General features: G+C 38.8%; 2 protein-coding genes across 2 annotated transcripts; both read left to right on the top strand.

Moving 5' to 3' along the window:
• Window positions 1-53,593: 53,593 nt before the first annotated feature.
• avpr1a.S (arginine vasopressin receptor 1A S homeolog) lies at window positions 53,594-60,309 on the top strand. The gene is made up of 2 exons (XM_018256041.2): window positions 53,594-54,937; window positions 58,829-60,309. The coding sequence occupies exons 1-2, from the start codon at window positions 53,977-53,979 to the stop codon at window positions 59,119-59,121; spliced, it is 1,254 nt and encodes a 417-aa protein (XP_018111530.1). The 5' UTR covers window positions 53,594-53,976; the 3' UTR covers window positions 59,122-60,309.
• A 73,614-nt stretch (window positions 60,310-133,923) lies between these two features.
• ppm1h.S (protein phosphatase, Mg2+/Mn2+ dependent 1H S homeolog) lies at window positions 133,924-233,697 on the top strand. Its single transcript, XM_018256040.2, has 10 exons — window positions 133,924-134,471; window positions 161,308-161,473; window positions 169,123-169,467; window positions 175,356-175,468; window positions 179,205-179,289; window positions 203,025-203,143; window positions 211,983-212,046; window positions 214,348-214,455; window positions 226,368-226,519; window positions 229,726-233,697. The coding sequence occupies exons 1-10, from the start codon at window positions 134,239-134,241 to the stop codon at window positions 229,871-229,873; spliced, it is 1,533 nt and encodes a 510-aa protein (XP_018111529.1). The 5' UTR covers window positions 133,924-134,238; the 3' UTR covers window positions 229,874-233,697.
• Window positions 233,698-288,358: the final 54,661 nt, after the last annotated feature.

The following is a 288,358-nucleotide window of genomic DNA, read 5'->3' as shown; positions in this document are numbered from 1 at the left end:
AATCAGTAGTACAATGACTAAATATGAATGAAAACAAAGTAGTACAAACAGCACTTTTTGCTTGCTTCTGGAAAGTGATTGATATTATTTTCACATTTTACAGGACAAAGAAATAGGACCTATTCCTTGAAGCTGTAGTTTATCTTTCATGGCAACATCAGTTTCCTTGGGGTTTAATCAGTATGCTATGAGTGTGTTTCATATTTTTTTTCTATCTCTCAGAGGCTTATGAATATTGTAATAAAAAGGACGTGCATTTCATTTTGAACAGTTTATTCTATACCCTAAACTCGGCACAGTAATGACAGGCTTTAGCTCTAGATCTTGGAGATTGCAACAAATTCATAGTCACACACTCAAAGCAATAATATTCTAAAATACTGTAGTGTTAGTATTTGTTTCCCAAGTCATTTACCTATAATTTTCCTTACACCCTTTATGACAATAGCTCATTAAATAAATGTAAACTTTTTACTGTAATCACAACTAAAATAATTCTGTGAACTATACAGGCAAGAATATACAGTAAACATTAACCTTGGGTTGTTCATCTTCCAACACTTTTTTCACTTCAGTATACGGTACACATAGAATATAAATGTCACAAAATAAGACTGATTAGTAATCAAAAAATATAATTACTACATGCCAGCACATAAATCAGTGCAACTAGCATCAAAATTTTAAAATAAGCCCTGTAGTATCTGCTTATATTACAGGCCTACCTTATTTTCTGCTTGATAATTTGTGACAACCCCTAAGCTTAGCTTCTCAACAGCTGCTCAGAGCCCACTGAGCATGTGAGTGTCACAGACACTTTCCAAGATGGTGACCCCCCTGTGACAAGTTTGAATTTCTGGATCATTGCTGCTATTGACAAGCTGAAACTTCAGGCTGGTGCAATACGTTCAGAATATACTGTAAAATATGCCATTGTTAGCCATACTACATTTTAGGGTTTAGTTCTCCTTTAAGTCAGACTTTAAGCATATTACAGGTGCCATTTTTATTTATGAATGAAAATATAGTGAGTAGGATTTTTCTGCTAAAATGATAATCAGTCAGGCTAAAGAAACTGAAAATATACACAAATGGGCAGTTCCCTAAGGTGATTGTTTTTACTGTAGTTACAAACATTTCAAACAGGTAATTTTTGCACTTAGATGTAAATCAAGTATATCATCTATTATCTGAAATGCTTGGAACCTAGGGGCAAATTTACTAACCTCAGGGACAGCTTCGCTCACATTGCAACACTTCGCCAGGTGTAGATTCGCCAGGGCAATGCTAATTCACTAAAATCCGAAGTTGCGTCCATGGCGCAGAACGCTGGTGAAGTTGCACTAGTGTTACTGCGCCAAGCAAAGCGAAGTTGTGCTAGCGTTGCCTAATTTGCATACAGTGGGAAGTTAAAGTTCAATGGAAGTATATGTTGCAGCAAATACATTACATTACACAAGCCCAGGAAATAAAATAGAGTTGTTATATTGCCCTACACATTAGACCACTGTATAGTTTATGTGCCATATATTAGTATTAGGGAGTATATGAGTTTGTGCCAGCATGGTTTTATGCGTAATAGATCTTGCCAGACTAACTTAATTTCTTTTTACGAGAATGTAAGTAGAGACCTCGATTCTGGGATGGCAGTGGATGTGATTTACTTAGACTTTGCTAAAGCATTTGATACAGTGCCACACAAAAGGTTACTGGTTAAATTAAGGAATGTTGGCCTGGAACATAGTATTTGTACCTGGATAGCGAACTGGCTAAAAGATAGACTACAAAGAGTGGTGGTAAATGGAACATTTTCTAATTGGACCAGTGTTGTTAGTGGAGTACCGCAGGGCTCTGTACTAGGTCCCTTGCTTTTCAACTTGTTTATTAATGACCTGGAGGTGGGCATTGAAAGTACTGTTTCTATTTTTGCAGATGATACTAAATTGTGCAGAACTATAGGTTCCATGCAGGATGCTGCCACTTTGCAAAGTGATCTGTCTAAACTGGAAAACTGGGCAGCAAACTGGAAAATGAGGTTCAATGTTGATAAATGCAAGGTTATGCACTTTGGCAAAAATAATATAAATGCAAGTTATACACTAAATGGCAATGTGTTGGGAGTTTCCTTAAATGAAAAGGATCTAGGGGTCTTTGTAGATAACACGTTGTCTAATTCTGGGCAGTGTCATTCTGTGGCTACTAAAGCAAATAAAGTTCTGTCTTGCATAAAAAAGGGCATTAACTCAAGGGATGAAAACATAATTATGCCTCTTTATAGGTCCCTGGTAAGGCCTCATCTGGAGTATGCAGTGCAGTTTTGGACTCCAGTCCTTAAGAGGGATATAAATGAGCTGGAGAGAGTGCAGAGACGTGCAACTAAATTGGTTAGAGGGACGGTAGACTTAAATTATGAGGGTAGACTGTCAAGGTTGGGGTTGTTTTCTCTGGAAAAAAGGCGCTTGCGAGGGGACATGATTACACTTTACAAGTACATTAGAGGACATTATAGACAAATGGCAGGGGACCTTTTTACCCATAAAGTGGATCACCGTACCAGAGGCCACCCCTTTAGACTAGAAGAAAAGAACTTTCATTTGAAGCAACGTAGAGGGTTCTTCACAGTCAGGACAGTGAGGTTGTGGAATGCACTGCCGGGTGATGTTGTGATGGCTGATTCAGTTAATGCCTTTAAGAATGGCTTGGATGATTTTTTGGACAGACATAATATTAAAGGCTATTGTGATACTAAACTCTATAGTTAATATAGGTATGGGTATATAGAATTTAATTAAAAGTAGGGAGGGGTGTGTGTATGGATGCTGGGTTTTCATTTGGAGGGGTTGAACTTGATGGACTTTGTCTTTTTTCAACCCAATTTAACTATGTAACTATGTAACTATGTAACTATGTAGGGGGGAAGTGACTTACCCTGAAAAAATGTTACGCTCTTTTGCAACCTATCACCCTGAAAAGGAAAAGACGACAGTGTTTTTTGGGACTTAAAACATTTTTCAACTAAATTTTGAGGAAGTCCTATCTACTCTATTGCACTTTGCCTGGTCTGAGGTGGCGAAGGCAAGTCTGGCGCAAGAGGTAACGTTCAGTAAAATCCACCTCTTCGTGAATTTGCGTAGTTATGTCCATTCGCCAGAGCGCAAATTTGCCAGGCGTTAGGGAGCAAAGTACCGCTAGAGTCTCTCCCCTTCGGTAGTTACGCCACCGAACGTTAGTAAATCGGCGAAGTACCAAAATGACATCACGTTAATCACTTCGCCTTTTAGTAAATTTGCCCCATAGAATTTTGCAGAAAAGGGGTTTTTCCAAAATGTATTGCCTTGCCACCAATGGATTCATTCAGGTTAGGATCAAGTACACGTTTTTTGTTATTACAAAGAAAAAGGAAATAATTTTGTAATAATTCACAGCTTTCTAAATCTCGGATTTTCTAGGTATGAGATACCACACCTGCAAATATCTTTGCTTCCAGTTTGCAATGCTGCAAACTGGAGGCATTTAGTATCAACTCTAAATGATATTCTGTAGTAGCAGCAGTGGAGGATGGTTTGCTGTGATGGTTTGATGGTTTGCACTGAACAAAGAATAGTTCCGGCTCAGGGAGTTGCTGCCTTATCGAACATACAGTATGTGGGGGGGGGGATTGAAATGTGTGATTGTTAAAGGTCATGAAAGTGACAAAGATATCATCAAAGCTACAAATCATGTACATTCAGATCACTGATTTTGCTCAGCCTCAAAGCATCAAATGTCAACAGCTAAATGTAGCATCACTGATAAACTAGAAGGAAAAATAGAGCTGGAACACGCAGCAGCAGATAAATGTGAAGCAATCAAAGAAATCAAAAATATTTTTTATATATACAGTATATGTATTTATTTATAGGTTTATTTAATAAACTTTACTTTCACTACATAAATTATTAAAATCATGTTTCCTTTAGTCTTGGAATTTACAAGCAAAGAAACAGGCAGGTGCTATTTTTTGGACAGTGTTATAAAGACGAGCATTGTATAATCCCAAAGAGGACCTGATGATCCTGCACTTTCCACCCAATTATAGTCGTTAGATGAATATTTTTTGCAGTGACATCTAGGAAGAACAGAATAAAAAGTCAATCTAATTGCCTGCCCTGCCTCTTTTGCTTGAGGTACAGGAAGGCAATATATGATTGACAGCTGAGAGTTTTAAATACCTCTATAACTGAAATGTTTTAATTAAAAAAAAAAAGAATTTGAGCTTCATGTTTAACTTGAAAAGGACTTTTATTATACAGATGTGTATGTCTGGGTAACAAGTCACCTTTAAGTTATGGAGATCCAAATTACAAAATAATCCATTATCCGGTTCTGGATAATTGGTCCAATACCTGTATAAGCAGTGGGTAAAGGTAAACATTCCCCCAAGAAAAGAGTACAAAGTACAGAGCACTGTAGGTTCCCGAGCAGAAGTAATCTCTGCATGAGCACTAAAGGGGACACACAGGGCACACAGGGCAATTGCAGTGCAGGGTGACCCCTTGCTGTTTATTTGTGCGACGTTTCGGTGCGAACCCCTTTCTCAAGCATGAGAGAGGGGTTCACCCCGAAACGTCACAGCCGCACAAATAAACAGCAAGGGGTCACCCTGCACTGCAATTGCCCTGTGTGCCAGTGTATCTTTACTTGTATAAGTAAATGGCCCTTATTGTGTACACGTATACTTTAGTAAGAAGTTTTTGCTTAAAATTTATATTGCCACACCAAATGGATCCCTCGAGAAAGCATCTTCCCATTCTCATCCATGCTTTGAATAATGTTGCCCAACAATTTTTCTGAGCTCTCACAGAGCAATCCAACAGTGCTTGCATGATAATAAAAAACATACTTTACCTAGGTCACTACAAGTAAGATCATCCAAAACTGTTCATGGTTGGAGAAACCGTGTCCCTGAAGTACGATTAATTCTATAAATATGTTAACGAGAGTGACCTCTGCATTACTCCTTGTATTTAGAAATCATTTAAATACATGCATCTATAAATCCTGTTGTTTAAAATTCCAGTCCATTTTGACCCATTCATCTGCTGATATGTAAAAAAGAAGAGAAGGAATTTCTCTGAGAAAGGACTTCCACATCACACAGCTGTTATTTTTCCAGCCAAATAAATTTCTGGCAACAAAGCAATCCTGGAAAAATACACTTTTATATATTTTCAGTCCAGTTGCTATTTGCATTTGCTGTGAATAGCATTTTCATCTCCCCATCTAGAAACACCTTTGGTGTTTGTTATGAGTAACATGATATTCATGTCAGTTTTCCATGTCATTTCTCTCATAACAGGATTCAGGATTAATTATTACAACCTTGGAAGCTACGCGCATATTGAGGCCCATTTATCAAATGTCTCACATTTTAGAGTTTTATGAAATCCCGAATAAGCTCATTTTCTCTAAAACCACAAATGCCCTGGGATTTATTAAAAGATCAGAATATAAACAGTGCGAACAATAACTAGCAAAAAAAAAATCTCTAAATGAATTGGTCCAAACGGTCTATAGGACCTCAAAAACGTGGCAATCTTTTTGGTGGTTTTTGCCCTTAATAAATCTTGCATTTTTAGAGTTTTCGAGAAATAGAAAAAAACCTAGGACATTTCTTAATAAATGAATAAATAATGTAGAAAAAAATATTAAACGCATCTACCATGTACAAAAACTGTTAAACAGCTACATCTAAAATACCTAACTAGCTCATTCTTTTTCTTTCCCAATAAAACCCCAATGCTTCTATCACAAACCTGGTCTGCTCAGGCAACCTCCCTAAACACATGAAACTTTAAAGGCTACCCTCACTCCTGATTGGCCAGTGGAACTAAATGAATAACACTTGCACTGCTGGCTTATTTAAGCAGTCATACGCCAATAGATATGAATGGCAGTAGCTTGCAACAAAAGTTAAAGGGTTTATGAGTCCGGTATTTAAATCCTTTTACAACATTGTTTGCAATATCTATATCACAACAGATTTATCTCTCTTATCCTGTTGCTTTAGAAGCAGCTTGTGCGATTAAATAACTTCATGTGACTGGTCTAATGGACATTTCTGGGATGCCAAGTACTTTCTCATGCTAGGATTTTTAAACTAAGCAACTTGAACTCCCCTTAAGTTTCTCTCATAGCAAAATATTTACAGTTTCTACCCAAAAACAAAATATATAGCTTCAATGTTTCCTTTGAGGCTCATACTGAAAATCTGCATGTGGTATATTAAAGACATTATATTCTTATAAAATATTCATTTTCAAACAATTAGAACTGGGATAAAAAAGGAAGCTGAAATAAGTAGGACAACATATTTGATTTGCACAGGTTTCCAACTATCAGAACATCTGGTGTTCCATAGCCCTAAAGCACAATAATTGTTTCTGTCATTGTCCTTGACACAGTCTGGTCTTGTTTTACTTTTCCAGTTACTTACAAGAGACACGAATGTGCTTTGAATTAAAGCTTGCTCAAACGTTGGCTTAATGATCAAAGTTGCTACAAAATATGGTGGAAAAAAATACTGTTTGTTTGTGTCTCTGTTTCAGAATGATAAGAGACAAGTATTATTTAGAACTACATTAAACTTGTTCAAATCCAATAGCATCAACAGGCCTTTAAAGGTAGAAAATATGCATAGAAATTGGAAATTTTGAACAGGTGCTCTACACATGACCATAACATGAATAAATAATAGGTTGATCATTTGTTCTCACACATTTAAAGGTAGCATTTGTGAACCTAGATTATATAATTGTGCAAACTGAGATTGTCCTAAAAAATGTTTATCCGTGCTCAAATAAAATTCTGAAATCCTTATTTATTCGGTTGATGAAAACCCTATGTTTTAACCTTGAATGACATATCGCAATGTGTTTAGTAAGGGGAGAATATATCTCAAGACTAATTAACATGTCATTTTAGGTGTGAAATGGAGCCACTTCAGCTTAATAATTATTCTCACTTTCCCTATTTGCTTGTTCTGTATTACCACTCTATTAGATTATTCTCTGACACCTATATAGGCTTAGACGCAAAAGTGAAATGAAAAGCAACTGACTCGCTATCAATTAATAATATGAAGGTAAAGTTGTTTAATTGGAGATTAAAAATTAATGATAAGGGTGTAGGAAAGGAACGATAAATTGGAATATTCCAATTAGAAAATGTTTTCTTTCAACATATGAAGCCAGAAAGCTATCCAATATTTTTTTTATCCTCCTACTACCACAATGCTAATTTTATATAAATTAGTTTGATTCAAAAATGTCAAAAATGTTCTTGAGTAGATTTATTTTCCACACGATGCGTGCATTTTATACTTGGTAATATTTGTTAATTAAATTCATCATCTAAAAATGATGTCTTTATTTGCAACGCCTTTCTAACCTAGTGCAGTAGCCACAAAAAACTGATTTGTGTGTTAGAGTACCTAATACAAATAAATGGCACCAACTGGGTGTAGGATAATTACACCCAGTTTTGATGCATTAGCCACAGTTTAGTAAAACTGACAAACACAATTAGACTGGAATCATGAGGTTGCTGAATTGTTGGTAAGAAAAAACCAACAGTTGTGCTGGAAATTGTACTTAGCCGACTCTTTGCATAAATATGAAGTGGGCTAAGTGCAGCTTCTATTTTGACCATCGCTGTTTGGTCATGCAAAAGTCCATTATTTTCACTGCAGACCTGAATTAGGGACTTACCAGCAGTAGGTTGAGTAGCCACCGCCATAACAACTAAAATCTACTGGAGATCTTATATAAATGTAAAAAATATACATTTAATTAGAGCAGCATAGCACTACACTTTTTAGGTCTTTCTAAAGTTGGAGGTGTTTGGCGTTTATATAAGGTGTCCAGTGGATTTTTTTGTTTTTTATCCTCTAATGATTATTAGAGGATAGAACATATACACAACATTGTACACCTTGGTCAACTGCACTGGTCAATAACCTGAATATAAAAAATTATGCTTCACTACACAGAGAAAAAATCTATAGCCCAACCACAATCTTGCTTACAAGATGTGGCAATAATAAGTGGATACAAGAGCTGGAATGAAAAAGTGTTTTTTGGCATGGGTCAAAGCCAAAATCCAAGGTCAAAGCCAAAATGTGAAACAGGCATCTAGTATTATTATTAACATGTATTTATAGAGCACCAACATATTTTGCAGCGCTGTAAAGTAAATGTGTTTATACAGCTAAGTCACATTAACATATGAGGTTACATACATCACAACCAATACAGGAACAAAAGGTGAGGAAGGCCCTGTGCAAAAGGGCTTACAATCTAAAGGGAAGGGAATAAGACACAAGGTATGGGAGTGGGCAAGATCAAAATTAAGTGGGTGAGAAAAGTAGCAAGGCAGAGGAGGAGCGGTTGCTGAGTTACATGAGCCTCGCAGCAGTGTTCATTATGGACTGGAGAGGTGACAGTCTCTGGCGGGGAAGGCCAATTAAAAGAGAGTTACAGTAGTCTAAACGTGATATGACAAGAGAGCGAATAAGAATTTTGGCAGCATCTTGGGTAATAAATGATCATATTTTGTATATGTTCCTTAGGTGGAAGTGACATTAGTATGTCAATATTCTTTCATTGAAACAGTTTTGTAAGCTTTTATTGTTTTGCCTTTAGTCTCAGGCCTTGGGGTACAAAGCAAGAACTAAATTAAATAGTCCCAAAAGGCCAATGTTAAACACATATTTCATTCTAAATTATTTTGAAAGAACAAGTGGGCGAGGGAAGTGGAGTTTCTTTTGTTTTTATTTATTTATAGGAAAACAATGAGATTTTTAGAAAAATATTTTAAAATAATTATTTCTTCACAGAATAAACTATTCCCCAGTGAGTTACAGTCAGGAATCTAATGACATTTGTAAAAGAAAATAACTTCTATATGTAAATGACACAAACTAAATAGCATCTCTTGACTTCTCATCTGAGTCTACATCTCGGAACAAATAGTCCTGCCTTCTGGTAACAGAAATCACTTTCAAACCTTTTAACCTGTATTAACCCCAAAAACATAAAAATATAAATATGTTATTGCAGAATATGTACCCAGTTTTATATTCATGAATAAATAACATGTATTTCTATTACTCTTACTTGTCTCTTGTTCGTATTGCTCAAATAATATACTGTTTCATTCAAGAGCAACCGTCAGATTTATAGATAAGCGTGAAATATATTAGAATAACAGTAGGTTTTTCATATTCTCTGACTAGACAAGCATCAATGTGCTGAAAGGCCAGAAAAAGAAATGATCACGAAATGCAGAAATAAGAGCTCTACTAATTAGAACAAAAAATAGAATAAAAGCATCCACAGTCAGGAAATATTAATTAACAGAAATGCATTTATTTTCAATAGCCTAACAAAGGCTGCAATGTCCTACTTTGGATACCAAATATATTGAAAAAGCTAGATGCACAGCCGTTTATGTAAGGTCTGCATGTTCAAGAGCAGTCATTACATGTTGTCTAATTTGTGAGTTTACCTTAATTAACTTGAAATGACTTGCACTTTCAATATTATAAAATGGATTTTATATTTAAACAGAACTTTCTCATCTGTTCCATTGATAGTGAACAAAGCCTTTCCCCAAGACTACAAATATGCTTCTCAGGTGAATACTCTAACTGCTTCCTTTGGGTGCTAATGTTGACAACACAGCGGACTTAATCATCATCTTATAGCTGGTCCATATGGAGCTATCTGGATAACGGGTTTCCGGATAACAGGTCCAACAACAAAAACAAGAAAAAACATAAATATAAATAATTCCAGACATTTCATAAATAAAGCACCCAAAAGAAGCATAAGAACAAGAAAAAAACAAAAAAAATTAAGACTTTCCTAATTTCAACAGTAGTGTACTCAGGTCATAGACTTAAAAAATTGTTTGATGTTCAGAAAAAAAACTTCATTAATACTAGACTCAAAAAGATCATTTGATAATTGCCATCTTTAGAAGCAGACATAAGAGAAAACATTAACCTTTGTAGCATTTATTATATGTTTTGTTACTAGGCAAATGTTACTATTTGTAATATAATATCAATATTGTACAACTTTTTTTGCAATTCTTAAAGGTTGGGAGTTTTTTTTTGGCTCAAAATTGATCTTTTCAGATTTTACTAAATACATTTGAAAGTGAGTCACCAAATATCTTAAGTTTTGAAAAAATGATATATAATATTTGCAAAGGAAAAATATGTTCAGTTAAAGGAATATTTGTATACATCTTATTTATTCAAGTAATAACTTTTATAGATATTCCATGTATTTATTTCACATCTTGGGCAAATACAGTACTACTATACCCAGATGCACATTGAGTAGAATCCCTTTACAACAAATATGGATGTGTGTAGCTATTAAGTAAGAAAATGTCAGTTTAGCTGTTTGTAACTGCCTAGATATTGGCTTCATTGTAATAATAGTTGATACCATAGATAACAATAAAACCTGTTTCAAAACAGCTACTAATTGTCTTGTAGATCATAATTCTAAAGAAGGTTGGTCTTTTTCTTTGTCTTCTGTATTTAGGCCTAGGGGTAGATTCTAGCCTACTGCTGAGAGAAGTTCTATGAATGGTCATGTATATAAGCATTGGGTTCTTGCCATTTTTAAAGGTTGCAAACCTTCTCTAAAAACTGAGGCCTTGTCTGCATCCTAGCTTCCCAATCCATTTAAAACTTAGGGGGTTATTTACTAAAACCTGAATTTTTCTCATTATTTTAGTAAAACAACTTCAATTAAACTCCCATCCACAATTTTACCATATTTATAAATAAACTAATTTGTCGAAAAAATTAAAAACGTTTAATTTTTTCGGATTTCATGAATTTTTCCGATTATCATACGAAACCCAGAGCAGATCATGATATCTTCCAGTTGTAAAAAAGACACCTGCCATTGACTTCTACATGACATTGACAGGGTTGAGATGGAGTATTTTTGGATTCTGCCTCTGGGTTTAAAAAATCTTTAAAATGTTTAGTTTTCCTCCACGAAAAAATTATATTTTCCCCTTTAAAAAATTTCACCAGTAAATAACCCCCGCAATAGCTGATGCAGGAGGAGCTTCCAATGATAATTATCATTGCTAATGTTATATCAGTTATCACATTATTTATTATCTAACATTTTGAAATTACCATGTACTAAACCCCCAGCCCTGAGAAGGCTATAGCAACCAATCAAATATTCAAAAGTCAATAAATGAGATGGGCCACTGGAAAATGCAAGGGGCCTGCAAAACCTAGAATAAACATTATTATTATTATAAAGTTTAAAAAGAATGTTGCTTATGATGTTTAAGAAGGTGTTATCTCCCAATTCACTCTTCGAATTAAAATATAATTGGAAAATTCCCTAATATAGGGTTCGATTCAGCTTTGAGTTCAGTAAACAGTAGCAACCAATCAACATGTACAAAGTTGTTTTGCTCGGTTTGTTACATGTTGGAAAATGATAGTAAAGATCTTCCTTTTCTTATCAATAATGTTGTCAGTGACTGAATTGCTATTGAAATAAACTGAATGTCAGCAGTTATTACTACAAAGTTTTTGTGATATCAAGAATTATTTCTCAAACTTTAAAAGAAACATTTTAGAAATAGGTGATTATTACTTTGGGTCATAGGTATAGTATGCACTGTATGAAAAAAAAACATACCATTAACCCCAAACAATTCATATGGTTCTTCAATGAGTTGTCTATTTTTTTTTTTTTCCCATATCTGGAAGACCCAAAAAATCTGATTTGCCACTGACAGCCATGGTTAAAATCTAGCCCAAATCACATGAACTACACTATGTAATAAACAACAGAACTTCCTCATTCAGAATTCAGTACTTAGCCAACTGAATATGTTCCCATTTATTGGTTTCTTTCTGTCAGGTTCTCACCGTTGGAGCCAGATTTGACACTTGCACTCGTTTGCCTGTCTGGCTAGCACCCTAAGACAATAGTTTATGTTTTCATCTTCATTGTGCTTTGTCTCCCTATGGGACACTTCTTATTGCTGTTTTCTAAACACAATCAATTTTTCAAGAATAACAGAGAATATCTTTGATAATGTTGAATTGAAAGGGGTGGGGCCAGTGGTAGAATGTGTTTTTAGTCCTCATCTTACATGGAGGAATCAGCCTGTCATTTATAGGTGAGAATCCACTGCTGCAAATATGATATCTAACATGATACAAGGGGGTTTAACTTCCATCAATAAAGTCTCTGGGTGCAGTGAATTGCACATCAATATCACGCCAAAGTGAGTCTCACTTGTAAGTGAAAAGTTACCCAGCTTTCTACTTACTGTATGGCTGCAAAAACATGAACTTTCCCAAAGCATAAGGTATAGCAGATAACAAATTTCTTATGCAATATCTCTCAGTATTTAATACCATGCATTTTTCCTTATAATTTAACAAAATTACCCAATCTGTTGATTAAAAGCAGCCCTGCAGCATGATGATACCACCACTACAATTCACTGAAGGTATGTTATAGCTTGAAGTGCAGGTATTTTGATTAATGACATACATATCGCTTTGAACTTTTGGCCAAAAACCTCAAGATTTTTCTGTATTGAAATGTATTGAAATATTTCCAACTCCCGATTTGTTCTCATATGTTTCTTTTCAAGTAATAGTTTTTTATGTGGCACCATCCCATACAAGCTATATAGGTACCCAATATCTAAGGTGGCAGTGGCAGCAGTAGTGTTTGAAAGACCTGAATTTAATCCAATTCAATTAATTATTTAAAATGAAAGAGCACAATCATCATTCCGCTTATGAGAAGAGCTTGAAGAAAACCTGCCTGGAACAATTGATCCAAATGACTGAAACAGTATGTACAGCTGGTACATATTAACCCTAAAAAACTGTAACTGTAACTGTAAATAATTATGCATATGTAGCCCTATTTTAACCCCTTCATGTATTATAGGAAGTGCATCATCAATATCTTACCATACACAGGTCCTGAATCCCCTTTCCTAAATTAAAGGGTACTGGGAATTTCTCTCAATGGCAGTGCCTCCACCTAGTGGGATCTGAGGATACATCTACGGGTGGCCCCACTAGGAAACAATAATTAACCACACTGTTGCTGTAAAACAAATCAACTTTATAAAACTGAATAAATGTAAAATGCAATTACATATTAATATTAAACCTGCCCTTGGTACCAGTGTGGTAGTCAAATCCTGGCACAGTCCTTCCCAAAACAAAGTCCAACACTCCACTCCTGGTGGAAACACAATCACAGTACAAAGAACTCTTTACCCCAGGTAGCACTACCTGTCCCCTATACCTCTCTTTTGGTTAGAGGCAGAAGCTCCCACATAACAGGCTATCAATTACAACCTGTCCTCACACAGGGGACTCATGCTGGTACTTTTCATTACCCTTTCCTCCGGCTGAAACTCACACAGAACTGTTAGGTATCCACAGTATCTCACAGGATCTGTAGGCTACCTCCAACACTCATCAAGTGTGAGTACATTCCCAAGCCTCTTTCACTGGAATCCCTCTCCAGGCATCTCTCTCTAGTTGATCTCTCTCCTGATTATCAGGGTCCCGTTTTCCCCTGAGCCCACCAAGGGCATTGCCACCCATCTGGTTTCTTTCCATAGCCTGGGTCCTGTTGCTGCAAGAGCCCCAGCTGGAACAAATCACTCCATCCTGAAGTGAAAGAGAATGTAACCTAACCATGAGCACATGGCCACACAGCTATATAAAGATATTATGCAACAGTTATTCCTTCTGGCCAAATCTGGAATCTACCACGGCACACTGCATTAGGGACAAAAAACTCACTCCCTCTCCCTTATCCAATTTAGGTCCAACACTTAGCTGGCCACAGCAGGGGATTTCCAGCCATGTGGACATTTTCAGACCATAGGGGAATTTAACTCTATGGGTCCCTACACATATTATCAGCATATTTGTTAAAAATACTGTGGATACTTTTGCAAATACTGTAATTTCAACTGTGCAATGGTTTTACACACTTTTGGGTTTGCCGTTTCATAAAAGTGAAATCAAAACGTACGTGGAATGAAAGCTACATTCATTATATACTGACCTTTCACCAGAAGTCATTTTTTGGCTTTTGATAGTGGTCACAGAAAAATCAAACAAAACTCTTGATGGAACATTCTTAATGATTTATCTCCCACAGCATTTAAGCACAGTTTGACCAAAGTCAGAGGATAAACATAATTTAGCAATACTGAAAGATGCAGAAAAGTTTAAATGTTGTATGACAGTATATTGGAAAGATGTTCTTCGACAGTATATTAGGAGAATGTTCGGCTGTTGACCCAAAAGTAATTGAAATATTTTATAAAAATGCATATTCTACAGAATGCAGAACATGCTGTATTAACAGAAATACATTTTTTCTTTGTTGTTCTAATTAAAATATATTTGTAATCTACAAGACTTTTTGCACAATCTGACAAAGGCAGTTCCATTTGATGAGCTTCAGCATCCTCTAGTAGAAAACTGTGGAAAATAGGCATACATCTTGTTACATCTTGGCAGATCTGTACATTCTTGTGTTCAGTTATCTGCCAAGCTTAGCTTGAAATAATTACTAGTGCGCTCTTACATAAAATAAAATAATCTCTCTTGCTCGTTTTATTACTACTACTAAAAAACTGCTAAATCTTCTGAAAACCCTTGGTAATGTGGGATTCAATGAGACATGTAGTTTACCACTGTTCACAGATGATATTTCCCTAGTTCTCTATTTATTGGTACAGTATAGGATTTTAGTGCATATTATTATGGGCTGAAATGGAGTTTGCACAATTTTTCACCTTAAATCCACCTCCTAAAAATCCTATACAAGTAAATAGATGGTTGTGAAATTTCCATTTGGCCAACCGTGGTTTTTCTCAGATTTCACAATAATATACACATGAATAAGTATTGCTGAGATGCTATAACCAGGTAGAAAGTATAGGAGGCCACTTAAATCAATGGAATACCCACTACAACTGTGTATCTGTGTAAAGATTCCATAGGTGTAGGCTGACTACAGTTCATAGAACACATTTATTGTAGGACCTCTAGTCACTGACATCCAAGATAACACCAGGCATACACTCCCATACAGCAGGAAATGAGAAAGAACTAAACAAACTATATGGAAGTGCAAGAAGAACATTTAGATGAAAGTGAGTTTAATCAAAGTAGTTTTATGCATAAATGACTGTGGGTAAAGTGCAGACACTGCAACTGCACTTATGAACATACAAGATCCAAAATATCTGCTCTATATACCCGTGTTTTAATGCACTAATGTCCCTTATATGGCTTATATATGGCTTACTTATTTGGAAACAGCCCTTCGCACACATCTTCTCTCTTATGTGTCTCCACCAAGTGCCATGTGCAGACACACTAAGCAGACTTCAGCACTGAAATACACAATCAGTTTCTGCACTGAAATCAGCTGTTTACCTTAAAGTATCCCATTCCTGTTCATCATAAATTTTATAGACCATAAAATGTGTAACTCTTAAAATAGGTTTAATGGATTACTGAGGACATCATGAGAATTTAATAAATGTTCATATAAGGACATCAAAATATAATCGCAGCAGGGATCAGAATGTTTAAATATATGGGACTAATGATTTCTATTAAACTTCCCTAGGGAAAACATGTATTACTGCCTGCTGATAATGGATTCTCATGGTCGGGGGTTTGAATATGAAAATACATACATATCATACTTGTCTCAGCATCTTGCATGTGTAGTTACACTTTACATAAACCAATATTTGCCCAATCCTGTTTAAAAATAAGATTAAATAACAAAATAGTGCATAGGGGATATTGTGGAAGAGAAAAAACAGTAAACAATGGGTTTTACATAACCACTCTAATATTGCAGCTTTGTTAATGCTGACACACGCACATGAACTCTGGGAGAAGATACAATAAATTTGGTTTCTCTATATACAATTTGGTTAATAGTCCCTACATGATCATTTAATCCTGGCATCAAAAGTGAGCATATTCTATAGATGATATGTGATCTCCTTCTAATAAAGTTCATTATGCCCTTTCAGATCCCTTCTCTGTTTAAGATGATGCCATGAAATAGGAGATTATACCAAATTTAATAGAAGGTTTTTGGGCCTCCAGTAAAACCCAACACTCTTGTCAGAGTTGCTATGTTCAGCACTGAGATGTGTGTTGTATCATTGTGTAGGGATTTGTAAAATAGCCACCCCTAGTATTATGTGCAGGCAGTCCCTCCATGTTATAGACACCTCACTGGGTCCTAAAATACAGTTGGGATGGGTACTGTTTGCTTTCCTGCCCTTGCTGTTTCTCACAGTGACCAGCAGATGGCACTGTGCTAGAGTATAAAAGCCACTGAAGCCATGCTTTCAGGGTCCATCTTGTGCTGGCTCTAGCCTGAGCAGAAGGCAGAGCTCAAGTGGAACCTAGACAGGTCAGGTCTAGTAAGAATAGGCTACTCACCTTTATAGGTCACTCTAGGAATGACAGACAGTCAGATTATTTAGCTGAGCAGTTTGAGGCTCCTACGAGGATTGTAGTGGGATTAAGATCCCAGGGTACTAATTGCCCAGAAGTAGGGACTAAGTGTACAGACCTAGGGTAGAGTATTCCCCTCAGCTTCCACTTAGGGAAAAGGCTGAAAGCTGGGTGTACCTCCTCAAAGCTGCATGTATTGTTCCTATCTCTGAGGAGAATAATCCTGACCAAAGGTGCTGTTAGTACTGCCTATTCAATATACTGTATGATCCTGCAAATGTTCTGATTTATGTACACTCCACTGAGGATTGTATATTGTGCTCAATAAATCTGGCGCCCCAATTATTTGCACCCTGAATACAGTTACAGTTGCACTACACCCTGCTTCCACATCGCTGCGAAGGCTCACTCCCTAAGGTTTTAAGGTCTCATCCGGAGCATATGTACTGGGAGTGAAGCTTATAGTAGAGTAAGGTGCACTCAATTTACTATAGCGCTACAATTGTAATAAAACAAGATGGACAATTGCCCCACATTATCCAAGACCTTTTATATGATGGCCCTTTTAAAGGACAGGGTGGAATAACAAAGACTTTGGATTCATATAAGAGGGCAAATAAGATTGGAATTGTACTCTTTTTGCAACTTTGAATGTGGAACACCCCTTAAACATGTCTTTAAATTATATAGTCTTGTTGTTATCCTTTATATTTTTGTTATTGCTTTTTATAGTGTTTTGTGTACAAAACATACTATTCTTTACAAAACCAACCAAGTGCATTATTCTTTAAATAGGTACAAGCAGGATATTCAATTCACGTTTTTATTATTACTGACTTAACAAACATTAATATAAATTGGATAAATCACTAGAAATAGACATTTACAAGCATTTATCTTAGCCTTTTCCATTTTAAAAGCAGATGTAAGAAAACTGTACGTTGACTCATCCTTACCATTTTGTGTTCTTGTACTCGGTCATAGCGAATCTCACCATAAATCCTGAATTATTATTTTTAACTAACATTAACGTCATAGTGAGACATGCACTTTCCTCCCTGACCTCTTTGTTATTTAAATGTCTTCGGGAAAATCATTTCCTGTACTTAATGAAAATTTTTATTTGTTTTACCAATATTTTCCTCTTAGCATTCTTTCATCATTAATCTTTAAGATGGTGGTCTGCCTGCCGGGAATCATCTCAAAATCTCTGTCACTAGGCAATTTTTTTTTTCAATGTTTTTAATCATAGGTTTCGTGGTTCCATTTCTCTGGCAGTACATATGCAGAGCTAAAAACACACCACTACATTAATGTGACCCAACTTGGGTGAAACTAGTCTGTAAATGGGATCTGATCACCGGCTCCCTGAACATTACAGCCCAGTGAGAGGGGGTAAGCTTTAGCCTATAGGGTATTTTTCCGGTGTTGCAGGAACAACACCGGTGTAACAACTCACCCTGGTGGTCTTGTGGGGTGCAATGGGGATGCCCGCCACATCCGTCTTCTTCGGCAACATTCCGTTGAATTTGAATTCTTCTGGGTTTCGTGTGGTTGGCTGTTTCCACCTATATCCGGAAGTTCCCAAACGTGAAATCATTGCCCAACGTAAAGGTCTATTCATTAGTTCTTGGGTGTGATTATCTGTAATTCTACTTGTGTTTGATCCTGCCTGTTCTTGTCCAAGTCTTGTCTGCTGCTGCCTGTCCTGACCCCTGCCTGTGTTTGACCATTCTTTCAGATCCTGTTAAGTCAGGTATTTTGACCCGCCTGTGACCCCGATTATGCGTCTGAATCCTGTTTTGTACTTCGCTGCCAGTTTGGTGTATTGATCTGCTCTTCTCATCTGGCATATTGACACGGCCTGTGATCCCAACTATGCTTCTTGTTTTCCAATCCAGTATAACGTGCAGTTCCATTGCCTGCCCAGAATTCTCTCCCTGGTCCTCTCATATTAAGACCTGGCGGCACCTGAGTAGCGGAGGGCTCCTCCCAAAGTGAAAGGCAGAAGGCTGAGCTGTGACCGGTACCTTGGGGTTTGTTCTGGGTTCGAGATACCAATTGTAACAACCAGATTTCATTTTAAGGAACCCTCCTGTTTCATTTACAACCTAAACACTATCATGGGTTTAAACATCTTATAATAGTCATAGAGGGATCAGTGGAAGAAGGTCTTTGATAATCTAGCATAATATGTACTCCTCCATTTTGTTCTTACCTTACAATAATGATTGTATTTTGGGGTAGAAATAAGCCCATTACCACTTTCTATTCACATCAGTGAAATGAGGCACAGTGTGGGGGTATTGTACATTACTCAGCTGGATGAAAAGTGCCAGTGGAGAAAGCAATAGTCAAATGCTACTGAGCTACTGCAGTGATTACAATACAAAACACGAGTTTGAATTCCAGCTACATCCAACAATCACGATGAGTTTTTTTTTTTTATCAAGAACAGATGAAGCCACACTAACCACAATCTGCTGAGCGTTAATGTAGTTACTGGTTCATAGAATGTTCTTCCGCAATAAAACTTCACATTTAACTGACAGTCCATTAATTTTACAAAAGTCACCTATAATTTAGCTTATCCTAAGGCAAAAGCATCATAAAATGAACAGCATCATAAACATTGTATTTGTCATTTCTGTGCTGAACAACAAATACACTGTTCTCTGTATACATGCAATTTGTTGTAAGGCTATATGTGTCTGGCAAGCCATGGAACAATTCTTTTATGTACAGAAACCTTTTCCATTAATAACCAATAACCCATTTATATGTCACAGTATTCTCTTTCCAATTGTGTGTAATTTGCATAAGACCAAATTATTTAATATATACAAATGTCATAGAATATCATGTGGAATGGAAAATGTCAAGGAATATCATTTGCAAAGTCAGTTATTTGACTTTGATATCACTCTACAACTGAAATGTATACTTCAGCTTATATTAGAATAATCTTATTTTCAATACCGCAGCAGCAGTACAAGAAGAAAAGACTTTTATCTCAATAATAGAACAGAATATACATTCTATGACACAGAAAAAAATGATTTTGATATTTTGTAACATAGTTTGTCTTTGGTACTGGTAAGGGTGATAAGTGAATTATCATGTAACTGTTTGCAAGTTGTCTATAAATTTGGTGTGGGTATTTTGAGAATTCTTTAAGTTTTTATTATTTGGAGGGCAGGTTGTGCCATGAGGGCAGAGCTTTAGGAAAAGAAATTCTTGGAAAAATTGTTTAAATGTACAGTTATGGGACCTGTTATCCAGAATGCTGTGGACCTGGGGTTTTCTGAAAAACAGTGCCTTAATTTGCCTGTAATTTGGATCTTCATATCTTAAGTCAACTAGAAAATCATGTAAACATTTAAAAAAACCCAACAGATGGGTTTGGCTACCAATAAGGACCAATTATATCTTAATTTGGATCAAGTACAAGGTACTATATTATTAAAGAGAAAAGGGAAATCATTTTCAAAAATGTGGAGTTTTTGGATAAAATTAGTCTACGGGAGATGTCATTTCTGTAATTTAGAGCTTTCTGGATAATGGGTTTCCGGATACAGGGTCCCATACCTGTAGTTCATCCTAAAGCCAGATACACCCTGTGTGGGGCAAGAGCTGTGGGATTAAAACTATAACTGGTAAAAGGACTCCAGAAGCTTGTAGCACCACCCAGATTTTTACAAAACTACCACTCCGATCTTTTCAGTATATTAGCAAGGGTAAAGACATGAGTCTAACTTATATTCAACAAATATAGAGTTGGAATCAGAGCAGGTGAAATGTATTTTTGTCTAAAGCCACATTTAGGGGGTTATTTATTAAAGTCTGATTTTTTTTGGTCTGACTTTTAAAGGGGAAAACACAATTTTGTTGTAGAAAAAAACAAATCTTTTCAAGATTTATTAAACGCCGATGGTGTTAAAAGTCAGAATAAAAAAGTACTCCAATTCAGACCTGTAAGTAAATGGCAGAAGTCCTGTTGACATTTTGAAGATATCCTGATCTGCGCTTTTGTTTTGTTTGTTTTTGTTTTGTTCAATAATATGAAGAATTTGTGGTTTAGGGCATCTAACCTTTTTGGTGACAAATTCAGATTTTTTTCACAATTTTAGAGTTTTTTCTGCACAAAAAACTTCAAATTTAGAAGTATTTTTTTGGGTACTTCGACCATCGAATAGGCTACTACAATCTTCGACTACGACTTCGATTCAAATGATTCAAACTAAAAATCGGTTGATAATTCGATAGTCGAAGTACTGTCTCTTTAAAAAAATTCTTTGACTACAGAAGGAAAATCCTGGATTTTATCGTTCGATCTGCGCAAAATCCTTCAAATTCGATATTCAAATTCAAAAGGATTTTACTTCGAGGGTCGAATTCGAGGGTTTATTAACCCTGGATTTAACCATTGATTTTGATAGATGCTGCAGTGTATTTCCAAAAGCTTGCTATTGACTGAAATATTGAGACCTTTCCATATATTATTTCTGCACCAGGAGGTTTAGTGTCACCTCTGGGTTTAGGTTGACTTTTAAAAGCTTTTTCTGCCAATTAGATATTGTAATTCACAAGTACTAAATGTTACCCACCCACTTTAGAGATGTGGTCAGTTGGAAGGATTACAAGTATTAATTTTGTTTCCATGATAAATCCCCTGTATACTCTGCTGTGAAAATCCCTTTTGCTGAAATAATTACCAAGTCCTACACTGTTGAATTTTGTATCACTACTCCTATTAATCAAATTATAAATTAGAATCCCTTCTGTTAACTTTCACAATCCTTGAGCTTCTCAACAGCTGCTCGGAGCCCACTGAGCATGTGAGTGTCGCAGACACTTTCCAAGATGGTGACCCCCTGTGGCAAGTTTGAAATCCTGGATCATTGCTGCTATTGACAAGCTGAAACTTTAGGCTGGTGCAAGAAGTTCAGTATATAAAATATGACAGTTTTAGTCATATTCAGTTTTAGGATTTAGCTCTCCTTTAACCAATATTTAACCAAGTCCACCATACAGAGAATAAAATATAAAGTGCAATTAATGCAATTCTATAATATAAATTCAAACATGGCAATTAACTTTTAATTCTCAAAAGAAGGCAATAAGAAATTATTTTTAAAACATAATTAGGAGATGCAGATAGTCAAGATGGTATCTAGCATTAATGTGAAGTGTTCAGAAACTCAAAGTGTTGCTTAGTTTTGGTACTTATGTCTAATATGGGAATTTGTTTTTCTCATTCAGATAAACTGGCTTGCCATATGCTAGCCATAAACCAAACAGAGGAAAGAATATCTGGATATCTGGATATCTAGGTCTCCTATGCAAGATATTATAAGCAAAGGGTTGTTCCTGAAAAAGCTGTTCCCTTTCCAAGTAACTGCTTCACTGTACACATATGCTTTTTTATTTTAAGGTCCATCATAATGTTTGGCATTGAAAGATCATAACACACATGCTCTTGTTGCAGCAGTGTTCTTGTGGGCTGTATCAGTTGTTTAATTGCTAAAGGCAGTTCAGTCCAGACATTTATTGCTTGAAAGTTTCCCAGCAGACCCATGGGCAGAATGAGAGAATGGAAGTGTAGCAATAAGTTGGGTCCTCGATTTGACAAAAAAAACACTGGAAAAGCATTTCAAATTCCACTATATGGGAACCAATGTGTCCCTAAAAGAAACCGGGTGTTAATGCAATAAAAATGGTTTTCTACCACAGAAGGGCATGTCAATGCGACCAGCGAAAGATATCTAATACAATATTTCTAATGTCAGCAGGGGGCGAACCACAGAGTCTGCTTTCTATTGCTTACCCTATAGCTTCAGATACATTACTGTCCCAAGATGCTCTCTTGCCTGAGAATGAGCAGGCTGGGTTGCAACTCCTGGAACAGGGGATGCAATACAGTTCGGGCCCTCTGAAGGTTTTTTTTATGTTGGGGCTGGCACGATGAAGTTATGCCATAGAATGTTAGCAATAAATTCCTAACATCACCCCCCTCCCCAATGGTTATGCAGTTTTAATCAGTTGAATTCCTTATCAGAACAACTACCCTCTACTCTGTATAGTGTATAAGGGCTCACTGTGAGCTATGCCCAACTCTAACATAATGGGGCATCCCCTCCCAATGAGGTCTTGAAATAGTGCAGAAAGAAGGTAGACAGCAGATGGTGGAGCTGAATCTGCAATCTATACAACCTCAAGTTCATGAATCTAGTGCTGAATAAAATGTCCATATCAATGCCAGCTGAAGGTCACCTGTATAAAGTGCTTATTATGTTTCAAGGCATCTGAATGCTGAAAGATATGCACCATGCACATGCTGGCCATCTGAGATGCTGTTAGTGTAGAGGCATAATTATCACTTTTATAATGATACTGAATAGTAATGAAATTTTAATGTCAGTATTGAATAACTTATGTCACCAAGTTTTACTGAAGATTTATTAAACAAAAAAAACTGTGTGATTCCTGTTTCCTGTTAGGAAACACACAGGGTGGGTTTTGGCACCAAAATTTTAAAATATGCATCCAAATATGCTCCAATATTCACTGTGTTTTAGCTAACAGGCTGATCAGTGGTCAGAGTTAGTGAGCAGTAGTGTTACCTACTTGAATCCTTGCTCCTAAAAGGCTTAGTAGAGTTTTACTGAGCAGTAGGGATGGGCATATTTTTTTGCCTTGTTTCACAGCAAAAATTACGCCATAGACTTGCATGGCGTCGCGCGTCAAAAAACTTTGACGCCCATAGACTTTAATGAGTGTCTGCGACATTTTGCTGGCAGAATTTTTGGCAAAACGAATTCGCCCAAGCCTACGTAGCATACACTATTATGTAGCCAAACTGAAACACCAAACTGAATGTAGGATCTACTGTTCTGGTCTTATATCTATTGTATGTTGTACTATGTTTAAACCAATACAACTTATGGCACAATCAAATGGCAGCAGCACTAAAAGAGTTCATTTGTTATCATTTTGCCTCCTACAGAGTCTTTGGTATAAAATGACATGTGTTTCATGAGATGTTACTCAGATTTTAAGTAATTAGTCATTGCCAATGCCAAATGCTGAATTCTCTTGCACATTTAGCTGGAAAAGGAAGCAGTATAACTAGTTTGCATCGCAGGGGAGACATTAAAATCCATGTACATCTAATGCCATTAAATACAAATTCGTGGAAAACAACTGTAAACATTTACAGATGTTCTTTAAATAGAAGAGAATCATACTTTACGTGACTTAGTGCAGAAGTACATGAAGCAGGGCAAAACACAGTTTACGGGTTACAAAAAAACATATATTCACCACAGGAACTTTAGGGGTCATAGTAGTACAGACCTGTTATCCAGAATTGTTGGGTTTATAAGATAATGGATCTTTCAAGATACTGTATTATTATTACAGAGAAAAAGCAAATAATTTTTAAGAATAAGAATTATTTAATTGAAATGGAGTCCATGAGAGATGATCTTCCCATAATTTGGAGCTTTCTGAAAAACAGGTTTCAAGATAATGGATCCCATTACCTGTATGGCCAAATATATTCTCATCCACTAATGCATAACAAGTTATTAGCTTTGAGAATCCAAAGGGAGGATATGGCAGGTAGGAATGGAATAAGGATGGGGAAAGTCTCCGACTGTGTAACTAAGTAGTTAGTTTGGGAATGTTTGCTCCTTTTGCATTAAAAATGATAAAAATGGGTAGCCAGAACTTTTTTCAAAACATTATTCAATGTTTTATATATATATATATATATATATATATATATATATATATATATATATATATATATACACAAATGCAGGGTGGCAGCACTCCAAGGATTTTGCAACAAGATAAGGTGTCAAATAAAGCAGGTTTATTAAATCCGGCGTTTCAGTTCCGTACAGGAACTTTCTTCAGGGCTGTTTATTAAGTCCGACATTTTTGAAATGTCGGACTTAATAAACCTGCTTTATTTGACACCTTATCTTGTTGCAAAATCCTTGGAGTGCTGCCACCCTGCATTTGTATCCATTTTTATTCGGATTAGCACCCAGGTTGAGTATTTGTATTTCGGTGCGGAACATGTGCATTAATATATATATATATATATATATATATATATATATATATATATATATATATATATATATATATATTTATATATATATATATATATATATTATAATGTCAGTACAGTGAGTGCACTCTTTCCGGAATTAAAGTATAGATGGTGGTGCGTTGGTCAAGACTTCATAATATATTTCAGTAAATGGACCCGCATGAAGGAGTGCGGGTCCATTTACTGAAATATATATATATTTATATAGATGGGGTAATGTAATGTGACGTTTATGGACTTTAGATCATATATTGATATTGTATATGAGATTGGGTGCTGTGCCGTTTTTTCAATTGTTTATTAATTAAACCACTAGCGGCAGTGGTTGTGTTTGACACCTGCATCGACATAGAAGGAGGAGTGCTGCACTTTCTATTTTATATATATATATATATATATATAAAGTGTCCAATAGTACCAGCACTCAAAACAATGCGAAGCCAGTGGTGCACGATCAAAGATGAGGTAAATAGCAAATGGAGGATCAGCACACACTGTAGTTGAAGTGAAAAAGTGCTTTATTTTCATATAATGTTACATGTTAATCTGACGTTTCGGTCCCTCCTTGGGACCTTTTTCAAGGATATAATGTGTATAGCCAAACAGGCTTTAAATACCCACCCCCATTAGTGAAACATTAGTGAAAATATATATATATATATATATGCAGCTCACAAAGGTGCACACCGTTAGCCCTGTTGATACCTGGGCGCCAGCAAAAAGTAATATAGAATAATAGCGGCACTCACAGGATTTATGCATGAAAAAAAGAGTGTTTATTAAGTACTCAACGTTTTGGTCCCTTACTGGGACCTTCATCAAGAGTGTACAAAACAACCAAACAGACCCCCCCAATCTCACCAGTGAAATATCCTCGGACTCCAAATGGTGCCAAGTACCGTTGCTAGGCAACCATCACTGGTAACCTACCCCTAGTGTGGGGTAGCAACCAACCGCGCCAAACAGAAAAGAGAAAGTGTAAAGTAAGAGGAAAAGATCGAAAAACATAGCGCGCATTGGGGATGTCGCATAGGAAGGAGTATCAAGGTGTAGAAAGGTGGGCATCACTGTGCTGATCGCAAGTCCCCCACCGATTACCTGCTCTGTTATTGTGCCAGTTCATTGAAGGCTGTTTAAGCCAATTGGTACACAGTATAGTGATGGGTCTGCACAGAAGCGAACCAGATCGCCGTAATCTGTCGCTTCAGTGTCAGAACTATCCCACATGTGCATATTTAGTGCAACTGTACTGGCCAGTTCATATGGACCTTTCATGCAAGAATCACGGTCACATAGTGCGGACTGATAATTGTCCTGTATAAAGTTACAGCAATGGAACCCTTCTTTAGCCAGTTGTGTGCCTTACTGATCCGTGGTCAGTTTGACAGCCATACATTCTACTGACCCCGACACATAGGGGCACATTTACTAAGCTCGAGTGAAGGATTCGAAGTTAAAAAACTTCGAATTTCGAAGGTTTTTTTTTGGGTACTTCGACCATCGAATAGGCTACTACGACCTTCGACTTCGATTCGAACGATTCGAACTAAAAATTATTCGACTATTCGACCATTCGATAGTCGAAGTACTGTCTCTTTAAAAAAACTTCGACTACCTACTTCGGCACTTTAAACCTACCGAGCTACAATGTTAGCCTATGGGGACCTTCCCCATAAGTTTTCTAAGCTTTTTTTGATCGAAGGAAAATCCTTCAATCGATGGATTAAAATCCTTTGAATGATTTTTCCTTCGATTGTTCGATCGAAGTATTTGCGGTAAATCCTTCGACTTCAATATTCGAAGTTGAAGGATTTTACTTCGAAGGTCGAATATCAAGGGTTAATTAACCGTCGATATTCGACCATTAGTAAATGTGCCCCATACTTTGCCTACTTAGACAGTTACTTAGATCCAAACCCATATTCTACTGCCTATCTGGAGTCCCTTCTGGGTAGAAACAGTGCTGGTATAGGGGCATCTAGAATGTCCGGTGAGCCACCGAAAAAACAACAAGACAAAATAAAAAGGGGACAAGGACAAGACGGGAGTCCAGGAGGGAGAATAATAAACCTAGCAACAAAAAAAAAGGGGAAAAGACAAAAGACAATAGCATAGATATTGTCACATAGTGCAGTAGAGGAAAATATAGGTGGTTAACTTAACTGTAAGGACATTCATAGTCCTGGAGTCAACTATGCATATCAGAGTTTACTAGATCATATTCTATATTCTATGGGGCAAATTCACTAAGAATCGTAGTTTTGCCAGGCGCAACTTCGCCGCACTTCGCCAGGCGTAGTTTCGCCAGCGCTACGCAAATTCACTAAAATCCGAAGTTGCGCACAGGGGTAGCGTAAGGTTACGAAGTTGCACTAGCGCTGATTCGCTAAGCGAAGCGAAGTTACGCTAGCGATGGTTAATTTGCATACGGCGCCAAATTTAAATTTCAATGGAGGAACGTAGAATCACTTCAAATGCCTGTGAAACCTTCAAAACATCAAATAAATTTTTTTTTTTGCCCTACACATGTGCCCACTGTATAGTTAAAGGGTAAGTAAACCTTTAAAATAAGTTAATGTAAAATTGAAGATGGTGCTATTCTAAGCTCTTTTGTAATTTACATTCATTATTTATTTATATTTAATTCCAAGATATTAAGGGATACATGTACTGTTAATATGAATGAGTTTTGTTACAACAGCGCCACCTGCTGGTCAGTTTCCCACCAGTCTGACCAGCAAGTAGTCAAGGAAGTTGTCAGGAGAAAGAGGCTGCTCTGATGTTCTTCTGCTTAGAAATAATATAAGAAAACTTTTTCTCACATCTTTCCTAAACAGAAGAACATCAGAGCAGCCTCTTTATTTCTCCTGACAACTTCCTTGACTACTTGGTGGTCAGACTGGTGGGAAACTGACCAGCAGGTGGCGCTGTTGTAACAAAATTCATTCATATTAACAGCACATGTATCCCTTAATATCTTGGAATAAAATATAAATAAATAATGAATCTAAATGACAAAAGTGCTTAGAATAGCACCCTCATCAATTTTACATTAATTTATTTTAAAGGTTTACTTATCCTTTAAGTTGCCATGAGTTAGGAAATGTAGGGGGAAAGAGGGGAGCCCAAAAAAATTTTTTGATCTTTTTCAGCCTATCACCCATAATATAGAATAAACGCCAGCGTTTTTTGGGACTTAGAAAAAATTTGACCTTTTTTTAAGCAATCCCTATCTACTCTATTGCGCTTCGCCTGGTCTGAGGTGGCGAAGGAAGTCTAACGTAAAAGGTAGCGTTCAGTACACTGCGCGCGTTAGTGAATTTGCGTAGTTACGTCCATAGCGAAAATTCGCCAGGCGTAAGGGTGCGAAGTAACACTATCGAATTTACGCCAGCGTTCGTTAGTGAATTTGCGAAGTAACGAAAATGCCCAACGCTAGCGAATTGACGCTAGCGTTAGGCGCTTCGGCGCTTAGTGAATTTGGGTCTATATATTCACAACTGGGTCTCAAATTAAATAAAACATCCAAGGGGTAGGGTTTCATTTAGTCCCCGGGGGGCAACTGTGTCCTTGCGATGAATCCATCTGGATTCATGTCTCAGCAATGCAAGGTCCCTGTTCCCCCCTCTAGGGAGCTGGGGCTGAATATCAATTGCCATGCATCGAAACGTTGGTAGTCCATGGCCCATTTGTAAGAAATGTGAAACGGCGTAAATTCGCCCATCACTACTGATTGCCGATCTGTGATTTGCTATCCTATCACGTAGTGGTGTGGTGGCTTTACCCACATAATACAACTCACAGGGGCATGTCACTATATAAACCACAAAAGAAGAAGTACATGTAAGTCTGTGACATATCTTGAAACGCCTGCCCGTATGTGGGTGGGGGAAGTCTTTGCCAGTGAGTATAGACCTGCAAGTCATGCAGTCAGGACACTGGTAGCAACCCTGTTTCTGTTGTTCGGTAAGCCAATTCGGAGTCCCCTTTACCCTATTTATGAAGTCAGTTTTAACCAGAATGTCCCTTAGGCTACAGTTCCTACTATGTCCAAAAATGGGTAGTGGGGCATTATGTAGAAATAGTGTCTCGTCCATGGCCACGATTGGCCAATTCTTCAGCACACATTTCTTTAGATGATTGGATATATGTGAATACGTAGTAGTAAAGATCAGTTGAGTCTTAGATTGTTTATTAGGAGGTTTTTCTTCCAGTAGAGTGTGAGAGAGCCCTCTGTAGTTGCTGTTGTAACAAGTCCACTTTGTAGCCCCTCTCCGAGAATCTCTCATAGGTCTCTTGTAGTTGCATTTGTGAGTTTGCTGGATCACTATTGTTTCGTATGGTGCGTAGTAAGGGATGGCTCTGGTGGTGGCAGGTGGATGGTCACTAGTAGCATGTAGGATCGTGTTACGATCCGTAGGTTTCCTGCACAGACTTAGCATGTTAGAAAAGTCCAGTAATGACCCAAAGTCACCTTTCCATATAAGTAGAAGGTTGTCAACGTAGCATAGGTATGTGATAATGTTGTCTGCAGCTTTGCCCATAATGTGTTCTTGTTCGTATTGGAACATAAAGAGATAGGTGTAAGAGGGTGCCAGGGCACTGCCCATTGCTGTGCCAGACGTCTGCAAATAGAATGTGTTTTCGAATCGGAAGTAGTTCCTGGTGAGGGACAGTTCTAGTAGTTTGAGTAGAAATTCAGTTGGTGTGGATTTATCTGGCTTGTCTCAAGCGCCTTCTTACAGACGGCAATTCCCTGGTTATGGGGTGTTATTGTTCATTATGGCCATAAGGTACTGTTCTGGCAGGGCAACAAGGTTTTTAAGCAATTTGATCACGTGTTGCATCTCGGGTAAATGATGGCATAGCAGTAACCAGAGGTTGTAACAAAGAACTGACCGCCACAATGATGGGCCTCCCAGGGGGTGCAGATTGTGATTTGTGTATTTTTGGGAGAGTGTACTGTATATGATAGGGATTCTAGGGAAGTCATAGCATAGATAGTGAAAAGTGTCCTGGTCTATCCAGCCAACAGATAAAGTAACACATAACTTGCTGTCTAGTTCCCTCTGGAATATTGCTGTTGGGTCCACTGGAAGTGCCCAATAGGTAGAGGTATCTGAGAGTTGGCTTAGTAATTCCTGTTTATAATACTCATAACTTAATAAGACTATCCCCCCTCCCTTATCGGCCGGACATATGACCAAATCATCGTCTTTGGTAAGTGACGTCAAATCATCCCATATCTGGCCAGTCCTATGCTCAATTTTCAACTGATTCATTAAGAATTAAGAATTCTATTGCTAAGTGCTATGAGATGACTTAAATATATTATAGCTTAAATATATTGCAATATATGGACAAACAATCCCTGTTTTGTTTAAAGGGTAAGGCATTTTTCAGTAGCAGTATGCACAAAATGTCTCTGTCTTAAATATATTGATAATGGGTTGAGTGCAGAGGACACTTGTATTTGTCTATATGTATTTTGTGGAAGAAATCCAGTAGCACACCGGTAGTATTGAAAAAATCTTCAGTGTTTTATTAGCCCATACATATACACAATAGGGCAACGTTTCGGGCCCAACTGGACCCTTTATCAAGGCTTGATAAAGGGTCCAGTTGGGCCCGAAACGTTGCCCTATTGTGTATATGTATGGGCTAATAAAACACTGAAGATTTTTTCAATACTACCGGTGTGCTACTGGATTTCTTCCATTGGATGTGAAACTTGACCCAGCTTGCAGGCAAAGGTCCTCCAGTTTAGCACCTGGACCTACACAGGTGAATATAAGAGGGTAGAGCACTCCTAAATACTTGCTTTATATGTATTTTGTGGTGACAGCCTCATTGCACCCCCGCCTAATGGTTTTAAAAATTAGTGGTGAGCACAACTTTCCCTTTCCCTTACCTAGAATTTTATTATTGCCAGTCATATGCAGATCTCTGTCTTTTCATATATTTATTTATGCCTAATATCCACATTTACGTGTCATAAGAATGGACTTATGTTTATGGTTAGATGGTTTATGGTAGGATGCAAATGTCCTCATTTTATTCAGCTTGATTTATAATGTCACCCTAACATTCCCACTGAAGAAGGAACATTTTATCCTGTACTTCTGCCTTGGCACATTAGCTTAGGCTTTTTGTCACTTATGCTTTGTTCTATCTTATTCTATCAATTCTGCATTTTCTACTTAACTTTTAAGATCTGGAGTTTTTGAGGACCAAAGTAGTCCCCTCTACTTTAAAACCACCTTCAAGGCAAAACATAAAGTGTGTATGTATGTATGAATAATGTTATACAGCAAAACCAGTATACTGTAGATAGCTCTGTATATTTTTACAGTACAGAAAAGTACATAGGGGGAATGACACTATGATATTTTATTATAAATAAATATACAGAGATTAGGAACCATGGCTGGAAGGAGGTTCAAACCCCATGATGGCTCAAACACGCTGTAGAAAGGACTGACTTAATTGATTAACACTTTCCTAACTGTCAAGAATTTGATGAACGGACACATTTATCAAATGTATGTATGTATTACTTTAATTATAAAGTACTGTAAGGAGATGCAGCACTGTACAATCGTACGATATCTAAAAGTACACACATTGAGAACAAGTATAATTAATACAAAAAAATATGTATAGGTACACAGGGCTTAAGTGCTACAGTATGTGGTACAAAAGACAGTCTAAGTGAGTGGATAACATACAGGTACAAATTGGAAGGAAAAGGTGCACAAGGTTAAAGAAATACTGACACCAGAAATTAAACCATTTTTACATCTATCATAGTATTGGCCTTGTTTGCTACTTATAATTTTGCCATAAAGTATTTTCTCAAAGCTTTTACATTATCTGACTCCCAGTGCTCGTTTAAGAGGGGGCTGACATATTTGTGCAACAGGAGTCGTTAGCATTAGAAACTCTAAACTCTAAACTGACAGGCTGAGATGGGACAGTCAGTTGGCAAAACAGTCAGGTTTAGGAACATCAACTAAAAATTATTTACAAAAACAGACCTCTGCAAAAAACGATCAACATGACCTATAAGTGACTTTTAATGCACATTCATATTTTAAAAAGTAGTTTTTTAGCATCAGTATCACTTTAAGGCAGTGTCTCTTAAGTGCCAGGATTAGACTAATGTTCTACTGCTCCAAAAAGTAGAATATGAGCTTTTTCTTGAAGAGATTGAGCAAGCTCTCCTTAAAGGAATTGTTCAGTGTAAAAATAAAAACTGGGTAAATAGATAGGCTGTGTAAAATAAAAAATGTTTCTAATATAGTTAGTTAGCCAAAAAATGTAATGTATAAAGGCTGGAGTGACTGGATGTCTAACATAATAGTCAGAACACTACTTTGCAGCTCTCTTGGTTTACACTAACTGGTTACCCTGGTTTCCGGGCAGTAACCAATCAGAGACTTGGGGGGGGGCACATGGGTCATATCTGTTGCTTTTGAATCTGAGCTGAATGCTGAGGATCAATTGCAAACTCACTGAACAGAAATGTACCATGTGACCCTTCTTCAAGTCGCTGACTAACTCAGAGTTATAGAGCTGAAAAGCAGGAAGTAGTGTTCTGGATATTATGTTAGACATCCGCTCACTTCAGCCTTTATACATTACATTTTTGCCTAACTAACTATATTAGAACCATTTTTTATTTTGCACAGCCTATCTATTTACCCTGTTTTTATTTTCACACTGAACTGTTCCTTTAAAGAGGAAATCAGGGATTGTAAGAAGGTAAGTAGAAGCAAGCTAGAGTGGTTTTGTCAGGACTTATAGGGATTTGATCCCTGGACACTGGTGTTATCGTACTTACAAGTTTTGCTCTGGAGGTCCTTAGTATGCTCCTGTTTTTTATTTTGCTATACCTGTTTCTGCTCCATTTCTCTGCCCATCTCATTATTCACACGTGAAACTAATTATTCTGTTTAGGCCCTTTATAAGCCTGCCCCATGGTGGAGCACCAATACAGACTTTTAATCATTGGTTGTTTTTTATTCTACACTGAGAGAAGGCGTGGAAATTGGGTAAGGTCAGGCCGCACATGATTGGCAATAGTATGGAAATAGTGGTTTAACTCAGACTATAAACATTTATAGAGCTTTGTGCTCCTTTAAGATACACCCACAGATCTTGCATTATTCCTTCAACAGTTAATACAAGTAGAAATAATAAAAGAAAAGGAAGTTCACGTACTAATTGAATGGTCCTTCTCCTAGTGACCAGCATACACAGGTAGGAAATGATGTACTTTGGTGATTACTAGTACAATGTTCTTTCTGTACAAACACATTCAAGTGATAAGAAAAAGACTGAATTTAAATCTTCTTCTCTGTCAGTAATTTGCCATTACATTCTGTAATGGCAGCACCAAAGGTAAAATTATCTTGCCCATTACAGCTTGACAAAGGTTTGTCTAGATTTTTAACTGACACAGAAGACAGACCAAAATGTCATTATTGCAAGGCAAGATGATGCATTTCCCTAATAAGATGAAATCAATATGTTCTCTTTTATTCCCAGTTTACTCATAAGGGCTATTATCATCATTAATTCTCTCAAAATGGTCAAATAGTCCAAAATGAGAAAAAAAATAACATATTAATCAAGGACTATATATAGGGTTTAATCCTATTTATTATATCCAGTGGGGAAAATGGTGTTCAGACTGCACTTTACTCTGCACTCAAGCTACAAAGTAGGCTGCAATGGTTTTCTCCATCTCAGACTGTTTTAGTGAGAAAATTCAAAATATGCCTATAAAATTGGTCAAAAATATTTGCCTCAAATAAATCTCAATTATCAAAGGAACACTTTCAACAAACATTTCATGTAACTGAAAACAATTTGATTTACGAGAAAAATAACATGCAATTTAAACTGAGCAGGGTAAAAAACTTGACCTTTCATAAATCCATGTGTGAACGGACAGAATTTTTTTGTGCACTGAATTCACAATATGTATACATGATTTCACAGCTCAAAGAGATCATTGACTTCCCACGTTTCTCACTTTTTAGTAGGGCAGTAGAATTCAACTCTTAGCACCTATATCTACAGTACATAGGCTGAAGGAGTATTGCTTGCCCACAACACCACTTAACTTCCCCTCCAAATACAACTACAATAAGGGCAGTGCATGCATGCAGTTCAGATTAGTATTTCAATGGACCAAATTAAAAATCTATAGTATTCATTTTGCAATTTTGCAAAAAAAATAAAAAAAAAACCCACTCCACAGCACAGTCAACTGGGCTCAAGTTAAATTAGTGTAACTGGTGTTTTGTTGCTGCTTATAAAGAGTTTTTTCCTGGCCTTGCCATTGTAGAGCTCTTCCATGCTGTCATATGTGGTGTTATTGGTGGTTATGGGCAGTCAGCTATCAGATACCAAGGCTTAGATGACACTCCCATCTAGTAATAATATATGGGTTATGAAAAATAACAGTTGCTCCATTACGTAACTTTGGCAATTTCTTATATTACAAATTTGTCCATAAATACACTGGGTCATGGCTTTTAAAGACAAAAGGCCTTTACATTGACATAAGTTGGGGCAATTATAGTGATAAAAAGGCTTGAAATCTTGCTTCCTGTATAGGCTGGGGCTAGCTGCATAACCAACTTATTATTCTTTACTCTGCGGCACCAGCCTGGTATCTGTCACTTCTTTTCAACTGAAATTGTTTTCCACTGTACTGTGTTTGGTAAGACATTTCCTGTGTGCTAAATTATGGATTCTTCACATAGAGAAGGTGTACAGAGAAAACAGAGATATACCACTGGGTCTAGATTAATCAGTGAGAGTTTAACTGGAGACAATACACTGGGAATGCCAAAGCCGTATTCCCTCAATAATTGCAATGTTTCCAGAAATATACCAGGAACACAACTCCTCCTGTATTTCTTGGAAACATGAACATTTTTCCAGTCTTGACATATTTCCAAGAACTAAACTAGTTTAGGATTCTTAAACTCTGCCTAATCATTTTTAACCTCTATGGCTAAAATAATTATATGGGCGTTTTTTTCCATTTTTATTGGGAAAGCAGGAGCACTGTATTATAAGAGAACAGAAAAGTAAATGAATGGCATCAAAAACTTTACAATAGGCAAACGGAAGCTTCATAATTCAAGTTCATAAGAATGAAGCATTTATTTTCCCATGATAGTATCTATTTAAGCATAGAAGAAACTGGATTTCTTTCATTTTTCCAGTACAGGCGGTAATATTATTTCTAATAGTTTTGCTTGGTGTGGTGATCAAATTATAGGAATTCAACCCCAGTTTCCATATTATCCACACTAACAGGTTGCAAAATTATATTTGCCAGGTCTCTATAATACAGATAGATAGCCTATTCTCAAAATAATAATTATCAGTAGCAGGTTTCATGGCTAAACAGATCAAAGATGATATTTAATTGAAATGTACATCATAGTACGGCATATAATGTGCCCTTCTCAATAAGCGCTATATACAGTGTGAAATGAAAGATTTGTATAATCAGATTCTATGCATGCACAAAAAACGTTATATAATCGGGGCAGTACTTGATGGTTAATGTAGAGCAATAATGCAATGCATATTTATGAAGAAGATAGGTAATATGCATCTTTCGCTAGCAAATTAAAATATATTCATTGTGTTAAAATTGAATCTCTGATAACATTACACAGAATAACAACACATTTTAGATCCTCGCTAAAATTTCACCCACATCCCTAGTGACAACCTTTACTGCATACATCATTAAGCTTACCTGATAATATGGAAGGCTTTTAAAAGATGTCTACTTGATTTTATGATCAGTTATACAAACAAGGAGATCATAAAATTACATTTTAATATAACTGCCTTCCTTTACCTGTAGAAAGGTTTACCAGTGTAGATACATTGTGCTCAGGGTCCATTTTTACACATAAATTAATGAAAGAAATTAGGTGGTTTCTCTTTGAAAAACCTCTGTACAGTAAGGGCAGAGACACACAGGAAGATTCAGGGAGATTTAGTTGCCTTGCGACTACTCGCCTCTTCTTCTGGTAACTAATCTCCCTGAAAAGCCTTCTGGCTGGCTAGAATCTAAATCGCTGGCAGGATGGCAGTCGGAGCGCTTCGTTTTCTGAAGTCGCCCGAAGTTTTCCTAGTTAGACAACTTCGAAGCACTCCGAGTGCCATCCCATTGGCGATTTCTATTCTAGCCAGTGGGAAGGTTTTTCGTGGAGATTAGTTGCCCGAAGAAGAGGCAATTTGTTGCCGGGCAACTAAATCTACCCGAAACTTAGCGTGTGCCCTTACCCTACTTTACATTGCCCTTACCCTACTTTACATTGTTAACCAACTCAGGGACAAACAAAATCTAACTGACTCCACCACAATCCCTGTATGTAGAGTGACATGATTTCTGTCAGAGTTGATTATTTAAAAAAATTGAATTATAAAACATCTTCTAATCAATGTGAAATAAAACTCCTGAGAGACAGATTACTGGGGTTGCTGGGATAGTACAATATAGAATTTTTAATTGATCATGCTTGGTTTATCAAATTCTGCATACTCATGGTAGGGACTTACCTTGGACCTATAAAGAGCCAAAATTATATTTTCATCCCTTGAGTTAATTTTATGTAAAACCATTCTTTATTTGCAACTTTGGGCTACTTTGGAAATATGCATACCACCAGTGATTTACATTATTGTCAGTGGGAAGGAAACTATGAACATAATGACACCCCCAGTACCACAAAACCTCCTATGTGCCATCATCCTAGAGAGTTCCAAGCAACTAGTCACACCCTATACTACCAAGGAGAGTCTTAGGTTTGTTCTGTGACAACTGGCACCATAGAAGGCTACTTTTACACTGGTATTTTTCTGCCAACTGAGAGAATACTTAATGTGAAAATATTTATATTGCAAAGAGAAGAATGCTTTATAGAATGCTGGGGGGCTGCTTCTTTTCTTTTCTACCTGCTTGTATCAGATGATAATGATCCATTAGCATTCAGTTTGAAAACTAAAAAAATTATAAAGCACAAAAAGCCAGGAGATGACTTACTTTTAAACAAATATACATTTGCTAATAAGCAGTAGAAAAGAATGGTTTCCTTTGAGAGGCAGCACCATTTTCAGCTAATTTCCCTACTTCCTTGCAGCAGAGTTTCTCTCTAATGCACAAGACTAATGTCGTATTTGATTCAGTTATTCCACTTCTTCAGGAAAATTATTATTCATAAAAAGGCACAGAATACATTTATTTCTATTAACTGTTATTAGTTTAATGTGAAATGTTCCTTAATGACGTGCTAAAAGAACTGCATTTTACACGTGTTATTTAACTGAAAGCAATGTATAGAGGTGAAAAAGAGAACCCTTTATTTACCATGTTTCCTGTCTACCCTACCTATGGTTGGGCTTCACCACTGTTGCTTATACACTGCCTACCCAGCAAAAAGATGAGTTCCTAATAAGAGTTAAGGCAGCAAAGGCAGTTTCTCACTCTCAGGAGTACAGGAAACAGATGGCTACTAGATGACTTGTAACTAGAAGTTACTAGGCCTCACAAGATTTTGGAAATAAGACATTTTATTTTATAAACATATGTAGAAACTCCTTTTATATCACAGTAATGCAGGCAGGCTGTTGTCACCATCTTTATTTTCAGACAAACAGAGACTAGTTTCCAGTCACCTCCCACTATTCCCAAGGCTGCAACATTCTGACATCATTCAAAAGCAATAAACTTTATAAAACATCACACAGCTTATGCAAATACATAACAATCCTTGTGGCTTTAAATTCCTATACAACTAATTCTCTTAGTTACTAGGCAGTAGGGCCTGTATCTACATATGTATGTTATATTGGCCCATGGGCTGTGACTGTGACTTCCTGTTACACTTTGCTATAGTGCTGGAAAAGGGGTAGTACTTCCTCTTTAGCCTCCGCCTAAGGAACAGAGTAGATGTTGCTGGGAGCCTGGGATGTAGGCCCCAGTAAAGTAAAGGTCCCAAGGGAAGTCAGGGATACTGAGACCCCATGAACGAGGTATTAAGCTTTAGCTTACAGTACAGTGCACTCTAGGAGTGTAAGTCAAATACTGTAGGTTGAGGTAAAAAGAAGCATTGACCTCCAACATAGAAGTGATGGAACGGAGGTATCCTTCCCAGATGATACTGCCCATTAGTGTAGGGATTATAATGGATAGGGAATTCGATTAGATAATTTCCCTTGAGGTTCCACTGGAGGTGATCCAAGTCCACTAAAGTGTTTCACTGAGGTTGTGTTGTGAATAAACTTCTGTTGTTTGGTTTGGCAAGAGCCTCTGGCACCCTTTTGTCTTTATTATTTGCCTATATAGTAGTAAGAGAGGTGTAGATACACAACACCCTCCCCCTCCTCTTCCATTTAGCGAAGGCTCATCCTAGATGAAAGTGTCCAGTGTGACCCATGTTCTACTGGTAGTAGTCTAGGAAGGCATGGTTGGGCTGATATAGAGGTTATACATACATAGGGTTGCCACCTGTCTGGTATTTTACCGGCCTGGCCGGTAAAAATGATGGTTGATCCCAATGTTATTAATAGGGAAAAAAGATAAATATATTGGAAGGCCGGTATTTTTTTCCAGAAAAGGTGGCAAGCCTATACATAAATATGAATCAATGTGCTTCTGTCTCCAGCAGTCATGGTGCCATGACATTAAAAACAATATAAAACTAGAGGTCCTAGGGAACAAACTTGTCAAGCATGTGAAGTAATAAAACAGGCAGACAACTGCCAAAAATTTGCCATGAAAACAGTCACCAAGACAATAAACTCGCCATAAGAAAAACCGCCCAGTAACTTTAATGCATTTGGATTGAGCAAAAAACTTGAGAAAAAATGCCCATTGGCTTTAATACATTTGGACAAAAATTAGTCAAGACAAGAAAGGCGTTGATACATAAAAGTTGCCACAAGAAAAAACGCCCATGACATGCATTTTGAGAAAAAAAAAGTTGCAGGTAAAAATTTACTTCAATGCAGGAACAGGACAGATTTGCTCATCACTAGTTGTTATTAATATAATATTGATAATATTCTTATAGAATGGTGAAGGGAAACCTCTACTTTCCTTTCTACACAGTGCTAAATTCACTATAGCCATATACTGTATGGGAAGGGCTCTATAAATCCATCTGAATTTATTCACTCTTATCTGACAGTGTGTCTTATTTGCTTTATCATTTAACACGCTAACTTCAGTAGGCTCTTTGATCAGAACTATGCTTATTTAACTTAGTTCCAATGCACAAATCATGTTTTTTTTTTAATTTCCTGCCAAGGATATAAACATGAAGAAAGGATGATTTATAGTCTCTCCAAATCACGCCATACCATGTATATTCTGATCTTTCAGCTCTCTCTAATGTTGTAACCTATACTTGCACCGGATCAAAGCTTGCAACGCTTGCATAATTAAAAGTCTAACATAGGGTAATTATGATTATTTTTAAAACAAATGTATTCAGCATCTAGGAGGAAAGGGTTGATAGTTAATTTAGGTTTTGGACATAGTGATTCAGGCAGGTAACATACACATTATTTATCGCTACCTATGTGAAGAAGCCAAGTCTGGGAATGGGGCGTTATGTTGCACTTTACGCCAGCGGGCGTTGGCGTAATTGCGCTAGTGAAGGAGATAGACTCTAGCGCAACTTCGCACTCTAACGCCAGGCGTATTTTCGCTCTGGCGAAAGAGCGTTACTATGCAAATTCACTAAGTTTTTGTTTTTACTGAACGTTACCTCTATCGCCAGACTTGCCTTCGCCACCTCAGACCAGGCGAAGAGCAATAGAGTAGATAGGACTTGGTCCAAAAAAAGTTCAAATTATTTCTAAGTCCCAAAAACTGTTATGCGAAGTTGCGCCTGGTGAAGTGTGGCGAATGTGGGAATCTGTCGCTGGCAAATTTTTGCCCGTTAGTGAACTTCCCCCTTAGACTTGGAGTGGTCCCCCCAACCCCCTTTTTTTGATTTTAGCAAAGTTATTCTGCAGGAAGGATGACCAAATTCTGGGCGGTTTTAGCACCCCAAATGCCATCTTTTTTAATGGTGTCTTATGCCTTAAAAATGGTGGTTTACCTTTAGCTTAACTATTAATATGTTACATAATTACCTATTCCTAGTAACTTTGCAGTTGATCTTCGTTATTTATTTCTTAAAGCTTTTGAATTATTTGCCTTCCTCTTCTACATCATAGCAGCTACAATACCATTGCTCTGTGAGACCCTCTCCTATTCATATTCCAGTCTCTCATCCAAACCACTGCCTGGCTGCTAAGGTAAACTAGACCCTAGCAACCAGAAAGCCGCTGATCAAAAAGCTAAATAAATGAAAAAAACACAAATAAAAAATGAAAACCAGTTGTAAATTGTCTCATAATATCAGTGTCTACATCATACTAAAAGTTAATTTTAAGGTGAACAACCACTTTAAAAGTGTGTCGAAATCTCTACCCTATCAAAGCTGCAGCATAGAAGGATCAGCCTGAGAGACAAATGTTTATCCTAAATAGTTAGGACCACAATATGGGGTTTAACTTGACAAGGTATGGTGGTTTAGCAATTTTATGATCATGACCTCATAAATAAGAACCCCGTTTGATCCAAAGGAGCCTACAGATAAGGAAATGGGACATTAGACACAAGACACACAATTATGTGAAACAATAAATCAATTTTCTGCCGTTATCTGTATATTTACACCATGAGCAGGATATTAAATCACCAGATCACAATTTGTGCAGTAGGGCTAAGGGATCAAAAAGTGAATTTGACCAGCTGTGACAAGCAAATACGTTGTAAGTAGACTGGTCAGTGAAAAATTAATTGTATATTTCCTCCTTTTAAGGATGCTCTGACTCCAACCCTTTGAAAGAAAAACTGGCGTCCCTTTTTAAACAAAATAACTATATAAGTACGTATGTATATGCATGTAAGTTTCTTCCCTCCCTGATCATGCCCTGCCCTATCTTATCTGCTTGTCACAGCTGGTCAAATTCAGTTTTTGATCCCTTAGCCCCACTGCACAAATTGTGATCTGGTGATTTAATATCCTGCTCATGGTGTAAATATACAGATAACGGCAGAAAATTGATTTATTGTCTCACATATTTGTGTGTCTTGTGTCCCATTTCCTTATCTGTAGGCTCCTTTGGATCAAATGGAAAGCCAAAGAAATACCATGTTAATAATCACCAGCAACAACAGACACATAAACATGAAAAGAGTAATACAAGTATCGGATAAGTAATCCGGAGACCTATTATTCAGAAAGCTCTGATTTACAGAAAGGCCATTGTGGGAGGTGCTGTTTATATTATAGCATGTTTGGGAAAACCATAGTTAGAAATTATATCCCTTCCAGGATCCTCTATGAGGCAGCACATAGGGCAGTGAAGATGAGGGAGAAGAGGAGAACAACTAAAGCTGTGTTGGGGAAAGTACATTGCATGCAAGCGGGTGTTGTTTGGCATAAGGATTGTCTCTGGAGAGTTGAAGAAATGTATTCACAAGGAGACAAAATACCTGGTAGCAAGGACTGGCTCTTACCTAAAAACTTGCATCAGAGAGAAAGCATTGGGTATCTCTAAAGGACTATGAATGACATTTTCATTTGCTTATTGGATGTAATTAGACCAAGTGGGGCTGTGCATCCTTTGAGGATAGTTCGGTAGCAAGGCTGTTGCTAGCTTGATTTAATGAGACCTCAGATGTTATGAACTTTGATTTCTTGTTAAATAAATTCACATGCATGTTCAGTGGGAAACCCTGTGTACCTGTCTCTTATCTGTGTGCAAGGAACTGCTGCTATTACCTAAAGAGTGTTTTCCCCCACAATGTATAAATAATAATAATACATAGCACTTATCTGATGCTACTGTCTTCCCAGTATCCCCTGCTGCCACACACCCCATGCTGATTTTCTTGTTGCCTGCCCTCCCTCTTTTCATCCTTCCCACCCACTACTTCACTCACCCACTACCCTCCCAGCTCACGCACTCCCTCTGCCCTGTGGTCAGATCTTATATGGCAGCAGATTACTAAAATATACAGTATAAAGATAACAGTCACCTTGGCGTGGAGTAACGTATAAAAGCACTTGCCCTTCAGCCCCATGCTTTTATTTGGTCGTGTAACTCCTCAGTTACGTGACCAATATATATAATATATATAAATACCAAATTAGAAGGTCCCAACATAGATCGACCATTAGAAGGTCTCATACCACAATACCGGTTTCCAAACAGTATGTAGAAAAGGGACATTTGGATTCAGAATTAAAATTTATGGTTAAACCCTTCATGTATGAAATCCCATTTCAGTACTCAACATATAGACTATTTATACACTGATCACATGCAATAATTATTAAAGTAGTTGCGCATAAGCAAACAATCCTCCTCTACCAGACCTTTCTACTACCGAGTAATCTGTGCCCTCATTTAATCACTAAATAAGTTATTTTGTATGTAAGCCTACAGCCCTTTACTTTAGTGTCATCACACTACATTTCCTCCTGACACTTCTAGAGAGGACTCAGCTGAGAGAAAAGGTAGCAGTGCAACAATTCTCTACTATTTCAGCAGCTGTACTTTGCAGATAAATCCCTCAACCCTCTTTATATCAGGTTACATAAGCATTCTTTGCTTCATAAAATTGTTCCACCATCTTCAGACATTTCTACCAGTATTCGTCAGGGAAAAAATATGTTGGGAAACTGAAACTTTTTTGTCTGAAGAAGTAAATCATTTGATTTTCAGTGGAAGAAAACATTTTAATTTCCTTGAAGAGAAACCATTCAAGTAACCCTTTGGCTCACTCACATCTTCCAAAAAATATAGGCCCCAGTGGAGGCCCAGTTAAAACCCTTGCAAACAGAAATTCTTCAGTAAAAAGCAGTCTATATATGGTTCCTTTATTAAAGCAGGTTATGTGCAAATTTTTTCACCACTTACCAGGAACAAAAATATTTGTGGAGTATGACAATACATGTAGGATTGGTGCTAGCACTTTATGTATGGCTTTTTGCATGCATTTGCATGCAGGGAAAATACCCCATTAAATATACATTGCCCAGAACAAGACAACTGTATATGACACTTTATGAACACAACTTTAAAATACAAAATGTTTTTTTTTTAAACATAGTGGCTTCAGGAAATTTTCCAAGAATTTAGACAAAACACTGCTTGGCAAATATTGGTGATTTTGTACTTTGCAGAAAAACATGTCATTTTTTAATTTATTGGGATGGTTAATTAAGCAGCTATGCACTTTCACAAAGACTTTCCTAAAAAAGGTTTTGCAGCACAAAATTTTCAGAAAAATGTTTTCCAAAAATAAATGGCAAATCAGTCACTTCATACTGATTTCTAATACTTTGTTTTAAGGCTGTGTAATCTCATATAAAAATTATACCCCGACCGGTGCATAACAAACCTTTCATTGCTGAACTTCAGATGTATGATACCGCCGTGTGTTATTATTATTAATTATATAGCGTCAACATTTTTTGCAGCGATGTGTAATGTTGAATTCAAAGAAAAGAAGAAACCTATTCATATCATAAGTGTTGAGGTTGGTAAGGAATACACTGTGATGTTTATAGGATGTTAAATGGAACAGGTATGTGATCCCTAATACAGAAACACATTATCCAGAAAACTCTGAGTTATGGGAAAGCCAGCTCCCATAGACTACATTTTAAACAAATAATTCAACTTTTAAAAATTATTTCCTTTTTCTCTGTAGTAATAAAAGCATGCCTAACTCAACCCTCAATCCTAACTAAGCTGCAAGAATCCATATTGGTGGCAAAACTACAACATAGGGTTTAATTAATATTTAAATATTTTTAGTAGTGATTCAAATTAGGGAATGAGCTCATATGCAGAAAACCCCAGGTCCGCACCCCCGCGGGGCTGGAGTCGGCTGCAGGGCCGCATGGACGAGGGTGGGGCCCTGCTGCATGGCCCGCACCAGGGCCCGCCCCCACCTAGTTCCGTCACTGCAGTGATTCCCAACCAGTAGCTTGTGAGCAACATGTTGTTCTCCCTTGGATGTCGCTCCCAGTGGCCGCAAAGCAGTTGCTTATTTTTGAATTCCAGGCTTGGAGGCAGGTTTTGGTTGTAGAAACACTGTTTAGCAGTGGACCTGGTTTTTATGTAACCAAAACTTGCCTCCAAGCCTGGAATTCAAAAATAAGCAACTGCTTTGAGGCCACTCGGAGAACATCCAAGTGGTTGGAGAACAACATGTTGCTCACAAGCTACTGGTTGGGGATCACTGCTTTAAAGGAAAACTATACCCCCAAAATGAACACTTAAGCAACAGATAGTTCATATCATATTAAGTAGCATATTAAAGAATCTTACCAAACTGGAATATATATTTAAGTAAATATTTCCCTTTTACATCTCTTGCCTTGAACCACCATTTCGTGATGGTCTGTGTGCTGCCTCAGAGATCACCTGACCAGAAATACTACAACTCTAACTGTAACAGGAAAAAGTGTGAAGCAAAAGACACAACTCTGTCTGTTAATTGGCTCATGTGACCTAACAAGTATAGTTTGTTGGTATGTTAGTGTGCACAGTGAATCCTACGATCCCAGGGGGCGGCCCTTATTTTTTAAAATGGCAATTTTCTATTTATGATTACCCAATGAACATACTACTAGAAAAGTATATTATTATGAAAATGGTTTATTTACATGAAGCAGGATTTTACATATTAGCTGTTTTATCTTTCTATAGAGACCTACATTGTTTGGGGGGTATAGTTTCCCTTTAACTGTTCTAAATTGATAGATTCTAATCATACACTAAATGGCCAATCACAGCCCTTATTTGGCATCCCAGATACATTTATCATGCTAGTGTTGCTCCCCAACTCCTTTTACTTCTGAATGTTGCTCACAGTTGCACGGTTGGGGATCCCTGAGTTAAAGGGTCAGCGACCCCACAGAGCTGCTTTAAAAGGTAAAAAATGAAACTTTACCTTTCAATATTAGAAAAACTGTCACAAATAGAATATAGAAAGTACTTGGAAAAAGTCTTTATTTTCGGTGAACAAAAAAAAGTTTTTGAAGGTGAACAACCCCTTTAAACCGCTAATCTTTTCACTACCACCAGGGTTGGACTGGGGGGCCCAGGGCCCCTGCTGAGCCCCTGCCCCGCCGCACATGCGCGTGCAGGAAGATTAGCACAGGGAGCAGGACTGGGCCAGTGGGGCCCACTAGAGACGGGGCCCACCGGGTTTTTTTCCCAGTGCACCGCCAGCCTAGTCTGACCCTGAATACCACCTAGGGTTAGAAATTAAGAATTACCTCAAAATTCCTTCTAGCCCTCTTACAAATGTTCTTGTGTAAGGTTTCCATGGCTTTCGTACTAATCACTAGAGCATAGCTCCCATTTACCCTACGACTGCTATTGTATTGCTAGAAATATAAAACACAAAAGAAATTTTGTAAAGTGGGGGTCAATAGGAGGACTGCTGCAAACCCACAGGAAATTTCATCTATAACTTTAAAATGAAACTTCTCCAGAAGAGGACTGCTAACCCGGATAGCTGACAATGCTGCTGGTTTTCATTAAAGCTGTTTTTTAACAGCAGCCATTTATTGTGCTGGTTTTCTCTCCTGTAAAGCATCACAGTAGGCGCCATAATTACATCCACATGCAGATCATCGAATAGCACACTTAAGATGCATATTTTCTTGCAGAAGAAATCGATCAAAAAGCATCAGCTAAGACCCGCTCGGATCAATCCCTGTGATTTTATCTGAAGGTTTATTATACAGTAAAATAAGTCGGCAGCATTATTATCTAGTTTCATTATCGCAATATAAAAGTACTGAATTTAAGGCTGTAGGATGTGTTTGTCAATCAAATAAATATACTGTAAGTACATACTTTCCACAGTGCTCCACAGGACTCCAAAACAGCTTGTACTTGTGATTTGATCCTTAAAAGGTTTTAAGGACGCATGCAGTGAAAATCCTGGTTTCTACACAGAAGATATCTAGAGTGCTGTTAGATGAAAGAAGATTTTGTAGGGTTCATTTTTTTCAATAGTTTGAAGCTTTATAATCTTTACATTTTATATCACATGCTGTATTGGCAGACATAGACCCCAGAAATCACCCTTACAGAACTGAAGCAGACATAAACCTCTGTTAGTAGTATTGATCTAACCCAATATTACTCTTTCATAGCACATTTAAAAATGGAAAAGGGATACAATTAACCATTGCATATATAGTAGTGTGGTAGTGAGATTTTTGGTCTCACCCACTTTATAGCGTTTTCAATTAACAAAACTACCCCTGGTTGGAATGGCATTGAGGCGGGACAGCCCATATATTTACACACCTTTATAACAGGTGTTTTAATTAAAAAAAAGAGTGCTGGTTTCATGTTTAAATTGCAAAGGACTTTTATTATACATTTTATGTCTGGATGACAGGTCCGCTTAAAATCCATTTTTTAAAAAAGCTGATTTTTTTATATTTAATTTTGAAAGCTTTTTCGTTTTCTTGGGTGCCCTCAGTCATGTAACTACAAAAAGGAAGAGATGGCGCTTCCAACTTGTGTGAGCACTTCTGACATGAATACAATTTCAGAGAACAAGTAAAAAATAGGAGGACATACTCAAAGATAAGCCCAGTCCAAGGGTGCACATATGCAAAACCAAGAATGTGATGTGAATGTGATAAAGCAACAAGTAAAAAAAATACAAAAATATTTATTATGACATATTAAGACATGGCCTAATACATTTTTTATATTTTTTTACTTGACGCCCTCAGTCATGTGACTTGTGCTCCGATAAACTTCAGTCACTCTTTACAAAAGTTGGAGTGATATCACCCCCTTAAAATTAGGTTGACACTGCTTAATTTTTTAATTCTCAGGTACACTATGGCAACCACATTTTGTGAAATATTATAGCCTGCAGTATTTCATGGATTTTCACAGACTTTTATGACACTTTGTGGAGCCCCATGCATTTTATGATACCCGCAAGTATTACATGACACACAGAGGCAGTGTCTGCCCTAAGCCCTGCACAGTCATTAACATCATTGCTCCCCAGGTTTCTATTCATTAGAGTACTGCAGGGATGCTTTATATAATATAGGGAGTGACTTTTAACAAGAACAGGACTGTGACATAGGGAGTCAAAATCAGGATTGCAGCACGAAAAGTGGGACATTTAGGAGATAATGCTATACTACACATCCCAGCATTCTTCTGCATATTATCAAGCATGAAGGGAAATGTAGGCTAGCAACTATATAGCTGTATTCTTATAGCGCCAATGCACAATAAACCTATTTCTGAGACCTCTAGAGCCAGCAGCATAAATGAAGCATCAAATGTCACGCCTGCTCAATTTATACTTGACTCCATGTTCTTGATTCCTATGACTCCTGAGGCACTGAACAGTTTTTCCCAGCGCTGAACACCTACAAAGTGTCACATCTGCCTTACTTGATTACAATGTAATATTGGCAACTAAAAATTGTATGGTAATCTCATCACATGAAAGAAATGACTGATGCAGTGTCAGAAGGGATGATTCTCAGTGCTGAATCCTCCTACAGGCAGAGGAAATTGACCTTAAAATGGGAACACTGCAGCTATGAATTTGTGATTTTATCCAGTCAAAGGCAATGGAACTGTTTAAAACTGAAGTTGAACAAATGCAAAATGTAGCAGCATACCCGACATGAGGGAATTCAGTCACATGTCACCTCCAGCTAGGGCAATGGGCACCAGTACACTGGATATTTGTTATATTTCTTTTATAGCCTTCTGACAGGTCCTACGGGGGAACTTTGACTAATTGTAGGAGCACACTGGAGGTAAGAGTAGGCTAATGTGGGTCTGTGTGCGCAGAAGTGTGTTGTGGCTGGTTACATTGAGACATATGCTGCAGAACGTGTTTGTGAAAATGTTTTCAAAAGGACCTCAGCCATAGCACAGTTAATGAAGTCTAGCTTCTTGGTTTCTCTTAACATAATGAAATATGAATGCATGTCTACTTTACACAGATAAGAATAAAAGAAAAATATTGCATTCAGCTACTGTTAACCTTTGCAGAGAATACACAGAGAACAGGGAACAGAAAAAAAGGAGATATTTCAGAAGAGAACCCTGAACCCTAAGGGCAATGCACAGGGTACGATTTGTCACCTGCAGTTAAATCTGAACTACAGCGGGCAACAAATCTCCCAAAAATGACATGCCCTTCTCTAACGTTTCAATTGTTGTAAGTAAATAACATTAGTTGTGGTGAAGCTGCTCAGATGAGTAGTGAAGCGTCTTCAATGATTACACAGCAAGTCCAGTTGTTTTAGAATTACTTATATTAGATATGCAAAGGTTAACAGTAGTTGAATGCAATATATTTCTTTTATTCTTATCTGTGTAAAGTAGACATGCATTCATATTTCATTATGTTAAGAGAAACCATGACCTGGATGAATGAAAATCTTCATAGTCATTAATCGCGGTGATTTGGCTTAATCACTAGAAAATGAAAATTTGCCTGTGATTAAACGAGTAATGTAATTTACATGTGTCGATGAATGTTAGCTATGGGGATGGCATTTTCAGGAGTTTTGTAGCCCACAGTAAAGCAGATATAACCTTGGATGTCTACTGCGTGCCATCATAAAGACTTGTATTGAATTTGCTTTAATGTAAATAAGCAACTCCCATTTGCAGAAGCCCTATACAGTGGAAACTGATTAATGGGAAAGAACACTGATTTAAACTGTGGAATGCTGGGATAACAGCACAGGCTTTATACTGTACCCAGAAGTTTGTGCCGCACACAAACTGATCTATGATTTTCAAGTAGATCACATCATAATGTTCCCTTTGAAAAAGAAGGTCCACAATACAGTATATAGGAGAGACAATTACTTTTACTTTACCATGGAAAGTAACACTTCAAGCATGAGAAATTGAATGAATGTAGGAGGAGGATATGTATTTTACATTGATATCTAGTAATAATCCCTGTTTTCTTAGAAAATATAAGGGATCTGGTTTATGCAGTTTGGAAATGGAAATATGTTGCCATTTTATTGATATTCTTTGCACTTCTAGACATGACTCCTGAAACAATGTAGCAGTCGGAACAAAAAAAAAAAAGTACTGTTTCAATTTGTAATGTTGTTTTACATCCCATATTCTTTTATGGTATATTCTAATTAACCCCTATTAACTGAAATTAACACAGGGGTTGATTATAGATATACCACATGAATGAGCAATAATTATGGAATTATGCTGTCTTTGCAAAGCAGTTATTGTGTCTCTATAAAGCCATATATTTACATTAATTTGTTATTTGCTTATAAGTTTTTAAATGAAAAGAGGAAACTGTGCTCTCTTTGGTTCCTTGCAAAGATCAAGGGACATTTAGTTCTATAAAAAGTTGTGCACATATTTAGCATAAGCTGATGTACTGAAATAGATTCGTATGTCGTCCTGGCCAACTCTGAATCCTACCATATAACATTGCCACACGTAGACTGTATTTGGTTTGTGCTGATGCATATAAACATCCAGAGTGAGATGTAACAGGATATTTTCTGACAGGGAATAAAGTAAGTCTTGTACATGATGAAAGATGAAAACAAGGCCAGCTGGGATAAGGGAGTATGATGTGAATTATTTATAATAATGCTCCTGATTATTGTTATGGATTTTATGGGATATGTTACCCTGCCCCTTCACATATTTGGTGAATTAGATGTGTTATTTCATTCAAATGCAGCATCAGTAAATCCCTCGTGGGTTAGGACAGACTGAGTAAAAAACCCTATAGTAATAAGTCAAATCAACTGAACTTTATTTTTTCTTTCTCCTTGAAGATGTTTCTCTAGTCATTCAAATCGCTTTCTCAATTCAGAATGACCTGTACAATATATTTGTGGTTTTTAGTGATGAGCGAAAAAGACTTCAATGGGTGAAAAAAATTGTCGTGCCACAAACAAAATTTGACGCCCACAAACTTTAATTAATTTTGGCGAATTTTCTCGGTTTCTTGAAATTTTGGCAAAGCGAAACAGGCCAGATTCACGCATCACTACTAGTGGTTATATACCCTGGAATCTTACTCCAATCAGCATAATCTGTTTAGTATAACCAGCATGGGTTCAGAGACAAATGTGTTGGTGCTTTATAAAAAAAGGCAATAATAATTCCTTCTTCATCTCAAATGATAGGGTGCAGTAGATAGCCCCATATACTGTCCTCCACCTTAAAGGCCTTGTTTACCTTCCAACACTTACAGTTCTGTTGTTTTAAGATCACAAATAAAAGTTTTCTCAATTACTTTCTGTTTTCTATCTGTGATGTTATTTCTAAAATTGAAGCTTAAAGATTCATTTTTTACCTTCTTATTTTTTTAAAGGGGTTGTTCACCTTCCAAACACTTTTTTTCAGTTTGGCTGTGTTCAGATTGTTGAGCATAAACAAAGAATTTTTTTCAATGGCTTTCCATCTTTTATTTGTTTACTGTTTTCCCAAAATGTATGTTTAAAGTTAAATGTTTGTGTCTCTAGTGTCTTAGTAGTACAGGAGCATTCTAAACTGTTACAGTTTGCTACATTCAGTTGGTACCATTTGTTGATACATTTCCAGCAGTATCTGTGGAATATTAGCAACTATTGTATCAACTCTAAGGGTAGAACTACATGGTCGATTTAGGTCCGATCCAACTCCGGATGCGCCGGAAATGTCGGATGAAGTCGCAGCGTGCATCTAACACTACACGACTTTCTGATGCAGTGTCTGCATCTGACAGGCGTGTTGTGACGAATGCATCTACATCCGACATACTTACAACTAATCTTATCTTGCTGCATCCAACTTGACGCCAGCGTTACATCGCATGGTGTTGGATTGGACCTAAATCGACCATGTAGTTCTACCCTTACAGCTGCCTTTAATAAAACTCAGAGATTCAGCTCAGCAGGGCTAAAGATATATCAACTAAATGTATCAATTTAGAACAGTTAAAGAGTTGGCAACCCTCCCAGAGCTGCTTCAGAATGTGAAAGATTAAACTTTACACTTACACACTTATATTTACACTTATACACTAAATGGAATAGAATAGAATATAGAAAGTAACTGCAAAAAGTCTTTTTCTGGTGAACAATCTGAAACCAACAGAACTGAAAAAGTGTTTGAAGGTGAACAACCCATTTAAAGCAACTCTGGGTGGGGTGTCACCAACTCTGTAACTGTTCTAAATTGATACATTAGTTGATACATTTCTTTGTCCATGTTGACCCATAATTCCTATCATGGATTTGTACCCATGGGTAGGGATGAGCAATCTCTTTCACCTGGTACATGTTTACAGTGACATTTGTAGATGTCAATACTATCTGTCCCATGCCTTGCACCTCAACCAATGGGATTGAAGTTCACCCCAACCCTCTCCTGTGTGACAATGTAACACTCTAGGCCACATGTATAGAAGAGATTGACAACGTGCAAGCTTGAAAAAGGCTGAATCCTGGCCGAATCCCGACCCAAATCATGGATTCGGTGCATCCCTAGTTGTAAAGCTAAGACACATTAATGACAGATTTTTAGCCAGTTTACTTTACTATCCCCTGCATCAGCTACACACCACCCCGTTAATGTCCCCTCTAATTCCTTCGCGGTTATGTGTTCAAAAAAAATATTTTGTGCTCACATTTTAAACTTATGTGTGCAGTTTTTGAAAACGGTGTGCTGGGGACAGAATTAATACAAAGTTTTGTGTGCTCTGGCCTCAGAATGTGTGTGTGCATGCATGAGCGCACACCTTAGAGGGAACATTGCTACCCATAAAAGATTAGTTCTACTCAGCCATATGTGTCTGTACCTGAAAAGGAAAAAACATGATTGTAAATAATGCTTTACTGGATTCAGTGTTTGTTCCTATTGTGGATATCAGGATTTTAGATTAAATTATACAGCACAGTAAAGCTTAATTACACCCATATCTATGCAATGTCACAAAGTAAAGTACATGGAACAGCAACGGCTCCGCTAAACGCCCACAAGGAGCAAGTAAAGTGCTATTAGTCCCCCACCCTGGGAAATGTCTATTTTGTTTGCCCTTTGGATTTATATTTTCTATTAACATGCTTACATTTTATCTGCAGTCCCGTTAGGGAAGAGAAGGAAACAGCTACAGGAAGAATATGTATTATTCTGAATGTCCAAAGGATAGGAAATGGGGCACCACACTCTGTATGAAAGGAGATTTCTGTGCCCAAAATCCAGTGTCCAATATAGTTAGCCAGTTGTTATAAATGTCATTAGGTACATGCAGGGGTGTAACTACAGAGGAAAGAGACCCAGGAGGGGCAAGAGTATTTATCAATGAAAGTTTACCATTTGATAAACACGCTTCTAAAAAAAAAAAAAACCATAAGAATGAATAGAGAGTGGGTGAGTCATTCTGTGGTGAACTCTAATCTCACATTGTGATAAATGAAACAAGAAAAGAGTAGCATGAAACTGTTACCTGCTGTGTTTATGAGATGTGTGATGAGGTAAGTAAGATGCTGGACAGTGGGGGGGCAGTAGATGTGATCTATTTGGATTTTGCCAAAGCATTTGATACTGTGCCCCACAAACGACTGCTTTCTAAACTAAGGTCTGTTGGGCTTAATGAAGTCGTTTGCACATGGATAGGAAACTGGCTACAGGATCGGGTACAGAGGCTGGTTGTTAATGGGACATTCTCTACTTGGAGTAAGGTTCTTAGTGGGGTCCCCCAGGGCTCAGTATTGGGTCCACTTTTATTTAACTTGTTCATTAATGACTTAGGGGAGGGTGTTGTAAGTAATGTATCAGTGTTTGCAGATGACACAAAACTATCCAGCCCAATTAATTCCATCCAGGATGTGACCTCCTTGCAACAGGATCTTGACAAACTGGCAATCTGGGCAGCTAAGTGGCAAATGAGATTCAATGTAGATAAATGTAAAGTCATGCACCTGGGATGTAAAAATATCCAAGCCACTTATACCCTTAATGGGACTGCACTAGGCAAATCCATTATGGAAAAGGACCTTGGAGTCCTTGTAGATGATAAACTTGGCTGTAGCAAGCAATGCCAGTCAGCAGCATCAAGGGCAAATAAGGTCTTGAGCTGTATTAAAAGGGGCATAGAGTCACGGGAGGAGGGGGTCATTCTTCCACTGTATAGAGCACTTGTAAGGCCCCATCTAAAATATGCCGTACAGTTTTGGTCTCCATCACTCAAACAGGACATTATTGTATTAGAGAGGGTACAGAGAAGGGCAACTAAGCTGGTAAAATTTATGGAAAATCTTAGCTATGAGGAAAGACTGGCCAAATTGGGGATGTTCACGCTAGAGAAGAGGCGCTTAAGGGGAGATGTGATAACTATGTATAAATATATAAGGGGATCATATAATAATCTCTCTAATGCTTTATTTACCAGTAGGTCTTTCCAGCTGACACGAGGTCACCCATTCTGATTAGAAGAAAAGAGGTTCAGCCTAAATATTCGGAAGGGGTTTTTTTACAGTGAGAGCTGTGAAGATGTGGAATTCTCTCCCTGAATCAGTGGTACAGGCTGATACATTAGATAGCTTTAAGAAGGGGTTGGATGGTGTTTAGCAAGTGAAGGAATACAGGGTTATGGGAAATAACTCATAGTACAAGTTGATCCAGGGACTAGTCCAATTGCCATTTTGGAGTCAGGAAGGAATTGTTTCCCCCTCTGAGGCAAATTGGAGAGGCTTCAGGTGGGTTTTTTGCCTTCCTCTGGATCAACTGGCAGTTAGGCACATTAAAAAAGTTAAAAGGTTGATGGAGGAGTGTCTTTTTTTCAACTTCACTTCCTATGTTACACAATGTGTTAGTATGTACACAAGCCCCTTTTCGCTGCTGTTTAATGTGCGTGTGTTTAGGGTAGTGACAGGGAGGGAACACTGTATAATGGATGAGGAGGAGACAGTCCGTGTGGGGCAGGAGTGAGAGTAACAAGTGGGAATGATTCCAGCCCGTGAGTCACAAGTGTATGAGCAGCCCCAGAGCAGACAAGTATAATATCTGCCTCTTCTCAGCGCGGGACTCATTTGGCCCCTGAAGGCAGCAGTTGGTACAGGCCGGCGGCACAGCTCTATTTTCCTCAGACAGCGGTGAGGGCGCAATGGATGTGGTCACGCTTGTGTCTGACAGTCAGCAGCAGCACGGAGTTAACGTGGCCGACGCAATGGGAGACGCTGGCAGCGCAAACTCTTCCCTGTTTAACAGCAGCGACAGCGGCCAGGGAAACAAGACTGGAGACCCTTATGTCCGCAATGAGGCGCTGGCCAAGATCGAGATCGCCGTATTAGCCGTGATCTTCGTGGCGGCGGTGCTGGGCAACTGTAGCGTGCTGCTCGGGCTGTACAAGTCCAAGAAGAAAATGTCCCGGATGCACCTGTTCATCAAACACCTGAGTGTGGCCGATCTGGTGGTGGCGTTCTTCCAGGTGCTGCCTCAGCTGTGTTGGGACGTCACCTACAGGTTTTGGGGTCCGGATATCCTGTGCCGCGTTGTGAAGCACCTGCAGGTGTTCGGCATGTTCGCCTCAGCCTATATGTTAGTGGTAATGACTGCCGACCGCTACATTGCCATCTGCCACCCGCTGAAGACCCTACAGCAGCCCACCAAGCGGTCCTACGTGATGATCCTGGGCGCCTGGCTCGTCAGCTTCCTCCTCAGCACCCCGCAGTACTTCATCTTCTCGCTCAGCCGAGTGAAGGAGGGCAGCGACGTGTATGACTGCTGGGCCAACTTCATCGAGCCGTGGGGGTCGAAGGCTTATGTCACGTGGATCACCGGCGGCATCTTCGTGGTGCCCGTCATCATCCTCATCACCTGCTACGGCTTCATCTGCTACAACATCTGGAGGAACATCCAGGGCAAGACCAAGCGGGAGGAGACGGAGGGGAGGACGAGCCGCGGGCTGTTGTCCACCTCAGTGAGCAGCGTCAAGACCATCTCCCGCGCTAAAATGAGGACTGTGAAAATGACTTCAGTCATAGTGACTGCCTATATCCTCTGCTGGGCGCCTTTCTTCACCGTGCAGATGTGGTCTGTGTGGGACCAGAACATCGAATGGACCGGTGAGTGGCGGGAGAAACGTCCCATCCCTGACTTTTGGTGTCTCCTTAAAGCGGTCACCTTTCAAGGGTTTGTTCGCCTTTAAATGAACTTTTAGAGAGTGATATTATGAGACAATTTGCAATTGGGTTTCCTTCTTTATCATTGGTGAATTTCGAGTTATTTAGCTTTTTTATTCAGCAGCTCTCCAGTTTGCAGTCTCAGCAATCCTGTTGCTAGGATTTCAAATTCCCCTAGCAACCATGCACTGATTTGAATAACAGACTGAACTATGAATAGGAGAGGTCTAAATAGACAGATGCAGTAACAATACATTTGCAGCCTTACAGAGCTTTTGTTTTTAGGTGGGGTCAGTGACCCCCATTTGAAAGCTGGAATGAGTCAGAAGAAGAAGGCAAATCATTTAAAAACTATTGAAAATAAATAATGAAGACCAATTAAAAAGTTGCCTAGAATTGGCCATTCTATAATATACTTAAAGGTAACTTGAAGATGAAACACCCCTAAGTTACATTTTAGTATGTTATAGAATGTTGTTATAGAATGGCTAGTTCTATGCAAGCTTTCAATTGACCTTCATTTTTCTTTTTATATATATTTTTATTTTTTTTGCCACCTTTTGAGTTTATAAACAGGGAGGGAGGGGGTTCTCGGCCCCATCTAATGAAAGCATATGCTCTGTAAGGGTTACAAATCTATTGTTACTTTTTATTAAGGTCCCCATATTAGAAGCAAAGATCTTTCATTGATGAACGACCGATTTTAGTGAAATCCAACCAATCCGTCAAATTATGTTGAAGTTAGTGGGAATCGAACGATCGTACATCTTACGATTTTTCCTCCAACATCTGTCAGAAAATTGATTGGCCAGGTTAAAAAATTGTATCGGTCCCAGTGCAATCTATCTATGTTTGCAGGGTCAAGCAGGCAGCTCCCCTCCGTTTTCCTGGCTACAACTAGTCAGTATTACTTGAAACAGTCTTTTTAGTTGATGGACAAATCATACATTTAAACAATCGTTTCGAAATAATCGTGGTCTCACAATAACAAAAAGATCTTTTAAAGATCTTTACAACTATGGCCAGCTTAACTCGTCTTTCTATTCAGACCCTCTCCTATTCATATTCTAGTTCTTATTCAAATCAAAGCATAGTTAACTAGGGTAATTTGGACCTTAGCAACCAGACTGCTGATATTGCAAACTGAAAAGCTGCTGAATAAAAAGACAAATAACTGAAAAACCACAAATTATAAAAAAATACAAACCATTTGCAAATTGTCTCAGACTATCACTCTCTACATCATACTAAGGGTCAGGGCACATGCTCAGATTCGGGGAGAAGCTCCCGCCGGCTAGAATGTAAATCACAGACGGGATGGCATTCGGAGCACTTCATTTTCCGAAGTCGCCCAAAGTTTCCTCGTGAGGCGACTTCGGAAAATGAAGTGCTCCGAGTGCCATCCCACCAGCGTTTTACATTCTAGCCGGCGGGAGGCAGTAAGGGGAGATTAGTCGCCCGAAGAGGAGGAGATTTGTTCACAGTCGACTAATCTCCCCGAATCTGAGCATGTGCCCTGACCCTAAGGTTTAGTTCACACGAGGAGATTCGGGGAGATTTTGTCGCCTGGCGGCTAATCGCCTCGTCTTCTGAGCGACTATCTCCCCGAACTGCCTCAGCGTATTTTCCCATAGGCTATAATGAAAAGTCGCCTGCGCTAATGCACATGCGGCGATGTGTTTTCCATAGTCGCCCGGAGTTGTCTCAGTGAGGCCAGGTGACAAAATCTCCCTGAATCTCCTCGTGTGGCCTTACCCTAAGAGTTACTTTAAAGGTGAACAACAACCCTTTAAACAGTTAAGCCTTGTTCAAGTCTCAACTGATGAGCGCATCAACTTTTTCCTGCTATTAATACCATGTTAAAACTTGCAAACTGATTTGCTGTGCTTGTTCCCATATCAAAGGAGCTGTTGCCTTCATCCTAAGAACATTTGCATCATCTCATTATGACAGCACAGACAACAAGCTCTGTGCTTGTAGTTAGGATTGTTGGCAGGGGCCAGTTCCAGGCAATGTGCTCATTAGATAAACCAAGAACAATTGTAGTGATTTTGTAATTGTGCTTGAAAAGAGGAGGTGTAATTGTCTTGTGGGATTTAAAGCCGCTATTTTGTCTTTCACAAGTAAATAAATAAGGAAGGACTGATCCAACAATTTGAAAAGAACAGAGGGTCAGTGTACACAAGGCACAGAATAATCTCGGAGAATAGAGGACAGGAGCATCATCATACATCATAAGCATTATTACTTTGGATTAAGAGATATGAGCAAAATGCACATCGCACACTGTACTTTAATTGCATTTTAGGGCATATGATATTCTGAAATATAAGATAAAAGAAAGGGGAGCTAGAAGGAAGTCTTCTACTAGTTTGTGCAATGAAGTGTGCATATACCCATGTAACCTGATGTAGGCTGCTGAGGTGTGAGGTTTACTTGCAATTGCTGAATAGCATTCAGTGTGTTGGGAGATTGATTCACAAATTCATATCTTGTATTACTTCACTTCAACTGAGTTCTGACACTGTCCTTAAAGGAGAACTAAACCCCCCTGCTAATCAAAAATCCCATGCCTTTCCGTCCATTGCCCCCCCCCTCCCTGCTTCTCCCTCCTTAGTAACTCAGTGAAAAAGTGGAAAAAGTGTCCCTGTCATGTACCTTGGCATAATCATGCAGAGTTTTTGGGTCGATCCTATTCACCAGAGTTAAAAAATTTGATTTTTTTAATACATTTTGATTGGTCGAGTTCATGGGAGTTTTTAAAAACTCATATGAATTTAAAATTAGAACTGTGATAAATGTGCCTCTATGGGGCAAATTTACTAAAGGGGGAAGTGATTAATGCTGACAATAATTCGCCGATTTACTAACGGGCGCAGGCGTAACTTCGCTAGCGAAGAAGATAGACTCTAGCGGTAATTCGCTCCCTTAAGCCTGGCGAAGTTGCGCTCTGGCGAATGTACGTAACTACGCAAATTCACTAAGATGCGGATTTTACTGAACGTTACCTCTTGCGCCAGACTTGCCTTCGCCGCTTCAGACCAGGCGAAGTGAAATAGAGTAGATAGGACTTCCTCAAAAAATAGTTGAAAATTTTTCTAGATTCCAAAAAACGCTGGCGACTTTTGATTTTTCAGGGTGATAGGCTGCAAAAGATCGTCATTTTTTTCTGGGGTACCCGGCTTCCCCACTACATTTCCTAACATATGGCACATAAACTATTCAGCGTTTAGTGAATCAGGCCCTATGTATCTGTGTTTTGAGATACAGACAGTCCAGCCACTTGGATTGCCCTGAGTATACTATACAGAGTATATATATATATATATATATAGAGTATACTAGGCATGAGCCTGCATGGCTACAATTGCATGTGCATACATACATCCCTTATGTATGCAATTTCAATTGACGTGCTATCCATAACCAGACAAATTTGGCAAAATTACACAAGTTCAAATACATAAATTATGCAATAAACGTTGTTTTTAATTCCTTTCTATTTTTTTTAGTGTACTAATGTGAACTTTTAAGTTACATGTCCCTTCTATATCATATGATGATATAATTTTATTATATTAGCACAAATTAAGGCAGAGGCTCTTTCAGTATAAAGTACTGCTTAAAGCTCAGACTAGGAAAATAACCCAAAAAAATGTACTCAAGCGATATCAGGATGTCAGCAATATTGTGTAATTATACTGCATTTTCTTTGTTTACACAAGATTTTTCCTACATAAAGCACATCGTATAGTTTTCCTTTAAACCTCATAAGGGCTGACACAATTAAACAGAAAATATTTCTGGTGACACAATATATTTGATCTTCTCTAGATTCAGAGGACTTTATGATCACCATGACGGCACTCTTGGGCTCTCTGAACAGTTGCTGCAACCCTTGGATATACATGTTCTTCAGCGGGCATCTCCTGCAAGATTTCATACACAGCTTTCCCTGCTTTCAAAAAATCAAGCAAACTCTCACCAAGGAGGATTCCGACAGCAGCACCCGCAGGCAAACCTCATTCACGAGGATCCAGACGAGAAGTCCAACCAACAGCACAGATACCCTGAAGGAGTCCCCCAGATCCAGCAAGTCTATCAAATTCTTGCCCATCCAAACCTGAACTTGTTATACATAACAAATAATACAAAGCAAGACAGCTATATACTGTCAAAACAAGGATAGATGACCCATGGCTATTCATATCCTTCTGTACTACAATTCCCAGCATTCTCCAGCAGAAAATAAAATCCTGCGGCCTGTAGTTTCGAAGCAGATGGAGGGCCGAGATGCAGAATCTTACATCTAAAACGTTGTATTGTGCACAGACTTTACCAACTAGTAAATGTGTAAATGAGTAATGTGTGGCTTATATCAGGGATGTTCACCCCACGGTCCTAATTCTATTTTTTTTTAACAGCAGTTTGAAGCCCACAATTTGGGCAGCCCCATTTTCTGAACGTAAAAATTCTATTTATACTGAATATTTCAAATATTTTGTACAAAGTTCATACAGTTTCTATCACTGGTTGGTTTACCAATGAATATAGTGGGAGTATAACCTCAAGTACTTACATTATTATTGTTCTACAATTTCCAATATGTCCAGCCCTCCAGCTCAGCGGGCAGGAAGATGCTTGGAGCTGATGCTTTGCTCGGCTTATCTATATTTCCCATGAGGCAAGAATGCTAAAACTGTATGTTATGTTATTTTGCGTTTCCTTGTATTCTAGCTATAATATATCAGTGAACCAGAATGAGACTTCTATTATATCTTTCGCCAGAGATAGAGACAAATGTGTGCCTATATCACAAACAGGCAGGAGATGTTTATCCTGCTCCCCTACTATGGAGGTAGACATGAAAAAAATAATATAATGAAAATGAAGATTGTGGGATTTCTTAGCAGTAGTTGTGCTTTATCGTGTATTTTGGGTGCCACTGCTTCTCCCCTTCATTGTATAATGTATTTATGTTCATAGAAACTAGTGTACCATTATTTATACGTTAATACTGTGTGAATGTATCTATATATTCTTTACTGTACAAGCGGCTAATGGTACATGGGACAGTTTTTCCATAGTGCAGTTTAGCCGGAAGAGAAATGCTTGAAACCACCCTAAATTATTGGGAGGCAGTATAGGCAGTTTTTAAGTGCTCACCCCCTTGCTAAAATTCAGGACAATAGCATGTGCTATTAGCCCATGGACAAAATACCAGTTCAGGCAGCTGAATCTTTCAGCAGAGGTGTCAGGAAGCTGCTATCTGGTTACCTTCCAATTGTTCTGTTGATAGGCTACTGATGGGCTGCTGGGGGGGGGTAAAGGAGGGGGTGATATCACTTCAACTTGCAGTGCAGCAGTAAAGTTTGACTGAAGTTTATTAGAGCTCAAGTCACGTGACTGAGAGCAGCTGGGAAACGGACATCATATCTAGTGATGGTCGCATTTATTCACCAGGCATGAATTTGTGGCAAATTTCCACATTTCTCCATCTGCAAATTGTTTTCGTGAAACTTTTGCGAAAATTCACAGGAGAAAGATTTCACTGCTACAAAAAAGCTCGTTTAAAAATTGTCGGGTGTCAAAATATTTTTGATGCCCATTGACTTTAATGCATTTGAACAAAAAAGTCGCACGTGCAAAAAATGTCGATCGCATAAAAATTGTAGCACATTAAAATTATTTTGGCGCCCATTGGCTTTAATGCATTTTGACAAAAAAAGTCGCAAATGTAAAAATTGTCGCTCGTGTAAAAACTGTCGCACGTCAAAATAATTTGGCGCCCATTGACTTCAATGGGTTATGCAAATTTTTTTTCGTGACACAAATTGTTTCGCGTTTCGAGAATTTTTCGGCAAAGCGAAACGGCATAGATTCGCCCATCACTAATCATGTCTATTCCCGCACCAAATTTCTAAATTAAACATAAAAAATGGATTTCAGTGCAGAATTCATCTGGAGCAGCACTATTAATTGATGTTAAAAATGTAAAATGTATCCATTTTAATAAAACATATAACCATACAAACAGTATTCTATAAAATTCATAGGCTCCAATTAATAATTGAATAATTTCATTAAAATGTAGGAATTACTGAGCATATAGGAGTTTACTTTACATAACTCTTTATAGAAGATCTAAAGTGTTTGCTCGTGACAGTAACAGAACAAATATGAATTGTGCATGCCATACATTTGTCACAGAGCTCCATCAGGGATTTTCAACCTGTGACTCTTCAACTGTTACGGAGCTGCATCTCCCAGAATCCCTTGACATCTCACTGCTGCCAGGGGATACAGAGATTCCCGGCCTTGTTAACCTTTTTTAGAGAATGGGAAATGTTCCCAGCAGAAATTCCCAAGAACTAATATAAACCAATAACTTGAGGACCATTTTAGTGAACCGTGTGAAAAGTAATGGTTGAATGGCATGCGATATTGGGCAAAAACAGATAAATATTCTGTACCATTTCTGAAATAATCAAGTTATTCTTCAGTATCTCAATCTCAGCAGCCTGTCACTCTTCATGAAGAGGTCTGGGTCAGCTTTTGATTGACAGGTCTAATACATCTTTTAGGGAGCTCCCTTTCCTAGTAGATGTTTTAGAGCTCAATCAAATAATCCAGCACAAAAGCTAACAAAATATCTGACTCTGGCACATACCCTGCATGCAGCAAATAAGAATTTATATCAGAGCCAATTATTTTTAAAGAGAGAGCTCTAATACAATGATAATCAATGATACTGAAATAACTCTTGAACATTACTTTAGTTATGCCCCCAAATTTCTCTCTTTGTTACTAATAAATACTATGCTTATGACAACAGGACAATTTGTATAAGCCATTAAGAAATATGTTTTATTTGCATTACTCTTCATTTGTAAAGCATTCTATTGCAATCACTGGCCATTAACCAGAACCCCAATTAACGCCATCATACTTTGTTTTCATTTGGTGCCATTTAAAAAAGGAGCGGGTGACATTTTTGGTTGGGTAGGTTACCAGTAGAAGACTCTCCATTGGACAATTTATAGCTACAGTGAATGAAGAGACAGAAGTTGACATCTTTCTTGAGAAGCTAAACCTGCCAAAATCCTTCTACCTCGGCACAAGTCTAAATGAATTATTCATGTTTACAACTTTTGTACACTTGTCAGTGTTGCCAATGCCTATTAAAAAAAAGCTTCAAGCAAAAGTAGTTACATGTTATTGAAATCCCTTCATTTCTATAACATTTTAACATCTGCCCAAAATAATTGACAGGTGGGAAAATACTAATGACTTAGAGGGTTATGTAATAAAAGGCACTACGTTTGCCCAGGAGCTGAAACCTATAGTAACCAATAAGATGTTTGCTTTTAAACAGGTAACCAGTAAATGCTACCTGCTGATTGGTTGCTATGGGTTAATGCTCCTGGAAAAACTTAATGCCTTATATTACATATGGGGGTATGTCTTTTATTTTGCCCATGGTAAGTTTATTATCTATTAATAGAAAAGAAAGATATTCCAGATCAGATGTGTCTTCCTGACAGTTTAATCAATATATTAGCCAGACTCCAAAAACAGTTTGTTGCTATGGAAATTTATATTCTAAAAAAAGGTGAGTGTGTTATATTTTTAACCTCTCTTGCTCTGTTTCCTTTTATTTTATTTTATGCAAATACCACAGCTAAGATTCCTGTCTCAGTGGCCTCTCTATCGTACACAAATGTTTTATTAAACAGTATTTGAATCAGTTTTAGGACAGGGCAGAAAGGGGAATTAGCCATGGGTCCCCACCCCTATTTAGGGGGCAGACTGTAGACAACTTATGTGTGTGCCATGTGATATCATATTAAGGGTTCCAATTGTATATGAGCGGTGTCCAACCTATGGCCCTGCACATGTTGTGATTTGCTCATCCCCTAATTTATGTAATTTTTTCCCAATCACTAGAGACCCACAGCCTTCTTGCACTGGCCAGGACACCCTCTACTCTCTCTTTACCTTTTTATACCTCGTGTTTGTGTCTTTGAAATAGATAATAAATTATTTTTTAAACTCCATCCACTAAACTCATATGTTCATGATCACAAAATCTTGTTTATTATCATTTTTCATTGTTTATATAATTACATTGTGTATGCCTCTTTCTAAACATTTTCTAGATTTTCCAGAATGTCTGAAGTATCACTCTTAATGCTATTCAAAAATCACATGTATTACATTAAGGAATATATTGCATTCAAGACATTCCACTTTTCTGAACCACGTGACTGAATAAGGATTTATCCTGTGAAACTATAGTGTGTGCACTTTGTTGTTTATACAGAAGATATATTATATCAACTTAATTTTTATTCAGTGTATATATATATATATATATATGTGTGAGTAATTAAATGATTATTTAGAATGCAAAGCATTATTTGTGGTTTACTTATATGAACACCATCCTATGCTCAAAAAGCTCAGGTGCATGGTAGACAAGCTTGATATCTATGCATAAAGGACTTTCCAATGACAGTTGAACATAAACACTGTGATGGAAAAAGCCAAGACTGGTGAGTTTTGGGGGAAATGAAATGAGATATGATGAACTGGATAAGACTGCTAAGGTTCTGACTCAGAAACAGTCTGTGGAACAGCAGATATGACTGATGCTCGGGGCAGCATCCTGGACTGCACTAGGGCAGGCACAATCAAAACCTTGTTGTAGCACCTCTGATTACACATTGACATCATCTTCTGAATGCAAATGTTGGCAGCAGTCAACTGCTAAGTTTTTTCTTTCCATATAGACCTATACATCGGCCCACCAGGCAAGGCCACTGGCAGCAAAATGACAGGTCACACCAGCATAAGAGATACTTTTTAATTCACATGCCAGGAGATCAGAATTGGAAGTCACCATGGCAGAAATGGTGTGTAAGAAACTTACCCTGGTGGTCTAGTGGGCAGAGGGGTCCACGCTGCGTCCTTCACGTGGACGCCCGCTGCGCCACTCCTGTCCTGCCCTTGCCGGCGCCATCTTTGATTCCTAGGACGTGCACGGCGCGCCTGCGCGTCTCTTAAAGGTGCAGGCGTGATTGCGCCAGCGCACAACGGCGCGAAATTGTGCACGTTTTGGCGCCAATTGGATCCCTATTTAAGGCCCATTCAGACCTGTAACCAGTGCCCGTTATAGGATCATATCCTGTGGTTTCCTGAGCTTTTGCTACCTGTTCCTGAATTTGCTATCCTGACTGTTTATCCGTGTTTGACCCAGCCTGTTCCTGACTACTCTGCATTCTGTATCCTGACCCTTGCCTGCCTACAACAACTCTTCCTGCTTAACCCCTTGACAACCCAGTTTGACCCTTGCCTGCCTGACGATTCTGATATCCGCCTGCCTCGACCCAGCCTATCTGACCATCCTTCTGCCTTATCCAGTCTGTCTGATTATCTGGTTTTGACCCCTTGCCTGCCTGACAATTCTGTTATCTGCCTGTCCTGATCCGGTCTGTTCCGTTTCACCAGACGCCTTGTCCTTGACCTTCTGCCCAAAGACTCTTGCTATCCGGTCGTGCCCCTTTGCCTGCCAGAACACCTCGCCTTGTACCCCTCGTTAAGTCCAGGTGACACCCAATTAAGCTGAGGGCTCCTCCCGAAGCCCAAAGGTGGTCACACTACTGGTGAAGCTGAGCCGAGACCAGGGTCCTTGGCATTTGTTCTGGTATTGGGTGCCGGCCGTGACATTGTGGCTTAAAGAGTTGATGTTTTTCAATTTGTAAGTAAGGTAAGTCTTTAATATAGGCGATCTAGAACAGCTTCATTCAAGAGAATTGACATGGGCAGAGAGTAAACATTACGAAAACCTATATAGCACAGTGTTTCAACTTTACAAATACAGTACTAGACAAAAGTAAATAACATTAAAGTGTAAAAAAACAATTTTTAGCTCTGAATGTATTTGTTCTTTTTGCTTTTGCCTTTTCTTGGAGAATTTTACAGAAGTTGCAAAGTCATTGACAGAAAATGCATAACAGTTCCACCAATTTGTCTTTAGTTAGTTGTTGGACTAAATGCTTTCAGCTGTCCTTTTACCTACCAGGGGATTGACTTTAATGCATTAGAAAATTCACCATAAGAAAAAAAAACGCCCATTGTCTTTAATGCATTAGGACAAAAAAAAGTCACCATAAGAAAAAAACGTCCATTGACTTTAATACATTTGGATCGAGAAAAATTGTCGCGAGCGTAAAAATTGTCACGCATAAAAACATCTATTGACAAATACATTTTGAGAAATTTTTGCCATTTTGTGAATTTTTTCGCAATTCGCTCATCACTATAAAGAACCAATGGTTTAACTGATACGATAAGAACCTTGTTTGAGAATACTAAACATTGACAACAGATAACCTGTTCTTCTCCGTGCTAGACTACAATGATTATTATTCAAGGTGAGTGCAATGTGCTAGGTCAAAAACTACACAATACGCCATGTTTTTTTTACCCACAATTGGGACAAAATGGTAAGCGCCACCATCTGTATTGGTAAATCATATGTTGTGTTTGTTTCTTCCTGGAGTCAATGTGGATCATTTACGACTTCCGTTGTGGTAGAGCAAAAATTAATGAAGCTGTTTTGAATTGATGCCATTCATTAAAGAAACTTGCAAACAAAGTCACTCCTTACAATTTTAAAGTTGCTCCTTGCAATTGTTCATAGTAGTGATTAGCATTTCTGAGTCTTCCTCCTTTTCACACACAGGTACACCTTCTAAAGTTGGGAAATTGAGGGTGGCAGTAGCTACATAGCTCCCACATTAACCGGCATCAATAGGCACCGTGTACTTGCACCTAAAGAATCCCACTCAGATGCCATTTTAACAGCAAAAAGGTATATGCACAGTTACATGTGTTTTGATATATTGGATGCATTTACATCACATAGAATTCCTCCCGTAGCCACAATTACAACGTAAGCATAAGGAAATATGCTGCATTATGGTCAAAAAACATGGAAGAATGTCTGCCTTAATCCAGCCTCCCAAAACAACCAATCACATGTCTACTTTCACTATACTATCTGCGCTGGAACAGGAAAAGTAAATTGCAGATTGGTTGCAGGACTAAAGCCGACTTGGTTTTTGTTTCTGTTTATTCACCTTATAGCTGTTGAGAAACATCAGAACAGAAGACAACTGCCTGCACTCAAGAATCACCCAAAATTTTAAAACATCTTCAAAGACTAGCCTGTATTTTAGCTGTAGTTGCCTTTAATGATGCCGCTTAACGTCGATCTATTAGGCAATTTATTTTGATTTATCTTTTACACTTTTTGTTCTTATGTCTGCTTCATATGTCAAATGCTTTTCCAGCAGAGAGCTTAACCAAAATAGTTTGAATTATTTCTGGAATTGTTTTTCACTTGCAAGGCTACAGTGAAGCTGTGGTACAACAAAACAACAATTTTTTATTAATACTAACAAAATGTGCATTATGTAAACAAGCATACAATGGAACCTCAATTTTACATCCCCTGATTTTAAAGGAATACCGTAGTAACATCAAAAAATTCAATTTTTTAAAGTAATAAAAATATAATGCAGTGTTGCCCTGCGCTGGTAAAACTGGTGTGTTTTCTTCAAAGCTTTAATTGAAGAGGACACTCGCACACCCGTTGTGCAGATAATAAGGCTCGCTCGGTGCCCAGTGATTGGAGGATACGGCAACCTCCCAATGTACTGTATACAAAAGAACCACACCGGCACATGAGACTTGTGTCTGCAGGGCTAGCCCTCGCAGTAAAACTTTTGCAAGGGCTTGCCCTACAGACATAAGTCTCGTGTGCTGGTGTGGTTCTTTTCTATACAGTGTTTTCTTCAGAAACTACTATTGTTTATATAAATAAGCTGTTGTGTAGCAATGGGGGCAGCCATTCAAAGGAGAAAAGGCTCAGGTTACACAGCAGATAGTAGATACGTTCTGTAGAACATAATGGTGTGATCTGTTATCCACTATTTAACCTGTACCATATAGCCTTTTTTCAATTTCCACCATTGCTACTCAGCAGCTTGTTTATATGAACTATAGTAGAATTTCTGAAGCAAACACATCAGTTTTACCAGTGCAGGGCAATACTACATGATATTTTCATTAAAACATTTTCATTTTTTGGTGTTACTGTTCCTTTAAGTGTTCCCTCATTTTACATGTTGTTTTGTGGTCCCACCTATATATTATGCATAATACAGTTCCCTGATTTTACATTTTCCTGTTTTTTACACCATTTTTTTCTGGTCCCCTGAAAAATGTAAAACGGGGGTTCTATTGTATTTTTACTTACCAGTAGTGGCCTCATGTAAACTACATAAGGTTAAATGGTCCATTAAAATGAATTGTTCAGTGTAAAAATAAAAACAGGGTAAACAGATAGGCTATGCAAAATAAATATTTTCAATATACTTAGTTAGCTAAAAATGTAAAGGCTGGAGTAACTGGATGTCTAAAATAATAGCAAGTACACTACTTCCTGCTTTTCAGCTCTTTTGCTTTCCACTGATTGGTTACCAGGCAGTAACCAATCAGTGACTTAAAGGGGGGAGCCACATGGGTCATAACTGTTGCTCTACGCTTAGGACACTGTGGTGAATCGAGTTTATTCATACGGAACAGCCTATTTGGAGTTAAGTGAAGCCAATGTAGGATTTTGAACTGGATCAGTCTATCCCTAGTTGAGACGAGGTAGTCATAGGCCCTGTCAGTTGCCTCCTCCCAGTCCTCCTCCTACGCCCTGGGATGTCTATGCTCCAAGCTGTACCCACTGCATTAAATGGAGGCTTAATAGTTGCGAGGAGAAGCGAGTACAGCCCGGTGAAAAGTTTCTTAGCAGTCAGGGCTCTAAGGGCTAATGCTATCTTTGAGGTTGCAGGGTTTATAGCGTTCCCTTGAAATTGGGTATTGGTGGCCTGCCTAAGTTGGAAATAGGAGAACCGGGGGAGAGGTTCCTGGCTTTGGACATGATTAAATTCAATCCTGGGACGTACCACTCCATCCTTAACCAAATCCCCTAGTGTACGTAGGCCCAATTATGGCCACATTTTGTACTCCGCTATGTGTTGCAGGTGTGGGAGGAAGGAATTTACCCATAGGGGTAGATGAGGCAACAGAAGGGGTAGTGCTAGGTTGCAAATTTTGAGTGCTGCCACCCATGCTTTGTATGGGGTGATTATAACTGGGTGAGCTGTGTTTAGATCGGGAACTTTGCAAAATGGAATATAGGATAGTGACTCTATTGAGCTCGCTAAAGTGGCTTGTAGAGGAAGTTCAGATTGTATGGATCTGGATTAAGCCATCAGTGTATATAGTAGATCTGGGCTGCCAAAGAGTAAAAATACCAGTGCGGGAGGCCCAATACCCCTTTGCTAACAGGAGCTTGCAGTTTGGCTCTAGCAAATCTGGTGGGCTTGTTTGCTCAGAGAAATGCTGTTTGGGCCATATCGATAGAGGTAAAGAAAGAACGGGGGATAGGAACAGGGGAGTTGTGGAAAATGTAGAGGAACTTGGGGAGAAATATCATTTTTAGAAGATTGACCCTGCCCCAGATAGAAATGGGCAGGTTAGCCCACACTTTCAGTTTGTCCTTCATGGTGGAGAGGATCTGGTCAAGATTAGAGGGTATAAAGGCGTCTAAATTTCTGTGTATCACAATGCCAAGGTATTTGAACGAGTCTACCCAGACCAGAGGGGTGGGAGGGAATAAGTCGGGAGTAATGTTGGTGTCGATAGAGAGTATACTTGATTTTTCCCAGTTGATTTTGAGTCCTGAAAATTGTCCAAACTGATCCACTATATTTAGGACCGCCTGGAGGGAGTTGCCTGAGTTATCCAGATATAGCAGTATGTTATCTGCATAGAGAGAAATGTGCTCTTCCACTCTCCCCAGGCAGAGTCCTGTGATGTTATTTGCCTGGTGGACCAGGACTGCCAGGGGCTCCACAGCAAAGGCAAAAAGGAATGGAGATAATGGGCATCCCTGTCGAGTGCCCCTATATAGGTTGAACGTAGCTACTGGTTGTTTGTATAGTAGTCTCACCCAGCTAATGAATTGGTCCCCCAAGCCAAATCTCCTCAAGATTTCCCAAAGGTATTGCCATTCTATAGCGTCAAGTGCTATAGCCGCGTCCATTGACACTTCTATTCGTGAGCTATGGTTACTATGCATGACATGCAAATTTGTAAATAGTCTGCGAATATTCACATTGGTAGATCTATTGGGCATAAATCCATTTTGGTCTGGTTCAACTATTTCCTCTATCGTTTGCTTTAGTCTGTTGGCCTAGACCTTAGCAAATACCTTGGCATCTGTGTTTAGCAGGGAAATAGGGCGATAGGAACCACAATTAAGAGGTTCCTATACATTACATTTTTGGCCAACTAACTATATCAGAAACATTTTTTATTTTGCACAGCCTATCTATTTACCCAGTTTTTATTTTTACACTGAACTGTTCCTTTAAGGCCACCAATAGCTTGTGAATGTGCACTATTGCCTGACGTGTCCCCAAAATCTCTCCTCAAATGATATTTTTAACCTAAACTATGAAAAGCTTTTTAGTTTGTAGAACAGTTCCCATGAGTACCAGTAAGGTCAAACACAAGTAGATATTGTACAATAAACTAATTTTTACAAAGTTTGTAATTAAAAACAGGGATTCTTTGTCAAAATTGCATCTGTTTTCAATTAATAAAAAAAACCTGGCTCAAAATCTGCAAACAAAACTATTATGGAATCCCCCTGTGGGACATTTTCCTGTATAAAAACATCAAGTAGTTGGTTTTATTTTATAAAACTTGGCTTCATGTCCAGAGAACAAATGGTCAATTACAATTTACACACTTAATAGCTGCATTGATTTTTTTATAGTAAAAAAGAGTGGTTCACAATTTGTAGGGTTAAATTACCTAAGAGGGGCCAGCCTTAAACCAAGTTGGGTTGTGGTGCTGATTTGCTATTCTAGATACACCAAAAAGCCAGGCAGAAGGTCACTTCGGTAGAGATTTTGGGTGGAATATTAACTGCTCTAACCATGTGTCAGTGTTTTATATGAAAGGTTGTATTTGGCCTACCGTATATTTTAGAATAATAATAAACATTTATGTCCCTTTTAAAGAGGATGTAAACATTGTTGTTCAACAATGGATATATTATGTTGCTAATGTACAACTACTAGGCATAATAATAGTTATTATCAATGCATGCTTGGAGCTAGAGATGAATCTATCAAGGATGGGTTATTTAAACAACCATGCTTTATGTTCTCTGGCTCCAAATGGTACAAGAGAATTCTCAAATGATAATCCTGCCTGTTCTGTGGATACCCAACTCCCTGTTCAAAGCTGGAGACATTAGCTAATTTTTCCGTGTATTGAACCTCTAGGAAAGCAGTACTTTTTTTGCCTTTTTCAATATCTAAAAGAGTACAGCAATTCCTCACATGCTAGGTAACTGCAATTTGACTGATGTAGATATGCTTTCCACAGTATTATGCAGAATGTACTTTGAAGGAGAAACCAATTTTATAACTCAACTAAACTGTAGTGGATATTTAATTAAGCAATTTCATAGAAAATAGTATTTTTATTTTTTAACAGGTGTTTATATACTCAGCAATAGATCTGTGAGCTCCTCAAGCTAAGGGCTCATACTTATGAGTGCTCAAACCTTTGCTCTTTTAAATGGCCCTGCGCTGACACAGGCTCATGTAAGCACCAACCACAGGTGAAATGCAACATGCTGCATTCTTCCTGCATTCAGCATTTAAATTAATTTGATGCATTCTTTCCTGCGCTCCCCTGTGGTTGAGCTCTTTAAAACGGAATGCAGGGGAGAGCAGGTTTGAGTGATCATCAGCATAGACAGAGGGTGATCTTTTGTTTGGGTGTGCCCAAACATGTAAAGCTAATGTCAGATGTTGGAAATTATCCCCTGGCGGATATTTTTTTGTTCCTTATTATAAAGAACTAAAATAATAAAAATACTGTTATAAAATAACACTGCTTAATTAGGTAGAATGAAATTAAAAGACAACAGGGGGAATGTAATGAAAGTCGCAAAGAGAAAATTTGCTCCAATCAGAATAAAAATTCACATCTCGCAATGTAATATTCTTCCTTAAACTGTTTAATTGCACATTGCGAATTTTAATTGCGTACTTTTAAAAAGTGCTTAATCTTTTGGAGCAAACAATAACAACTTTTTCAGTAAGAACTTTTATTATATTCACTGCGCATTGGCACAAACTATAAAATTCGCAAACCTTCTTACACTGTCGGAAGTGGTCGCTAAACAGTTTCAGGGTTCACAAAAGCTATATTAAATTCGCATAACTTTTCACATTGTGAATAGCTTTTACGTTACTGACTTTTATTACATTCCCCCTTAACAGTTTTTTTAATGGTGCTAACATCATGCATTCCTCATACTGAGAAGCAGAATTCACATCTCTAAACTGCAGTGCAGGCTTCACTGAGATGAAAATGTAAGCATCACATTTGGAGCTGGATTCAAATGACCATCATTTATTATTGCTGTGGCTGCAACTATACTTTTCTTTACACTATGATAAATAATGCCACATCACTCTGCACATCACAGAATAGACTGGCCTCAGAAAGGTGCCTGTGTTCATTATTTAATGAAGGGCAGCCAATTATATACTCACATTCAAAGGATCGCCAGTATACTCATTATAGGCACAACACTCAAAAATAGAGTTTGAGCCTCTGCTGTTGAACTAGAAGAGCCCAAGGGATAATCAGGAGGCCTTTGCTTTCAAAGGTTTAGGAAGGCAAAAACATATTTTTTTTACTTTTCAGTGGACCTACTCTGGGCAAATTGATCCTTGCATAATCTATTTTAAATGATGATAGTGACTTAGAACTAATTTCAGTATATTTAGGGTCATTGCTGATGATGATTATGATGATGATAAAGCAAAACTGCGGATCTGCACAATTCCTCACCCCAAATTTGCAGCTAGTGCAAGTTCTTTAAGTAACCATGTACCTGTATATTGGCAAATAAATTTGATGAACAGCACCATACAAGTCAAAAATTCTTTTAAAAAGCCTTTATTTCATTGTGGCTAACCCCAGGGTTAGCCACAATGGAATAAAGGCTTTTTATGGTGCTGTTCATCAACATTTTGATGCAAAAGTGCATAACACAGGCACAACTATATTTTGGCACTTTGAACCTTGTCCTATAATATTCTCTGTTTACATTTGCTGCTCATATATTAAAGCAAATGAGTTGCACTGGTTTCTGTATAAAGTGCTGCCAGCACCTACCAGCTGTGCATTCACATATGCCAAGCGACTTACCTTGGGTATCATTCTGCACAAGACAGGAGCAGGAGAGGATACTAGGAGCAATATTTGCAAACACAATCTGGAGTAGATTGCTGCAAAACGTGTTTAAGCCCCCATGTTTATCTACATATATGTTTTTGTATGTGTTGAAGAAGCAGCCATGTATAGGTGGAAAGGGCTATTTTAAAAACGTATGTAGTTTCATATCTGCCCAACAAGCTTGTCTCCATTTGCCCTTTGTGCTGATTACCTTCACTCTCCCAACCTAAATCAGCTGGTTCCCCCAACAGCCCTGTAACTAACTCCATATAAAATTGAAGCAAACAGGAATTTCAGGAGATGATAGTGCAGTGCCTGTCATTCTAGTAGCAGAAAAAGGTGCCCTTGGATGCCTTCACTTGGATATTGAGCTAAAAATATTGTACTGCTTAAGGGTTTACTTGTGATCTAAAAATTCTGTCCACTCACTAGTTTCTTTATTCTCGTCCATAACTTCGGACTTTTTTCAATTAGATGGACCATTTGACCAGATGAAATTGTATGGATGGGGACTGAACATATTAGCAGTGTGCTGCTGCACCACCTGGTTGAAAAGAAATAAAAGCAGCCAGAATTATGTAAGCAAAGTTGTAAACAAACACTATAACAGAGAACATATGCAAATGTTTGTTATGCATAAAAGTTAATATTTCTTCAGTAATAAACGTAAAGCAATATGCAAACAAATGCCTGACCTCCCAAATAACTCTAAAAAATCTATTCTCCATCACCAACATTTTTTTGAAAATAAACAAATCTGAAGAACAAAATCTATGCACTGTATATAAATGGAGTTTAAAGAATATGTTGCATTCTTTAACAGGCTTGTACATGATTGTATATATATATATATATATATATATTTTTTATGTTACCTTACTTCTCTCCATGCTGCTGCAATGACGAATGTTATTGCAATAAATTGACCATAAAAACTAATTCCAACTACTTTCTACCATGATAGCCCTAGACATTGTAAGACATATAAAACTGAAAGAAAAATGCCATACATTCATTTTCCCATGATTTTATTACAAAGGTTAAATGGCTTGAACGCATATATGACTACTCATACGGTTTATACGATTATACCATTTTTTCAGCAAAGATAGAATTCTTGCGGTTGTGTATAGGAAAAGTCTCACGTCAGAGTTACAAACTAAATGAACAGGAAAACAAAGTTTACTTTAAATAAGATATATAATTTATAAATTCAGCAAATATTGCAACATACAGTATGAATATACATAGTAACATAGTTAGGTTGAAAAAAGACACACATCCATCAAGTTCAACCTTTTAACCTGCCTAACTGCCAGTTGATCCAGAGGAAGGCAAAAAAACCCATCTGAAGCCTCTCCAATTTGCCTCAGAGGGGGAAACAATTCCTTCCTGACTCCAAAATGGCCCAGTCCCTGAATCAACTTGTACTATGAGCTATCTTCCATAACCCTGTACTCCTTAACTTGCTAAAAAGACATCTAATCCCTTCTTAAAGCTATCTAATGTATCAGCCTGTACAACTGATTCAGGGAGAGAATTCCACTCTCACTGTAAAAAAACCTTTTCTGAATATTTAGGCGGAACCTCATTTCTTCTAATTGGAATGGTGGACCTCTTGTCAGCTGGAAAGACCTACTGGTAAATAAAGCATCAGCTAAAGAAAACTAAAAGTTAAATGGTAATATTAGTCCAGAAGCATAATATCTGTGCAAGCAAAATAGCTGAATTCCTGAAATAGTCCCTGAAATTTCATAGGTTTTGCTTCCTATATCTGTATCTCTAAAATTTCTCAGCTAAAAGTTAGGTGCTGCATTGACCATCTTAAAGGATAAGTAAAGATAAACTAAATAAATAGGCTAGAAATGCTGTACATTATGTTTTGTACTTCTGTACCAGCCCCCAGGCAACCACAGCCCTTTAGCGATAAAGATCTTTGTCTCCAAAGATGCCCCAGTAGCTCCCCATCTTCTTTTCTGCTGATTCACTGCACATGCTCTGTGCTGCTGTCACTTACTGAGCTTATGGACTGACTCACAATATACAGTACACATAGAATATAAATGTCACATTATAAGGATGATTATTAATTAATACAGATAATTACTTCATGGCAGCAAAGAACCCAGTGCAATTAGCATCAGAATTTAATAATCAGCCTTGTAGCATCAGCTTATATTACAGACAAACCTCATTTTCTGCTTGATAATTTGTTACAACCCCTAAGCTTAGCTTTTCAACAGCTGCTCAGAGCCCACTGAGCATGTGAGTGTCACAGAAACTTTCTAAGATGGTGACCCCCTGTGACAAGTTTGAAGTCCTGGATCATTGTTGCTATCGAGATGCTGAAACTTTAGGCTGGTGCAATAAGTTCAGTATATAAAACATGGCATTTTTAGCTCTATTAATTTATAGGGTTTAGTTCTCCTTTAAGCTAATCTTCAAAATGGACAGATTTATTTTATGGATGTAAACAAATCCAGATTCTAGGAGCCTATTTATTATACCTCGAAATTTTCTGGTTGAGTTTTTAAATGGGAAAAACTTGAATTGTTAGAGGCAAAAAAAAAAACATTTCATTTTCGAGATGTATTATGCTCTGCAGCTTCTAAAAATCCAAAAATACTCCAGCTAAAACCTGTCTAAATCATGGCGAAGTCAACGGCAGATGGTCCCTTTAACAATTAGAAAATGTTTTTTACCTTCAAGTTCAATAGTGTCGGGCTGATTGCGCTTGTTTTTGTTCGATAATCTGATAAATTAGCGTTTTCCGGCCGAAAATTCAATAAAGACGAGTTTTAAAAGCAACAATTCAAAAAAGTTGCACGGTTCGAACTGGGGTGCAATTTTGTAGCACCAATTTTTTGCAAGAAGTTTTATTGGTAAGTTAAAGGGATTCAGGTTTGGGAGTTTGGTTTAATATTTTTTTCTTTTAATAAAGTAAGAAAAAGTTACATTTTAAAAAATGACCTCCTTAATGTCAGATTAAAGATGTAGAATATGAAAATGATAAAGTGCTATCAGATGACTGTACCCAGTTAAGCAAACATTTAAGATTGAATATATCCGCACAACAGTGACATTACAGGTAATGATGCAGCCATAGTGCTGGAAATAATGTCAGACTAGGTTAAACTGAGCACATCAATTTCATGGAATAAGACTATCTTTAGCAATTCCCAAAGATCCCATGTTCATATAAGGAATTTAATTTTACCCTAGATAGAAGAAAGTGGACTATTGCCATTGCTTTTTGTGTCAGAGAGAAACAGAAAAGAACAGGAAGTTTATTAAATCTGGTTATCATCATTTAGACCATGAAGTACTAGGAGGTAGTGACTAAAAAGGAGCTCAGGGATTTCCCATGGGAAACTGTTTCTCTGCACATTTCATGGAATTACATTTAGTTGTCTGTGATATAGAATCATGATGTAATGTATGCAGCCAGTCTGTGAAAAAAGGGATTCATGCTGACATTATGACATACATTTTAGCTATTTTATACACATGAAATGCTCTTCTGGTCACCTTTCCTGGCTCATTTTAGGGAGTAGGGAGATTCTGAATCCGACATCATGTGAAGTGCCCCCTTCACCCCCCAAACCTTTTCTGCTCTCCACTCTCGATGAGTGGATTAGATTTGAAAAAATTAATTATTTCTGTCACTCTTAAGGTTAACAAGGGCCCTCTTTTTACTAATCCTGCTAACAGGGTCAGGAGTAATCCTGCTCAGATTTGCCCTTGCTGTAGAAAGGAATTAGCCTCCTACACATATCTGAGTGTATGAATGGACTCTACTTCCTAAACTTTGTGTAAGGCTAGCAAGACATTGAGTACTGAAGTGTTAACCCTTTATAATGACACCCACCCATAAAGTGGTATCCGTGTCACAATGATACTTTTTGTGGAAAGATTTAATAGAAAGAAGGAAAATGAAGTTGATGCACAGGTCATTTATCAGCCTAGTAGGAACCATGAAACAGTATTCAGGTGAAGGATAGAAAGATCAGAAACAAGAAGAATAAATAATGGTCAAAAAAGGAAAAGGAAGGAAGAAGGAAAATGGAAAGCTGCTTCAAAACCAACTTCTTGATATAATCAAGTTACTTTTTACTATCCCCCTCTGAGCAATCTGTCTCTCTACCTGCTGCTTTGTGTAAGACTTGGTTATTTTCAAAGGCAGCTGTAATTCATTGTGTAGGCAACGTAAGTGCACAGATATGTAAGAATGTATATGTACTGTATATGTTATTGGTCTTTCCTTATTGCTCAGGGTGTGTCACTTGCTATCATCCACCCCTTACTGTGTCTTGGCAGTGTGTCTGGATTTTATACATTTATCGTAACATTTTTGCAACAGATTGCTTACTATACAGATTTTTTTCTTTAGAACGCTGCTTTTGGTTTTGTCTCAAATTCCTAGTGTTTGCCTAGTAAATTTACATGGAAAGAGAATATCCCCATCTAAGAGCGATACAAACATTTGTCCATTCTTTTCACTAATTTAGTTGCACTCTCCTCTGGACAATAATTGTATAGTTAAGTTGAGTCTTTAGAATACACTGACCAAAGGCAATTATTTTACAGTCAAGGCCATTCAGTTAAAAAAAAGGAAAGTGCCTTTTAAAATGCATTGAAAGAGAATAATGATTTGATTATGAAACAACAGATTTTGAATCCAGTATGACTCGGCATTATATATGAGCATTGCAATAGATTAGGACCTTTTAATATTTGCTTCTGCTGGAAAACACTGCCCTGTACTTTTTTGTTGAGCACTTACTAAAAAGCTTTAGAAATACAGTGACATTTAGCCGTATCATTTTTACTCTCTGATATTTAAATGAGAAGCTTATATTTCATGGTCCTGATGCATTTCCCATGCTGGCATTTAAATGTTTTACATAATGGTTCTTGCAATACACTTTGTGGACCATCTCCTATACATCATGGACACTAGTATCCTATTCATCAGGGACATAGTTGCAGAAAATGTCATTGGAAACATGTTTTCCCCTTCAGAAGTCCGCGTACCCAAGGCAGTTTTGTTTGTTAGAGTTATCTTTGGAAGCGTGTATGTAGCAGAAGGCACTGAGCTGAGGAAACTGGAATGTCAGTTTAAGGGAATTATGTCAGAGAGTGTAAGTTTGGCAAAATGTACTGTTATACTATTTTTTTTATTAGTTTCCATCTATGGTAGTTTCTAGTTATTTTGCTTGAAGTTAGTGGTGTCAACAACCTGCAGCAATCCACATTTGAATGAATTACAACATCCACCAATAGCTGAAGGATAGTTGGATAAGTACATTTTAACATTTTGTAGCCCCAAAAAGAAAGAAAAATGATACCCCCAAAATGAATACTTAAGCAACACCTAGAGGCAGATTCAGTAAAGGACGGAGTAGCTACAATTCGCCAGAAATCCCATGCGCAGGGACATCACCAATTTACTAACAAGTGACTTTTCACTCACGCGAAATGGTCATTACTCCGCAAATTCACCAAAGTACGAATTTTACTGAATGTTAACTCTTTCGCCAGAGTTTTCTTTGCCACCTCAAACCAGGCGAACTGATAAAACAAAGCTACATCCTCCTCAATCTTATGTCAGTGACATCATATCCTGTATGCCGGAAATTCATAAAATTTGTAGAAAACGCAGGTGGCTTTTACTTTTTTAAAGTAGGATTGCCTTCAAAAGTCCTAACTATTAAACATTTTCGTGTTATCATTTTTTTCAGACATTTGAGGGGCATGCCATATTTGTTTTAGGGTGGGCTCATGTCTAGGGCATTTGACAATCTTTTTTGTCTTTATTATGGCTCCTTGGATTCTTGTAATAAAAAGTAGGCACTTCAAGCATTTTCACCAACGTCACTAATTAAGACGTTAAGACGTCCATATGATTTTTATGTGTAAGAGTACTAACAAAGTTTTGCTAGGCATAAATGAACGCTAGGGAAACTTCACTATGAAATTCTCTCTCTGCCAAAGTAATGCTAGTTAAAATCCGCCATTGTTCAGCTGCGGAGACACAACTTCGCATTTTAATGAAATAGCATAGTGGAAATGAATTTGTCCCATAGTTTATATCATATTAAATGGCATATTAAGGAATCTTACCAAACTGGAATATGTATTTAAGTAAATATTGCTCTTTTACATCTCCTTGCCTTGAACCACCATTTTGTGATGGTCTGTGTGCTGCCTCAGAGATCACCTGACCAGAAATACTGCAGCTCTAACTGTAACAGGAAGAAGTCTGGAAGCAAAAGACCTCAGTCAGAACTCTATCTGTTAATTGGCTCATGTGACCTAACATGTATGGTTTGTTTGGTTATTTTTTTGTGCATGGGGAATTATAGGTTCCCGGGGGCAGCCCTTAGTTCTTAAAATGGCGATTTTCTATTTAGGATTATTCAGTGGCACATACTACTAAAAAAGTACATTATAATGAAAATGACTTATTTACATGAAGCAGGGTTTTACACATGAGCTTTATATGCAATTTTCTGCAATATATTTTTATAGACATCGATATTGTTCGAGGGTATCGTTTTCCTTTAATTTAATACCCTTGACTCTTCTTTTTTATGACTGTTGGCACTTCTGAACCTCAAAAGAGAAATATTCAGTAAAAAGTATACCTTATGTTTATGTGTGCATACAAGTAATCCCTTTTGAGTGATAAAAAGGAGCAAAGTGGATATCGAGAGATGTACAGTATTTGATGGGGAGGGGGGTTCTCAGTTGCCGAAATATGTTACAGAGCCAAGATCCAACTGTAGAAAACAATAATGTTTATTGAAAACAGAACAAGACATTATTTTGATACACATCTTTTTTCATTAAATTGGGGTCATAGAGAGTATAAATGGAATGCAAGTAGATTTACATCTCCCAGAGCTATTTCTTTGTAATAACTCATGAGAGATTAGATTTATGTATCTCTGGCCTAACAGATTTCAGACAATTCTTTTTTTACATCCTGTTTCTACAGTTTGTGTTCTTAACTGTTTATTCCACTTCCCATCTTCTTTGCCTTGAGTAGATTCAAAGAACAGGAAAGGAATGTTATTAAATGACAGTAGTATGCAAAACATGAGGAAGAGGGGAATAGTTTTTCTTAACATACATCCCTTGTACTTTTTGAAAAATGTAGTGAGAAAACTTTAAATATAGCTATGAAAGCTAGGATAGAAACATTAACCTACCTTTCCTCACTTACCTTTCACTTCTGGTGAATGTGGTGGTTTCTTTTGTTTTCTGGGAAAGTGTTCATTAAGGAAATATATAATTTTAGAGTCCTCCAAACAGGGACCTTCTTTAAGAGATGCAAAGTAATGGGCAAGATAGAGGAAACAACATTGGGCACACATGACAGTTTAGACCCTACTGAGTTTCTTTTTTTTCCTGATTATCATAATCAATAGTAATGGGGTCAGTAGTGGGGTCAGAGGAGACATTGAAAGAAACATTGGTATAAAGCAATGATATTTCAAAGACAGAAAATAGACTATTTTGGACCAGACAATTTCTGAGATGGATATTCATGTAGGTCCAGCAAAAGTCTACCTTTGCTAAGCTGGCCATACACAGTCAAGCTACTCTGATGCTTTAAGGCATAACATGATGCATTTTTGTACAACATAGTTTCTTTTTGCCAGTTGTTTTTTTTTTATACCCAGTGCTGTTGTTTTTAAGGATTGATACATGCAACTAAGATCCTCTCAACAGATGTACATGGATGTGGATGTGGACTTCAAGGGGAGAATTGAAGTTCTGTACAAAACCAAGGGCATCATCTGTATTAGGTTAAAGTATGTAAGATCCATTGATTTGTATACCTTTTATCTGATGGGAACACATGTCATTTGTGTCTGTTGTACATTATCTAATTTCAAATCATTACATAGATCACTTTCTGCTATCATTTAACAAACCTGAAGCTTATTTGATGTGATGATGTTTGTCAAACAGATCCACATTTTGGACTTGGCAACAGTTTTCTGTCTTCTGTCCTGTGCAGATATTAGATTTACTAAGATCACTAAGATTGCTTTACACTATTCCACTTTTCTGGTCTCTGGTGAAATGTATCCAAAAATATGATTCCCCAAATCATTAGAGTGAATAATTAGCTGAAAGACATTGGGGTTCATTTATAAACACTGGGCAAATTGACACCTGGGCAGTAACCTATGGCAACCAATCAAATGTTTGCTTTCTTTGTTCAACCTGCAGCTGGCTGAAAAAAGCAAGTAACTGATTGGTTGTTATGGGTTACTGCCCAATTCCAAATTTGTCCAGTGTTTATAAATGAGCCCCATTCAGTTGCTCCTATGATGCTTCTATGTTTGGCTTGTAAACCAGTTCCTATTAATACAGAATCTCTTCTTATTATGCCACACTTGCATGCTTTTACTATGATTAACAAGTTTTTTTTTTTTAAGCGAATAGGGTCAGGTAGATTTTGAATGAAGCACTGCATTCTAGGGATGCACCAAATCTACTATTTTAGATTCGGCCGAACCCCCGAATCCTTTGTGAAAGATTCGGCCAAATACCGAACCAAATCGGAATCCTAATTTGCATATGCTAATTTGCATATGCAAATTAGGGATGCCAAGGGGAAATATGTTTTTCTTCCTTGTTTTGCGACAAAAAGTCATGTGATTTCGCTCTTTGCACCTAATTTGCATATGCAAATTAGGTTTTGGTTCGGCTGGCCGAATCCTGCTGAAAAGGGCTGAATCTTGGCCGAATCCTGAACCGAATCCTGGATTCGTTGCATCCCTACTGCATTCCATATCTAATGCCACCTTTCTCCTCTCTAAAAGTATGGTTCAGAATTTTTGAAATACATTTCAATTTTGTATCATATTAGGTTAAGATGGCCATACACATGGAGATGTCGCCAAATGAGTGGATCTCTCCCCGATATGCCCACATGGTCAATGTCGGGCTGATCTGACCATGGGCCCTAGGGCCCAACAACCAGATCAGAATGGAGGCAATACGGGCGGTCAGATCGCAGGACCGCATCAACAAACAGATATGGCTGTGATCCAGCTGGATTTTTTACCCTGCCCAATCGACATCTGCCCGACTTTCGGCCAGATATCGATTGGGGACGTCCGTCAGATGGCCAGACACACGGGCCAATAAACTGCCAACTTGGTCTGTTGCCAGCTTTAATCGACCCGTGTATGGGGGCTTTTAGTCTTTTTTTCATGTAGCCGAATTTAAATGATTGGTTGAGTGTTTCCCAGTCTTAAGTTATACAAACATCCCCTCTTTGAAAGCCATTTAATATTTTGTGGGATAATGAAATATATCAAGATGCAATGTTTCCTCTAAGGAGTGCACTTGTCCGTGCACACACAAAATTTGAGGCCAAAGCACACAATAAAAAGAATTAAACTTTCTTTGTATCAATTCTGACCTAAGCACACAACTTTTAAAAACTGCTAACATAAATTTAAAATGTGCACACAAGCCGAGAATTAGAGGGAACATTATCAAGATAAATAGACAAAGTACCTGCCAATATCTATTGGCCAATTAAAGGGGTACTCTTCTGAGTTCAGGGTGGCATACTAACTCAACCTGCTATAACCCTAAAATTAGCCAAGCCTTCTAGTTTGGCACTGAAAAAAAACTGATCATTTATGTCTAGCATCATTTTAATGATGCTTCACAAAATTCCTTTGAACTTTTGTCGAAATTTGAACTCAAATCCATTTCCCAAGAAACAAAGTTACTAATTACTTTGATTATCGCTGCTTCGAAAAAAGCGCTATTTAATTATTGGCTAAAAAAGGAATCTCCTTCAATAACAGATGTCATATTATACCTTAACCAACTTAGTTGGAAAAAAGCTCTAAAAGTTAAATCAGAGGAAAACAGATTGAGAGATTCTTTCAAGCTTACATGGTCTCTTTATTTCGAGGTTTGTGATTCTAGAAACAGAGATCATATATTCAAGTTTCTTTGTATGTAATACTTATGCCAATTTGGGAATTTATATATTTATTTTTTTCCTGAATACAATCGGTTTTCTTGTCTTTTCTTTTTCATCCACTGGATTATTTATTTATTGATATATAATTGATATAGTATTTTTCATGTATTCTCATGATTACTACTCTGTTGGATAACTACTGGAAATTTACTGGGGTTTTTTTGTTTTTATTTTTCTAAATCTTTATCTCATATTGGAGTTCATTTTGAACTAGCACACTTGTGTGTTACTTGTTATATGATTTTGAATCTGCAGGAAAGCAACAGTCATGTTATTATGCTCTTGTTGTTTATTGTGAAATATCTAATAAAACATTTGAAACATTTGAACTTTTGTTGTGACCAGGTTAATTCACATGCATTTAATAAATAACAGAAATCTGTTATAAATTATAACCATCAGTGTGTTCAGATATTAAGACAGGACTCTAAATTGAATTATAATTTATAATTTAATCCAGAGTCCTGTGTTAATATCGGAACACACTGATGGTATTATTTTGTTACAGCTTAATAATGCAGAACATAATGGATAATGAAATACATTTCTCTAAGTAGAATCGCTAAGGTACAGTACATTATGTACTATGTACTACAGCACCAGTGAACATAAAGGCAAATGCTCAAAGTCAGATCAGCTACTCTCTTTTCCTCATCACATTTAACAGCTTTCGGAAACTTCCTTAATAAAGATAAGATGTCACTTCTAACCAGGATGCCTGAAAACATCTAACTCAAATCATTTTGTCCACTGATTGTTTTCCTTAAATGAGAACTAAAGAAGTAGCTAGACATGTTGTACATTATGTTCAAGGCTTCTGTACCAGCCCAAGGCAACCACAACCCTTAAGCAGGGAAGATCTGTGTCTCCAAAGATGCCCCAGTAGCTCCCCATCTTCTTTTCTGCTGATTCACTGCACATGCTCTGTACTGCTCTAACTTTCTGAGCTTAGGGACCCACTCATAATATACAGTACATATAGAATATAAATGTCACAATATAAGGCTGATTGGTAATCAGTTCAGATAATTAATACATGGCAGCACATAAACCAGTGCAACTAGCATCAGAATTGAATAATCAGCCATATAGCATCAGCTTATATTACAGGCCAACCTCATTTTCCGCTTGATAATTTGTGACGACCCCTAAGCTTAGCTGAGGATGTGAGTGTGACCCCCTGTGACAAGTTTGAAGTCCTGGATCATTGCTGCTATCGAGAAGCTGAAACTTTAGGCTGGTGCAATAAGTTCAGTATATAATATATGGCATTTTTAGCCATAATACTTTTCAGGGTTTAGTTCTCCTTTAATAATGTAGACTAATACACATATACTGTCTATATATATATATATATATATATATATATATATATATATATATATATATATATATATATATATATATATATATATTGTATATACACAGTATATGTATAAGCTTTACTAGAAAACCAAAACAAATCTATTCAAGCTAATCTTATTTCCTCTATATTTTCCCTTTCACAATACGTCTTTTCTTTGGAAAATAGTGTGTTAGGGAACGTGTTTTAAACAGTATATTTTTACATCAGTCCCTATATACACATGCACACACATATACGCATACATACATACATACATATTAGAGTTACTCTTAACAGATACCAAATTCACCTACCTGTATATTCTTGAATATGGAAGCAACAGGAGGCATTCCAAGCACAAATTAAAAGAACACACAAACCCACCCTTAATGCCGTGACCCCCTTTGTCGGAGGTCGTGGACATTTTTTTTTAGTGTGGACAACCACAGCGCTGCTCACATGTGTACAAACGTGGTGCCACGTGCATGCGCACAGACGCAGTGAACACCAGTGCGGCAGGGTTGGGGCCGGAGGGGGGCCCTGGGGCAGTAGCCCCCAGTGGGCCCCGGGGCCCCCAGTCCGACACTGCACAAACCCCATGCAAAATCTAACCAAAGACCCCAGGATATAGGACCTGTTATCCAGAATGCTCAGGACCTGGGATTTCCAGATAATGGGTCTTTCCATAATTTGGATCTCCATACCTTAAGTCAACTACATAATCATTTAAAATTAAATAAAACCAATAGGATTATTTTGCCTCCAATAAGGATTATTCAGTTAACATAGGCCGAACTTTCCAAAATCTGGACAAAAGGCAGCATATAATTTCAGCACAAGTCCTATTTAATGTGCTCATTTTTAGAAAAGGTGTTTTTAGTTGTTCTTGTCCCTTTTAGTTCATAAAGAGGGTAAGCTAAACTGTATAATGATTGACATGGATAGGCTGTGTGCTTTGTATTGTATTTTACAAATTAGCTCAGCTGGAGATTTGCAAGTTAATATCTATCTGTAGAGGGGGAGATGGCTGTTTGTTCATTATTGCAGAGCATCTCCCACCCATCACTCAGATCTCAGTTCCCTTTCTTTAATATCCACATAGAGGTTCCGGATATTTAATACAATTACAACTTTTTTTTTTTAAGTCACAATATGTAAAATAAAATATATCACCATGTCATCAATCATTCAGGACTGATAAAGTATGTAGCTACATAAAACCATTAAAATGTTTATCAAAAATAAATAAAAAATATGTAAAGCTCCTGAAGGAGCCATTCATAAATCATTCATGTATACATGAATTTACTATACATCTTCCACAATGACAAAAATGTTGGGCTGTTCTCTAATATGCAGCATATGAAGTGTATAGACTACAACAATACAAAACAGTTGTCAAAGTCAATAAGAGATTCTAGAATTCACAGTGTACCATAATAAGCACTTCTTATACTGCAGTGCTGTATACTATATAGATGACTGTAGGTTGTATATACCTGCAAAAGAATAGTTCCTTATCCCACTCTGTAATCATTGAACAGGTTCATCTAATGATCAATCCCCATTATCCATATAGCAGGGCAATGACATCACTTGCTTCATGTGTGCCAGTGGGTAGAATTTTATACGGTAGAACCCCCATTTAATTTTATGTTTTTCAGGAGACCGGAAAGCAATGTAAAATCTGGGAAAACGTAAAATCAGGGAAATGTTTTAGGTAGAAGGAGAACATTACATTCAAAATTACTTTGACAGCTCCACCATACACAAAGCCTCATGTCATAGAACGCAAGGAATACGTTACAATCAAAACTACCATGAATTTTAAATGTTATAATAAGCTCTTTTATGTAATTATGCTTAATATGTAAATATGAAAAACAGATCTGCAAAAGTTCACATGCAGAAATAACCATCATTCCTATCTGAGGGACCTTTCTTTCCTCCTCAGCTGGCTTAGTGTTACTATCTTTTTAATAGTCGATGCCTCCCAAAAACAATGCTAGGTTGGCTTTCCACTGTCTTAGACAATGAGAGGCTCCCAATTTATAATCCTGTGTTTATGAGAAACTGCAATACAATATTGTGTTATCATTATCTTTTAAATTGAATTTCTCACTAATTACATATATTTTCCTCTTTCCTCTACCAACTAGGGATGCACAAAATCCAGGATTCAGTTTAGGATTCGGTCAAGATTCAGCCTTTTTCAGCAGGATTTAACTGAATTCAAGTGCCTGGCCTAACCAAATCATGTGACTTTTCTTCACAAAAACAAGAATGTCAAATCTTTTTTTTTTATTAACCTGTGTTCTTTCCCCCTCTGTTCTGTATTCAGCTAATTTTTTCACAAAGGATGTGGGAATCAGTAGAATCTTAAAATAGTACATTTGGTGCATCTCTGCTATCAACACGCAACTTTATGCCGTTATACATAAATTGTAAATGAGAACTAGGGCTTAACAAAGAAGTGTTAAAAGTGTGTTCATATAATGGTTTGGGTTGTTTATATCTTTCACTAGTCAAAAGTCAAGATGTCCCCAGTAACGCCCCATCTCCTTTTCTGCTGATAAAGATAACAATATTGGGGGGAGCAAAGCTTTATATGAAAACATAGAAAATTGTGCAGTGATAAATAAGGCACTTTAAGGATGATTTACACCATTAAAATGGTGGTTCACCTTTCAATTAACTTTTAGTATGTTATAGAACGTCCAATTCTAAGCAATTTTTAAATTGGTTCATTATTTATTTTTTATAGTTTTATAGTTATGGCCTTAATTCCCTTCCCTTCCCCCTTTTTGCTGGGCAAAAGCCTATGTATCTAGTGTTATACTTTCACCTATCCTTAGTTATTGGCCAAGAGGTGTAATGACCACTTCCTACCACATTTCCATATAGTGTTTCGAAAGTGGTGGATCTTCCTCTTTGGCTGCTGGTGTCCTGATAGACTGGTTGTTTCCATTGAGCCTGGGTACACCAAGGCCCAGTAAAGCCATTGCCCTAAAGGGACCAGAACCTCTAGTGCCTGAGTCAGGGACCAGGGAACCCCATGAATGAGGTTAGCTGGAATCATGTTATATCTGTCATAGACTCTCTAGGAGAGTAAGATAGAGAGTTCAGATAGCCAGAGCAGCTTTGTGCTCCATCGAGGATCTGTAGCAGGGAGTAGCTTCCCAAGGCTCCTAGATTTCCTTTAGTGAAGGCACCACAGTGGATAGGCATCAGGCTTAGACTCCTTTTCCCTGATCACTCCACTGGGTGGGATCCGGACCACTTAAAGGTATATCTGCCTGGAGATGTTCCTTACTGTTTGACTACAATGCCTATGGGAGTCACATTCCTCAGCTGTGTCATCCAACCTGTTTCAGGCTGCTAATATATTGCATATACCTCATCATCTGTAAGTAAACCTGTGGTCATTTGTCTAGAAATATCTTGTCACTCTTTTGTTTTACCATAAGAACCTCCTGGCGTCCATTATTCCTGTTTTTACTGTACAGTAGCCTGAGAGTTGTAGTTACACTACACCATTTCCTGAAATGCATGGGTTCTAGGGTAATTTGGACCCTAGAAACAGGATTGCTGAAACTGCAAACTGGAGTGCTGCTGAATAAAAAGCTAAATAACTCAAAAACCTTAAATAATAAAAAATTAAAACCAATTGCAAATTGTCTCAGAATATCACTCTCTAAATCATACTAAAAGTTATCTCATAGGTGAACAATCCCTTTAATTTAATATTCTAAATGTAGAAATGCATGTCACGCAGGTTTCTGCTGTTACATTAATGGCTCAGTTTATAACCAGGAGATAATAATGGGTATAATAGCTGCTGCATGATTTTAACAGGCGCAAAATTAACTTAATGTACTTTTCCTTTCTGTTGTGTGCACTATATTTTATTTTTAAAAGTAAAATATCTCTGTCAGATTTGAATGAAAATTAGCGCAGTGGATGTGTTCTGACACTATGGTATTTAAAGAGATAAAAAGTACAGTGTTCATATCACTAAACAAATAGAAATCCATGTAAGAGAACAAGCATTTAAACATAATGTTGACTCAGGCCATGTGCAAGTGACGCACATCTTCCAACATAAACCCTTTAGCACCATTAACTGGTGACCATCAACCACAAACAAAACCAATTACTCTGGTTGATTATTTAGCTTGCAGGGCCCATTTATGTAATTTGCCCCCATTTACTGATGTTATGTAAGATGGAGGGAAAGAAAAAATAAAACATAAAGAATTTTTTTTTAAAAAAAAAAGCAATGATCTGGCATTACACTGATGACTAAATTGCCCACAGGGTGGTATAGAGCAAAGAGCAGGACATAATGAAATGATCGCCTATGTCTGCTTGTTTTCATTAACAAGATGTGTTTTTTTCATGGGTATGCAGTAACCTCTGCTTTGCTAGTATTTTAAATGTTTTCTGTTCTAAGCTGCTGCTAATCATAAACATACTGGGCTAGTTGTGCAATATAAATAAGCTACACATAAAATGAATAGGTATCCTCTATATTTATCTATAGATATATATATATATATATTTATCTAATAGATATAACTGGTACTTTATAGCAGCATTAGAGTTTCCATCAGAACTTAATGGGCACCATGCCATACCATTTTTACAACGTCAATCCCCTACAGAGGCTTTCCTCCCAAACCACACCACTAACACGTCTCAATAAGGCCAAACCCCCCCATAGCAGGGGCGAGATTATTAGTTCCCAGTGCCCAGGACATCCAGGCAGTGGGCTTTGCCAACTAAGTAAAATGAGCTTTTTAAAAAACTGTTAGTTCAAATAGCAAAATAATATTTCTTATTATGGCCCCAATCCACACTGAGCATGCTTTTTACTGTATGTCCAAACATGCCCAAGATCCCTTTAAACACCACCCTTTCCTAACAAGCTTCCCTCCTTTTACAATCCATGATTCAGGCCTTAGTTTATTCCCAGATACTCAACTTTGATTGCCCCCCCCGATAGAACTCTTTCCAACGTGGTCAGTATTATATTTATATTTCTTATTGTAATACTGGGGTGAGTAAATGACCTACAGTAAGATGGAGTGACTCTTCTGTATAACACAGTCCCAGGTCTTTTAGCGTACTAACTATGGCTTCAGCCATCTAAATAATGGAAGCCAACATTTGTTTCCTGGTCTCTCCAACCACATGGTAGATCCTGTAGACAAGTGGTGCATTTGATCATGTGTCCCTAGGTATGGTAGTACTTCTGGGCACCATAATTTTACTGCTTATGTAGTGGCTCTCCCAGATATACATAGTTGGGCAAATTTACTAAAGTCATATCAAAACGATATATGTCCCAAGGCTTTTTTATAGTAAAAATAAATTATTTATTACGGTAATAGTCACATTAAAAAGTTTTTGATACATACTGACCCCACATGTACTGGAACTGGGGCATGTCCCTCTGGCTTGGATAGCGATTTACAGAAATCAGCCACGTGGACTCCCAATTAGTAAACAAAATTCACCAGCAAGACGTCAATTCGCCAATTTACTAACAGTGTCCCTGGCGAAAATTCGCTAGAGAAGTAGATAGACTAGCGCAACTTCGCACCCTAACGCCTGGCGAAGATGCACTCTGGCGAAGGGCAAAACTACGCAAATTTACTACGTTTTTTTTTCTGAACGTTACCTCTTTCACCAGAGTTTACTTCGCCAGGTCAGACCAGGCGAACTGCAATAGTCCCCAAAAACGCTGGCGTTTTTTACCTTTTAAAGGGTGATAGGCTAAAAAAGATTGAACTTCCCCCTACATCTGATAAAATATGGCATCTAAACTATTCTGTGGGCACATGTGTAGGGCATTAGAACACCTCTATATAATTTTTATTAAGTTTCCCTGGACTTCTGTAGTGTTACTTATTTGCTGCAGCATACACGTCCATTCAAACTTCTATTTGGCGCTGTATGCAAATTTCCGATCGCTAGCATAACTTCGAACCGCTGATAGTAACATCGCTAATGCAACTTTGCAAACGATCGGTAACTTGTGCGCAACTTCGGATCTTCGTGAATTTGCGCAGCCCTGGCGAATCTAGACCTGGTGAAGTGTGGCGCAATTTCGGAGGTAAGTAAATTTGTCCCAGTCAGCTTTCTTTATCCCATAGAGAGGTGACTTAATTGGGCCCACCCATAGTGGTGTTTGAGAGGGCAGCAAGTATAGCATAAAGAGATGAGCAGGATAAACTATGTGATTCTTCAAGTGTTGTTTGAGTTACAGTATGTAAGGATGGCAGGGGAGACAAGTTTATGTGACATCATTGCTGATAACAATGGTTGAGTACACTGCAAAATATCATCGTCCAACCATTGTGGGTCCTACGACTGACACAGGGAATAGCGTTGTGTCATTAAAAATCTGTCTTATAGGGTCTTGGGTGAGATTCTCCCTTGTCTGCAGCATAGCAGTAAAGCAACATTGCAAGGCACACACAGAGAATTAAATAATGTACAAAAAACAAAATAAGGAACCCATATACTGTATGTATAAGTGGATTTAAGTGACAAGTAGTACAAAATTATTTTCCAAAATTTAAGCCTTGTGTGCTGGTTCTTTTGTTTCATAAAAATAAACTGAACAGCAAACATGGGCATAATAAATTAGATTTGCAACAAGTCTGTGTATTGGCCAGGTAGGAAGAGTGCTGCTGTAAGTGTAGTAAACCCTTCACATTACATTGTAGGAAGCTAGCACTACTCTCATAAAAGAATCTACTCCACTTTCATCACAATGCAATTATTGCGTTCATTTTTGAAAAGCAGTTCTTTTTATAATGATCGTTTGCTTTTATCTAGGTTAGCAATAAAGATAAAAGAGCTGACAGCATAGATGAATTTTGAGCTGTTTTATATTGATGGTATTACAAAACAATCCCTTACAGACAAGTTTGTCCCTTAGAAACATTTCCATTCGCTTCTTATTAATTGCTGTCTGCATTTTTACCTTGTTTGATAACATCTTCACTTAAGTATTCTTCCAGAGAGGAAAAAAACCCATATATTTTTATTAATTGTGGTTCAAGCTCCATATCGACATAATCCTATTTGGAAAATGCTTATTGTCTAGAACATAAATGATTTCCTTAATCCTATTTGGAAAATGCTTATTGTCTAGGACAGTGATCCCCAACCAGTAGCTAGTGAGCAACATGTTGCTCTCCAACCCTTGTTTCTCCCAGTGGCCTCAAAGCAGGTGCTTATTTTTGAATTCCAGGCTTGGAGGCAAGTTTTGGTTGTATAAAAACCAGGTGTATGGCCAAACAGAGCCTCAATGTAGGTTGATAATCCACATAGGGGCTACTAAATGGCCAATCACTGCACTTATTTGGCACCCCAAGAACATTTTTTTCTTCTGAATGTTGTTCACGGGTTCAAAAGGTTGGGGATCCCCGGTCTGGAACATAAATACTTTCCTTATTCACATATGTAATTAACTGGCAGAGTAAAAAATCCATATAAAAAGGTACAGGGGGTGCAACCTATATGTGCATATCATATCAAAAAAATGTACTCAAACAGCACTATAGTAAGCATATTGAGCATATTGAAACATGTTGGAACTTGGGCATTCATTGGAAAGTGGACAGACTTTTGGTATTATTGTCCCTCATTGATGCTGTGCAGGTCTGTAGTTATACTTACCCATCCCAAAGGAAGGCCGTGGTACCAACATTTTTTGGCAACAGCCCTTATATGAGCTAAACTAAAGATCCACTAACAGGTTGCACTTGATGTATGCGTGTTACCTAACCACTAAACACATAGCTACTATGAAACAAACAAAAATAATTTACTGAAAAGCAGGGGTTTAAACACAGAGGGAACAGAAACCGCAACTGCCGGGGGGCCTCATGGGACTAAAATAAAATGCCTGAAAAGCACAGCTGCCGTATACTATATGTTTATGGTAACTATCTTGTTTCCTTTAGGACCCCAATGATCTTGCTGTGGGGCCATAACTAGTGATTCCGCTGCTGAAATATAATTAAAAAAAGAATTAAGTAAATAGATTCCTATATATATATATATATATATATATATATATATATATATATATATATATATATATATATATATAACCAACAAAAAAGTCAAGACAACTCAGTGCAATTAAAAAAATTCTTTACCAACAGGTAACAGCAAACTCCCGCTTCTTTCTCAAGCGGGAGCTTCGAAATGTTGCATGTTTGCTGTTACCTGTTGGTAAAGAATTTTTTTAATTGCACTGAGTTGTCTTGACTTTTTTGTTGGTTATATAATTTGTCCACGAACGTGGACTAAGTCATGGACTAAGGGTGAGCTCCACTCCATTTTGCACAGAAATATATATATATATATATATATATACAGATAAATGCTAATGTTCCTCTATAATAACTAGTTCATATAAATAGTTCAGTTAATTAATGCAATATAAATTCAGTCAGTTGCTTAATTCATTGGGGGTCAATGATGTTTGCCCTAAGTTTATACCCTGCACACCTGCTTGTTGTGCCTGTCAAGCTTCTAAGGATTATTATTGTTTTAAAGATAAGTTACTTAAGTTATGACCTCTGTACATGTTTACACTACACTAGCCTTTCTTTGAGTCATAGCTTGACCAGGCCCCTGACAATGAACAAACGTACCGTACTCCCCCTCCCCCATGACAGCCTTGATTAAAGGTCCACCCCTCTGTTAAAGAAAGCTTTAGGGTTCGGTTTCCTTTTGTCTGCACACTCTGGCAGGATTACCTTCAGGACTACCGAGGTCTGCCTCATTAGTTAATGCATGTGGGATTTCACCTATGGGCTCAATGTATAGAAAAATGGTCCATTGTACCTGCTTGTTGTGCCTGTCAAGCTTCTAAGGATTATTATTGTTTTAAAGATAAGTTACTTAAGTTATGACCTCTGTACATGTTTACACTACACTAGCCTTTCTTTGAGTCATAGCTTGACCAGGCCCCTGACAATGAACAAACGTACCGTACTCCCCCTCCCCCATGACAGCCTTGATTAAAGGTCCACCCCTCTGTTAAAGAAAGCTTTAGGGTTCGGTTTCCTTTTGTCTGCACACTCTGGCAGGATTACCTTCAGGACTACCGAGGTCTGCCTCATTAGTTAATGCATGTGGGATTTCACCTATGGGCTCAATGTATAGAAAAATGGTCCATTGTACCCTTTTGTTAATTTCATTTTCCCCTTGTGGATCCTTATGCTTTAGGGGGTCCCCTATCCTACTGGCAAGGTAGAGAGAAAATAATATATCAAAGAAACCCCTAATTTAGCAGGATCTACGACTGTTAGGGCTTTATATGGACTTTTATAGTTTTATTTTCATGACAGCATCCAGTTTCCAATGAGTTCAGTGGGTTTCAATGGGTTTTTATGTGCCAAGCAGATTTAAAGCAGCTCTAAAACCTTTGGGTCACTTTGGTCCTTTATAAATATGTTAGTTTGCTGACCAAGCTTTGCCATGGAAAAAAAAACAATAGAGCAGTAACTACTCAGGTCTAATCCTACATGGATATTCTTATTTTTAGCTGGGTTTTGTTTGGTCAGTGTCTTCATTTTCTCCATACTGACCATAAACTAGTGCATCTTACAACTTTAATCAATGATATGCTCTGAAAATAAAGAGATTTAATTTAGGATATCTAGTCCTTCTTAATGTCTTTTCAAAAAGAGCTTATTTCCAAAGATATGTTCTAATGAAACCTTCGCATCACCAGCTTAACATGCCTGTATATTTATGGCTCAGCTAAGGTCATCTAAATTGGAGTCATCTTGGGTCTGGGTGCAGGTACTGAAGAAAATTAGTTGTCATGCGCTTTGAAACACTAAAGTCCTGATTGATATTTTACCAATAATATTTACTTTAGTATTACAAGCTTACTTTAGTATTGCAGGATTGAACCTCTTCAACAGATCTGAAAGACCTGCTTAAAGGCTTTTTCTCTCTCAAGGATGACATGAATGACATGAATGCACAATGTATATCGAACTGGAAGTAGTCAGCACAACAGCATTTCAATTTCTCACGTAGTGAATGTTCCCCAATGGCCACTTTCCACTTGTATATACACAGGATTCAGACATGCAACACCGTGTAAGGGATTACATTCTGCAGTACAGATTGTTAGTTTAGCTTAATAAGGACCAAGTGTGGCCTAAAGCATCACTGTAATGCCCTATAAAACTATGCAATAAAGGCTTTTTAACCACTTCAAAGAATAAGTGGTGCTGTTCCATGTTTGAATCCTGCCCAATGTATATCAGCAAAGTCATTTCTTTTCTGCCTTCACACACGGTATTGAGAAAAGGGTCATCGACAGTAGCTGTTGCATCTAGTAAAATGGCTTGGATCATATTGTGGTGTACTTTAACAAAAATTAATGGCAACAAATTGACTTGCGGCGAGTACTGATTTCACTGTTACATGCTGGATGGTTCATTTGCTTGAGTGTTTTTTTTTTATTTTTTGCAAACCAGCATACAAATGTAATATTACTTTGGAGTGCTTCTAATGTGGCCAAGTTTTCAAGTTTAAACTTAAATACTCGATCCCTTATCTTAAACCATCAGGATGATTTACCCAAGCTTTGAATAAGCTGTTATGTGAAAATACAGAATCTACTGAAAGTCACTTGGACTTTGTAAGCAGAGTGCCGGCACCGTCGATTTTTTACAACACATAAAGGTTTCATTTATTTTCATCAATCCAATTTATATCAGCCCTGTGTAGGAAAATCACTCCAGTAAGCTCCAATCATTTGCTACATATTTAATGGGGAGATTTAGTTCCTAATTTAAAATTATGTTGCATATGTTTTTGTGCATATTTTGGGTTGTAGCACATCGTCCAAGTATTTTAGATACTTTCCTTCCTTTGCTTTTGTTACACTTTTCCCCTTTGATTCTGTAGCTGTTTTTCTGCATGGTCATTGTTGTTTATCCTTTGTTCCCCATGAATTGGCACTCACCCTAAAGGCCAGAATTAGAGATTCAATGTGAATGTGTATAGCGCTACAGCAGGGTAACTCTTTATGTAACATTTATTAATGATCTAGTGTGAGAATTGAAAAGTAAAACCTCCAGGCTAATATTTCCCTACAGTCGCAATATACTGGGCTCCTAGCCACCGACCAAACTGTTTTACAGGCAGCATTCCCAATTTAGCTTGACTCATGTTTCAAAAATCTGTCCCACAGATAGGAATATATAGAAATATTCCTGACCCTAGCCTTGCCCAGGCTTTTTCATCATCATGCTTGCTGGCAAAGATCACCTTGCCCCACTTGTTCTTATCTTCACCCCATAATCCACTTGGCCCTGCTTAGGGGCCCATATCAAAATTGTGTTTGTGTTTTTTACACAATTATAGATAAAATGTGGTCATGTGGTCATCAGAAAAAAACTTGGCAAGTAAAAGCTGTCAAGGTTCAATAGATGTCAGTGGGAATTGTCTCTAACAGTTTTTTTTAATATATTTTTCCCAGTTCATTAAAACATTCACGTTTTTAGCCTTGTTTGAAAATAAATGGAACAATGTGATTCTCAGTGGCGTGTGACTTTTTCTGCAACACAAATGTGAGCAGGAATGTTATGTTGCATTTTTTTCTTAAACAAGCCAGTGTTCAGAAAAAAAAGGTTGGGCGTTATTGCTTTTTTTCCACCTGAACCCTGAAAATAAGTAGATAGGCCCCCAATTTACAATCTTTTAGAATAAAAACACTGAAAGCAGTGACGAGTTGTCCCAGTAGCCTTGGCCTTGAAAAGACAAAGGAAGGAGAACATAAGTTATGAACACAATTTATGTAGCATATGCATTACCCTGTTTAAATCCCAAATGAAATACATTTGTGCTTTTAATGTGTGGTTGGTAATTTTTCTCCACAATATAAAGTAGCAGAAATATTCCCATTTATGATTGGGTGGTCCTTAAGACATCACTCTTTTATTCAAAGAAAAAAAAGGAAGGCCACTTGTTTGTGTTTTTGTTTTGTTTGAATCAACATCCTGTGCATCTGAGATAGTATCAGTGGAACAAAAATACTAATCTTCAGTAACATTCTCCAAAATCAACATTGATATCAGCTTTGCCTACAAGCAACATACAAATGTTTTCCAGTGGAAAACTACAGATTAAGTATGTACCTTAGATGTTTATTGTACAGCATATTACATGGGAAATCTGTGCAAAATGTTCCACTACTTCAGAAGTAGAGAGTGAGATTTTACCACATAGTGGGGAAATGTAAAACTGGTTCCAGAACTGTGTAGAAAATTGTACGTTCCCCATGGTGGGGAGATGAATGTGTGCTGTCCAACTGTGGCTACCAACACTTAGGGGGTTATTTACTGAAGTCCAAACACCATTTTTTCATGTGAAAAAACTCACATTTATTGGGATTTATTAAACCCAGAGGCTGCTAAAAGTCCGAACAAAAAAGTACTCTATCTCAAACCTGCCGAGGTCATGTAGAAGTCAGTTGCATTTACAATTGGAAGATATCACGATCTGCGCTGAGTTTCGTACAATGTTCTGATTAAATTGTGGTTTTCGGGTGATAATCAGAAAAAGTTTTCAGGGGTCAAATCTGAAAAAATCATACGATTTGAATTTTTTTCATGATTTTATTGAGTCTTTTCCCGCACCAGATTTGTTTATTGATAAATATGGCAAAAATGTGGATGGGAGTTTGGTTGAAGTGGTTTTAAGTAAATAGTGAGACATTTGGGGATTTTAGTAAATAACCCCCTTATTAGGTTGACAACAAGGAGACTAGTGAAAAACACATATGGATACATAGGGATACTATAGATTCACTTTTAAAGTGAACCTGTCACCCCGACACAAAAATCTGTATAATAGAAGTCCTTTTCAAATTAAACACATTCTATTTTGTATTAAAGTATTCATAGCTGTTGTAAGCTCATTTAAAAATCTCAGCTGTCAATCAAATATTGGCTGCCCCGCCCTAGGCATAGAGGCGGGGCAGACAATTACTTTCACTTTCCATTCAGCACTTCCTAGATGTCACTGCTCTCCCCACATTCCCTCAATTCTCTTTACCATTTAATTGTGCAGCCAGGATATGGGGATGGACATCAGGTCCCCCATTCTGGTGCATAAACAAGATTCTGAGATGATGCAAGACTTGCCTTAATAACAGTGTCCACAAAATGGCTCCTGCCTGCTTGTATAATTATGAATTCCCAAACTGAAGGAAACAAGATTCAAATAATTTATATAGTGTAATTAAAGTTCACTTTGCTTGACAAATGGGATGAAATAGGATTTTGAATAATTTTTTTGGGTGACGGGTCCCCTTTAAAGAATTCAGTGCCTTTCTAGTTTCTTGAAATCTTGTTGAATTTCCCAGAACAGCCACAGCTACAGCATGTTAGTTCACAGAGATTATTTTTCACTCTTTCCATACTATTGATCGTGCATTGGTATTACAAGTTAACCACTGTATATGCATAGAAGAGAGAGAGGAGATTTCGTTTTTTTACTATAAAATCCAAATTTTTAGTGGGGAAAAAAAACCTCAAATTTTTCGAGATTCATTCTACCCAGAGGCTGCAAAAATTCAGAATCTGGAAATCCGCCATCTCAGACCTGCCGAGGTTGTATATAAGTCAATGGGAGAGGTTCCTATTCTATTTGGACGTTTCTGTGGTCTGCGCTTGAATTAGCCCGAAAATCCAACAATTTAAGGCAAAAATCTGAAAAATTCTGACATTTCGGGAAAAAATCCAGAAAAAATCAAGTGATTCAGAAAAAAAATCCAAAATAATTATACGATTCGGATTTTTGCTCAATTTTATTGAGTTTTTCTCCAATCTAATTAAATCGAGCTTTTTTAATAATAAATATTGTTAAATAAAGGTCAAATCATGGATTCTAGTTTGGTCCGACTTTTTTAAATAAAATAATCAGAAAAATTCGGATTTCGATAAATGACTTCCTAAGTCATAAGCACCTATTCTAGGTGCAAGTACATCTTGAATGAGGGCTAAGGCACACAATAGGGGGAGTAGATTGATTCTAAATGACCCTTTATGTTTGTAGTCTTTTTTTATTTGTGATGCTGAGACACACATGCAGGTCCATAAGGTTTCCTGTAAAGAGAATGTCCTATAAAATAATTTAAATGTGTACACTGTACGTAAAAAAAAAGGGTTTACTCTCTCTGTATGAAAAATGAAGATTATATGGATACATGTAATTTATTCCCCATTTGTGTGTGTCTCCAAGGTAAACTGAACTGGAGTTTAGGAAAACATTTTTGTTTTTACTTTCAGATGAATCTTAAAGGGATACTGTCATGGGGGAAAAAAAAAATTTTCCAAAATTAATCATTAAATAGTGCTACTCCAGCAGAATTCTGCGCTGAAATCCATTTCTCAAAAGAGCAAACAGATTTTTTTATATTCAATTTTGCAATCTGACATGGGGCTAGACATATTGTCAATTTCCCAGCTGCCCCAAGTCATGTGACTTGTGCTATGAGAAACTTCAATCACTCTTTACTGCTGTACTGCAAGTTGGAGTGATATCACCCCCGTCCCTTCCCCCCAAACAAAAGAACAATGGAAAGGTAACCAGATAGCAGCTCCCTAACACAAGATAACAGCTGCCTGGTATATCTAAGAACAGCACCCAATAGTAAAAACCCATGTCCCACTGAGACACATTCAGTTACATTGAGAAGGAAAAACAGCAGCCTGCCAGAAAGCATTTTTCTCCTAAAGTGCAGGCACAAGTCACATGACCAGGGGCAGCTGGGAAATTGACAAAATGTCTAGCCCCATGTCAGATTTCAAAATTGAATATAAAAAAATCTGTTTGCTCTTTTGAGAAATGGATTTCAGTGCAGAATTCTGCTGGAGCAGCGCTATTAACTGATTCCTTTTAGAATTTTTTTTTTCCCATGACAGTATCCCTTTAAGTCTGTTTTCAGTTGATAACTTCTCTACTTAATCTTTATGCATATTAATTTAGGCATCAGGCATACTATTTTCTGCTTCAAGTATCACAACTACAGGAACATTAAATCTGGAAAGAAATAGCAATGGATAAAAATAAACCACCACTGCAACCCACTGAAGGAGAGCACTTTTCTGGTTACATTTTGGCATTTGCTTGTGTTTAAACAAATGGAGCATGGTTCGGTGGTTTTGCAAAAAGCAAAAAGACACCAGTTCACTGCTTGGGTCATTTGGCGCAGTAATTCAATGAGTTTCAATGGAATAAAGTCATTTTATTTTGGAAAAAGGTAATGTTTAACATGGTCTTATCTGAATTAGATCTTGAATATGTTATTTCTCTAAGGCTTGTGTTTTTGCCTGTAGCGGCGTTTGAATTCATGGACAAGCAGCCCATTAATCTCACTTAGCAAATAATGAAATAACATGCTTAGTGTAAGCATCTCAAAGTTGCAATAAGGCATTACTGAAAAATAATAATGCAGCCATAAATGTATTGTCATCTGTAAAACCTCCAGAAATATCTTTATTAAAAATGTGTTTAATCTTTTAGTATCTTATTTCAAATGCTGTTATTTTAAATAATTTAATGCTGAATTGTCTTGCTGTGCTTGCTAAACTAATGTACATTTTATCTGGCTGCCTTAATCACAGCCACATGCTCAGCAAAGTTACCCTGAAGCTGCCATTGATCTGTTTAGTACAGGACATCTGCTGATATCTCCTTAACAGAGTAAGTTAACAGTCCAAACACACACACACAGATGTGAGCCTGGAAGCAAAAAAAAAAAAAAAATCATTATGGGTTCAGATACTGTTTGTTGTTGATGTTGAAGAGGAACTAAAAACTGAAGTGAAGACTGGGTGACTTTATTGCCCTTGAGCTGCTTTTACCACTCAAAGGAGAACTAAACCCTCTGCTATTAAAAATCGCTACCCCCATATCCCCTGCTACCCCAGCCTAGGTGTTCAATCCTGTTATTGCCCCCAGTTATTTACTTAACTCTCCTTGCAGAATCAGTGCAACGCGCTCACGGCCACATTTTCAGATAATGCCCTACCTACTACCCTAGGTAGTACCCCCTCCCTGCTTCCCCACGCATAGTTAGGTACCCCTGAAATTGCCCCTAAGAGTTTGGTTACGTATCTGTGCAGAGTAAGCACCATGGAGCTCATGTGCGCCAATTTCTGGATCTCCAGTCTTCTACTGTAAGTGAGCGACATATTGACGCATGCATAGGTGGAGCAGTCTTCCAGTTCGTAGCAACTGCACATGTGCCGGAAATTGCCGAAAGGAAGGAAGAGGACCCAAAAGAAGACCAGAGATCTGGAAGATGGCACCCATGAGCTCCACTGCACTTACTCTGCACCAAAACGTGAGCAAACTTTTATGGGGGGAAGCAGGGAGATGGGATTACCTAAGGTAGTATGTAGAGAATTTTCTTAATTGGGGGGTTTAGTTCTCCTTTAAAGGAAACCTATAGCCCCAAAATGAATACTTAACCAACAGATATTTTAGAATCATATGAAGTGGCCATTTAAAGAACTATACTAAAATATAGATATCTAAAATATAGTTAGTAAATATTGCGCTTTTACATGTTTTCCCTTGAGTCACCATATTATGATATTCTCTGTGTTGCCTCATAGATCACCTGACCAAAAATGATACAGCTCTGACTGTAAGGGTAAGGGCACAAGGGCAGATTCGGGGAGATTAATCGCCCCGGTGACAAATCGCCTCTTTTTAGGGACGACAATCTCCTTGAACTGCCTTCCCGTCAGCTATAATGAAAAATTGCCAGTGGGATAGCACTCGCAGCACTTCATTTTCTGAAGTCGCCTCGAAGTTTCCTCACGAGGCAACTTCGGAAAACAAAGCGCAGCAAGTGCTATCCCACTGGCGATTTTTCATTATAAACGGCAGTTTGGGGAGATTGCCGAATCTGCCTGTGTGTCCTTACCCCAACAGGAAGAAAAGTAAAAGACAAAACTATGTCCATTAATTGGTTCATGTGACCTAACATTTGTATGTGTGCCCTTGGTTTGTTTGTGTGCACCATGAAATTTGTGGTTCCAAGGGGGCCGCACTTCGTTCTAAAAATTTTAATTTTCTATTTGGGATTATCAAATGGCACATACTACCAGAAAAGTGTATTGTTATGAAAACGGAAGCAGCTGTTTTATGCAATATATTTTTATGCAGACCTACGTCGTTCAGGGGTAGTGTTCCTTTAATACTGGGTCTGGGAATAGCCTAATTACTATACCAGCTTCACCCACAGTATCCATCCTGCAAGAAAGTACTTCTGAACCCATGTACAGTTTGAACTCCTGCAGCCTTTGTTTTTTGGCACTTGCTCTAAGACTTGAGGCTCTTTTTATTAAGAGTGAAACGATATAAATTACACTTGCTCAATAGCTAATTAGCAGGTTTACCATTTCTACAAGTACTCTATTTAGCCCTTTTAATGTTTTCCATCTATAATTTTAGGGTTAACCATGGTTACAGTAGCCACAAACATTTTAGCACTTTATTTAAATAACCCTAGCATTTCCCAGGTCCATTATGTGTGTTTTTCTGGTTTAAAACCCTAAATTCCCTTTAGTTGTTATAATGCCTCTAAATATCTCTTGTGTGAACCAGTGGATAATTACAGTATGTTCTGCTGTTGCTTAAACACAGAGCGTGCCAGTGGAGATTACAAAGTATTGCTAAATGAGGTTTTGATTTTACAAAGCAAACAGCAAGAACATTAAGCCTTAAACGTGTGTTAAGTTAAAATGTTGAATTATGCAAATGCTGTTCAGCAAATCTCACAGGAAAGCTTTATTTATTTGCTTTTGAATCCAATTCCTTCTGTGATAATGGACTGGCATTTAATAGGGTATTTGCTATTTTTAACCTTTTAATTTTGTTCTTCATAGTTACTTGCAGTGCCTTCTGGAAAGCGAATTAGAAGTATTTACTCTTTTTTGACAGCTGAAAGGTTCATGAACACTTGAGGATTTTTTTTCTACATTTCTATGCACTGAATTAAAGCAGGCAGAGCATTAGGTTTAATTTCTCTGCGTAGAGATCTTGCACTTCTTCCCCTGGTCATTTAATAACATAAGAACAAAATTGCAGCTACCCAAAGCAAGGACCAGTAATGAGTTGAATCAGATTACAGCTGGTACTCAAAAGGCGGCCTACCAAGATCAAAGATTGTGAGCTGCTGTGAACACCTTTGAAGGCACTGATCATTACTTTTATATGGTTGCAAACTAAAGGGTTACAATGTCACACCATCCATGATACACTTTTATATGAACAGTGGTGTGTGATGTGCTCTAAAGCCCCACATCAAGTATGAGCCCTGAAAAATTTCCATTAAGTGTGAGACTAATGAAATGCATTTTGGTGGTTATTCATTTAAAGATGAGTAAAGTAAAATTGGAGCAGCGAAGTTTAATGTTGTAAAATTGCTATGAAAATAGCATCAGCATCTTATTTATTTTTTTGGAAGTCGCGTGAATCTCTCAGAATATATTTTAACAGTTAGTAAAAGGTTTTTTTTAGCATTACTAACTTGATTTGCTTGCATAAATAGCATCATATTCAGAAAAATGGATTTATATTGGTAGATGTACTCCAACATGTTGACTTTTACTCCAATTCCTGGTTAACAAACTTTTGTGAAACTCCCCTTAAATGAGAAGTGGATCTTTTGGTGTCCTCTGTGGCTTAATGCCACACAGCATTGCAGATACTTGGTTGTTGTATGTATTGTATTTCCCTTAGCATTTAGCAAATCAGCTTAAGAGGCAACAACCTTTAATAGCTATGTGTTATGTTTTGGGTAGCCGAGAATGAGAAGAGTATAACAGTGCTTTATTAGCAGAGTCATGCTGGCATTACACAACAGTAACTTTCACTTTTTAAGCTGACAGGAAGTATGCACAGATAAGTCTGAGCACAGTGACATCTGCAGGCCATTTGCATGAACACCACATATTCACCCTATGGTAGGAAAGCATTTGGACCACTATAATAAACAGCAACATTAAACAGTATGGATTTTAAAGCAATAATATACATTATTCACATCACATAGTCCTTGGTCCATGCAGGTAGTTTTCTGATTCTCTCAGTACGCCTTATAGGTTCACTTTCTTCAGGCCTATTGCAGTTGACATCAGGAGTAGGAAAATGTCCTTCATCAAATGGAGTTTCTCCAACGTCACATCTAACAGGAGCAAGATGACTTGCATTCCATATGCGTCCATCAGACAGTTCATATGTGTATGGTCCTCGCTGGCGTCTCACTTCAAGTGGTGTAGTAAATTTAGATTGTCCTTGTTTCAATATTCCTGGTTTCTTTATTCTGACTAAAGATCCAGGTTGAAAGTGTACTTCTCTGGCATCACGTTTTCTGTCAGTATAAGCCTTGCATTTGGCTTGGTGACGTTTCACAATGTCAGCAGTAGATGATTTTGTAGGCACAGTATTTTGTGGAAGTTTGATGTCTGCAACATGTAACTAAGTGTGCATCTGTCTGCCATGTAATAATTCAGCTGGAGATGATTGGGTTGTTGCATGACTCGTTGCTCTGTAGTTATGTAGGAACTCTGTTGTAAATACATTCCAAGATTTCCTAGTAAGATTTGCTGTCTGTAGTGCTTCTTTTTGATTTCTGTTGAATCGCTCGATTTCTTCATTTGCTTGTGGGTAATACACTGAAGATTTCCTATGCACAATATTCCTCTCTCTCAGAAAGGATTCAAACTCAGATGAGACAAACTGTGGTCCGTTGTCTGATAGTAACTCCTTTGGATTACCTTCTCTGCTGAAGACTGTAGACAGAAATGTTATTACTGTAGCTGATGTTATATGAGAAGCAAATGCAATTTCAGGCCATTTACTGTAATAGTTTATCAAGGTTATAGCAAATCTGCAGTTCATAGGAGCATTTGTAAAAGGACCGACAATATCAATAGCAAGTTTTTCCCACGCTGAATCAGAAAATGGTACTGGTTTTACATCTGGTCTCAACTTTGTGTACAAAGTTCTTTGCACAGCCCAGTGAAGTGTTGCTTTGTGGTGAAATTTTAGACACTGGCTGTGTGGCAGGCGCTGGTGCTGTAGTAATGAGATTGTCAACTAATTGTAGGTTTAATGCAGCAAAGAGATGCCTTCCAAGTATAGCAGTACTCTTATTCACAATGTAAAAGTCACATTTTGCCGTATTTGATTCAAATTGTACAGTCACTGGCAAGCAACCAAGCACAGGGAATGGATCCTTTAAGTAACTGACCAGTTTCAGGGCAGGTGCAACAAGCAGATCTTTTGCAAAGTATTTCAAGAAAATATCCCTTGGTAGTATAGAAACAGCTGAACCTGTATCAAGCATCACATAATTGGAGTGTCCCTTGTCAGCAGAAGCAGTACTGACATTGACAGTGCATATAAACTTGTCTGGAATAAATGTATCAGCTTTATCCACACTTAATACTGTGACATTTGTAGTAGTGACTTCATGAACATCTTTAGCAGAACTACGGCAGATCTTAGCAAAATGTCCTACTTTTGTGCATTTGCGGCACCGTTTAGCCTTTGCAGGACATGTAACTAGAGATGTCGCGAACTGTTCGCCGGCGAACTTGTTCGCGCGAACATCGGGTGTTCGCGCTCGCCGGAAGTTCGCGAACGTCGCGCGACGTTCGCCATTTTGGGTTCGCCATTGTTGGCGCTTTTTTTTGCCCTCTCACCCCAGACCAGCAGGTACATGGCAGCCAATCAGGAAGCTCTCCCCTGGACCACTCCCCTTCCCTATAAAAACCGAAGCCCTGCAGCGTTTTTTCACTCTGCCTGTGTGTGCTGAAGAGATAGTGTAGGGAGAGAGCTGCTGCCTGTTAGTGATTTCAGGGACAGTTGAAAGTTTGCTGGCTAGTAATCGTTTTGATACTGCTCTGTTATTGGAGGGACAGAAGTCTGCAGGGGTTTGAGGGACATTTAAGCTTAGGTAGCTTTGCTGGCTAGTAATCTACCTTCTACTGCAGTGCTCTGTATGTAGCTGCAGTGGGCAGCTGTCCTGCTTCTGATCTCATCTGCTGACTGCTGCAATAACAGTAGTCCTTGTAAGGACTGCTTTTATTTATTTTTTTGTTGTTTTACTACTACTACTACTACTACTATAAGAGCCCAGTGCTATTAGTCTAGCAGTGTTGGGGAGTGGGACTGGTGTGCTAATCTGCTGCTCCTAGTAGTTCAGCAGCACCAACTTTAATTTTTTTTTTCATCTGTCCCTGAAATCACTAACAGCTCTCCCCCTACACTATCTCTTCCAAGCACACACAGGCAGATTTTTCAGATACATTTTTGCCCTTGATCCCCCTCTGGCATGCCACTGTCCAGGTCGTTGCACCCTTTAAACAACTTTAAAATCATTTTTCTGGCCAGAAATGTCTTTTCTAGATGTTAAAGTTCGCCTTCCCATTGAAGTCTATGGGGTTCGCGAACCGTTCGCGAACCGCTCGCATTTTTGCGCAAGTTCGCGAATATGTTCGCGAACTTTTTTTCCGACGTTCGCTACATCCCTACATGTAACATGATTTGGAGTGTGTTGTGTTGAACCACAGTGAAAGCAGTATTTTCTACTTGTATTTGCTGCACGGTTTTGCAGTGAAGGTGAATCCCTTTCCTTAGCACTGTATTTTGCCTGTGACTATGCATTATTAGGCCACAGTGTTGAATTCCCAATCTGTACATTCCCAGCAGTTCCCTGACTGAGAGTTTTAGCCTCTGCCACTGCTGTTTCAATTTGGCTAGCAACTGTAATAGCCTTTGCAAGGGTTAAATCCTGCTCTAGGAGCAGTCTCTCTTTAATGAGAGGTGAGTTTGTTTTTTCCACTATTTGGTCTCTTAGCATTTCATCTGTTAGATTCCCAAACTCAAAGGTAACAACCAGCTCTCTCAAAGCTGCTACAAATTGTTCTGTGGTTTCAACATTACGCTGTCCGTGTTGGCCGAATCTATATCTTTCAGCAAACACATTTACTCTTGGCACGAAAAAGTTATTTTTTTATAGCAGTAAGAGCAGTTTCATAAGTATCATCAGGTAATAGTAATGTATAGAATATATAGGCAGTGAATAAGTAAAGCATGCTTTCTAGCAGCAGAAATCTCCCCTTGGTCAGCAGCAATAATGTAATTTTCAAACATACGAATCCAAGCAGTAAAAGGTATGGTAGGCTCACCAGGATTTGGAAGAAAAGGTGCAGGCTGCTGCAGAGGTGGAAGAGCCATCCTTGTCGCCATTTGTTATGTTTTGGGTAGCCGAGGATGAGGAGGGTATAACAGTGCTTTATTAGCAGAGTAATGCAGACATTACACAATAGTAACTTTCACTTTTAAGATGACAGGAAGTATGCACAGATAAGTCTGAGCACAGAAACATCTACAGGCGATTTGCATGAACACCACACTATGGATGGATTTATTGCAGCTTTGCTCAGTTGCTGCACTTGCCAGATAGCTAATTTCACAGTGCTATATGACCTCTTGTTTTTGGACAGAAAATTCAGTGTAACAATCTCGTTATTGGGAACCTTGTGTAGTGAAGTGTTGCTTTGGATGCACAGGTGTTCACCGACACGCTTTTGGGGCCCCGTGCTTTCTGCTGCAGAAACCAACAAGGAAGTGTGCAGCAAGAACTTAAACAAGGTACCGGCAGGGATAAAGAGAGGGCTTAATCGGAGTCAGGCAGAGACCAGGATATCAATGTTTTGACACTAATATGTTTTATATTTCCTTTCCTTATATTATTTATATGCTCCCCCATTCTCTCTCTTAATTTCCTATTCGTTTTACCCACATATTGGAGGCCACATGGACACTCCAATATGTAGATCACATTATTCGTTTCCCATTTTATTAAATCTTTTATCTCAAAATTTTCCCCAGATACCTTGCTTACAAAATTTTTTGTTTTTGTGCCAAATTGGCATGCCTTGCATAAGCTTCATGGAAAACATACCTGATATGTATCACACTTTTTCTCACCTTTAGTCATACAGGTGTGTATTAATTTTTGTTTTATATTAGGGGGTTTTTGAAATATAATTTTTGGTTTCTTTGGGAGAACTTTTTCCAATTCCTGGTCCAAACTCAATACATTCCAATGTTTCTCTATAATTTTACTAATTTCTTTTGCCTTTGAATTATATTGTGTCACAAAGCACATATTGAATTTATCTTCTACTTTAGTTCCTTGATATATTTATTTTTTATATTCCAACATTTTGTCTCTATCCTGTTTCCTCATGTCCTCTAGTGTCCCTTGTATACTTTTCCTATATCCTCTTTCCAAAAATCTATTCTTTACGATTTTTGATTGTACATCATAATTTTTATATTGCTACAATTTTTTCTTATTCTTCTGAATTGTCCCTTTGGGATATTTCTTATTCATTGGGGATCATGGTTACTTGAGGCTAGGATGTAGTTATTTGTGTCTACTTCCTTAAAGAAAGTACATGTCTGTAGTTTATTATTTTCAATGTATATCTGTAAATCTAGGAACTCTATGTTTTTACTACTATAGTTCAGAGTGAACTCTAAATTGAAGTCGTTTGTATTGATTTGTTGTAAAAAAATTTTTAGTTCTATTTCTCCGTTTTTCCAAATTAATATGATGTCATCTATATAGCGTTTCCAGAGAACGAGGCTTGCGTCCTGTACTAGAGATTCCAATATCACCTTCTCCCAGTGTCCCATGAACAAATTAGCATAACTGGGCGCAAACCTCGTTCCCATCGCAGTCCCACATATTTGGAGATAGTAACCCCCATCATACCAAAAATAATTATGGTCCAATATGAATTGTATACTATTCAATATAAACTCCTTTTGTTCCTGATTCATGTCATTATCCTTTGCTAAAAAATATTGTACAGCCCTTATCCCCTGCTGATGTTGAATACTTGTGTATAGTGATTTGACATCCAGAATAACTAGAAGCCACTCTGGATCCCAATTATATCCTTTTAAGATATTTAATATTTGAGTTGAGTCCTTTAGATATGATGGCAATGTATTTACATATGGCTGTAATTTTGTGTCTATATATTGTGACAAATTGCTCGTCAGGGAATTGATACCCAAAATAATTGGGCTTCCTCGTGGTGTAGTAGGGTTTTTATGAATTTTGGGTAGGATGTAGAAAAGGGGTGTTTTCGGTTCCACAAGGTTTAAATGTGGATTTTAACCTTAGAGCCTTTTTGGAATAAAAAACAAAAGTAATATTGAAATTACTACACTATATAAAATTTCTGTTATTTCCCCTCCCCTCTGAGGGATACAGCAACATCGTCTGTTTCTGTGAAGTTTTTTGTGTGGGCAAAGGAGGGCCCTAAAAGAAGTTGCTGGACTTTGGGGGGACCTCAATCCCGGGACTCACTCTTTTGCATTAAGCAAAGGGATATGTAGGACAGAGCTGAGGGTGGTTATCTCTGAACTCAGATATCTACTTCTGAGAAGAGAACCAAAATTTGAACTTGAATTTGATAAGAAAATTGACTTATTTCTATAGATATCAGATATCTACTATGTTGTGGCCTATGGATCAAATAGGACAATAGATTGGAGGGAAAATGTGATTACTGTTGTGCACTGGAAATGGCTGGAGTGGATCATAAATAAGCAATGCTTGTGACAGCGACACAACTGAATTATACAATGCGCAAAAATAAATCTTTTTCAGCTGACATTTCTTCTGATTGGGGTATACAGCAGAGCCTAGTTTGTGTCCTTAATGGAGAACTAAACCCCCCTAGGTAAAAAAAGACACCTTCTACTTCCCTCCATCAACCCCCTCATCTCTCCCTTCCTGCACAGTCTATTATGTAAAAAAAATGCCACTGTCTGATAACCTGAGCTTAAAACGCAAAGTAGCGCAATCAATTTGGATACTCTTCAGGTCATGGACCCTGCAGGCAGGTGCACAGTTGAAGCAGATTCCCGACTAGCTCCAATTGCACATGCAGAGTGTTTGTTGTTATTTACTAAACTCACAATTTTTCTCATTATTTTAATAAGAAAAAGCCTGACCAAACTCCCATCCATGATTTTACCTTATTTATCATTAAAAAACTCAATAAAATTGGCTCGGAAAAAAACTCAATATAGACCATGATATCTTCAAATTTGAAATGGGACCTTTACCATTGACTTATACAGGACCTCGACAGGTTGGAGATGGAGTATTTTCGGATTCAGACTTTTAGCAGTCTCGGGGTCAAATAAATCTCGAAAAATTTGAGTTTTTTCTCCTCTAAAATTTTGTCCTTTCCTACTGAAAAAAACTCAAAGTTTTTTTCATTTGGACTTTAATAAATAACTAACTCCCTAAGAGTATTGTAATGGACAGAAAATGGTGTCTGGGAATTCTTGCTCTGTATTTTTGGCTCTGATTTTCAAATGGGGCACTTTTTTACATAATAGACTGTGTGAGGAGGGAGAGTAGAAGGGGCTTTTGTACCTAAGGGGGGTCAGTTCTCCTTTAATGCAAGAATATTGTAATAGTAAGCAAACTGATTTTGTGTGCAGCCATTAATGGTAGATCTGGCTGATTAGAGGAGAGCAGGAGGTATCAACTCAAAAGCAATGATTATATCAGTAACACCAAAACATGTCACTCTTTTTATAATTCAGAAAACACCCATTCAGTTTCTGTCTTTGCTACAGTTTCCCTGTATTTGACCTTATTTCATGGTCTATGTTTTCCCCCACTGATTGATGATGCATCTTGTCGGAATACTGCATTGCCTCTCCTATAAACAATAATGTGGAAATGTAAATGTCTTCTCTTCTACCATATGTTTCATTATATCCATGTTATGTTTCTAACCCTTGGGAGAGAAATATGGAATTTCACAGCTATTTTAATGATTCACAAGAATGTCCTTGGGAAGACATTAAAGTTAGAGACTATTATAAAACCCCACAAGCTGTTGGTGCCTGGATCACAAGTATTTTGTAATGATATTTTTTCATTTTTATGGGCAGAATGGGTGCACACAGACTGAGAAAAGAAAAGCCTTTCTTCTATAAATCAGTCCTGCAGCTCAGTATTTTGACTTGGGATGCACCGAATCAAGGACTCAGTTCGGGATTCGGCCAGGATTCTGCCTTTTTCAGCAGGATTCGGATCCGCAGAATCCTTCTGATCGGCTGAACCGAATCCTAATTTGCATATGCAAATTAGGGATGGGGAGGGAAATCGCATGACTTTTTGCCACAAAACAAGGAAGTAAAAAAAGTTTCCCCCTTCTCACCCCTAATTTGCATATGCAAATTAGGATTCGGCTTCGGATTGGTATTCGGCCAAATCTTTCACGAAGGATTTGGTGAATCCCTAATTTTGACAGTACTGCTGAGTTGATATAGATATAAGCACAGGAAAATATCATTAAAAAATATATAACATAATAACGTGGTAAATATTTTTGCTCACATGAACGCTCAAACAAGGATCAAGTATCAGTGAAAATGTCAGCAATATCTTCAAACAGCAATGACAATTTGGTTTTATAAGCAAACATTTGGATCAGTCAAATGAATATGTAGAAATGTTCAAACACAAATATATTTTTATCTCAGGCATTTTATGCATGTGGTGCAAGGGATAGGGGTTTAAAAATGTATTCATTAATTGATGATACAGTAGGGCTCATTTATGTCCGTAAGTACAGTGAGAAAAAGGCAATTTTGAACGCAATTACCATTCTTTTTTTCCCACAAAGCAGTCTTTTTTCCCAGAATTCCAGCATCATTGCAGTGAGATGTGCTCGACACAATTGTGCTGTCACAATTGCATCTGATTCACCAAAATGAACACAATAGCACTTGCAGGCATAAATGAGCCCTATTGTTTTAAGATGCAAGATTCTGAAACTAAAATGAAATTTTGCATGTAAAAACTGTGGTTGTAAAAAGTTGATCACGACTAGTGATATGAATGCATTAGTGGTGACACACAATTAACTCTTATAGAAGAGGTTAATTTGCTTTTCTTGCTTCTTGAATAGAATTTTATGACTCTAAAACATTTAGATCACTTTCTGTATGTTGCAAATGATATGATTGTTTAACAAGCTCTGTCTTCTGTAAGTTCTGTTCTATCTCCCCCAGAGTCCCAGACTCCTTACAACAGGGGTTCCCAACCGCCGGGCCACGGCCCAAAAGTGGGCAGCTGAGCCCAGCGGGCAAAAATGAGGCACACCAATATTGGACGTCGGCGCACCCAAATTTGCTGCCGACCCCGCCCAACCCCCGCCGCCCCCGCCAAAGGTTGGGGACTCCTGCCTTACAATGTTAATTTTACACATTTTTTTTTACAGAAGACAGAGCTTGTTAAACAAAAATCTTAGTCTTACTTGCTATACCTATTAGGTGCTATTGAAAATAAACCTGCACTCACGATGAGCTTTATGAACTATCAAACTTTCTTAAGTATAGCTTCCAGGTTTGCTCCCTCCCCAGTTGGCACCATGATTATAATGAGCTAAATAATCCTGCTGCTAAACATTAGAATTTAGGATTTGTAGGGCTTTTGTAACCTGGAAAATGAAGCCCTGTGCTTTATAAGCAGTGGAAAATATGCTTGTTAATCTGTGCTACATATTTACCATGTGCTTTGTTTTGTCTGAAAACATGTTTTTTATGGGAAAATGCCAATGGCACTATTAGAACTCCTCCATGCCATGGGAAAACCCCCAATTTGTATTTTCTTCGTGCATCTTGTTTCACCAGAAATAAACACTTTTTTTTGCACAGGGAATAAATGCAGAAAAAAACTCCCACAAATGCCAATGCATTTGACAACATTGTAGTGAAATTTCACAATTTTGTTCCATGGTTTGTGATTTTTCTCTGCAAAACTGGACAATATCACTTATCATTAGTTCTTTTGTATAGGTTTTAGTTGCCCTTTAACTTTTCTTGGGCCCAGGCTTTGTAACAATTCAGAAGAAATTGGATGACTCAGATATGTCTCATTAAGGTTTTCCATTTTAACTAGTGTTATTCCCAGTGTAATAAAAACGTATTACTGTAAAAGCACGCAAGACTCATTACAGTGTGAAAAAACTGCTTAGAACTATTCTTGTGAGTTATTGGTTTTCCTTTTCTGCCATCTGGTGGTCATTGCTGAAATTGGTCACTTCAGTTTTGGTTTTATTGGCAGTTGTGGGGTCCTTACACACACAGGCATTATATTTGTGTTTAGAAGAAATCTCTTGGAAAAGTTATTTTATTAAAGATGAAAAAAATAGAGATAGACAAGACACCGTCTTTTTGTGGTTCCTCTGAATTTATGATGATTCATTTTTGTGTTTCCTCTGAATTTCTAATCATACCATTTTAAATTCAGAGGAACAACAAAAAGGGGGTGTCTTGCCAATCTCTATTTTCTGTTAATTTGATAATAATTTGATAAACCTCGGTGGTTACTGAATCTTGAGAGTGTTTATATTATTGGTATTTCCAATATATATTATTGGAGTTCCAATACCTCCTTCCCAATTTTGATTTTAGTATATGAAAATGTGCATTGTTATTATGCATGCCTCTGCCCATAATTATCTAAGTCACAGGTAAAGCCTGTCATTTTTTTGTTTTAAGGCAGTGCTATGTGTTAAGCATGAGGCATGTGAATACCTTCTGTCTGAAGAAGGCTTTGTATGCAAGTCACATCTTATGTATCTAGGTGCCTGTGTACTAAACTGTACTAAGCTACATTTGTGCAGAAGACTGTGTGAGTTGGAATTTGTGGTGAAGCAATAATATTATATTGGTACCTGGTTATAACGGGACCTGCACAGCCAGAGCAAAGTAGTGGGTCCAATATGTCCATTTGTCTTTCATGTATCATCAAATTGAAAAAGATGCTTAGGAGAGAAAGTACATGCAATATAGCTGGAAATTACTTTTTTTTTTTTAAAAAAAAAAATGAAAGTTATTTTCTTGTTTGCATATACATGGTACCATAGAAGATGAGGTTTAAAACACATGTAAAATCCCCATCTGCATCCCCTCCACTGTGCCTCAAATTCCTTCCTGACTCCCAAGAGGGCAATCGAGGAGCCATTTGATCAGCTTTGTACTAGAGTTAATTTTATTCATTTTCAACCACAGCCACTTCAGGGAGGGAGTTCAACAACTTCACAGTTCTGAATATATATATATATATATATACAGTAGCATATATATATATATATATATATATATATATATATATATATATATATATATATATATATATATAAAAATCCTTCGTGATCCACACTCCACTGAAATCAAAAAACCACCCAGGTGCTACTCATATAAACATGTATAGATATGAGTCCAAAAGGCATGAGTGCACACTGGGCTTTACTTAAAAATATAATTTTATTTTGTTACATTAAAACAGGCCAACGTTTTGGTCCAAGTCTAGGACCTTTATCAAGACCCTGATTGTTTTAAAATGTACCCTTAAATAAGCAAAGGGAAAACCAATCCAACCCAATCCCGTGCGACATATAAAACCAAGTGATCAGAGAAAGAAGGACCAATCGCCAATGAGTAACATATTAACCATTTGGTGTAGATAAAACACTGTTGTAGAAAAATAAAACATATTTAAATCATTGTAAAGAAAAAAATCACGTTACAACATATGTAATAAGTTCAATCGGCTAAGAAACCTATGGCACATGGCAAAGCGGGAATTCATTGTAACAATAAAGCAACAATAATGACATACCAAAAAAAGGTTACATGTTGCAAGGAATGTTGCAAAGGAGTATCTGTAATTAGCAACTAAATGACAAAAAGGGGGGGATCTCCCAGAGGCTCAAATAAACTCATCTTTGTTTTAAAAAGCAAGTGAGTGGGCAATTCTCATTAAGGCCCAATGGACTGAGGGTATTTAAGGTTTTAATCCAAAATACCTCCTTTTGTAGGAGGATATTGGAGCGACCCCCCCCCCCAATATATTGGGATTGATCACAATATATTGTGATCAATCCCAATATATTTAAAAGTGGGAAGTCTGTGGCCCTGTTCAAGAAAATTTTTTGCTACTGGCTTTACAGTTTTACCGTCACGAAAAGCCGTACTTATTGCGGATCGTGTGCATCCATCCTCAGCCTTAATGTCAAATCAGTTTTCCCGACATAGGATAAACCACAGGGACACATGATCAAATAAATCGCATGTGTGGTGTTACAAGTGATATGATGCATATCTTGCCTGTATGAGGATGTAAGAAAGATTGTCCAGGGGACATATAACGGCATGAGGTACAGGTAGGGCATCTGTAGCAACCCGGCTTTTCATTAGTTAACCAACTGCGCATAGGATTGTTATAGCAAAGCACTGGGTCATTTTTAACCAATATATCTCGCAAATTGGCGCCCCTTTTGTTGCAAACTTTTGGTGGATTTGGAAGAATTCTAGCTAAATCACTGTCAGATTGAATAATATTCCATTGTTTTCTAATAAATGTACTCATATTTTTTGTGTGTTGATTGTATTTAGTACTAAACATAACACTAGGCTGTGTAATGCATTCAGTAACACTAGGCTGTGTAACCCTCAAAGTAGTGGGCTCCTGGCAGCGTTTGCTGGTTATCGCTAAAGCAACATGGAGGACTTTATCTGTCTTCACTGCCTGCCTCAGATTGATGCATAAGGTAGGGGCTGGTAGGGGGAGGAAAGAGAGTACATCTACACACCTCCCCCACCAGAGCTGGGCCAGGCCGGCTGGCCGGGCAGGTGCCCTAGGCAACCTTGCCGGTCGTGCTGCTTCTCATGCGCTGATGTGTTTTTTGCGCACTAACGCGAATACATAATTGCGTGTAGACAGACACGTGTGTGGTGTTCATGCAAATGGCCTGTAGATGTCACTGTGCTCATACTTATACTGTGCATACTTCCTGGTAGCTTGAAAGTGAAAGTGAAAGCTTACTGTTGTGTAATGGCTGCATGAGAGCCTGCTAATAAAGCACTGTTATACTCTCCTCATCCTCGGCTATCCAAAACATAACAAATGGTGACAAGGATGCCTCTTCTACCTCTGCAGCAGCCTGCACCTTTCCTTCCAAACCCTGGTGAGCCTACCTTACCTTTTACTGCTTGGATCCGTATGTATGAAAATTACATTATTGCTGCTGACCAAGGGGAGATTTCTGCTGCTAGAAAGCATGCTTTATTTATTCACTGCCTGGGAGCAGAGGGAAAGCATATATTCTATACATTAACATTACCTGATGAGACTTATGAAACTGCTCTTACTGCTATAAAGAACTTTTTCATGCCAAGAATAAATGTGGTTGTCGCCAACGTGGACAACATAATGGCGAATCCACAGAACAATTTGTAGCAGCTTTGAGAGAGCTGGTTGTTACCTGTGAGTTTGGGAATCTAACAGATGAAATGCTAAGAGACCAAATAGTGGAAAAACAAACTCACCACCCATTAGACAGAAACTGCTCTTAGAGCAGGATTTAACCCTTGCAAAGAAAATACTGCTTTCGCTGTGGCTCAACACAACACACTGCAAATCATGTTACATGTCCTGCAAAAGCTAAACGGTGCCGCAAATGCACAAAAGTAGGACATTTTCCTAAGATCTGCCGTAGTTCTGCTAAAGATGTTCATGAAGTCACTACTACAAATGTCACAGTATTAAGTGTGGATAAAGCTGGTACATTTATTCCAGACAAGTTTATATGCACATATATGTCAGTGTCAATATGCTTCTGCTGACAAGGGACACCCCATTAACCTGATGCTTGATACAGGTTCAGCTGTTTCTATACTACCAAAGGATATTTTCTTGAAATACTTTGCAAAAGATTCGCTTGTTGCACCTGCCCTGAAACTGGTCAGTTACTTAAAGGATCCAATCCCTGTGCTTGGTTCCTTCCAGTGACTGTACAATTTGAATCAAATACAGCAAAATGTGACTTTTACATTGTGAATAAGGGTACTGCTATACCTGGAAGGTATCTCTTTGCTGCATTAAACCTACAATTAGTTGATGGTCTCATTACTACAGCACCAGTGCCTGCCACACAGCCAGTGTCTAAAATTTCACCACAAAGCAACACTTCACTGGGCTGTGCAAAGAACTTTGTACACAAAGTTAAGGTGAGACCAGATGTAAGACCAGTACCATTTCCTGATTCGGCATGGGAAAAACTTGCTATTGATATTGTCGGTCCTTTTACAAATGCTCCTATAGATTGTAGATTTGCTGTAACCTTGATAGACTATTACAGTAAATGGCATGAAATTGCATTTGTTTCTCATATAACATCAGCTACAGTAATAACATTTCTGTCTACAGTCTTCAGCAGAGAAGGTAATCCAAAGGAGTTAATATCAGACAATGGACCACAGTTTGTCTCATCTGAGTTTGAATCCTTTCTGAGAGAGAGGAATATTGTGCATAGGAAATCTTCAGTGTATTACCCACAAGCAAATGGAGAAATCGAGCGATTCAACAGAAGTCTGAAAGAAGCACTACAGACAGCAGATCTTACTGGGAAGTAAGTCTTGGATAGTATTTACAACAGAGTTCCTACATACCTACAGTGCAATGTGCCATGCAAAACCCAATCATCTCCAGCTGAATTATTACATGGCAGACAGATGCGCACTAAGTTACATGTTACATCAAACTTCCACAAAATATTGTGCCTACAAAAGCATCTACTGCTGACATTGTGAAACGTCAACAAGCCAAATGCAAGGCTTATACTGACAGAAAATGTGGTGCAAGAGAAGTACACTTTCAGCCTGGATCTTTAGTCAGAATTAAGAAACCAGGAATACTGAAACAAGGACAAATCTAAATTTACTACACCACTTGAAGTGAGACGCCAGCGAGGACCATACACTTATGAACTGTCTGATGGACGCATATGGAATGCAAGTCATCTTGTTCCTGTTAGATATGACTTTGGAGAAGCTCCATTTGAGGACTTTGTGATGTGAAGAATGTATAATATTGTTTTAAAATGCATACTGTTTAATTGTTGCTGTTATTATAGTTGTCCAAATGCTTTCCTACTATAGGGGGAATATGTGGTGTTCATGCAAATGGCCTGTAGATGTCACTGTGCTCATACTTATACTGTGCATACTTCCTGGTAGCTTAAAATTGGAAGTGAACGCTTACTGTTGTGTAATGGCTGCATGAGAGCCTGCTAATAAAGCACTGTTATACTCTCCTCATCCTTAGCTACCCAAAACATAACAGCGTGCAAATAGACATGCGCACAGTCTTTCTCAGCCAAAAACAGTCAGCATGAGAGTGGAGAGAGGGGACCGAACTAGGGGTAGGAATCAGAGAAGGTACGTGCCTTTGGCCCCCAATTTTGCCAATCAGATCTTTGCTTTTCTAACTGTCAAAGTCTAATTGCTGATTGGTTGCTATGGGCAACGTCATCAGTTATGTTTTACTCCACTTTTTACAAAGCATAATAAATAGGGCTCTTAGTGTTGTTTGGCACTGACCATTGTGAGCTGACATTATTTGTGGCCAGGTTGAGGACCTGTGGATAGGATTGGCAAGAGAGAGTATCAAGGAGAGACTTTTTTGTTTACAGTAAGGGGTTTATTTACTAAACTCCAAATTCAAAAATCACGAAAAATTTGTGATTTTTTTTTTAAATGGGACTTTTAAAAAATCACAAATTTTTCGGAATTTATTAAACCCACGAGGATGGAAAAGTCTGAATCTGAAAATCCGGCATCTCAGACCTGTCGAGGTTGCATATAAGTCAGTGGTCGAAGTCCCAATAATGCACTAGGTTTCGTGCAATAACCCAAAGTTTTAGGAGTTTTGGAGTGAAAAATTGGAAAAATTCATGAAAATCATGAAAATTGGATGAAATATCCAAATAAAATTGAAAATCTGACTTTTTTTACCCACAAAGCAAATTTTCGGGAAATTTTAATAATAAATAAGTGGAAAAAAATCGAGCGGATTTGATCGGAGTTTGTAGCAGAAAATATTGAGATAAATTCGGACTTTGATAAATAACCCCCCCTTAGTGTTGCATTAGCAAAGGAAGCTACAGGTCTACTCGTTTGCACAGTGGGCAAAAATGTACTACTGATTCTGATTAGAGATGCACAAAATCCAGGATTTGGACAAATTCCAGCAACTTGTGTAGGTTTTTTTTTAAACATGATTATATAAGACTTTTACTCAAATTTGAATATGTACTTTAGAGTTGTGTCCACCTTTATATTTATCTGAGCTCCATAATACCAATACCAATATGCTTTGAGCATATCTTTTTCAGGCCCTCCCCTATTATATATTGCATATATGTGCCATGAAAGCACAGACACATAAAATAAATTTTCACAGTTTTAACAATGACCACCAGATGGCAATAATATAGTGAATAAAGTACCCCCTCTTGTAAAATATAAGGATATTATTAGTTACCGAGGAGTTTCATGACCATATAAAAACACGAGGCCGAAGGCCGAGTGTTTTTATACAGGTCATGGAACTCCGAGGTAACTTCTAATATCCTCATATTTTACAACTGGGGGTACTTTATTTATTATAATACACAAATTTTAGTGAGTCATGTGACAGAAATTACATCACTACTCACCGTTTATAACTGATGACATCACTACTCACCGTTTATAAGGATATAATTTACAGGATATTCATGGCTTTTGTGTATTATAGGTAAATAATTGCACCCGGGGATATACATAAAGAAGTGGTGTGCTGCCACATACACACACACACATATATATTACTGCATATATATTATTGCATATATGTGCCATGAAAGCACAGACACATAAAATACATTTTCACAGTTTTAACAATGACCACCAGATGGCAATAATAGGTAAATAATTTACTAGAATAGCTGTGAATATGAGTTTACTCAGTGGTAAATCTTATTTCTATTTCAATTTTAGTTAAACACTGAACACATTTGCAATTTTAATTCATTTTATATTTGAAGTGGTTTCTGAGATATTAGCAGTTCTAAATTGTTGATGTTTATTTCCATTGTTAATAAATATACCCCAGCTGTCTTTAAATTTGGTGCACTTTCTGGAATCAGTCAGAGTTGTTGACTCTCAGTTGAGCCAAAGTCTGCTATTAGAGGTGTAAAAATGCAAATATTCCACAACATTTCCAAAACATTGCTAAAAATAGAAAATCAATGCAAATTTTAAAAGTGCTCAGGATCTCCTCTTACATACAAACATATACAGTATATATTATGAATTTCAGCTTTACATGTTCTCAAGCCTCAAACCTTAATCAATGTATCTAATTTTAAAGTGTAGTTAAGTTCATTGCTAAAAACAAAAACATTAATTAGACCGATCTGGGCACTTCCGTCTAAAGTCTAGGTAGGTCTAGTGAGTCTGAAAACAGTTTTTGTCTCTATCTGTGTCAGACTTGCCTGCTGGGGTACCGGGAATTTTCCTAAAATTTTCCTTAAATTAGAGGGCATTTTGTCCTTTCTGGAGTACAGAATATTAACGTTTTCCTACCTTTTCCTGGTTCTGCTTGTGTTTCATTTATTCCCAATAATGGGAAAGGTAGGAAAGAGTTTATGATGAGCTCAGGGAAATGACTGAGGTCAAGTTTATTGCTACATATAAGCAGGAGACTCCAGCGAGGCAGCTAAATCTATAGAGCCAGCAGGGGGAGCTTTTCAGAAAGAATTTGCACAGTGTTAATGGGAGCTAATATATTCATCGAACAATCATATTGTTTGAGCAGTAAACAGCAGTGGACAAAGAACAAAGCCTTGTAGGCTATATTAATCCATTACATTTATTTATTGTATTTTTATGAAATGATAATAGTTTAAACAATGAAATTCTCGAACATGGGGATACTTGGATTCTTCTAATGAAAAGATAGGCTTCTGGCTGGTGGTCCACCTGTCTAGTTTCTGCAGGTTCAAAAACTGAGTGGAATCTCTGATCTGTTTGACATGCCCCCAATAACACACCACCAAAGTCACCTGGCCGTCCACCTTCAATTGTCACTAACCCTCCCCTCAACATCACAAAGCCTCTCACTGGTTGCCCCGATTTTGATTCGGACAAACGTGGACAAACGTGGCAACCCAATCTTGATATAAGGTCCCCTTAGTGTCCCAGTCGACACTACCCATCTTTTCAAAAAAATAATCAAAGAAATTCTTTTTGGTACTATGACATCACAGCAATGTTTACTTAAAGCCAATTCTGGCAATTACTGCATCACAAAATAATTTATGCAACTATATCTGCAAAGATCTTGGTGCATTTATGCCATCACCATTTTTTTCAGAGACGGCTTTGTGATGTGTAATGACACATATAACTTTTTGTCATCATACTGACAGATGTGACCTTGTGAATGCTGGAAATATAACTGACAATATTATGGTGAAAAACCCATTGCATTTGTGTGTTTAATCATTTTTTTATACACCTTTACAATTAGTTCCCTATGATGTAAGGACTAGGTATGATTGTATTAACTAAAGAATCCACTTTTTTTCATCAATATTTTATCATTTCAGTATAATTCTAAGTTTTCATTTTGTAACACATTAATTTAAAAATAAATGTAACTTCTCAGCTGCCCCTAGAGTAAACACAATGATGTGCCTGAGCCTGGAGCTTGCTTTGTTGTGTTGTATGAAATTAGTGAGTATAAGGCATCTTTGCCCTAAGGGGAATCTGGTGACGGAAAATCCAATCTGTGTGTTCTTATTCTGTATTGACATCTTTATATATTTATAGACAGCCTTGTCTAAAAATGTTGTGCCCTAACTACTTCTACTGCTAAACATCATTCAATACTGTGAAAAGATGCAGAAGAGTAACATCCACAAGACATGGACTGCCCTTTCCAATCACTTTACTGGTAATCGCCCCCTGTGAACACAGTAGTAATAATTAAACTACTAAACAGACTGCACACAGCAGAATCACACACAAACATGCAAAAGCACATACAGCAGGGCTGTCCAACTGGCGGCCCGCCCTTCTGTGACCCCCCTTCTGTGGCCCCCCACATGCTGTGTCATGCTGGGCCTGTACTGTTCACACCTGAGACCCAGACTGAAACTGTCCACTTTGGTCATCTGTGCACACCTTATTCAAAATGCTAATGGGGCACCAGCACTGCTTGAGAAAGGGGTGTGGCCCCCGAAACGTTGCACTACCGCACTTTGAATTAAAGCAAGGGTTTCCCTGCAAATAAGCTTTGTGTGCCGGTATTTTTGTTCTTTGGCACCAGCACCGTGTCACTGTATGTAGTACATATTAGAATGATAGCTTTCCCTGTCTCCTGCTCTGTTCTGCCTTCCCTCTCTGTGTGTGCCATTCTCTGCTTGCCCAGTGCTGCTTGTGTGTGCCATTCTCTGCTTGCACAGTGCTCCTTGTGTGTGCAATTCTCTGCTTACTTGGTGCTGCTTGGGTGTGCCAATCTCTGCTTACCCAGTGCTGCTTGTGTGTGCCATTCTCTGCTTACTCAGTGCTGCTTGTGTGTGCCATTGTCTGCTTACTCAGTGCTGCTTGTGTGTGCCATTCTCTGCTTGCCCAGTGCTGCTTGTGTGTGCCATTCTCTGCTTGCCCAGTGCTGCTTGTGTGTGCCATTCTCGCTTACTCAGTGCTGCTTGTGTGTGCCATTCTCTGCTTGTCCAGTGCTGCTTGTGTGTGCCATTGCCCAGTGCTGCTTGTGTGTGTCATTTTCTGCTTGCCCAGTGCTGCTTGTGTGTGCCATTCTCTGCTTGCTCAGTGCTGCTTGTGTGTGCCATTCTCTGCTTGCCCAATGCTGCTTGTGTGTACCATTCTCTGCTTGCCCAGTGCTACTTTTGCGTGCCATTCTCTTCTTGCCCAGTGCTGCTTGTGTGTGCCATTCTCTGCTTGCACAGTGCTGCTTGTGTGTGCCATTCTCTGCTTGCACAGTGCTCCTTGTGTGTGCAATTCTCTGCTTACTTGGTGCTACTTGGGTGTGCCAATCTCTGCTTACCCAGTGCTGCTTGTGTGTGCCATTCTCTGCTTACTCAGTGCTGCTTGTTTGTGCCATTGTCTGCTTTATCAGTGCTGCTTGTGTGTGCCATTGTCTGCTTACTCAGTGCTGCTTGTGTGTGCCATTCTCTGCTTGCCCTGTGCTGCTTGTGTGTGCCATTCTCGCTTACTCAGTGCTGCTTGTGTGTGCCATTCTCTGCTTGTCCAGTGCTGCTTGTGTGTGCCATTGCCCAGTGCTGCTTGTGTGTGTCATTTTCTGCTTGCCCAGTGCTGCTTGTGTGTGCCATTCTCTGCTTGCTCAGTGCTGCTTGTGTTTGCCATTCTCTGCTTGCCCAATGCTGCTTGTGTGTACCATTTTCTGCTTGCCCAATGCTGCTTGTGTGTACCATTCTCTGTTTGCCAAATGTTGCTTGTGTGTTCCATTCTATGCTTGCCCAGTGCTGCTTGGGTGTGCCATTCTCTGCTTGCCCAATGTTGCTTGTGTGTTCCATTCTCTGCTTGCCCAGTGCTGCTTGGGTGTGCCATTCTCTGCTTGTCCAGTGCTGCTTGGGTGTGCCATTCTCTGCTTGTCCAGTGCTGCTTTGGTGTGCCATTCTCTGCTTGCCCAGTGCTGCTTGGGTGTGCCATTGACCAGTGCTGCTTTTGTGTGCCATTCTCTGCTTGTTCAATGCTGCTTGTGTGTGCCATTGTCTGCTTGCCCAATGCTGCTTGTGTGTGCCATTCTCTGCTTGCCATATGCTATCTGTGGGATGTAAGCCTGTTAGGGGTTTGTTCTTGGGGTTTGTTTGCTTCCAATAAGGATTAATATATATAGTTGGGATCAAGTATAAGGTACTGTTTTATTATTACAGAGAAAAAGGAAATAATTTTTAAAAACATGAATTCAGAAAAAATGGAGTCTACGGGAGAAGGCCTATCTGTAATTTGGAGCTTTCTGGTAAAAGGGTTTCCAGAACCCATACCTGTAATACAATAATTATGTATACAAAATCATAATTCAGATAAATGATTGATCTTCTACAGGAAGCATTCAAAATTAGTGTCTTCTTTCATCCAATAACAGTGCTGAATGTTATTATCCAGAACAGGTTCCTCTGCAGAAGCTTGTTAAGCCCATGTCTTGGGCTTGCACAAAACACTTGCTGACAGTTGTCTATTAGCCCAACAAAATCTACCTACCTAAGAAGTTTGCTTAAATATCTGTTTAGGAATGATTAGGGGTTTATGATTCTACTTCTACTGTAGCCAAAAAACACTCCCTCCCTATAACCCTTAGCAATGGATTTACTTTTCTAATAAAAAATACAAATACTTTTTTTAACAAATATTTTGTTTTGTATTAATCAGTGGCATTTATATAATTTACCTGCAATAAAAGCCGCTCTTTGTGCTCAGCAATCCTTTCCTCCTCCTCCTCCAAAAAACATTGGTGGTCAAGGCCAGAATATACCTAATAAGTTACTTTGGTGGCCAGTGCCAGAACCTATTGGGTTAAATGGTGGCTAGAGGTTTAAGATTAAAGAATAACATTGGTGTTCAGTGGAACTTACCTTTAAACTTCACAGGTGGTCTTCTTCCTCCTTGGCAGGTGGTCTTCTTCGTTCTTCCCCAGTGACTGCTTCTTCGTTCTTCCCCTGCAATGACTTCTTTGTTCTTTTCTGCCAGCCTTCTGGATAACAGGTTTCCGGATAATGGATCGCATAGTTGTATACATTTTGCAATTATACTGCAGATATTGTATTTGCTTCTGTATTGAAATGATATGAGTAGCTATCAGGGGGTGCAGGAAATACAATTGTAGACAGCCCTGTTATTGTTCTAGAGTGTGCAGAGTAATGCAAGAACACTTGAGGTGTAATGTTATGGATGGTTGAAGTCAGGCATTGCAGAAAGGTGGAATTAAGGATATCAAATATCACTTGCAATGGCAACATTTTTGGCCAGGTAGAGGTCAAAAGAACAGAGGGGGGTCTAGACCCAATATTTGCATCAGAGTCTCTTAGACTTTGGCTACTTCCCTCTTATTATTTATCTTCATTTCAGAATGTTCTAAAGAAAAAAAGAAATCACAGAACATAATATTTGCTATTCTTCTCCCCATGAAAGTATGAAAGCATTCTTCTGGTGAGATAAACCTGATTTTCCAGTTATACTATACAAGGAAGTACCTTACAAATTTATTGTTACTTAAGGTGTGACACCAGTGTCGGACTGGCCCACCAGGATACCAGGAAAACTCCCGGTGGGCCCAGGTGTCAGTGGGTAAACAAATATTTATTAGTATTATGAATCTCTGTCTGCTATGCTGTTTGCATAAATATCTTTACACGAATACAAAAATACACAAATACTAAGAACATTCTTAGACTGATACAAAAATACTGTTATTTATGGCACTCCCGAAACACGTTAGTCAGTAGCCTGCTGCAATAAATATATTTAATTATTTATACCAAGTGGCATCTATTTTATGTTTGAAAGGTACATAGGTACACTTGAGACAGAGCACCTGGGATTACACAGGTAAGGAGCTTTGAGAAGTAAATTTCATGTGACTCAATTTCGTTACAATCATGAAAATAGTTTTTTTGCTGTGGTAATCTAAATACAATGTTGAAATATGCCTGCAAAAGCATACCTTTTTCTATGTCCATGTGCATTAAAATATAAATCAATTAGGGATGCACTGAATCCACTATTTGGCCATATGCAAATTAGGGGTGGGAAAGGGAAAACATTTTTTACTTCCTTGCTTTGTGACAAAAAGTCACGCAATTTCCCTCCCTGCCCATAATTTGCATATGCAAATTAGGATTCGGTTCAGCCAGACAGAAGGATCCGGCTGAATCCGAATCCTGCTGAGAAAGGCCGAATCCCAAACCGAATCCTGGATTTGGTTCATCCCTAAAATGAATGCCACTGAAAATTGCATATTGAATTGAGAAATCATTTGTGTTCTTGTGTAAAAAAAACCAGCAACATTTGTGAAGCAACTGAGGCTGATATAAAATGCTATTTTTCCAAAAATAAACAACTTCTGGTTTCTTTTCATCTCACTGTACTGTCTTGTAAGACAATATGTTTGAAAAGCCTGTAATGAACAGAAAATGTCATGTAATTAGTACATTAATGGAAAGCTAGAATGGCAAATCAAGCAGCACTTTCACACAGGGAAAGAAAGCTTCCTTAGAAAATAGGAGAAATGAAGCTTGTTGGCCTGTAATGTGCTGCTATAATTTCTTCCCTGGGGCAAGGGAGGACTAGTTACTTATCACCTATCCAACCATTATTAAATTAAAATATCCCTTGGTGCTCTTGTAGAACTTGCCATACATTGCCAAGACCATTTGGGCAGTCAAACTCTAAGATGAATTTCTTGTTAAAAATGAAACAAGGACAGCTGAGAACAACAACACTAATATATGCTTAAAATGATTTAAATGGTTACTGTCAGTGAGTCAAGGTGCAGGGCTGTCAGGCACAAGATTGCCCCTTACTTTAATAGTTGCCACATGCAGGCAGTAAGGGCAGGGACAGGGATCCCTAGTGCTTTGTAAATCCTGACAGTCTCCAGCTTGTTCATTTTGAATGACATTATTCCCAGGGTGTTGCCCATTTGTTACCCTCCTCCCGACCCTTCTGTGCTGCACACAGGCAGTGATCCATACATTGTGTATATACATGCATTGAGTGTAGCAAGGTGCAAAGTGCAATAAACAGATCTGTTAACCTGATTGTGTAAAGCAGGCCATATGCAGCCTATATCACCTGCTTGCATAACTAATCCTGAGTACGTTGATATTATATTGGCCCATATATAGGTAGAAACAACAGCCTTCTCAATTGATATCTTATTGGAACTTGACTACGTTTCACTAGACTGATTGGAAAATAATGTTGGGTCCACACAAACACCTTATATGATCCGATTGGTGTAGGCCAAGAAATCAGTCGGAATTTATCCAGCACCTAGATGGCTAAATTTGGCAAGAAACCACAACATTTCAAGTTACATAACATAATAACATTTCTCACTTGTTAAAAAGCCGCCCAGATCCTTCTTTATGACTGATTCAACAACTTTACTGTTCAAACTGTAAATAACCCTTTCCGAATATTTATACAGAATCTCCTTTCTTCTAACTGGAATGGGTGCCCTCGTGTCTGCTGGAAGAATCTACTGATAATTAAAGCATTAGCATGATTATTATATGATATCCTTATATACTGTATTTATACAGTTATCACATCCCCCTTAAAGGAAAACTATACCCCCCCCCAACAATGTAGGTCTCTATAAAAAGATATTGCATAAAACAGCTCATATGTAAATAAACTATTTTCATAATAATATTCTTTTCTAGTAGTATGTGCCATTGGGTAATTATAAATAGAAAATTGCTGTTTTAAGGGCCGCCACCCTGGGATTGTAGGCAGGCACGTTTCAGGGGCTGCTGCCGCCTGAGGCAACAGCCCCAATGCCGCCCCTCCTCCTGCTCCGCTCTTCTAACTACCAGCGTCGGAGCGGGTGGAGTAGGGGCCGCATCGCTAGTGCAGCGAGCGCTATTGCGCTCGCTGCGCTAGAAGAGCCGAATTTCCGTTTTAAAAAACGGAAATTCGGCTCTTAAAGTTACCAGAGGCGGCTTTTTGCCGCCCCTGGTAACTGGCCGCTCCGTGCCGCCTGAGGTAAGATTCTCACCTTGCCTCATGGCCGGAGCGGCCCTGATTGTAGGAATCACGGTGCACACAAACATACCAAACAAACCATATTTGTTAGGTCAATTAACAGACAGAGTTGTGTCTTTTGCTTCAACACTTCTTCCTGTCACAGTTAGATTTGTAGTATTTCTGGTCAGGTGATCTCTGAGGCAGCACACAGACCATCATGAAATGGTGGCTCAAGGCAAGAGATGTAAAAGGGCAATATTTACCTAAATATATATTCTAGTTTGATAAGATTCTTTAATATTCCACTTAATTTGATATAAACTATCTGTTGCTTAAGTATTTATTTTGGGGGTATAGTTTTCCTTTAAACACCTTTTCTCCAGTCTAAACAACCCCAACTTGGCCAGTCATTTTCCATATCTTTTACCAGTTTAGTTGCCCCTCTCTGGACCTCTCTAATTCAATTATATGCCATCTGAGCGCTAGAGACTGAACAAAACAATACGGCATATTCTAGATGGGGCCTTACCAGCGATCTGTAAAGTGAATCTATGCCCCTTTTAACACAGCTCAAACCTTGTCTGTCCTTGCAGCTGCTGACTGGCATAGCTTGCTACAGCCAAGTTTAATATCTATAAGGAATCCAAGGCCCTTTTCCATAATGGATTTGCCTAGCGCAGTCCCATTAAAGGAGAACTAAAATGTAACTAAAGAAGTAGCTGGAAACGTTGTACATTATGTTTGGGCTTCTGTACCAGCCCAAGGCAACTACACAGCCTTTTAGCAGTAAAGATCTGTGTCTCCACAGATGCCCCATTAGCTCCCCATCTTCTTTTCTACTGATTCACTGCACATGCTCTGTGCTGCTGTCACTTACTGAGCTTAGGGTTGATGCACAATATAATGAATACATATAATATAAATGTCACAATATGATATAAATCATGTAAATGATTGGTATGTGGCAGGTCAAAAAACAACACAATTAGGAATTTGGAATTTAATAATAAGCTTAGTTTCTCAACAGCTGCTCAGAGCCCACTGAGCATGTGAATGTCGCAGACACTTTCCAAGATGGTGACCCCTGTGACAAGTTTGAAGGCCGGAATCATTGCTGCTACTGAGAAGCAAATGTTAGGGTTTAGTTCTCCTTTAAAGGTATAGGTGGCCTGCACATTTTTACATGCCATCTCATCTGCCACTTAGCTGCCCAGATTGCCAGTTTGTCACAATCCTGCTGCAAGGATGCCGCATCCTGGATGGAATTAATTGGGCTGCATAGTTTTGTGTCATCTGCAAACACTGATACATTACTTACAACACCCTCCCCTAAGTCATTAATGAACAAGTTAAATAAAAGTGGACCCAATACTGAGCCCTGGGGGACCCCACTAAGAACCTTACTCCAAGTAGAGAATGTACCATTAACAACCACCCTCTGTACCCGATCCTGTAGCCAGTTTCCTGCCAAGCAACTGGTGAATGAATGTTCAGATGAATGTTTTCAGCTTGGTCAATATCAATTAATATAGTTATTTGCAGAATTAAAATAGTTTTATTTGCAGCTTAGTTCAAACATCCTTGAATTTCAGCCACTTTATATGATTCAGCTATCCAATTTTATTTTCCTTTCTACTATATTTGGATCTTGTGGTTGCCATGGTTGCCATTTGTGAAAATGAACTATGCATCAACAACATTTTTTTAAAGCTAATGTCTGTTCTTCAGGTGTGTTTTACTCAAATCCTCAGGCATGCATATCAAACACATGACTACAAAAGTTCCATTAATGTAAATGTTTGATAAATACAACAGCAACCAGTAATATTAATACACAGAATTTTGATACCAACCCCTATCAAAGGTTGACTTTTGAATTCATGTGAAATTACTCAAATATACTCACAATTCGACTGGGAGGTTATTTAAGAAAAAATTTGAATGTCTAATATTCAATCGAATAGTTCTGACCCGAACATTTGAATAGTATTTGATTCGTATGAATCTTGTTTTTCTCTGAAAAAAAAAACTTGAATGTCAGGAAGGCTATTAAAGGACACTTCGAACACTTTTTTCAGTTCAGTTAGTTTCAGATAGTTTACCAGAAATAATGTATCAATTCTAACAGCTGCCTGTAATGAAATTCAGGAATTCTGCTCAGCAGGGCCAAATATAACAAATGTATCAACTAAATGTATCAATTTAGAACAGTTTACGGGGTCAGCGACCTGCTTTCCCCGAGCTGCTTTAGAAGGTGAAAAATTACACTTTACACTTCAATATTAGAAAAATAGTCACACATAGAGTCTTTATTTCTGGTAAACTATCTGAAACCAACTGAATTGAAAAAAAGTGTTGGAAGGTGAACAACCCTCTTAAAGGAAAACTATACCCCCAAAATGAACACTTAAGCAACAGATAGTTTACATCATATTAAGTGGCATATTAAAGAATCTTACCAAACTGGAATATATATTTAAGTTAATATTGCCCTTTTACATCTCTTGCCTTGAACCATCATTTTGTGATGGTCTGTGTGCTGCCTCAGAGATCACCTGACCAGAAATACTTCAGCTCCAACTGTAACAGGAAGAAGTGTTGAAGCAAAATACACAACTCTGTCTGTTAATTGGCACATGTGACCTAACAAGTATAGTTTGTTTGGTATGTTAGTGTGCACAGTGAATCGTATGATCTCAGGGGGCGGCCCTATTTTTTTAAAATGACAATTTTCTATTACCCAATGGCACATACCTTAGAAAAATATATTATTATGAAAATGGTTTATTTACATGAAGCAGGGTTTTACATATGAGCTGTTTTATGTAATATCTTTTTATAGAGACCTACATTGTTTGGGGGTATAGTTTTCCTTTAACATCTCCAAACGGCTCAATGGACCTCTGCCTCCTGACTTGTACATGAAATCGGTAGGTTTTAGGTGGACAATATTCTAATTCATACTGTTTCCATGGTTGAGGTGTGATAAATCTCACATTTGAATTTACATTTGAATGTGTGAATTTTCACAAATATACTATTAGACCCTTTATAAATCTGCCCCTTTGTATCGATTTAGCTATCTACTACTACTGTTAAGAATACACATACTGTGGACCATGTTGATCTGACTGAATGAGTGTTCCACCAATTTTAACTAATGCATAGTTTAGACGTTATTGCAGTACCACTTGTCTGTTGCTGGCAGTGGTAGAGCTATGGCACCAAAAGCAGTGCACCACCACATGATACAGGCTGTATACAAAACACTGACATTTAAAATGAAGGGTTCTGTGGGCATCTAAAAGCATAAAGCTGAGTCTGTTTTGTAGGTCACAGAACTGCATTTTACTAAGTCCATCTCTGCACAGAGTAACCGTGTTTAAGTTATGTTTTGTACAATAATGCTATTTCATGTAGTCACTTCATGCTCCTGCCATTCACTGGAAATGCGGTGCCCTGGGGTTAGATACAAAGTGCATAGACTTGAATAAGAAGCTGTACGGAACACTACACAAACAGCTAGCAAAGTGTTCGGGCCCTAAATAAGCTTCTAGTCTAATATTCTTGTTCATTTTGCTAGGTGAATTTGACTTAAATTGCCTTTTTTCAACAGTAGAATTTTTTAGATTATGAACTGCCAATTATAACCAGAAATAATTCCCCTTTTTTCTTGCAACTTTTCATTTTTAATGGTGTAAGTATTCATGTAGTTTTGTAAAAATGTTATATTTTTTAAATTCTTTGGTGGTATTTTTTCACCTAAAAAGTGTGCATCTGCTCTGAGGCAACATAAAATAGCAAAACATACAACAGTATTCTATAACGCTATTGAACTAAAAAGTTGTCAAAAGTTGGCAGAATTTGTTTTTACTGTAACAGATGGTTTTTTAAATTGTACATGTAACCATTATTATTTTACTTCTATGAGACTTTAGTATATTTTTAAAATCCAGATGTCTCTGAGTTTATTTAGATATCATGTATAGTAGAATTCTTAATGAATCCAATCAGACCTGGGGGTAACAGAAGAAACAGGCCAGCTTGAATGTATTCGATATATAGACAGATAATCCCTGATCAGTTTAAAGGGGAGGGCATTTTAAGCAGCATTATGCACACAATGTCTTATGTCCTAAATAAATAAATAAATAATAAATAAATTTTATGAATAAATAAATAGATTTGGATAGTGCAGAAGATAATCTTCGTTTGAATTTTGTGGAATGCTGGCGTTCATATATTGTCATTAGTGCACAAAGTAGTTCTGCTCCATAACTACCACCTTAGGTACTTTTACTATAGAGACATGGTCACATATTTAACTGGGAAATTAGCACATAGGGAGAATTTGAGATTAGCAAGGTGTTGGTGTTGTGCATGAAACTAATAATTTTATAGGTTTGGCTTATGCAATTATTTCATCATCATCATCATGGGAGGTTTAATAATACTTTTAAAAACTTTTTTTTAATGTCCATACAGATTGTCTTTTATTTCTACTACTGGCTGGTGGCTGCTGTGACAACTGGGGGTTATTTAATTTACCAATATGCGGAGTTTTGTCTTGGGCGACGAACGCTGGTCGACTTTTCAATAGCGTTACTTCGGCAGTGCAAGCATTTCTTAGCGAAGATGCGCCAGCGTTTGTTTGTGCCTAGCGAAAATTCGTTAGTGATCTTGCGCTTAGGTCAATTTGCATAGGGCAGGTAATTTAAAGTTGTATGGATTTCTTTATTATAAATGGTGCAAATGCTTGAAGTTACCACTTTTCTTATACATGTCCAGGAAACCTTAATAAAGACAAGAGAGTTAATATAATGCCCTACACATGAGCCCACTATAAAATTAATGTTCCATATGTTATGAAATGTCTGGAGAAAACCGGTTACCCAAAAAAAGTTTGTTGGGACTTTTGCAGGCAAGCCTGCTTCAAAAAAGGAAAAGTCGCAAGCGTTTTTGGAACTTTAATGCATTTTTGGCACACAGGATATGATGTAATTGACAGAAGATTGAGGAAGATCTAGCTGCCTTATTGCACTTCACCTGGTCTGAGGTGGCAAAGTCAACTCTGGCGAAAGAGGTAACGTTCAGTAAAATCCACACTTTGCTGTATTTGTGGAGTAACAACTAGGGATGTAGCGAACTGTTCGCCGGCGAACTAGTTCGCGCGAACTTCGACTGTTCGCGTCCGCCGCAAGTTCGCGAACGTCGCGCGACGTTCGCCAATAGGCGTTCGCGTCAAAATCGGTCGCCCATTCGACCATTCGATCGCTAAAATCGAACGATTTTCGTTCGATTCGAACGAAAATCGTTCGATCGAACGATTAAAATCCTTCGATCGTTCGAATCGAACGATTTTCGGATGATCGAAGTTCGCGAACAGTTCGCGAACAGTTCGCAAATTTTGCCGGTGTTCGCGAACGGCGTTCGCGAACACATCGGCGGCGGTTCGCTACATCCCTAGTAACAACCTTTCGTCAGAGCGAATAGTCGTGCAAACGAACGCTAGCGACAGTCTCTTTCGCTAGCGAATTGGCGCTTGTTAGTGAATTGGCGATGTCCCTGCGGGTGGCAACGCTGGTGAATTGTGAATCTTTAGTGAATCTACCCCCTGGTTAGGTAGGGTATATAGGGAAGTAGTTCACTATTGTCATTGTTTCATGGTCCCCAGTTGGCAGATGCCAGTCTGCTGTCACCTGATGCATCAGAGCCCCTTGAACTCACCTCCAATGCATGCACCAGGGTAAAGACAGGGCCCGATTCACTGGTCTACACAAAAAGTGTTTTTATAAAAAAACTGAAATTTGGATTTGTTTACCTTAACTCATGACTAAAACTGTTACAAACAGCTGCCTGGGTTCAAGGAAAACAAAATTATATGCAAAAATTTCTGATAAATATACTAGAACGTTTATTTAATCACATGCAACGTCCAGCGTTTGGTCACTCAAGGACTTGTGTATCCACAAACAGTGACAAACCACCTTGCCTATGGAACGCATTTTAGGACATCCTCCGTAAAATTCCTGTCCTATGGCTTAGGAATGCTGCATCTGGTGCTTTTACCGTCACTCCTCCTCCAAATCTGCAGTCATACCTCCATCCTCTACCCTCCCTCCTCAGCCGTCAGCCATACGAACTCTGCCCTCAGCCCTCTGTCTTCATCCCTCAGTCCTCCGCCCTCAGCCCTCCGTCTTCCTCCCTCAGTCCTCCGCCCTCAGCCTTTTGCTCTCCCTGCTCAGCGCTCTACCCTCTATCCTCAGCACTCAGCCTTCCGCTTTACCTGTTCAACCCTCACACTTCGCCCTCCGCTCTCCCCACTCATAACTCATCTGTCAGTCTTCTCTCTAAGCTTTCAGTCAGAGAAAGCGGAAATGTGTTTAAAACATCTCTATAATAATACTGGCGAAGTGCGGAGTGATGAAGAGGTAAAGTGGAAGGCTGAGTGCTGAGGGTAGAGGGAGGGAAGAGGGTGGAAGGCAGAGGACTGAGGGTAGAGTTCGTATGGCTAACGGCTGAGAAGGGAGGGTAGAGGATGGAGGTATGAATGCAGATTTGGAAGATGAGTGACTGAAAAAGCACCCGATACGGGATTCCTAAGCTGTAGGACATCGCATGAAGGACAGGTATTTTGCAGGTCGATGTCCTAAAATGCGTTCCGTACTTGCCGCCCTAATAAGCCAACAAAAGCTTGCCACAGTCAAGTAATAAACAAACTGCTATCAAGCATTAGACATACTAAAAATACAGCATGACAATTAAGACAACTCCTCTTTAGTATCACTGTGTGTTGCCAAGGCAACCTATATACACTGAGTCCAGGGAAGTACATCAGGTATTTCCCAGAAGCCTCCATTACAAGTACCCATTCTCGGATTGTTTCCCCAGTGCACTGGCCAAACCGGTGCCAGATTAGTGTAGCATATCCAGCCTATTCACGCCAGGCACAAACACAGTGGAAATTAACATAAGGTATTTTTAAGGTATAACGGTAAGGTCATGCTGCAGTGACTGAAACATTGACTGTGCAAAGAGTGCAGAACTATTTTGCTTGTATAGATTGGTTGGGACACGCCGCTTAACCCACTGACCGGCAGGTTAAGCAGGTAGGAAGCGATACCCCTATATGTAATACAAGGCACTAAGTTTGCCCAGGAGGAGTAACCCATAACAACCAATAAGATGTTTGCTTTTAAACAGGTGACTAGTAAATGCTACCTGCTGATTGGTTGCTATGGGTTACTGCACCTGGGCAAAATTTGTGCCTTTTATTACATAACCCAATTTGGCTCCTTTCACTATGAAGATTTTCATTCATCCAGGTCATGGAATATCTAGTATAGGTAAATCTAAAAAAAAAACAAAAAAACAACTGGACTTGCTTAGTAATCATTGAAGACGTTTCACTACTCATTTGAGCAGCTTCTTCAGTCCGGCTTTGGCTCCTTTACAAGAGACAAAACACGTCCTTGCCGGTCACATGGCCATATGCCAGTCACATGATCAAAGGTTTCGCTCTAAGATCACACAGAGAGCTGGGAGGCTGCAGGGCAGGAGCGTAGATCTGACACACTCTGCCTGATATTTGCTAGCCTGATCCATGCAGCGATTTGCATGCGGGGAGGGGGAAGGGAGATCAGCTGGAGCGAGCCGACTGGCTGCAAGTAGCAGTGACATCCCTCTGCTTTGCTGCTTATTGAATGCTTTTACCAGCAGTTATCAGCGTGTAATATGTTCACTAGAGTCAAATCTGCTCTGGTCAGTTTCATGGGAGGCATCATGGCTGGCAACTCTGGCTTGGATCATGCCAACAGCTCTGATATGCCGGTCAGGTTTTCATACACTAGACCTGAGTTCCTTGGTCTGTCCCAGGATGAGATTGAGTGCTCGGCCGATCACATCGCTAGACCCATCATCATCCTAAAGGAAACACAGAGGTTACCATGGAGCACCGGCTATGCGGAGTGAGTACTGAGCAATTACCCCATCATCCTGAAATCTCTAGCTTTCTTCTTCCCAAGGTCACAGCATACTACTGTCTGTGCCTCTGCTTCTTCCAACTTTTATAGGACTACAACTCCCAACATTCCCTGTCATGCAGCTCTTAATAATGAATATTGACAGCTGAAGCTTAACAATAGCTACATGGACTATGGGCTAGAATTGCTGGCTGCTAGTTGTACTGTCACAGGGCTTTGGTATTGTGGGCATGCATAAAGGAAACAAGAAAATACAATGTTGACAGCTGTTGTTTTTTACTTTTTAAAAATATTTTAGCAGGTATTTGGTTACGTTCATCCTGGGTTATTTTCCCTTTAACTTGGGGTAACTGTCATTCTTGACATTTTTACTCTTTGTGTTCCCCAAAGGGTTGGCATGTGGGATTTCAGGATAAGGTTCTCTTTATTACTCAAAGTTTTTAAAGGTCAACAGTCAAGAAGAAGTCATTTTACTTTTTTTTGGGCAAAGATCAATATTTGGGATTTGAAACAAATGATGTGGCTACTGTCTAGAGAGCAGACTGGGGCTGATTTACTAATAGAGGTGCTAAATTGCATCAGTACAGTTTCCAATTGCAAGCAATCAGCAGGTGGCTGCAAGTTAAGGTGGCCATACACGGGCCAATAAAAGTTGCCAACAGACCGAGTCGGCAGCTTATTGGCCCGTGTATGGGGACCTCCAACGAGCTTCCCCGATCGATATCTGGCCGAAAGTCGGCCAGATGTCGATCGGACGGGACTAAAAATCCCGTCGGATCGCGGCCGCATCTGTTCAAGTGCAGTGATTATCCAGCTCTTATTATCAACATACTGTCCATTTATCTTTTGGAGAATAAACCTGTGTATATCTGTATATCTGTTTCCAGTAGAAGCTGAGTGTGCAGTAAAAACAGCAAATGTCAAATGGAATCAGATAGAGCCATGGACACATACCCTTAATATTGTCGTGAGCAGCCTTGTGATTGAGAGCCCAGGAAGGCTTGTTATTGACTGCGCCCTGCCGTCTGTCCTCCCCTTCCATCTATGCTGCAGGCCATGTGTAAACCCAGAAGTAGAAATGAATGACTGACCTATGCGTGTATATATCTACAGTACATATATAAGGAACCTCCTATGCAAGCAAAAACTGTATATTGGTAATGCAAACATGAGCATTGAGATATGTTAAATAAAGCAACTTTTTTTATTGTCCATCAACATAGTATACAGCGTTCTGCATCCCTTGCCAGGATGCCCATGAAGAAGCCGTGGTATTGGTGAAACGCGTTGGGCAGCATAGGTGTACTGTTGGTGAATACCTCCCATTCGCTCCCTACGTAGACAGGCAGAAATCACTGGGGACGAATGGAAGGGAGGGGAAGGGAAGGGTGGTCATGATCACAGATTCCCGCGTTTGAGCTGTGTTTGGTACTGTTTTAGATTGGCTAAGTCCTGACCATTTGTTAACCATTTTAGGTTAAAACAGATGGTGAGAAGAAAGTGCCCTAATGTTCCTTTACTGAGAAGGGTGATGGCCTTGTTTGGGAACACAGAAAAGGGATGATTTAATTATTGACACCCTTATTACCTAATTAATTTTTGAAGTAATAACAGTAATGAAATGTGGTTATAACTGCTAAACTAGACCGCCGTTTCACCTTTTGTGTTTTTATTAAGTGTAATTTTATGGATACGGTCCAGCACTACTTATGAGTTAATATAGTAGTGGGTCTATTGTACTTGGCAGCGTAGTTTTATTGCACTACTATTAAAAGTTAAGTTTTAACATAAGTGTGTCTAGCACCTGAACTAGTTAACTGGAGGTGCAGACAGGGGAGATGCAAATGCAACATTATATATGTCTCTGTAGCACTTCATTTGCACATATTCTTTGATACATTTATCTTAACCTGCAGGTGATTTAAACCTAAGCTCTAATAGCTGTGATAGGATTTGATAGTAGAGTTAAATGTATAAACAGATGTATGTATAGGCTATCATCTCTGCTTACTTGTTATGAAAGCAGAATAACCGCAAGGATATGCACCAAACCCAGCTGATCACGGTTTGGACAAATCCTCTTCTATGGATTCGGGTGAATATCAAACCAAATCCGAACCCTTTTTGTGCCCAGAAATTGACAGCACGTGGCAAAAATTACTGATGTGCAAGCACATTGTTTGTGTTTTGTAGGGCTTGGATTTGGTTCGGCCAGCCTACTGGATTTTTCCGAAAAGGGCTCGGATACAACCAAATACCGTATTCTGTGCATCCCTAGAACAAACATTTTACTTTCCGGCTTATTATAGCTGATATTCAGCTTGAAAAAGAAACTAAAATATTCTGTAAGCTTGCTGTGATTATCTTAGTTAGCCAATTAAGGTGTCCCTTTTTGTTATCTTTTTGCCCATTGAATAGCTAACATGTTACAACAACTTTATCCTGCTTATTATACACATTATTGTACAGAAGCCATTTTGCTTCATGCTATGACCTTTATCATTGAAACATCAAGGTTCTGTACAATAACGTGTGTAAATAAAATCATTATATCATTAAGGGAGTGCTGGTTCTGTAACGAATGTTTCCACGTTGACTATATGCTTATCTTTTGGAAAAGTTCAGCATTTGTGGAGCTTTAACTTTTCCTTTACAATGTGGCTAGGGTAGCCGCCTTTTTTGGACAATATTTTGGTTATATTTCCAGCCTATTAACATTGACATCAAGTATCATGGACCACTAAAATGTTGCAGTTTGCTCCAGCCACTTGGGAGTCCAAACACACATCAATATGGTCAAACCTTTTCTCTGCGTTTAAGCTTAATTTCTAAACTGCAGTATAACTATGCACACCTAAGCAGGTCGTTTAGGCAAACCTGTGGCAAACAAGCAGAAAAATGGTTATATTTGCTGGTCAGATGTTTGAAAACAAATGTGACATAGTACCGCACTCAATGGGAAAATCTAAATTTATTTACCTGGTTACATGGGTTACATGTTCTCCCTACACACTGCATTGAAGTTCCTAAACCTGACTGTTTTGTCAACCTGATTGTCCCTTCTCAACTTGTTAGTTAGAGTTTCTAATGCTAACAGACTCCTGCTGCACAGAAATGGCAGCCCTCTCATAGGGAAAATAGGGGGTAAGAAAGGTAATGTAAAAGCATCAGGTAGATACTTTTATGGCAAAATTATAAATATCATTCAAAGATAATGTTTTGATGATATTAAAAAAGTTTATTTTCTGGTGTCAGTATCTTTTTAAAGGAGAAGGAAAGGCATCCTGCACTAGGGGAGTGCCAAATTTTAGGCACCCCCAAGTGATTGTATTGACTTACCTGCAACCGGGCCTGTGCTTCAGCAGAAAACTGCACTGGCCCAGGGTTATACCAGTGAGCACCACAGAGAGATTCTCTTCCATCTTCCACTTTCTTTGCGCAAGCCAAACTTTAACTAAAAAGTTGGCTATGTCGTTCAACTGCGCATGCGTTTGCCCAGGGAAATTTGAAGCAATAAGAAGCCGGAAGAGAATTGCACCGTGGTGCTCACTGGAATTACCCCGGTCCAATGCAGTTTTCTGCTGATAGGAGCACCGGCCCGTGGTTTCAGGTAAGTCAATACAATCACTTGGGGGTGCCTAACACTTGGCACCCCCAAGTGCAGGATGCCTTTCCTTCTCCTTTAAAGATAGAGGTATTCATGGTAAGATGAGTAGGACACCATTAATACTCTTCTGGCCAATTGTTGATACTCACTATAGAATTCTGTATCCTGTTCATTAATAGTGGATTAAACAAATGTAAAAATCTAGAAGCTGGCCTTCAGACAGGAATAATTAAAAAGGGCAACATTTTTTATAATCCCTTCTTAATTTGGCTTAGCTTTAAAAATAAGTAGGCATGTCAAATACCTTACGAGAACAAAGAAAGCTTCAATCACTTACCTGCTCCTGAAAACTGCACTGGCTTGGGTTACTTCTGTGTGAGCACAACCAATTGATCTTTTTTTCGGCATCTTCTTTCTTCAAAATCCTGGGGCCAATGCATGTGCAGTAGAGTGAAAAAGTTTGGCTTTCCATTTCTCCTTTTTTTTTATGGGACAGTCCCGATTTTGACAGCTCAACCCGCAGTCCTGGATTGTGAAATGTCCCGACATTCTCTTTGATCTCCTGCATTGAAAAGTCAGAAAAAGAGCGGCAGAGAGCCCAGAATGACAGGTGCACTTAGATACATTTGTAACAATTTAAGATAAGCAAAGAAACAATTGTAACTATTTAAGATAAGCAGGTCTCTCGGGGAAATTGTGGCTTGTAGTTTAAAGGGCAATTCACCTTAATTCACCTGTAATAACATATAAAACCTGAACCCTAAAAATGTGTTCAAGCTCTCCATAACCTGCCAAATTTTGTAAAATGGATGTGGTATTTAGGGGGTGTGGCCATAAAATGGGTGTGGTCCAAAAATGTTCGCCGTGCTGCACGGGGCAAATGTTTTTGTCCCTCTTTCTATTTTCCAAATGTTGGGAGGTATGGAAGGTGAGTTTTATTATTTTTATATCACTTCCCGTTAAGTCTCTTGCTTAGTTCCCCACATTGATTTGCCGTTCTTTTCTAGTTTGCTAGTCCTGCTTCTGCAAGGATAAGGATAAGTCTGGATCAACTAGCAGTTAGGCAGTTAATAAAAACAAAAAACTAAAAGGTTGAACTTGATGGACGTGTGTCTTTTTTTCAACCTTACTTACTATGTTACTATGTAAGTCAAAAAGACGTTCCATGACTATACAAAAACAGAAGGCCGTAGGCTAAGTGCTTTTAAATAGGTCATGGAATTCAGAGTTAATGTTAATTATTTACATACAGTTTTTAAATAGCGCTCCTACGTTACAAAAGTATGTGAGCTGTGATGAGCTTGCTGGGTTTTGCCAGTAAATGTATTTCCTACTTATTATCTTTCACACCTTAACCCAAAGTTACTATATATGATTTACTTTTGGCCCCATTGGAAACCTTGCAGACACCATGGTTAGAAACATATATTGCGCATGAAAAGGCTTTACAAATCCAATATTGCACAAAACATTTAGTGGCTGTATATTTTAATAGCCAAAATAAGGCATCTTGGTTGTGCAAATTAACAACAAGGGAAACCTGTATATGAAAATTAAGATGTTACCAACTGCAGAATTTGTTTTCAAATTCCCAGTTACACAATTTGCATTAAAATGACGGCTTTTATTGTACAAGACTCTCAGCATTGTTATTTGTTCCAAACGTTTATATTCTTGATACTTTTCCTTTGCACTAATAAAGCTCACTTTTTGTTTAATGCTGAAAGCTGCTGAAACTGGATATTCAGGCACTTCACATACTTAAAAACATGCAGTACTTAACACATTTCATTTCTGGCTCAGGTTGCGAAATGCTTATGAATTGTGTAACCTGTTGGGTTTTCTTACATATTCCTTACACCCTCCTCCTGAGCCAGGTATATAGTTACGTTCTAAAATATCCTATTTTTGAAAACTTAAATATTAGGAGATATTAAGGGGGTTATTTCTCAAAGTCCAAATGTATCTAATTTTTTTCTGAAATATACTCTGACCCAATCCGCACAGGTTATTTCCCCTTATTTATCAATATAAAATTTCTAGTTGGTGAAAAAACTCGAAAAAATCATCTGAATCGTGCAAATTTTTTGGATTTTCTGCCTGAAAAATCAGATTTTTTTTGGATTTTTGCCTGAAAAACAAAAAATCTTCGGATTTTTGCATGAAACCCAGCACAGATCAGAATATCTTCTACCATTGACTTATATACAACCTCGGCAGGTCTGAGATGCCGGATTTTCGGATTCTGACTTTTTCCATCCTTGGGGTATAATAAATCCTGAAAAATTTGATTTTTTTTTTCAGGTTTTTGGTATTCGGACTTTAATAAATAACCCCCTAACTCTCAACAAAATATTTGTAACCTGCCTTGCAAAATAACCAAAACGGAACATAATGACCTGTATATCGCTACTTGCTGTCAGCAGTGCTGTATTGGTGAGGAGTGGGTTGGAGATATCACGTGGTTATTCTACCTTCTGTCCCCAAACGTGTGTGTTATTTAGACATGAAAGTTTGGAATCATCGCCAGGTGCAGACTGTAAAGGAGCCCTGTACTTTCCATTTACTCTGTTGGAGGTGGTAAGGACAGGGCTGCTTAGTGCCTGCCCTCTCTGCACTCTGATCCTCATCCTGGAAGATCTGACAGCTTTTTAAATCATTATTATTTTATTCTACATAAGAACCATTTATCATAGTTAATGGTGCTTAGTGATGTCATCAGTTATAATTGTTGGTTATTGTCATTGGGTTGCATTGTGACTATTAAGATGCATTTGTTATAAATAAAATGTACCCCTTGGCTGTATTCTATAATGATTTTATGATGTCTTGACCTTAAATGACCTGTATAAATGTATTTGTCCTGTAGCCTTACTCCTTTCTTTGGCCAGAAAACTGCTTGACGACTTTTGGCCTGTGATCCAATTGATATCTGGCCAAAAAGAACAACCTTCTTAAAATGTTTTATTATTTGATTAAACTGAGTTTATTGGATATGGTCTTTCCATAATTCTGTGCTTTTTTGGATAACAGGTTTCCAGTTAACGGATCCATACATATTTCAAAACTGCTGTAAAGTTATTTCCTTTGCCTTTCCAAGCTTACAGCTAAGGAGTTAATAAACAATTCCTGTATGTTTCTGGACTCTGTTTACAGTGTGATGAATCCTGTGTAGGACAATCACTATAGTCCTGTTAGGTATTCAAAGTCCTGCAGTAATGTAAACATGGGTTTTGGCACTGGGATCATTGTAGCAAAAATTTTAGTCACAGAGTATGAAAGACCTACTGTTTTTGTGTCTCCTTTTAGTCTCCTTTTTCATGGAATACCCTATAAAGGCTAAAGCTCCCACTGGGTTTTAAAGCACAGCCTGGGCTGTTGCTGCATTCCCTCTCCTTCCCTCCTTCCCTGACCCTGGTCGCAGTAATGTGCCGGCATCAGAGAAGAATTTATGGCTGGGGGGCCCGTTGATTGGTGTGGGGGGTCCCTGAGGTTTCAGGCCCGGTGCCCTGGGCCAACTAGTCTGACGCTGATGACGTGTAAATCAAAATTTGCTGAAAAAAGGTGTATAAAGCTGTGTAAAATAAATGGCAAATTTATCAAATGCAAATGCCAGACATGCTGCCTTTATTTTACAAAATGAACCAGTTAATAGTGCTGCTCCAGCAGAATTCTGCACTGAAATCCATTTCTCAAAAGAGCAAACAGATTTTTTTATATTCAATTTTGAAATCTGACATGGGGCTAGACATTTTGTCAATTTCCCAGCTGCCCCAAGTCATGTGACTTGTGCTCTGATAAACTTCAATCACTCTTTACTGCTGTACTGCAAGTTGGAGTGATATCACCCCCTCCCTTTTCCCCCCAGCAGCCAAACAAAAGAACAATGGGAAGGTAACCAGATAACAGCTCCCTAACACAAGATAACAGCTGCCTGGTCGATCTAACACTCAATAGTAAAAACCTATGAGACACATTCAGTTACATTGAGAAGGAAAAACAGCAGCCTGCCAGAAAGCACTTCTCTCCTGAAGTGCAGGCACAAGTCACATGACATGGGGCAGCTGGGTAATTGACAAAATGTCTAGCCCCATATCAGATTTCAAAATTGAATATAAAAAAATCTGTTTGCTCTTTTGAGAAATGGATTTCAGTGCAGAATTCTGCTGGAGTAGCACTATTAACTGATTCATTTTGAAAAAAATTTTTTTCCCATGACAGTATCCCTTTAATGATAATCCCTTGGACTCTGAGACTGCACTTGCAGATCATGCCATCATTAACTCTCGGAAAATTGTCAGTGTTTCTGAATAAAATATTTTCCCTTTGCCAAATGGCTTTTAGAGAGTTCTAGAACTGAGGCTGTAATATTGTTACATTAGAGACAATCTCCTGCTTTTGTTATTTGGCAGAGTTCATTTCTTCTGTTATGATGTGGGCACTTTGTTTTAATACAGAAAAAGAGGATTTAGCACAACAAGCATAGTAGAGCATCAGATGGAAACTTTCATAATTACTGCTAAATTACCCCTTTTTTTAGTCACCATTTTGTCAGTTTGTTTTAAATTATGCTTTATACATAATAATGTATATGTGTATTGAAGTATAAAGGTATTATTGTAACTTAAATCAGTCTTTTCATTTGTTATATATGTAATATCACATCATATTTATTAAGAGGATTTGCTTTACGTTCATTTGAATATGCTCAGCCCAGTACTATGCATATTTGGGGGAGTGTCATAGTGTTCCTGGTCATCGTCTGGGTGAAACCAGGGATCAGGTTGTGTTCTAATTTGTCCCTCATTTGATTATTAAAATGTTGGGAGGTACGTCTTGAAGTACCACAGGACATATAGTCTAAATTCACTATTAAATTCTATGTTTTGCATAAATATCATAGACATTCATTTTTTTTTTAAATTTAGAAAAATTACTGTATGTTGCCATTTGGGGATGCTAAGAGGCCTATTTACTAAAGGTTGAATTTTAGTGGCTTTCGAAGTTTTTGAAACCATGATTAAACCTATTTCTAAAAACCACAAATGCCATAATTGTTATTAAAAGATGCGAATATAAAAAGTACGGACGAATAATACTGAATGATGTGCTAAAAAAACATGAAGACCTCTAAAAATTTGAGTTTTTTTACTAGTGGAAAAAATTCAAATGTTAAATTGGCCCCTGAGCATAGCTCCCTCCCAGTGCGGGTTGACTCGCCACAAATCTAGGCCTGAACATTTGCAGGAGGCATTTAATAAAAACAAAAAACGAATGTTTTCCCTAACCGGAGTATGGGCTTTATTATCCCACAGCTCCAGTGGAGGAAGCAAATTTTTGATAGGTGCTGTTAACCAATACAAAAATTCAGTAGAATATTGGAATTGTACTGAACAAATAATTAGAACATCTGAAGTGCTCTAATAGGGGCAAATTCACCAAGGGTCGAATATCGAGGGTTAATTGACCCTCGATATTCGACTGGGAATTAAAATCCTTCGACTTCGAATATCGAAGTCGAAGGATTTTAGCGCAAATAGTTCGATCGAACGAACGAAGGAATAATCCTTGGATCAAACGATTAAATCCTTCTAATCGAACGATTCAAAGGACCTTCCCCATAGACTAACATTGGGTTCGGAAGGTTTTAGATGGCGAACTAGGGGGTCGAAGTTTTTTCTTAAAGAGACAGTACTTCGACTATCGAATAGTCGAATAGTCGAATGATTTTTAGTTTGAATCCTTCGATTCAAAGTCTTAGTCGAAGTCGAAGGTCGAAGTAGCCCATTCGATGGTCGAAGTAGCCCAAAAACACTTCGAAATTCGAAGTTTTTTTTACTTTGAATCCTTCACTCGAGCTTGGTGAATTGGCCCCTTTAAATGTACAGCCTTCAAATCCCAACTTTTATGTGAAGTGCCTTAAAATGATATTTTTTCATATTTAAATGAAAAAATCTAAGGCTTCTGTAGATCTTAATCCACACTGTATTGATTTTCAAGTTTATTTTCTGGGTTCTGCAGAGAGTGAACATCAAATGCTGAACTTGCCTTCTGGCTTATTTTTAGGAATTTATGATTTAGTAAAATTCTTTTGATATGCAAAAACTTTTCAACCAAAGTTAAAATTCTACCATACATTTAACTTTCTGGATCCACTTCTGTTCATTCTGTGGCAGTTGTGAGCCTTTATCATCCTACAAAAATCCACTGCAATATTCCCTTTAATTTTTACTAGCTTTTGCATAAAATAATATACATTATATAACACCCACCCCTCCAAAGGGCTATTACTTTATTACTGAATTAGTGTATTGAAAACAGGAAAGTATCTCAAGAAAAAAATCCTTTTTCCTGATAAGGAGAAAAGAAATGGACCCCAGTTATATAATGATTGTTATGTGCCTCATTCATGTAACACTGAACAGTTTATCAGAATGAATTTAGTGATTCAATACTTGATGTTGGTTCTGTGGTTTCTTTGCAGTTTACCTTAGGCTATTTGCGTCAGTGAGAGAGAGGAACAAATATAGGGTTTTTTTGCAAAAGCACTAGAATATGTTTCAGTAATTGTTTATGCAGTGAATTCGTTTTGAAAAAAATAACAGTACAAAGTGCTGCAGTGTGCCAGGTCCTGTGTATTTATTAAGGAATAGAATTGCCTTTTCAGAATGTTTTGCTAAGCCAATGCCTTTCAGATGACTTAACTAAAATAAATAAGCATGTTTTGTGAAAAGAGCAAAAATATTAATTTAGTATTCCTAACAGGACTATATATTTTTCTGTCTTTACACAATTTACTATTTGATTTCCATACTGTTAGCAATATGTTGGTTTTGGGGCAGCTGCTTTATTCCTGTAGTCCATAAAGAACAGTAAAGGCACCCCATGCAGTATGGTATCTGCTGTATTGTGCACAGGCAATTACTCTCTGGGCAGCCATCCCTCTGCTGATTTTAGAAGACCTTTAACAGTATCCCAGGCATATTTGACTTTTATACAACTTGTTTACCAAGCCTAAATTCTGCATTCATTACTAATACGAGCCTCTTTTAAATGAGTAGAACCCTGTCTCTCCTGTCTTTAACTGGTGAGCAATAGATCTCCTGAGCAGAGCACTGGACACAAATAATAACAAATAACAATATTACTTTGTTCTTCCTATCATTACATAATGCAGTGTAATGAAACATTGCTGCAATGGTAGATTTTGCTAAACTAGCCTTACAGGGAATCAGTTATATAGTAATTTTGAGTTGAAAATCAAATTCCCTGCTCACACTGGCAAAGTCTTATGCCCTAAACGGATGACATTTTTTTTAATATATTATATTTTCGTGTACTTTAGAAATGCAAGTTGCCCTTTATGGAGCTGGAGAAAATTGTCCTGCCCTCTTTTCTCCCCCTAATGAAAGTTCAGATTTTTATAAAGTTTGGTCAAAAAGTCAAGTATACAAATTATGGGAGCATTGTACCAATCAATCAGACCAGTAGATCCTACATCCTTATTGTCAGTGTCATGTTCTTAATGAATCCGTTCATATGTGCCTTAAACTCCAATATATGGCCTTGATTTGCATTTAAGTGGGCATCGCTGATGATGCTTCAAATTACTATAAAAAAAAAGCTTTTAATTTGACTTGACACATTACTTATTTATTTGAAGTACTAGTCTGTTTTATTGCAGAATTGACAGTTGTGGACAGGGTAGGGTGTGGAAGAAACTCTTACTGCCAGCCCTAAGATAAAGAAGAGCGATCACAAAAGTTAACTTTTACATGAGACTGCATGTTAATTTAATATCCCACACATACTTCTTTATAATAGACTTTTTGTTCTAGGGTTTCCCAAGATTTTTAATGGCGGCAAAAATAAGATGGCTAATAATCTGTAAAGGGCAGTTTTGTTACTTACAATATAAAGTCCAGTTTCCCTTTTAAATTAATGACACTTTGTTTACATCTTGCTGTAATTCCTCCATTATTGGTTAGACCATGGTGTCCAGGATATGCTTGTGGACCATCTCAGGCCCTCCTGAAGAACTGAGCAAGCAAGGGGCTGGTGGGGGTGGGGTTTGGGAGTGATGCGAATAAGGAATAGCTTGCGAGTGGCATGTTGAGAAAATCTCCTGTTTGTGGTAGCCGTGGCAACTGAGAAGCCTGGATAGTTTCACAGCTTTTACATGTATTCAATTTTATGTGAAATATGAGTTTTTGTGATCGTATTAGTGTGGATGTTCCTTGTTGTTATAATAGGAATGAATAACAGACCCCAGGAAATAAAAAGTTCTGCTATGCAAGATGTTGCAGGTCAAGATTTAATTTCTATTCCGGAGAATGTTCACTCTTATTATGAAGCCATGCATCCTGATAGCATCTGCACGTCACTGATATATTGTGGTGTATGAGCAGGCACTCATTAGTGCAGCTTAAATTGCATATTAGCTTTACTTCATGAAGTTTAACCTCTTGCATCAGCTAAATGCTAATTGATCCTCTTTAATTGCTCACACACACATTCTTGCACTGCTGGCACTGTTCGGTGGTTAGTAGGTTGAAACATTATCTCGAGTGCTTATTATGTTATGTACACATAGGTGTTTGGAGCTCCATTAACACTATGTTGTGCTCTGCAGGCCTGGTAAATGCAAACACCTTCTTTGACCTTTTTCTTGAGCCACATTTCCCATTAGAACAATTGGAAGTAAAGAAGGCTGAAAAAAAAGTGTTCCACATATTGCTTTGCACAAGAGTCCTAGCTGCAACATGCACCATAGCCAATACAGGCCTTATGTACCTCCTTGTATATATCCTTACTTTAGCTCACATTGTTGATATATATCATCTACGTATAAAGCTATTTTGTGTTGGAGGCGAAGCATATTACCAAAGTACCAAAGTAGTATGATTTACTTGTACCCTTTGCTTGTACAAACTGTGTGTTTGCTTCAGAGGCTGGAACATAGAATACCCGTTTACATAGCAAATAACAGATCCAGAATACAATGTTTTTAAAGGGACTCTAAACATAAAAAACAATTTCCCATCTGTAGAAATGCACTCGCCATGGCTAATAGTGGGTCCGGGTGCACATGCCCCAGACCTTCAGCAAAGGGGAATAATCGCATAACCATGTTAAGTAAAGACTGGCCCAGATTGGACTTCAGTCAAAAAATTGCCGCTTAAAAAAGTTTTATTAACGATAAAGTATTACATCTTATTTGTGGCACAAAAACAATAAACAGTTATAGATTTGCAAGTTGCGTTGTACTGCATTTGCAAATAAAATATACTGCAGCAGTGATCAGTGATAATTTGTATGCTGTATAAAATAAAATATGTACCCTTAAGCCCTACAGAATCTTACATGAATATAAGTAACTAAGTATTATAACTTGCTTTAGAAATGTCATTTTTGTAACTGCAGGGCTACACTACATTACAATAATTACTGTAGTTAGCATAAAAGTGTTTATTATATTCAAAAGCAATCTGAGATATAATTAATGTATAATAGGGTAGACCAGAATGATGAAATAGTATAACATATATTGGATCTGTTAACCAGAAAGCTCCAAATTGCTGAATGGCTGCGTCGCTATTTTATCGAAATAATCCAAATTTTAAAAAATGTATTACTTTTTCTATTTAATAATAAAACAGTACTGTACCTTGTACTTGATCCCAACTAATTATAATTGACCTTTATTGGAAGTAGAACCAGCCTATTGGGTTTATTTAATGTTTACATGATTTTCTAGTAGACTTAAGGTATGAAGATCCAAATTATGGAAAGATCTGTTATCTAGAAACCCCCAGGTCCCGCGTATTCTGCATAACAGGTCCCATACCATTCTGCCGCTTTGTGTGGACATGTCATGGTTTATGGTATTCATTTTAGATGTGCATTCAGAGTTTGGTCTCTTTCTTAAAAGACAGGTATACTTTTTATATCAAATGTTTTACTCCGTGCTGAGGTCTTATGCTTATTATAAGATTGGAACAGATCATTGCGGTGGCTGAGGCAGAACAATTAAACTAAATATTTTATAAAAATTAACACCTCAAAGTATCCCAGAATAACAGAACACATTACGTTTTATGTAATCTATATGCAATAATGATTTAAGATGCCAAAAATGCACCTGATTCCAGTAACAGTAGTCCAGTAGTTAATTTATCTTAGTATTCTGAGAGCTAATTGCTCATTGGTGAGATGGGTTACTGGACCAGAGCAAATATTTTTTCCATGAAAAGGGATATTTTGTAGCTGTGTTTTTTTTTTTTTTTTTGAGGGGTGGATTTTCTCTCCATCATTTTCAGTTTAACAAATACTGAGTAGCTGTTATTGTTATTTTCCCAATTACTTTTGCATTATTCTGCTGCCAAAGACAGGATGCAAGGGTAGCATTTGAGTTGACTCGCACATCACAATGAGTGGAATGTCTGCTATAATGGATATTGTGATGAATAGACAGCTGCATTGATTTTTGGAAACCTACTCCGAAAATCAAATCCATATGTTTAATGTATTCCTTACATGTTTCATGTACTGTAGCTGCATGTTTATTGTATGCATTGGCAGCCCCCTTCTGCAATCCACTTCTTCGTACTTGCCTATATTGATCTGTTTATTAGATTTGATATATTCGGCATTTGCAAACCTGGGATTCTTTGAAATATATCAATGTAAAAGAGCCATGTAGATAGTAATTGCCTGCTATCAGCTGACATCTCTTTAGGTCTTTGTACCCATTGCCATTTAGTCTTCAGTTGTAAGGTAACTAAGGGGCCGATTCACTAAGGGTCGAATATCGAGGGTTAATTAACCCTCTATATTTGACTAGGAACTAAAATCCTTTGACTTCGAATATCGAAGTCGAAGGATTTAGCGCAGATAGTACGATCGAACGATCAAAGGATTATTCCTTCGATCGAACCATTAAATCGAACCATTAAATCGAACGATTCGAAGGATTTAAATCCAACGATCGAAGGAATATCCTTCGATCAAAAAAAGTTAGCCAAGCCTATGGGGGGTAGCTTTTAGATGGCGAACTAGGGGGTCGAAGTTTTTTTTAAAGAGACAGTACTTCGACTATCGAATGGTCGAATAGTCGAACAATTTTTACTTCGAATCCTTCGATAGTCGTAGTCGAAGGTCGAAGTAGCCCATTCGATGGTCGAAGTAGCCCAAAAAAACTTCTAAATTCGAAGTTTTTTAACTTCGAATCCTTCACTCGAAGTTAATGAATCGGCCCCTAAATGTCCCATGGGGAAACACACTATCTAATGGTAAATGGTAGCTGCCTGATTACATATGTCTTAGATATAATTTGTATGATTAGTGGAATGGTGCCCAATGTGCTATGCGACCTTCACAGTACGGGTGTATGGTGTGCATAGACCCTCCATGGAATACATGACATGGGCAGGGACAAATACCTGCCTTTCCCACCCAAACTGGCCTAGGAATAACCAACTCGCTCACCATACATTTTATTTGTTGGAGTCTTTTTGTCCACAGCTTTATTGCACAACAGATCATTTAACAAAAGATAATACATATATCAATAACTGTTATATTAACAACATTATAAACATACAAATATGACAGTGAAATACCATTAACATTTTATCCTCTGCAAGGCCCCTGGCAATGGACCCAATTAGGTGCATGCAATCGTTAAGCCACCAGCCGCTTGTGCCTAGCATGATGGGTACGCAGGACTGCATGCTACCCCCAATACAACATACCCTCCCAGAGACCACCGCTCTTAGAGAGGAACACCACCAACCAAGTTCTATTAACCAACTTGGTAAAACTCCACTTAATTAACTCTCCCCATTGCCAGGGACCCGCCGCCCGGCTGTGACAACGGGCCATTCCCTCTCATCACCTCTTGGTTAGTCAGCTCAATACTCACCATTCCACATCAACTTATCCTGTGCCCCACTACCCAGGCCACAATTGTGACAACTAGCACAAAGGGAAATACTAGGGAGGGAGGGTGGGACTCCTTTTTCTTCTTCCAAAATGGATGCCCTCCTTAGCAGCTAGTGCTACACATCCCCTTACAACTCCACCCCCCAACTACGTCACTAACCCCCTACTAATCCCCTGCCAGGCAGCTTTGTCCTGCCCCTGTCATGCACCCTTTGCCAGCATGCACTGTCCTGGGGTTTCACTTTCTGAAACTAGTTTGGTTGCTCAGTTAAAGGTAATTTGCTAATTAACCTGCAAATGTGCATGAGGCCTTTGGGCTAAATGGACAGTGTCTCAGTATACTATACAAGATATTTTTTTTTAATGAGAGCAAACTTTAGGAATGCTTCTTCTAGTAACATGCAAATCTGTTGCATGTACTGTATGTTTACCTAATTACAGCACTAGATGCCAGATGCTTTTACTAGTCTGAGTCCTAAGAAATGACATGTAACATATGGAATCCTATAATTGGATTTCTTTTGTATTACTACTCCTTCTTGCTGACTGATTCGGTTATATTGCTTCCTCTAGAAAAAGCAGAAAACCAAGAACCTCCCTTCTCTTTAAATGGAAAACATTTAAAGAGTAGACAATGTTAATATATTTGTAGTCAATGTCATTTCCTTATTCATTTATTCGTAATTTGTGCTTCCCAGAAATGTTTGCATTTAATGCATTCTGCCCTCTTCCCTGTGTATGTTGAAGTGTGTTGTTGTAAGAATAAGAAGAATTTTGTTACAACCAGTTATGCAAATAGTACATCTTAAAGAGATACTGACATCAGAAACATTTATTTATCTATCATAAACATTATTTTTGAATGCTATTTATAATTTTGCCATAAAAGTATTTGCCTGATGCTTTTACACTACCTTTCTTACCCCCATGTTCCTCTGTGAGGGGGCTGCCATGTTTGTGCAGCAGTATTTGGTTTAGAAACTCTAAACCGACAGGTTAAGAAGGGACAGTCAGGTTGGCAAAACAGTCAGGTTTCGGAACGGCATGTAACAATTATTTACAAAAGCAGAACTATCAGTGAAAAAATGTTCAACATGACGTATAAGTAACTTTTAATACAAATTAATATTTTGAAAAGAAAATTTTTAGTGTCAGTATCACGTTAAGTGCAAAGTGAAACAGCTATAAAATGTGACATAAACACCAAATAGAAAACATAAGTAAACTTGCCGCTAAATGCTGCGTAATTTTTGGCGGAAGAGGCCATGTTTTTACCCACAATGCAGTTTCTTCCCACAATTTCAGTGTAACTGCAGGCACAAGTTGCTGTTTTGATTGACACAGAGCATTGTGGGAACCCTGGAGCTACACACCCAGCCTTCCCCTGTGTCAATAGGTGCACAATATCTAGTAAAATTATCAATATTTTACCCTGTAGAGCTGTTTCTGCCTTCTCTTCTCCTTGTTTATAATTTAGACCTTTAATACATTATGTTATCATGGATCCCACCCCAATTTTGTTCATGTAGTAATAATATCATGATACAGTAATAGATATATAGCTGATATTTTTACTTTACCACTTCAGATGGTTATGTAAAATATATAAATAAAATATAAAAAAATAGTTAATATGGATACATTGTGTAGGCCTTTTTGGCACTGTTTTAAATTAATTAAATAGATTTTTCCCTAGCAAATTAGCTTTTTTTATTTTGCAGATCTTAATAAGTTTATAACTTATCAAAATTTAAAAAGTTCTCAATATTTTCTGAAAACTACTCTGACCAAATCTGCACTGACTTTTGCCCCCTATTTTTCAATAAATCTTCACAAATTTGAGAATTTGTCCCCCTTGTGTGAGAAAAGTCACAATAAAATCGTAAAAAAAAAAAACAAATCGTACCATTTTTTTGTATTTACTTTCGATTTTTTTGTAAAATTGCCTGAAAGCTACAATTTTTTCAGGAAAGCCAGGGAAAAATCTTCCAATTATTAAAGGGACATCTGCTATTGACTTTTACATGTTCTCGGCAGGTATGAGTTGGAGTACTTTGGACTTTTAACATCATCGGACTCTCTAAATAAGAAAAAAATAAATAAAAGTCTGACCAGTTGACAGCTGGGTAGCTATACAATATTAATTTTGTGGTTAAATAAAATCTGCCTTGATACAGTATAAAATAGAAAATATAGTTTCAATACCTCTTTGCAAGTACAAACAGTTGATTCGTGTTATACAACTGTATTATCCAGAATGATATTCTAAATAGGCCTGCTCTCTTCAGTACTGCCCATTAGCTAAGACTAAATTCCATAAGCAAGTGGCATCAGTTTGTCCAGAATTTTGCTTCCTGCACAAGAGAAGGCAAATTTAATAAAAAGAATGACCCCTGTCTAGCAGAGATGAGCAGCATGTCTTTACAGTACTGTGCAGGAAAAGCCCTGTTGTAGTCAGCGGTGCTTTCTGCCTTGCAAAACTTTTCTATAGTCAGGTGGACTTGATTAAATGAAATTATAGAAATATTCCCCCAGGCATGTTGATAGGAAAAGTGGTCATTTCAATAAATGGGTATGCGTATGCCAATTATGTTCCTAAAACATGTCTATATGCACTTATGGTAAAACTAGGGATGCACCGAATCCAGCATTCGGTTCGGTATTCGGGCAGGATTCGGCCATTTTCAGCAGGATTCGGATTCGGCTGAATCCTTGAGCCTGGCCGAACCGAATCCGAATCCTTAAAATTATGTGACTTTTCATCACAAAACATGGAAGTAAAAATGTTTTTCCTCCCCCTTGCTGATTTGCATATGCAAATTAGGGTTCAGATTCGGTTCGGTATTAGGCCGAATCTTTCACAAAGGATTCAGGGGTTCGGCAGAATCCAAAAAAAGTGGATTTGGTGCATCCCTAGGTAAAACCACAAGCTACATGTTTATTTGACTATTTTTTATTAAAATTAATTTATTTACAGTTAGGCCCATAAATATTTGGACAGAGACAACTTTTTCTAATTTTGGTTCTGTGCATTTCCTCCATGAATTTTAAATGAAACAACTCAGATACAGTTCAACTGCAGACTTTCAGCTTTAATCCAGTGGGTTGAACAAAAAGATTGCATAAAATGTGAGAAACAAAATCCTTTGTTTAACACAATCACTTCATTTCAGGGGCTCGCAAGTAATTGGACACATTAAAAAACTGAAAATAAAATGTTCATTTCTAATACTTGGTTGAAAACCCTTTGCTGGCAATGACAGCCTGAAGTCTTGAACTCATGGACATCACCAGATTATGGGTTTCCTCCTTTTTAATGCTCTGCCAGGCCTTTACTGCAGCGGCTTTCAGTTGCTGTTTGTTTGTGGGCCTTTCTGTCCGAAGTTTAGTCTTCAACAAGTGAAATGCTGCTCAATTGGGTTCAGATCAGGTGACTGACTTGGCCATTCAAGAAAATTCCACTTCTTTGCTTTAATAAACTCCTGGGTTACTTTGTCTGTATGTTTTGGGTCATTATGAAACGCCTCCCAATCATTTTGACTGCATTTAGCTGGATTTGAGCAGACAGTGTCTCTGAACACCTCAGAACACCTTCATGCGGCTACTTCTGTCCTGTGTCACATCATGGATAAACACTAGTGTCCCAGTGCCACTGGCAGCCATGCACGCCCAAGCCATCACACTGCCTCCGCCATGTTTTACAGATGATGTGGTATGCTTTGGATCATGAGCTGTTCCACGCCTCCTCCATACTTTTTTCTTGCCATCATTCTGGTAGAGGTTGATCTTGGTTTCATCTGTCCATAAAATGTTTTTCCAGAACTGCGCTGGCTTTTTTAGATGTTTTTTTTTAATCAAAGTCCAATCTAGCCTTTCTATTCTTCATGCTTATGAGAGGCTTGCACCTTGCAGTGCACCCTCTGTATTTACTTTCATGCAGTCTTCTCTTTACTTGGATATTGATACGCCTACCTCCTGGAGAGTGGTCAGGGGCGTAACTTCAGAGGAAGCAGACCCTGTGGCTGCAGGGGGGCCCAGGAGGTACAGGGGGCCCCATGAGGCTCTCACTGATGAGCAATTTGAACATATATTGGTAAAACAGGACAAACACTGGATATGTTGGGGGCCCTAAAATTAATTTGCTGTGGGGCAGAGCAACATCTAGTTACGCCACTGAGAGTGATGTTCACTTGTTTGGCTGTTGTGAAGCGGTTTCTCTTCACCATGGAAATGATTCTGAGATCATCCACCACTGTTGTCTTCCATGGACGTCCAGGTCTTTTTGCGTTGCTGAGTTCACCAGTGTTTTCTTTCTTTCTCAGGATGTACCTGTAATGGAAACCGATTGTCTTCTCCAAAATGGCGGCCAAGATGGCGTCCAAGATGGCGGCCTCCTGGATCCTGCTGGTCGCAGCACTATGACATCAGCGTCTTTTCGCCCTCGGATTGGTCGCCGGCGTCGGAACGGACGCCGGCGTCAGGACGCTGGCGTCAGTGCGTCGGCGTCCGCGTCATGACGTCAGCGCGTCCAAATTGGCGCCAAACCCAGGCCTATTTAAAGCAGCTTCAGACTCTCCTCAATGCCCAATTATAGGTTTTCGCTTGCTGATTCCTGGGTGTGTTTATCGTTGTTTATCTTGTGTACCGACCTTGCCTGAACTCTCGTCTTTGAACCTCGTCTGCCTGAACTGATTCTACTGCCTGATTACGACTATTCTACTGCCTACTCCTTCTGTACTGCGAACTCGGACTTTGTTACCTCCTCCTTGGTCCTTACTACCTCGGGTCCCTCGGGCCTTACAGTACCAAACTGTAGATTTTGCCACAATTTTTGTAGCAATTTCTCAGATGTTTTTTTTTTCTGTTTTTGCAGCTTAAGGATGGCTTGTTTCACCTGCACGGAGAGCTCCTTTGACTGCATGTTGTTTGTTCACAGCAAAATCTTCCACATACAAGCACGTCCCCTTCCTCAAATCAATTCCAGGGCTTTTATCTGCTTCATTGATAATGAAATAACAGAGGAATTGCCCACACCTGCCCATGAAATAGCATTTGAGTTAATTGTCCAATTACCTTTGAGCCCCTGAAATGAAGTGATTGTGTTAAAAAAAGGCTTTAGTTCCTCACATTTTTATGCAATCTTTTTGTTCAACCCACTGAATTAAAGCTGAAAGTCTGCAGTTCAACTGCATCTGAGTTGTTTCATTTAAAATTCATTGTGGTAATGTACAGAACCAAAATTAGAAAAAAATTGTCTGTCCAAATATTTATGTGCCTAACTGTATTTCTTTGTATTCAGGCCCTCTGCTATCCGGCTTCCAATCCATGTATAAATGCTGCATAGTGACTAGAGTCACAAGTCTGACAGCTGCATAACAACAACAACAAAAGTGAATTAAACAATGACAATAAAATAAAAATTGAAGACCAACGCAAATATCCCTTTCAGTACTAATCATTGCTGATCCTGACTTGCCTATTGTCAGTCAATTTGCTTTGCTGTAATGGCAATGGCTGCAGTAGACATTTCTAATCAAATACTGATGCATGCTACCAACCATCCAACCCAGTGGAACAAGTAAATATTGTTTTATAGGGTAGGGTTAAAGTTAAGGTGCTACCAACCATTCAAACCCAGTGGAACAAGTAAATATTGTTTTATGGGAATATGGTGCAGGGCTGCGTTGGATTTAGTCCACAGTGTTGCCCTTTGCTTTTTGCTTTTGAAGTTAAAGAGAATATTCTCATATTCTTAAGGCAACAGAAATACCCATTCCTATTGGCGTTTTGCTGTTCATTTTTGCACAATTTATTATCACAGCATCTCACTTTAGTATATAGACTACTAAATCACATAGTGAAGACCTTTACACTATTCATGTTTTTTGGGGAGAGGAGCTAGAAAACCTGTTTACTTTTTGTCTTAGACTGAGCTTTCTACTGATTATGTTGTATTTGCTCTTTGCATTCTACCTTCTCAAATTGCCCTAGACTTTTTTTCCTCTGTGTACTGCAATATAAAAAGGAAGATGTTAAAGCACCCATGCTAATTGCCAATTATCCAGATGTTCTTTTGTAGAACTATAAAGGTGGTGCTGTAAAATTCACTCGGTTATAACCATGCACGCTTTTAGAAGTATTCAGGCAACGTTTTTTTCTTTTTAAAAACAATCATGTCAGGCGCTCAGTAGGGATCACACTTGTTTTGAGGTCCATTTACAGGGAAATATTTTCATGCAGTGTCTCCTTACAACATAAGAACATTAAACAGCAGTAGATGTGTGTTTTACCGTGAAGGTCTTTTGCTAGCAAAGCAAGCTAATAGCACATACTTTCCAGTGCTGGCTGTTTGGTTCTAAATTGCAAGTATTGCTCTTAAGAGTTCCAAGCACAATTGTGACAAAATTGTTTTTATTAAAGGAAAATTGCATGAAATTTTCCATTAAATAACATGTTACATATATTGGGATTGGAATATATTGTTACCAATGGTAGTTATTTAAGTACCAGATTTTTTTTTTTAACCCATTTTCTTTTTCTTCCCAGCAGCAGCTCAATAAGAAAGATCACTAACTTTGTATCAAAGCAGCAGCTTTAGCTCCTGCTGAACTTGTTACCTGCACCAAACCTTAACATGCCCTCTCCCAATTCAACCTGGGGCTCGCCATCTTTCCCTATATACTGTTGTCTGACCTGGCCCACTTTATAGTTATGAGCAATTTGAAATGTACATTCGCTAAACTTTTTCAATGGTTTTAAAGTTATTTTAATTTTATTGATTTGATAGTCCCCTAAGGTTTGGTCATCTAAGTGGGCCTCAGTATAAGTTTAGCCAGCTACAGATGGCCTTTAGCCATAGAAGTGAAGTAAGCTCCTTTTTCTGGGTCAAAGTCTGTCCATTACAGTTCCTAGTTTGGCTGCTAGACAATGTGCCAATGTGTTATAGTATATAAGCTGAGCACACAACTCTGGGTCCATTTTGTAGTGTCTCTTACCTGAGCATGCAGGAATGGTCCAGTGGAACTTAGGTAGAGTAGGTCAGACCTAGTTAGTGGTAGGCTCCACTAAGGACTGTTAGTAGGACTAGATTTGTGGGTACACTACTGCCAAGTCCAGAAACATGTGTACAGACTTAGGGACTAGGAAAGTATCCCTGGGTTCCACTTAGGACAGGTCCTGAAAGCTGCACTGTTCTCATTGATTACCCTGCAGGGGTTATGCTGACCAGTATTTTGTGCTGTGAGTTTATTCTAACTACCACCCTCTTCTGCAATTCTATGATACTCTTTGCACTTCCTTGTGGATCTTGTTAAGTAATCTGTTTATGGATAAGTTAAGAACCACTGGCATCCATTTACTGTATACTGCATGATAACTGTTGTTTAACAATACCCTGCCTCCAGTACAAGAGACGGCTCACACCTAAGTATTGAGAGCAGGGGTGTCCAAACTATGGCCCGTGGGCCAAATGCGACCCGCGATCCATTTTTAATCGGCCCGCAGCAGGTAATGACGAGCTGCTCCTGGATGAGGAGGGGCTGCCCAAGAACCCGGATCTCCGCATCGCGCAGGTCAAATTCCTGCTGAGGGATGTGCCACTCCGCACTGAGCTCATGTAGGAGGTGACTGTGAATAGTGAGCAGCGTGGGGCACGGGGGTCGGGGGAGGCAGTGGGGTCGGGGAGGGACGGGGAAGCGGGCCTGCGAGAGATCTGCACTGCACTGTCATTGGGCCTAATGCTGCTGGGGAGCTCCCATTACGCAGCACTTAGGCCCCTCTGTCTTTAGCCCGGACCAAGGCTCCTCCTCTTTCTCCTTCTGTCACTGAGCTCCCAGCATCCCCTGTGCTCTGGATGGTTATTACACAAGCCATTGGGCTCCAGGCAGGGGGTGCTGGGAGTTGTAGTGTCTTATCTCAGCTGCTGCAGAAACTCTTCTCTGATGGGAATAATGTATAATCTCTGTGCAGCGCTGGGGAATATGTCAGAGCTATAGAAACAAAGGATAATAATACAGTAGAAATGACTCCAATTAGATAGGGCCTAAATCGCCAGTTCGCTACCTCCGAAGGGATATCAGTGTCAAGCTGAATGGTCGGCCCCCACACCACTTACCTTTTATTTTAAACAATTAGCTGTTGGCCTTATCTGGTTGGAATACAAGTTCCAGGCTTGCATTTCAGTAGTCTTTCCTTTTCATACAATGCAAGTAAAGACATGAAAATACTTTTCACAATCAAGTATCATGTCTACAGAATCTCTGTGTAAAGGCAAACTGTATCAGAATGTTTTCTAAAAAGAAGAAAGTGTAAGTGTTGGAAGCAATTCCTGTATTTATGGTGAAATAAATATATATATTCTCTTCTTTAAAAGTATAGTCAATATGTAAGAATTAATTGGATTAACAACAAGTTTCATAATGCAGTTTTCAAACAATAAGTTTCATAAGGAACACTGCCAGTCTCTGTTCTGAAGGGCCTTTTGTTTCCTTTTTCTCTAACTTGGAAAAACAAAGGGTCATGTGCAGCAGGGATGTCTGTTCTGACTTGATTTGTGTGGGTGAGCAGTGTGAACCATATGAGCCTTAGTACTTAAAGTGGGTTACTTATGAAAGTCCAGTTGGGCTTTTTGGTGCAAAAATGTTTTTTTCTTAAAAACTCGAATTTATCGAGATTTATTAAAGTCCGATTCTGCAAAAATTCCAAATCCGAAAATCTGCCATCTCAGTTGACTGAGGTTGTATATAATTGAATGGGAGAGTTCCCTATCCTATTTGGAAGATAATGTGGTCTGTGATGGAATTAGCCGGAAAATCCAACTATTTTGGGCTAAAATCCGAAACATTTTGGCTTTTCGGGAAAAACCTTCCGGGTTTTTGCTCAATTTTATCGAGATTTCCCCAATTTGAATAAATCATGCTTTTTTTTTTAATAATAGATAAGGTCAGATTTTGGATTCTAGTTTGGTCAGTCTTTTTTTATTTAAATTTAAAAATTCGGATTTTAGTAAATAACCCTCAAAATGTCAGGTTTATATTTAGGATTATCTAGTGGCACATACAACTAGAAAATTATATTTTTAAGGATATTATTCATTTAAATGAAGCAATGTTTTACTTATGGACTGTTTTATAGAGACCTGTAATTTTCAGTAGTAAAGTTTCCCTTTAAGGCTTTCCAAATTCCTTTAGGGCTGGGCCTGTGAAGATCTGTAGAGTGGATTCAGCTTTGCAGTGCCCTTTTTATTTAGGAAAAATAATGCTGGGAGGTAGCACAGACCATCCATTCATGTTTATAATTTACAGTTTATTTGGTGGGACCACCAATAGGGTAACTCTAGAATGTGTAAGAAGAATTTGGCCCTCTGAACATTTCCCATGTATCCCTCTTCATTTTTGGATTTGATAAACAGAAACCTAATGCGAGTGTGTGGATGTATCTACAATATAATTTGTAATATGTTTGCTAAAAGACAGAAACATACTCTTCTTATTTCACTAATGCATACACCACTGCAAAGCTTGTCTTGCACTTTGTGCTAATTAGGTTCTAGCCTCAAGGTACAGCATATTGCGGAGGTGAGTACTTAGGCTGTTAATTGGCCTGTGTTTTTAAGTAGGCCGAGAAACAGCATTGTCTAACCATAGCCTTAAGTACTTCCCACAATTCTGTACAATTTAATAATCGGCACAACACTTAGCCTGTGCAGTTACTTTGGAATTCTGTGTTGTGTAGTAAAAAAAATGTGACCGACTGCACTTACTAATGCCCAGTATCCTACTTGTAGGTAACTTTTTTTTAAGTTTTGTAGACATTGTTTTTTTATTGTTTTTTGTTTTTCACAAACCTAACCTAAGCTAAGCTTTATGAAAAGTAAACATAATTTCAAGCAACTTTTCAATATTCATCAATTAAAAAATATGCAGACTTTTCATGATTTTTAATAGTTTGGAACAGTTCCCTAAGCCTAGCCCCCTGCTCTCCTGCTGATCTGTCTGACTACTTTGCTAAACTGACTGATTACTGTTACTTTGTAACAGCAGTCCAGAACGCATTTTAGGACATCCTGCAGCGAAATACATGTCCTTCATGCAATGTCCTATGCCTTCGGAATGGCGCATCGGTTGCTTTTACCGTCACTCATCGTCCAAATCTGCAATCACACCTCTGTCCTCTACCCTCCCTTCTGAGCCGTCAGTCATACGAACTCCACCCTCAGCCTTCCGCCTTTAGTCCTCCGCCTCAGTCCTCTTCCTTTCAATCCTCTTCCTTCCGCCCCCTTCCTCCACCCTCCCTGCTCAGCCCTCCATCCTCTTTCTTCAGCACTCCCCCCTCAGATCTCTCTTTTCAGCAGACAGTCTTGTCCCTTAGTTTCTAAAGTGGTGAGTGAGGGTGGAAGGAAGAAGACTGATGGAATAGAACTGAGGGCGGAAGGCAGAGGATGAGGGCGGAGGATGGAGGGCGGAGGATGGAGGGCGGAGGATGGAGGACTGAGAGCGGAAGACTGAGGGCGGAGTTCATATGACTGACAGCTGAGAAGAGAGGGTAGAGGACGGAGGTGTGACTGCAGATTTGGACGATGAGTGACGGTAAAAGCAACCGATGCTCCATTCCGAAGGCATAGGACATCGCACGAAGGACAGGTATTTCACTGCAGGACGTCCTAAAATGCGTTCCGTACATCTGTCCTTAGCCTGCATCCTCCAAACACCACAATTCCCTGCACACATGATTTCAATAAGGAAATGAACATCTCAGTGCAATGCATTGTGGGTTACGTAGTTCCTGCATGCTGTCTGTAAGCTGTGGAGAAGTTGTTACAATTTGTAACATCAAGGTTTAGTCCCTCCTTCCCTGCCAGGTTTTCAAATGATGCAGAAAAAGAAGAACTGTTAAACAGCTGGATTTCGGCATAGAAAATGGCATTTATTCATACTTTCTGAAGAAACGGGTAACTGTGATGGGTATATTTCTGTTTTGGCCTCTGTAGCAAATTTTGGTTTGGAATTCCCCTTTAATCTCATTATTGATTTTTGCCTCTGATCTATTAGCACAGTCAATTAAAACGGCAAGAGGCTTTTCTTTAATGTAACCTCCTTTCACTAAATTGGACATATTTATCAGAGTGAACAGCCCAAAATGCTCAAACTACCTATAACTCAATTCACTTGAAATTCACCTGACTAAAGCGATTTCTAAAAATAGCCAAATATAAAATGCTAATGGTTAACAAAAACATATTTTTTTAAATGCACATTCAATCTTGTTTTATAGAGTGATAAATGCGGGTAAAAGCACACACAATGAGGATCAAGCAAGCTGTGAGGTAGTGTTTGTGAAGAAGAAAGCTGGAGTCCAGTCTACCCCAAACAAAAACTCTTCAAGCAAAAGAAGGTCATCTCTGTCAAATGCAGAGGGCTTACAGCTTAAGGACAACCAGGTGACTAAATACAACTTTTCTTCATTTAGGACACTGGAGTTCTGTAGGTATGGTGCTTAGTGATGTCTCCACTTATAATCGGTACTTAGTGAACTTGATTGATGGCTATTTTTTCTCTGTAACATGTTAAGCTCATGATGAGCATTTTAAGCAATGGTCATATTACAGAATGTGTGGTACATGACTCACTGAAACTTGTATAATATAATAACTTATGTACCCCCTGTTGTAAAATATCAGGATCTGAGAAGGAACCTCAGCAATCCATGACCTGGATAAGAACACTTGGCCTTCAGCTCTGTGCCTTTATAAAGCCAAAACTTATAATAGCTTTACATTATGCCCTATAGCAGCAACTTTAGCAGACTTTAGTAACATGGTTTAGGATTTGTATTCCTTTGCTTAAAGTGTATAGCGTCTATTTGCTTTATTAATAGAAGCCTGAAAGGAATCGCATCCTACGCCACATCTTTCTGCCAGAAGTTCTTGATTGAAGGGTATTTTCCTCTGTAAAATGTTAAGCTCATGATGAGCAATTTAAGCAATGTTCCTTTTACGTTAATATTAACCACATTGTGCACTTACTACATTATGATACCCAACTTCATTCTTGCAGCACCCTGCAGTGGAGTAACTCCAAGTCATGCGTCTGGTACCCGGTTTCAATCTGTATTCAGTGCAGATAAAACAGTATATAAGAAGCAGAGAGACAAGTTAAGTAAATAAATGCATAAAAGCAACAGAGGAGTTGTTCATAACTAATGACTCATGGGACTGTGCAGTCACTACATTTTTTCTCTGTGAAAATCAAGTATCTGCAGGTGATGGCATATTCCAAGCAACTATAAATGCTTAACTCAGTTTCAAGCCACAGTCACTCTACATGAACTGATTGACAGCAATAGCATCATTAGTTCTTTCTCTGGTGGATCATTGTAAATGGCAATATTAGCTTATGGGTGATTCACAAAAATTTGCTTCAGATAGCAGAGCCCACAATAGCAGACGCCAGATTTGAACCTCAGTAGTAGCCACAATTTTTATTCCTTCTTTAGAGACTGGCCTGATGGGTTTCATGCGACAACACATTATCAAAGATCGACATTAAACATGATTTCTAAAAGCCTTAAATGCAAAATCAACTAGATCTCACAGTTAGAGGGATTCTCCCTCTATTAAGGGACTCACCCTGTAGTCCCTTAAAAATACATCATGAATAGCTTGGAATTTGAAGGGGCAACCCGTGCCTACCTAGTGTCCTGCACTCCATGAGGTAGTAAGTCAAACATAAAAAAAGTTAACAGTTTTATAATGATGTCCATAAGCCGTCATAAGAGAAAAATATTTCTTAATTCCGCTATACTTGCTAAACATTATTTCAGTTTTTGTGACTGGCTCAAGTGAATTTTAAGCCCCAACATCAGTTTTTTTTCTTATAGGAGTGTATATACAATTGTAGTCAGAATAATAGCAGTCTGACATTTCTAACTTGATCCATCACTGTTTTTGGTAGAAATTATATTTATACATGGCAAATAATTTACAAGCAGGTGTAGTAGAGTAATAGAAAATCAACAGACCCAACAGTCAGGTCTAAATTACCTACTAAATAGTATTACCTGTGAGTAATGTTACAATTAGAAGACGCCTATGTGAAGCCAACTTATTGGCAAGAAGCCCCCACAAAGTCCCATTGTTGAAAAGACGTGTTTAAAGGAGAAGGAAAGGTTAAAATTAAGTAAGCTTTATCAGAAAGGTCTATATAAATACACCAGTAAACCCTCAAAGTAATGATGCTCTGAGTCCTCTGTCAAAAGAAACAGAGCATTTCTTTTATTTTATTGTGTGCACATGGGCTTCTGTATCAGACTTCCTGTTTTCAGCTTGAACCTCCAGGGCAGAGCTTGAGCATGCTCAGTTTGCTCATCTCCCCCTCCCTCCTCCCATCCCTCCTGTAATCTGAGCTCAGAGCTGTAAGTGAGCAGGGAGAGACTCAGGCAGGAAGTGATGTCACACCAAGGTTATATGGCAGCTTCTATGCTGAACAAACAGAGACAGTGTCTAGAGCTGTTTAGTCAGGTATGGTAAAGCATTCTGCAGAATAAATATAGCATTCTAGCTTGCATTATTGTGTCTAATCTGTTGGCAATAAACTGTCTTGGAGCTTTCCTTCTCCTTTAAGAGGTTACAATTTGCCAAAAAAAAGAAGACACACCCCAGCAAGGACTAAAGAAGAATTTGTGTCCAGACTCAGGCATTAGGCACCTGTGGAGGAACAAAATAGCAGTGTCTCTTTAAACTCTCTAAGTGTGAGTGCAGTAACTAAGAAAAATCAATGGCATCTCTCTTATACTACACACTGCACTGCAATTTTGTGAGCAACCTGTTGGTACTGTGTGCTTCAAAAAGTAAGGGATTTAGAATATTTATTCTGCTTGAGTAAGTTATATAGGAGGCCAAAATAGGGTTGTATAAGGAGTAATAGAAAACCAACAGACCCAACAGTCATAACATGCTGCTGCTTCTTTGTAATAGAATCATTAATTGAGGCGTGTTCCAAATAATAGCAGTGTTCAAAATAATAATCGCTTCTTTCAAATAATAGCAGTGTGGAGTTCCATTAGTGAGGTCATTCATTTTGTGAAAAAACGGGTGTCAATTAGGGCCCTTACTTAAGGAAGGAAGGCAGCAAATGTTCTGCATGCTGATTATAGTGCATTTCTTTTTGAAAATGGGTCGTTTCAGACATTGTTCAGAAGACCAGAAGAACTTTGATTAAAAGGTTGATTGGAGAGGGGAAAACATATAAAGAAGTGCATAGAATGATAGGATTCTCAGATAAAATGATCTCAAATGCTTTAAAAAATGGCAATGAAAACCTGAAAGATGTGGAAGAAAACAGAAAACTACTATTCGAATGGATAGAAGAATAGCCAAAATGGCGAAGACTCATGAAGATCAAAAAAGTTACCTGTGAGTACTGTTACAATTAGAAGATGCCTATGTGCAGCCAAGCTGTTGTCAAGAAGCCCCCACAAAGTCCCATTGTTGAAAAAAAAACAAAAAACTTGCTGAAGAGGTTACAATTTGCCAAAAAACAGTGACTGGCCTAAAGAGAAATGAAGCAACATTTTGTGGACTGATAAAAGCAAGATTGTTCTTTTTGGGTCTAGGGGCTGCAGACTAGTGATGTGTGGGTCATGATTTCCCCAACCCGTACCCGACCCTAACCCGCCCTCTCTTAGCCCGCTTCCAGCCGCATCTGAGCTTCCGGTTTGCTTTTATAGACCCACGCTGACCAGCCCATGATGTCACAAAAGGAGCAGAGTGAGCAGGCGCAGCATCTATAAAAGACTAATCCGGAAGTCAGAAGCCCGCATTTGATGGTGGCTAGCAGGAATAGCCCGAGAAGAGCTCAACCTGCCACCCGCGATGAAGCATGCAAGGGCGGCCTGAACCCGCCCGGGAATCGGGTGATACCCACGGGTATCGGGTCAGCCCGCACATCACTACTGCAGACGACCCACAAACACTGAATACAAGCCACAGTACACTGTGAAGACAATGAAGCCTGGTGGTGCAAGAATCAGGATATGGGGATGTTTCTCATACTATGGTGTTGGGCCTATTTATCACATACCAGGGATCATGGGTCAGTTTCAATACATCAAAATACTTGAAGATTGCATGTTGCCTTATGCTGAAGAGGCAAAGCCCTTGAAATTGTTTTTCTCAGAAACACTGCTTATACAACTAAATATTAGTTCAGTGATTCAAAGGAAAGCAAAATCTTGACACATTTTTCAGTTCATACAGTGAATTTTTGAGTATGTAAAGAAGAATGCAGACACTGCTATTTTTTGGAACAGCCTAATATTCCCTTTTCTTCACTTTCTGTAAAGGAATAACACAAATATGATCATTTTTTTCATGTTTTGATTTGTAATAGAATGTTCAGCGTTCCCAATGCATTTACATGTATGGAAATACAAGCTATTCTAAAAGTCTTGAGTATTAAAGTAGCCAAAAATTGTGGTATGGAAGATGTTATCTAGTTGTACCTACTAGTTATATATGAATATTGAGGTATCTTTAGGTTGAACACAAACTTCCCAGTGCAGGTCTAGCATATAAATGGGATGATTTTCAAACTTGCCATCTATGTTTAGCTATTTTCTGTTCAAGCATACTGTGTATTTATCTCAGGTATGTGCTAGAGGGAGTTTTAGCATTAGTCACTTTTTCTCTCCCTTTAACACTTTGAATGTTCTGTACTTAAATAATGTTCAATTTCTTTCAGTGTAATGAATGTGTGAATCATGCTGATCTAGCTGGATGTGTCAGTGCCACTTCTAGTTCTGTGTTTCAGCCACAGACCGTTATGAACATGCTCTTTTCAGAAACAAATTAACTGATAGACCATGAAAATGACATTTCATGGTATCAAAGTCTAAGAAGAAACCCTATTACCTTGGAATTAGGCTTCATTTCAGGCTTCATTTCAGAATTGGCTGCACAACAGAACACATAAGAAGGATTTTTAGAAATTACAAGTTGTGCCCAGTATATTGCTGACATTATTGCTGACATTATGGTTTATAATTATCCAAGAGAAAAGACCCCAGTTAGATTTTTCTTGATAGTACATAGTAACATAGTAAGTTAGGTTGGAAAAAGACACACGTCCATCAAGTTCAACCTTTTTACTTTTTTAACCTGTCTAACTGCCAGTTGATCCAGAGGAAGGTAAAAAAAAAAACATCTGAAATCTCTCCAATTTGCCTCAGAGGGGGAAACAATTCCTTCCTGACTCCAAAATGGCAATTGGACTAGTCCCTGGATCAACTTGTACTATGAGCTATCTCCCATAACCCTGTATTCCCTCACTTGCTAAACACCATCCAACCCCTTCTTAAAGCTATCTATTGTATCAGCCTGTACCACTGATTCAGGGAGAGAATTCCAAATCTTCACAGCTCTCACTGTAAAAAACCCCTTCCGAATATTTAGGCGGAACCTCTTTTCTTCTAATCGGAATGGGTGACCTCGTTTCAGCTGGAAAGACCTACTGGTAAATAAAGCATTAGAGAGATTATTATATGATCCCCTTATATATTTATACATAGATATCACATCACCCTTTAAACGCCTCTTCTGCAGAGTGAACATCCCCAATTTGGGGATCATGTTAACATGAGTTTTGTGTATGTGTTTTTTTGAGTTTTGACATGTTTTCCATTTGAAAAATGTTCTCTAATGTGATAGCTTTACTTCAGGGAGGTAAACTTGTCTCATCATATTCAGTCTTGCCTTGCGTGTATTAAAGGGTTTAATAATGCCCCCCCCAGTCAACTTGTGTAGCTTTAAAAGAGGTTCTATGTGCAAAGATCGGCTGAGTGAGGTTTTTAATGAAGATGCGCCATCTAGTGGTTTGACTGGATCCTTCCCTGTTTTAATTATTTATATGCATGCATTTCAGAGTTATGATGCTATCGATTTATTTACTATTTGTAAACTGTGATTTATATGAATTTTAAATGAGTGTGCAATCATGAAATTCTTTATTGTAGAATATTAGCATAGGAATGTGAATTTTGTATGTTAAATTGCAACTCATTATATAGGGGGTTATTTGCTAAACTCTGAATGCAAAAATCACAAACAATTAGATTTTTTTTATAAAATTTAAAAAAAAATCATACATTTTTTGGAATTTATTAAACCCAGAGGATGGAAAAATCCGAATCTGAAAATACAGCATCTCAGACCTGTCAAGGTTGCGCATATATATATATATATATATATATATATATACATATATATATATATTATATATATATTATATATATATATATAATATATATTATATATATATATATATATATATATATATTAGGGTTATTTCCCCCTTTATAATACTATAGCAGAAAAGGCTGGTGTAGGTACCATCTATCCTTCTGAAATATAAGTGAAAGCAAAATGGACAGAGCCACTGAAGAGTTCAAAAATTCAAAATACAGGTATGTGACCTGTTATACAGAATGCTTGGGACCTGGGGTTTTCTAGATAGGGGGTCTTTCCATAATTTGGATCTCCATACCTTAAGTCTACTAAAAAAATCACGTAAACATTTAACAAGGATTCATTACATCTTAGTTTGGATGAAGTACTAGTTTTTTTTTATTATTATATACAAAGAAAAAGAAAATCATTTTTAAAAAATGTGAATTATTTAGCCCTAGATGGCCTTCCTGAAATTTGGAGCTGTCTGGATAATGAGTTTCTGAATAAAGAAACCTATATCTGTGTGTTTCTTGTTTATTTTTACAATTGTTTTATTAGCATTCAAAAAGTACATATTACAGCAAGGTAAAGACACAGTTGTACATGATGCTCGTTTTACAATACATTTTAAAGGGATACTGTCACTGGAAAACATGTTTTTTTCAAATCATTTATAAGTGCTATGCCAGCAGCTATCTGCACTGAAATCCATTTCTCAAAAAAGCAAACTTTTGTTTTATATTTAATTTTGAAATCTGGCATGGGGCTTGACATGTTGTCAGTCTCCCAGGTGCACTCAATCATGTGACTCGTGGTCTAATAAACTTCAGTCACTCTTTGCTGCTGTGCTGCAAGTTGGAGTGATAGTACCACCCTTTTCCCCCAGCAGTCTATCAACAGAACAATGGGAAGATAACAACTCCCTGATATAAGAACAGTACTCAATAGTAAAAATCCAAGTCCCACTGTTACTCCTTCTGTTACATTGAGTAGGAGAAACAATAGCCTGTCTGAAAGCAGTTCCATCATGAAGTCCTGGCTCTTTCTGAAAGCACATGGCCAGGCAAAATTACCTGAGATGACTGCCTACACACCAGTATTAGAACTAAAAAAAAATTATACTTGTTGGTTCAGGAATTAAATTTTATATGGTAGAGTGAATTATTTGCAGTGTAAACTGTGTAATTTAGAAATAAAAACTACACCATAAAATCATGACAGAATCCCTTTAAAAAAAAAAAATGAACATGGTGTTTTTGTGTCTCACTAATATATATGTTGGTGCTGCTTTCCTCTCTGTAAAAAGTGTGTCAGCTGCATACTGGGGTCTTTGGAGTGGGGTTAGGTTAACCCAGTTGGGTAATTGTTGAGGTTAGAGGGAAGTGTAAAAGATGAACATTTTGGACATATTATACTTTTATACCAAGTGGGGTCAGGGATTCTAGTCCAGATCTGGATCCATCCATTGAGCCCACATTTTTTCAAATTTTTGAGGCCAGCCTCCTATATGTGAGTTTATATAGGCGAATGGTTCTTTATACCATAGTTTCCCATGATGTAACTGTTGGGCCACCCCAGGTGATTTCCAGAATTGTGCAATTTTATTCATATGCATTCATAAAATGCACAGTATTTTGTTTTGTGCTCTAATTCCTCAACCTGATTAAGTAGTGCAACCAACAGACAAATAAACAAGGGGAGTTGACCATTCTGATACATGCAAACAAGATATTGCTTTTTATACAAAAAAAAATAAGAATGGCACTTTAAATCATTAACAATATATTGACTACAAGAATTTTCTATGTACCCTCAGTAAAAGTGAATACACTGTTAACTATTTCTCATTTTTGGATTGTTACTAGGAAGTAGATGGAATAACATTCCATTACTGGGCACTATTTGATGGTCATGCTGGAGCAGGAGCTGCTGTTGTCGCATCCAAACTTCTCCATCAACATATATCTGAGCAAATTCAGGACATAATAGATATCCTGAAAAATTCTGCTGTTTTGCCTCCTTCCTGCTTGGGTGAAGATCCAGAAAGCACCTCAAGCAACAGTAGGACACTTACCAGAGCAGCTTCCCTACGTGGTGCAGTGGGTGTTCCAGGATCACCCAGCACACCACCAACGCGATTCTTTACAGAGAAAAAGATTCCACATGAATGTCTTGTCATTGGAGCTCTTGAAAATGCCTTTAAGGAGATGGTAGGTGCATGTTAATGTTTTCAGTCATACATTTTCAAAACAGGTATTGTGCACATCTTGTAGAATCATAGATATTTGAATTCTAATTTTAATGAGAGTCAGGAGACATTGGGGGTAATTTATAAACACTGGGCAAATTTGCACCTGAGTAGTAACCCATGTCAACCAATCAGATGATTGCTTTCAGTGTTCAACCTCCAGCTGTTTGAAAAAAGCTAATCATTGATTGGTTACTATAGGTTACTGCCCAGGTGCAAATTTGCCCTGTGTTTATAAATGAGCCCCATTGAATGCATTTTCATTACTATAGAGAAAACACACTTTCATTTTAGATTAAAATAATATGTAATATGAATTAGGTGGACAATGTACAATATGCCTTGGGTTATATGTAGATTGAGCACCTTTCAGACTCCTTTCCCAAGCAAGCAATCTCTGACTTTGTACAGGGATATGACAGATAATTAACATATACAGTTATCATGCACTGGTAAAAGCTGTGTGTTTGCTTCAGAAACACTAGTATGGTTTATATAAATAAGCTGCTGTGTAGCCATGGGGGAAGCCATTCAAGCTGAAAAAAAATAAGGAAAGCCACACATAACAAATAAGCCCTGTAGAATACAATGATGTTTTATATGTTATCTTCTAAGTAACCTGGGTCTTCTCCTTTTTTCCCCAGCTTGAATGGCTGCCCCCATGGCTACACAGCAGCTTATTAATAAAAACTATAGTCTTTCTGAAGCAAAAACTCTAGTTTTACCAGTGCAGAGCGATAGTACATTATATTATAATTACTTTGATACACTTTCAGTTTTTGGTGTTACTGTTCCTTTAAAAACAGCGGAGTCAGAGGTACTATAAACGGAGTCGAAAGATTTATGTGCCGACTCCACAGGCCTGTTTCTGTGTTCCCCACATGAAATAATTTGATAATTGGGTAATAGAGGGGAACCTTCAGCTACAGTATGTTATTTCCTAGAGGATGATAAATATACTAAAAATGTACATTTCAACAGAATAAACACTTCACTCATTAGATCATACCCACGTTCAATCTTGGTCGTTTTGTTAACCTTTTGACCTAACATTCTATCTTTGTGTAACATTTCCTAGTTGTTTGCTTCACACGTTACATTCTGTATGTTGTTCGCCAGATGGCACCCTTGTATAAAAGGAGGAATCCTTAGGCTTTTTTTCCCCAGTACAAAAGACATTTTGTTCGACAATGATATTTGCAGAATGTTGTTGACTGAAACTGAAGTTATTCACTTTTGAAATAGGAGTGAGAAATGCAGCAGTAACTGAAATTGAGATAAATGTCTAATAGAAAACATGGCAAAAACCTACTGTTGGATGTTACCTGTATTATACCACTGATTGTAATATGCTATTGCCTTCTCATCAGAGCCGGGCCAACCCGGCCAGGCGCCCTAGGCAACCTGGCGGGCCATGGCGCCGGCTCTGTGCGCGCTTCACCGCGCATGCGTGAAATTTGGCTCCACGCGCATGCGCAGAAGACCATTATGCGCAAGAAGTCGGGGATAGACGGGAACGGACACGGGGTAGGCGACAGAGCAGGTACGTGCCTGGCGCCCCCTCAGCTTTGCGCCCTAGGCACGTGCCTACTCTGCCTACCCCTAGTTCCGGCCCTGCTTCTCATGCGCAAGTTATTTTATTTATAAAGTTGTGATTGTGGAAGCAGTACACATATAATCAATTATTTTTCACTGCCAAGATCTAGAAGTGTCTTGACGGACACAAAGCATAATTTCGTTTAAGCTGTGTGCAAAATCCAGTATGAATTTATGTCATCTTCACAATACAAGACATTATTTTCTGTTGCTAACATAACAACATCTGTATTGTGAAGTTGGCAAATGTTTTTTTTTTCAACCCGCTAATTCTGTCTATTACACTGTAGAATAGTGATGTGCGGGTTGGGTTTTACCCCACCCTAACCCACTCTCCCTCCACCCGCACTCGCCTGACCGCGACTTCCGGGTTCCTTTTGTAGACCCACGCTGCCCCACCGATGATGTCACAAAAGGAGCGGAGCAATAAGGCGTGCGTTAGTGATGTGCAGGTCGAGAATTTCTTGACCATTACCCGACCCTATCACGCCCCCTCCCAAATCCACACCCGACCTGGGCCAGCTCCTCTTTTTATAGACCCGCGCCCGCCCTGCAGTGACGTCACAAAAGAGCCAGACGGAAGTCTATAAATTCCGGCGCCTGAAGCCAGCAGTACTAGGCAGCAGGCGGGGAGAGCAGAAGACTAGCTTGACACGCACCCGCCCGCGACCCGAAGATTTTGTGCAGGAGTCGGCCCAAACCTGCCCGTGCCTGTTTTTTTTTTTTAAACCAGCTGGATGTTGAACACAGAAAGCAATAATCTGATTGGTTGCCAAGGGCTTCTGCCCAGGTACAAATTTGCCCAGTGTTTATAAATGAGACCCACTATGTATTCTACCCACCTGAAATCATTTCAGGGTTTCACTGGCCTTTAACCAGTTAACATTTGCTTTCTGAAGCCATATATAACTTTTATTAACACTACTCTCTTGTGACTACATTTCATAAATAAATACAATACATTGCCAATAAATATTCTTTTTACAATAGTTTCATCCATAATAGTAACGTTCTAATAGTTCATCAAAATTAAAATGCCCGCTTATCTGCCACAGTGCCTGCCTAGTTCTTGACCTAAAGAATAAAATACCACCTTAAATATTAAAAACAATAATTACATAATTTTTCTTTATTTCCACCATAGGGACCAAAGTCGCCAGTGTGATCCATCTTACTCCCATGTGGAGAACTTGAAACTAAGTTGATTAACCTCATGGCCAAATTGAATGAAATGACCCAAAACAGCTTGCTACTTTTGCAGATATGTCTTTCCTTTTTGTCCGACCTAAATCATCCCAATTGGCTAATGAGTATAAAATCATGAGCATACTGGAAAATTATCTTTTTCTTCAAAGGGTCTGCTTGTTTTACACTGATAAACACATAGAATTTCTGAAGCATAGTAGAAGGAGCTTGCTGTTAGCTGTTTGGTGCCTGGAACATAGGAAGAGAATGTTTTGTACAATGTACAAGGTCGCACTGAACTAAGAGAGAACTTTAGAAAACAACCATTATTAAGTGCAATGAATCATTCAACTTCTGGTCTGTCATTTCTCTACCATGGTTCATAAGGGCTTATGTAGCTATTCCCAGCAGTATTGTTTTGATTGTTAATACAGTACGTTGAAGAGAAGAATAGTAGCTTTCTTTGGCGAATAACTTGGCAAAAGTATACTGTAGATAACCTCTCTTCTACCCCTGGATTTTGTCATGTGAATCTCTCAGAACAATGTGTTATTTTGACCTGAGGCCATATCTGCTAAAGGGGGAAATATTCCCTACTGCATGTAGGATTTGTAATCATTTTATTGTTCAGTAGGTGCCCAGGAAAGCATATTATCCAAAACCATTCTGCCTATAGAGCATTGAAGGAATTAGGGACTGAAATAGGAGGCTTGCGCACTTATTGGCGCTTACAGTCTTGAATCTCTACTGGTGTATCCGAAGGGCTCATTGTATGATGCGGCTTGCATTAGTAGCCTTCAGCATTGGCCTTTAGATGAATAAGAGTTGGGTTTGCCACTGTTACTGGCCATATTCCCAAATGCTTCCGTTATTTATCATACTTCCTTTTTAGTGACTTTCCATAAAATACACTAAGAAAGTCATCAGAAATTTTGGGGACCTTCACAAGTTTTTTATATGGCCCTCCTTGAACACAAGCGCATTAAAAAAAAATTTGGGCCACAACCTTTGTGTGTGCTACACAAATTATCAGCCAGCAGGTAGGTGGATTTTGCTAGGATGAAAGGTTTGAGCTTGTTGGATGTATTTTTTTTCAATGATGATACACCTCACCAACCACTGTACTGAAAAAACCGGGGTGTATCTATAGGGAGAACTCCTGTAACTGCTGGGACCTAAAAACTAAAGGGGGCCCCATGGGACTGATTAGCAGTTGCAAAATATTTTAATATTCGTTAGTTTAGGGGCACAATGATCTTGCTCTGGGACCCAATAATTAGTCATTCCACAGCCAGGAAGTCCATGTAGAAGATGCTATATTATTACTCTATAAATAGTGCAAATAAATAATTAAATTATTTAATGTGCTAATTAACAGTCAGTACATTGGAGGCAGTGGAATTTGGGCAGCGGTTAAACCCTACACATCTACCTGCCCCTGTCACACAATTCTGCCTGCTGTTGATAGACACCCATGTTACATACATTTCTTTGAAAGTAATGAAAGTTTTTACATAAGTTACATAAATTGTATAAATTTAGGTAGTATTATAACCTACTTATTCCTTGCATCCTCAATTAGCAGTCTTTGGTTGCAGTCCGTTATATCATATTTATTAGCTGCCTTTATATTTACAGGGCCTTATTTAGCTGTACATTCACATGTGTAAGAAAAGCCAGATAAATATGTAGTTCAACTTAAAATTAACTTTTAATAAAAATACATTTCCAATATGTGTAAAATATAAATAACAAGAGAATGGGATGATATGCAAATCATGTAAACTCTATATTTAATTGCAAATTGTTCATCCCAGCCTCCTTTTATTTACATTTTACACAGTGTCCCAACTTTTTTAAATATGGGGTTGTGCAATGAAGAAGTGATATTTTAGGACAATTAGCTGTTAGTCTCCATTTTGTATTTTTTTTTTTAGGATGCAGTATTCGGCCATTATTGTCTCATAGCAGATATGTTCAGGGTACAGGCCTCATAATTAACATACAACCTTAATCACCCATAAAATATTTTTTGCTGCCATGTCAGTCTGGGAGTTGTAGTTCAGGAACAGCTGGGGTACTGCCGCTTTGATGTCATCAAGCGAACCGATCTGGGCCCTATTTGGCCACCCACAATCTGGGCCAAATCAGGCCCAGATCCATTATATCTTTATAATGTTTCTAGTTTTTGTTTTTTTTCAAGATCATTTATCCCCTGTATTTGGCAACATGGAGGAGGTTAAAGGGCATGTAAAGGCAAAAAAATAAAATCATATTTTTACTTTCTTTAATGAAAAAGAAACCTATCTCTAATATACTTAATTAAAAAATGTGTACCGTTTTTATAAGAAACCTGACTGTAAGCAGTGAAATTCTCCCTTCATATACTGCTGTGGATAGGAATTGTCAGACGGTCCCTAACTGCTGAACAGGGAAACAATCATACTTATGAACAGCAGGGGGAGCCCCCGTCTTACTTCCCAGCCATGCAGAACTCAAGCAGCTTTGTTTATGACGATCCCTAAGCAGCCCAGCCACTGAGTATGTGCACAGTCTTGGTCTTGCAAAGATTTTTAACAAAGTTACAAGATGGTGACCCCCTGTAGCCAAGTTTGAAAGCATATTTCTTTGATTAGGCTTGTGGTGCAGTAAGTTCATGTTTATATTTAGTATACAAAATACAGCATTTCTAGCCTTATTCTATTTTAGACTTTACATGCCCTTTAAGTTGAAGATTGACTGTGGACCTGAACTATAGAATTGCATGAATCTTTAGGGGGTTCTTCAGTTCCTTTTGTTAACTCAGTTGTTAAGCAGAGGCTTTTATATTCTTAACCAACTTAATCAAGCTCTAGGATACAACATCTGCAAGCTGCCATTGTATTAGACAAATGAACTTCTGTGGTAACTATGCAGTTATAGCCAAACCAATGTGTGTGACCAGTATTCTAGAGTATGTAGATTCTGTTCCATTTCAGCCATGTCTGGTCTTGCCTTTAAGACAATACTTGGTTTCATATGAAAGCTGCTCTACCTTTTGATTTTAATCTAAAATCTTTTTTTCTCCAGGATCTACGAATTGAACGTGAAAGAAGCACTTACAATATATCAGGTGGCTGCACATCACTTATTGTAGTATACTTGTTGGGGAAATTGTATGTAGCCAATGCTGGTGACAGCAGGTAAGAGCAGAATTGTTTAAAAAATGTTTACACTTACTGTGAAAAATTATGTCTAATAATGTTTTGGCTGTTTATTAAAGGTAGACTGTAGAAATAAAAAAAACACAAAAGGTCTTATTTACTATACAAGGGAACAATGCAAATGGCTACCTACTCTCTCCATATTCACACCAAGCGTTATCAGAAGCAAGTAATTTTGCCTGATTCCAGAGACATAGAGATTCATGTTTGACACGGAGTAGTGTGCAAGAGTCACAACTTGCTGTGTATAGACAGCCTGCAGGTGTCCATATGCCCCCCTACAGGTGCTATTCATTGGATGTGTTGGGATATCTGTACTTACTGCCTGCTTAGGATAATTTTAGGATAATAAATATGTTTTAATACAATTTTCTAATTTCCTTGTTTGATTTCTTGCAGTTCTTTTTACCATTGTATTCTTCTTATATGATGAAGCTCATATTTTTTCAAGACATCTTTAGATGTCTCCTTATTGTGCTCTGGAGCACTGATCAAGTAATAAAATCACAATACATTTAGTAAAATGAAAGATATTTTGCCACTTTACAAATGACTACCTTCTGCCTTTCCCATACCTCCCAACCTATGGTTTTGAGTCGCTCAGATAGTAATACCAAATCACCCCACCAGCTATGGCAGTCACCCCAAAGTGCCAGTGAAATACATTTACAACTGTAAACAATGCATCTCCATATGTCAAGAACCCCCACACTTTTATTTTATTGAATTGCAATGATGTTATCGTTTATAAACTGTGCATCTTGCTGAAAAAAAAATGCATATTTCCTTTTCTCTCATTGCAAAAAGAAAAACATTCTATTTTTAACAAGGCACAAGATTTGTTTTGGTGCATTTGTAACAGACTCTTGGGTTCTCTACCACTCTGCAAATATTAAAATGTAATTATTAACTTAGCAGCTAACGAAAATGTAATTTTGCAAACTGTGAAAGCATTAGTGTTGAATTATTTGGGGGTTTTGGCAATGTGGCATGTAAATGAATGTGTTTGCTTAGTGCTAATTTAGCGTTACATCTGTTATTGACTTATGACCATCGTACAGGATAAAATGTTTTACCAGAAACACAAACTTCTGCTTATTTCATCACCCCCATTAATTCATTTTTCCCATCTTTGCATGAGAGCTCAGTTGAGTCATTGTTAATGTAAATAGGGGAAAACATTTCTTGGCTGCCAAAGCTAATTTGAATTGTATTTATTGGATCATTGAAATGCTTGTGTGGTTTCTGTTTATACAAGTATGCTCGGGATAGTTTTTTCCCCGTATTTTGGATCACCATACCTTAGGGCTGTTAAAAAACATTTAAACATTAAATTAAACCAACAATAAAATGGATTCATGCAACTTAGTTGCCATCGAGTAAAATGTATAATTTTTTCTTACAGAGAAAAAGAAATAGAGAAATAATTTTCTATGGAAGGGAGTCCATACCGGTATATATGTAGAAAAGGACCCTTTTATTAAGCAAAAAGCCTTACTGCATTAAGCTGTAGGTTTGCTAGTAAATACAGCTAAAGACCCTCTGCATGTGTATGAATTATATGGCCATGCCCTTATTGTGCCACCATTTTATTATTAAAAATCATAGAGGTGAGCACAACTTTCCATGTGATATTCATTTAGACAGTTGAAGGGCCTAGCTCGTCCTCCTTATACCTCCCATTATTTCCAGTTTCAAGTGATCCCTGTGGCTGTTGCAGAATGGACTGATAGAATTCTTTGTGATAAGATCCAGGCTTTTTTTCAGTTTAGCCACAAAAATAAGCCAATTAGAGCAGTAAAATTCACTTGGCACCTTTTATATGTGAACGAACAAGATGTCTTGTGAAGACAATAACCTTGTGGAGAATGTCTGTTCACCTTCAAGCTGAAACTTGCTGTATAGCTGACCAATAATTCTAAATCTATCATAGACACAATTAAAAAATGCACAAAACAACCTCTAGTTAGGCAAAAAAAGCTTCCTAAATTTAATAGAGCTTGGCATTTGATGCAAGGCGCTGTTTTGTTGAAAGTGTGCAAATTGGTTGTATTTTATGTCTGTATAGTTTTATTTATATAGTACACCGCTTTTTACAACTTTCAGTGTATAAAGGTACACAAAGGGAGGATAAGCATGAAAAGAAATAATAATAAATATAGAGAAATAAAACGTCATGTGTAGTAAGCAGATCTCTGCCCCACAGAGCTTATACAGTGGATGGATTACATAAACGTAGGGCATAAGTGCACAAGGGTTTGGGCATTGGACCATAACTGGACCAGGTTATGTACTTATGCTCTAAGGGTAGAACTACACAAACATTTTTCGATCAGATTTTGTGGGTCAGATTTTATCTGACCCTTCATGCAACACCAGGCTACGCCACACAACACCACGCAACAGCACAAGCTTTTGTAGGATGCTACAAAATCTGATGCCCCTTGGCTTAGAAAGTCAGATGGTGTCTGTAGTTCATGCGTTTACACCTGACAGTCAATATATTAGCTAAAAAAGTCTTTCCGAAACCATCTGTGTTTGGGTAGGACTACACAGGCGTTTTCGGCGCGATCCGACACGCTGCTCAAAAATGCAGGCATCAAATCGGATGCGACGGAAATAAGGTAGGATATACAAATGTCAGATGAAGTCGCAGCATTGATCCTACGCGTCATAACTATCAGATGCAGCCCATCCGACAATGCTATTGCTTACCTTATTTCCGTCGCATCCGACTTGACGTCTGCGTTTATGCGCAGCACGTCGGATCGCGCCAAAAACACCCGTGTAGTCCTACCCTTAAACTTGTCGGATGAAGACGCAGCATGCATCGTTAACATCCGACAGTCGTGTCATGTCGGATGGAAAATTTTACATTTATTTATGCATCCGATTTTGTATCAGTCCCATTGTATGTTAACCCACGCAACAACATCAGACTTGTAGGATGCGTTTTGTCAATCCGACACCATCCTACAAAAGCGTTTGTGTAGTTCAGGCCTAAGGGTAGGACTACATGGACGTTTTGTGCGTGATCCGACGCGCTGCAACAAAACGCCGGCATCAAATCGCATGCAACAGAAATAAGGTAAGTAATGGAAATGTCGGATGAAGTTGCAGCATTGATCCGACGCAACACGACTGTCTGATGCAGATGCAGCATCTGCATCCAACAGTCGTGTCGCGTTGGATCAATGCTGCAACACCATCTGACAATGCATTCACTTACCTTATTTCCATCGCATGCGATTTGACACCAGCGTTTTGTTGCGGATCGCGCCAAAAACGTCCATGTAGTCCTACCCTAAAAGGTAGGATCTGAGTTTTTTTTTAAGAGTTTGAGCAAGTGTTCCCTATGGAGGAATTCAGGGATATAATTCAATAGGTAATGAGCAGGAAGATTGCAAGGTTTCAGACAAGAGATACTGGTGGCTGTGGATGGTGTGAAAAGATGGTGGCTCTGAGAGTAATGGAGGAAATGGCCAGACACATACAGGGAGACAAGGGAAGAAATACAGTGAGATATTAAAGGTAGTTTTTTTTTTACCTTTTAATAAAATGAAATTGGATTAATGTGTTCAACTTTTACTGCCTATTATTACAAACTTGAAATTAAACTGATCAATTTTATGAAATGTATAAACTAAGTGGTTTTCTCTGTATTTTCTCCAATTAGACTGTTAATTGTGATTTTTAATTACATTTTCTGTTTTAGGGCTATAATTATTCGAAATGGTGAGATCATTCCTATGTCTTCAGAATTTACTCCAGAGACAGAAAGACAGCGTCTCCAATATTTGGTAAATTTGCTTTTCTACTTTCTATCTACAGACAGATTCCTTTTGTAACAGAAAAACATGATGGTGCCCCTAAATGAATATGCTTTAGATACATCACACAGTGATATATATCTGGGAACTGGGTGTGTTATTGATTAGATGTTTTTTTTTTTTGCATAAGATGTTGTCATTAGAGACATGGTACTGCATTGGTCCAGAACAGGACATTGGCAATCAACCCAGATCTCATCCTGACAGTTGTTTGGGTTGTCCCACCCATACACCGCTTTGGATTGGGGCCCATATTAGGAGGCCCTAACTTAACTTGCAAACAAAAAATATGATTTATTAGTATATTTTAAAATTGTTATTTGTCACAACATTTGGTTGCAGTTCCATTTGGAATTTAGTTGATGACCTAAAGCTGTGGTTCCCAAACTGTGGGGCTTGCACACTAAAAAAGTTTTTTTAGTGTGAGATTTGAAACAAATGCCCATTTCCTCTCCAAGATACACATGAAATTCCAGTCAATTAGGGTGAGATTAAAAATATATTTGCTGTCTTAGATATTCTTGCAAGCATGGCTCAATGATTGATACCCCAATCCTTTCTTATATATTTAACCTTGTTATGAGCTAAGGGTTTTCTGACCAAAGGGGAGCTTGAACTTTATATGTCTGACAAGCACTGCCTTAGGCCAAAGCTTATGTTACATTGAGAGAGATTCATACCTGTCAAATTGTTTTAGACAAATAAGTCCTCTGCACTCAACCAATTATTAATATATTTAAGACAGAGACATTTTGTGCATACAGCTAATTAAAATGCCTTACCCTTTAAACAAAACAGGGATTGTTTGTCCATATATTGCAATATATTTAAGCTGGCCAACTACGTCAAGGTTAAAACTCACAAACAAGGTTGTCCTTTTATTGGCCATCACTGGCAGGTCCAGACTGAGAATTAAAATAGGCCCTGGCATTTCAGGTACACAGAGGCCCAATTAGCCCACATAGAGGCCCAAGCAGCCGACTAAATACTGACTTTCCATGGCACCTTATAGCAGCCCCCAGAACCCACAGATTGCAAGTCCGGGCCTGATCACTGGAATCCCCTGACTATAGCTGGAGCGGGTGGGAGCTACAACATGGAGCTGGCCATTGCTCCTGCATAAATTATAACAAATACAGGAAAGTTGTGCTCACCACTAATTTTTAAACCATTAAGCGGGGGTGCAAAAATAGGTTTCCTATGGTGACACAGTAGACGACCTACATACTAAAATTATATTCTGCTTATATCCCTGTGTCTTATGTTTAAGAGGTCTATGAAGATAATTGTTATTTATTTTGGGATATCCTACCTTTCACCAGCTCAACATATTCGAGATCTCATCAGAATTACTTCTGTAGAATGTTAGCGTAATTCATCCCTAAGCGCACTTGTAATGACATAGCTCACACTTTTCTTGGTATTTATCCATTCATTGTCTCTAATGAGTGTTCATTTGATGAAGAGCTCCCGTTTTTTTTTCGTTTTTGCTTCACTCCCGCTAACCTTTCTCCCCCATGAAATCAAAAGATGAATAGGAAAATATGCAAGTCTTTTGTCCAATACATTGCAAAAAGCCTTGCACAGTGAAGCAAACAGATTTCATACTGATCTACTTTCCAGGCCATTTATCAAAATCCTTTCCTACTGATCGCATTTGTAAAGAGAAAATAAATAGTTTTGACTAGTCTTTTGTTAATGTTATACAATGTTTTATTCTCTGATAAATTTGTAATCATTTTGCAAAAGAAATAACTCTTGGCTCTTGCTGTGTTTTGTTTTTGTTGCCTTCATTGTAGCATTTGTCTGTAATTAGATAACTACACCATACTTTGCACTTCATGGTTCCCAAAAAGAGCTTTTGCATTGTAAACTGCCCTGGATTATAATGGTAATAACACCTGGGGATTTTGTCTTGTCAACTCTACACTGGGCACATCAACAGGAAAAGACACGGCCAACACTACTCTGCTTTACTTAATATTATACATTATTATGGGCAAAAAGTTATAATTTTTATTTTGAAGCCTATTTAAAGAGCAGGCTTTTTAATAGAAATTCCTCCAAAAAGGGCACCTGTCACCCTGAAATTGTTCCCCCCCCAACCCCACACCAGCTGGGGAAACAGTCATTTTTGTTTTGTTTTCAAAGATAGCCCATAATGCACATAATGAGCAAGTGCCACAACTTGTTATTTGAAGGGCTGCCCACTAGGACCATAGGATTTACAGTGCACACAAACTGTAATGGAGTCTGAGCGGGGTGACCAAGATGGCGTCCAAGATGGTGGCTCCCTGGTTCCTCACGGACGCAGACGGATGACGCCGACCTCTTCCCGCACTCGGATTGGTCGCCGGCGACAGAATGGGCGTCGGCGTCAATAATGGGCGCCGGCGTCGGTCGCACACGTCAGTACGTCAGTCGCTGACGTCAGCGTGTCCGCGCACACGTCATGACGCCGATGCGTCAAAAATTGGCGCCAAATCAGGGCCTATAAGAGGGAACTCTGGATAATCATCAGTGCCCAATTATAGGTTTAGTTTACTACTCCTGGGTAGGGATGTAGCGAACTGTTCGCCGGCGAACTAGTTCGCGCGAACTTCGACTGTTCGCGTCCGCCGCAAGTTCGCGAACGTCGCGCGACGTTCGCCAATAGGCGTTCGCGTCAAAATCATTCGACCATTCGGTCGCTAAAATCGAACGATTTTCGTTCGATTCGAACGAAAATCGTTCGATCGAACGATTAAAATCCTTCGATCGAACGATTAAAATCCTTCGATCGAACGATTAAAATCCTTCGATCGTTCGAATCGAACGATTTTCGGATGTTCGAAGTTCGCGAACAGTTCGCGAACTGTTCGCATTTTTTGCCGGTGTTCGCGACCGGCGTTCGCGAACACATACTCGGCGGTTCGCTACATCCCTACTCCTGGGTGTGATTCATTTGCGAACTTCCTGATATTTTGTGTACCGACCTTTGCCTGAAATCTTCGACCTTGAACCTCTTCTGCCTGGACTGATCTTGTTGCCTGTTTGACCATTCTTCCGTCTCATCCTCTTCTGTACTGCGAACTTGGACATTGTTATTTCCTCCCTTGGTCCTCACTACTCCTGAGGCCTTTGGCCTTACATTATAATTGGGCCATGGACCCTTCGGAGGAGAATCCAGCGCCGCCTGATGTCGGTGGAGCGCTTCGTGGTCTGGCTTCCCGGATGCAGTCCTATGAGGTACAGCAGTCTCACTTTGGCCAGGCTCTGGAAACCATTCTTGCTAAGCTGTCGGCTTTAACACCCGCCGATCCTATTCCTGCACCTGTACCTGCGGCCCCGCTTCATGTCTCCGAGCCCCGCATTCCGGCTCCTCCACTCTACAGTGGTGATCCTGCAGCCTGCCGTGGGTTTATCAACCAGTGCGAGGTCCACTTTGCACTCGCACCCAGCCAGTTCGTGTCTGAACGTGCCAAGGTGGGCTTCATATTCTCCCGTCTGCAAGGGAAGGCACTGGAATGGGCTTCGCCTCTATGGGAGAAGGAGGATCCCATTATCGATGATGCTAGAGCCTTCGTTCGAGAACTTCGACTGGTCTTTGATGCTCCGGGTCGTGCCACTGCTTCCTCCGCACGCCTGTTCCATCTTCAACAGGGAACTCGCTCAGTCTCGGAGTACGCCATTGAATTCCGCACCCTGGTTGCAGAGACTTCGTGGAACAATGACGGGTATCACGCTGCCTTTTACAACGGCCTGGCGATACGTATAAAGACTGATCTGGTGTCCAGGGAAATTCCATCCCGTTGGGAAGATCTAGTCGCCCTGGCCATAAAGGTAGATACTCGGCAGAGGGAGTTTCAAGCTGAACTCGACAGAGAGCGCTCCCCAACCAAAAGATTCCACAGGTTCCAACCTACTCTGGCTCCTCGTTTTCAAAGACCCTTTCTTCTCAACCCGGCTTCCACCTTGTCTTCTCCAATCCTGCGGTTCCTGCCTCTTCTTCCCTGCCTTCGGAAGAACCAATGCAGATCGGACGGGCTCGTCTGACCGAACAGGAAAAGCTTCGGAGAAGGGCTGCTGGACTTTGCCTCTATTGTGGTGGAAAATCCCACTTCGCCTATGAGTGCCCAGTGAAGCGGGAAACGCCAACACCTAGGTAAGACTGGGGAGACTTACCTGGGTGGAATTGGTCCCTCTCCCCATTCTTCTGCTCAACGCTTCCTCCTTCCTGTGCAGATTCGTTTTGGAACCCAGACGATTTCTTCTGAAGCTTTCCTTGACTCCGGCGCAGCTGGGAATTTCATGGATAAAGCCTTCGCTGAAAGCCACTCCATTCCCCTGCGATCTCTGGCTGTTCCTCTTCGTGCATTGGCAATTGACGATCGTCCACTGTCCTCTGCTACAATCTCCCATTCCACCGATGAACTTTCCGTTATTGTGGGATCTATGCACCTTGAAAGATTGTCCTTCCTTCTAATCGATTGTCCTTCTACCCCCATTGTTCTTGGGTTGCCCTGGTTGAACATTCATAACCCAGTAATCGATTGGGCTTCGTCTCAGATCTCCCGATGGAGTTCCTTCTGCCAGCAAAATTGTTTACCCACCAAGTCCATCATTAAAGTTTCATCTGTGTCTTCCAATTCTTCTTTGCCCTTTGTTTATCAAGCCTTCTCTGATGTCTTCAATAAAAAGTCTGCCGAAGTCCTGCCTCCCCATCGTCCCTATGACTGCCCCATCGAACTTCTTCCTGGAACCATGCCTCCCAGGGGTCGCACCTATCCGCTTTCTCCTTCTGAAACCTGTGCCATGAAGGAGTACATTCAAGAGAATCTGCAGAGAGGCTTTATTCGTCCTTCCTCTTCCCCGGCTGGAGCCGGCTTCTTCTTTGTAGAGAAAAAAGATGGAGGTTTGCGGCCCTGCATTGATTATAGGGGTTTGAATAAAATCACAATTAAAAAACGTTATCCCCTTCCTCTCATCTCCGAACTGTTCGACCAACTCAAAGGGGCTTGTCTTTTCACCAAGTTGGATCTTCGTGGGGTTTATAATCTAATCCGGGTCAGAGAGGGAGATGAATGGAAGACCGCATTCAACACCCGGGACGGGCATTATGAATATCTGGTAATGCCATTCGGTCTCTGTAACGCTCCCGCGGTCTTCCAAGAATTTGTAAATGACATTTTCAGGGATTTACTGGGCCAGTATGTGGTGGTGTACTTGGACGATATCCTTATTTTTTCCAAGAACCTTGCTGAACACCGTCTTCAAGTCCAAGAAGTCCTTTCACGTCTGCGGAGAAATAACTTATTTGCCAAATTGGAGAAGTGTTCCTTTGAAGTATCGTCCATCTCTTTCCTTGGGTACATCATTTCTCAACAGGGTTTCAGAATGGATCCTGCCAAGGTCTCCGCTATCCAGGACTGGCCTCTCCCCACCAGTGTTAAAGCTATCCAAAGATTTATTGGCTTTGCTAATTACTATAGACAATTTATCAAGGGGTTTTCTTCCAAAATTGCTCCCATTCTTTCACTCATCAGAAAAGGGGGTAAGCCTCAGCATTGGCCATCTTCAGCTTTGGAAGCATTCAAGGATCTTAAAACTTCTTTTTCTTCTGCCCCCATTCTCAGACACCCTGAACCATTCCAGCCATTTTTCTTGAAGTCGATGCCTCAGATGTTGGTGCCGGAGCAATTTTGTCCCAAAGAGCGGCGACTGACGGGAAATTGCATCTTTGTGCTTTCTTTTCTAAGAAATTCACCTCTTCTGAACAAAATTATGATGTTGGAAACCGTGAATTACTGGCCGTAAAACTTGCCTTAGAAGAATGGAGACATTTGTTGGAAGGCTCTTCTGTCCCTGTGACCATCTATACAGACCATAAAAATCTTGAATATATCCAGTCTCTCCAACGCCTCAACCCTCGTCAGGCCAGATGGGCACTATTCTTCTCTCGTTTTAATTTCATTCTAACTTTTCGGCCTGGTGCTAGAAACAGGAAAGCAGACGCTCTTTCCAGAAGTTTTCTTCTTGAAGATCTTGCTTCCACCGAACCAGAGTCCATTGTACCTCCTACCAAGATCATCGCCGCTCTATTTCCATCCTTGGCCTCCCAGTTATTGTCAGTCCAACCTTCTGCTCCTGTAGGAACCCCTCCTGGTGTTGCCTTTGTCCCCCCTGAACTCCGTCATTCCATTTTGGTTCAGTCCCACAGCTCCAAGCAGGCCGGGCATCCTGGAATCAGAAAAACCACTGAACTTCTGTCTCGTCTTGTATGGTGGCCTTCCCTAAGAAAGGATGTCAAAGACTTTGTTTCTTCTTGCTCTGTATGTGCCGTATCCAAGTCTGGACGTTCCCCTCCCAAGGGGTTACTCTTACCACTACCCATTCCTTCTCGCCCATGGACTCATTTATCTATGGACTTCATCGTAGACCTCCCTAAATCCTCTGGTTACACTGTTATTTGGGTGGTAATTGACAGATTCAGTAAAGTCGCACATTTTACTCCTCTTCGAAAACTCCCCTCTGCTCCTGAACTTTCTTCATTATTCATTAAACACATTTTCCGCCTCCATGGTTTCCCTGCCGAAATTGTCTCTGACCGTGGTTCCCAATTTGTTTCCAAATTCTGGAGATCCCTGTGTAAAGCCCTTGGTGTTTCTCTTCAATTTTCTTCTTCATACCATCCACAGTCTAATGGAGCAGCAGAGAGGGTTAACCAGGCCCTTGAACAGTTTCTTCGATGCCATGTATCATTGTGCCAAGATGATTGGGCGGATCTGCTTCCATGGGCTGAATTCGCACATAACAATGCCTTACACGTCTCCTCTGAAAAATCCCCTTTCTTCTGTATGTATGGTCTTAATCCTTTGGCTTTTCCTCAGGACTTATTACTCACCAATGTCCCTGCCGCCAATGACCAAGCTGCCCACATGTCGGCCATCTGGCACGCTACGGTTGTCAATCTGGAGAAAAGTTCCTTGGTCCAGAAAAGGTTCGCGGATCAAAGAAGCGTCCCTTCCCCTTTGTACGCACCCGGTGACAAGGTTTGGTTATCCACCCGGAACATTCGTCTCAAAGTCCCCTCTCCGAAACTTGGTCCCAAGTTTATTGGTCCCTTCTCCATCTCTGAGATCATCAACCTGGTGGCTGCCCATTTACAACTTCCCTCGGAAATGCGGATTCCAAACGCCTTCCATGTCTCTTTGCTCAAACCTGCAGGTACTTCTTCTTCTTCTTCCTCCTCAGCTCCTGTCTTGGTGGACGGTCATCAAGAATTCGAGGTAAAAAGAATCCTGGACTCCCGAATTTCGAGGGGCACTCTACAATACCTCATTGAGTGGAAGGGATTCGGCCCTGAGGAGTGCTCCTGGGTAAAGAAATCAGATGTCCATGCTCCTCTCCTGGTCCAAAAATTCCATCGGCAGTTTCCTTCTAACCCAGGTGGTTCTGAGGCCCCCCCTAGGGAGGGGGGTACTGTAATGGAGTCTGAGCGGGGTGACCAAGATGGCGTCCAAGATGGTGGCTCCCTGGTTCCTCACGGACGCAGACGGATGACGCCGACCTCTTCCCGCACTCGGATTGGTCGCCGGCGACGGAATGGGCGTCGGCGTCAATAATGGGCGCCGGCGTCGGTCGCACACGTCAGTGCGTCAGTCGCTGATGTCAGCGCGTCCGCGCACACGTCATGACGCTGATGCGTCCAAAATTGGCGCCAAATCAGGGCCTATAAGAGGGAACTCTGGATAATCATCAGTGCCCAATTATAGGTTTAGTTTACTACTCCTGGGTGTGATTCATTTGCGAACTTCCTGATATTTTGTGTACCGACCTTTGCCTGAAATCTTCGACCTTGAACCTCTTCTGCCTGGACTGATCTTGTTGCTTGTTTGACCATTCTTCCGTCTCATCCTCTTCTGTACTGCGAACTTGGACATTGTTATTTCCTCCCTTGGTCCTCACTACTCCTGAGGCCTTTGGCCTTACACAAACAAACCAAGGGCACACATACATTGGTCACATGAGCCAATGAATAGACAGAGTTCTGTCTTTTATTCCCGCACTTCCTCCTTTTACAGTTAGAGCTGCAGTATTTCTGGTCAGTTGATCTCTGAGGCATCACACAGAATATCCTAAAATGGGAGCTCTAGGTAAAAATATGTAAAAGGGCAATATTTACTGATATCTATATTCCAGTTTGAGAAGATTCGTTAATAGGCCACTTAATATGATATTAACTGTTACATAAGTATCCATTCTGGGGGGTATAGTTCTCCTTTTGTAGCCCTAATGTCACACATGGACGATTTTCCCCCGATTGTCTCTCACGGCTCTCTAGTGACTTCAATTGTATTTGAGCAGATGTGAGCACTTTTCTGTCTGAAAATGTGTTGGTGGGTGTTTCTATTTACAAAAGCGTTTACATTTCGACGTTGGCACAATTCCCAGTGAAGTCAGAAGGACACTTAGGAAGCTGTTCCAGGTGTTCCATAAAAACACTACATACATTAAGCATTCTGATTTAGGCACAGGCATGGGGGCGCATCAGAAAAAGAATCAGAATCTAAACTGTATAGGATTAAATATTGTTTTTCTTCCAATGCCTGCTGATTGAGCTCATATTGAACATAAATCAGACCGGCCATTGGCACTGCAGTTATGGAAACTTCAACAAATACAGTACCTTCTTAGTCAGGATTGCTGAAATCTGAATGCACGTGTTCAGAATACATTTTTATGCATGGGTATCATTATGGAATAAATATTCGAACTACACGATGTTAAGAACAGTGTTATATTAATCAAATGTTAGTCATTTTCTTACATTTTAAATGCGTTTGACCTTTTGATCATTGAGTTTCAGCTACATATTTTGAAATGTCTTAATGACTTTCAGAAGAAACCCATTAAATTGTTGGTTGGTCACCAAGGTGCCGGTATTTCAGTGCAATAAACTAATTGGTGCTGTTTAATGTCTAGCTATTGTACCTCACTCAAGGTTATTGTGTGCATGTTCAGCAGAGGACGCGCAATAAGAAAGCAGCAATTGGCTGAAAGCATCTGAGAGATTGCCACATTTCAGTGATTTGCTGCATAACAACAGAAGCCCTTATCCTGCTTTTTGATGCTTGACTGAGAAAATAATGCTGACCTTTCACTGTTTGTACAACCTTGTAGGAGATGTTATAACAGAGGAATAAGATTTGTTTTAGCTCTGATATACTGAGCAAACCCATTACATTACTAGTCTTATTTTAAAAGGTTTTGGCCCTTGCAGTCGTTTTTAAACAGAGATCCTTGTTTAGTTCATAAAGCTTGTGTGTGTGTGTATATACAGTCATATGAAAAAGTTTGGGAACCCCTCTCAGCCTGCATAATTTTCAAATAAAATAATTTTCAACAATTCATTTTCAACACTTTCAACAGAAAAGATAACAGTGGTATGCCTTTCATTTTCCAGGAACATCTGGGGTGTTTTCTGAACAAAGATTTTTAGTGAAACGGTATTCAGTTGTATGAAATTAAATCAAATGTGAAAAACTGGCAAATATTTGGGTACCCTTGTAATTTTGCCAATTTGAATGCATTTAATTGCTCAATACTGATGACCGGCAACACCACATTGATTGGATTAGCTTGTAAAACCTCAAACTTCAGGCAGGTGTGTCCAATCATGAGAAAAGGTATTTAAGGTTGGCCAATTGCAAGTTGTGATTCTGTTTGACTCTCCTCTGAAGAGTGACAACGTGGGATCCTCAAAGCAACTCTCAAAAGATCTGAAAACAAAGATTGTTCAGTATCATGGTTTAGGGGAAGGCTACAAAAAGCTATCTCAGAGGTTTAAACTGTCAGTTTCAACTGTAGGGAATGTAATAGGGAAATGGAAGGCCACAGGCAGTTGCTGTAAAACCCAGGTCTGGCAGGCCAAGAAAAATATAGGAACGGCATATGCGGAGGATTGTGAGAATGGTTACAGACAACCCAAAGATCACCTCCAAAGACCTGCAAGAACATCTTGCTGCAGATGGTGACTTTGGACTGATGAGACAAAAATAAAGTTATTTGGTCATATCAAAAAGCACTTTGCATGGAGGAAGAACACCGCATTCCACGAAAACTACCTGCTACCTACTGTCAAATTTGGTGGAGGTTCCATCATGCTGTGGGGCTAGTTCAGGGACTGGGGCCCTTGTTAAAGTCGAGGCTCGGATGAATTCAACCCAATATCAACAGATTGTTCAGGATAATGTTCAAGCATCAGTCACAAAGTTGAAATTACCCAGGGGTTGTATATTCCAACATGACAATGACCCTAAATACACTTGGAAATCTACAGACATTTATGCAGAGGGAGAAATACAATATTCTGGAATGGCCATCACAGTTCCCCGACTTGAATATCATCGAAAATCTATGGGTTGATTTGAAGCAGGCTGTCCATGCTCGGCAGTCATCAAATTTAACTGAACTGGAGAGATTTTGTATGGATGACTGGTCAAAAATACCACCATCCAGAATCCAGACACTCATCAAAGGCTATAGGAGGCGTCTAGAGGCTGTTACATTTGCAAAAGGAGGCTCAACTAAGTATTGATGTAATATCTCTGTTGGGTTGCCCAAATTTATGCACCTGTCTAAATTTGTTATGATGTAACATAGTAAGTAACATAGTAAGTTAGGTTAAAAAAGGACACACGTCCATCAAGTTCAACCTTTTGACTTATTTTTTTTTTAACCTGCCTAACTGCCAGTTGATCCAGAGGAAGGCATCAAATCCCATCTGAAGCCTCTCCAATTTTCCTCAGATGGGGAAAAAAATCCTTCCTGACTCCAAAATGGCAATCGGACCAGTCCCTGGATCAACTTGTACTATGAGCTATCTTCCATAACCCTGTATTCCTTAACTTACTAAAAAGACATCCAATCCCTTCTTAAAGCTATCTAATGTATCAGCCTGTACAACTGATTCAGGGAGAGAATTCCACATCTTCACAGCTCTCACTGTAAAACAACCCTTCCAAATATTTAGGCTGAACCTCTTTTCTTCTAATCGGAATGGGTGACCTTGTGTCAGCTGGAAAGACCTACTGGTAAATAAAGCATTAGAGAGATTATTATATGATTGCCCTTCTCTGTACCCTCTCTAATACAATAATGTTCTGTTTGAGAAATGGAGACCAAAACTGTACAGCTGTAGAACAGCAGGAAAATGAAATGCCCTTACTGGTCTTTATAAAAGTGTGCTATTTATTTGTAAACGAATATACAGTATATATATATATATATATATATATATATATATATATATATATATATATATATATATATATATATATATATATATATATATATATGTATACTTGTTGAAAAGACCCGCACTCCATTTTGTGAAAAAGTCAAATTGCTTTTATTGTGTACATATAGGTTATATGTACACAATAAAAGCAATTTCATTTTTTTCACAAAATGGAGTGCGGGTCTTTTCAACAATTTTATATGCAATGCTTATATATACAGTGAGGTTGTGGAATACACCGTTGGCTGATTCTGTTAATGCCTTTAAGAATGGCTTGAATGATTTATTGGACAAGCATAATATCCAAGGCTATAGTGATGCTAAAATCTACAAGTAATATAGATATTGGTGTATGTATAGTTTATGTGAGTGTATGTACAATATGTGCACTGGGGTTTGCTTGGAGGGGCTGAACTTTATGGACTTTTTTCAACCCAACGTGTAATGGCGTAAGATAATACACCAGCCCTCACAGCCCCTCAAGGAAATAATCTGGTTTTTAAAAGAAATGGTTAGATTAATTATAAGTCTTTGATAGTGCTTTTGTTCCCCAGCTGGCACAGTGCTTCTGTTATTTACTTCTTACTGAGAACAATTGCTTTGCTTTTCTATGTAGGCTGAACAGCGGTGCCAATACGAAGCTGCAATGCTTTGGATGCTATTATTTCTTTACATGTTTCTCTTTCTGTTCTTAAACAGATAACTACCAACCTTCAGAATTTTTTTTAAGTCAAAATTGTCATGAAGATCCTGATGGAATGCACAAAGACCACATTAAATCTAGTATCAACACGTGCAGGAATACAACCTAATTCTTTAGCCAAAAGAGCTAGTTTAATACAATGTTGAGTCTCTAGCAGAAAGACTGACAGCGGTTTATACTTCTTCTGTCATTTTATGTTGAGATCTTTGAGGTTTTGGCAGATGGGTTTCTTTTCCCCTCTAATTTTAATTTTGCACTCTGCAAGGTTTCTATTTATGCAATTTCCTTGTGTATGTCTGCTCAACCGCATAATGATGCTTGTATATTTTAATTTGCATTAATCAATGTTTATCTGATGTTTCACTGTTTCATTTCTGCTTTTATTTGATTCTCTTGCATCTGCAGCATTGTTTTATGCAAAGCAGCTGAACTTCATGGAACTGCTGTTTTTAGAGTGTTGTATAGCATTCTTTACCTACAATGGTCTGTGTGCTCCTTTCACCTATTAGTCAAATTCATGGTATATGGTATCCACATATAGTAAGTAGGAGATGGACAGTTTAAAGGAGCAACAAAAGGGTTGTCTTCTAATGTTTCAGACAATCCTTTGTCGATATAGATGTTGCTGTTTGATTCAGCCGTAACAGTATAATCAGCATCTCTTGCAGGTCCATATACTATGATACAAATGAAATAGAGTGTCACCAGGGTTAGGTGCATATGTGCAACTGCATCAAGGAACCGGGACCTGAGATAATTTGCAGCCAGACATATGGGCCATGAGGTAGCTAGCAATGATTTGTTTTTAGTAAAACAGATGGGCAATTTACTACCGTGCTAAGCTTCTGCTATGAAATGTCTTCTAGTCTTCAGTCTATAATATAAACCAAGAGAGCATATATATTTTGGGTTCCATTGGTTTCATAAGCTGCCCAGTTCATAAGTTACATTGTTACCAAGTCAATGGGGGTAGATTTATCAAGGAGTCAAGTTAGAGATCTCCACAGTCCGCCACTCTCCATTCATTTCTATGGGTTTTTTAAAGGTGTTTTTATCAAAGGGTGATAGTGAAAGTTCACCATTTGATAAATATACCTTTAAAAATCCCATAGAAATGAATGGAGAGTGGCGACATTTCACTCTAGCGGACTGTGGACATCTCTAACTTCAATCCTTGATAAATCTACCCCATAGTGTCTTGTACTTTATGTGCAGTCCAGGGATATTTCTTTGAAGTACATTTAGGGGCCCATTTACTTTGCTCGAGTGAAGGGATAGAATAAAAAAAACTTTGAATTTCGAATGATTTATTTTGGCTACTTTGAACATCGAATTGGCTACTTCAACCTTCGACTGTGACTTCAACTTCGAATCGAACGATTCGAACTAAAAATCGTTCGACTATTCGATAGTTGAAGTACTGTCTCTTTAAAAAAACTTCGACCCCCTACTTCGCCACCTAAAACCTACCGAAGTGCAATGTTAGCCTATGGGGAAGGTCCCCTTCAAAAGCCGCATATGCAGGTGGCGGGGGAGGATCTAGTCCAGATTGAAACCAAGGTTTTAAATTTTGATCACAGGTTAGGGACCGCCGTATGGGGTTTACCTTGACGTGGTATGGCGGCTTACCAATTTTATGATCATAACTTTGTAACAAAAAACCCTGTTTTTCTTTTTTTAGACAGGGGATGATTGTATTTAAATATTTTTTTATATGGCCTTAGGAGTGCACCCACAACCCCCCTCTTGTACCCATAGGCTTTCTAATGTTTTTTAGGTGGAAGAAAAATCGTTCGATCGATGGATTAAAATCGTTGGATTAAAATCGAACTATTTGGGGTAAATCCTTCGACTTCGATATTCGAAGTCAAAGGATTTACATTCGGCAGTCGAATATCGAGGGTTAATTAACCCTCGATATTCGACCCAATGTAAATCTGCCCCTTGGTATTTATAAAATACCTCATTTGGACCCTAGCAACCAGATTGCTGAAATAGCAAACTGGAAAACTGCTGAATCAAAAGCTAAATAACTCAAAAAGCACAAATAATAAAAAATTAAAACCAATTGCAAATTGTCTCAGAATATCACTCTGACCGCGGGACAGTCGGGTCTTTTTCAATATATGGTCTGATTATAATGGTAATTTTATCTGTATCTCTTTAGGCAGGGTTTCAGGCTACTGATCCTGGATTTATTTTTTCATTTGCTGTCTTAATGTCTTCTAATTGGCTATCAATGTCCCCAAAGAGTTGACAAAATAACTGGCACAATAAAGAATCAGTGATAGCTTTATTTTTTGCTGGATTCCTTTTCCCTATCCTTTTTCCCCCCAGATCTGAAGCACTATTTAGATTCAACTCTTCACATGTAAATATTCATATCTCTACAACATCTCCCTAACAGATAAGGCTGAAACTAATGGTGTGACCTTTTCCATTGCCTGTGAATCCTTCATCTCTTTAATGTACAGAGGAAGATCTTATTGCTCGCCTTGTTTTGTATAGATGGAAGAATTGCATGCATAATGTTGCCTCTAAGTATATTTCATTTTCATTTGATATATTTCTAGGCATGTGGCAAATTATTTGAAATGGGTGACAGCTTTTATATTTTTTTTTTACCCTGAAACCTTTATTGTTGCTTTACCAGCTCTGTACATCCGATGGCAATTATGCAGTCTCAAGTTAAAGGAAGAGAGACAGAGGAGAATGGAAGTATGAAAACAATTTCTATGTTGATACTAACGATCTGTTCCACAGTAACCCTCTCACAGCCATATAGCAGCAGCTGAGCTAGCCACACATACACACAGATTTCTTGACCTGTGTAGGTACTGTGCAGAAAAACAGGCATAAATCTGTTTTTGCCATCGAAAATAAAAAACTGATGTCCATCCATTAAACTATTTGGGCAGAGACACACACTCAGATACGGGAAGATTTAGTCGCCTAGTGATAAATAGCCTCTTCTTTTGGGCGACTAATCTCCCCAAACTGCCTCCCGCCAGCTAGAATCAAAATTGCCGGCGGGATGGCACTCGGAGCGCTTCATTTTCTGAAGTCGCCAGAAGTTTTCTCTTGAGGCAACTTCCAACAACTTCGGAAAACTAAGTGCACCGATTGCCATCCCGCCGGCAATTTACATTCTAGCCGGCGGGAGGAAGTTCAGGGAGATTAGTCGCCCCAAAGAAGAGGCGATTTATCACCAGGCGACTAAATCTACCCGTACCTGAGCGTGTTTCTCTGCCCTTATAGTCACCAGTGGAAGGGTGGTCAGTATGTTAATGCCAAATCCATTCTGATAACTGCTTGATCTGCCTGTATGGACATATTAAGAGGAAGGGTGAAACTTTCCTGTAACTAGTGGTAGGCAAAATGTTTTGCCAAGAAAAAAAAACTCCAATAGCCTTCAAAGTAATGTGTGCTGAAAAAGTCGCCACAAAGAATCACCTGTTGACTTCAATGCACTTTGCGAATGTTTGCTGTTTCACAAATTTTGCCGCAAAGCAAAATGCATCTGATTCATCCATCACTAATGGTAACCAGTGGTGTCAAACTTGAATTTTTGTGCAGAGGAAAGATTTTTTTTCAACCGATCATTGTGCAGATATTTTTGAGATTCATCCCCCAACATATTGTGCATGGTAGTTCATCAACTAATAGTATACCAGACGCCAACAACAATCAAAATTTGTGCAGTTTGTAAAAAGTTGAATTGACATTCGCAACTTTTTCAGATCAGATTCATCCATCTCTAACTGGTTTTCAACCTATCGTTGTGCAGATACTCTTGATATTCAACTCCCAATATACTGTGGGTGGTAGTTCAGCAAATAATGGCAAAGCAAACCTTGAAAACAGACTACAAAAACAACTTTAGATTTGGGTCTGGATTTTATAGATCTGTTTGTTGAACCAAAAACAAATAGAGATACAAGGTTGTACTTTCCCTATTAATGAAATTACCTTTCCCTTGGAGAAAAATCATGCACAGAAGTTTGTCTGAAAGGTAAAAGGATACATTATGAGTAAGTTGTCACTCTACTGAAACATTGAAACATTTGTAACAAACAGTGAATTGTTGCCAAAGTTATAGGTAGCAGGATAAATTGAATTCTTCGTTTAGTCCCCTTGGCATTTCTGTTTGTAACAACCAAATCCAATAACTTTCACGTTGTAACAGTTTTTGTTTTAAATCTTGTCCACTGCTAACCTCCACCCCTTCCAAGATTTGCCACCGTAATTATGAAACTCTATGCTGTTTTTCGAAAAAATGTTTAGCCAGTGTAATTTCGTATTTAGTGTATTTGGTTAATTTATTTTTATTTTTCGCCTCTTCTGTTTGAAAATTTCGTATAGCTGATTTGTGCTTATTGAGTCGTGTTTTAATTGGTCTGCTTGTTTGGCTAATATATGCTAATCCACATGGACATTTAATGTAATAAATGACATTCATGGATTTACAGGTGTGGAGATTTTAGCATATGCAGTGTATCATAAGACAGCCTATTTAGAGGACCAGTAACATCAAAAAAATGAAAAAAAAAAAAAATGTTTGTATACCACAAAAAAAAACCCACCAAGACTAATTAAACTTTAAAATCGCACAGCCTTTATTAAGAAATAACTTACTGAAACTCCGCTTGCGCTCAACTTCAGAAAAGGCAATCCATCGTGCGACACTCGATTTCTCCTCCCTGCCTTCCTTATAGGAGATAGCCAGGGAGGAGAAATCGAGCGCTGCAGGATGGATCACCGCCGCAACGCCTTTTCTGAAGAGGAGCACAAGCAGAGTTTTGGTAAGTTATTTCTTAATAAAGGCTGTGTGATTTTAAAGATGAATTAGTCTTGGTGTTTTTTATTCGTGGTAAAAAATGTTGATGTTACTGGTCCTTTAAAGGAGAATTCATACATACATACATACATAGACCCCCTCCCCCCCCCCCAACCTAGCTGCTACCCCAGGCAAATGCCCCAAAGTCTTTAAGAAAAGCACTCTCGGTGCAGATTCTGTCCAGCGGAGTTCACGGCAGCCATCTTCTTCTCTTTTCGGGAAGTAAGTGCCTGGTGCATGAGCAGTTGGATCAATTTTCTGTTTCGAGAAAACTGCGTATGCGCCAAAAGTCATGGAAATTGCTGAAGCCCCTCTCTCATTCCGAAGATTACCGAAGAGAAGAAGATTACTGCCGTAAACTCCACTGGACAGAATCTGCACGGAGGGGTAAGTAAAGACTTAGGGGCATTTGTCCGGAGTAGCAGCTAGACTGGGGGGAGGGGGATCTATGTAGGGTAGGGGGTAAGTTTTTTTTACTCTATGGTTGAATTCTCCTTTAAATGAGATTCTGGGTGTATGCGTGCCTACTCCAAAGTTTTTTTTCCGTTTGTCCACTCCCAGTGCTGAGGGCTCAGGGTGGTGCATCTGAGCCTCTTCCCTTGTGTGGTGAGTTATCAATTTCTACTTGCAGACCCTTAACTACAGATTTATTATTGTATGTGAAGCAATCTCCCGCAAATACATCTAAGCAGAGATTGAAACCTTAGTGTATGTGACTGTGTCTTTTTACTTTACGCCTGTATGTGATTTTTTTTACCAGCTATGTGTTCATACATATGAGTCAATAAAAACTCAAGAGATATAAGTTTTATTCCGAGCTGTGGGTCAGTACTTGTGACTCATGTATTCAAGAGAAACAAGATGAAAGGAATTGTAATACTAGGGACTTTATGCAGCTCTGTACCATAAAAGCATTATTGTATTGTGCCATCTCTTAGAGAATACCAATGGTGGAAAGGGCTGTGCCAAGGTCTTAAGCCTTTCTTGCCTTTGTGGAATTGTGGCTGTATAGTAAATGTGCCTAAAGCAGGCTGGTGGGCTGTTAGCACATTGTTTATGCATGAAGTAGATTTCTTTTTTTTTTAAAAAAAAGGGCATGTTTTTTGCTCTAATAGAAAAGCTGTGGGTAGTTCACCTATAACTTGGCAAAATGCTCTCTGCTGAGCAGGAATTTACCTCCCACAGAGATTTTCGTAACTCACGCATTACTTTCCTTCAAACAATTATTGCAAATGTGTTAACATTTCAGCCCCATGAATTATGCGGAGGAGTAGAACTGCATTTTATAAAGAAATATCATGTTCACTAGGCAAAAGGGCGCACATACCATAAATATGTTAATTACCCTTTATGACCTGTGATATTTAATTTTATTCAAAAACAGCTTTATTCTTCTATACTATTAGTAAATGTCCAATTATCACTTTTTTATCACTTCTACCTGCAATTTTCCCATATGTTTGCTTGGGTTTCCGTTTTTACAGTTTATTACAAGCTTTCGTTCTGGATCGGATGCTTTTCACGAAATGTTTGCAGAATTACAGATTACACATCAAGATGTGTCTGGATCTCAGCCTTTTTCAGCAGGATTCAGATTTGGCCTAATTCAAGTGGCTGGCCGAACCACATCCAAACCCTTTGAATAATTTTTTTCCATACCCTATGTGCTCCGTTCATTTTGGCCTTTCCAAATTATGGTTCAGATTGAGCCGAATCCAAAAACAGATGATTTGGTACATCCAGGGCTGGATTTACATAGAGGGCGCCCCTAGGCCCAATGCCATTCGTCGCCCCAGTCCCCTCCCCTTTATTCATGCAAATTCTCATCATCGGGACCAGAGCAATGGGGATCCCCAGTGTTTCTGACCAAATGTGGGTGTGGTTGGGCATCATGCCGCCCCCTAAAATCCTGCCACCCTAGGCCCGGCCTTGTGGCCTTTCCACAAATCCGGGCCTGGGTACATCCCTAGGGAAACTTTTCACCCCCACCCCAAAAAATAACTCTTACATGAATGTGTACTGCTGTGGAAGGTAGTGAACCATTCCCTACATATCCCAATTCCATTGTCTTTCTGCATGAAATGATTTAAAACAGGAAACTGTATGTGAGAGAAAAGATAGGCTCTTGGGGCATTCTCATGCTTGCCGGGAGCCATTGTAAATCTGAGCCATAATATCCTTTTTTTTAAATGAATGTGGGGCAGAGCAGAGAACAGAAAGGAAAAAAGATTCCACCGACTTGCAATAACATAGTATGATGTTTAGGCATAGTAAACTGTGTAGGGAAAATCACGCATTACGTCAGCAGTGGGAGCTAATAAGTATCGTATGGGGGAATGGGAAATATAAATGGTAATTGTTATAACAGAAGGCAAAGTAGTACACTTGCGTTTAATATTTACAGTTAATAAAAATGTTGTATGTGGTGATTTAAAATGAAGGTAGATTCTTCATTGAAAAAGTTATTTTCATTTAAATAATGCAAGAATAAGATAAAAATGTTTGTGGAAGAAACATATATTTTCACAATAGGTCATACGTCGCCAGTGTTTGAAGGGATATAAACACACATTTGTTTTATTTGTTATATATATTTTTTTATAATATATTATTGTTTGTTAATTATGTGATACTTGTTAAAAAAAATGGCTTTTTGGCAATGCCCTTACCTCTTCTTCTACTTCCTCTCCAGCCGATCCTCTGTAATTAAGTAGTGTCGGTGACTTAGGGTTTTCAAGAGCATTTCAAGTCATTCTAGCAACAGATGATAGGAGGGCAATGCAGCAGTACAGTAGAGAGTTGTGGTATAAACCTTAGCAGAGTTTGCTACTAGCAGGCTCCCTTGCCTGGATCACTTCCTCATTGGCTTAGGTTTCCTAATGCAACCATTTTAAATCCTAAATTTTTGCAAAAGAAACATACGCCACGGAGGCAGTGGCAAGGTTTTAGAAACAACACCAGGGAGCAGCAGACTCAATCTAATCAGACAGGGCTTGGGTAATGACACAAAGGACATGCCCTTGGCCATTTTTAGTTGGACATTATTCTGTACTGACCAGCAAACTCATTCTGTACAAAGTTTATAGATATTATTAAAGAAATTATTTCATGATTTTTATACTGTAGTTTTTTTTTTCTAAATTACACTGTTTACACGGCAAATAATTCACTCTACCATGTAAAATTTCATTCCTAACCTAACAAGTATATATTTTTTTAGTTGTTGTAATATTGGTGTGAAGGCATTTTGCCTGGTCATGTGCTTCCAGAAAGAGCCAGTGCTGCACTATAGAATTGCTTTCTCGTAGGCTATTGTTTCTCCTATTCAATGTAACTGAAGGAGTCACAGTGGGACCTGGGTTTTTACTATTGAGTGCTGTTCTTATATCTACCGGGGAGCTGTTATCTTGTGTTAAGCTGGCCATAGATGTAAAGATTTTTGTACGAATTGTCCATCAACTAAAAAGACCATTTCAGGCGATATTGCCAGGAAAACAAAGGGGAGCTGCCTGCTTGTCTCTGCAAACATAAATAGATTGCATTGGGACCGATAAAGATTTTTTAACTTGGCTGATCCATTTTCTGACAGATGTCGGCCGAAAAATCGTAAGATGTTCGATCGTTCGAATCCCACTAGCCGCACGATAATTTCGAGGGATTTATCGGACTTCGCTAAAATCGTTCATTCTGCAAGAGAAATCTTTGTGTCTATGGGGACCTTTAGGGAGCTGTTATCTGGTTACCTTCCCATTGTTCGGCTGATGGGCGACTAGGGGGGAAGGGAGGGGGTGATATTACTCCAACTTGCAGTGCAGCAGTAAAGTGTGACTGAAGTTTATCAGAGCACAAGTCACATGACTTAGGGGAACCTGTGAAACTGGAAATATGTCAGATTTCAAAATTACATATAAAAAAATCAGTTTGCTCTTAAATATAAAAAAATCAGTTTGCTCTTTTAAAAAATGGATTTCAGTGCAGAAGTCTGCTGGAGCAGCACTATGAACTGATGCTTTTGAAAAAAAAACATGTTTTCCCATGACAGTATCCCTTTAAGGAACACACAAGGGCAATCCTGCCCCACACTCCCACCCCAAGTTTAAAACATAAGCCTCGGAGCAGGTCAAAGGGGGGGCCGCATCGGTAGTACAATGAGCGAAATCTTTGCACTAGCGGGACCCAAATTTCTGTTTTAAAACCACTGGGGACACATTCTTTTAATACTTTTCTTTTGTTCAGCCCTAGCCTGACAAAAGTGGTTACTGCATTATTATAGGCTTTTTCAGGATCATTTATATCGTGAGACACACATTTGCAATGAAGCCTACTCAGAAACTGGTTGTCACATACACTGCCTTGCAAAAGTATTCCCCTCCCTTGGCTTTTTCCTAGTTTGTTAGATTCCAACCTTTAATTTAAATGTTTCTTAATCTTATTTTATGTGATTGATCTGCACAAAATGTAAATGAGAATAATATATATATAAAAAGAATTAAAAAAAAATAAACTGATAATTGGCATATGTATTCACTCCCTTTGCCATGAAGCCCCCAAAAAATACTGGTGCAGCCAATTTCCTTCAAACGTCACATAATTAGTGAAATACCGCCCACCAAAACTAACAGACAGGGCATGGAGGGCATTAATCAGAGAGGCAGCACAGAGACCAAAGGTAACTGTGAAGGAGTTGCAGAGTTCCCCAGCAGAGACTGGAGTATCTGTCCATAGGACCACAATAAGCCATACACTCCATAGAGCTGGGCTTTAAGTGGCCGGAAAAAAGCCATCACTTCAAAGTTTTACTACAAAGTTAAAAATAAGAAGGCACATTTTGAGTTTGCCAAAAGGCATGTGGGCGACTCCCCAAATGAATGGAGGAAGGTGCTCTTGTCAGTTGAGACTAAAATTGAACTTTTCGGTCACCAAGGAAAATGCTATGTCTCTCGCAAACCCAACACATCCCATCACCCCAAGAACACTATCACTACAGTGAAACATGGTGGTGGGAGCATCATGCTGTGGGGATGTTTTTCAGCAGCAGGGACTGGGAAACTGGTCCGAGTCGAGGGAAAGATGCTAAATACAGGGATATACTGGGACGGAGGTTCACCTTCCAGCAGGACAATGACCCGAAGCATACTGCTAAAGCAACACTTGAGTGGTTTAAGGGGAAACATTTAAATGTGTTGGAATGACCTAGTCAATGTCCAGACCTCAATCCAATTGAGAATCTGTGGTCAGATTTGAAGATTGCTGTTCAAAAGCGGAAAACATACAACATGAAAGAGCTGGAGCAGTTTTGCCTTGAGGAATTGGCAACAATTCCAGTGGCAAGATGTGGCAAGCTCATAGAGACTTATCCAAAGTGATTTGCAGCTGTCATTGCCACAAAAGGTGGCTCTACAAAGCACTAACTTTAGGGGGGGGGGGGGGTAAACAGTTATGCATGCAGAAGATTTCTGTTATTTTGTCCTTTTTTATTGTTTGCTTCACAATAAAAAAATAAAATAACATCTTCAAAGTTGTAGGCATGTTGTGTACATGAAATGGTGCAAACTCTCAAACAATCCATTTTAATTCCAGGTTGGGAGGCAACAAAACATGAAAAAATGCCAAGTTGAGGCACTGTAAGAGTTCTAAACTGCCTGTGTATGGATTATTATTGCCAGTGATTATTCTTACTTGTATAATAGCACTGACTGCAATGCAGATCATTTTTATGTGAATCAATATTAATCGCATGAAGATGTTTTTTTTTTCTTTTAGTACAGAGCAAAGGTTAACATATGATTATTCTTGATTCCCTGCAAGTTCTTGTTTTCTTCTGTCACGTTCTTTGTGTTGTCAGTGTATCTGTCCTTGGTGCGGCATAGTCCCAATATAATGCTGTATGTGTAAAAGCGGTATAGCATTTAGCTGTTTGCTTGCAGAGGCACAGCGGGAACACCTTCTTACATCTGCAGTGCCTTGAATATTCACTACCCGTGCAATCAGCTTCTGCTATGAACATTTAAATGGTATTCAGAAGAAAACTCTGGCAAATGATTACCTGAGAGAAACCCAAAATGCGGCAGACATTACAAGTCCTTTCAAAGCAGCATGGCAGTGGCAACATTAAGGTTGCTAAGCTCGAGCCTGCTTATATTTTACTTTTTTCGACTTTTTGTACAGCAGTGTTGTACCTGGTAGAACATTACAGTTTACCATTATAAGTCATAAATACATCCACAGCCTGCTATCAAATATCACATATTGTTTTGGTGTCCAGAAATACAATTTTAGATTTTGTATGTCTTCCGTTTATCAGTAAGTTGCAGTATAGCATCACGTTAACGAGCAATGGACACCTGTCTCCAGTGTCATTCCAATAAAGAGGCCGGTTCTAGAAATATAGGAGCACGGAAAGCAGATTTAAAGCCCCAATTTATAATGATCTGCTTATTGTTTGTGCTTGTGCAAAACCCATCGCATGTTCGTACTGACATATAAACTGCTCTTCATATTCCATTCAGTCCAACAAAATGACAAGTCCTATTTATAAGGGTTGTGTTCCATTAAAAGCTGTAATAACCCAGGCAAGATTTGTTTATCAACAGCTTCTGAAAATAATGTTAACATTGATCGCTGCCATTGTTTGTTTTATGGTTCATGCATTTTACTGTGAGAATCAGCATCAGCAATCAGATTGTCTTGGGCTCTGCAGATGTATATATCATTGCCAAAACTGTAGCTATAACTTTATATCTGATAAACACTGTAAAGTATGGAGACTGGTGTTTAATGGATTATATGTAGCTAGTAGAGACTATTAGTACCACTATCTTTTGTATAATAATGCTAAGTATTGCGTCATAACTGATTGACTGATTTTTTTACCTTTTTTCCAGGCATTTCTACAGCCACATCTACTCGGAAATGAGTTTACACATTTAGAATTTCCAAGACGTGTGCAGAGAAAAGAGGTGGGAAAAATAATGCTGTACAGGGACTTCAATATGACAGGCTGGTAAGATTTACAGAATTTAGGTTTTTACGTAATAATTTACATGTTAAATGCCCTGCTCTTGAAGAAAAGCTATATGGGGTTAAGCATTAAATGCTACAAAGTTGTGGGGGAATGCCAGGTTTTTTAATTACAATGTTTAAATTGTCGTCAGGTTTATTTCATGTGTGTGTTAGGGCAGTGGCACATGGGGAGATTTGTAGCCCGCGCTTATTTATGAGCGACAATTCTCCCGAAAATGCATCTCCATTGGAAATAATTGAAATCACTGGTGGAATGACCAACATATCGCTAAGTCACCTTAAGTTTCCTCCATCCAGAGGCAACTTGGCAATTAGCAATATGTTGGTCATACAGCCAGCAATTTCCATTATTTCCTATGTAGAGACATTTTCTGGAAATTTGTTGCCCGCGCTCACTCACTGCCCTTAAATAATCACGGACAACAAATCTCTCAATGTGCCACTGCCCTTAAAGGGGAAGGAAACCTAGTCGGCGCAAAAACCCTCCCCCCCTCCCGTGTGTTGCCCACCCTCCCTCCTCCCCCCTGGCCTACCCCTCCCGCTGGGCAAATGCCCCTAACTTGTTACTTACCCTTCTGCCCAAGTCCAGTCCAGGGAGTTCACAGACGACATCTTCTTCCACGCGATCTTCTTCCTGCTTTGACTGGCGTATGCGCAGTAGGAGCATTTCGCCGGTACGGATCTACTGCGCATGCGCCAAAAGTGACTTTTGGCACATGCGCAGTAGATCCGTACCGGCGAAATGCTCCTACTGCGCATGCGCCAAAACGCCGGTCAAAGCAGGAAGAAGATCGTGTGGAAGAAGATGTCGCCTGTGAACTCCCTGGACTGGACCTGCACAGAAGGGTAAGTAACAAGTTACTTTGCCCAGCGGGACGGGTAGGCCAGGGGGGAGGAGGGAGGGTGGGCAACACACAGGAGGGGGGGAGGGTTTTTGCCCTGACTTGGTTTCCTTTCCCTTTAAGTGTTGACTTATTGTCTTTTTAACATTTTGTGATTTATTTTTAAGTTTAATATCAAAGCTGCTGGCTTTATTAAACAAAATCTCAAGCTTGACGGATAAATATGTATGTATAGAAAGGCTAATCTATTCCTTCCTAATTCCAAACATATAAGCATTACTTTATACAAATATTTGCCCATGTTCTGAAAAACATGTGCATATTCCTAATTGGTTGAAATATGATTTTCTTGGAAACGAGTAATTGGAACCCTTATTGCTAAATTATGTCAGCAGTGATTTTAGGGTCGTTTTTATACACTATAGTTAAGCTTTTTCTTTTCGTCTTAAAACCAATGGGTCATCAAGTTTGTGTTTTCCTCCTGACACATAACAGCTGTAGATCTAATGACGTTAGTATCACGATTCAGTTTTGGCATATGTTATTCCAAATAATTGCAGGATAATCAGAACACTTTGCAAAATAACTATGACCTAATTTGTCTATGTATTACTGCAGCAACGCCACAAATATGCTGCTATTCAGGCATAGATATGTTGCTAGGAAAGTATGTTTGGTTAGGGTGCATCTAATTAAATGTATTAGTATGCAAGAGTATATTTTACTTCCTCAATCTCTTTTGTTAAGAGTTTGGATTTCGGCCAAGCTGTTTAGCACCGGGGACTTATTTTACTCCCTTGTCTAGCTTGGAAGGTCTTTCAATCTCTGAGGATGTGATTAAAAGAAACTTCACTTTAAATCCATCTTAGACGTCGGAGAATGACCTTTCTGTTGACTCTGCGTTTACAGCTCCTCTTGAAAAGAGTCAAAAAATGCGGTTATTAATCTGTGAGTTGAAGGCAAAACAAGGGAGATAAAAAATGATTAGCTAGTTTTAATTGGTAGCATGCAAGTTCCTTTTTTCCCTTTCCTGTTGTGCTTTTCAGTGTCATTTCTTTGCTTAAAATTAAATGGTTAGCAGATGGAGAAATGGTAGAGGATTCTCTCTGCAAACCCAAGCCTGTTATGTAGTAATAATTGTTTGATTAATTTAAGGGCTGAAGACTTACAAAGTCAATGAATAAATTAATCTCAAAAGACACACATTAGACTTAGTGTGACTTGTTCTGCATCCCTTGGTTATATCTGTAGCTAGGTTCAGAGTAACAATTAAAACTGGGTAAATAGATAGTATGTGCAATATCAAAAATGTTTATTATACAGTTAGCCAAAAATGTAATGTATAATAGTTGACTGGATGTCGAACAGAAAAGAACACAACTTCCTGCTTTGCATCTAGTTAATCAGGCAGGCAAGGGTCAATACACTAATGATCAGTAGGATTCACAAGGAATATAACACCCAGCAACACGGAAACTTATTTATATAAGGGTCGAATTATAGAGGTTTTTGAAACTATGACTACACTCTTAAACCACGATTATCATTGAATTCATGAAAAGATCCTAATATAATAGGTATGAACGAAAAAAAAGCACTGACCGATACGCTAAACACAAATACATTGAAAACCATTTTTCGGAAAATTCCTAGTGAAAAAAAATCTAAAAATCAAGTCCGAATTGATTAAAAGTGATCCAGTAAGATCAGCATAGCTTGGCAATGTTTTGCATTAGAGGTTTTTGTGGTTTTTACACTTAATAAATCTGAAATTTTAAAGCTTTTGAGATATTTAGGAAACCCGTGAATTTTTCAAGATTTGTGGAAAAAAATCTTTTGGATTTAAATTTTAGAAAATGGGCTCCCTAGTGTCTTTTTAATCCTACAGCATTCTATACCCCAAATTCCTCCAACAACATGCATTATGTTTGTAAAAATCTAGCAGATCGATGTTAGTAAGGATGGGGCTCACCTGAGAAAGTTGCCCACACCAGTGTTTTAGCCATTTTGGAGTCTTGCATTTTCAGATCCGTCATTGTTGGCAGTGAAGATCATGCTCATTGGTGACAGTTAGTGACACCTGTAGTGCACATGATTGAGACAGCAGATCAGCTGCTCTGAAGGGACGGGTGAGCAGAAGGTGAAGTTAGACAAGCTTTTTCTTCTGTAAGCCTTCATGTCTAAATTCCACACTGCTACCAGTGGGGAAGCACTCATAATTTAACTTTTGTAATTGTATAAATTTATTTGGCATATTTTTAGTGAAATGTTTGTTCCACCTGATTATACTATTAGGATGCATCAATCTAACATAGTCATGGCAAAATGTGAAAGAAGGATATTTCTGTGATTAAGCAAGACCACCCCGAATAATGTGTTTTACTTGCAATGATCCATAGGATAGGCAAAGGGTAGGCGTTTTCAGAATTGTTGTATATACCTTGGGTGATAAATCTCCTTATCTGCCAGTACGCTATAGCAATACTGCACCGTGCTGTGTATACAATTCGTGCTATATAAAGATAAATACATTACTAATTGATATGAGCCTCCAATGCAGTTGTGTAACTATAGACAAAGAAGACCCTGCAGTAGCAGGGGGGGCTGGACTCTGGGGTCTGCTTCCTCTATAGCTAATAAAAAAAACCCTCCTCTCCAGCCACTGTCTTACCTGCAGCGAGGAAGGGGGTGGAGTCGGGGCATGGAGTGGGCGAGCAGTAAGTGGGCGGGAGGATGGGGATCGGTGTGCGCCAGACCCCTCTGAAGATTTTTTTTTTTTTGCAGGGGGGCCCGGCACACTCAAATTATGCCACAGCTCCACTGAAAATGTAGTCTCCAAGAATGGTCAACATGTAATTGACACTGTTAATACCACAATGCTATCTGTGCCGTAGGCGGCGGTGACTAGGATTTCTGACCCAAAGTAACTGGTACACTCTGTAAGAAGACATTACATTATCTATGAAATAAGTATGCAAGGAGTTACCTACTAATTTATTTGTGGTGTATAATATACATTTGTATAAGTATCTTTATTCTTCTGACCTCAGCCTCCAAATTTGATTTGTAAGCCCTTGGAGCCAGGGAGTGACTGTTTTGGGAAATGTCTGTGTGCAGCTCTGCAGATATTATCTTCTTTCTAACATCATATTTAATAACTAAATCTTCTCTTGTTCTCTCACTGTTTAAACAGGGTTCCTTTTTTTTCATGATATGCAACTTTCTGCTGTGTTTACTGAATACAAATGTGCTGTACTATGAGATAGAGAAAGCACATCCAATATGGCTTCTAACAGGCAATGTTTTAAGAAAATCTATGCCATGGATAAATTACTACATGAAAAAAACATGGATTAATGTATTGGATTCTTTTTTTTTATTCCAAAGGAAAATGGGAAGCTTAGTTGTGCCAATTGTTTCTTCTCTACCATTAATCTGACTGATGCAGTTGCAGGGGTATATCAAGATTGCCATTGCCTAGCAACCTCTGATAGCGTTCTAATTAGAAAGCTATTGTTCTCTGGAAGATTCTGCAGGAACACGTGCATTGACTTGCAAATGCCTCCACACCCCTCCTTTATACTACTAGTATTAGGAATAATTTATCGTTTCATTCATTTTTATGTTATAACAAAAAATATTTTAATTTTTGAAATGGAAAATTGAGAGAAATAAAACTATCCAGACACAGATCAGTCTGACTGCTGTCTGATAATATTTGCTTCAAAATATTAAAGATCACAGCTTGTTATTTTGGGGTTGAGCAAAGTGAATGTATCACAGGGCACCTTAGAAGCATGGCTGACCAGTGATTGAGTGATTGATCAGGTTATTCAAAAGCTGATCAATTCAGATTGTAGAAAAGTGTATTTGTGCTTACACAGTGGTTATGCAATTTTGGCCAACAATTATTGTATGGTCCTCAACACTTTTAAATTGACTTTCAGTATGATGCAGACATTCCCTAGACAATTTGAAAATTGCATGTGGGGGGGGGGTTTGAATACAGCGTATCTAGCATTTTGTTAAAGGAACAGTTCAGTGTGAAAATAAAAACTGGATAAATAGATAGGCTGTTCAAAATAAAAAATGTTTCTAATATAGTTAGTTAGCCAAAAATGTCATGTATAAAGGCTGGAGTGAGCAGATTTCGAACATAACAGAACAAACCAAACTTCCTGCTTTTCAGTTCTCTAACTCTGAGTCAGTCAGAGACTTGAAGGGGGGCCACATGGGACATAACTGTTCAGTGAATTTGCAATTAATCCTTAGCATTCAGCTCAGATTCAAAAGCAACAGTTATGACCCATGTGGTCAAGTCTCTGATTGGTTACTGCCTGGTAACCAATCAGTAGAAACCAAGAGAGCTGAAAAGCAGGAAGTAGTGTTCTGGCTATTATGTTACACATCCAGTCACTCCAGTCTTTATACATTAAATTTTGCCATAACTAACTATATTGAAAACAGTTTTTATTTTGCACAGTCTATTTATTTACCCAGTTTTTATTTTTATACTGATCAATTCCTTTAAGCAGCTCTCCAGCTTGGAATTTCAGAAACTATCTGCTTGCTAGAGAACAGCTTACCCTAGCAGGAAGGGATGGGACCTTTAATATCTGAGGGGGGTCAGCTGGTTGATGAAAACAAAAAAAGCTCAGCTCAGATTCTGAACTCCTATTTTTCGTCTGTCTACACAAATGAGGAACCAGTTAATGAAGGTTTCCTTCTTAATAGTCCCAATTCTAGTAATACAACTAATGATGCATGCTACACATGAGGAAATTCAAAAGAGACTAGAACATGTTAAGATTAACAAAGGTCTGGGGCCAGATGGTATTCATCCCAGGTACTTAGCGAGCTTAGCTCTGTGATTGCCAAACCTCTTTACTTAATTTTTCAGGATTCATTGAGGTCTGGCATGGTGCCGATAGACTGGCGATTTGCTAATGTGGTGCCTCTATTCAAAAGGGGATTCTGTTCTCAGCCTTAAAACTATAGGCCAGTTAGTCTGACATTAGTGGTAGGAAAGCTTTTCGAAGGTTTAATAAAGTATAAGATACTGGGCTTCATAGCAAATCATAATACTATAAGTGTGTGCCAGAATGGTTTCATGCGTAATAGATCTTGCTAGACTAACTTCATTTCTTTTTATGAGAAGGTAAGCAGGGACCTCGATTTCTGAAGCATTTGACACAGTGCCACACAGAAGGTTACTGGTTAAATTAAGGAATGTTGGCCTGAAAAAGTACCTGGATAGAGAACTGAAGATAGACTACAAAGAGTGGTGTTAAATGGAACATTTTCTAATTGGACCAGTGTTGTTAGTGGAGTACCGCAGGGCTCTGTACTAGGTCCCTTGCTTTTCAACTTGTTTATTAATGACCTGGAGGTGGGCATTGAAACTACTGTTTCTATTTTTGCAGATGATACTAAATTGTGCAGAACTATAGGTTCCATGCAGGATGCTGCCACTTTGCAGAGTGATTTGTCTAAGTTGGGAAACTGACTAAGTGCAACTAAACTGGTTAGAGGGATGGAAGACTTAAATTATGAGGGTAGACTGTCAAGGTTGGGGTTGTTTTCTCTGGAAAAAAGGCGCTTGCGAGGGGACATGATTACACTTTACAAGTACATTAGAGGACATTATAGACAAATGGCAGGGGACCTTTTTACCCATAAAGTGGATCACCGTACCAGAGGCCACCCCTTTAGACTAGAAGAAAAGAACTTTCATTTGAAGCAACGTAGGGGGTTCTTCACAGTCAGGACAGTGAGGTTGTGGAATGCACTGCCGGGTGATATTGTGATGGCTGATTCAGTTAATGCCTTTAAGAATGGCTTGGACGATTTTTTGGACAGACATAATATCAAAGGCTATTGTGATACTAAACTCTATAGTTAGTATAGGTATGGGTATATAGAATTTATATGCAATTATGGAGGGGTGTGTGTATGGATGCTGGGTTTTCATTTGGAGGGGTTGAACTTGATGGACTTTGTCTTTTTTCAACCCAATTTACCTATGTAAACTAAGTATGTAACTAGCAACCAGGCAGTGGTTTGAATGAGAGCCTGGAATATGAACAGGTGAGGACCTGAATGGAGCAAGCAGATCAGTAGTTTGTTGTATGCTGCAAAAGTGAAAGCTGGAAAGAGGTTGAATAAATAAAAGATGCAATGTGAATTAAAATGTTTCTTAAGATTGGGATATTCTATTACATTCGATTTATTAAAAAAAAAAAACCACGAGTACAAATATACTCGAGAATAGTCTTTGGAACCTTGAATAGTCAGCATTTATTAAAGAATAAAACCAAGAAACGTTGTCAGAAAAAAAGCTTTAGCTCAGTTTTCTAAGTCCCATGATATTGGGACTGTGAGAAATCTGTACAGATACAGTAGTCAGGTTGCTGATGTGACTCAATATCTTACTTTCATGGAAGTAATAGAACTATGCAGAGTGGGGTCTATTGGAGATGCTGTCTGCCTATTCAGTTAAGCCCTGAGCAGCACAACTGTTCTGAATTACAGCTACCGAGCCAAAAGCCTTAGGTTAGCAGTTGAAAACAGTAAAAAAAACTAAATTTTATGTAATTGCAAATGTGCTTGGAAGCTTTCTTTTTTGTTTTACAGCCCCTATAATCCAATATAATTCACTGCAGTGCCTTGCAATGTTAATTGTTTTCTACTTGGATTGAAATTGCAAGGCTTATTTCATAATTAGTATACGTTTACATCGCCCCTGGTGATCATTAAGCCAAGGTACGTTAATTTCGTAGCTTCTTGTCTGTAAGTGTTTTGTTCATATGTATGGAAATATATCCCTTGAGCACAGTGAAAGCAGATTTTGATATCTGCTTTATACTTCACATAGGTTAAGGTCTTTATTGCAAAGAGAGTTGTACGTTTTGAGTTGATTCAGTAATGCCAAGGACAATTTGTACAGAATGAGCATGTCTCCAGGTGAGGACTGTCCATAATTGTCACAGAGAGGTCATATTAATTGAATGCTTTGCACTAGATTTTTTGTAGCTATTTATTTCACTTGTATGATATTGCAGCAATGGGGAAAAACAAAGTTAACACCATCTCACTATTGTATAGCAGCCACTTAAAGCTGTGTCCAAGAGGTATGGATGCCTAAAGCCGGTGTTCTCCCCACCCCCACTGTCTGCCCACCACCCTTGCCCACCACTGTTCCCACAATCCCCGGCCACTGTGTGTTTATGCTGTCTACCACTAGTTCTGCGCAGAGAAGGGACTAGAACAACAAAAGACCCATCGCCCCTTGGCCCAGCAGTACAAAGCCCCAGTTTGGTCCTAACAATACATATTTATGTAGTAGGTAATTTCCCCCCAAAATTTGGGGGTTGCTAAAAATATTTTGCTATGAGATTAGAGTTGAGTTACATAAACACTGCTAATGTAAAATGTGAAGCCTTTATCAAGTACTGTAATTATTGTGCAAAGCAATTAGCATTGTATATATATTAGGATTCCAACTATATTTTCTCAGCTGCCGATTTAGATATTGGAAACGCAATCCTTCTGCCTCATAGGCCTTATTTGTTCATGGACTTTAAAATTTCCTGTTTATTATAATATTTCAGGAATTGGATCTGTTATATTCTTCAACCTGTTATCCAGAAAGCTCTGAATAACAGGAAGGCCTCAGCTTTAATCAAATTGTTTTTAAAATGATTTCCCTTTTCTCTGTAATAATTACACAAACTTGATCCCAACTAAAATATACAGTAATTTAATCCTTGTAAGGCAAAACAATCCTATTGGGTTTAATAAATAGTTGGATGATTTTTTAGTAAATGTAAGGATCCCTTAAAGAATATTGGTGTAGGCTCACTTTAAGCTAGCATACCTGCACTGAACCTGCGTTAGTGATATTTAATAAGAGTTTTAAATATATTTTGGCCTTGGTTATTGTGTATAAATTACTTACAGTGTTGTTTTCCCTCTTAGGGCATATAAAACAATTGAAGAAGCCGATTTAAAATTCCCCCTGATATACGGAGAGGGCAAAAAGGTAGGTTTAACTCATTTCTAGTCATTATGATTTTATGTTATAGGAAATAACTGTGCATTTCTGGGTATTTCTGCAAGCAATAACACAAGCTCAGTATATGAACTTAGTTCTATATAGAAACAGTTGGTAGTTAATGCGTCACCAATGGTTTTTTTTTTTACTGTTGCCCTTTCTGTATTAACCTTTGATGTGTTTATTTTAACTGAAAACTTTGGCCCTTGATAGATCCAGATGCTCAGAAGGAAATGGGTATGCGGAAGTCCTGAGAGATATTCACTTTATTTAAATATAGTATGTCATAGGGCATCTCATTTTCCAGAATGTGGGGCAGAATTATTTTTGCTGATTGAGACCAGCAGTGAGAAATGCCTGTATGCCTTTGCCCTTAATGTATACTGTAAGCGTCATTTAAGTGAGTGAAGATGGACTAAAATGGACATGATGAATGATGCAATTCAGTAAGGTACTTGCACTTAAACATGCACTTTTACATGTGCCAATGCATCATTCCTCTTCTGATAAATGGCCTTTTGACATTAGCGGCCCTTGAGCTACCACTACCTTGGAAATGGCTGAAACTCTTGGGTTCCCACAGCAGGTTGTGCCAGTAGGTGAGCCAGATTTATACCCACAGGATAGAACTCCCTCTAAAATGCTACATGAAGTTTACATCTAATTGGCTCAAGCAATGTGTTGTCCATTTTGAAGAATTAGGTGCCGTTGCAGTGGGTGTGACTTCATATGTGACTGCAGTTATTAAAAAAAAAATTTATTATGGGAAAAGAAACATAAGCGATTTGGTTCCAAAACTTTGCAAGCTGCACTTTCATTCATAAATGACCCCTTATATGTTCAGCAGCAGAACCAGGCACACCTAATAGTTCATGCTCCCTGTGTGACCACAGATGGAGCCATTAGTAAGTCTCCAACTGCAGTTTTATTGTATTTATAGCTGCTTATTTTTAAGATTGTATATTTAAGCACAATCCTGAAAGTATTTTTATGATGGAAATTGCCCCTTATAACCATAAATCAGCCCAAGATTGAAAAATTACATTGTAAAAAGCACTTTTTTGCCAAGTTGTAGGTGTTACAATTGGTGACACTTAAAGGAGAAGGAAAGGCTAAAATTAAGTAAGCTTTATCAGAAAGGTCTATATAAATACACCAGTAAATCCTCAAAGTAATGCTGCTCTGAGTCCTCTGTCAAAAGAAACATGGCTTTTCTTTCCATCTATTGTGTACACATGGGCTTCTGTATCAGACTTCCTGTTTTCAGCATAAACCTCCAGGGCTAGGGCTTGAGCATGCTCAGTTTGCTCCTCTCTCCCTTTTCACCCCTCCCTCCTCCCCTCGTTGCTGTAATCTGAGCTCAGAGCTATGAGTGAGCAGGCAGAGTCTCAGGCAGGAAGTGATGTTACGCCAAGCTAATATGGCAGCTGCTATACTAAACATAAATGTAGTGTTATAGCTTGCACTATTGTGACTCATCTATTGGCAGTAAACTGCTAATATAGCTTTCCTTCTCCTTTATTTGGTTGTATGTTTTCAGACATCAAATGTTTTCATTGATTAAAAGTTTCATGAGTGAGGTTATTTCTTCAGTAACTTGGATTTTTGTTACTAAACCACTCACCCACCCTCTATGCCATATTTTACTAATTGATTAAGAAGCAAGAAAGAGATATAGATTAGTAGCTTATAGCAACAAACTGGAGGCTTTCAAATACGGGAAGAATTCAAGTCCACCAGCTGATTCGTTTCTATGGGTTAGTAAAAATTTAGCAAACTTTGCCCCTGTTATTTCAAAACCCTTGGTGTTCTCTAAAAGTGATAAACATGGCATGTTAATGGTGAGAACTATGTCCCTACCTAAAAATTGCTGGGCTGTGGATTTTGTTTTTTACTTGTGGCAAGGCTATCATATGGTAGGCTGGAGTATTGTTAGTATTTTGCCCAGTCATTTATATCGAGACTGATATAGTTCCTATCACTAGTAAGACTGTAGCAGTAACAATGTTTGAGCTAATTTTAGTAATCTATAACAACCAATTAACAGAATAAATCATCATGTTGTTTGCTATGGGTTTTGTAGATCTGAAGCAAACTTTGCACCAGTTATTGCATGAACCCCTTATTTTGAGATGGGAATTAATGAGTATTGGGAGGTTCTATTAATCACATAAGGGATTATGTGCTATCGGTTATTCAATATTAACATAAGGAATTTCCTGTAATATGAATATAATAAAAATGTATAATACTTATATGTATATTTGGTATTTCTTCTTGTTCACCCAGGCTCGTGTTATGGCTACAATTGGTGTAACAAGAGGGCTCGGGGACCATGACTTGAAAGTACATGACTCGAATATTTATATTAAACCTTTCCTATCCTCAGTCCCCGAGGTAAGTTAAAATCACAAAAAGGAAATTCCTTCTATCATTTACCACATATTTTTGGTTGAAAACACCATTGCCAATCTCCATGATTAAAATTCCATCTCTTTAATTCCCTGGAATGAAACCATTGTTTCACCTAAACCATAATATTTCTCGGAGAAGAAGTTCTTTCCTCTCTTGCCATTTATTACTCATCTCACCTTTTTAAGACTCCCGTTGTTAGGAATATTTATCTTTGGGAGTTAGATTGAGACCACCACCTTTTTCTCACATTCCATAAAAACATTTAAATCATAATGATTATGGGTTCAGACATAGAAGAATTGAATTCAGCTTCTAGGAGGTGAGATCCTTGTATCCCAGCAATTGTGACATCTCTAGTTTCTCCTCCGCAATCTCCACACCTTGCATTAGGCATTAAGAACAAAGGACATATGTTATGTAACATTTTCATTAAACTACATGTTATTATAATCTGCTTCCACTTTCAGAGGGTAGGGATACCGGAGGGCAGAAGTGTGGACATGTCTGAATTATATAACCACCCCCCCAACAATAGGGACCACAGTGTTCCCCAGAGCCATCCTCTGGCCCTGCTTATACAAGATTATTTTCTTCTTAAAGAAAAAACATGAAACACAATGAATACATTGAATCTGTAGTTCAATTGGCCCTGTGAAACAAAATAAGCAATAGCTGATATTATACATGCATACAGTGGGAGAGAAATTTATGAAAGCACAAAATGATTTATGATGTAGATTCAATTCTAAGGCTGTTGCTTTGTGGTTTCTAGAAATTCTCTTTCTAAGTATCTGTTTCTGCCAGCAGATTTCCAATTCCCAGATAGAATTTTTCCCTTGCTTGCCATATGCTGTCCGGATTTTCAGTGCTGTTCCTTTTGTTGCTCCTTACAATGACAAATCTGCAGTTTGGCACCAAGTATTCAACCGCTTAAAAACTTGTTAACGGGCAACTCCTTTATAGCTTTTCTGCTGCCAGCCAGGGGTAGGTGGCATCTCCAATGAGAAACCACTCTGCATATCCAGCACTTGTCCTTCTCAGATTTTTGCAGCTGTGCTGTCAGCCAAAAGAAAAAAACCTACATATAGTTCTCCACAGCTTTATTTGACTCTGTTACTTTCTATCCTGTCTGCAATCTCATGTGGACTTCCATACTCAGTCTCCCTTAGCCAGTCTCACATTTTTACTAATTTTTTCCTAGGTGGGGAATCCAGTAGGATATTACTCTTTTTTTGTGCCCAAGTAAGCTTACATCAGTCATTCTGGGCCCTTTAATAGGGTAATATTTGGGGGGTTATTGTAAAGCCTCTATACCAGACAAGTGAAACTGCAGGATGTGCCACTAAGTACCAGTAATGTCAAAACGCGAAAATACTTTGTTTTACATTTAAAGTTCATATGTGTTGATTGAGCCCCTGCAAATATATTATTTCTCTGCAACAAATTTCTAGTTTTATATTGGAAGATCTTTCATTCTATGGGCCTTTTTTCCCTATTCAACTTAATTGGCTGCCCCAGAGCTACACAGAGTTTATATAAAAATGAGAATTAAAATAGGCCCTGGTATTTCAGGCATACAGAAGTCCAATCAGCCCACATAGAGGCCCAATCAGTCCCCCACCAGCCCACTAAATCAGCCCTTATATCAATTGCCAGAACCCACAGATTTCCAGTCCGGGCCTGATATAAAATATTGTTTCTGAAGCAAACACAAAGTTTGTAGGTTATGGTTGCACCAGGCTGAATCTCTCTCTCTCTCTTTTAGCTACTACTAAGAGAGTAGCCTACCCCAATGCCGCCTGTGCATGGAGCCACTGCATAGGCCAGGGAGCAGGCAGACAGTGCAGATCTTGGTGCCAAAATGTAAGTTCGGCAAGGATGCCTTTCAGTACTGAAATCCAATGTGCCAGCACTTGTGCCGACACAGTGGCTTTGACTGCAGGCATAGGGATAGGCTGATTGGAATGTAGGGCAGTCTAAGATTCACCGGGGTGTTTTAGCTGCAGAGTAATTACTAACAAATGCTTTGTGTGTGTAAAATCTTTCTTATGATGTAATAGATGAATCATTTTGGTGCATATTTCCAATAATAATTGTCTATAATTAAGTTTTCTGGATAGTTCAATTTTTAAGATTCATCGTTCATTTTACCAAAGAATTGTTTGGAATATGAAACAGTTCTTTTTAGCAGACTGAGTGCAGATTTCAGTGTACTGTGACCCAATGAAAATAAAAAAAAGATTCCATACTAATGTGTCTTCTGGACCAGAACAAAAGATCTTCTGTGTATCTAAGATACATATAATAATATTAGCTATATAAAAGATGAATACTAAGTTATCTTCCATTTTCCAATATGACACACTTGTAAAAAGAGGCAAAACCAATTGAAAGGGCTTTGTAGTGTCTGAGAAAATATCAAGACTAGCAATTAATAGCGGCTAGTCTAGAGAATCTGGAGAATTTACTCCATTCAAAGGCAGATTAAGAGATGATATGTAGGATTGTGGCAGCTCACACACCTATTTTTTGCACATATGTTTGTGCCACCTATAAATTAGTTGAAGAGACTGCAAGTCACCATTGCACTCTCCATTATGGTAAGCACCTATGGGTACAGGATTTCGTGCTCCAGAATGGAGTGTAAGGACTGTGGGGGACTAGATGGAAGTTGTTGATTTTGACAGCTTACCCCTTGACCAAAATGATCTTCCACTTCATCTTCTCTATAAAAATGTGAAATATATTGAAAAGCCCATTCGCCTTAAGTAAAGCAGGAGAAACTATTACTAATTTCCTAGTATTTACACACACACAATGCCATGCCTAAACCATAGAATGTTTGGTCTCAACGTCAAATATTGTCAGCTCCATCTGGGAAAGAATGAAATCATTAAACTACACAGATGGAAGACAGAACGGAAAGAAAAAGACAAAAGGTATTGAAAGGCAAGATTTTAAGAGGGAGAATAAAGGAATGGGGAGATCTGCTTACAATCAGATTGCATGGTTTGAATTCCTTCACTCAATTATCTGTTTTGTGGTTAGCATATCACTTCAATTAGTCTGAAATGTAAGATTTATTGAGTCCTTTTTGCAAATCCTTCTACAAATTGCACAGGCCTTCAGCCACTAAGCTTAATGGCAGTACAGTATACATTTTTCTTGATGCTGTTGCCTTTAACCGCCCTATAATAAGAACCCCTACCCACTAGCCTAAATAGTCCCCCCTCCCTTCTTCCCCCCTGCATAGGTGATTTCCCTTGAAAGTGCCCCTAATTCATTACTCACGCATAGGTGCAGAGTAAGCGCTGCAGAGCTCATGGGCTCCATCTTCCATCTCTTCTGTATTCTTCGGGAAGTGAGCGCCGTATTGGAGCATGCGCAGTTGCAGCACTCTTTCGATTCGTAGCAACTCGCCGAAGGTGCCAGAAATTGCAGAAGGGAAAGAAGAGGACCCCAAAGAATACTGAAGAGCTGGAAGATGGCACCCATTAGCTCCGCTGCTCTCACTTCCCGAAGAATACAGAAGAGATGGAAGATGGAGCCCATGAGCTCTGCAGCGCTTACTCTGCACCTATGCGTAAGTAATGAATTAGGGCAGGGATCCTCAACCTTTTGAACCCTTGAGCAACATTCAGAAGAAAAAGGAGTTGGGGAGCAACACTAGCATGAAAAATGTTCTTGGGGTGCCAAAGAGGTGCTGTGATTGGCCATTTGGTAGCCCCTATGTGGATTGTCAACCTATGAGGCTCTATTTGGCAGTGCACCTGGTTTTTATACAACCAAAAGTTGCTTCCAAGCCTGGAATTCAAAAATAAGCTCCTGCTTTGAGGCCACTGGGAGCAACATCCAAGGGGTTGAAGAGCAACATCTTGCTCACGAGCTACTGGTTGGGGATCACTGAATTAGGGGCACTTTCAGGGATAATCACCTATGCGGGGGGAAAACAGGGAGGAGGGACTATGTAGGGTAGTGGGTAGGGGTTTTTATTATTGGAGGGGGGTTCAGTTCTTTAATGTTCAGGTAATCTCTGTGACCCAAAGCTAACCATGGACTTCTGGAAAATTGTAGAATACCTACAGTATACTTTGTTCTTCCATTGAGATAGAGAAGTAAAATGATCAAAAGCTGATTTGTTTCATTACCAGGCTTGGCTTAATATTGGTTTCTAAAAGAAAGAAGACCCTTTGGAGAATACAAATAAACTTCTATAGCACTGGGAGCACTATGACAGCTATTGCCCTTGTGTTGCTAACACTGGGCGAGAAAGGCTTGTAAATCCATAGTTTTCATTTCATTAGTGTTGCATTTTGTATAACTGTACCCAGAATATTGTTATGAAGTTGTTAAAGTATGATTAGTAACTGTGTCCTCCAAAGAATAACAATAATGTCACCCGACGAGCACTCTTGGCCCTGAAATATCCCCAAAGCAACCCCGTAAGGACAATGCTCTAAAAAGTATATTATTTAATTTGTATTTTACAACATTAGAATATTTCTGGACACATGGTGTAATCAGGTGTTAATGTAATCATTGTTATATTTATATAGCATAGTCAGTGGCATGCAGGACTATACACTGAATTTTTCAAGCATAATGGGCACCTGAGGGACAGTGAGAGTTAGTGACTATCCCAGCACCAAATATAATGATACATAATGTATATTGCATACTTGTGACTTCAGAAGTTATACAAATTCTGTATGTACTCAGGTTTTTGAATGGGTTCACTGGAGTTAATGGCCAGTGCAGTGATGTAGAGCAGAAAGGCAAATAATTCAATAATTCAGTTGAAATGTTTCTGTAAATAGGACATTCTATAACATACTTACTGGGGTTTACGTAAAAAAGAAGTGCAAAGTTTGCTACAGGTCTGTTACCTATAGTTCTGATAGGAACCAATTAGCAGGTATAGTATCCCACAAAGACAAACTCTCACCGCTTTTTGTAGCGTAGGGTGCCAACCTGTCTGCTCAGGTCTAATCCATATTCAAGAAGTTATTTCAGCAGCACTCTTTTGTGAAAAAAAAGTGTAATTTTATCCGTGCCTCAAGTTAAGCGATGTTTCTAGCTTATCCAGCCCTTTATCAAGCTTGATATATGTATGCTGCTGAAATATCTTCTTCAATTAGCAGGTATTATTTACTGGTCACCTACACAAAAGCAAATATCTTACTGTTGTTTCAGTCTGTATTCTTATGTATTTTGTATGTTTTAATGCATACACTATCTTTGTATTTAATAATTACTAATTGTTACCAGTTTAAAATAGGCCTGATTTTTGGCAAACTATCAGTGCTGTGCTGGCAGAGATTCGCTACACTCATTGTGGAATTGTGGGCAACGGCAGCAGCATTGCTTTATATTCTCTAGTCATTGTCTGTGCTTGTTCTTACTGAGCTGCATGAGTCAGCGGCTGACTCATCATATGAAAGGGAAAACAACATGGACACATATATGGCTAATTTAATAGTTTCCCCTCCTTCCTTAGATTACTAGGAAGATGTTATGCTATGTTACTTGCAGTCTATTAAAAGTCATCTGCAGCTGTTTACGGACTATTGACCTTATTGTCCGATGGGCAGTTACTGTATTGATTGCTGCAATTTCTTGATAATTTTTATTTGTGTCTGGGGATGATGTTTGATATTATGTTGGAATCTGAAGCACTGGTCATTTTTTTCAGGACTGCCCTACAGAAATACATAAGTGGACTCATTTAAAGGGGTTGTTCACCTTCAAACCCTTTTTTCAGTTCAGTTGATTTCAGATTATTCACCAGAAATAGAAACGTTTTTATTCCACTTACTTAATTACTATTTTCTTCTTGTGACCGTTTTTCTAATACTGAAGTGTAGAGTTACATTTTCACCTTCTAAAGCAGCTCTGGGAGGGGTTACTGATAGTGATGTGTGGGTTGGGCTTTTCCTGACCTGCACTCGCCCTCCCACCACCCTTGCCCGACTTCCGGGTTCCTTTTATAGACCCGTCTCGCCGATGACGTCACAAAAGGGACGGGTGAGAGGCGCGCGTCTATAAAAGTTCAACCCGGAAGTCGGAAGCCGGCATTTGGAAGGTCGTAGGCGGAGAGAGCAGTCAGAAGAGCTCAACCTGCCCTCGACCCGGAAAGGGGGTGCAAGGTTGGCCCAAACCCGCCCGACCCGCGGGTATCGGGCTGGTCTGCACATCACAAGTAGCCGACTGTTTAACTGTATTGAAAGGATACATTTAGTTGATACTTTTGTTATCTTTGTCCCTGCTGAGCAGAATCCCTGCATTTTATTAAAAGCAGCAGTTAGAATTGATACAATAGTTGCTGATATTCCACAGATGCTGCTGAGAAATGTATCAACTAAATGTAGCAAATAGTATGAGTTCAGAATGCTCCTGGATCACTGAGCTGCCAGCCGGAAACACCTGAGATAGGAACATTAACCTTTAACTCTCAATTTTGGGAAAAGAGTAAAAAAATAAACAATGGAAAGCAATTGAAAAAAGTCTTTGTTTATGAAGAACAATCTGAAAACAACTGAACTGAAAAAAGTGTTTGAAAGGTGAACAAACTCTTTACAAATGATAGGCAGAAATAGCACCTGTGCAGTAAACAATCATATTCTGCTTGCAGGAAGCTGTTCAAAGCCAACTGTTGATTGGTCGCTCTAGGTTACTGAACTGGCACAGATGATTCCAGTGTTAAGATGGCGATACACTTATCAAATTCAAATGCATCCAGCTGATCATCACATAATTTAAACATAGCTATTTTGTGTTGTGTGGCCATACATGGCAAAGGCAACTTTCTTGGCTTCTCTTCGTTTAGGCTGATGGCCCTAATGATCAGATCTGACTGGTAGTGAAGGTAGCGAAGAGGAGGTGTGGCTTTTCTTTTTTATGCGCCAAGATGTTTGATTAAACTTTCAATTTGAACAGAATAACTGCAGCTTCACAGCATGGTGTTATGAAACAGCCCCCCGAGGTGTCATACACACAGAAGGTCAGGAAGCATATAGCCAGCCAGGCCACCAGCTAATTGTGACTGATTTATCCAAAATGGAGAGTTTTCTTTGAGACTTCTTCTGTACTCTCAATTTTCTCAAAAAAATAATCTCAGTTTAGTAAAAACAACACTGTTCTTTCCAGTAATCTCAAACTTATCATAATTAGGGGCAATAAATTGAAAGTAGTGATCTATGTATAGTACAGTAGTATATTTTATTCACTCAGTCTTCTGTATAGTTATAATTAGATTTTCTTGTTTTTCTCAGGTGCCCTCAGTCATGTGACTTGTGCTCTAATAAACTTTGGCCACTCTTTACTGCTGTATTGCAAGTTGGAGTGATATTACCCACTTACATTTAGGTTGGCATTCCTTAATTGTTAAAAACTTGAAATAAGTGTACTTCCACTGCCATCTTTTATCAAATGATCAGATCTGACAGGTAGGTAGTGAAGAGGAGGTGTGGCTTTTCTTTTTTATGCGCCAAGATGTTCAAACTCTCAATTTGAACAGAATAACTGCAGTTTCACAGGATCACATGGGGCTAGACATGTTCTTAGTTTGTCAGGTACCCTCAGTCATGTGGCTTGTGTTCTGATAAACTTTGGTCACTCTTTACTCAAGTCATATCACTCCCTTAAATGTAGGTTAGAACGCCTTGATTGTTAAATTCTCAGAAAAATGTGCAATAACTCTACTTCCACTGCCATCTTTTATCTGTAGCCCTGGAGAACCGACAACACTCTACACTTTACAGAAGGAAGGGGACAAACAGATCAGATGCAAGGTATTCTTGAAGATGTGTATGCTGGCCTTGAGATTTGTGTACGAGCGCACATCATAGAGGGAACATTGCTCCTAAGCAATCAAACAGTTGTTTTTTTTTTATCCAAAACTAAGAATATTAGAGAATTCTTACATCAGTGGTTTCAATCAACTTGAGATTGCTTGTTCTCATGAACTTGACTTTATATTACAGTTTAATATATTAGCCTGTATGTGAGGAAAAATATCTGCCAGAGATTTCTTCACATGACATGACTAAAGCAGAGTGCTACAAAGTCTGTTGTAAATCTACTCAAAGGCATCACTTCCAGAAAAGTTTACATGCCTTAAGGAATCTAAGATATTCTTCCCATTTCTTCTTGCCAAATTTCCTGCAGAAGAGCTACAGCTTTTTGGCAGGAGGATTCATTTATATAATAAAAAGTGACACTGATTTGTTTATTAACATTATTTCAGGAGCCATCGCACCACAGCTTTTGGACATCTTTTACAATGGCAGAATAATTCACAAATGGCAACAAGTTCATTAAGATTTTTTTTTTCATGTGTAGAGTTAGGGGAGGAAAATAAGTTGCTCAAAAATGATTGGTTATTTTATAAACATTTCCTTCTCGCATTGAGAAAAGAATGCAGAAAACCGCATTAAACCATCCCAGGCGTGTAACTATGCCAAATAAATTGCATGTTTAGACGAGCTTGTGCAGCCCAGATGTATTGCTAAACTGAAAGGATTAACCGGCATATCTGACTAGGCGTACATCTCCGGAATGGAATACTGAATATAATTTTCTCTTGGCAGCTTTTGCTGTAGCCGTCATGCTTCTTTTAATCGACTGCTGTTTCTTAGATTAATTAAAGTGCGCTGCGAGCTCTGTCTGAACGTTGGAAGGTTCGGTGTGTGGAATTCAAGAAGTGTGCAGTGACAGTTGGAATGCTGGCTGAAAGAAAACGAAGTAGAGACTCCACAAAAGATTCCATTTAGAGCTTTGCAATGATCTATTTCATGGGCCAGATCCTGTCTCTGGATTGTGTAAACTCTACTAGTTAATACATGAAAAAGCACTTTGTGAAAGATTAGCCTTATTGTGGGTGCATGCATTTTCTGGGCATCTATCCGTTTCAGAGATTTCTTTTTTTAAAGCAGCTTTCCCCACATACAATGTATAATTACATTCTGTGCTTTCAGAGAAGCTGGTTGATAATCGCAGGTAAACACAGGCAGAAAATAAATCTACATTTAGGAAGCTTTGGCTACAGACTATTTAGAAATATTAATATGTAGATCACTTAGAACAAAAACAGCAAAGCAACCACCTACAAAATACCATTTAATGGGTTTATTTTGCAGGAAAGTGTTGGTCAGAAAGAGCCAAGTGTATAAAGCCTTGGTTTTCCTTTCCTAACATGTTCACATGGCCTCTGGCACCAACTTCATTAAGGATGATAATATAAATCGCTTTGTTTACACATTTCCAAACAGCAGAAAGCTGCACTGTGGGCACTGCTTCCTGGTTAAGGTATAACTATTTTTAGTAAATAAGTAAACCACTAATTGGTTTAGAACCATTTATATCCCTTGTTTAGATGGCTACTTTCTGTTGGAGGAAATGTCAGTGTATTAAAGGAGAACTAAATCAGTAGGCTAGAAATGTTGTACATTATGTTTTGAGCTTCTCTACCAGCCCAAGGCAACCACAGCCCTTTAGCAGGGAAGATCTGTGTCTCTAATGATGCCCCAGTAGCTCCCCATCTTCTTTTCTGCTAATTCACTGCACATGCTCTGTCACTTACTGAGCTTAGGGACGACTCACAATATACTGTATATATAGACTATAAATGGCACAAAATAAGGCTGATAAGTAATTAATACAGATGATTACTACATGGCAGCACAGAAACCAGTGCAACTAGCATCAGAATTTAGTAAGCAGCCTTGTAGCATCAGCTTATATTAGAATATATATTCTAATATATATATATATATATATATATATATATATATATATATATATATATATATATTATATATTAAAATTACTCCTATTATTTCAATCACATCTTTCAGCCAGTCCTATTTTACATGTTTTAATGATAATTGTGTATCTAGTCCATGCACAGGAGAACTACAGGCTAACTAAAGAAGTAGGCTAGAACTGTTGTACATTATGTTTTGGGCTTCTGTACCAGCCCAAGGCAACCACAGCCGTTTAGCAGTAAGATCTGTGTCTCCAAAGATGCCCCAGTAGCTTCCCATCTTCTTTTTGCTGATTCACTGCACATGCTCTGTGCTGCTGTCACTTACTGAGCTTAGAGACCCACTCACAATTTTCAGTACACATAGAATATAAAAGTCACAATACACGGCTGATTAGTGATTAATACAGATAATTACTACATGATAGCCCAGAAAGGAGTGCAACTAGCATCAGAATTTAATAATCAGCCCTGTAGCATCAGCTTAAATTACAGACAAACCTCCCTTTCTGCTGGAGTAATTTGTGACGACCCCTAAGCTTAGCTTCTCAACAGCTGCTCAGAGCCCACTGAGCATGTGAGTGTCACAGACACTTTCCAAGATGGTGACCCCCTGTGACAAGTTTGAAGTCCTGGATCATTGATGCTATTGACAAGCTGAAACCTTAGGCTGGTGCAAGAAGTTCATTATATAAAATACAGCATTTTTAGCCAAATTATTTTTTCGAGTTTTAAAAAGGATTATAGAGTATACCTACACTAAGCAGCATGGGGACCCATATTTGGGGCTTCCGTACCTTTGGGCTTGTACAGTAAGCACGAGGGTACTGCATTTTTACCACAGTCAATTGCCTGGCTTTTGTTAGCATAAGTATGACTGTTAAATGCGCCAATTGTATGGCATTATACACCTTCCACACTATCCCAGTTCTCAAATAATACACTGATCTATTGCAGCCGGCTATCAAAAGCATGGCACGAGAAAGTAGGTCAGATGACAGTACATGCTCTTGGTGAGTTCCCAGGAGGGGAAGCTGACTGTGAGAGGTAATTCAGGTTATAGCAGCTGGATCTGAAGCCTGCTATAGTGTCAATTGGGTTGCTTCTTTATTAGTGTAAATAATAATGCTGTGATGTAGCAACTTACTGTTTGCTCTCATAGAACTTAATATGGCATAAATAAAGGTTATTAAATCTCTCAGTTTTGTCCTGCCAGGCCTTGTTAATAGAAAAGTGTTAACTTATACTAGAAGTATCATGCCTTCAGTGGGTTAAACATCTGCACAGACAACTGTTGCAATATTAACATACGTTTGGCAAAATTTTTAACAAATTGCATCAAAACTCTCTTTTCCCTGTTCAGTCACTATAAATGTGATGTATAGTTGAGCACTATTCATCAATAAGACTTCTTAGTAATAAGAAGGTGGAAGTCTCTATTCTAACACTGATTTTATGTATGCTATAAACACTGGGTGTCTTATTGTATCAGGAATGCTACACTATATATTTTCGGTTTTTCCCTAAACTCTTTGAGGGACACAGCATCTCCTATTGGAATTGATATCCAAATACAGCCTATCCCTTTTAAATTGTGCGTAACATGTATTTATAAAGCATCAACATTTTTTCTTTTTAATATTTTAATAATCCTGATGTTTCCAGACCTGGTCTATTCCTAACACTCTACCACCATGTACGACCCGTGCCACCCTGAACCTGATAAACCATCTCCTCAAGCCCATTGATTTCCACCCATCCACTCCCTGAAGTGATCACCAAGCCGACCGGAAGTGATGTCGTGTTAACCAGAAATGACATCACTCCAATTGGTTTTTACATTATAAGCGTAGATTTTCTTACTTTACACCGGGAATGGCCTACTGTAGCCCACCCCACTGCAGTGGATCAGGTACTTGTGAACCACCTGCACAGTGGGCATAAGATGTATAATTCGGTCAAGTCACATTGCTGTTGTTGTGAGGTACCCAACCCCATGCATGCCACCTCTACAACTACATATGCCATGTCTCCTTACATGATTACAGGCCAGAAAAATCATTTGAATGTCTGGTACTATCACTTGGAAATACTTTTTGATGTCATCTGTTTGCCCTTTATGTTATTGTAGGTGAGAGTCTACGATCTTGTGCAACATGAACACAGTGCAGATGATGTGCTTGTTCTGGCAACTGATGGGCTTTGGGATGTGTTGCTTAATGAAGAGGTCTTAGAAGCTGTTACGGCTTTCCTTGCAAACTGTGACCCTGATGATCCTCACAGGTTTGTATACATGACACTCAAGGCAGAAATGTTTTAGAAAAGTACATGCTCATTGTATTTCTGTGGCACTTTAAACTATTAGTCGCATTTTAATAAAAATGTTTGCTTTTGTCAATTAAAGCAGCATTTGTAGCTCAAATGATATTGCTCTCTGAACATTCAACAGTTACTGGGAAGGATCATTTAGGGTAAGGCTATACAAGTTGAAAAAGTTTGAACCGGATCTACTAACAATTACAAGGTAGTATTCACTGGTCACCACTTTGAAAGGAAGCATTTGGCTGCTACAGGTAACTAGCTCTGTGTAACATCCAAGAACTGAAAATGATAAGCCATACTTTCCTTAGGAAGTTCATGATACAATGCATGCACTGAGTACCTTTGATGGATAGTTAATAATATATATAGGCAAGTGCATACAATGTACATAGTTACATAGTTAAGTTGGGTTGAAAAAAGACCAAAGTCCATCAAGTTTGACTCCTCCAAATGAACCCTAGTGCATATATATACTGTATATATACACATACTTCTATATGCCTATCTATACACTCACACACACTGATCATGATCATAGAAAGTGAGACCTGTACCTTGTCTTGTTTGTCACAATTTTCCTTGCACTCCCGTCAGTATGCTTTCATATTCAAGTATAATAGATAAAAAACTGCTGACAATGTGTGTTAACCTGCAGAACATTTTTATTGTCTGGATCCACACAATAAAGGTGTTCTGCGGGTTGATTACCGCGCATTGTCAGCAGTTTGTTATCTATTATACTTGAATATTTTCTGAAGTTCGGATCATCTAGTCTAAAGGAGTGTCTGCTATCTGTTTATAATACCCTCTAATGTACTAATAAATTGTAATCATGTCCTCTTACATGTGTCTTTTTTCCCAGAGAAAACAACCTCAACCTTGACTGCCCTCATAATTTAAATCTTCCATCCCTCTAACCAGTTTAGTTGCATGTGTCTGCACTCTCTTTAGCCCACTAATGTCCTTCCAAAGGACTTGAATCCAAAACTGCACTATGAACTCAAGGTGAGGCCTTACCAGGTACCTTTAAAGAGGCATAATCATGTTTTAATTCCTTGAGTTAATGCCTTTTTTATGCAAGACAGAACTTTGCTTTAGTAGCCTCTGAATGACACTCCCTAGAGTTACACAGCCTGTTATCCATGAAAATCTCCAGATCCTTCTCCATTAAGGAATCCCCCAACACACTCCAACTTAGTGTATAACTTGCATTTATGTTATTTCTACCAAAATGCTTAACCTTGCATTAATCAACACTGAACCTTATTTGCCACATTTTTCCAATTTAGTCAAATCGCTTTGCAGCATCCTGAATGGAATGTATTATTTTGCACAATTTATTATCATCAGCTAAAACAAATACAATACTTTCAGGGGCAGATTTATCAAAGTGTGATATTAGAAGTCACCACCGAAAATCTCACCCATGTTCTATTCATTCCTATGGGATTTTTAAAAGCATATTTATCAAATGGTGAACTCCATTGATAAATACGTTTCTAAAAATCCCATAGGAATGAATAGAATATGGGTGAGTTTTTCTGAGGTGACTTCTAATCTTACTTACTATTCACTATTCCCTAAATGCTCACCCACACAAATGTTAGAGATGAGTTCAGTATTATTAGTTATTACAAGGTTCAAAAGAGAGTTATTCCTAGTAGGTTCTTGAACGAGCTGGAATAAAAAGTTTTCATTCAGCATATTTACAAACCTACTAGCTTTTTCTGACTTGGCAACCCCATTACCCCAGTCAATGTCTGGATAATTGAAGTCACCCATAATAACAACTCAATCTAGTTGTGAAGCCTCCACCATTACAACGTGGTTTTTAGCATACACCAATGTTTTCTTTGTAACCATCTGCCTAGTCTAAATCTCTACCCATAGGGATTCCAAACTCCCCCCAGTGCTATCCATGGTTCTTTTTGGGGAGTGATCCACAACCAGTTATTCATGTTGCTCAACAACCCCTTGGATGTTGATCACAGTTGCCTCAAGTAACTCTTTATTTTTGAATTCCTGGCTTAGAGGCAAATTTTTGCTGCAAAAAGATCAGATGTACTGCCAAACAGAGCCTCCTGTAGGCTGCCAGTCCACATAGGGGCTACCAAATAGCCAATCACATGCCTTATTTTTCATGCTTGTGTTGCTCCTCAACTCTTTTTACATTGGTATGATGCTCACAGGTATAAAAGGTTAGGGACTTCTATTTAGAGTATGACTTTAATTCTGGTATTACATAAAGACATTTCTAATCCCTCTAACCCTCCTAAAAAAGGTGTAACATAAATTCACAGCTCATTCATATGTTTATACCACCAGGTCTCAATGATACCCATTATGTTATCATTTTCAGCACATGCAAACACTGTCTCCAACAACATGTGTCAATATGCATACTACAGACTGGTCATTGAACCTGATCAAAAATCATTGTCACTATTTTATTATATTCATTTAACAATCATGTTCTATTTTTAATTCTGCTCTGGAAGCTTATGTGAAAGAAAGAATGTGTTTATTAATAAAATGTACGGAGTAGGTTTTTTTATCTATATGTTATCACACTTTTTACTGTTTATTAATGTATAATATTAGCATTAAATGGAGATGCATGATTACTGTTATGCTTTTTAAACATGTGCTTTAATCTGTGTTTGGATTGAGTGGAGGGAAATAAGTGCTTTGAAGTATTGCAAGCTAGTGCTTGTATCTTTCCCAACACTATTTATATGCAGAGTATAGTGACATCTTACTCTTTATAAATATCTTACACTATGTCCCACATAGTGAAACCTTTGGTTTCCAAAGGGAGTTTAAATGACAGTGCATAAATCTAACGTGGTTGTATTTTATAAGCCTTTGGAAGTTTATTGTCAGCAGGACTATGCTCCATGCTAGTACGATCAAAAGTAATAGTAACTGAAGGCTTAATTGTTTCCATAAAAAGTTTATTGAAGAAAAGGGCCTTGTATTCACAGCCATCCCTAGAGCATATAAATGCAAAAGTGCTCTGGCGCCTTTAAATAATAAATGTCTCTGCTGTTTAATCTATTAAGTGCTGGTGGGATCAATAAAGTGTAAGAATGCAGAAATGCAATGCAAACAACATTAACGTGCTCCACACAGTTGTGCAATGTAATTGTGTTTGTGCCATCACACAGATACACCCTGGCAGCACAGGATCTGGTAATGCGGGCGAGAGGCGTGCTCAAAGACCGGGGCTGGAGAATATCAAACGACAGGCTGGGCTCAGGAGACGACATCTCTGTTTACGTCATCCCTTTGGAACATGGAAACAGAGCATTATGATCTGAACACTCAGTGGCTGCATTTGCTAGGGGAAAAGGCAGATTTTATCGTTTATATACTGCTAACATGCTGTAAAGGAAATTCAGGACTGGAAGACAGATGTACAAAACCCTGCTGTATTTTACCTTGTGATTTGGGAACCTCCGCGAGAATATATTTAAATGCTGCTAATGTTACATGAATTCTTCTACTTTACACTAAATTTGCCAGTTCAAGCTATTGGTTTTCCCTTTGTTCAAAAAGTAAGTTCTTTACATGATGGTATTTGTTTTAGAAAAAAAAAAAGATATATAGCACACAGTAGCCTGTTGTGGGTAATGCAATAAAAGGTGTATGGATTGCTCCAAGTTTAGTAACCCAGCGGTCCCTAAACTTTTTTGCACCTGGAGGAGCGGGGGGGGGGTGTAGATAGGTATTTTGGTCCTTATCGCAATCAGTAGAAAGCGTCATGGCAATGGTGTGTCAGGGAGCTGGGATTGAAGGTAATTAGGGCATTTTTCATTGTCTTTGCAGCTATTATAGACTGCAGCTAAGACCAGAGGGGGGCCAGTTCAGCACAGCCCACGACCCGTTGTTTGGGGACCCCTGTAGTAACCCATAGCTTCCAATCAGATATTTGTTTAATGCTGACTGCTGACCGTAGGCCAGGACCAAACATTTTACCTTGTAGTACTATTCACAGATGAAGAATCTCTACCCGGGTGTCCATTCAGCTGCCTGCTGGCTTTGGTGCTGATATTACCACATTAAAGTGCATCATTGAGGACACGTACTTATTATATTCTCATAACTGAATAAATGCCAATAGTGCAGGCAGCAGCAGCATGGGAATACCATTAAAGGCTGCTCCATCTTTAGATGTCAATCGTTTTCTCATAACTTCACCTTTTTGGGGGTGAGAAAACCAGATACATTTCTAAACACCTAAGACAATGTATCCAGTTCATTTAGCTTTATTTGTTTAGTTTTTAAAGTCTGAGAAACTGTATCATTTTTATATGTGAAAACAAAAGTTAAATGGGTTGTTCTGCACTTGCATTGCACCTCACTGTGCAAGCGCAACTTCTCTCTGTTTCCATAAACATTTTCGCTTGTTTGTATGATTATTTATCTAAGACCTTTCCTTTAATATCTCCATTTCTGCCTGCCCAAAGCATGCAATTTGATGAAATGGTTCTACACAGAAGAGACTGTTCAAAAGGCATAAGAAAGCGGTCAGCATAGCCTCTTACTCAGTAAAGCCAAATATTGCGTTCGCATTGACAGAATACATAATCATGCTGCTTACAGCTTCACATGAATCGAGAAGGAAGAACATTCGCAGTGTTCCCCGTTGAGCAATATTTCGTTAAACTAGCATTGGTTTATACGTTATGCTTTGCTCCATGACATTGCTGACTTTGGCTTTGAAAGTGAATAAATCTCACACAGGCAGGTATTAAATTAAGGGCTCATTTACCCCGGGATAAAAACTAAGCATGATAATGGGCACAACAGTGGTATATACTGTATCTGCGATGCAAAGAGTTGCAACAAAAGTAGAGACAAATTGTATTGCGGGTGAAAAAATTTTTTGCACTTTGCCTCAATTTAGTAAAAAAGCCCTCATAAATAAGAATGCCATGCCAATGGCTTTGCAGCACAATTGTTATCTGCATTCAGATGGTTTTGTCAGTTTTATATATGAAAACCATAAAAATTGCAGTTGTGCCTGTTGAGATTAAGCTTGGTAGAAAAAGTTGTTTAAAAATGCAAAACCACGTAGTCTTTACTTATGCCGTATACGTTTGCACATTTGATGCAGAAGAGCAATTGGCCGTATCCAGGAGGAATTGTAGTTGTACTGAAAGATCATTTGTTGTTTAGGGGAACCAAGGCACTGCCTGTGAGTTATAAGGACATATCTCTTTCCCTGGCCAATTATTTTCTTGCAGTTTTTGAAATGCTGTAGCAGCTCTTATGCCGCTTTATGGCCTCACCATTTGCTGTCAAGATAAATCTATTAGAAGCATGAGGCTTCATAGAAACTGGTGACTGATCTTGATCTTCTACGTATGTCTTAGGTTCTTCTCCCTCTATAATTATAAACATAACAAGACATTTTATAGGTTTGGCCCTTTTTAGGGCTTTCCAACAGTGCCGCCGGCATACACAAGCAGCCAATGCCCGGGAGAGTATAGCTAGAGTTCATTTTTATTTAGATCTGATAAACTGAATGTTTTTGGGTAAAAATCACAACAAAGTACTTAGATAAAGGTGAAGGATGAAGTACCTTTTTTTTTTCTTACTATCCTGATAAGACATTCATTTCTAGCTTCACAGCCATGTGTCAATCTAGTTTAGTATATACCCCTTTAATGCAGGGAACAATCATGTAAATACAGTAAAAATCTAGTGGTTAAATAATGTTTTTTTTTTTGCAAACATTTTTCACTATATGTTTTCTTATAGTTTTTAAAATATTCAACAGTCGCTGTTTGTGCCTCAAATAGATACTGATATTGGCTGAAGAAAAGCATGCTAGTAGTGTTATGAATGAGACATGGTTGAGGGAATCCCTGTGTTTTGTGCAGTTTTATGATTGAAAATGTAATTTTTTTTAATCCCTCAACCCAACAATCTTTTCTGATTTGTGATGTCTTTTACGTGGGGATATAAATGATGGGTTCAGGATTGATGAATCGACTTCTCAGGGGATATAGATCTTAGGTCAAAGGGGGCACATTAATAAAACAGTAAGTGGGGATATGGCTTCCAAGGCACACACAGAATAAGTTGACCCTTTCTGCAGCCTGGAGCAAGCGTTATGTGAGCTCTTAGGGGATGTCTTCTGGCGGATAAACAACCGTGTGTTATGAACTGTGCTGTAAATCCTGCAAAGAAGTCACTACTTCTCCTCACAGAAATGCTAATAAAATTCAACTTAATTGCTCCAACTTGTCATTAGCAGCCAGTGGGTCAGCAGAGTAGAACAGAATGCTGAAGACAATAGCACAGACACTTTGGGTATGGCATGAAAGTTGGATTGTCTGCCATGTTGTTCTGTATGTCCATGTAGACAGGATTTGTTTTTGAGACTGTTGAGGATTTTATTGTGCCATTTTTGTCATATCACATTATTTATAATATTTATTGTGTTCGCACTTTGAACACAAGAATAGTTTGGCATCTCAGAATGAATATTGCATGGCAGGCGCTTTAAATCTGTACATTCCTTTCCTGCATCTTGTCATATATGTCACATATATTCCCACACATCACTCTGAATGTATACTGATGCGTAACTAGACAGAAAATGACAAGCAAACCTCCCATCCAAATGGAAATGATTTGCATTTTTTTATATGAACGCTACATAATGGAGAATCTATGCAGGATGCTGTAGAGATGTCATTAGCCATAACTGCTCATTATGAATGCTAGAGATGGCATCACTGTAGATCCATATTGATTCTCCCACATTTATAGAATTGTAGGGCAGCTGATTGACCTGTCTCGGTATATGCCCCCCTTCAGAAGCAGTTGGAATCCTCTAAGGAGCAGCATTTGTAATCTCACAGAGGAGATAATGAAACCTATTTATGATATATTGAGATGGCTATAGGGAGCAAATTGAGGAAGGCTGATGTGCAGTAGTCTGGCTTCATACCTTTATGAAAACTCCTTTTATTTCAATCACATCTTTCAGCCAGTCCTATTTTACATGTTTTAATGATAATTGTGGATCTAGTCCATGCATAGGAGAACTACAGGCTAACTAAAGAAGTAGCTAGAAATGTTGTACATTATGTTTTGGGCTTCTGTACCAGCCCAAGGCAACCACAGCCCTTTAGCAGTAAGATCTGTGTCTCCAAAGATGCCCCAGTAGCTCCCCATCTTCTTTTTGCTGATTCACTGCACGTGCTCTGTGCTGCTGTCACTTACTGAGCTTAGGGACCCACTCATAATTTTCAGTACACATAGAATATAAACGTCACAATACATGGCTGATTAGTGATTAATACTGATAATTACTACATGGTGCAACTAGCATCAGACTTTAATAATCAGCCCTGTAGCATCAGCTTAAATTACAGACAAACCTCCCTTTCTGCTGGAGTAATTAGTGACGACCCCTAAGCTTAGCTTCTCAACAGCTGCTCAGAGGCCACTGAGCATGTGAGTGTTGCAGACACTTTCCAAGATGGTGACCCCCTGTGACAAGTTTGAAGTCCTGGATCATTGCTGCTATTGAGAAGCTGAAACTTTAGACTGGTGCAAGAAGTTCGGTATGGAAAATATGGCATTTTTAGCCATATCAATTTTTAGTGTTTAGTTTTCTTTTAAATCTAAAATATGTACCATATTCATTTATCCAGATCTCTAATCACAAGCATTTATGTACAAATCCAAAGACCGAAAATAAGTCACCAACAAGAGTCTTTATGTTCATGAAGAAAACATCTTTATTTCATCACTACAAGCGCCCCTTATTAGATTTTGTTGGTGACCCTAAAGGTAACTCCATTGGTATTCAGTGTAGTTCCCTGGCTTTGTTCATTCATGCAGAATGTGATTGTATGTGCCTTTCATAATACATAGGCTGCATACTAAACACCCATAGGAGAGCTTTAGAGTCGTTTTATGCTTTGCCTGCAATTTGGAATGGTTTTAAATCTGCCTTACATGTAAACAGTAGGGATTGACCTACTGCAACATATGTGATTACTTGCGAGTATGACATCCAGTGTGCAATATAGGAGCAGTATTTATGTAAATGTGTCTTTTAATGACCTAGGGAAGGACATGGATTCCCCCAAAGATAATTTGTGCCTCTGTGTTCTTTAGCAATGGCTTTTTATTTTATATAAACTGTAAGTGATACAAGTATATTTATATAGAGCTGAAATAGACGGTATATTTCTATTAAAACTAAAGTCTGACCATTTCTATCAATGATGCAGCTTGAACATGGTTCTTATTGCATCTGCCAATGTGTGACAGCAATTTATGAAATATTGGTGTCACCTCCTTGTAAGTATCATGTTATTGTGACTGGCCTCTCCTACTTGTTCGTGGTATTGCACATGCTCAGGACACTCTAGGCTACTGTAGTTAAGGTATACCAAAAAGGTCTCAAGAGTTTTCTCTCCAAGTATAGGAGGAGGTTCAGGTGCACTGCCCTGATCCTTCAGCTAAGGGAGTGAATCCAAACTGTATAAGTTGTTGAGCAGGCACTCAAGGACCAATCCTCCACATGTGTAAATAGAACAAGTATTTTAGTCGGTACTCATGGCATCGCCTTACGCATTTCGTATCTCTACAGACACTTAATCATAGTGCTATGCGTGAGAGTGTATGTAGAGATATCTACACGTCTGTGTGGAGGATTGGTCCTTGAGTGCCTGCTCAGCTACTTATATGTGCTGTAGGTTAGGCTCAAATGTTAATTAGTACACTTATTACTTATCCATGAAATATGGCAGCAGTTTGAGGGACAATTTTGCAGGCATGGATCTGCCATGTAAAAGCACTTCTGATCTTCCAAGCTGCCACAATAGCCGTATGCAAATTATTTTAGTTTAGTATTATATGGGGCTTTAGTTGTCCTTTTTACTGTTTGGACTATATTATCTTTTTAATTGACCCAAATTCAGCTGGCCATCACATTGACTGCCTGTATTTTATGTGGTTTATATATGCAAAAAAAAACTTTTTTTAAGACTATAGGTGCATGTTGCACAATTCTGAGAGCTCTTAGGTCCACTAAGGGGAAACTACTTTTGTACAAGCGACTTTTATTGTGGTACACACAGTGTTAGGAGAAACCGCAAGAGCCAAAACGTCCTGCCTGCTGCCACTTGTTGAAACCAATAGGAAGGATGTGCCATTGGTCAAAGAAAGCTTTCTTTACACCATCTGCCACAGGTAGAGCAATTCTTAGAACAAGGATGTTGCATTATCTGTCAAAACACCACATGTGCCATTGGCCTAACGTGTGTGTTCATCATTAAAAAAAATATGTAAGGCTTTTGCAGAATAGCCTTTTAATTAGAAGCAACAGTAAAGCAAGCAATGATTATCAGACTGTGAAAATAACACAATATTTTTGTTGAATCAGAAAGCAAAAGCCAGGCAACTCCTGAATGGTAGCAGAATTGTGCATTACCTTATCTATCGTGTGCTGCACATGTGCTTTAGCTAGAACGCTTGTCGCGTAGTGAGTTGCAATTCAAAGAAGAGAAGGATCAGACAGTATGAAGTAAAGGTGGCCATAGATGTAACAATTACGATCTTTCTTGGAATAGATCTTTCCAAAAAGACCGTTCTTGTCAACACACATGTGTAGAGCTAAATAGTCGGATAAACAGGTAGAAACAATAGAATTCTACCTGTATCCGACGATTCAGCACTAACAATGGTCAATTTTCAGGTGCCTTCAAAGGCACCCAATAAAAAATTTCAGTCCAGCCTGATTGACGAGCCGACTGATATCCAAGTCTTCTGCCGATATCAGTCGGCTCTTTTCCCACCATACACACACCGAATATTATACAAAAATTAGTTTTGCACGCTATTATCTGTGCGTCTATGGCCACCTAAGGCTACAGACTCGGTATGAAAAATAACCTGATTCTAAACATCCCCCTATTTTTCTGAAGGCAGACGCTAGTAAAAAAGCAATTGGTTTTCTAAGTCTTATTGTAGGTATGCAAACATAAACCTGCCGCAGTGTAACATCATTGGGGATTCATGGCACTTTATTGTTTAGCAGTCTCTGTGCATATGAGCAACACTGTTTGTACGGATCTTCTGGTTACCGGGTTATGTTTGTGCTTCACATATCCTGTTTATCCTGGTGCTGATTATAAACGCAGGCACGCTGAATCTGTGCCAAGGAGACATTACAGTATAATTATGGGGTAAGGATGTCCTGTGAGCTGATCAAAATCCCAAGAGATACATTTATCTTCTTACAAGACTTTTTTTTTCTTATTGTCTTCTCTTTGTAGCCAGTTGGAGAATTACTGAGTTTTGCACCATTAGCCCTTTGTAAAAGGTGATGGGGGAGGGGAGTGTCTGGATTCTGAATTGCAATTCTGGGCTGGTGTCGTTTACCTTATTGTTTTTGTTTTTTTCTTTGTTAGAACTCATCATTTGTATCCATTATTTTATTATTAGCCTCCCCACACAAACTTTGGTTGCACTATAATATGCTGATAAGCACACGGATGAGCTTATATTTTAGTCCATTTAACGTGAGAATTTTTTGGGTACTGCAAAATCTTTTTGGATCCGTAAACAATTTGTGGATTTGCATGGAGACGAAATGGGGTCCATTTATTAACACTGGGCAAAGTTGCAGGTAGAACACTCACCAGTTGAAGGTAGAACAATGAAAGCAAGCATCAGATTAGTTGACACGGTTACTGCCCAGTGTTTATTAATGACCCACAGTGTTTTTCTGTAGTCATTTTCTTTACAGCCGTGTGTGTAAATGTCAGGCATTTGATTGGCAACAAACAAAGCAGAATATGTGGCCACCTTTCAGTAGTCCTTTCTTACATCACACTGGAACCTGGAGGTGATTCCCATTCAAAGTAAACAGGGAAAGATTTTGAGCATTTTCCAGGTGGGCAAAGCAATGGCAGAGGTGCATAAAGGCTTCGCCCCTCTGTAGCTGCATATAGTTCAATACCTTCCCCCTTTAACTGTATATCACATGTTTTTTAAATGCATTAAAAGTCAGGTTTATCATCGAGGAAACAGCATTCTGGCAATATAAGCATTGCAGTCGTTTCACGTTTGGAGCTGAAAGAGTTAATTATCGTTGGCCATATTTCATTGGATCCTGTGCTATGTTTTTCCATTCGCCTTTCCTTAGAAAGATGATGCGCTCTGCATGTTTAAGCCAGCTGTGTAATGAATTCTAGGAAAATCTTGGACTGGAGACTGAAACACATTGGTTAAATACACTGAAGTTATGGAGATGACGGGACATGCTGGAATGAGTGAGCCTTTTATCTCTGACAGGAGGTCTGTGTAATATTTCTACACAGGCCCAGACTGGCAATCTGTGGGTTCTGGCAAATGCCAGAGGGACTGCTGTAAGATGCTATAGATCGTGTGCTGGTTGGGCCTTTGTGTAATTGAAATGCCAGGGCCTATTTTGAACCCCAGTCCAGACCTGTTGCTACACCCATTGTGCTGCTAGTGATCTCTGTGTAGGATCAGGAAGCCCTGTATCTCTTACTGACTGTCACTCATTTCCGCCCACAGTTTTCTGCATATCCACAGTACACAGTCTCTTCTATGGCAGTCTGTGCCAGCTCTATGCCAAGACAAGGCTCTCCTGCACCACAAAGCTGCAGCTTCTGCACGGCCTACAATTGCATCTGATACGGTGCTTAGATGTTCCATAGGCCTTCTTGTGGCATTCAGCTTCCGTAATGTGCTTTGAAACCATGATGGTTAATATTTTAAAAGGGTTAAGAGCCCTTTTTCTTGAAATGTTTACTCTATTCTGGTACATGTTCTTTAGTTTAGTTCAGAAATATATTTTCATGGGTTCTGATAGGATTTGTAACTTAGTAAGCAAAAAATAAAAATAAATAAAAGTCTATATATTTACTGTCGATTTCTTCTATATCTATAAATAATTCTAACCCTGTACAAGTTATTTTAGTACACTGGATGCCATGCTGTATAATGCCATGCTGTACAATGCCAGTGCAATATACATGGTCTGTCTTTCAAATTATATCTCATGGCTGGACTTTTTTTTTTTTTTGAATGTTAAATGTTTGCCATCTGTTTTGATTTCTGTGATTTCTAAACTCCAAAAGAGACTTCTGGGAAAATGTCAAAAAAATAGTTTGTACTGGTTTCCCATAATGTAAGAGTCTGGTTATCTTTTGTGTTGCTTTAATGGAATAGTTTGCTTTAAAGTGGACCTGTCACCCGGACATAAAAAGCTGTATAATAAAAGATGTGTTCAAATTAAACATGAAAACAAAAAATTTTTTTTTATTAAAGCGTTCACTGTTGTAAACTCATTTAAAAATCTCAGCTGTCAATCAAATATTGGCTGCCCCTCCTCTATGCCTTAGGCATAGAGGTGGGGCAGACAATTACTTTCACTTTCCATTCAGCACTTCCTAGATGTCACTGCTCTCCCCACATTCCCCCGTTCTCTTAACCATTTAATTGTGTAACCAGGAAATGGGGATGGACATCAGGTCCCCCATTCTGGTGCACAAACAAGATCCTGAGATGATACAAGACTTGTCTTAATAACAGTGTCCACAAAATGGCTCCTGCCTGCTTGCTATAATTATGAATTCCCAGACTGATGAAAACAAGATTCAAATCATTTCTACAGTGTAAGTAAAGTTCATTTTGCTTGACTAACATGATAAAATAGGATTTGGAATAATATTTTTGGGTGACGGGTCCCCTTTAAGGCTTTTTTTTTTCAACTGTAAGTCTGCCTCGTGCTAATGGCCCCTTGTATATTTCTGCTTTTTTCTTCTGCTTTTTCTTTTCCTTTTTTTTTCTGGTACCTGCGTTTTCCGTATTCTGTTTGTAAATGTTGCTTTATCTACCAAAAATAAAAGGAAAATACATGTTTAGTTGCAAATAATTGAACCGATGTTCCTCTTGTGACTGTGAAATATTAACCTTTTGTAGCTGGAGGAAGTTTAGTACAGGGATTTATTTTATGTGTTTTGAAATGTATTTAAAGTATAATTACACTTTTAAAAAGAGATGAAAATACAAAAGTATATATATCTAAAATGTTGTGTGTTTGGTATTATTTCTACTAATACTTTTTAATTATTGCTTTACCTCTGTTAAACTGTAGTAGATAAGTGCTTTTTAAGACCTTAAGTTGGAGACATGCAGGTGTCTGGTCGAGCAGACATGCCTCCAACCTGGACCCGCCAAACATCCATAGCCCTTCCTAGCCTTAATAACATTTGTTGGAAAAATAAACTCAGTAAATATCTAATTAGTGATCTTATACATAAAGGCTGTTATACACTGCCCAACCAGGGTAGTAAAACATGGAGTTTTAATTGGCATTCAAGGGAGATTGGATGCTGTTTATAGTCTTTAATAGAGATGTCGCGAACTGTTCGCCGGCGAACTTGTTCGCGCGAACATCGGGTGTTCGCGCTCGCCGGAAGTTCGCGAACGTCGCGCGACGTTCGCCATTTTGGGTTCGCCATTGTTGGCGCTTTTTTTTGCCCTCTCACCCCAGACCAGCAGGTACATGGCAGCCAATCAGGAAGCTCTCCCCTGGACCACTCCCCTTCCCTATAAAAACCGAAGCCCTGCAGCGTTTTTTCACTCTGCCTGTGTGTGCTGAAGAGATAGTGTAGGGAGAGAGCTGCTGCCTGTTAGTGATTTCAGGGACAGTTGAAAGTTTGCTGGCTAGTAATCGTTTTGATACTGCTCTGTTATTGGAGGGACAGAAGTCTGCAGGGGTTTGAGGGACATTTAAGCTTAGGTAGCTTTGCTGGCTAGTAATCTACCTTCTACTGCAGTGCTCTGTATGTAGCTGCAGTGGGCAGCTGTCCTGCTTCTGATCTCATCTGCTGACTGCTGCAATAACAGTAGTCCTTGTAAGGACTGCTTTTATTAATTTTTTTGTTGTTTTACTACTACTACTACTACTACTACTATAAGAGCCCAGTGCTATTAGTCTAGCAGTGTTGGGGAGTGGGACTGGTGTGCTAATCTGCTGCTCCTAGTAGTTCAGCAGCACCAACTTTAATTTTTTTTTTTTAATATTCATTTTTTTTTATTTTACTTTTTTTTATTTTACTACCGCTGTAGTAGTGTATAAGTTGACCTTTTAGGCATTATTTGCCCTGTAGGCATTATTTGCACACTGTTTTCTTCAACCCGCCATCGAGCTGTGTGACCTTGTTCACATTCTGTCTAAATATCCATAATATTACCGTCTCCAGAAAAAACACCGGAGTCACTTTTTTCAAGCAGCCATAATATATTTTACGTAATCCGTATCCACCGCTGTAGTAGTGTATACGTTGGCCTTGTAGGCATTATTTGCACACTGTTTTCTTCAACCCGCCATCGAGCTGTGTGACCTTGTTCCCATTCTGTCTAAATATCCATAATATTACCGTCTCCAGAAAAAACACCGGAGTCACTTTTTTCAAGCAGCATTCATATATTTTACGTAATCCGTATCCACCGCTGTAGTAGTGTATACGTTGGCCTTGTAGGCATTATTTGCACACTGTTTTCTTCAACCCGCCATCGAGCTGTGTGACCTTGTTCCCATTCTGTCTAAATATCCATAATATTACCGTCTCCAGAAAAAACACCGGAGTCACTTTTTTCAAGCAGCATTCATATATTTTACGTAATCCGTATCCACCGCTGTAGTAGTGTATACGTTGGCCTTGTAGGCATTATTTGCACAGTGTTTTCTTCAACCCGCCATCGAGCTGTGTGAGCTTGTTCACATTTTGTCTAAATATTGATAATATTATCGTCTCTAGAAAAACCACTTGAGTTACTTTTTTTCAAGCAGCATTCATATATTTTACGTAATCCGTATCCACCGCTGTAGTAGTGTATACGTTGACCTTGTAGGCATTATTTGCACACTGTTTTCTTCAACCCGCCATCGAGCTGTGTGAGCTTGTTCACATTTTGTCTAAATATTGATAATATTATCGTCTCTAGAAAAACCACTTGAGTTACTTTTTTTCAAGCAGCATTCATATATTTTACGTAATCCGTATCCACCGCTGTAGTAGTGTATACGTTGACCTTGTAGGCATTATTTGCACACTGTTTTCTTCAACCCGCCATCGAGCTGTGTGACCTTGTTCACATTTTGTCTAAATATTGATAATATTATCGTCTCTAGAAAAACCACTTGAGTTACTTTTTTTCAAGCAGCATTCATATATTTTACGTAATCCGTATCCACCGCTGTAGTAGTGTATACGTTGACTTTGTAGGCATTATTTGCACAGTGTTTTCTTCAACCCGCCATCTAGCTGTGTGTATTATCGTTTCCAGAAAAACCAACTGAGTTTTTGTTGTTGTTGTTGTTTTTTTAAAAATAATGCCAGGCAAAGGCAGGCCGCCACGCAGAGGCCGTGCTAGGGGCCGTGCTGCTATGCAATCCTGTGGCCCTAGCAAATTGCCCAGTTTTAAAAAGCCAATGACCCTGAACTCCCAAAATGCTGAAGAGGTAGTTGACTGGCTTACACAGCACACCCCATCCTCTACCGTTTCTAACTTTACCACAACATCCTCCTCATCCTCCACTGCTATGGCCACCCCACGTAACACTTCCTCCACCACCGGTGCCCCTTCTTCACTGGGGTCAGAGGAGTTATTTTCCAATGAGTTTCTTGAACTGAGTAATGCGCAACCATTATTGCCAGAAGAAGATGAAGGAGATGAGGACCTTACACCAGATTTAATTCTGGCAGAGAACACGATAGAGATGGACATAATGAGTGATGAGGAGGAGGTCCCCGCTGCTGCTTCCTTCTGTGATGTGTCAGAAGAAATTGATGCATCTGAGGAGAATGATGATGAGGAGATTGATGTTTTGTGGGTGCCTAGTAGAAGAGAGCAAGAGGAGGGTAGTTCAGATGGAGAGACGGAGAGTCAGAGAGGCAGTAGGAGAATAAGACTTAGAAGAAGCAGGGAGGACAGCCCGCAGGGATCAGCAGGGCAACAACATGTATCGGCACCTGTGTTCAGCCGGCCAACGCACCCGCCATTGCCGCCAATACCGCCAACTCCGCCAACTTCTACTGTTACCGCCAGATCGCACACTTCCAAAAAGTCAGCAGTGTGGGATTTTTTTAATGTGTGTGCCTCTGACAAAAGCATTGTAATTTGCAATGAGTGCAGTCAGAAACTGAGCCTTGGTAAGCCCAACAGCCACATAGGTACAACTTCTATGCGAAGGCACATGAGCGGCAAGCACAAAGCACTTTGGGAGCAACACCTCAAAGGCAACAGGCAAACTAAAAGCCACACTCCTTCTGGTCCAGCATCTTACTGCTCTACCTCTGCTCTCCTTGACCAGTCTGAACCACCCTCCACTCCGCCTTCCACCTTGACCACCTGTTCCCATTCCCAGTCATCTGCCACCAGCCAAGTTTCTGTGAAGGCCATGTTTGAGCGTAAGAAGCCAATGTCTGACTGTCACCCCCTTGCCCGGCGTCTGACAGCTGGCTTGTCTGCACTCTTAGCCCGCCAGCTTTTACCATACCAGCTGGTGGACTCTGAGGCCTTCCGCAAATTTGTAGCAATTGGGACACCGCAGTGGAAGGTACCCAGCCGCAATTTTTTTTCTAAAAAGGGAATACCACACCTGTACCAACATGTGCAGAGCCAAGTTACCGCATCTCTGTCACTTAGTGTTGGGCCAAAGGTCCATATGACTACTGACGCATGGTCCTCCAAGCATGGTCAGGGCAGGTATGTCACCTACACTGCCCACTGGGTGAACTTGGTAATGGCTGGGAAGCAGGGAATGGGTAGCTCAACAACAACAGTGGAGTTGGTGTCACCGCCACGGATTGCACGCGGTTCTGCCACCACCTCTACTCCTCCATCGCTCTCTACCTCGTCTTCTTCTTCTTCTTACTCTGCTGCTGGGTCCTCCTTCTCCTCCTCCACACCTGTGCACCCCCAGCTCCCCCTAGGCTATTCGACGTGCCAGGTACGCCGTTGTCACGCTGTCTTGGGGATGACGTGCCTGGAAAGCAAAAACCATACCGGATCTGTACTCCTGTCATCTCTGCAGTCACAGGCCGATCGGTGGCTGACCCCACACCAACTGCAGATCGGAAAAGTGGTGTGTGACAATGGAAGCAATCTGTTGGCAGCGTTGAGACTAGGCAATTTAACACATGTGCCCTGCATGGCACATGTGTTAAATTTAATAGTCCAACGTTTTGTCTCCAAGTACCCAGGATTCCAGGACGTTCTCACCCAGTCCAGAAAGGTGTCGGCCCATTTCAGACGTTCCTACACAGCCATGGCACGCCTTGCTGACATTCAGCAGCGCTACAACATGCCAGTCAGGCGTTTGATTTCTGACAGCCAGACTCGCTGGAATTCAACGCTCCTTATGTTGGAACGTCTGCTGCAACAACAAAGGGCCGTCAACGAGTACCTTTTTGAACTGGGTGGTAGGACTGGATCTGCACAGCTGGGGATTTTTTTCCCCCGTTACTGGGTGCTTATGCGCGATGCCTGCAGGCTCATGCGACCTTTTGAAGAGGTGACAAATATGGTCAGTCGCACCGAAGGCACCATCAGCGACCTAATACCCTTCGCTTTCTTCCTGGAGCGTGCCGTGCGACGAGTGACAGATGAGGCTGTAGACCAGCGTGACGAGGAGCTGGAAGCGCACGATTTCTGGTCGGAATCACCAGAACGAACCCAGGCACCTGCTGCAACGCAGGGAGAGGTGCCAGAAGTGGAGTCAGAGGAGGAAGGTGGCTTTGTGGAGGAGGAGGAGGAGGAGGACCAACAGGAGCAGGCTTCCCAGGGGGCTAGTGGTGACCTTTTGGGGACCCCTGGTCTTGTACGTGGCTGGGGGGAGGAGACCGTGGATGATGCAGTCCTTGATAATGAGGAAGCGGAGATGGATAGCTCTGCATCCAACCTTGTGAGAATGGGGTCTTTCATGCTGTCATGCCTGTTGAAGGACCCCCGTATCAAGAGGCTTAAGGAGAAGGACCTGTACTGGGTCGCAACGCTACTAGACCCTCGGTACAAGCATAAAGTGTCAGAAATGTTACCAACATACCACAAGTCCGAAAAGATGCGGCATTTACAAACCAGCCTGCAAAACATGTTGTACAATGCTTTTAAGGGTGATGTCACTTCAGGAACTCATCAACATTCCAGGGGCAGAGGTGCCAGTAATCCTGCCACGAGCACACCTGCAAGGACAAAGCCCTTTGGCCAGTCTGTAACGTCAGACATGCAAATGTTTTTCTGTCCAAGGCAGCGCCACAACCCTTCTGGATCCACCCTCAAAGAACGCCTCGACCGGCAGGTAGCGGACTACCTGGCATTAACTGCAGATATCGACACTCTGAGGAGCGATGAACCCCTGGACTACTGGGTGCGCAGGCTTGATCTGTGGCCAGAGCTGTCACAATTTGCCATGAACCTCTTGTCTTGCCCAGCCTCAAGTGTGCTCTCAGAAAGGACCTTCAGTGCAGCAGGAGGGATTGTAACTGAGAAGAGAACTCGCCTAGGTCACAAAAGTGTCGATTACCTGACCTTTATTAAAATGAATGAGGGGTGGATCTCGGAGGGTTACTGCACGCCGGAAGACTTGTTCTGACTTCTATGCAGCTGTCCTTCTCTTCAAGCCTCATGACCCACACACAGCTGTCCTTTAGCGTCCTCCTCCTCCCTCCGCCACCGTTACAAACTAGGGTGCAAACCCTACTGGTTTAATTTTTTCTGGCCTCTGTGCTTCAGTGGCTGCAACCAAAAAAACTGGGCAAACAATGTCTACAAGGTCAACGTATGGCAAAAAATGACTATTTTCAGCATTTATATGGCATATTTTTTCTGGCAACTGTGCTTCAGTGGCTGCATCCAAAAAAATGCATATTTTCTGCATTTATATGGCATAATTTTTCTGGCCTCTGTGCTTCAGTGGCTGCAACCAAAAAAATGCATATTTTCTGCATTTATATGGCATAATTTTTCTGGCCTCTGTGCTTCAGTGGCTGCAACCAAAAAAATTTATATTTTCAGCATTTATATGGCATAATTTTTCTGGCAACTGTGCTTCAGTGGCTGCGACCAAAAAAATGACTATTTTCAGCATTTATATGGCATATTTTTTCTGGCCTCTGTGCTTCAGTGGCTGCGGCCAAAAAAACTGGGCAAACAATGCCTACAAGGTCAACGACGTTGACCTTGTAGGCATTGTTTGCCCAGTTTTTTTGGCCGCAGCCACTGAAGCACAGAGGCCAGAAAAAATATGCCATATAAATGCTGAAAATAGTCATTTTTTGCCATACGTTGACTCAACGTATATGGCAAAAAATGACTATTTTCAGCATTTATATGGCATATTTTTTCTGGCAACTGTGCTTCAGTGGCTGCGACCAAAAAAATGCATATTTTCTGCATTTATATGGCATAATTTTTCTGGCCTCTGTGCTTCAGTGGCTGCAACCAAAAAAATTTATATTTTCAGCATTTATATGGCATAATTTTTCTGTCAACTGTGCTTCAGTGGCTGCGACCAAAAAAATGCATGTTTTCTGCATTTATATGGCATAATTTTTCTGGCCTCTGTGCTTCAGTGGCTGCAACCAAAAAAGTTTATATTTTCAGCATTTATATGGCATAATTTTTCTGTCAACTGTGCTTCAGTGGCTGCGACCAAAAAAATGCATATTTTCTGCATTTATATGGCATAATTTTTCTGGCCTCTGTGCTTCAGTGGCTGCAACCAAAAAAATTTATATTTTCAGCATTTATATGGCATAATTTTTCTGGCAACTGTGCTTCAGTGGCTGCGTCCAAAAAAACTGGGCAAACAATGTCTACAAGGTCAACGTATGGCGAAAAATGACTATTTTCAGCATTTATATGGCATATTTTTTCTGGCAACTGTGCTTCAGTGGCTGCGTCCAAAAAAACTGGGCAAACAATGCCTACAAGGTCAACGTATGGCAGTTGTTTAAAGAGAACAGTAGATTACTAGCCAGCAAAGCTACCTAAGCTAAAATGTCCCTCAAATCCCTGCAGACTTCTGTCCCTCCAATACAGAGCAGTATCAAGCAGATTACTAGCCAGCAAACTTACTATCATCTGTCCCTGAAATCACTAACAGCTCTCCCCCTACACTATCTCTTCCAAGCACACACAGGCAGATTTTTCAGATACATTTTTGCCCTTGATCCCCCTCTGGCATGCCACTGTCCAGGTCGTTGCACCCTTTAAACAACTTTAAAATCATTTTTCTGGCCAGAAATGTCTTTTCTAGATGTTAAAGTTCGCCTTCCCATTGAAGTCTATGGGGTTCGCGAACCGTTCGCGAACCGCTCGCGTTTTTGCGCAAGTTCGCGAATATGTTCGCGAACTTTTTTTCCGACGTTCGCTACATCCCTAGTCTTTAACAAAAAGGTTTTCAGGTTCTTATAACGTATGTGTCTACCTAATCAGTTGATAGTTGATAGTTGACCGATAGTTTGAAATCCCTCCTGTGACTTTATCCCAGTAAAAAGAAAGCTCTGCTAAAGCAAACAGAATTAAGTGATACGTATAGAACAATATACATTCCATAAACATGCTGCAAAAAGCAGCCTTAAGAAGTGTGGCTTGTAACTCTTATTCGGTGATTTCCTGCAATGACAAACGTAAAAAGAATATAACATTTTATAATCTGAGAAACAATAAAAGCTGATAAAATGATACTCTAATGGCATTGAGTGTGTCAGTGCGGGATACATGCAATGAAGCATTTACCAGTGACACGATCACTAAACTACTGGAGGGAACAGTTTGGATGATGTTCTATTGTTCCTTGTCAGACCAACCCATGTGGTAGCACCCACTCTTACAGAATAATAAAAATGGCAGGTAAATATTGCACTTTAAAAAGTATTGTACTCTAGCAGATTTTACTGAACTTTAAAGGAGAAGGAAAGGCTGAAATTAAGTAAGCTTTATCAGAAAGGTCTATATAAATACACCAGTAAATCCTCAAAGTAATGCTGCTCTGAGTAATCTGTCAAAAGAAACACAGCACTTCTTTTCTTCTATTGTGTACATATGGGCTTCTGTATCAGACTTCCTGTTTTCAGTATAAACCTCCAAGGCTAGGGCTTGAGCATGCTCAGTTTGCTCCTCTCTCCCTTTTCACCCCTCCCTCCTCCCCTCCTTGCTGTAATCTGAGCTCAGAGCTATGAGTGAGCAGGCAGAGTCTCAGGCAGGAAGTGATGTTACACCAAGCTAATATGGCAGCTGCTATCCTTAACAAACAGATAGAGCTTCTAGAGCTATTTACTCAGGTATGGTAAAGCATTCTACAAAATAAATATATTGTTATAGCTTGCACTATTGTGGCTAATATATTGGCAATAAACTGCTTCGGTTGCTTTCCTTCTCCTTTAATTAATAGGAAAGGTATAATAAATATCAAACTTACATTTTCCATTCCTTTGCTTTTGACCCCTTGTTTCTTTCTCCAGAGTTACTGGCAGAATTCCAAAAGACCGGAAGCAGCTCTGCAGCTAGGGCTATACATGATGTATCCTTATTGCCTACAACACCTAGGGAGCTTTGTATTCATACTAACAGGAGCATCTATGTAAATGCAGCAACTTCCAGAACAGAGACCTATAGCACTGGTGACGTCCCTGGGGTTCTTAAGCCTAGCAATGCCCCTGATTTGTTCCCTACAGGTCCCGAGCATTCTGGATAACAGGTCCCATACCTGTATCAGGTGAGCAGAACTGAGTGGGTATATCCTGCATGTCTTAAGGCATTAGGGAGATACAGTACAACAAAAACATGTGGCATTGTGAGTCAGGTATTCCATAATCCATTAGAGATAAAGTAAACTATATAGAGGGATGATTTGGAAATTAGAGTAATATTATACTTTTCTATATTTATACATTCCCGTTGGCCATGTTCAAAGGTCTTACCTTTACTAATGTTTGAAACTGAAAATAAAAAGTAAAATATCTTTGTTGTTAGATTATTAGACTTTGGTAAAGCAGTGAATACTACTTGCTGATTGGTTTCTGTGGGTTACTTGAGCTGGACAACACTAGATCTGTTATTACATTGCCCTTCTTCTAACTGGTGGGACTCAATGTAGTACTACTCAAGGGAGAGGAATGTTCAACTATGCCAATACTGATATTACTATTTCAGTAATGAATCTAGTCCAATACCTATAAGGGTAGGGACACACTGGGCGATTTGGGGAGATTTAGTCGCCTGGCGACTAATCGCAGCGACTTTTCTCCCCGAATGCTTCCCCTCTCTCTGCGCCTGGCTAAAATGAAAAATCGCCTGCGCTAATCACACGCAGCGATTCGTTTTCCGAAGTCGCCCGAAGTTGCCTCACGAGGAACGAATCGCCGCGTGTGATTAGCGCAGGCGATTTTTCATTTTAGCCAGGCGCAGAGAGAGGGGAAGCATTCGGGGAAGATTGGTCGTGGAAAGTCGCGGCGATTAGTCGCCAGGCGACTAAATCTCCCCAAATCGCCCAGTGTGTCCCAGCCCTAAGGGTTATGCTGCTATTCTCATGTCTCTGCTTAACATACAGCAGCAACAATGCCGGGTAAGTGGAGCAATGGAATGTGCAGCTCTATTGGGATGTTCTAGAAAGAGCCAAGTCAGCTCCTCCGGTGCCTCTATCAGTAAGGGATTAACTGTGAAGGCGGCTGCATAAATTAGTCAAACTGAATCTCCTGAATCAGCAAGAATGCCAGATATGTATAAATAAACACTGGACTGGCGCAACAAGTGCTAGAACTGTGAGCTGATTTATTTGCTATACTTCCCGCTATTTATTTTAGTCTTATATAAAACAGATCTTTCCATTAAAAAGGCATCCGCCTGTGCATGTGGAAAGAGGCAGCGCAGTTATTCCCAAAATAGAAGAAGAGGAAGGCACCATTCATTGGCACTCTTTCATTCTGCACTCCTTACATGTTGTTAAACTTTATAAAATCTCAGCCATGGTTTGTGTTCCCAGCACCTGATATAGGCCAGTGGAAGACACTTCTGCACTCAATGCATTATATAAAGTAGCTAGAATGTCATAATGGGCACAGTTATTTGCAGCTATTTCGACGGCCCTCCCTATAAACAGCAGGTCAGTAAGAGTCTTGTGAAGAGGATAAGGCTGTCGCTGATACAGTAGGAAAGAAAAGTATTTGCAATGTTCCTGTAGATTGACTTACTGTGACTAAAACATTCTGGGAATACAAAGCATAATTAAAAGCAATTTTTTTAAACCAGGAATGGCAAATGCCAAAAGCTAAACAACAAAAACACTGGTCTTCCTCAAGGGTAAATAACAAAAAAAGAGCTCCCACACCTAGATAAACAGGCCAGGAATAGCAACGTCCCCACCCCCTCAAGTAGCCTTCGGCCTCACACAAGTCATGCTTTCTTAAACAAGTGTAAATAACTAGACTGCTATCCATTTGTTTATCTGATTAAATATCTTGCCCATGTCAAGCAAATGTGGCATATCAAAAGTGATGCATAATCTACAGGCAAAATTTGTATATGCATTATATATTTAAGTTTTCTGGCATTTATAGACCCCGTATTTAATAAAAGGCACTAAGTTTGCCCAGTTGCAGTAACTAGATAGATAAACTGCCAACTCAGTCCGAAGGGGTCGAATCAGCAGCTTGACGCCTGGACTGGAAACCAGTCTCTACAAACCAATCGACTGTATAGATAATTGCGAGAATAAAATAAGTCATAAATTGGATAACAATTCATGTTTTGTTACTTTCACTTGACAGTTGCTCTGGGGTAGATTACGCAATGAATATTTACTTTTTAATTTAGTGCCAGCTCATTTCAATTCACTGAGTCTCTAATTTGGATCTGGAAGGGATAAGTATTGGCAAACCAAGAATCAAGCGCATCATAAATCATATTAAGAAAGTCAAAAATTTGCTTAACAGTAATAGGAATTCTCAGGGTAATTTCATGCGAGTAAATACATGTGCAGGGCAGAGTTTATCAATAACTGACGGGGCAGAGTTTAGCAATAAAATCTGCTGCAATAATCTGCTTTGCCTTTGCTATAACAGACCTTGGAGACAAAAGCCATCTTGCATTGATAGTGGCAAGGCACAGATGTTGCTTGATCTATATTTTACCATCACAAGATTAAAAAAAGACAGCAAAGAGAAAGGACAACATCTCCAATCACCTTTTTATTAGTGTTTTTAAATATATATTTAACCAGTCCTGCGGCAATATTCAATGTGCTATATATACACACACTAATGTAAAGCAAATATATTTATATATACTAATTGCCCAGCCTCTTGCAGATATTAAAGCCACCCATACTGTGACAGATAGGTCCATATGCTGGAAGGCACACTTGTGACATTCTTTCATAGGAGCATCTGGGTGTATTATTCCTTTACCAATACCCACATGATGCCATGAATATGCCAAATCAACGAATAAGGAAATGGAAATATTATCAACCCACCAAAAGCCTTGCCACACCTATAAAGCATTTAAAAGGAATTACTTAGTGTGAACTCAAAGATACGAGGGCTCATGATTCACAAACATAAGAGCACAGTGCAAAGTGCAGATTGACAGGTTGTTTTTACACCCACAGTGCCCCCCCACAATTCCAGTGTTAATGTGTCCAATGCATCAAAATGAACACAATTGCAGGTGCAATTTTCGACCAATGAGTTGCAAATGTTTACATAGTTTATTAGAACTATAGGAATTGGGTCATTTTTGGCACTCTGCATTATTATGATGTTTGCACATAATTTACCTGGGTGCTGTCCGTATTCATGCAGTTTGTAGAGAAAACTTTAGAATTATAGGAAGGTCGAAGCTGGTGATAACTCCACAGCATTTATGTGTCAAGGGGAAAAGTAAAATGGTCAGACCCACTGGCATTGAGCAGAAGTTTAAGGAAGCGAATGAAGCACCTTTGGACCCAAGTACCTTTAATGGATTGTGTAAAAGTGCATTTTGGGGTGACAGCATTTGTGGCTGCAGCAGTAAATGAACCCTATGGATTAAAAGGTTCATCAAGCATGCTGAAAGCTGAAATCCAGTGACAACTGGGAAGCCAGAAGCTACAGTAAACCGATCAATCAATGAGTTGCAATATATATGTTCAGTGTTTCAGCCTAGAAATACAAGTATATACCATTACCTTCATTGAAACCTGCCTATGATGCTATTGTTCCGTCCGGCACCTGAAAATCAAAAGGCAGAACAATTTAGACCAAGCCCCCAATCCCCTCATCCCCATCCAGGGATGCTCCAATATGCCTGAAGCCCCCAAAGTCTGTATAGCTGCTTTCAGCCTAAGTAGGGTTGCCACCTGGCCAGTATTTTACCGGCCTGGCCGTAAAATTGATGGTTGATCCCAATGTTATTAATAGGGAAAAAAGAAAAATATATAGAAGGCCGGTATTTTTTTCCAGAAAAGGTGGCAATCCTAAGCCTAAATATGTCAGGTTGTGAATGGACCAGACAAGGTAATTGGTTAATTGTAATTCTGAGACAGAGAGATGTAACATTGTTTAATATAATCTCCCTGTTAAAGATGTGGCAATGAAGGCTATGATTAAGCAAAGAGAAGGGGTGTATATAGAAGAAAACTTGCAGCGCAGTCCCAATAGTAGAGGAACAAGCTCTGTATGTTTGGTATAAAGGAGGAATAAAAATTCCAAGCTTGGAACAGATCACTTTATTTCAAATAGCAAAGATCCAGCTAACCTCTGAAGAGCAAAAAACAATGGTGGTTTTACTCTCCATCATTATCCTCCTCACTTGGACAATTAGTTTAGCTCTATTAGTCTATTTGTCTCCAGCTGTTGCCAAGAAGCTGTCCACTGTAGTCCAACCTGAGATTAGGGTCTCCCACAAAAAGTGCTTTTCTTTTATGCCATTAAACTACAGTGATCACATTATATACCAGACCAATGCATAATATAATATTTTATCCTGCATTATTCAGCTTCCAATGTAAAAAAAAAAAAAAGTCTATAAAGCTGTCTTCTTAATTAAGCCCAGCACAAAACTCTTGAGCTCGTGTTTGCATCAGGGTATTCTATTTCATGAATGTTTGCTGTATTTCGGGGGGGGGAGGGTTTTTTTCCCTTGGCAAATCTTCAGGCACTGAGTACATCTCTACATACTTAATGGGCTGTTCATTCTCTGCCTCATTTGCATGAATCACCAATGATGCCTCCCAGGCCTGAGTTGGACAGTGAGCGAGCTGAGACACTCAAAGCCCTTTACTGTTGCTAAATCATGTGATGCTCCGAGGATTTCTCCTGAAATACTGTCTAGTAGTTCACAGGCTTAAAACCTTCAAATCATACCAGTATTACTATAATAACACTTGCTTTTAAAATGCTGCTCCCAGGTGAAAGGATAATAGAAAACCAAACCCGTCGGTAAACAGAAGAAAGGGAAATAAATGAAACAAATTCTAGTTGGAAGTTGGCACGCAGCAATAAAAGTAGGGATGCACAGAATCCAGTATTTGGGGTTCAGCCGAATCCCAGAATCCTTTATAAAAGATTCATATGCATATGCAAATTAGGGGCGGAAAAGGAAAAAGTGGAAAACCTTTTTCTGACTTCCTTGTTTTGTGATGAAAAGTCACGTGAGTTCCCTCCCGGCCCCTAATTTGCATATGCAAATTAGGGTTCAGATTCGTTTTCGCCAGGCACAAGGATTCAGCTGAATCCTTCTGAAAAAGGCCGAATCCTGGCTGAATCCCGAACCGAATCCTGGATTTGGTGCATCCCTAATTAAAAGAACATATCCTAATCCAAGTTATAAATTAAAACATGGGCTTTATGATATTGCAAAACCATGAGATATCAAGAACTTTAATTCCAGGTAAGCAGGGTTACAAGGGCTGGTTACAATAGGTATTAAAATGACATCAGTGCAGTTGCCCATTGCAACCAATCAGTAATAATCACTGCACAGCAATTAGACTACTACAAAAAAATGGAAAAACTGCTTCCAACAGAGAATAAACCATTGTTAAATGTTGGGCAGTCTTCCCTGTTTAGCCTACTCAATAAAGGTTAAATATAACTCTATTGCTTACAGGGGACCTTGTAAATCTGCGGCCAATAACTGGGTACCCTGACCAGTACCTCCATCCAGCAGGCTCTCTATGTCCTAATAAAATCGTATTTACTTTTATAGTCATTAGTTTGGAACACTTTTTCTTGGGGTTATCATATTTTTTGATAGAACTGTGGTTTAACCCTTTAACTGAGGCCATTTGTATTGAACCTCGAGTATACTATTTTTTACTTATTGACTACCTGCTATAATTCTAATATTTTTTTTCTGGACTACTCCAGTGCCTTTATAAGCTTATTGTTCCTGATATTAGAATATAATCAAAATTCAGTAGATTTGCGTTGTAAACCTTGGAAGCCGTGTGTAGACAGAGTAGGCAGGAATCTCAGTGGAGGATCTTCTTTCAATCATTGGAAGGGTGAATATGGTTCTGTTTAAAGGAGAACTAAAAATGCAGTATATTATATACTAAACATACTGTACAGCACAGGTATTCAGCAGTGATCCGGGCCTTCAAAGTTCCCACAACAGCTTATCGCCATCTTAACTTGTTAGACCATCTTTTGCTCTTCAATGGCATTGTGCATGCTCTGGATAGTTGAAAATAAACTCATAAATGGCTGTGATGGCCTTGGTTAGTCCTTGGTTAGTTCAGAAGCCCAAATCTCAAAGAACAGCATTTGTTGAGCTTTGGTTCTGCCACCATCTTTGCCAACTTTTTAGCCAGAGAATACTGGCCTTCGGGTTAGGGAGCAGGCAGTGATATCAGTCAGGGCAGGGTGATGACATAACAGGGCAGAAGAATGGATTGGTTGACCTGGGAATGGATGGATGGAGTGGGGATATGGTCAGAGCAGAGGTAGGCCTCTGTTAAAAAGGGAGTAAACGACCATGGAGATGGTGGTGAAAGGGAGAGATTGCCACCTTTAGAAACTTAATAGCAAATACTGTATATTGCAGGTAAATTGCTAATAATGGCACTGGCCCTATCTGGTGATTTACTGGCCAGGTGGAAACCATAGTTTGAACTACATTTCAACCCTACAGATAAGGATGCAAGATTCTAATTTGGCGATATTTATGTACTTAGTGGGCCTCCAGACATGAAGAATTATAGAAATGGTTTACTAAGCCATGGCAATGGTACACAGTGTTGTTTTAGGGGAAACCAAACCAAGAATAGCTCCCTGATGATTCCAATGCCAGTTACTTGAACCTTTGGGTACAGTGGAAGGTCAGGTGATACTCAGAACACTTGGGGGCCGATTCATGAAGCTCGAGTGAAGGATTCGAAGTAAAAAAACTTCGAATTTCGAAGTGTTTTTTGGGCTACTTCGACCATCGAATGGGCTACTTCGACCTTCGACTACGACTACGAATCGAACGATTCGAACTAAAAATCGTTCGACTATTCGACCATTCGATAGTCGAAGTACTGCCTCTTTAAAAAAAACTTCGACCCCCTACTTCGGCAGCTAAAAGCTACCGAAGTCAATGTTAGCCTATGGGGAAGGTCCCCATAGGCTTGCCTAAGTTTTTTTGATCGAAGGATATTCCTTCGATCGTTGTATTAAAATCCTTCGAATCGTTCGATTCGAAGGATTTAATCGTTCGATCGAAGGAATAATCCTTCGATCGTTCGATCGCAGCATTTGCGCTAAATCCTTCGACTTCGATATTCGAAGTCGAAGGATTTTAGTTCCTAGTCGAATATCGAGGGTTAATTAACCCTCGATATTCGACTCTTGATGAATCGGCCCCTAACTGATGCAACAATCACCTAACCTGCCACTGTACCCACAAATCCGAGTAATAGGCAATGGAATCAGGAACCATTCCTGCTGTTTCTTAGTCTAACAGAAAACTGAGTTCTATATACCGTATATACTCGAGTATAAGCCGAGTTTTTCAGCCCCCAAAATATGCTGAAAAACTCTACCTCGGCTTATACTCGGGTCAATCGCTAAAACGGTCGCCAGAGTCTAAGAATAGTCGCCGGCGTCTAAGAATAGTTGCCGGCGTCCAAGAATAGTCTCCAAGAATATTCGCCGTCGTCCATGAATGGTCGCCTGCATCCCAAAACGAGACACCGGCACCTCCAATGGGAGCAGAAACCCTAAATTTTTTGATTGAAACTTACCAGAAGCTGTATTTCTCACCCTAGGCTTATACTCGAGCCAATATTTTTGGAGGTAAAATTAGGTACCTCGGCTTATACTCGGGACGGCTTATACTCGAGTATATACGGTACTGTATTTAGAGACTGTTTAAGAAAACTGTCTAGAGAATGGGTTGTTTTTTTCTCTAACCTATGCCTGCGTGTCCACTGAAAAATGCCCCACATTGTGTTTTCACCATTATATAAAGTATAATAAAAGTCACCCTAAAAGAATGGCTGCAAACAGGATGAAAAATACTGTACAAAGTATAAAATATGGTGTGATATATTTATTACATAAAAACAACATTGTTTTTTATCCAGTAAGGCATACAATAGCACACACAAATATTTGTAAGGCTGGGAGATAAACTGAATAGTGAATGTGGGCTTTCAGCAAAGCCATTTCATCAGGTCACTCGATAAATGCCATTCACAAATAACCAAACAATCCAAGGATATGTTAAAAAAGCAATTTCATGGATCAGCAGCTGGTTAAATGATTGGAAACAAGAGCCCAGATGAAAAGATTAAAGTGAAATTGACAGTATTTGCATTCTCAGAATACCGACTCCCTAAGGAACTCTGACTGGTTCCTGTTTTACAAACATCATCGTCCACTGACCTAAACTGACAGATAAGGACTGCCCTGTACAAATCTTCACAATGCTTCAGCCTTTACATGCCTTAATTTGTATGTCCTGGCGTTGTGCAATAGATATGCGAAGTTTTTATTATTACCGTAATTATTACTCTCCTTTTGTTTGTTTTTATACTTTTTAGCATAATTCTGCAGGGAAATGGAGTATTTCACACCCCTTTTAATTCTATTCATTCTTGCATAATACAACTGTCACATAAATAAAGAATGCTGAAGAAAATAAAGATGATATAAAAATATTAAAAAAGAAATTAAAAAAACTAAATATATACCACTAAAGATACATATTTTTATTAAGACCAAAAAATATTTCAAAAGACTGAGCACCTTTATGGAGCTTCTACCAAGTGATGTCAAGTCATGGCATAACTGGGGGGGGGGGGGTGCCAAGTAGGAGACAGATTATTACACTCATGGGGGGACTGAAGTAAGTGCTACACCATGGATATTAAGGGCATATGAAAATTTTCATAAAATATTTCACACCCAAAAACAGAATAATATAACATATACCTGTATCTGATTGGTTAAGGGACATGCATACTTTCCTTAAAGGAGAACATTGAATTTACTGTGCCAGCTTAAAGTTTTAGACTCTCTATAACAGTAATTATTCAGGCCTTCAAAGTTCTCACATTTTGGATTGTGTAATGAGTGTCAGTGGCACTGCACATGCTTATTGTTCTCCGGGCAGCTGTTAAGAGTTGTTGCAAATCATCCAGCTAAAAATTAGGTTTTAATGATACAATTGTGAGCGAGTAATTAAGTTTTAATGCTACAGTGACAAGTATAAAATTGCACTGATTTGAAAGCTGCAATGTATTGAGAATGCAAATTACTAATCAGCCTAGTATTGTGACTTTTATATTCAATATATACAGAATATTGTGTGTAGGTCCTTAAGCTCAATTACGGTAAGTGAAAGTAGCCTAGAGCATGTATATATGTATATATGAATAGCTGTGATCTTGGGCTGATTCAGAGCCCAAAAACATAATACACAACATTTCTACACTACTTCTTTATTTCTCCTTCAAAATGTGCCCATATGTGTCTAGTAGACATCCCGCAGTTAATTTAAGTTGGAAGTTAAATCCTCCAACGAGAATCCTGCCTACTGTGTTAACTCTCACTTTCCCTTTTTTTTTTGCAATTATTGATGGAGGCATTAAATGTACTTTTAATGTCCAAAACGGCACTAATAAGCGGCTGAAGATGGTGCCCGTGCACTCCGACACCGAGGGGTAAGTAAAACGTTAGGGGCATTTGCCCTGGGTAACACTTAGGCTGGGGGGGGGAGGAGGGAGGGGGGTCTATGTAGGGTAGGGGGGTAGGGTTTTTTAAACTTTAAGGAATTCTCCTGAATTGAATTCTCCTTTAAATCTGCCCAGTTTAAAGGAGAAGGAAAGTCTGTTTGCATTTGTGGGTGCACCCCCAATTGATTGTATTGACTTACCTGAAACCCCGGGCCGGTGCTCCTATCAGCAGAAAACTGCACCAGCCCGGGGTTATACCAGTGAGCACCACGGAGAGATCTTCTTCCTGTTTCTTCTATCTTTGCGTGGTTTTGCGCATGCGCAATAGAACAAAGCGCCGAACTTTAAATAAAAAAGTTGCCTATTTTGTTCTACTGCGCATGCGTTTGGCAGGGGAAATTTGATTTAAAAAAAAGCCGGAAAAGATCTCTCCGTGGTGCTCGCTAGAAGAACCCCAGGCCAGTGCAATTTTCTGCTGAAAGGAGCACCAGCCCGGGGTTTCAGGTAAGTCAATACAATCACTTGGGGGTACCTAACATTTAGCACCCCCAAGTACAAACAGACTTTCCTTTTCCTTTAAGGCAAAAAAGGTGCATTTTTTTGTTACAGACTGAATGACTTACATATTATATTATTTCACATATTATACTATTTTACCTTAAACCAATAGGAAAATATGCTGCAGAATCGTGAATATGACATGACTTCAGTTAAATGAGAATTCAACAAGATATTTATGTTGATGCTTAGTCACTTATGTCAGTGAAGTCATTCTGCTCAGAAAAATAAAGATGTTATCTGGTTATTAAAGTATTTCCCCTACATTCTGTGATATTGTTCCCTGCAGCAGCCAATCCTTATCTAACATGACAGATTTTTCTGTCCTTCTCCCTCCCCCGCCTCTTATCACTTTCAGTAATTGTTCTTCCCCTTCAGGCAAATGCATGTTTAAGCCGAGGCATGAGAGAAAGGTTAAAATGGCCGCACACTATCTTTCATCGGCATGGTAATGTTTTTCGTTGGCTCGGCGCCAGATTTTCGCTTCAGTCTCTCTCTGATATTCTAAAATGACTGAAAGCCTCTTTAATAGGAGTGTAAATAAAAGCCGGGTGGAGAAATGAGTTTTCCATCCCAGCAATCACTGGTCTAACCTCTTTTGTAAATAGTGTCTGGAAGCTGAGCGGCAGAACCTGCACCTGGGGGAAAAGCCAGTCCAAGAAAAATAAGGATTAACCCCTTTGGTAATACTTGGCCAGCCAGAAATCTGACATTCATTGGTCAATGCCTAGACAACGACTCTGCACTGTTAAACAATCAAATATCTCAGAAGGACCAGGACAATTATTTCCTTTCAGATCTCAGATTCGTTGCCTACCCTAATATTTTCTTAGACGGTGGAATCAAAGTATGATTTTGTTTTCCCCACATAGAATTCTGCCAGTTGTAACAATAATGTGGCTTTCAGATATCCAGCAGAGGGCTTATAAAGTAAAAGGGAAATGTATTGTCATCAGTTTAATAACATGGAGTGATTTATCTGGCCATGGACGATGGAGCAAAGTGTTATAGACAAATGATCCATCATTATATGAGGGGATCTGTGTGCCAAGAATCCCAAATAGTCCTTTTGCAAAACTTTCTCATGCCATGATGATGCACGGGTTCAAGAGAACATGCTCCAAATACACATAGAGAATATTGGAATTCTTTTCTTTTATTGTTACTAATTTTTCTTTCCAAGCATGACAAATAGAAGGCATTAAGTAGGAAGGGGAATGAAATGTGTTTTACAGCTTACTTTACTTGAAAAAAGTTATTGCCATTTTTGTGCTCGAGTGGAGGGAACCATTTCCTGATCATGTCATTGTATATGTATATATGTACATTTCAATAAATCATGAGGCCCCAATATGGAGTTTATCTTGATGTGATATGCATGCACTTGCACAGATAAAGTATTAATAAAAAAAAATAAATCATTGCATATGCATTTACCAACCTCTCCTCTTTTGTATGTTTGGAACAAATGAGACCAAGTTGGTTACACTTCCATTATACGTTTACTCCCGCAAGCCCCTTTGCTTTATTACAACACAAACCCACGTCTATAAACAAGGATAGGCACTTTATATGAGTATTTTGCCCTACAACGAAGCACCGCTCATTTTAGTGAAAGGTAAGTTACAACTGGAGACCCTGAAAATTTAAATCCTTGCATAAAGATAAGTAAATCTTTAAAGTAAGTGAGTGTAAAATTGATGAGGGTGCTATTCTAAGCATTTTTGTCATTTAAATGTATTATTTATTTTGTTTTTACTCAAAGATATTAAAGGATACACGTACTGTAAATATGAATGGATTTTGTTGCAACAGCGCCACCTGTTGGTCAATTTCTGACCACTCTGATCACCAAGTAGTCAAGGAAGTTGTCAGGAGAAAGAAAGAGGCTGCTCTGATGTTCTTCTGATTAGGAAAAAAAAAAAAGAAACCTTTCTCACATCTTTCCAAAGCAAAAGAACATCAGAGTAAGTCTTTCTTTCTCCTGGCAACTTCCTTGACTACTTGGTGGTCAGAATGGTTGGAAATTGACCAGCAGGTGGCGATGTTGTAACAAAATCCATTCATATTAGCAGTACATGTATCCTTTAATATCTTTGAATAAAAACAAAATAAATAATGAATGTACATTGCAAAATTACTTAGAATAGCCCCCTCATAAAGTTTACACTCACTTATTTTAAGGGTTAACTTAATCCTTTAAGAGAAAACCCAACAGTCAAGCACAATCCTCATTAACCAAAGGAGCAACATACAACCAGTTCATTGTGTTTTCCCCCAGCCAATGCATCTTTTTCTCCCTCAGAAGACTAGCATAACTGTGGCCGTGATAGTGAGTCAAGCACAGTTGTGCTCTCAACAAAACAAGCATATTATATATTATATTATATATTATATCTAGATGTCCCTTGACACTTTTGTTCAATGAGATGTAAAGTATGGTTGACTTTTGCTCTTGTACATGTGTTTTGGCAAGATAGCCCTTCATATTTATATGTCAACAAGTGCATAACAAACAAAGTACTGGCACAACCACGTTATGCGGTGTATATTAAAGCATACAGAACACCACCTATAAGAGCAAAGACGGTCCCATATTGCTGTACAGGCCATTTTGAAGCTGAAGCAATAACACTCCAACAATAGTCACAACTACAACTGAGTGAAGGTACGTTTTACATATGTAAGCTGGTTACATACTGTATAATGAAATGGCATTAGTTCCTGTTCTCTTACCATATTAAATGAACTGTATGTCCGTCATTACTCAGTTCCCTGAGCTTTATAATATACAGTATAAGCTTTATATCAAACAGACATGCCCAAACACAAACATTAGCTTTGAATTAAGTCGGCTTTGTGTTCTTCAGATCTACTTTTAAAACAAGTCAGTCTTCTCACTGACTGCCTTTCACTCACAAATGAAGATTTTTATATAATATATATAAAAAATGTAAAATATTTTCTATAGTGATAATGGTGGCTCCTTATTGAAATATGCAAATATTACCCTTATAACAGCACTGCCCAACTGCCACTTCCAGCCAGTCAACCCATCTTGTGTTGCTTGTAGGGTCTGTAAAATATCAAAAAATTTTTTTGAATTTATTAAACCCAGAGGATGGAAAAGACAGAATCAGAAAATCCAGCATCTCAGGTTGCATATAAGTCTATGGGAGAAGTCGCAATGATGTTTTGTATGTGTGCTGGGTTCAGTGGAATACTCCGAATTTTTGGCCCAAAAAAAACCCCTGTAAAAATCGAATGAAAAACCAAAAAAATTGCGAAAATTTGTTTTTTTTCCCGCAAAGTAAATTTTTGGGAAAACTTAATAATAAAATCCGCCCGAGCGGATTGATCGGAGTTTGGAGCAGATAAATTCGAACTTTCATAAATAGCCCCCTAAAGGTACATCAACTCAGACCTGCCGAGATCAAGTAGAAGTCCATGGCAGACGTCCTGAAGATATCCTGATTTGCTCTGGGTTTCTGATATTTGGGTGTCAAATATGAAAAATTTGCGGTATTCAGGTGTCAAATCTGAAAAAGTTGTGGTATTTGAGCATCAAATCCGAAAAAATCGCTGTATTCAGGTGTCAATTTTTTTTTATGATCTTATCAGGACTTTTCCCACACAAGAATTTTTCTGGAAAACGTCTGTGCGGATTTGGTTGGAGTGGCTTTCCAAGAAGAGTGAGATAAATTTGGATTTTGATAAATAACCCCCTAGCTGTACATTGGCCATTTAACATGACAAAAGATTTTGTTAGGGCTAATAGTTATATTTCCTTTATTAGTGAAGAATCTGCAAACCCAGAGGACTGTGCTAGCTTTCAAATACAAGAATTAATAAGATATATTTGCCATCTCCTTCATGACAAAGCCTTTTTGTTTAAAGCTTCGATCTTGGTGGTTAGAGTATTTTAGTAAGAAAATGCAATATTACTTCTATTTAGCTCGGGTGCACTGATCAGTGATTCGGAATGTAGTCTTATCAACGTGCCTGAGTCTATGTGAAGAGAGGCAAAGTAACTCATACCAGTTGTCAAAGACAGTGCCCTTGTGAAAAACAATTGCAGAACCAGCAGGTCAGATATTGATTTTCTCTCACTCCTGCTAGTAAATGGAAGCTTTTTAAGATGTTTTATTGATAGTAGGGCCAAGGGAGAACCTCCAACCACATGCCCTAATTTCTACTGGTCTTCATATTACCTTATTGGCAATAAAACTACAAACTATAAATCTTAGCACTGTATCCTTTTCTCTTACACTTCATACAAACCTGGTCAGTGGCAAATATTTAGAATTATATGGAAAAAAGGACAGACGTGCAACTCCTATAGTCCCTAGTTACATTACTAAATCATTTTAGGTAAACATTTCTTTGCCTAAGTTTTATATTATTAAAAAGAATTCTTGTAGGGAATTAGAAAACATTAGGTTTCATTCAGATAACAGATGCTCTCATATAACCCTTTCCATGATGGTGGTCAGCTCTTTGATCTGAATGGTTTTTGTTATATCTTGAACTAAACTGGGCTGCTTCTTATCTTACATGTTGTACCCTGGGGAAGGAAGGGGTTTATTTATATTTAGAGTTTCTCGGTGAACTGCTGATTTGCATACTGCCCCTGTAAGAGGCTGCTAGGTAAATGTTTTTTTCAAGTAGTGTTTTTCTTGAAGAACATCTCCCTTTTGTTGTTTTGGCTATAGTTCCCGCTATGTATTAAAGGAGAACTAAAGCTTAACTAAAGAAGTAGGGCATAAATGTTGAACATTATGTTTTGGGCTTCTGTACCAACCCAAGGCATCCAGAGTCATTTAGCAGGGAAGATCTGTGGCCAAAAAGATTCCCTAGTAGCTCCCCTTTTCTGCTGATTCCCTGCACATGCTCTGGGCTGTTGTCAGTTACTGACCCTAGGGATTGATGCACAATATACTGTATGTATAAAATATCAAATATAATATATGAAGCTGATTAGTAAATAATTCATATAATTGACACATGGTGGTTTAGAAATCAGCCCAATTAGCATCAGAATTTAATGATAATCAACTTAATATGACAGACAAACCAAATTTTCTGCTTGATGATTTAAGACAACCCCTAAGCTTAACTTCTCAACAGCCGCTCAAAGCCCACTGAGCGTGTGTGTCATAGACACTCCTAACAAAATCCAAGATGGGAAACTCCTGTAACAAGTTTGAAGGCCTGGATCATTTCTACTATAGAGATGTTAAACCTTTAGCCTGGTTCATTAAGTTCGGTATATAAAATATGGCATTTCTAGCCATATTCATTTTAAGGTCTAGTTCTCCTTCAATAAATAGTACCAGGTGGTATACGATATTCCAACCATCTAGGAACTAACTCCTAAAATAACCTTATCAATATCAGAGACCATGTCCTTTTTCCAGTAACGTGGCAATATGGTCCTTCCACTAATAAAAACTGGACCTAAGATTGTTTTAGTGTTACCCTGCGTTATTGAATATTACATTCCCAGCATTACATTCCCAGCAGAGAGTATTTGGAGCAACCATCTAATTTTTAACTCTGTAAACAGAGTGGCAAGATCAGAAACCATCTGTACCTAGTTATTCTGTGTTAGACAAATATTTTTGAGTTTACTTCTTTTTTAAAAACCGAAAAACCATTTTGGAGCAGGCACTCAATGAAGGCAAACTTCCACCAGGCAAACAATTCAAAGTGAAGAAAGTTTATTGTGTCCACAGCCTTACGCGTTTCGTGTCATAAAAATTTAATCTTTCTTCACTTTGAATTACTTGCCTGGTGGAAGTTTGCCTTCATTGAGTGCCTGCTCCAAAATGTTTTTCGGTTTGTCCGCTCCACGTGCTGAGGGCTCAGGGTGGTGCACCTGGGCCACTTCCCTTTTGTGGTGAGTCATCACTTTACTTTTGGAGACCCTAATATCTCAGATGTTACTTCTTTTGAAACACTAATGTAGAAAATATTTCTCTATGAGATTTGAAGGTCAAGGGGCTCCTCTACTATCAGTCAAGGTCAGAACATCACCTTGGGTAGCAGCAAAAATTTTCCCTAGTGAAGGTAACGAGAGACGTATGTGCATGGTGAAAGGGTTTTTGGTCTACCTCGTTGGGTGGTAAAAGCACCCTTGTGAAGGTCAGACCTCATATCACAAAAAGTCCCCAACAACTGTGTACAGAACTTGTCTAGAGATTATCTTTATAAATGTTTTTTGTTTCAGCAAAAAGAGCCCTTAATAAATCAAATGCTTAATAGTACATTTTGTCATTTAATAAAAATTAGTCATGATTATCTCTGTTAATTAAAATCGACACCACCAACATAACATTTCAGCATGTTTTCAAAATACACGGAGACTTCAAAAGCGGATGCATCTACCACTGGATACCAGCCATCGAAACTTAAAGAGAAAGTATCCTGACAGATATTGTTCCCTGGGTACTATGCGTGTAGGCTCCAATTTACTTTACTAATTTAGAAGTCGACTCACATACAGACAACGATCATTATTCTACTGTGATTCAAGCACTTAAAATCATTTGCATGTATTGATTCCGAGTGAAATGTAAAAAGCCTTATTGAATTGCACTGCGAGGAAAGCTTAAAGAGAAATAACCGCATGATTTATCTGATTAATAAACAATCTGCACAACTCTTGACCTAACAATGTCAAACCCTGACTAACAGAAAAAAAAAAGCCACTACAAAAAACGACTGCGTTATTGTTGCAGTTTTTTCAAATATGGTGCCTAATACAATAAAGCAGTTTATTTACTATTTTCTGTAGCAGTCTCAATGTATTCATAGCAACCAAAGGCCTAGTATATTAGGGATGGGGCCTGTTTGTGAAACTTTCGGACTCTTTTGTTAAAATTCTAATTTTACTCAAATGAATATTTTTTTAACAAAATCGTTTTTTTAAATTTCTCTAAAATGCTAAAAATTTTCGGTTTATAAGTGTAAAAATCATGGAAAACTCTAACACAAAACTAAATGCAAATAAATGCAGTCAAGGTCCTATAGAAGTCAATGGGAACTGCGCTGATCCAATTGGGCATTTTTTAAGCCATTTGGACTTTTAGAGGTTCTTCTAATTTTTGGCACATTGTTTAGCGCTTTCTTTCCTTTGAACTTTTTATATTTAATAAATTACAAGGCATTCAAGATTTTAGAGAAACAGAGTTTAATTGTAGTTTTAAAAAAACACTAAAATTCTAATGTCAAAAAAGGGACTCTAGCTGTGAGATCCTTTGCACTAAGTAGTGTTCCACCTGTGTTCATTGCTTGGCTGCGCCACAATCAATACAATTATAAAGGAAATACAGGGCGGTGCTTCTTCATGCAGTTCCTTGTGGGGGAACATATGAAAGATCCACCGCAAGAAACTGCATGAAGATCCTTTTGTCTGTAAGAACCCTTAAAGGAGAAATAAAGCTTAACAAAGAGGTCGGGTAGTAATGATACATGTTTTGGATTTTTGTACCAGAAGTAGTTCATAGCCCTTTAGCAATGAATATCTGCGTCTCCAAAGATGCCACTAGCAGCTCCTCCTACTCACAATATATATTATACATAAAAGTCATTATACAACACTACTTAGTAATTCATTCAGATTCACACAAATGGCAGAAACCAGTCCATTCTGTCATAATATCAGCTTCTATGAATTTTATTTTCCTGCCTGATTTGTGATGACCCCCAAGCTTTGCTTCTCAACAGCTGCCCATAGCACATTGAGCATGTTAAGTGTCACTGACACGTCAAATCAAATTCTAAGATGGCAAGCTCCAGTACACAACTTTGAAGACCTGGATCATTACTGTTGTATGGACAACCTCATGGCTACAAGTCGATCTCCAGAGACCTCAATAATCCTGTGTCCACCAACAGAATGTTGTGAATACATTTGAGTCCAATGATACTGGAACCAATGTCCATGAATGCAACTGAAAAAAAAGATCAAAGAATGCAGAAAAGGATTGTTCAAACTGTTGTTTAAGAATCTCAATCGACTGCCAGGCAGATTCAAGCCAACCTTCAGACACAAGGTACAAAATATTGAACCCTCTGTTAGATAGCTGGGTTTCCTTTATAGATCAAGGTTGTTCCAGCATGACAATAACTGGAAGCACACAGGACTGTTCTGAAGTGGCCAGTAATGAGTGCAGAATTTAATCTCATTGAAAACTGGTTCAGATATCTGAAAACAGATGGGAGAAGGCATCCTTCAAATATGGGAGAGCTGGAGCAGTTTGCAAAAGGACAGTGGTCCAAACTGTCTGCAAAGAGCTTTAGAATGCTCACTTAGTGCAATAGGAAGTACAGTTATTCTTTTTTTATTAAATGTGTGCAATTTTTGTCATGATTTTGAAAAAAAAATTCAAAGATATATAATATTTTTGTCCCTGATTGTATAAACCCATAAAAGAGCTGTCATACATATTTCTCTAAAGGATCCATTACCATATGCCTAGCAGACCATTAGTGTAGTTAGGCACAATCTGTATATAAAACATGGATAGTCATCTAGACTTGACAAAGAGACCATTGAAATTTTGATCATTATCCTAATTGGTGATGTATAATTACTTTTATCTACCGTATATACTCGTGTATAAGCCGACCCGTGTATAAGCCGAGGTACCTAATTTACCTAAGAAAACTGGAAAAATTTATTGACTCGTGTATAAGCCTAGGGGCTGATTGAAAATCAATCTGTACTTTGTACAGGAACGCTCCTCTAGTCATATAGACAGCCCTGCTGAGAATAAGGATTGCACTTCCCCAAGCAAACAGCGTATAAGAAATTCAAATCCCGTAATATCGGATCCCTCACCTCCCTCTCCCATAGCGCATCAGGCGCCGGCGCCTCTACCCACGTGGCGGCCATGGGCGCCGCCATTTTGGAAGGACGCCGGCAGGGAAGGACGCGCCGCCCGGAGCTCCTGGACCTGCTCCGGGCGGCGATCGTCAGTCACAGAGTCCTGATGCGCTATGGGAGAGGAAGGTGAGGGATCCGGTGAGGGATTGGCGTATGACCCGCATATAAGCCGAGGTCGAGTTTTTCAGCACATTTTGGGTGCTGAAAAACTCGGCTTATACGCGAGTATATACGGTAATTACTTTGGAGTGCGTGCCTATTAATCTATATTGTCACCTGTCATGGCTGGAGTTGGGAATGGGGGTGGATCAGCAACCCAAGTGCTGAAATGTTATTTATTAAATTCCTATAGGCCCACTGAGATTAGCAATGCACTGAATTCCAAATCTCCCACAAAATATTTGTCTAAATACAGAGCTACATTCAAGCCCATATTAAATAAAAAACAAAAAGTTATGTTCAGTTGTCCAAAGCTTTAAGGCAGGGATGCCCAAAAGTTAGATTGGGATCTACCAGTAGACCTTTAGCTGGTGATCAGTAGATCTCAAGACACTGTCAACAAACAACTTGTCTCAATCACCCTTCTGTTTCATTCAGATATTTATTACATTAAGGTTACATAAGAAATAGTTATTTATTTATTTAATATAGCAATATACATTTTACCATAAATCAGTATTTAATATTTTCCATGGAACATAATGCTAACAATGTATTTATGGATGTAGATCACAATGGGACAACATCACTAAAAGTAGACCTCGCATTAGTAAAGTGTGGGCACTCCTGCTTTTAGGGCTAGTCCACACGGGGAGATAGCGACGCGTTTGCGGTCGCGGCGACAAAGCGCCGCGACAGTCGCCGCGACCGGCGCAGGCGACAGTTTTGTATGGGCGCCTATGTAAAAACGCCTGTGCTAACCACACGAGGCGATGCGCTTTTCAACAGTCGCCTGAAAAAGCCTGGCGAGGCATTTTCAGGCGACTGTTGAAAAGCGCATCGCCTCGTGTGGTTAGCACAGGCGTTTTTACATAGGCGCCCATACAAAACTGTCGCCTGCGCCGGTCGCGGCGACTGTCACGGCGCTTTGTCGCCGCGACCGCAAACGCGTCGCTATCTCCCCGTGTGGAATAGCCCTAAGGGTTTGGATTGAGATTTATCACAAGAGTTTTGTTTGTTTTCTCTGGCAAACTGACTCTCACGCGCTACATAAGGAAAAGAGCCAAATTTTAGGGAAGTATATGTTGACGCTCCTAGATGACTAAATTTAAGATTAAATAGAATTCTCCAGTGATAAGTCTCCTGACCAAAAACCTTACTGCACTTGCAAGATATTTCACCAATATGTATGTGATTGTTTAAAAGAAATAAAGCCTTTTCACAAACAACATACTTATCTAGTAGCATATGCCACACAACATTCCCATACAGAAAACTGCCCGTACTAAAGTCCATCCTCTGTATGAGGTTTCATGCTCTCACACAAAGCAAGGCAGACATGCTTGGTTAGATAAGCCAATGAATGGAGGATGCTATATCTTTAAATGCCAGTTTAATTGGTCACTTATAATCTGTTAAATAGTCATTCGAAAGGTAAAGTTTTTCTCTGCTCCAAAGAACATAGAGCCAGATTTAAACGGAGCAGGTGGTATCTCACTAGTGCGTATTGGGTTGCTAACCCTGTGCAGCTAAGGACAAGTATTAGAGCATTATGAATACAACCCTGATGTTGCTGGATTACAGCTCCATGATTTAACCCTTTATAATGCATAAACGTATGCTGGAACTTGCAGTCCATGTTTACATTCCCTTTAACTCTTACTATTTGATCTCTAATGGGGCTACAGAACATCCACCTATGGTGAATTGCCACACTTGTTGGAACATTTTCTGCCATATATATGTTTCTACCTTAAGCTATTCTTTCTTGCCTGCTTTTGTATAACAAAAAATGTAAACATGAACAAATTAAACAAATAATTTCCAGTGTATGACTCTAGTAGGACTTGTCTTCATAGATCCTGTCCCCTGAAGCCTCTTCTAGACTATGCCTTTTTAGCTTAGCTAGCCTTTCTCTTCAAGGCACACCAGATTGGGTTAGAATTAATTACCATGTAGTTCTAGTCTTCATTCTGGGGTTAAATAATTAAAATAGAAAGCATTGGGACAAAAAGCTGTTTTATGGTTACACAGCAATGTTAACTTGTAAGACTTGTGTTGTGCATGTAATGTCTTAATCTCAGCCTCCCGCTAACTAAACTAAAGATAGTTATTTAGGTATAACAACCCAGATATAAGTTAGTGTCTGCACTACTAACACAGCACCTCTGGGGCTCACAAGGATCAAAGTAAATCTCAATCAATTTGTAATTAAAGTAAGCTAAAAAAAAAAACTATCTTGAGCTGCTTGTATTTGGCTCTTACTCCACTTTAACCACCCAAGATATACACTTCGAAAGGTGTCATTTTCCCTTATAATATTCTATAGTTAAGGCAGGGGTCCTCAACCTTTTTTACCCGTGAGCCACATTCAAATGTAAAAAAGAATTGGGGGGCAACACACGCATGAAAAAGTCCTTGGGGTGCCAAATAATGTAATTGGGCACCTATGTGGACTGTTAGCCTACATGGGGCTCTGTTAGGCACTACACCTGTTTTTTATGCAGCCTTTAATTTACCTGGAATTCTAAAATAAGCAGCTGCTTTTTAGCCACTAGGAGAGACATACAAGGATTTGGTGAGCAACATGTTGCTCGTGAGCCATTGGTTGAGGATCACTGTTCTAAGCTTATCAAACTCTGAACAACAAATACCTTGGGATTAATGACTCAGGTATTATACAAGCAGGTAAACAAGTGACTATAAACGCATACTAAAATTATATATAGGTATAGTGCCATGTTTCATAGGAGGCATGGGGAGTGTTTTGGCAATAGGCAATAGGTGTTCAGAGGCACAGTGACATGTTCATTTTGAAATATGGAAGATGTAAGTATGCAAGTCATTCGGACATATATGTTATAATGGAGCTCTTGTTACTAAAGCAAAATGTAACAGCAGGTACGGATCGGTTATCTGGAAAACCAGTATCCAGAAAGCTCCAAAATTACCGAATAGCCATCTCCATTTTCATCAAATCATTTAGATTTTTAAAATGATTAACTTTTTCTGTAATAATAAAACAGTACCTTGTACTTGATCACCAAAAAGCTATAATTTATCCTTAATGGAGGCATACTATCCTATTAGGATAGGTTTAATTCATGTTTAAAAGATTATTTGGTATTTTGGTAGACATTTCAGAAAGACCTCTTATCTGGAAAACCCCATCCCAATCATTCTGGATAACGGGTCCCATACCTGTATACATATATTCAGGTGCACATACATAAATGCAATGTACTTAGGCTGAAAGCTGCCATGATATATTTTCCTGACCATTTCAGTAACTGGCAAGCCCTGTGCTCATGGTCTATTTGGCTGTATTTACTAAGTAAATTAAATGCCAGCCTATGCTTTTGGGGTGAATGATTGGGTATCCTGAAAACTGTCCTGTGTGTATGAATTATCTGAATGGCTTTCTTATGTTTTCTCTTTGTTTACGTAGGTTTCCTTCCGCATTCCAAAAACATTCTAGCATGTTGCTTATCTTGACCATAGTCTATGGGTAAGCCAATAGTCCAAACAAATATATTTAAGCATGAAACATATCCAGTCATAGTAGAATAACTCACCATAGTGGAATAGTGGCACAAGTGCTCCTGCCCCAGGCCCTCAGCTCGAGAGAGTGGACAATCCGTATACAAAAAGCAAAAAAGGGGCACTCTAGTAAGCCACTTATAGATCAGACCAAAAGTCAATTAGAAAAAAAATAGAAAAAAATTTAAACAATCCTCTCTAGCCATTATTCGTTTCGTGTCACTGTGACACTTGATCATAGGCTAAGCCAATATACCCTTAGATTGCAAGCTCTACTGGGCCTAGAGAAGTATAAAATAATCAATCACTGTAATGTGCTGTATACATGTCAACTTTATATAAAGAGTAAAAATTTTAAGTATCCGGGTCTGATGTATTACTTACAAATGTAATATGTTCTTGTCAGTACTCTTTTAAACAGAGATAGCTAAAATTCACATATGGTTTCTGGTGGGTCAGCTTCAGGTGCAAACAGGTGTATTTTTATAGGTGCAACACTATTTTGGCCTCCTATATAACTTACTCGAGCAGAATAAAGGCTATATTCTAAATCCCTTACCATCAAGGCTAAGCCCTAACATATCAGAGGTAAGTCATGTGCTACCAGTGTAGTGGTTTACTCTTAAGGGGAACAATATTTTTGAAGCACAAAGTACCAACAGGTTGTTTACAAAATTGCAGTGCAGTGTGTAGTGTCAGAGCGATGCTATTGATTTATCTCAGTTACTGTACACAGTAACTGAGAGACATTGCTATTTTCTTCCTCCACAGGTGCCTTATACCCAGTCTGGACATAAATTCTTCATTATTACTCGCAGGGGTGCATCTTCTTTTTCAGAAAAGGAGGAGAATGGGTGGAATAATGTGACTGATAAATAAGGTATATTCTATATCCTATATCTTGTATGGGACACTCTGGCAATCTAGGTGGGCATATCTATGCAATACACTGACATATTTTAACACAAAGCAGATGACAGTATTAAAGTTAAACATCCCCCAGTCATAGCCTATCAATAAGCAACTTGATTGATAGGCTATGACTATTTACAGTTGTGTTCAGAATAATAGCGTTGTGTTTAAAAAAGTGACTAAAGCTGGCTATAGATGTAAAGATCTCTTAAAGATCTTTTCGTTATTGTGAGACCATGATTATCTCGAAACAATCGTTTAAATGTACAATTTGTCCATCAACTATAAAGACCATTTCAGCCGATATTACCGAGAAAACGAGGGTAGCTGCCTGCTTGGCCCTGCAAATATAGATAGATTGCACTGGGACCGATAAATTTCTTTTAACCTGGCTGATCAATTTTCTGACGAAAAATCATAAGACGTACGATCGGTCGATTCCTACTAACTTCACGATAATTTGACGAATTGGTCGGATTGCACTGAATAGATTGTTCACAGACGAAAGATCTTTGCGTCTATGGGGACCTTTAGGCTCAAAATCCTTATAATAGCTTTTATTTCCAAACACACAAATGCATCGGGAACACTGTACATTCTTTTTTTTTATATATATATTCTTTATTTTATGATTTTCACAAAATAGAAGGAAGAGAAGAAAGAGGGGGTACAGAAAAAAAAGAAAGGAAACGGGATAAGGAATCATCAGTATGCAATAACAGGCTTAAAACATCAAAACATAAAGAAAAATTAAAGTTATTCCTTTACAGAAAGTGATTAGGATGCTAAAAAAATAGTAGTGTTTGCATTATTCTTTATAAACTCAAACATTCACTGTATAAACTGAATTTTTTTTCAAGAATTTGCTCTCCTTTGAATCACTGAACTAATATTTAGTATATAAGCAGTGCACATCTGTGTTGCATGGAGTCGACCAACTTCTGGCACCTGTTACATTTCACAATTCTTCTGCATTTCTTGGTTTTACCTCAGAAACAGCATTTGTGATGTCACCCCACACTTTTTCTCTTGGATTAAGGTCTGGGGATTGGACTGGCTACTCCATAACATCAATCTTGTTGGTCTAGAACAATGATGATGTGTTTATTGGTGTGTTTTGGATTTTTGTCTAGTTGAAACACCCATTTCCAGAGCATTTCCTCTTCGACATAAGGTAGCATGACCTATTCATGATTTATTGAAACTGATCCATGATCCCTGTTATGTGATAAATAGGCCCAACACCATAGTATGAGAAATATTGCCATATCATGATGATTGTGCCACCAGGCTTCATTGTCTTCACAGTTTACTGTGGCTTGAATTCAGTGTTTGTGGGTCGTCTGACAAACTGTCTGCGGCCCCTAGACCCAAAAAGAACAATCTTGCTTTCATCAGTCCACAAAATGTTGTGCCATTTTTCTTTAGGCCAATGTGTTCTTTGGCAAATTGTAAGCTCTTCAGCACGTCTTTTTTTAACAATGGAACTTTGCTGTGGCTTTTTGCCAATAAGCTGGATTCACATAGGCATCTTCTAATTGTACTCACAAGTAACTTTACCTTTTCTTTTACTCTACTACACCTACCAGTAAATTGTTTGCCATGTAAAATTATATTTTCTACCAAAACAATGATTGATAAGATTATTGATATCAGACTTCTATTATTTTGAACACAACTGTATATTCCAAACCTGCAATTAGACAGCTCAACTACTACCTGTAAAAGCACTGCGTATCTTGACAGCACTATATAAATAAATGATGATGATGAATAACATGAGGATTTATATTTGATAATCAAAGCTATCAATAAATATCACCCTAGAAGTGTAGTGGAAACAGCTGAAAGCAGGCCACATAAATCTGTTGGGAATTCATCCCTTCAATTGACATTCACAAAAAATGTCATGTATACATTTAAACAACCCTGTAATATACACTTAACTAAAAAATCAGTAATTACAGAGGATGAATTGACAGCTTGGTACTACTAGGAAATGTGCATCTAGTCTTTGCAGATGTCAGCAAACTGAGTTGCATTAGTGTGATCTAGTTCTGCCTAGCTCCAGAGGAAATAACTTCTAAAGGCACTCAAGAAGCACTCAGGCTGTAATCCATGCTTGTGCTTCAATAAATACTTTTTTTTAACTGAAACTGCCCGGAGGACTGCTCCTTGAGTGCATGCTCTACAAACAACACCGTGATATCTGCTCCCTTAAGCTGAAGGCTCAGGGTAGGGCACTTGGGCCTCCTCATTTACATGGTGAGTCTCAAAAAAACTCTTTTTTTACCAGTCATACACAACCAAAGAAGGTATGCTCTTCGATTACTTGGCTTATAGAAGGACAGCATACTTTGTTGTTCTGCACAAATAATCAGGACAGCAGGAAGAGAAGCTTTGCTGGCTCTAAACGGTTACTCTGATGCATTACTTCTTGTAGGCAAAATTGGTTGCAAATAAATCATGGGGAATTCATGAAATAAGACCACACTTCCACTTTAAAACCCAGACCAAAACTTAGATCCCTTGGGTAGGCCTATTTCACTCTGATGCCTCTGCTCCACCTACCTTTTTGACCAGTCTTTGTCCTCTACGAACTTTCCCTCTTGCTACCCGTTTAACCCTCTCATTACCATTTTAATGCCCTCCTTCCTTTTACATAAATAAAACTGCTCTCACCTTCAACCTCTTGCCATTTTTATTCATTGCTTTCTTTCGGCTGCCACCCTCTTTTCCCCATTTACTATTTATTTACTCTGCTGCCCCTTCTCTACCTAGTTTTCATTATATATTTGAGCTTAACACTTTTTCCTTGCTGCTTTTCCCAATCAATCATGGGAGATAATTAGTAATCCTACTAATTGAACTGATAGTGGTAGTGTGTATGCATAGTGGTAGTGTGTATGCATTAATCTTCAATCCCAGTGATGTTATGGTAAATGTGACATTTATGGCTTGTTTGAGCCATTGTGTGAACTCTTGTTCTCCTATATACGCTGTTCTCCACATTTACCTTTTAATTTTGATTCAGCTTCACCCCTAACACCTTCCTCTCTGTACCTATTGCATCACATTTGTATTTATGTTCATTGCCCTTGCGTTTCTACCAAAACCTCTACCCAACATTCCCTCTTAATTCCTCTTTAGGAAGAATATATTTTTTGTGTGCTCACATTTTTATAAACGGTGTGCTTAGACATTTTGTGTGAACACACAGTATAAACAGAACATTGCACATAGCATATGTGGTCAAATAAATGACCTTGTGAGGTCTAAGCTATTGTTGACAACTCACCAAAAATAAGTACTTGACCATGGATTTGAAAGGAATCTTAATTTATTCATTTCCTACCAGTGTCTGAGAAGGACAGAGGGCAACAGAAAACTGGTTTAGATGTAGGCTATAAACAATTAAAAGGGCAAAAAACCTAGTAACCAGTAAAAATGTCAAGAGAAAAGGTATTTTGGCAAGTAGAAACAAATGTTCATATAAAAGTTTTCTATAGACTCAGAAATCAGAATCTGCAGTAGGTTTTTTTCTGTGGGGATATCAATCTTCGGAAAGTCCATCAACTGGAACTGCAAGAACCAAACTATATATCTCTATCTATCTATCTATCTATCTATCTATCAAAAAAACCTTCCTCCTTATCAAATATGCATATCGGCCTAAATAATATATCTGTAATAATCAATCAGCCGCTAAATTTGCCCACTCCACAGCAGTGAGAATGAGGATAAACAGCTATCAAGCTGGGTACGTTTTTTCAATAGTAAAAAAAAGATAGTATGTTGGAAATGTGAACCAGTATAGATCCAAAACATGTGCATGTATGATGTCAGAGTAATATGCATCATTAAACAAGCAGGAAGTTAGTATAAACTAGGGACAACACAAATTCGGATCCCTTTGACAAGATTTCCAATTTATAAAATATAAAACTTTATTTGATCCATTAAAAATTTGTCAGATTAGGTACAGTGCACATTGCTCACCACTGACGTGTTTCATGCCGTACGGCACTTCCTCAGTGTGTTTCGAAAAAAAAAAAAAACTAGGGACGCCCACTTTTTCAAGAGTTGGCCAAATACCAAATCTTCCAAAAGGAATCCAATCCTAAATTGGTTTCAAGGGCCAAAACAAAAACCTTACATTCATTTGATTATGTGCATAGCCTATTGTTCTCCCACAGGAATGAGCTAATTTGCATATGCTGGAACAGGCTTGGCTTTGGCTGTATACCATACCTTTATAAAGAAGCCATCTATCTTCTTACAACTCCTAACATGTTTCAACAGAAGCAGCTTCCCAATTACTGTATCTTATGTTGTACTACTATAATTTACCAGCACTGATTAAATATGTTCTGGGCAAAGGAGTTGACGATTTCCTTGACCACACCTTTCCATACATACATTTTTTATGAAAGACAAAAGTTTGATACAGAGAAACACACATTTAGGGAACACAGATGTAAATCCAGTACAGATATTGAGTTTACAGAATGTAAAGCAGAAATGTGGGTGGGTGAGTTTTACTCATTGCTGCCAAAAAGATCAGGCTTGTCTGTTTTTTTATTAACGGACCATCAGGGCAAATAGTCCTGGCACCTGTGAACCCGACTGACAAGTATAGGCCTCCCAGTGTATATCTTTGGCCAAATTGGCCTAGTAGACCTGGTTATCCAGCTGCTTGTCTACAAGCCAGAAGACTTGATTATTCTAGGCTGGCCTTATGAAGCTTAAAGGGTACCCATCACCCAAAACCCATACCCTGGCTACACAATTAAATGGTGAAGAGACAAGGGAAATGCAGGAAGAGCAGTGACATCTAGGAAGTGCTGAATGGAAAGTGAAAGTAATTGCCAGGCAATAGTTGAATGACAGCTAAGATTTTTTTTAATTGCATTTACAACAGCTATGAATGTTGTAACAAAAAAAGAATTTGGATTTCATGTTTAATTTGAAAAACACTTTTATTATACAGCTTTTTATGTCTGTGTGACAGGTCCACTTTAAGCACAATAGAGAACTGTAAAATGGTACATCAAACTGAAGGAATTACAATAGTATGGACAATTCAAATTTTAACATGAAAAGACTTCAAACGGTCATTTTTTTGCAGACCACAGAACTTGAGTAAACGCCATACAATGCTAATTATTAATCGACCCGGTTTATATTAGCTGAAGATAGCATGTGCACTTGCACAATAAACATTCACAAATGCAAGTAGTAAATAATAAAAGCAGGCTTTAATCTACAAATAAAAGGTGAGCTATCAGCGTTCATCCAAAGAGCTAAACATATTTAGTGCACTAAACTGAAACAATCCAATCTCACCTGTCTGTATGCAAACATGTACGTATGGATGTCAGAAAAAAAAAAAAAAGACTGTTAGTAAAGGCAATTTTACAACTTAAAACTAACTGAAAAATGATTTAGGACCAGTCGATGAGATCATAACAGTAGCTAAGAGAAAGAACATGTTGCTATAAAACACAATTGTCATACCATCATCATAAAGGGGGGATTCCCACTGCCCATTGTCTCCATCTGCAGCAGATTCCCAGCACTAGCAAGGCAGTAGCTTGCGCAGTTATCTCCACAGCGGGCAGTGTCACAACCCGACCAACAGCACAAACTACTACCTCAGCCAGGACCAGAACAGCAAATTTTTGGATTGAAATAAAGGGGTGGGGTTAATACATATATAATACACAAAAGCCATGAATACCTTGTAAATTATATCCTTATTAACAGTTACTAGTGATGTCATTGGTTATAAACAGTGTGTAGTGATGTCATTTTTGTCACATAACTCACTAAGACTTGTGTATTATAATAAATAAAGTACTACTTGTTGGAAAATGAGGCTATTAGAAGTACCTAACCTCGGAGTTCCGTGACCTGTATAAAAACACTTGGCCTTGTGCATTTATAGGGTCATGGAACTCCTTGGTGATTTAGAATATCCTTATATTTTACAGTAGGGGGTACTTTATTCACTATATAATACACAAAAGCCAGAAATATCTTGTAAATTATATCGTTACAAACGGTTACTAGTGATGTCGTCTGTGAGTAGCGATATCATTTTTGTCACGACTCACTAAGACTTGTGTATTATAATAAAGTAGCCCTTGTTGCGAAATAGGAGGATATTCGACGTAAACTTGGAGTTCCATGACCTGTATAAAAACCACTCGGCCTTGTGCATTTATATGGATGTGGAACTCCTTGGTGATTTAGAATATCCTTATATTTTACAGTAGGGGTACTGTATTCACTACATAATTTACACAAGGATGCATGCATATACAGCTATACACTTACTACTACAGAAGCACGTACACGCTTTCTCCAGCTAAAAGGGTGATGATAAGAGGCACTGACACACCATAAAGTTATGCTGCAGAATGGTCTGGTTATCAGAAGCAGACATCACACAGACCTCTCTCCCCTCCCGCCCTATTTCGGCATTACACTTGTATGACCTGCAACCAACACGACAAGCTGCTCTCATTAGATACATTACAAGACCTGGCCGCAGCCCATCTAGCTATTGCGATCAATGCATATGCGGACACACGACTAGCGGCAGGGAAATGAATGGGCTGAGTTAGAATAGATATAATAAAAAAGAAAACTAAGAATCGTTTATGGGAAACATACTGGATGACAATCACACGTTTTGTTGGCATCTAAATAAACACACAAATATATTTCAAAAAAGCATAATTAACAGGTAATTGGATACGATTATCTCCCTACAAACAATATAATGCCAGTAAAAGGCAATATAATATATATATTTTCAGATGTTATAAAAAATAAAGGTGCCAAAGCAAAGGGGCTGGGAGTGAGGCGGCAGATAGGGGCATGCTGATACAGATAGAGGCATGCTGTGGCAGATAGAGGCATGCTGTGGCAGATAGAGGCATGCTGTGGCAGATAGAGGCATGCTGATGCAGATAGAGGCATGCTGTGGCAGATAGAGGCAGGAATAACCATGCTGTGGCCCCTTGAATGATGCTGCACAAATAGTGCTGGGAGGATGGTGGCAAATGCAGTGTAACAGCTGGGGGGCTGCAAGATGGCAATTCACTTTAGCCTGCCATGTAACACACAAACACGAGTGAATCCATAGTAAAGCCTCACGATGTTCAACTGCAGCCCCCAGAATCCACCGGCGACCCAGGGTTGTCAGGAGAAGCAGATAGTGATGGTTTCTCCTTCAGTGCAACGGGCTGGAAGGCTGACGTGCCAATGTATCCAGTCCACTGGCTGCGGTTTAGGGAGCGGACCATGTTCTCCGCGGACACGTGCGGCTCCCGGCGGGAGAAACCAACTAGGGCGGGGGGGAGCATCTTTACAGTGACTGCGCCCGGCAACATAAAAGAGAAAAAAAAAAAAAGACATTAAAGCTAGTGGTAGTACATGGCGAAAACCAGCGCGCAGATCGGAAAACATTCCATCGAAATCAAGAAGACATGTTATATAATATGTAGTCCCGGCAGTCCCGCGCAGGGATTGCGTTGGAGAGTCTCTGCTTGTAAAGCCAAAACCGCGCGCCCCTTGCCAGCTCTGCCGCAGTGGGATTAATACTCGGCCCAGCCATGCGGAGGATGGCGGCTTCTCCACTACACGCGAGGCAGCAGCCCGTCTCCCCTACTGCAGCCTGCCGTTCCTATCTCTGCAACGGGCTTTCTGACGTCGTGCGTGACGTTACCACACCACGTGAGTAGCCAGTCAAAGAAATGACCCCGCCCACACAACAGGCGCGGGAGTTTTGAAAGAATCTTTTTTTTTTTTGCTACTCCCTCTGCTGTAAAACGATAGGAAAAACCTTTAGTAGTGCACCAGACGCTTAACGAGGGGTTAAAGGAAGGAACAGTTCAGTGTAAAAAATAAAAACTAGATAGGAGATTGGGGGGGATTTTGTCGCCCGGCGACTAATCGCCTCTTCTTTTGGGCGACAATCTCCCCGAACTGCCTTCACGTGTCATCCCATCCGCTATAATGAAAAGTCGCCTGCGTTAAAGCACACGCAGCACTTCGTTTCCAGAAGTTGCCTCACAAGGAAACTTCGGGCGACCTGGGAAAACGAAGCGCCGTGTGTGCTTTAGCGCAGGTAACTTTTCATTATAGCGGATGGGAAGACACCCAAAGGCAGTTCGGGGAGATTGTCGTCCCGAAGAAGAGGCGATTAGTCACCAGGCGACACAGTCTCCCCGAATCCCCACAGTCACCCCCTAATTACCATGTTCATTTTACATAATTTGACAGTTTGTGAAAGTTTAAACACATTTGTGTAGTTTTTATATGTTATTACAGTTCTTATCTTATCAAACTGTTACAAAAATATGTTAAGTATCTATTCTGGGCTGTCTGCCAAGACCCAATTAAGTTAGAAACGTTGTATCTGTTTCTGGCTGTTCAGTGCAGCAGATCAAATAGAAACTAGGGCCTTATCAGTACAAATCTGTGACTGTGGGTTTGCACGTAAAATCCTTAAAGGTTTGCACTGCATTTTCCTCACATTTTCTACAAGCTCAGGGCTATAGGCACTAATGGGGTGGGCAGTTAGCATTGGTGGTGGGGTAGTGATGTTGGGGTGGGCATGATGACATCAGAGGTGGGCACAATGATATAATTGTGCAAGTAATGACATTTGGGTGAAGTTATTGCATCATTTAGATGCAACTGGCTGGATTTTCGGTTTTCTCAATGTTTTACAGTAGACAGAAAGTTTTGAATGGACAACCCTTTAAAACATTGAGATGTCCAGTTCAAAATTGAATGGGTGGCAACTCTGCCTCTATCTATATAGAGGCCTGATGAGTAAGCCCAGTCCTTTAATTATAGGTATGGGATCTATTATACAGAAGTTATATCAATTATCCAGGAAGCTCTGAAATACAGCAATGCTGATTTAGAAAATTTCTTATTTCTAATTTTTATTGATTTGCTTCTTTTTTTTGTTTCTGTAATGATAAGAAATAAACTGCACTTGATAATAACTAAGCCATGTTGAGGTAAGTATCTTAGGGGCATGTTTACTAACATTGGAGATAAATATCTGGAGAGATTTCTGGAGATGTTGCCCATAGCAACCAATCAGATCTTTGCTTTTGTTTTCTAACTTGGCTGTGGCTGTTTAACCTTTTAAGTGCCAGCAGAATTTCACATTTTGGTTACGCGAAATGCCAGCCGTTTTTGAAACATTTTGTGCTCTCTCACTTTAGGGGCATTTTCTGAGGGGAAACCTATAGTTTACCTAGGAAAACTATACATTGTTTTTTTCGGTAGAAACTGAGCTTTCTAAATCTGCCTGAGTTTTCATGTATTTACACCTGTGCAAAAAAATTTATAGTGCTAAATACCAAAAAAAAATGAAAAATTACCATTTTTCATCGTATATCAATTTATACCAGAAAAATATTTCATTTTACGGATGAAAATCCAACTGCTTTGGAAAGCCTTATGTCTCTCGAACGTGCCAATACCAGATATGTATAGTTTTAGGGAGATTTAGGATTTCTGTACAGCAAAAACTCCCGGCAGTCTATTACCAAATTTTGAAAGCACTAAGGCAGAAAACGGCATGCTTTAGATTCCAAGGCAAAAAATCCTGAAACCGTAGGTTTACCCCAGAAAACCATACATTTTTGAAAAGTACACATTCTGCCGATTACAAAATGGGTAACTATGTCTCTCTACTCCCAACTACCAAACATAAAAGCTTGTCTGAACATAGCGGTTTTTCAACAAAAAATTCAAAATTCTGAAAAATCATTTCAAAGGTTTTATTTTGCTGCTCCGCATATCCCAAACTATATTAGGTACCAAGAAAAAGCATCTGAAATATGATTGCCAGGGGTCCACTGAACAATTTGATACCCATTATGCATAGGTTTACCAAAGTATCTGGCATTTAGAGACACCAATATGTAGTTAGCACATCCAAATTGTTCAGGACTTTACTTCAGCTACTGAGAAATCAACACATTGACTGCATTTTTTGTGGGGTAAAAACACAGAATTATATGTTTACCCCCCAAACCCATATATTTTTGGAAAGTACACATTCTACTGAATCTAAAATGGGTACCCATGCCTTTCTGCTCCAAACTACTGAGTCGCAAGGCTTTCCCAAAATTGTCGGTTTTGGTGAAATATCTGAAAATTTCCTCAAACCTTCAACTTCCCAGCACCATATCACCCATGTATCATTACGTACTAAGAAAAAGCACCCTAAATATGATTGCCAGGGTTCCTCTGAACATTTTGGTGGTCATTGTTCATAAGTTTACCAAAGTATCTGGCATTTAGAGGCCCCAAAATGAAGTTAGCGCATACAAACAGTCCCGTGGGTAACTTCAGCTAATGAAAGATCAACACATTGACTGCATTTTTGTGGGGTAAAAACACAGAAATATATGTTTACCCCCCAAAACCCATATATTTTTGGAAAGTACACATTCTACCGAATCTAAAATGGGTACCCATGCCTTTCTGCTCCAAACTACTGAGTCGTAAGGCTTTCCCACAATTGTCGGTTTTGGTGAAATATCTGAAAATTGCCTCAAAGCTTCAACTTCCCAGCACCATATCACCCATGTATCGTTACGCACCAAGAAAAAGCACCCTAAATATGATTGCCAGGGTTCCTCCAAACAGTTTGGTGGCCATTGTTCATAGGTTTATCAAAGTATCTGGCATTTAGAGGCCTCAAAATGAAGTTAGCGCATACAAATAGTCCTGTGGGTAACTTCATCTAATGAAAAATCAACACATTGACTGCATTTTTGTGGGGTAAAAACACAGAAATATATGTTTACCCCCCAAACCCATACATTTTTGGAAAGTACACATTCTACTGAATCTAAAATGGGTACCCATGCCTTTCTGCTCCAAACTACTGAGTCGCAAGGCTTTCCCAAAGTTGTCGGTTTTGGTGAAATATCTGAAAATTGCCTCAAAGCTTCAACTTCCCAGCACCATATCACCCATGTGTCATTACGTACTAAGAAAAAGCACCCTAAATATGATTGCCAGGGTTCCTCTGAACATTTTGGTGGCCATTGTTCATAAGTTTACCAAAGTATCTGGCATTTAGAGTCCCCAAAATGAAGTTAGCGCATACAAACAGTCCCGTGGGTAACTTCAGCTAATGAAAAATCAACACATTGACTGCATTTTTGTGGGGTAAAAACACAGAAATATATGTTTACCCCCCAAACCCATACATTTTTGGAAAGTACACATTCTACCGAATCTAAAATGGGTACCCATGCCTTATTGCTCCAAACTACTGAGTCGCAAGGCTTTCCCAAAGTTGTCGGTTTTGGTGAAATATCTGAAAATTGCCTCAAAGCTTCAACTTCCCAGCACCATATCACCCATGTGTCATTACGTACTAAGAAAAAGCACCCTAAATATGATTGCCAGGGTTCCTCCGAACAGTTTGGTGGCCATTGTTCATAGGTTTACCAAAGTATCTGGCATTTAGAGGCCCCAAAATGAAGTTAGCGCATACAAACAGTCCCGTGGGTAACTTCAGCTAATGAAAAATCAACACATTGACTGCATTTTTGTGGGGTAAAAACACAGAAATATATGTTTACCCCCCAAACCCATACATTTTTGGAAAGTACACATTCTACCGAATCTAAAATGGGTACCCATGCCTTATTGCTCCAAACTACTGAGTCGCAAGGCTTTCCCAAAGTTGTCGGTTTTGGTGAAATATCTGAAAATTGCCTCAAAGCTTCAACTTCCCAGCACCATATCACCCATGTGTCATTACGTACTAAGAAAAAGCACCCTAAATATGATTGCCAGGGTTACTCCGAACAGTTTGGTGGCCATTGTTCATAGGTTTACCAAAGTATCTGGCATTTAGAGGCCCCAAAATGAAGTTAGCGCATACAAACAGTCCCGTGGGTAACTTCAGCTAATGAAAAATCAACACATTGACTGCATTTTTGTGGGGTAAAAACACAGAAATATATGTTTACCCCCCAAACCCATACATTTTTGGAAAGTACACATTCTACCGAATCTAAAATGGGTACCCATGCCTTATTGCTCCAAACTACTGAGTCGCAAGGCTTTCCCAAAGTTGTCGGTTTTGGTGAAATATCTGAAAATTGCCTCAAAGCTTCAACTTCCCAGCACCATATCACCCATGTGTCATTACGTACTAAGAAAAAGCACCCTAAATATGATTGCCAGGGTTCCTCAGAACATTTTGGTGGCCATCGTTCATAAGTTTACCAAAGTATATGGCATTTAGAGGCCCCAAAATGAAGTTAGCACATACAAATTGTCCGGTGGGTAACTTCAGCTAATGAAAAATTAACACATTCACTGCATTTTTGTGGGGTAAAAACACAGAAATAGATGTTTACCCCCAACCCCATATATTTTTGGAAAGTACACATTCTACAGAATCTAAAATGGGTACCCATGCCTTTCTGCTCCAAACTACTGAGTCGCAAGGCTTTGCCAAATTTGGCGGTTTTGGTGAAATATCTGGAAATTGCCTCAAAGCTTCAACTTTCCAGCATCGTATTGTCCATGTATCATTACCAGCATAAAGCATCCTAAATATAAACATATGGGTCTACTAAACAGTTTGATGCCCAATGTGCATAGATATACCAAACTATGTGGCGCACAGAGACCCCCAAATGACAATATGTATAGACATTTTCACGGCTGACGCTCTGGCTGCTGCAATATGAGCACCTGGAGTGTGTATTATGCGACATTAGACCCCCCTAACAGTACAGAGACCCCAGAAAACCATATATTTTCAGAAAGTACACATTCTGACGAATCCAATATGGGTAAATAAGTGTTTCTACTGCAAACTGCCAAACTGCAAAGCAATGCTGAACATAACGGTTTTTATCAAATTTCTGAAAATCGTCACAAAGCTTGAATTCTACCCCATTATATGCCACACATTTCGTAACGTATCAGCATAAAACATCCTAAATATGAACGCCAGGGGTCTACTGAACACTTTGATGCCCAGTATGCATAGATATACCAAACTATGTGGCGCACAGAGACCCCCAAATGACAATAGTGTATATACATTTTCATGGCTGACGCGCTGGCTGCTGCAATATGAGCACCTGGTGTGCGTATTATGCGACATTAGACCCCCCTAACAGTACAGAGACCCCAGAAAACCATATATTTTCAGAAAGTACACATTCTGACGAATCCAATATGGGTAAATAAGTGTTTCTACTGCAAACTGGCAAACAGCAAAGCAATGCTGAACATAACGGTTTTTATCAAATTTCTGAAAATCGTCACAAAGCTTGAATTTTACCCCATTATATGCCCCACATTTCATAACTTATCAGCATAAAACATCCTAAATATGAACGCCAGGGGTCTACTGAACACTTTGATGCCCAATATGCATAGATATACCAAACTATGTGGCGCACAGAGACCCCCAAATGACAATAGTGTATATACATTTTCACGGCTGACGCTCTGGCTGCTGCAATATGAGCACCTGGAGTGTGTATTATGCGACATTAGACCCCCCTAACAGTACAGAGACCCCAGAAAACCATATATTTTCAGAAAGTACACATTCTGACGAATCCAATATGGGTAAATAAGTGTTTCTACTGCAAACTGCCAAACTGCAAAGCAATGCTGAACATAACGGTTTTTATCAAATTTCTGAAAATCGTCACAAAGCTTGAATTCTACCCCATTATATGCCACACATTTCGTAACGTATCAGCATAAAACATCCTAAATATGAACGCCAGGGGTCTACTGAACACTTTGATGCCCAATATGCATAGATATACCAAACTATGTGGCGCACAGAGACCCCCAAATGACAATAGTGTATATACATTTTCACGGCTGACGCGCTGGCTGCTGCAATATGAGCACCTGGTGTGTGTATTATGCGACATTAGACCCCCCTAACAGTACAGAGACCCCAGAAAACCATATATTTTCAGAAAGTACACATTCTGAAGAATCCAATATGGGTAAATAAGTGTTTCTACTGCAAACTGCCAAACTGCAAAGCAATGCTGAACATAACGGTTTTTATCAAATTTCTGAAAATCGTCACAAAGCTTGAATTTTACCCCATTATATGCCCCACATTTCTTAACGTATCAGCATAAAACATCCTAAATATGAACGCCAGGGGTCTACTGAACACTTTGATGCCCAGTATGCATAGATATACCAAACTATGTGGTGTACAGAGACCCCCAAATGACAATAGTGTATATACATTTTCACGGCTGACGCGCTGGCTGCTGCAATATGAGCACCTGGTGTGTGTATTATGCGACATTAGACCCCCCTAACAGTACAGAGACCCCAGAAAACCATATATTTTCAGAAAGTACACATTCTGACGAATCCAATATGGGTAAATAAGTGTTTCTACTGCAAACTGCCAAACTGCAAAGCAATGCTGAAAATAACGGTTTTTATCAAATTTCTGAAAATCGTCACAAAGCTTGAATTTTACCCCATTATATGCCCCACATTTCTTAACGTATCAGCATAAAACATCCTAAATATGAACGCCAGGGGTCTACTGAACACTTTGATGCCCAGTATGCATAGATATACCAAACTATGTGGTGTACAGAGACCCCCAAATGACAATAGTGTATATACATTTTCACGGCTGACGCGCTGGCTGCTGCAATATGAGCACCTGGTGTGTGTATTATGCGACATTAGACCCCCCTAACAGTACAGAGACCCCAGAAAACCATATATTTTCAGAAAGTACACATTCTGACGAATCCAATATGGGTAAATAAGTGTTTCTACTGCAAACTGCCAAACTGCAAAGCAATGCTGAACATAACGGTTTTTATCAAATTTCTGAAAATCGTCACAAAGCTTGAATTTTACCCCATTATATGCCCCACATTTCATAACGTATCAGCATAAAACATCCTAAATATGAACGCCAGGGGTCTACTGAACACTTTGATGCCCAATATGCATAGATATACCAAACTATGTGGCGCACAGAGACCCCCAAATGGATATAAAGTAGATAAAATTTACAAGGCAAAACAAAATAAGGCAGTAAAGAGTGAAATGCAAAAAAATCCAATAAAACCACAAAAATCAATGTTTTTTTTCCAGACTAGTGTTATCGGCCGTCAGAATCACAGTTTGAATATTTTAGCTGGGCCAAACAGGTTATACGGCTAGAAACAAGTGAACACAACATACGCAGAGCTGAAAATGCAATAAAATGGCTAAAAATTCAATAAAATGGCTAAAAATGCACCAAAATACCCAAAATTGCAATATAATCACCGAAATAACATAAAAAAGATATTGCACAGTACGGTTAGCGAATACGCTATTCGTAATGGCAATAAAACATTTTTTTCAGCCAAAAAAAGAGACGATGCGATAAGAAAAAAAAAAAAAAGCCACAATGCCATGTATGTGCGTGTGCGTGTGTACAAATGGTAAATTACATGTTATGTGCGCGTGTGTGCGTGTGCACATGTGTGTAAGTGCAGTGAGTGTAAGTGACCCCCCCAATCCCCAAAAATGTATGTGTAAGTGTGTGTAAGTGTGAATCTAAGTGTGTATTACTGTAATAAGTGTGTGTTGGTGTGTTTGTGTGTGTAATTGTTGCACTAACCTGAAAAAATCGCTGGAGACTGTTGCAGGCGATCAGGAAGACTCCCTGGAAGACATCTGCCTCGTGGTTCCTGTCTGTGTGCTGTGGGGGCGGAGATCGTCGATCCGGTGCAGGCTGCAGCAGCAGGACACGTAAGTAACACGTGCCTGCTGCTGTTTTTGGGCCCCTGGGCGATCGCGCCCCAGGGGCCACTCGATCCCCTGCTCTGCTCGTTGCCTAGGGGCAGGGGATCGAGCAGGAACGGAGCGAGCGGCTCTAACAGCCGCTCCTCCGCTTCTGAACCCGGAAGTGCTGCAGAACGTAGAATCTACGTTCTGTGGCATTTCAAGTACCTTTGCCACAGAACGTAGATTCTACGATCTGTGGCATTTAAAGGGTTAAATCTAATTGCTGATTGGTTGCCATGGGCAACATCTCCAGAAATTTCTCCAGATATTTATCTCCAATGTTAGTAAACATGCCCCTAAGTATTTAAATGTTTGTCATTTATTGGCCAGATTATTGTTCAGGGTTCACAAGGCTGAAACCCGAACAGAAAGTTGAGACCAAAACAGGCCTTAGAAATAAATAAATAACCCAGCCGCCAAATTTACTTAAATCGGGCGGCAGAGCCGGATTTCGATGACGGGCGCCCCTAGGCTGCGCGGTTCGACAAGGCGGCCGCGCGGTCCTAGCGCCCACCTCACCTCCACTTCCCAGCGCGCTGGCACTCGCCGGCGCAGCTGCTGTAATTGAATGGGGACGCACGCGTCCCCATAATGCGGCTGGGCGGCATGCCGCCCCTATTTTTTTGCCGCCCTAGGCCCGGGCCTATGCGGCCTTGCCGCAAATCCG

The sequence above is a fragment of the Xenopus laevis genome, chromosome 3S (genome assembly GCF_017654675.1).
Source record: "Xenopus laevis strain J_2021 chromosome 3S, Xenopus_laevis_v10.1, whole genome shotgun sequence".
Lineage (NCBI taxonomy): Eukaryota > Metazoa > Chordata > Amphibia > Anura > Pipidae > Xenopus > Xenopus laevis.
The sequence above is the reverse complement of the archived record's forward strand: the minus strand, read 5'-3'. Positions and strand labels throughout refer to the sequence as shown.

What these genes read in the sequence shown, in the direction of transcription:
- ppm1h.S (XM_018256040.2), top strand. Translation starts at nt 134,239, where the DNA reads ATGTTCACTAGAGTCAAATCTGCTCTGGTCAGTTTCATGGGAGGCATC. An exon ending in AAAATGCCTTTAAGGAGATG is followed by an intron (nt 169,468 to 175,355) that starts GTAGGTGCATGT and finishes TTTTTTCTCCAG; the next exon opens with GATCTACGAATTGAACGTGA. An exon ending in GCCAATGCTGGTGACAGCAG is followed by an intron (nt 175,469 to 179,204) that starts GTAAGAGCAGAA and finishes TTTCTGTTTTAG; the next exon opens with GGCTATAATTATTCGAAATG.
- avpr1a.S (XM_018256041.2), top strand. Translation starts at nt 53,977, where the DNA reads ATGGATGTGGTCACGCTTGTGTCTGACAGTCAGCAGCAGCACGGAGTT. An exon ending in CCAGAACATCGAATGGACCG is followed by an intron (nt 54,938 to 58,828) that starts GTGAGTGGCGGG and finishes GATCTTCTCTAG; the next exon opens with ATTCAGAGGACTTTATGATC.